General features: G+C 43.9%; 16 protein-coding genes, 3 long non-coding RNA genes and 1 pseudogene across 35 annotated transcripts in view; 8 read left to right on the plus strand and 12 right to left on the minus strand.

The window, feature by feature from the left end:
* Positions 1 to 24,177: 24,177 nt before the first annotated feature.
* On the plus strand, positions 24,178 to 34,606 carry slc25a20 (solute carrier family 25 member 20). Of its 2 annotated transcripts, none has more exons than XM_070549232.1 (10): positions 24,178 to 24,319; positions 24,410 to 24,528; positions 26,798 to 26,890; positions 26,978 to 27,105; positions 27,198 to 27,288; positions 27,423 to 27,540; positions 30,322 to 30,394; positions 30,473 to 30,582; positions 33,115 to 33,239; positions 34,007 to 34,606. In XM_070549232.1, exons 2-10 carry the CDS (start codon positions 24,424 to 24,426, stop codon positions 34,067 to 34,069), a joined length of 906 nt encoding a protein of 301 aa, XP_070405333.1. In that variant the 5' UTR covers positions 24,178 to 24,319; positions 24,410 to 24,423; the 3' UTR covers positions 34,070 to 34,606. The 2 variants fall into 2 exon arrangements, with proteins under 2 accessions (XP_070405333.1, XP_070405334.1); XM_070549233.1 differs by having other exon boundaries at positions 24,199 to 24,319; positions 24,415 to 24,528.
* Positions 34,607 to 42,046: 7,440 nt separating this feature from the next.
* prkar2ab (protein kinase, cAMP-dependent, regulatory, type II, alpha, B) lies at positions 42,047 to 49,730 on the plus strand. The gene is made up of 10 exons (XM_015974412.3): positions 42,047 to 43,017; positions 43,100 to 43,132; positions 43,208 to 43,347; positions 44,155 to 44,261; positions 45,990 to 46,143; positions 46,235 to 46,336; positions 46,416 to 46,490; positions 46,556 to 46,621; positions 46,711 to 46,849; positions 49,519 to 49,730. The coding sequence occupies exons 1-10, from the start codon at positions 42,765 to 42,767 to the stop codon at positions 49,641 to 49,643; spliced, it is 1,194 nt and encodes a 397-aa protein (XP_015829898.3). The 5' UTR covers positions 42,047 to 42,764; the 3' UTR covers positions 49,644 to 49,730.
* A 339-nt stretch (positions 49,731 to 50,069) lies between these two features.
* Positions 50,070 to 69,109, minus strand: si:ch1073-335m2.2 (msx2-interacting protein). Of its 2 annotated transcripts, none has more exons than XM_054748887.2 (15): positions 68,647 to 69,109; positions 67,317 to 67,631; positions 64,275 to 64,748; positions 63,996 to 64,141; positions 62,643 to 62,843; positions 62,333 to 62,484; positions 62,128 to 62,253; positions 61,911 to 62,024; positions 61,700 to 61,813; positions 61,489 to 61,589; positions 54,129 to 61,302; positions 53,112 to 53,180; positions 52,816 to 53,010; positions 52,571 to 52,729; positions 50,070 to 51,070 (listed from the first exon to the last, which is right to left on the minus strand). In XM_054748887.2, the coding sequence occupies exons 1-15, from the start codon at positions 68,727 to 68,729 to the stop codon at positions 50,939 to 50,941; spliced, it is 9,555 nt and encodes a 3,184-aa protein (XP_054604862.2). In that variant the 5' UTR covers positions 68,730 to 69,109; the 3' UTR covers positions 50,070 to 50,938. The 2 variants fall into 2 exon arrangements, with proteins under 2 accessions (XP_054604862.2, XP_015829897.3); XM_015974411.3 differs by having other exon boundaries at positions 64,275 to 64,751.
* Positions 69,110 to 72,093: 2,984 nt separating this feature from the next.
* fblim1 (filamin binding LIM protein 1) lies at positions 72,094 to 78,976 on the minus strand. The gene is made up of 8 exons (XM_015974413.3): positions 78,803 to 78,976; positions 78,198 to 78,624; positions 77,015 to 77,157; positions 75,904 to 75,997; positions 75,660 to 75,829; positions 73,853 to 74,031; positions 72,820 to 72,940; positions 72,094 to 72,740 (listed from the first exon to the last, which is right to left on the minus strand). Exons 2-8 carry the CDS (start codon positions 78,574 to 78,576, stop codon positions 72,630 to 72,632), a joined length of 1,197 nt encoding a protein of 398 aa, XP_015829899.1. The 5' UTR covers positions 78,577 to 78,624; positions 78,803 to 78,976; the 3' UTR covers positions 72,094 to 72,629.
* A 362-nt stretch (positions 78,977 to 79,338) lies between these two features.
* On the minus strand, positions 79,339 to 84,312 carry LOC107395127 (transmembrane protein 82). Of its 2 annotated transcripts, none has more exons than XM_054748900.2 (6): positions 83,945 to 84,312; positions 83,772 to 83,844; positions 83,509 to 83,695; positions 82,743 to 83,160; positions 80,287 to 80,339; positions 79,339 to 80,211 (listed from the first exon to the last, which is right to left on the minus strand). In XM_054748900.2, the coding sequence occupies exons 1-6, from the start codon at positions 84,030 to 84,032 to the stop codon at positions 80,125 to 80,127; spliced, it is 906 nt and encodes a 301-aa protein (XP_054604875.1). In that variant the 5' UTR covers positions 84,033 to 84,312; the 3' UTR covers positions 79,339 to 80,124. The 2 variants fall into 2 exon arrangements, with proteins under 2 accessions (XP_054604875.1, XP_054604874.1); XM_054748899.2 differs by having other exon boundaries at positions 79,346 to 80,211; positions 80,287 to 80,471.
* A 130-nt stretch (positions 84,313 to 84,442) lies between these two features.
* On the minus strand, positions 84,443 to 92,585 carry slc25a34 (solute carrier family 25 member 34). Its single transcript, XM_015974415.3, has 6 exons — positions 92,427 to 92,585; positions 91,417 to 92,114; positions 89,570 to 89,635; positions 85,617 to 85,769; positions 85,389 to 85,523; positions 84,443 to 85,314 (listed from the first exon to the last, which is right to left on the minus strand). The coding sequence occupies exons 2-6, from the start codon at positions 91,894 to 91,896 to the stop codon at positions 85,144 to 85,146; spliced, it is 1,005 nt and encodes a 334-aa protein (XP_015829901.3). The 5' UTR covers positions 91,897 to 92,114; positions 92,427 to 92,585; the 3' UTR covers positions 84,443 to 85,143.
* A 9,384-nt stretch (positions 92,586 to 101,969) lies between these two features.
* On the minus strand, positions 101,970 to 109,075 carry fbxo42 (F-box protein 42). Of its 2 annotated transcripts, XM_015974418.3 has the most exons (11): positions 108,854 to 108,986; positions 108,050 to 108,105; positions 107,681 to 107,960; positions 107,467 to 107,583; positions 106,465 to 106,599; positions 106,212 to 106,365; positions 106,019 to 106,129; positions 104,066 to 104,162; positions 103,933 to 103,989; positions 103,697 to 103,813; positions 101,970 to 103,604 (listed from the first exon to the last, which is right to left on the minus strand). In XM_015974418.3, exons 3-11 carry the CDS (start codon positions 107,952 to 107,954, stop codon positions 102,558 to 102,560), a joined length of 2,109 nt encoding a protein of 702 aa, XP_015829904.1. In that variant the 5' UTR covers positions 107,955 to 107,960; positions 108,050 to 108,105; positions 108,854 to 108,986; the 3' UTR covers positions 101,970 to 102,557. The 2 variants fall into 2 exon arrangements, with proteins under 2 accessions (XP_015829904.1, XP_015829903.1); XM_015974417.3 differs by lacking the exon at positions 108,050 to 108,105 and having other exon boundaries at positions 108,854 to 109,075.
* Positions 109,076 to 120,104: 11,029 nt separating this feature from the next.
* Positions 120,105 to 129,637, plus strand: LOC129165863 (UDP-glucuronosyltransferase 2A1-like). The gene is made up of 7 exons (XM_054748920.2): positions 120,105 to 120,120; positions 120,225 to 120,235; positions 120,402 to 120,533; positions 120,611 to 120,698; positions 127,299 to 127,411; positions 128,166 to 128,278; positions 128,560 to 129,637. Exons 1-7 carry the CDS (start codon positions 120,105 to 120,107, stop codon positions 128,840 to 128,842), a joined length of 756 nt encoding a protein of 251 aa, XP_054604895.2. The 3' UTR covers positions 128,843 to 129,637.
* Positions 129,638 to 129,639: 2 nt separating this feature from the next.
* Positions 129,640 to 160,981, plus strand: LOC129156112 (uncharacterized). 5 transcript variants are annotated; one of them, XM_070549215.1, is made up of 9 exons: positions 129,640 to 129,752; positions 129,824 to 129,972; positions 136,924 to 137,283; positions 158,048 to 158,496; positions 158,576 to 158,900; positions 158,982 to 159,227; positions 159,507 to 160,068; positions 160,172 to 160,378; positions 160,490 to 160,981. In XM_070549215.1, exons 2-9 carry the CDS (start codon positions 129,847 to 129,849, stop codon positions 160,876 to 160,878), a joined length of 2,664 nt encoding a protein of 887 aa, XP_070405316.1. In that variant the 5' UTR covers positions 129,640 to 129,752; positions 129,824 to 129,846; the 3' UTR covers positions 160,879 to 160,981. The 5 variants fall into 5 exon arrangements, with proteins under 5 accessions (XP_070405316.1, XP_070405318.1, XP_070405315.1 ...); XM_070549217.1 differs by lacking the exon at positions 129,640 to 129,752 and having other exon boundaries at positions 129,955 to 129,972; positions 136,924 to 137,023; positions 137,151 to 137,283; positions 160,490 to 160,980; XM_070549214.1 differs by lacking the exons at positions 129,640 to 129,752; positions 129,824 to 129,972 and adding exons at positions 130,063 to 130,400; positions 130,508 to 130,606.
* Positions 160,982 to 163,683: 2,702 nt separating this feature from the next.
* On the plus strand, positions 163,684 to 170,598 carry LOC107372644 (uncharacterized). Its single transcript, XM_054744067.2, has 15 exons — positions 163,684 to 164,775; positions 164,851 to 165,041; positions 165,213 to 165,428; positions 165,514 to 165,608; positions 165,723 to 165,809; positions 165,988 to 166,175; positions 166,355 to 166,803; positions 166,885 to 167,209; positions 167,291 to 167,536; positions 167,816 to 168,377; positions 168,481 to 168,687; positions 168,799 to 169,109; positions 169,225 to 169,484; positions 169,567 to 169,815; positions 169,902 to 170,598. Exons 1-15 carry the CDS (start codon positions 164,440 to 164,442, stop codon positions 170,482 to 170,484), a joined length of 4,305 nt encoding a protein of 1,434 aa, XP_054600042.2. The 5' UTR covers positions 163,684 to 164,439; the 3' UTR covers positions 170,485 to 170,598.
* A 288-nt stretch (positions 170,599 to 170,886) lies between these two features.
* On the minus strand, positions 170,887 to 171,641 carry LOC139068847 (uncharacterized). Of its 2 annotated transcripts, none has more exons than XR_011520102.1 (3): positions 171,627 to 171,641; positions 171,051 to 171,264; positions 170,887 to 170,982 (listed from the first exon to the last, which is right to left on the minus strand). It is a non-coding gene; the product is annotated as an uncharacterized lncRNA (long non-coding RNA). The 2 variants fall into 2 exon arrangements; XR_011520101.1 differs by lacking the exon at positions 171,627 to 171,641 and adding an exon at positions 171,603 to 171,617.
* Positions 171,642 to 171,768: 127 nt separating this feature from the next.
* LOC139069013 (U6 spliceosomal RNA) lies at positions 171,769 to 171,831 on the minus strand (annotated as a pseudogene).
* A 36,861-nt stretch (positions 171,832 to 208,692) lies between these two features.
* Positions 208,693 to 224,236, plus strand: LOC129165747 (uncharacterized). The gene is made up of 10 exons (XM_070549213.1): positions 208,693 to 208,964; positions 218,303 to 218,388; positions 218,564 to 219,012; positions 219,094 to 219,418; positions 219,500 to 219,730; positions 221,525 to 222,086; positions 222,190 to 222,396; positions 222,508 to 222,824; positions 222,943 to 223,343; positions 223,430 to 224,236. The coding sequence occupies exons 2-10, from the start codon at positions 218,323 to 218,325 to the stop codon at positions 224,010 to 224,012; spliced, it is 3,141 nt and encodes a 1,046-aa protein (XP_070405314.1). The 5' UTR covers positions 208,693 to 208,964; positions 218,303 to 218,322; the 3' UTR covers positions 224,013 to 224,236.
* Positions 224,237 to 225,157: 921 nt separating this feature from the next.
* On the plus strand, positions 225,158 to 226,194 carry LOC129165980 (uncharacterized). Of its 2 annotated transcripts, none has more exons than XR_011520099.1 (3): positions 225,158 to 225,478; positions 225,817 to 226,030; positions 226,099 to 226,194. It is a non-coding gene; the product is annotated as an uncharacterized lncRNA (long non-coding RNA). The 2 variants fall into 2 exon arrangements; XR_011520100.1 differs by having other exon boundaries at positions 225,158 to 225,454.
* A 288-nt stretch (positions 226,195 to 226,482) lies between these two features.
* Positions 226,483 to 233,418, minus strand: LOC129156126 (uncharacterized). 2 transcript variants are annotated; one of them, XM_070549211.1, is made up of 15 exons: positions 232,306 to 233,418; positions 232,040 to 232,230; positions 231,653 to 231,868; positions 231,473 to 231,567; positions 231,272 to 231,358; positions 230,906 to 231,093; positions 230,278 to 230,726; positions 229,872 to 230,196; positions 229,545 to 229,790; positions 228,704 to 229,265; positions 228,394 to 228,600; positions 227,972 to 228,282; positions 227,597 to 227,856; positions 227,266 to 227,514; positions 226,483 to 227,179 (listed from the first exon to the last, which is right to left on the minus strand). In XM_070549211.1, exons 1-15 carry the CDS (start codon positions 232,639 to 232,641, stop codon positions 226,597 to 226,599), a joined length of 4,305 nt encoding a protein of 1,434 aa, XP_070405312.1. In that variant the 5' UTR covers positions 232,642 to 233,418; the 3' UTR covers positions 226,483 to 226,596. The 2 variants fall into 2 exon arrangements, with proteins under 2 accessions (XP_070405312.1, XP_070405311.1); XM_070549210.1 differs by having other exon boundaries at positions 232,040 to 233,418.
* A 1,839-nt stretch (positions 233,419 to 235,257) lies between these two features.
* LOC139061602 (uncharacterized) lies at positions 235,258 to 267,234 on the minus strand. 5 transcript variants are annotated; one of them, XM_070549228.1, is made up of 10 exons: positions 267,086 to 267,234; positions 266,658 to 266,785; positions 260,018 to 260,117; positions 259,758 to 259,890; positions 238,541 to 238,996; positions 238,137 to 238,461; positions 237,825 to 238,055; positions 236,987 to 237,548; positions 236,677 to 236,883; positions 235,258 to 236,565 (listed from the first exon to the last, which is right to left on the minus strand). In XM_070549228.1, exons 5-10 carry the CDS (start codon positions 238,915 to 238,917, stop codon positions 236,225 to 236,227), a joined length of 2,043 nt encoding a protein of 680 aa, XP_070405329.1. In that variant the 5' UTR covers positions 238,918 to 238,996; positions 259,758 to 259,890; positions 260,018 to 260,117; positions 266,658 to 266,785; positions 267,086 to 267,234; the 3' UTR covers positions 235,258 to 236,224. The 5 variants fall into 5 exon arrangements, with proteins under 5 accessions (XP_070405329.1, XP_070405328.1, XP_070405327.1 ...); XM_070549227.1 differs by lacking the exon at positions 267,086 to 267,234 and having other exon boundaries at positions 266,658 to 267,070; XM_070549226.1 differs by lacking the exons at positions 266,658 to 266,785; positions 267,086 to 267,234 and adding an exon at positions 250,891 to 251,050 and having other exon boundaries at positions 260,018 to 260,470.
* LOC139068946 (myosin heavy chain, clone 203-like) lies at positions 263,998 to 265,710 on the minus strand. The gene has a single exon (XM_070549786.1). It carries the CDS (start codon positions 265,708 to 265,710, stop codon positions 263,998 to 264,000), a length of 1,713 nt encoding a protein of 570 aa, XP_070405887.1.
* Positions 267,235 to 267,420: 186 nt separating the features above from the next.
* LOC139068807 (UDP-glucuronosyltransferase 2A1-like) lies at positions 267,421 to 271,780 on the minus strand (the record flags this gene model as incomplete). Its single annotated transcript, XM_070549057.1, has 5 exons — positions 267,421 to 268,498; positions 268,779 to 268,905; positions 269,650 to 269,757; positions 271,439 to 271,526; positions 271,604 to 271,780. Coding segments are annotated over 5 exons (783 nt in total), but the record flags the coding sequence as incomplete, so codon positions are not given.
* Positions 271,781 to 273,059: 1,279 nt separating this feature from the next.
* Positions 273,060 to 274,263, plus strand: LOC139068848 (uncharacterized). 2 transcript variants are annotated; one of them, XR_011520103.1, is made up of 3 exons: positions 273,060 to 273,251; positions 273,643 to 273,856; positions 273,925 to 274,263. It is a non-coding gene; the product is annotated as an uncharacterized lncRNA (long non-coding RNA). The 2 variants fall into 2 exon arrangements; XR_011520104.1 differs by having other exon boundaries at positions 273,060 to 273,227.
* Position 274,264: 1 nt separating this feature from the next.
* LOC129165611 (uncharacterized) overlaps positions 274,265 to 281,822 on the minus strand; it is a 15,743-nt gene continuing 8,185 nt past the window's right edge. Inside the window, exons 2-10 of the mRNA XM_070549212.1 lie at positions 279,995 to 280,080; positions 279,371 to 279,819; positions 278,965 to 279,289; positions 278,653 to 278,883; positions 276,297 to 276,858; positions 275,987 to 276,193; positions 275,559 to 275,875; positions 275,040 to 275,440; positions 274,265 to 274,953 (exon numbers count right to left, since the gene is read on the minus strand). Of these exons, the coding sequence (XP_070405313.1) occupies positions 274,371 to 274,953; positions 275,040 to 275,440; positions 275,559 to 275,875; positions 275,987 to 276,193; positions 276,297 to 276,858; positions 278,653 to 278,883; positions 278,965 to 279,289; positions 279,371 to 279,819; positions 279,995 to 280,060 (3,141 nt within the window). The 5' untranslated portion in view covers positions 280,061 to 280,080 and the 3' untranslated portion in view covers positions 274,265 to 274,370. The remainder of the gene's footprint in view (positions 274,954 to 275,039; positions 275,441 to 275,558; positions 275,876 to 275,986; positions 276,194 to 276,296; positions 276,859 to 278,652; positions 278,884 to 278,964; positions 279,290 to 279,370; positions 279,820 to 279,994; positions 280,081 to 281,822) is intronic.

Consider the following 281,822-nt stretch of genomic DNA (forward strand, 5'->3'; position numbering starts at 1 on the left):
TTGGTATAAGGGAAGCTTAATGCAAATTACAAAAATGGCCGTAAACAAATATGGTTTTGTTACTAAATTAATTTAAAATGTTATACTAATGTGGGAAATATTAGCACATTGTTAAAAGTGTTTCATTGGACTTTAAGTGCAGCACTAAAACTTTCATCCCACCAGACATGGTGGACAGCAGTGGTAATCACGTATCTGTATGGAGGCTTGACTTGAATAGGAAGCCACAGCCTTTTTGTGCTTTTCCAGCTGGCAGGGGTATGTTTTGCTGTCCTCCCCCTCTCACATTGCAATGTTGTAATTATTTCACAAATTACTGTTGCACGGCTTGAGGAGTTTTGGCTTTTCATCAATTCTGAAGATGAGTGCTAATTTTAGGCGGAGGAGGTCTTGTATATCTCATCAGTTGATGGATCACAAATGCCTTTTCAAAAATCAGACTAGAGCAGGAGGTGTTGCTTCCTAAGAACCTTTATGAAGCCAGAACAAGCACCAGATTTGTGAAAGAGAATAGTGCATTTAAATGTGTTAATATTGAGCTACTTATTTTTCTTATTTCTGATTTGACTTAAGGAACAGGGCCCGCAAACACACGACATCCTTTGACAGGTCATCATCTTTATCCACCCCTTCAAGCTGTCTCTCTCCATCCATCAGCTGTTACCATGACTCCCACTGTCATCTCTGCTTCCTGCAGCACTAAGCTGGCACCGATGCTTGGACGACACTCGCTTTAATTGCACTCTCTCTTTTGTGACCATCTTCTCTCCCAGAGGGCTTGTTGGCAAACTGTCAAGAATGAGCCAGCTTTAGGCTAATGCCTTTAAAAAGATCCTTAACATCTCTAAGTATCTGTTGATTTAAACAGCGCAATTGATTATACACACATTTTATTATTTTGCCTTTGTTTTACAATGCTTTTTTACAACAGCCAGCATTTTTATGTGGCTGTGAAAAATTTACATCTCTATTTTCTTATTGTACAGGAACGTTATTTGCACAACTTTCGTCTGTTTAAAACTTGCATTGTGTGTTTACACCATAATGGATGTGCATTATAACATTGTGCAAAATACTTTCATGATTATTCAACAGCGCCCAAAGTAACAGCAAATGATTGCATATTGTATGACCCAGTGGGTTTTATGGCTGATCAGGACATTTTACTTCATACTTCTGGTTTATTAGTGTAATGTTGAACAGTCAAGAAAAACCTAGTGAGTCTCATGCTTGCTGCTTCCCGCACTCAGTCTGACTTCTGTAACATCACGAAAGGGCCTGATTTTGAGATCCCACAGGTCATATGCACAGCCAGGTCAACTTATCCTGGCTATCAAACATCCTATATTTTCCCCTGACAGGAGTCTGGGAGTCTACACGTAGGCCCTTTAATTCAATTCAATTCAATTCAATTTCATTTATATAGCGCCAAATCACAACAAGAGTCGTCTCAAGGCACTTCACATAATAAACATTCCAACTCAGGTTAGTTCATTAAGCCAATCAGAAAAAATGTTTCCTATATAAGGAACCCAGCAAATTGCATCAAGTCACTGACTAGTGTCAGTGACTTTACAGCAATCCTCATACTAAGCAAACATATAGCGACAGTGGAGAGGAAAACTCCCTTTTAACAGGAAGAAACCTCCAGAGGATCCTGGCTCAGTATAAGCAGCCATCCAACACGACTCACTGGGGATTGAGAAGACAGAGCAGACACACATGCACACACACACACACACACACACACACACACACACACACACACACACACACACACACACACACACACACACACACACACACACATACACACACCAAGCAATGTGTCTATGGTTACATTTTGATTGCCTAGTAAATATTCTTTTTGGTGAGAGATAAACTTTATTGTATTTATCCTAGTGAATCTATAATTAAACAGGTAAACTAGCAGTAGCACATCCAACGTCAAGGAAAGCAAAAAGTTATTATCAGGAGAGGGAAAAAGTTTAAGTGGTTAGCAGCAGTGTGCTAGACGATGGTCCCCTCCATGAGGCCAACACAGCTCAGTAGAACATCTTTGTAGCTTCTGCTGGGGAGAAAAACAGAGAAAAAATAAAGTTAACAGCTGAAATAGCAGGAAATAATACAGTTAAAGAGCAGACTGTAGAAGAAAGTAGTAGAGTGTGAAAAGAGGTCAGTGTATCCTCCAGCAGTCTAAGCCTATAGCAGCACAACTACAGAGATAACTCTGAATAACCTAGCCTTTTTAGATGGAGGCATGTTGGAGGCAGGGCAAGGGAGAGCCGGCTTTACCGACTGTACGTCACCTCCCTCTACTCCCCCACTTGTCCATATCCAGGCCAACATCAGATTTTAACCATAGGCCCTATCAAATAAAAATGTTTTAAGCCTATTCTTAAAAGTAGACAAGGTGTCTGCCTCACGGACTAAGGCTGGGAGATGGTTACACAGGAGAGGAGCCTGATAACTAAAAGATCTGCCTCCCATCCTAATTTTAGATATTCTGGGAACCACCAGTAAACCTGCACTCTGAGAGCGAAGTGCTCGGTTAGGAACGTATGGAACAATCAGATCACTGATGTATGATGGAGCTTGATTATTAAGAGCTTTATATGTGAGAAGAGGGATCTTAAAATCTATTCTGAATTTAACAGGTAGCCACTGTAGGGAAGCTAAGACAGGAGAGATATGATCTCTCTTTTTAATTGTCATCAGAACTCTAGCTGCAGCATTTTGGACAAGCTGAACACTTTTAACTACATTCTGTGGACTTCCTGGGAGTAATGAATTACAGTAATCCAGTCTTGATGTAATAAATGCATGAACCAGTTTTTCAGCATCACTCCTGGAAAGGATGCATCTAATCTTAGCAATATTCCGAAGGTGGAAAAAGGAAATCCTACAAACCTGATTAACCTGGGATTTGAAAGACATGTCCTGGTAAAAATTACACCAAGGTCCTTACTTTGTTCTCGGAGACTAATTTAATGCCATTCAGGTCAGGTGATTGACTAAGCAATTTCCTTTTCTGGATTTCTGGTCCAAAGATGATAACTTCCGTCTTGTCTTGATTTAAAAGCAAAAAGTTTAGAGTCATCCAATTTTTTATGTCCTCAAGACAAGCCTGTAATCTACCTAACCGATATGCACAGCCAGGTCAACTTATCCTGGCTATCAAACATCCTACGTATATTTTCCCCTGACAGGAGTCTGGGAGTCTACACGTAGGCCCTTTAATCAGAGCATGCTTCCTCACACCAGCTGGACTGCAGAGATAATAAAGACATAAACAATAACAATTTTCTCCTCCAAGGTCCATCACAGAGAAATAAACTCCTTTATTCCCAGATGGAAGAAGAAAAGAAGATTTTATAATTAAAAATAATCATTGAATGAACTTTTGTTATTGTTAATTATAAATAATGAAATGTTTCATCGATTTGTGTTTAATGACATATGACTAGTATGTTTACTTGACGAGGGCATGACATTTGCACTCACAAGTAAAGTTAAGTTAATGCATGACACATAAGTAAACTTTTACCTAGATTCAGAACCTCTGTATCGAAGAGGGTGTGTTCTGAGATGCTTGGTAACATCCTCAACGTGCCAACTTCTGGTTGGGTATTCAAGATAACATCAATCCGTTAAAACTAGTTTTACTCTGGTTTTTCCCTGAGTTCAACTTCAGACAAAACAGTTTGAACAGCTCAACTGTTCGAGAGTTCAAGAGCAAGCTTTAGACCGGCCATCTTTAGCAGACCTCTTTAACCAAGGATTTTGACATGTCAAAACCTTAAACCTTTTTTGCACCTGCAAAGCTGAGAATAACAAGATATTTTTTCTGCAGAACAAAGCTGACTCAAAACTCCTTCAGTTATTTTTAAGACGCTTGGTTTCATTCATCTATCGTTGTGACCCGGAGAGACATCTGAGGACTGATTTGGTCGCATCAAGGTTTCTCTACGAACCAGGTGCAGTGGGGCCGTTGGCTCCTGGACATCTTAGATCCAAACGGGGTCTCCAAACGGGTGAGGTAGAGCACAGCAAGATAGCGTCTGCATGTGGTTTTGATAATAATAACTTATAGCTTAATGCAAGCCAAATTCTTTTATATCCAGAACTCAGCTCTGAGCAGTGTTGGGAGTAACGCAGTACAAAAGTAATTAATTACTGTAATGCATTGTTTTTTGCTGTAATGTGGTAATGTAAGGCATTACAGGGAAAGAAAATGGTAATATTTACTCGGTACAATTGTCAGTAACGCAGTAATTACAATGCATTTTTAAACCCAGAATCAAGATGTGGGTTTCTTAAAAATTTAAATTGCGGAAAGCCCAAGATAAAGATCCAGTATCTACATATATTATGTCATTTATGGACTCAGCTTTGTGGGCATTCTATGAGCAGAGAGGACGCAGCAGTAATGGCTCAAATACTCCAGCTGTGTCCTGCGCGCGGCCGCTGTTATATTCACAAAATCGCTCCACCAAAACAAAGTCATTCACTTGTGATCGTTCATATTCTCTGTACTTTCTGTACATTTCTGACGTGCTTTGCTTCAGCTGAGTTCATAATCTGTGCCCACGCTCGGTGATTTCGACTCATTGCTGCGGGAGCGCAGCGCATATTAAGCTTTTTTTGCGTTCGGTAGATCCCTTTGGCTGATTAGAAATCTAGGAAACTGTTTTTCTGGAAGACGGTGAAAACATGCAGCATGCAGGAAGGTTCGAGAGAGAAAGGGCCGGAAATTATTCAAATAAAGTCAAGAAAACAAAACAAAGAGCTTGAAAAGAAAAAAAGTTGGTAGATTTAGCCCCAATACACATTTTTACCAGTGAAAAGCAAAAATATATAAGCATTTCATATTTATACATGTGATAGAATCAGATCACCCCAGAAGTCAGTCCCACATCCAGGGCCGTATCAAGGCATTTGGGGACCAAAGCAAAATAGGCTTGGAGCCCCCACCACCCCACTCCCTGCTCAGTTAATCTACGATGGCAGCGTGCTGAGAGTACAGATTGTTGTTGCTTTTATTTAATAAACAATCATTTTAAAGCACTGAGCGTCACATTACCAGATTCATATTGAAGTTGTTTTGGTGAAAGTAACTTAAAGTAATGCCAAAGTAGTGTAATGCCTTACATTTTAAAATCAGTAATATTGTAATGTAATCAATTACATTAAAATGAGGGTAACAAGTAATAAATAACGCATTACAGTTTTGAAGTAACTTGCCCAACACTGGCTCTGAGAACGGAGATGCTGAATACATTATATTCACACATAGGTTCCAGACTATCCTTTAGTTTGCATCCACTCACAGTAAATAATAGTTTAAACAATTTGTCAAGTCATAAGTGTTTGTAAATAAATTCTTACTTTGTAAACCTGACTGTTTCTTGAATCAAAGCGAAGTGTGTATAATCCCTTAATGAATTAAAGAATCTTAAAATCTGACTGAAGCAATAAGACCAAGCAGGTGATATTCTATTTATATAGAGTATCACAGCTATTGGTCACAAGTAGTGGTAATAATATAAATAGCTTTTCCAGCAATTTACTTAACCCAATTTACCCTCTATTATCATTACACTCCTTTCTCTCTCCCTCTGCTCTTCCCCCATTCTTGTTAACTTGGCTTTGCTCACATTTACACTCACCAACTTTACACACATGCACACAATATACCACTGATCTAATACACGTTTACACTTCATAATTATAACCATTGTTTTTGACTTCTTGATTTGGATCAAATTTGTGTTACACCCCACTGTCCAATTGACCTGACCATGTGCAGTCCTTAGCTGGAGTCTCCATTTGATGCTGCTGCCGCACAAGCTGGGTTGTAACAAAAATGGGGGCTTGTCCAGGATAATCTGTAGGACTATTAGGAGACTGAACCTGGAATTTTAAAGAAGTCTTGAGTACTACGTTTTTGCAGCCTGGCCTGTGTCTGGCCTTTTAGCAGTTTGTGTGTGCAGCTTGGGATGAGCACAATCTTGTCTTTCTCTAATGAGCTTTAAGGCTCTGGAGACTGTTGATTCTGGCCAGTACAGGTTTGTTGAGTAACCAGCAGTTAATTTGTGCAGTTGGATAGAATTGTCCATTGTTGGTTTGGTTTGGTTTTGGATGTGAAAATGGCTGAAGTGAGTGTTTCTGATGTTTTGTGTTGTGCTGCAGTGAGGTTGCCCCACTTTTGAGTAGATCACTGTTGGATATTGCTTGCTGGGTAAATGAAGTGACCCTGTGTGGTGTAGAACTGCACTAGGTGTTATTGTTTTGTGAGCTTCTTTAAATTAGTGACTTTAAATTAGTGTCTTAAAAGCCTGAAAGCTCTATGTCACTCAACACTCATGGACTCACCCATCTTGACCCCCGACTGGGAAGGCAGTTGTTTTAGCGTCCAGGAAACAGTAGAAAATGCCTCAACTATTAGAAGCTTACCGTTAGCATTAGCAACTCCACCACACTGCAGAACACTTCCAGGCTTGTGTTATTTGTGGAGATAAAACACCAGTGTTGCAGAGGCTCAGCTGTGTTGTAACAATCTTCTAGTTCCTGAAACTGGTGCACTGGATCAGTGTTAATTTTGAGGAGAAATTAGTTTCAGTCTTAGTCTTTTGATTCATATTCAACAGATTTTTTGTCACAATTTAGTCCTCTATTTTATTTTTAGTCTTATTTTAGTCGACTAAAATATATATAAACATATTTAAACTATAAAGAAATGTGAAAATTTCACATTTCACACTTTGGATCAGTAAAACTTCATATAAAAATGATTAATGGAAAATACCAAAATGAACACTGACCATTTGAAATTGTGGCTTTTAGTATTAACATAGGAAACAAATCTGTATGATGTGCAGTAATATTTGTAAACAAGACAGAAAATGACATCATATTATCAAAACAATAAAATGTGTTACTCTAGAAATGAAGAGGTAAACTAAAAGTAGGAATTGTTGTCAGGTGTATTTATTAGTTTTTCCTGGCAATAGTGTACCAAGGTGAGCTGCCTGAACGTTTTTCTAGATTGCCTGAATGTTTTTCCCTCACAAAAACACTGAAGCAGCACCACAAGAACAGTGCCAAAGCTGTATTTGTCTTAGACTTTAACAATATAAGGCTTAATGATTGGGGATTCATCTGTAACATTATTCTGACAAATGCATGTTCTGCCTTTTTTTCAGTTTTATAACTTTGCCCATCTTGTGTGGAATGAAATTTGCCATTGAGTTTCATAAAATCAGACTCAGGATATTGTCCTGACAGTAGTCTAATGGATCGAAGTTTACGTAGTTTATACTCAAAGAAGGCAAAGAAGAGAAACTGAATGAAAAATAAGCAGCTGGTATAAAATAACTTTCACTCCAGTACAGAGTGTATCTGGCAAGAAATCGAAAAGCAAACAACCAGAACCACATTTTTGTGACAGATGCAAATTTGATCCCGCGCAACTGTAGGTAAGGATGTGAAGCTGACATTTTTAGGGAACATGTGTAACATCTGTATGCTGAATCAAGAAAGTTTTCATTCAAATGCATTTAAAGTATATTTTTACTAACGGATGCTATAATCCATCCTGATTTTGTACCCACCCAAACAACAGTCGTCACCGCAGTATTTTATGTAAAGGTAATAACTTTGAAAAAATGAATGGGCTATCCTAAAGGAAGTCATTACACCTTATGGTACTCCTGGTTCTACATAATGGCTTCTTACATATTTCCTGGGTGAAAGGCACCTCAACTCAATAACTATTAGTCAAAATGACCCACTTGTTGCCTCTCCTACCTTTTCCTCAGTCATTGTAGCCTGGTGAGTACACTAATTGAAGTTTGAGTGGCTGGAGAAACACACACACACACACACTTGCTAAACTGTCCATTCAACTTAATAGTGTCACACCCTGTCCTGTCCCCCTGTTTGGTTCAGCCTTGTATCTCGTTAATTACTCCCACCTGCCTCTCGTTTTCCCAATCAACTTAGCTCCCGGTCCTCCTGTATTTAAACCCTTCTGTTCTGTGTCTTGTTTCGGTTCATTGTTTCGTTGTCCAGCGTGTCTCAGAATAGACCATTGTAAGAATTCCTACCTGTCTGCCTGTTTCCTCCCCGGTCTGGATCCTTGCCTTTCCTCTGCTTACTTAACTGGCACGCATGACAGAATGAACCGAACCGAACCCGGTAAAGGATCCAGCTGGGAGATTCTTCCGTGGGAGTACCTGCTCCGGTGGCGTACCCTGACCTACCAGCCGGCTTCTCCCTCTCCAGCCCCAGCTCCGCCTCGCCGCCGCCGGCATCCCCGACCGGACGGGAGTTTGGATGGGGAGACGCACCTGGATCGCTCTGGCTTCGAGGGCACGAGGCTGGCTGGCTGTTCCCCCGGAGTGGGTCCACGGCGTGGGGAGAGACGCCGGACTCCACCACGATCCGATGTCCCGGGACGGAGCAGTGAGTTCGCCGCTGCCCCTGCCCGGCCTGGCAGTTTGGACACGCCCCCGGCCAGGTCAGCAGTCCCGTCACCGGTCCGATCGGCGCCCCCGTCGTCTGCAGGTGGAGGAGCAGCACCAGCAGCCCAGCTGATAGAGCTTCAGGCGGAGCTTGGCCAGATCCGCCAGCTCGTCAGCCACCAGGAGTCTCACCTGGACACTCTTTCTTCCTCAAACCGCCAGGAGAGGGCCTCGGTCCAGCCGGCAGCTCCCTCATCTCGGAGCCAGAAGAGCGAGCCCGGGGTCCATCCAGTGGAGCTCGCCGGTCTCCGGGCTGAGCTGGCCCAGCTCCATCGGACCCTCAGCCTCCAGGAGCCTCAGCTCGACGGTCCGTCCTCCCTGCTCACACAGATTCCAGCACCACCAGTTATCTCACGTCCAGTTCTGGCGGTGGTCCCGGAGGTCGCACTGCATCCGGTCCAGCTTGTCCAGGCAGCTCCTCCCGCAGTGGCTCTGCCTCCGGCCCAGAAGCTGACGGTAAGGGCCCGGAAGCAGGTGGTCCCGGCCCAGAAGCAGACGGCACCCGCCCAGAAGCAGACAGTTCGGGCCCAGAAGCTGACGGAATCGGCCCAGAAGCTGACGGAACCGGCCCAGAAGCTGACGGAACCCGCCCAGAGGCTGACGGAACCGGCCCAGAAGCTGACGGTACAGGCCCAGAAGCAGACGGATCGGGCCCAGGAGCTGACAGTACCGGATCCGGTCCAAAAGTCGGCGGTATAAAAGTCGGCGGTCCAGAAGTCGAGGGACCAGAAGCCGACTCCCCAGGGACCGAAGCCGACACCCCCGGACCAGAAGCAGATGGTTCCAGTTCCAGTCCAAAGGTCAGCGGTCCGAGGGTCAACGGTCCAGAAGTCGAGGGACCAGAAGCCGATGCCCCCGGACCAGAAGCAGACGGTTCCGGTTCCGGTCCCGAGGCCGGCGGCCCAGAGGTCGACGGTCCAGAAGTTGAAGGACCAGAAGTCGACACCCCCGGACCAGAAGCCGACGCCCCCGGACCAGAAGTCGATGGCAGTCGACGCCCGGTCCTGTCCTGTGGTCGACGCCCCTTCCTGTTCTGAAGTTGACGTCTCCTCTGAAGTCGACATCTCCTCTGAAGTCGACGCCTCCTCTGAAGTCGACGTCTCCTGTGAAGTTGACGTCTCCTCTGTCGACGTCTCCTCTGAAGTCGAAGTTGACGTCTCCTCTGAAGTCAACGTCTCCTCTGTCGAAGTCTCCTCTGTAGTTGTCTCCTCTGAAGTCGACGTCTCCTCTGTCGAAGTCTCCTCTGAAGTCGAAGTTGATATCTCCTCTGAAGTCGACGTCTCCTCTGTCAAAGTCTCGTCTGAAGTCAACGTCTCCTCTGTCGAAGTCTCCTCTGAAGTCGACGTCTCCTCTGAAGTCGAAGTCTCCTCTGAAGTCGACGTCTCCTCTGAAGTCGACGTCTCCCCTGTCGAAGTCTCCTCTGAAGTCGACGTCTCCTCTGAAGTCGTCTCGTCTGAAGTTGCCTCTGAAGTCGTCTCGACTGAAGTTGCCTCTGAAGTCGTCTTGTCTGAAGTTGCCTCTGAAGTCGTCTCGTCCGAAGTTGCCTCTGAAGTCGTCCGTCTGAAGTTGCCTCTGAAGTCGTCTCGTCTGAAGTTGCCTCTGAAGTCGTCTCGTCTGAAGTCGCCTCTGAAGTCGTCTCGTCTGAAGTCGCCTTATCTACTCCAGAGGTCGACGCTCACTCTGGTCCGACGTCTCCGCCGTCTCCGGTTCCAATGGTGGTTCTGGAGGTCGCTCCGGTCCAGCCCGTCCAAGGGGCTCTGTCTCCGGTCAAGCCCGTCCAAGGGGCTCTGTGTCCGGTCCAGCCCGTCCAAGGGGCTCTGTCTCCAGCCCAGCCCGTCCAAGGGGCTCAGTCTCTGGCCCAGCCCGTCCAAGGGGCTCTGTCTCCGGCCCAGCCCGTCCAAGGGGCCCTGTCTCCGGTCCAGCCTGTCCAAGGGGCTCTGTCCCCGGCCCAGTCTGCAGAGACTATGTCCCTGGCCCCGCCTGCAGAGCTCCTCTGCCACAGACGCGGGCCTCCTAGGGCCCGTCGCCTCCTCCTCTGCCGCAGACGCCGGCCCCCAAGTGCCCATCGCCTCCTCCTCTGCCGCAGGCGCGGGCCCCCAAGAGCCCGTCGAAACAGCCCGTCGCCTCCTCCTCTGCCGCAGGCGCTGGCCTCCAAGAGTCTGTATCCTACTCCTCTGTCCCAGGCGCAGGTCCCCGGACTCTGCTGGTCCCTGCCGCCTCTCCATCAGTCCCTCGGTTCCTCTGGGCCCTCCCTTCGGGTCCCCCTCCTCCCGCCCTGCTCCTTGTTCCTGTGGGCATCTGGGATCCACCCTTTGAGGGGGGGTACTGTCACACCCTGTCCTGTCTCCCTGTTTGGTTCAGCCTTGTGTCTCGTTAATTACTCCCACCTGCCTCTCGTTTTCCCAATCACCTTAGCTCCCGGTCCTCCTGTATTTAAACCCCTTCTGTTCTGTGTCTTGTGTCGGTTCATTGTTTCATTGTCCAGCGTGTCTCAGAATAAACCATTGTAAGAATTCCTACCTGTCTGCCTGTTTCCTCCCCGGTCTGGATCCTCGCCTTTCCTCGGCTTACTTCACCGGCACGCGTGACAAATAGCTGTGCTGGAATGACATACATAATTGTACTTATTGGTGTAATACCCAGAGTGATGGCTGAAGGCAGCCATGTGCAATATGTAACAAACTTTAGTTATTTAATATGTAGTTTTGACATGTAATTGGCTGACATTTTGGCTGCATGTTTCAGCTACTTCCTGTAGCCATCTTCAGCAAAACGGAGAAGGAAGTGACACCACCAACATCGTCACAGCTCTGAAGATGGCTACAGGAATTAGCTGAAACGTTAGAAAACAAGGTAAAGACAGCTTTTCTTTTATGTGCTAAAAAAACAAGAAATGCAAGTTATGTAGTAACTGTTGTAGACCAGCGGTGGTCGGACTGAGTACTACTACGTCATCTGCATACATCAGATGATTTATGACAACACCACCAGCTGCACAGCCAGTCCTGCAGGCTTTTAATCTCACTGATAGGTCCTACATGTATAGGTGAAAAGAAGAGGAGATAGACTTATTGTCTGACTCCATTCCAATAAACCAGGATGTGTACAATGTATCTCAGGACACGTCTTTGCAGCAGCTTCATGAATAGTTTCCTATGGTTAACTCTATCAAATGCCTTGGATGCATCTATGAAGCACATAGAGACTGAGGAGTTCTGGTTTCTGTATTTGGTCACAATCTCCTTTAGAGCATGTGTACACTTGTCTGTATCAAGCCCAGACCAGGTGTTCAGCAGATATGCCATCCAACCCAGTGGCTTTAGTATTAGGCAGTTTAGTAATAGCTTGATGGAACTTGTGTGACATTTCATCTATACTTTCACTTTTACCCATTATGTACGTGTAGCCCATAAAATTTAAACATCAATAATGTACTGAGTGATTGGGTTACTAACCTGATCCATCCCCAAATAAAATAAGGTATAAATTAAGATAAATAAAAAAAATAATTAATAAATAACTAAATAGACAGTTAAGTGAAAAAATATAAAAAATTTTAAGTAGAACATGTTTTAATAGAACAGACCAAGTATGCGATTCAGTTGGTCAAAGCAGAGCAAGTTCCACACTCTCAGCGTCAAGCTGGGAACGTGCAGCAGAACAAGAGAGACACAGAAAGTCATTGATGCAGGAAGCTACTACTGACTGCTGTTGTGAGTTGATAGAGGAGGAATAACCATCAAAACCGGGAAAATCCCACGTAGAAGACTCCGTAGGCGGTAGACAGACGGACTCGCTCTCCAGGTGAACAGTTTGATCCCTGGAATTGACGCGATTTGCATAGGTACAGCTGGAGTGAACCAAATCTCTTGAGAGAGGAACGTTGGAACGTGTTGGCTAGGTTTTCTTGGTGGATCAAGAAATTGGATCTCTTCCTGACAATGAAGATGGCGAGCCTTGCCTGTTGATAGAACCGAAACCATCCCAAGTGGGCCTGAAGAGCAGGTTGCTCTTCTTCTTTGAACAATCTTGACAGTGCGGTAGGGCAAAATTGCACTAATTGGACACTTGATTTAGTATGTATTGTTGCTGGCAGACTTTACCACATTGAGCTCTGACTGACTGTTAACGTATTGTCACTAATATTTCATTTTTGTGTTGTCTTAAAGTGTGGTTCTGTTCAAAAGCTGCATTAAATTGTTGGCATACATACTGTTTGTATCAAACCTGTGATTCCAGTCATTCTTAAAACAACTCTCATCAATTCTTTTTGAACCTAACTACTGGCCCATTTGCTTGTTTTTCTTTAATTACCTTACTGTATCCTGCAATTGGTTACATACGGTTGTAAAGAATGGGTCGTTTACATCTTACTTATGAACCATAAAATGTGAGATTCCATAGAAATATGATATATCAATCTGATGGATCTTTGAATATTTTAACCAGAAAATCAGAACTTTTTATTGCAGGGATTAAGTGACACTTCGTATTAACTCCAAGGAAAGAGAGAGAGTCAGGTTCAAAATAGTTAAGAAATTTATTTCTACACAATTTAAACAGGACTAACTTAAACATTCTGTGTACTGATGGAACTAAGGTGGAGTGAGACGTGAAATGAACGATGGTGTGTGTGTGGAATGTTATTCAGAACCAGCAGATCCAGAGAAGCAGTTAGTTCTGAGTGGGAGTGAATGTTTCGTCCTAAACTTTAGTAGGAGATTTATAACACACATGAAACGACATCTGTCGGTCTACGTACCCAGGGAAAGCCTCCGTTTAGATCCAGAATGCCAAGGTCCTCTTGGACCCTCTTAGGTACCAAAGCCGGTAGAAAAGCAGCGGTGCCGACCAAACTAGTCTTGGAATGCTTCCAGGTCACGGCAGGTTATCACTGGCGTCTCCGAGACCCTGAAGGGGTCATGAGGTTCAGCTTTTATTCTGAAGAAACCGTTGTGGTCAGGTGTAACTTGCAACAGATTGTATCCAGCTTGTCGAGGTTCTTTTTGGCTGAAGAGGAAGTCCGGATGGCCTGTCAGAGACTTCTCTAGAACGCTTTGAACTAAAGAAAAGGTGGCGTGGAATAGTTTTTATAATTGTCATATTTTGGTTTACTGGCGAATCAGAATTTGACATGCAAAAGAGGGTTTATACAAACACCACAGAAAACCACGCCTTGCGCCAGAAACGAAGGTTCTGATTGGATCAGACAAAAGAAAATGTGTCGTGTGACTTTAGCATTACATGTCATTAGTGTCTAGTGCAAATGTCCAAGATTATAATTACTTGTAAAATACTACTGATCACAGGATTATAATATCAAGTAATAACATTGTCATTTCACAGACTGATTGAACATTGGGCTCACATTATTATTGGTAATAACTGAGTTGTTGATTATGTGTTTATCGAAATAGTTCTTCGTCTTGAGCTGTAACAGAGGTGAAGCAGTTCAGATGATCAGAGTGCATGAAAGACCTTGGCCACTATCTCATGTAGATTAGGCTGTCAGAGACTTTATGTCTCTGCTCGAGCAGACGCAGCAGAGCATGACCTTTAGGTCAAAACAGAACCTTCACGATGCTACATATCCCCCTTTTCAAGGGCATGGTGGTCCAGGCAGAGACCACCTGACATTGAACAAACCAGAGAAGGACTCCGTCGAGAAAGCAAGGTGTAGTTTCCCAGGCAGAGGCCAAAAGTGGTGAGGAACGAACCCCACACCGAAGGACAGTCACGGATAATTTCCTTTGGAAGCGGTTAAATCAACAGTCAGTAGATCATTAATATATCCACAGGAAGGGGATAATTCAAGCAGCAGCAGAATTTTGTATCTCCACGTGGAGGGAATAATTCAAACAGTAATTTGATCCTTGTAATTGCACTTAGCGTAATCCAGAGTAGGAAGAAGACGAGCAGGCAACAAACCAGGTCCCAGCGAACGAAGTATCCCAGCAGCCATAGCCGGAATCAACGGACGTCCAGGTCCAACGAGCCGGATCACCAAGCAGCAAGCAGCAGTCCGATGACGAATCATAGCGCCACCCGCAGGAATCGAGGAACATCAACGAAACTCAGCAGAGGAGAGAGGGCACAACACAGGGCACTTCGTAGTAGACACAAACAAATGGCATTTGATGCAAATCAACAAATAAAAAGATACCTGTCAATATGTGTACCTGCATGTACTATGTGAAGCAGTTATGTGAACAGAGCCCAAGTGAAGAAATGGATGCAGTACACTATGTGTACTGGAAAAAGTGGTGTAAAAGAACAAAATAACAAAACCCTATAATATATGTAAGGTGAAAAAAATCACGCCACTAAGCAAAAACGCTGTCAAAATGAGGGCAAAAATGGTTGTGGCCCACAACTGGTAAATCAAAAAGTTAATCAAAAAGTTATCAACCTTAATCAACTGTAAATAACAATATAAAAATAGATATATCAGTGACAAAGAGCACTAAAATGTAAATCAGTAAAGTGTAACGTGAGGAAATATGGGTTTTCTGTCACAATGGTGGTGCTGGACTCAGCTGGGTCAAAGCTGGGTCGCTGAGAACTTTCACCCACAGATTAAGACCTGAACGCCAGCGAGTCTGGGAGGAAACCATAACATCAGCCACCTGCCGTCTACCAGAAGATGTGTTTCCATGAGTTGTACCCAGACCAAGTCAAAACATAAAGTTTAAACTTCTTTTTCTTGATTTTAATGTTAAAGTAACCATTATCATTTTGCTCATTATAAATGTGTTTAATCAAATGAATGGTTCTTATGCTTTGGGGTAATTATAATGGCTTAATGAATCCATAATTAGATAGTGTTGAGGATGTTTGTTGCTGACCTTCACACACAAACATTCACACACACCCACACACATCTTCCCACAGTAAACTCCAGACACATTTGATGACGCACACGTTTGCTTTGAGAAGAGAAAGGTTTTTGGTAAGTTTCAGTCTTATGATCCCAGTTCGTGCTTGACAACGAAAGAGAGTGGACCTGAAAACTAAAGGGGGGGCAGAGCCGGTTGGCTCGTTCTTCTCCCCCCCCCCCCCCCCCCCCTTTTCTCACGCCGTTCCTGCCAAGCCAGGCAGAATAGCTGAATCGCAACTTCTAACGCAGACTCATTACCGAGTCTTTTGATTTCTGAGTGAATTAACTTAAGAAAGCGCGTCGACAAAACGCTTTACCATCAACGTGTACCGAGGGCAACTCTGGACCGGTTCCGTTCGACACCTACGTCTTCCCTGTCAGCCGTTGAGTGTCATCTGGATGAACCACAACATCCTCCACGGCCCAGATCCGAAAGAGGGTCCACAAGAGTTCGGTGAGACAGAACACGGTGTTTAGCGTTTGGATGCATCTTTTCCAACTAAACCTAAGTATATTCAAACCATCACTTTTCACTCAGACACCTGTTTCTTCCTGAAGCAAAATCAGATGCACACACGCATCCATCTCACCTCATCTCACCACACTTTGCACCCACACGCATCCATAATCACATCATATCACTCTCACAACTCACAACATTCTCAATCTTCATAAATTCATCAGAAGGTCTATTTGAGCAAGAACAGCATATCAACTGTTAAAGATCGTCCCACAAAGTTGCCAATGTTGATTGTTATTTCCTGTTTGTCAATTTCAAAATCATTAGTTTAATTTGAAGAATTAAAACTTTTAATTGTCAAACTGGTTTCCTCATTGAACTGAAACACAGACACTCAGATATTATCGTCAGTTTATCGATGAAAACAACCTTTGAGTCTTCTTAACAATAAAACTGAGTAAAGACAGTTTCTCCGTACAGTATGGTTAAACCAACCAAAGTTTTTCTTTACAAAAGTTAGTAATCAACTTATATGTGAATGTACCCCATAAGGAATGAAGATTAGTGAAAATAAAAACAAATTTGGATAACACAACAGTATGTGGAATAAACCCTTTTACTGTTAAAACTTACTCGTTACCTGACTTCAGGAACCCACAGCATGACCATCTCAAATCACTCAAGTCTGCACGTCATGTATAATAAAGAAAGACAACCATGCACACACACACAAACAACAAACTTGTGTAACCTGAAACTGGGGACCATGGGACTGACGACGGAAAATAGAGATCACTCCCCTTTCGAAGTAGAAGACCTAGCTGAAGGCACGGGAGGTACCAGAGGAGGTACAGGTGCGGGAGCGACCGGCGCAGGATGCGGTATCTGGACAGCAGGGGCTTCGCGGACAACCGGCACGAGTGCACGAGAAAGGCAGCCACCGACGCTCAACCTTTAGGTCAAAACAGGACCTTCATGACGCTATACGGTTCACTTGGTACACAATTAAACAAGTCGTAGTAATGCTTAGGGATGTGTATTGGTGAAATGATGGCGATACGATACATATCACGATACAATATATCACGATATATCGCAATACATTTAGTCAGACGATATTAGCGATTTTTTAGACTGAATTTAATTTAGGAGTTTTTTATAAACAGTCTAAATGGATACTTAACATGTTTCACATGAGGTATCTGAACCATAATAGAGGGATTTACATTTCGGTGGTGGAAACAAAACGCATTGCACACTGCTGCCAACTAGCGGCCGCCATTTGAATTGCACCAAAAGAAGAGAAAATACACAAATGTTTGCATGTCAATTCTTCCAAAAATTATATACACAGCTTTTGAATATCGATACAAAATTGCAAGAACAAATATCACGATATATTGCCATTTTGATATTTTCTTACATCCCTAGTGATGTTGTCTCCACAACTTTAAGATATTTTCAGTTCCTGAGACTCCATCAACCACACAGCGTACGGTGTTTTACTTCATGTAGAGTCTCATTTCTTTCCAGAAGTCTTTTGTGTTGTTAATAAGGACTTTCAGGACCAGAGACTCAGCTCTCATAACTTGATCATTTTTTCTAATAAAATAAACTGCATATTTGTATTTAGCATTTGTAGCCCTTTTACGCTCAAACACAGGACCGTGTCTGAGTCTTCCCATTAGTGCCCACTCTTTGGAAGCATCACGTGCATCAGCATCATACCAGCCTGGTCTTATCTTTGTTTTAGTTTTATGTCTGTGAAAGGGAATGCTAGCCTGATGTAGAGCATTCACTAAGTCATCATACAAGTTACCTACTGATGATATGTGTTCTGAATCGTTACAGTCAGTTTCTCTACAGGTGGCTGCTACCCTGGGGAGGCAAATACCACCACAACGTTTGTCAGTAAACAGCTGATAAATTAAGATGTCCTCCTCGGAGAGGGTAGGCCACTCTAGAACTTTCCTGGTATTTTCACTGTCATGTTTTTTAGACATTGGCACACACTCCAGGTTTATTTTGAACCCAAATGGGATTTGATCATAGCTAGACAGCCCAAAGAAGGTGCTCATGTCTGACAGGGAGGCATGAGCATGAGCTGTTGAGGCACAGTGATCCAACCATGCTTCACTAATAATATTCTTTTTACTATATATATATATATATATATATATATACATACATATATATATATATATATATATATATATATATATATATATATATATATACATATATATGCTTCCAATTGGTAAAATCATTAGACAGCATGGGATAAACTTCCGCTTTTATGCTAACGATACTCATTTATATTTATCCATTAACCCTGATGAACCTGATCGGTTAGGTAGATTACAGGCTTGTCTTGAAGACATAAAAAATTGGATGACTCTAAACTTTCTGCTTTTAAATCAAGGCAAGACTGATGTTCTCATCTTTGGACCCGAATTTCAGAAAAGGAAGATGCTTAGTCAATCACCTGACCTGAACGGCATTAAATTAGTCTCCGAGAACAAAGTAAGGAACCTTGGTGTTATATTTGACCAGGACATATCATTCAAATCCCACGTTAAACAGGTTTGTAGGATTTCCTTTTTCCACCTTCGGAATATTGCTAAGATTAGAAGCATCTTTTCCAGGAATGATGCGGAAAAACTAGTTCATGCATTTATTACATCAAGACTGGATTACTGTAATTCATTACTCTCAGGAAGTCCACAGAATGTAGTTAAAAGTGTTCAGCTTGTCCAAAATGCTGCAGCTAGAGTTCTGATGAGAATTAAAAAGAGAGATCATATCTCTCCTGTCTTTGCTTCCCTACATTGGCTACCTGTTAAATTCAGAATAGATTTTAAGATCCTTCTTCTCACATATAAAGCTCTTAACAATCAAGCTCCATCATACATCAGTGATCTGATTGTTCCACACGTTCCTAACCGAGCACTTCGCTCTCAGACTGCAGGTTTACTGGTGGTTCCCAGAATATCTAAAAATAGGATGGGAGGCAGATCTTTTAGCTTTCAGGCTCCTCTCCTGTGGAACCATCTCCCAGCTTTAGCCCGTGAGGCAGACGCCTTGTCTACTTTTAAGACTAGGCTTAAAACATTTTTATTTGATAGGGCCTATGGTTAAAATCTGATGTTAACCTAGATCTGGACAAGTGGGGGAGTAGAGGGAGGTGGAGTGTACAGTCGGCAAAGACGGCTCTTTCTTGCCCTGCCTCCAACATGCCTCCATCTAAAAAGGCTAGGTTATCCAGACTTATCTCTGTAGTTATGCTGCTATAGGCTTAGACTGCTGGCCACTTTCCACACTTGACTACTTTCTTCTACAATTTGCTCTTTAACTGTATTATTTCCTGCTATTTCAGCTGTTAACTTTATTTTTTTCTCTAAGTGTTTTTCTCTCCAGAAGAAGCTACAAAGACGTTCAGCTGAGCTGTGGTGGCCTCATGGAGGGTCCCATCGGCTTGAACAATGTTGCTAACCACTTAAACATTCTCCCTCTCCTGATAATAACATTTTACTTTCTTTGACATTGAATGTGCTACTACTAGTTTAACCATTTAATTATAGATTCACTAGGATAAATACAATAAAATTTATCTCTCACCAGATAGAATATTTACTAAGAAATCACACTTCCACTCCTTCTTGTCCCCCTTAATATTAATAATCCTACGAGGACATAAAGAATGAATGTGTTTTTAGGCTTCATTAAGATAAGGAGGTTAAAATAGTATCTCCTAAATGGCGGTGAAGAACAAATGTGTAGTACCACCTTTCTGACACTTGAGAGCAGCAACGCCCTATCTTCCCTTACTTTCTAAATGCTGTTGGGCACGAAAGTTATTCAGTTTTTTGTCCACCAGAGTGCGCAAATTCAGAATCAGAATCAGAAATCAGAATCAGAAAAGGTTTATTGCCATTGTCAATGAACAAGCAGTTCACAAACTAGGAACTTGTTTCGGTACTAATGTGCCACATATAACATGAATAATAAATTTCAGAAATAGAATAAGTAGAATAAAATATAATAAAACTAACATAAAACATTCAGCTATAAAAAAGGCAGGTAGTGGTAACATGGCCGATAACGTGACGTAGTGTCGAGTACAGAAGACGAGCATGGTTGTGTGATTATAAGCTATTTACAAGTCTAACGGCAGATGGAAAGAAGCTGTTCTTATGGCGGGAGGTTCTGGTCTGGATGGACCGTAACCTCCTGCCTGAGGGAAGCGGCTCGAAAAGTCTGTGTCCCGGGTGAGAAGGGTCAGCTGCAATCCGGCCTGCACGCCTCCGAGTTCTGGAGACGTACAGGTCCTGGAGAGATGGAAGGCTGCAGCCAATCACCTTCTCAGCGGAGCGCACAATGCGCTGCAGTCTATGTTTGTCCCTCACTGTGGCTCCAGCGTACCACACAGTGATGGAGGAGGTGAGGATGGACTCAATGATGGCCGTGTAAAACTGCACCATCATCTGGTCGGCAGCTTGGCCTTTTTCAACTGCTGCAGAAAGTACATCCTCTGCTGGGCCTTTTTGATCAGGGAGCTGATGGATGGCTCCCACCTAAGGTCATGTGTGATGGTGGTTCCGAGGAAGCGGAAGGAGTCCACAGTGGTGACGGGGGTGTCCGTCAGGACGAGGGGGAGAGATGGGGCTGTGACTTTCCTGAAGTCCACAATCTTCTCCACTGTCTTCTGAGCATTGAGCTCCAGGTTGTTGCTGCTGCACCAGTACACCAGCCGTTCCACCTCCCTCCTGTAGGCGGACTCATCACCGTCAGAGATGAGCCCAACGAGGGTGGTGTCGTCCGCAAACTTGATCAGTTTAACGGAGTCATGGCTCGAGGTGCAGCAGTTTGTGTACAGGGAGAAGAGCAGAGGAGAAAGTACACAGCCCTGTGGGGATCCTGTGCTAATTGTCTGAATGGTGGAGACATTCTTCCCCAGCCGCACGCACTGCCTTCGGTCCGTCAGGAAGTCAGTGATCCACCTGCAGGTGGAATTGGGTACGTTAAGCATGGAGAGCTTGTCCTGGAGCAGAGCAGGGAGGATGGTATTGAACGCAGAGCTGAAGTCCACAAACAGGATCCTAGCGTAGGTTCCCGGGGAGTCCAGGTGCTGCAGGATGAAGTGGAGGGCCAGGTTGATCGCGTCGTCTACAGACCTATTAGCTCTGTATGCGAACTGCAGAGGGTCCAGGAGGGGGGAGGTGAAGGACTTGAGATGAGGGAGGACCAGGCGCTCAAAAGACTTCAAGACTACAGACGTCAGCGCCACAGGCCTGTAATCATTCAGTCCAGTGACATGGGGTTTCTTAGGCACAGGAACAATGGTGGACAGCTTAAAGCAGGCTGGAACATGGCAGGACTCCAAGGAGATGGTAAAGATGTCCGTGAAGATTGGAGGCAGTACCTCTGCGCAGTGTCTCAGGGTTGCGGGGGAGACACCGTCCGGGCCAGGGGATTTCCGAGGGTTTTGCTTACGGAAAACCCTGAGCACATCATTTTCTTTCACTGAGATGGCAATGGAGGGGGAGGGGTGGTCAGCGGGGACTGTACTATTCACAGTGGTGAAGGTGGTGGGGGAGGCATGTGACACCAGAGTGGCTGAAGAAACCTGTGCAGTAGGGGGTGTGGGGGATGGGTGTTGCACTTCAAACCTTGCATAAAAGGAGTTGAGTCGTTCAGCCAGTTGTAGGTCGTCAGCAGCATGTTGGGCTCTAGGCTTGTGGTTGGTGATTTGCCTGAGCCCTCTCCAGACAGAGGCGGTGTCATTGTTAGAGAACTGCTCCTTTAGTCGCTTGTTGTACAGAGATCTCGCCTTCTTCAACTCTTTTGAGAACCTGTACTTAGCGCCCTTGTAGCTCTCTCTGTCCTTAGCTCTGTGAGCTGCTTCTTTCTCCCTCCTCAGCTCCCTCAGTTTGGGTGTGTGTTTGGTTTTTTTTTTCAAATAATGTAAACAATGCATTTATAATGTGAAACATTATATCAAACATTGTTTATCTCCTTATTTGTCCTTTAGCACTCATAAACTACCCATGAAATAAACTACTTCCCCCATTCTCTCAAAGCAACAATACATGATGTTTGAAAAAAAATTGAGAAGTGTTTCAACTACATAACTCTTAAGTTTATAAATCCAGTTCCTTCATCTCTTTCTACTCCTTCTCCCCTTTAACCTCCTGAGATTTAAAAGAAAAAACAAGTCTAGTTATAATAGATTAGTCAGCTCTCATATAAGTGAACAAAATCTAACTTAAATAAAAGAAATTATTTAAATTATTGACACGTTTTCTAAAACAAAAAGAAAGAAAAAGAAAAAATGTAAACTCAGTCAATATCAAGTGTCTAAAAAATATAAAATGGTCTGAGTTAAAGAGAATAAAATAATATAGTGCAAGATGCCATTGTCCTCATATGTGGACACTGGGTCTCGCTGCTTCTCAGGAGGTTAACATTAATATTCCCAAGAGAACAGAATGAAAAATATTTACTTCTAAGTGGCTTTAAAGAGCAAAGGTGTAGTACCAGCTTGTGGGCACTGGAGGGCAGCAACTTCTCATCTTTTCTAAATGCTATGTTGTTGTTTTTTTTTTTTGTTTTGTTTTGTTTGTTTTTTTTTTACGTTCACTGGTTGTATCCAGAGTGTTGTTGCCAGCGGAGGATGCAAATTCCCCATTCTCTCGTGGAAACAATACATAGCGTTTTAATACATTTTGAGGAAGAGTTCCTACGACAAAACTCTAAATTTTATTTAGACAAAGAACAAATAGTAAACAGAACTTCTTATTTAATTACATTTATTTATAATATTTGGTTTGATTGATGGCAACATACTCTTTATTTATTTGTATTATTTAGGTCAAATGTATGGAAACAGATAACTCAGTGTGTTTTCCAGTGTTACTATAGACAGAGCACTTCATGCAGATACCTTCAAAATAAAACATACCACTGAAAATTACTGCGGGTTCCAGTTAGTCTAAATCGGTGGTTCCCAGCCTTTTTTCACAAGGACCCCCATCCCGTATCCAAGACCAGCAGGGCCCCCAACTCAAACTCCTCCCACATGCACACAATTAAGTGATCAATAACAATCTTCATAGAGACATAGAGTTATAACTCTTATACAGTTTGATTATACTATTGGATGTGTCATTTTGATTTTATAAATGTAATTTTTACAAAATAAACTTGATAACCTTGTAACCTCAGCACAGACAGAATTGAGGGTACCCTCTGCAATGTTTTGGGGACCCACTTGGTCACCAGGTTGTGAACCACTGGTCTAAATAATGGGAAAGTCAGAACATCTTCACTTACACAAACTACTTAACTACTAAAACTCAACAAATCTACTTTAATTTTCTGTGTCAGTTCTGTTTCAAAATGGCTATAAAGCATTAAAGTGTAATGCCAGCTTTCAAACACTGGATGGCAGCAACTCCCCATCTTTTCTTCAAATAATGTAAACGATGCATTTATAATGTGAAACATTATATCAAACATTGTTTATCTCCTTATTTGTCCTTTAGCACTCATAACACAACACAAATCACATGCTGGTGTACATTAAATAGCATTTGTGGTGAAGTGCTCATTTGTTATTTGTTTGGTTCCTAGATGATGGGCCTTATAAGTGAAAGGGTGAAGATTGTAGAAGGTGGTTGTTGAAGGAGGTTCTTGAGAGGTTTTATGTGTTTTTATGTGCTCAGGAGAAACTTGTATTATGTATGCTCTCTGAGCACAACAGTCAGCCGCAAACTCAACGTAACAGCAAACCATATAAAAGTTATTATTTTACAGAGATTCAATCAGTGACATATCTGCTTTTCTCCCTCTGATTTAAGAAAAAACTGTTGTCAGAATATAATCAAACTGAAGCAAAACTTTAAACCAGAGCTAAAAACGTACAGCTGCGGCTTTTAATACCACCTTTCTATAAAGTCTAAAAAACATAATTCCACGTTTTGATTTTTGTCCAATTTTTTTTTGTCATTTCCAACTCTATACATTTTTTTTTATATTTTTTTAGTGTTAAATAAAAGCAATGTCTCTTTGAATTCGGTTTTACTGTTTAGAAATCTTAGGTCACATTTTAATGTAATTTTTTTATCAATCATTATTATCATTTTAGACATTTCAGCTCTGTAGTTAGTTAGTTAGTTAGTTAGTTAGTTAGTTAGTTAGTTAGTTAGTTAGTTAGTTAGTTAGTTAGTTAGTTAGTTAGTTAGAGTTACATTTGTAAGTACGGTAGCTTCACAAGCATCAGAAATTTCAAGTCATTATAGCTTTAAGTTTCCACCCGGACGTTAAACAAAGACGTACTGACTGAAGGTTGTGTTGCAGTCAGACTGGTCCGGGTGTTCAGTGGGTGAAAGGTCCCGCCGACTACCGCAGTGGAAGCAGTAACTCAGTAATTCATCTCCCCGAGGAAAAGCCGAACTGGTGAGATGTTTTCTGTTGTTTCCTGGCTCTCTGACGTAGCTCCGTGTTTCTTCTCACGAGGTCACATATTTTCTGTTTCTTTTCTTCCAGAGCAGAAAGTAAAAATGGCCAAACAGCCGCAGCCGATCAGTCCGCTGAAGAACTTCTTCGCTGGAGGTTTTGGAGGGGTTTGTCTGGTTTTCGCAGGACACCCGCTGGACACCATCAAAGTAATTCATTAAGTTTATTAGCTGTGCATTTGGATTTGCCACAAGCACACACAAGATAATCAGCAGTAAGCTACTGGGTGCACTGCAGAAAGGCAGCAGGGAAAATTATCTTTCTGCCCTTCCTCATTCCTTTGGATGTCTCTGCTAACTTATCTTTATTTTGACACTTTTTAAATTAACATTCCCTCTGGCTTTCTGAAGGACTCAACGTTTTCTTTAGGTTTTAGCTGCATTTTCATTATCATTCCAGCCTTAGTGTTTGGGTACAAGATTACTGGAACATCCGGCCCCTTAGATGGATGTTTGTGTCATTTTCTTTGTTTATTATTTGGTTACGTTGCTGTAGAGTTCAGCTGGTTTCTTTGAAGATCTTTGATCCACATTCAGACCAGATTTGAATTATTCTTAGAAGCAATAAAGATGCTTTTGAAGAGATTTCAAACCATTCCCCCAACTCTGGACCAGCATGTTCCTTGTTGCTTAACTGATACCTCAGAGTCGTTACACTTTAAAAAGTAACTAGACATCAAACCGTGGTGTAAAAGTGTGCACATTCAGGTCTTAATTGCACGTAATGTTTCAGTTTGCTTAGAATAGAAGTTTTTAGGAAATGTATTCAGCATTTGATAGAACAATAAAACATTACTACACTCAACAAAAATATAAATGCAACACCTTTGTTTCTGCTCCGATTTTTCATGAGATGGACTTAAAGATCTAAAATTCATTCCAGATACACAATATTACCATTTCTCTCAAACATTGTTCACAAATCAGTCTAAATGTGTGATAGTGAGCACCTGTGCTTTGCTGAGATAATCCATCCCACTTCACAGGTGTGCCACATCAAGATGCTAATCTGACATCATGAGTAGTGCGCAGGTGTACCTTATACTGCCCACAATAAAAGGCCACCCTGGAATGTGCGTTTTTTTTTGCTTTATCGTGGGTCTGGGGACTCAGAACCGGTCAGTATCTGCCTGGTGTGACCACCATTTGCCTCATGCAGTGCAACACATCTTCTTTGCATAGAGTTTATCAGATTGTCAATTGTGGCCTGTGGAATGTTGATCCACTCCTCTTCAATGGCTGTGCGAAGTTGTTGGATATTAGTGGGAAGTGGTACACGCTGTCGTATACACCGGTCAAGCACATCCCAAACATGCTCAATGGGTGGCATGTCCGGTGAGTATGCTGGCCATGCAAGAACTGGGACATTTTAAGCTTCCAAGAATTGTGTACAGATCCTTGCAACATGGGGCCGTGCATTATCTTGCTGAAACATGAGGTGATGTTCATGGATGTACAGCACAACAATGGGCCTCAGGATCTCATCACGATATCTCTGTGCATTCAAAATGCCATCAATAAAATGCACCTGTGTTCTTCGTCCATAACAGATGCCTGCCCATACCATAACCCCCCCCCCCCCCCCCACCTCCGTGGGCCACTCGATCCACAACATTGACATCAGCAAAGCGCTCACCCACACGACGCCACACACGCTGTCTGCCATCTGCCCTGGACAATGTAAACTGAGATTCATCCGTGAAGAGAACACCTCTCCAATGTGACAGACGCCATCGAATGTGAGCATTTGCCCACTCAAGTCTGTTACGGTGACAAGCTGGAGTCAGGTCAAGACCCCGATGAGGACGACGAGCATGCAGTTGAGCTTCCCTGAGATGGTTTCTGACAGTTTGTGCAGAAATTGTTTGGTTATGCAAACCAATTGTTTCAGCAGCTGTCTGAGTGGCTGGTCTCAGACGATCTTGGTGGTGAACCTGCTGGATGTGGAGGTCCTGGGCTGGTGGGGTTACACGTCGTCTGTGGTTGTGAGGCCGGTTGGATGTACTGCCACATTCTCTGAAACGCCTTTGGAGACTGCTTATGGTGGAGAAATGAACATTCAATGCACGAGCAACAGATCTGGTTGACATTCCTGCTGTCAGCATGCCAATTGCATGCTCCCTCAATGCTTGTGGAGTCTGTGGCATTTTGCTGTGAGACAAAACTGCACATTCCAGGGTGGCCTTTTATTGTGGGCAGTATTAGGTAACAATGTGAACAATGTTTGAGAGAAATGGTAATATTGTGTATCTGGAATGAACTTTAGATCTTAAGTCCATCTCATGAAAAATCGGAGCAGAAACAAAGGTGTTGCGTTTATATTTTTGTTGAGTGTATGTAGCGGTTTTACAAAACCAGAGGTTCCTTTTTTGGGCTGGTTTGTGTGCACAACTAAAGCTGACATCTTCCGTCTTCTCAGGTGCGTTTACAGACTCAACCCAAACCCAAACCTGGAGAGAGCCTCTTGTACGCCGGAACAATTGATTGTTTTAAGAAGACTTTAGCCAAAGAGGTGAGAAGTCTGCCCTTTTAAAGTAAATAGATTATTAGCCAAGGTTTCTTTACCGCAATATTTTCTCTCCGTTGTGTTTCCTGCCAGGGTGTGAGAGGACTCTATAAGGGAATGGCAGCCCCCATAATTGGAGTTACGCCCATGTTCGCCGTCTGTTTTTTTGGTTTTGGACTGGGCAAGAAACTCCAGCAGAAAACTCCTGATGATGTTCTTACGTAGGTGATGCATTCGGGAGGGGATGTGTTCTCAAACACTTCTTAGTTGATTGTTTGTCTTTGCATCAGCTTCTTCTACTGGTGTCCTGCAGGTATCCACAGCTGTTTGCTGCTGGAATGTTGTCGGGTATTTTCACTACAGCCATCATGGCTCCCGGAGAGCGTATCAAATGTCTCCTACAGGTCAGACATCGTTGAATGTGTTCAGATAACCAAGTCTGTTGCTTTTTTGATAGCAGACTCGTGTTCTTCCTGATCACAGTCTTTTAGACAAAAAGCTAAATGGCTTTAAAGTTATGTTGTGTGCGTGCGTTCAGATTCAGGCATCAACAGGAGAGCTGAAGTATGCAGGACCCATGGACTGTGTCAAACAGCTGTACAGAGAGGCTGGAATCAGAGGAGTCTACAAAGGCACAGCTCTGACTCTCATGAGAGGTAGTTTCATGTTTTTATTTCCATCAAACTTTGTATCTTTTGAATTGGACAAACTGTGGGCAACGAAAATGACAAAAACTTAAAAACTGGTTTTCTGGGAGAACGTTGAGTGTCTGGTTCTAAGGGTGAGGTCCTAAAACTTATCTCTGCTTATCTTGAAACGCAGGCAAGACCAGCTCTCCTCAGTAGTGAACAAAATGGTCAGCCAGAGGGTTGTATAAAAGTCCAGGGTTGTTGCTTAACCAGCTTTGTTGAGCTGAGGCTCAGAGTTTGAGTATGAAGAGGGGGATCTCCCTGAGACCGGCAAGGTCAATCTGTTGACCCCATCGCCTTTTCCACAGGAAGTGTCAGTTTGAGTTTAACTAAAAGACTAAATCCATTCAGCATTCTTTTAATAACAACATAAAAAGTTAGACCGAAGCAGCAGTTTTATGCTATAATTATGTCATAGGGTGAGTTTATGCATTGATAGACTTGAATGTGAACAAAAAGTTCTTAAAACTAATTCAACGTTTTTACTGGAAGCAATTGAAGATGCTGCAAAATGGGGGTGGAGATAATGTAAGCAGTTGAGATCTGGACTAACTCGTGTTGGAGATGGATTTTTGAGGGGAGCTCAAAGAGAGGAAGTTGCAATAATCGATGCAGGATATGACCGAGGTGTGAATAAGAGTGTCGGTGCATGTTATGGTTTTTTTTTGTTTTTTTCATACAAAACTGCAGTGAAAATGTGTTCTTTGTAATAATTTGTCTGATCCTAAAGTGATTTGAGTGTGTGGCAGTCTGAAAACTACAAATCTCTGCTGGTTTTCTCCCATTAGACATGGAAACGCTCAAAGCCACGTCAGCTGTGTCTGACGTTTGGGAATGTCTGTGACGAGCCTGAGTCTCACTGTAGACCTTTGGACTGAGCAGGACTTAGGACTGCAGCAACAGCAAACATGTTCTGACTTATCTTCAGCAGCGGCTTTTAAAAAGCAGTTAATCAGCAATCTAAAACACTGCTTTGAATCTCTAAAGCCGGGCGTACACTGTGCGACTTTTTCACTTTTTTGAGCCGATTTTCCACTCGTGCGAGAATCCACAAGATCGGGACGAGTTTTGCGCCGAGCGGTCGTGTAGTGTACAGGGGGTTAAGAGAAGATTAACACCACGTGACCAGCTACCGATCAGCAATCGTGAGCTCGCACGGACTTCTGGCGTGTTTGATATTTTGCTCGTCTCGTACGGGTATTGCACTGTTGAAGCGGCGCTGCGACCCAAAAAGTATCAGAACCGCTCACGGTGCATGCGCAATCCTGCATCACTATTTCCCTAATAACACATGTTCGTTTTAATTTCTACACGGTTTTTTTACTCACAAAGATTGTCAAGAAAGCGTGTTTGTCGTGTTCATGTCAAATTAAACTGATCACAAAACAGATTTACTTTCTTTATTTTGTTTTCCTCATCCAACCCCCATAAATCCCTGTGTGTCCTCCTGCAGCACTCCCGAAGGACAACAGGCAAGACAAAAAGTCTGAGGTGTTGTGTAAAAACTGCTATTTTTAGCATATTTTTAGGTCCGACGTGTTGCTACCAGAAGTACAGTGTGAGCAGTCGGGTCGCATCCGAGAACTGGGTCGTACAGTGTGAGCGCATGACTCGTGAGATCTGCCCTGCGAGGAAGTCGTACAGTTTGAGCTGAAGCTGAACGCTACGAGTGAAAAAGTCGCACAGTGTACGCCCAGCTTAAGAAGTATAAGAAATGTTCAATTGGCCCTGATACAGATTATTCTAATCCCGCTAAATCAGCCTTGCTGTGAAAAGAGCTGTTTACCCCTCCCACTTGGCCAGGACATGAGTATGATAATGAGCTGCTTGTTGATTGGTTGGTTTCCCCAGAAGGCCTCAAACACTGAAGACGTGCAGTTTTGAAGAGAAAGAGCACTCGCTATTCTGCTTTCTCAAGCAGGAGTTTTTGTCTCGCCTTTTCCAACTTTCTAGTTTACATAAAAAGTGCGTCACACTTTTGCTTGTTGTTCAATAACAAGAAAAATGTTGGTTTAGATTCTCGGTCCTCTTTAAAGCCTGCAGATTTCCACCCTTACTGTTACTGGTCTTGTTGTCAAACCAGAAATCCAGGGTAATTTGTCAGAGTGCACCACCTAGAGGCAGAAAAGTGTATTGCGCCTTAAGCTCCTCCCCCTACTTCCTGGTTTATGGCTGGAAGTAGGGGGAAGTTCTTGTTCGTGAAAATGCATATTTAGCCAACTAACGTGGCTAAAACACATTGCTTTACAGTAAGTATTCTCACCTTGAGTGTGTGCGTGTTTTCAAAGACTTACTCATCTGTAAGAAATGTCTCCAAATCGGCATCGGTCTAGTTACCTCTATAAAAAGCACATGCACGCTCTGTGATTGACATCTGTCTGTAAGCAGATGGCTAACAATATTGGCTAATGCTGAACGGCGCCCAGTTCAAACTGCTTGGCACCCTACACAAGGGGCCTTAGCAAAAATAAAGCTGACGTATTGCCTACATAATACCACAGAACGGGGTAAGACCATCAACTTTCTGGAAAAAATCATACATTATTCCTGCGAGGGGGGGAACTCTGGATTACTGCTTTAAGCTACGGGGTTTCTCTCAGTTGTTATTTAGCATCAGTTCCTTCTTCTGGTTCTTATTATAAAGAATATTGCAAATGTTTGTCAGACGTTCCGCATTCTATTCTTTCTATTATTGTTATATTTGTTGGAAAAATAACTTCACAGCTCCTTTCTGCGCTTACCTCTCAGATGTTCCAGCCAGTGGGATGTATTTCATGTCCTATGAGTGGCTGAAGAACCTCCTCACACCAGCAGGAAAAAGGTGAGTGTTTGTTCTAGTGGTTCGACACCAGTTGGTTGACAGAACCTCCTGAGATCAGCTGCTGTCTTCTCCTTGCAGCCACAACGAGCTCAGTGTTCCCAGTGTGCTGTTCGCAGGAGGGATAGCTGGGATCTGTAACTGGGCCGTGGCGATCCCACCTGATGTGTTGAAGTCTCGCTTCCAAACAGGTTAGCGTTTATCTAGTTTTACTTTTTGTGAGATTTTTGGCCTGTTTTTAGTTCCTACGGGGTTTGTCAGTCTTGACGTTGAGTTTAGTGGAAAGATTCCGACTCTGGATGCACAAAGCAGCATTTTCCTGGTCACCTGAATGAAGGAGCTGACCAGCTCAACGCTGGTGAAGTTTCATCGTAACGATGGGAGGATGGTTTATCAGCACACTCGTCTTCTCTACAGTGTGTGGTGATCAACAGCTAACATGTTAGGATTCGGTTTTTCGTACACGACAAATTTAGTTTACTATCTAAGAGTTTAATTTCAGTCAGAAAGTACTTTGTTCCTTCTGTCATTTGTCCAAATGTATCTGGGCTGTCTGTGAAACGCTTCCAACAATCATGTCAAGTGTCAGTACAAGGAGACGAACCATTAGTGTAAAAACTTTACTTTAGAGCTCCTTCACTCATATTCTTAACACATTTGCAGCAGTCTATAGGGAGCCTAAGTCTCCTCCCTTTCCGGTCGGCTCACGGGACCCCGGAAGAAATAAAAAAATGAAAAAAGACTTCGTTCCTAATCGGCTTTGCCTTACGCCCTGGATCACACGTATGTTGTACTTCTGTTTAAATAAAAAGTAAAGGTGTGTGTTTCAACCATGACTGTCACTTACTTTAAAATTTATCAGCTTATACAAATTCTTCATTTATATTATTACAAATCAGACATCAACACATCACCACACTCTCCTGTCCCCTAGCGTAGCTGCTGCTTACCTCATGGCCAGGTCTATGGTGGTTCTTTCCTCCTGAAGGAAGGGTCTGCTGAACTTACAGCCATGCTCCCTCTGCTTTTCTCTCTGGTTCAGTGATGTCATTTTAGTGATGGACATTTGTAGTCCTGGACATATTTTCACACAAAACCTATTTATATGCCCCCATTTGGAAATAAGTACTTTCTTGGTATCAGAATGTGTCTAAAATTCAGACACCATACGTGAAATTCACAGCACATAACAACAGGATTAGAAAATGGCATTCATAGCCCCAATTACTTGTATTCATATTTTCATTCTTCCAGGGACCCATGGTCCGGAAGTAGACATAGGCTGCATATTTCCTGATATTTGGACATCTTGCCTCTGATTGGCTGTCTGCAAACCTGCATGTTTGACTCAGGGTGATTGATCATTTTCAAAAAAAATAAGTAAGAAATGGTTTCTCAGTGATAGGCCTCTTTAAAACCTATTTTAAAGAAGCCATTTCAAATTTTCTCAGCTTGTCATATTTTTTAAAGGGGAAATATGGAAAACTCACCTTTTGCATCCTTTTGAGCTGCCATGTGGGTTTCTACTGCCTCTATAAACACTCTAAATCAGAAAATAAAAGTCCATTTGTTTTCTGTCAATTTATGGTTTTTGGAATTGAAAGAAAGAAAGAAAGAAAGAAAGAAAATGATCTTTTATGTAATACCTCTCATGATAAAAATCACAAAGAACAAAAATTTCAAAATATAAAAAAGATTTTTTTATTATCTTAAAATGTGGTTAAACCAATGTAAGGAGAGAGAAAATGAATAGGAAAGAGGGAAATCAGTGGATCCTGGGAAAAGCGGAATAGTTAGAGCAGAATAAATCAAGCTGTTTTTTTAAAGTTCCCTTTTGTGACATCACAAATGGGGACATTAGAACAGAGCCGTCTCATGTTAAAGTGACAGAGCCATGAAACAGCTCATTCTGGAAGGTACTACAACCATACACATGAATATGTAGATGCCCCATTGGGTGCTGGAGATTGTAACTGCGTCGCCTCCATCTTGGATGGGTTCCTTATTTTTCGAACCCCACAGCAGTCAACGCAGAGTGAGCAACTATGCCTGTTTTTGTGCAGCCTACGGTTGCAACAACTGGCGTACAAATGAAAACCAATCACGTGGGATTACTGTTGACTACTCTAGCCTGTTGAGATTTTATATTTCAATTTATTTTGTTTAAATTTAGTTCTATTTTAACTATCGTGTCATACCATGCGTCTGATTGTGTAAAAAATGTTTTTTTTAATTTTTAATACCTCCCTCAGTTTAAATAAATGCACTGGGTGCGAATGGAGACCCATCCAAGATGGCGGCAGGCCACTGTGGCAGTTCCCATAGGCAGCTCCAGTTCACAGGGCGTCGAGATGATGTCTGACTGAAACTATTAAGTATGAAACTGCTGAAATCGCTTCATGCACGAGGGATTTTATGCACAGAACTTCATAAACGTGTTTTTCAGAAACCATAAAATTCTTATAAAGTAAAAAAAAAATGTAAAAAGTCACAATATGTCCCTTTTAAGACGTTTTGCTTATCACTTGTAATTGAGGCCCTAGGCCAGGAAGAGACGATTGAGTTACTTAATGAAAGGAAATGTTTAGCTTCTTTGTATTGTTTTATCTTTAGATCTAAAATCAACATCTGAAGCTGTTTTAGAGATTTCTAAAATAATTTAATAAAACACCCGCCTGACTTTTGCCCCCCTCACACACACACACACTTTCTCTCTCTTTCAGCTCCTGCAGGAAAGTATCCCAATGGTTTCCGAGACGTTCTACGGGAACTTATCCGGGAAGAGGGTATCACCTCCTTGTATAAAGGCTTTAACGCCGTTATGCTCAGAGCTTTCCCTGCAAACGCGGTGAGTCACTCATTCTTCAGTCAAAAGTCTAAGTAAATTCAGTTTTAACTGGTCTGCAATTTTATATTCTGAAGAACATTTTCTTTGCTTTTAAAAGGATTTCTGTCCAAAGCTTTGTGTTTATAACGACAAAATAGATTCTTTATTTTTCCGGGGAGATTTGGGTTGAAATTGGAATAATCCACTCTTCAACAGCACAAATAACCTGGTCAGACATATTCTAACAGGAGAGCATGCTGCACAAACCTGCATGCTGTTACTTTAAAATACTTTAATTTGTCTGTTGTTTGGTTCCGTTTGATGTTGAGTCTGCTTTTTAAATTTTGGAGTATAAATGAACAGTTCTGTAGTCAGAAAGTAAAGGGAAGCTGCTATAAAACATGTAACCAGCAGGGGGCAGAAGAACACAGTTCTAGGAAGTTAGGCAGTAAAATAATATTTAGTTGTGCATACTTTAGAGTGAAAGGTTAGTAAATTATATGTAGTTGTGTTGTTTTTAGTGTTGAGTCATCACAGACAGAGATGGCTCATAATGAGTAGAACTAAAAAGTCGTCCATGTTAGAAATCCTGTCCTGATTATTCACGAGAAACCAGGTGATGAATAATAACAGGTAATAAAGAATTCCCAAGGATTATTCCAGCTGAAATTCTCATCTTTTCATTTAGCTGCTAAATTAAACAGCTGATAAAATGAATGAGTCTGTTGTTGTTTACAGCCACTGCTCTCAGTTATAAACAAACACTTCTGTTTATGTTTTCTTTTCAGGCTTGTTTCTTAGGATTTGAGATGGCCATGAAGTTTCTTAACTGGTTAGCTCCAAACCTGTGATGGAGCCATCTGGAGATCCCTGGAAAACACACACACACACACACACACACACACACAGAGAGAGAGAGAGAGAATCACTTGAAATGAAAATATTTGAACAGATTTCTATAAGTATACTTGATTATTTTGGGAGCATTGTGGTACTGTAGATGACCCGATGAGAGTTCAGATGAAGTGATGGACATGTAACAGTGCCAGGTTTCACACACACAGACAGCCGAATGCTCTCACTCCGTCATTTTTACTGATTTATTCTTTTTATTTTGCTTTATTTCTTTAATAAAACGGAATGAAGTGAACATGTCGTGCCTTAGGAGTGGTGTCAGGTGTGTCAACAGCTGTGTGTATCAGGAAAAAGGTGCACTTTGTTGTTTAGTGTGTGTCAGTGAAACACAACTGCAAACTGTCTTTGTCCTGCATATTTACATCCCCATACACCTTATCACATGTAAAACCATGAGGGTAGGTTTAATTAGCCTAATTCACTGTTCTATGAATGTCATCTTGTAAAAACGATAAAGCTTCCATTTTTAGAAATCCCGTTGTTTCTACCTTTTTATTTTGGTTTACATTCACCAACACGCTCGATCAATAAAAGCTTTAGTTAGAAAATATTCCCTAGAAACTGTTAATAAACTGAATAAATAATTTTCATTTTAAATCAACTCCAGTTTCCTGATCTGAAGATCTTTGACATGTTTCTGTAACTGAAAAATTTGTCTCTAAGAAATCCTAACACAAATCTACCCATGTCACTGAAAGCAACATTATATATACATATATATATATATATATATGTATGTGTGTGTGTGTGTATATATATATGTATGTGTATGTACATATACATATATACATACACATACATATATATACACACACACACATACATATATACAGTGGCGGGCGGTGCGTTCCACCCCTGGGCCTTCAGTGATTTCCTATTCAGTCCAATCTAATTTAATACACCTTAAAATACCATCAATAGGACATCACAGCTGGAGAAACCTCACACACACACACACACACACACCAGTGGCTGGTCAAGACACATAATTTCCAGTCTTTAAAATCAAACTCGCATTCCCAGTTGAGAGTAGGAAACTAAGACCACGGATACTGTCAAATCTCAGAAATGAAAGACGGGTTTAAGAGATGAGACAATAAAATAAATAAGTAAAGCAAACACATTATTTGCATTTGTTTTGGAGAAAACTGCACCGCGAAACAATTGAACATGTTGGCGCAGCTGCACACACCACGTTATACACAATATAAATTGCATAGAAACAGAACACAGAATAATTTCATTTTGCCATTTTATTTCGTTACCATTTATTGATTATTAACAAAATAAAATGACAAAACATTAAAAAAATACTAATAAAATGTTTCTACTCACCAACGTAAATGTCCAGCATGGATCTCCTCCTCTCCTGCTCATTAGAAAATAAAATCCATCCTTCTTTCTTTCCTCAGGAAAACCTCAGTGGCTCTGTACAGTTTATCTGTGCGCTTCAGGTCCATGAGTGGATCCTTTTCTATGGATATGGAGGCTAATGCTGAAAGACGTGTCTGTCCGGCGGTCGTGTTTCTGGCGTACGTTTTAACGCGCTTTAATGCTACCAAATCCATCTGATGCGAGCAACAGGCATTCCCAGCAGAATAACCTGCAGCGGTTCTCTGAAGCTGTTAGCCATGGGTACCGTTCATAGTTGCTTGCCTGAAAATGACGAACAAATCCTTTCCCCTGCTGGGACAAGCCAGCTAGCATTGGAGTCAGACGACCTGTTCTCACAATATCCATTTTTTTCTTGAAAGGTCCGTCTGGAAAATGGTGTGGCAAGTAAATCTGCAACCAAGTCTGTCTCTTCTCCTCTTTCAGCCATCATGTGTTCAAAAATACACCGATAACTGCCTATAGATACAAATCTCCGTATTTAGTTTTGATATTTTGCTTAATGCTGCTAGAAAAGTTCAAACTACTGCTTATCCAATCACAGGATGCGTTCATGTCAACTTTTGCGTGAGGCCAGCTAGCTGGCCCGGGCCAAGCTGACTCGTGAGCTGATTGGCTATCGCAACTGGCTCGTCTCTGTTCACTTAAGCCCCATTCCCACCTGTACCGGGTCGGCCCGGGCCGGGTAGAGTAGACAGCGGACAGTGGGCTTCTCGATTGATTCTGAAGGCCTAGAGCAGACTTAATCTGCCTGACAACACAAGCTAGCTTAAATCTGATTGGATACCACCCAGCCTTGGTATTTTAACACTGGAAGCAGCGCAGCCAAGTGGTTATAATAGGATATAAAGAAAATAGACCAGTAAACATTTTTTTATTTAAAAATAATTACCAAAGGAAAAAAAATACATTTACGCTTTTGAGTACATTTAGGCCAGCAGAGAAGGCTTTGCTGGCCCTGACTGCCCACCACTGCATATATATATATGTGTGTGTGTATGTATATATGTATATGTACATATATATATATAAATATATATATATGTGTGTGTATATATATATATATATATATGTGTATATATATGTATATTTATACATATACACATATATATTTATATATATATGTATGTATGTATATATATATATAAATATATATATGGTGAAATATAGGATTATCAATTAGTAAAATAAACACTTCATTTCAGGTCCATCATAGTCAATCCTCATGAAATACATGATCGTTAATCTTACCCAGTAAAACCTGTTTGCTGCAAATCCGAAAATACTTTGAGGGCTGCTTGTTCGTTTGATTGATAGCTGTGGTTCACCTCCATCCTCAGTCTCCATCAAAATTATTTTAAAAAGAGACGAGCATCCTTGTCTGTTAGTGCAGCCAACCTCGCAGAACACTATTATAATTTTACTGTGAAGTCAACTAAATAAAAGCGATAAAGGCTAGAACATGGCTTGTTTTGACTAGCTTCACTGGAGTTTAACATGTGTAAATGTCTTTTTGCCAACCGTCATGGCAAAGGGGGCAGGAGCATCGTGACATCACGTGCATAGAGGCAATAGGTGGATGCAATTCCAAGTCCAAAGACTAGTGGTACTAATGAGGCAAATGGTCATTTCCAGAGTAACACCTTGTGTAGGGATGTTGGACTACTAACTCCATAAACATTGTAGCCTCTCAATGGCCCCATTCTCAGATTTGCCACTGGTACGACTGGAAATATTGCAGTAAAACTAGGATTAATAAACACCCAGATACGTCCTCTTTTTTGTTTAATTAGCTGCAGGTTGTTTTTTTATACAAATTAAATTAGGACTTCTTTCATTACCTCCACACAGGTCATCAGATTTGTGGCTCTTTCTGTCACTAGCCTGGCTAGCCATCCTATTTATGTGGCCTGCAAAGCAAAATCATTTTGCTTCTGCTGTGGTCTGACTTCTAGGCTACTGGTTTACACCTTAACTGCTAAAAACATCTAATTTTGCTTATTTTTAGAAACTAAGATAAGAAAATAAATTTTCACTGAAAACATTCAGCTGTTTGTTGTCTCTATGGGGTGCCATTTGTAAAGTTAAACAGTCATAATCTAACAGCAATATTTTTTGGTTATTTAGCATAACATAAGAGAGAAAAATTGGGAGTTCAATTTTTCGAAGTCATATTTTCATCATGTTATTCATACATTTATAAATGTTAAAGTTTCCAAATAAATATTTAGTTAGCAAGCTAAATATTTAATTTATAGTTAAATATTTATTTTGCAAACTAAATATTTAGGTCTGATCTAAATATTTAGTTTGTAAAATAAATATTTAATTCACTAACTAAATATTTAATTTACTAATTAAATATTTATTTTGGAACAAAATATTTAATTTGTAAATTATTTATTTTCTGAAATAAATATTTAGATCCCAGCTAAATATTTATTTTGGAGCTAAACATTTAGTTTGCAAAATCAGTATTTGGGAAATAAATATTTAAGTCTGACCCAAAAATATAAAATATAGTGTGGAGCTAAATAACATCGTGGAAAATTAATATTTAGCTGGTATGGGGAAGTTATTGAGGAACTGATGGCAACAAAAAATTATGTATGTTTGAATGATGGAAGTGGTACGAGAATAAATATTAGAGCTGATACAGAATCAGCAATTGACCTCACATTAGTGTCAGATTCATTAGCAGGTTTTTGTTCATGGCAGGTAATTAAGGAAACAACTATTGGTAGTGACCATTATCCTTTAATGACTGAACTTGAGATGAATATAGAACAATATGATACTGGGAATGTACAAAATTGGTGTTTTAGTAAGGCAGATTGGGAAAAATTTAAAATTATTTGTGACCAGGAAATGGAAAAAATATGAATGTTGATGCATTGAATTTTTCTGTTTGTAATGTAGTTTTGAAGGCAGCAAACCATGCAATAAAGAAGAAAGAAGGTAAGAGAAAAAAGAAGCTAGTACCCTGGTGGACAAAGGATTGTGATGAGATTATTAAGGGTCAAAATAAAGTTTTTAAAACTTCAAAGAGGAATCAAAGTTTTGTTAATTATATGGAGTATAAAAATTACAGGCTACGGTGAGAAGAACTGTTAAAAATGCTAAGAAGGAGTATTGGAGGAGCTTTTGTAATTCAGTGGGGAAAGAGACAAAAATACAAAATGTTTGGTCGATGATTAAGAGAATGAATGGCATAAGAAAAGAGTATGGATATCCAACATTAAATGATGGTGAAGTAACAGCAGTAACAGACGAAGAGAAGACAAATTTGTTAGCTAAGACATTTGTTAAAATTCATAGTTTAGATCCTGTTAGTGAAGAAGGTCAAAGGGGCAGAGAAGATACAGTTATGAAAACTAGAGTTATTGGAACAGGGTGAAGATACTGATAACTTGTTAAATATTTTATTTACAAAAACAGAATTAAATCGAGTTTTACAAAAGTCCAAAGTATCAGCACCAGGAAAAGATCAGATTTGTTATATTATCATAAACCATTTTAGTGATAAAGCTAAAGAAATGTTATTAGAACTATATCATAGAGTTTGGGAGGGTGGGATATTGCCACAAAGCTGGAAGGAAGCAGTGGTTGTACCCATACGAAAACCAGGAAAAGATAATACCGATCCGGGAAACTATAGACCGACAGCGTTAACATCTAATATTTGTAAGATAATGGGGTGCATGATAAATGAAAGATTAATGTACTACAATGAAAGTAAAGGATACATATCTAAATGTCAAAGTGGTTTTAGAAGAGGAAGGAATACAATGGATCCTGTTTTATGTTTAGAATATGAAGTTAGGAAAGCACAAATAAACAAAGAGAGTGTAGTTGATGTATTTTTTGATATTGAAAAAGCTTATGATACAATGTGGAGAGAAGGCCTTTTAAATAAAATTAGAAAAATGGGTATTAATGGACAAATGTTTGAATGGATCAAGAACTTTTTAATGGGCAGACTAATTCAAGTGAGAATTGGGATTGTTTTATCTGAAAAGTTTCCTGTGGAAAATGGGACACCACAAGGTAGTACAGTGAGCCCTTTATTATTTTCTCTAATGATAAATTATGTTTTTAATGGTATAAAAGATGGGATGGGGTTTTCACGTTTTGCAGACGATGGGGCAATATGGAAAAGAGGGGAAAATGTAAAGTTTATTGTAAAGAAACTTCAAGAAGCAATTGGCAAAGTGGAGGAATGGTCATACAAATGGTTTAAATTCTCGGTAGAAAAAACTAAGACGATGTTCTTTACGAGGAAAAAAGTAAGAGAGGATCTTAAACTTAAATTATATAGTCAAGAGTTAGAAAGGGTAAATAAATTTAAATTCTTAGGCATATGGTTTGATGAAAGGATAACTTGGGGTGTACATATTCAGAGTATAATGGATAAGAGTAAAAAGGTTCTAAATATAATGAGGTGTTTAGTTGGGAGTGAATGGGGTGCAGACAGGAAGTCTATGAAGGCCATATTTAATGGATTGATCAGATCAGTATTAGATTATGGGTGTGTAGCATATAATTCAGCAGCAAAAACTACTCTTTTAAAATTAAATTCTATCCAGAATCAGGCACTGAGACTCTGTACTGGAGCATTTAAAAACAACCCCATTAGCAGCTTTACAGGTAGAGATGGGTGAGATGCCAATAGCAATCAGAAGAGAACAAATAGCTTTAAATTATTTGGCGAATCTTCAGGGTCAGAAGGACGATCATCCAACACATGACATACTAAAACCTTGCTAGGAGAAAGAAAAGAAGGAAACAAAAAGTTTTGGATGGATGATCAAAAAACCGGTAGAACTTAAATTAGATCTGTTTAAAATCAGTCAAAGAGTTCCACTGCCTGCTATTCCACCATGGATTCTTCCTGAGGCATCTGTTGATTTAACATTATTAGAGAGAATGAATAAGGATAAGTCATTCATACTAAACTCGCATACAGCACAGGATTATATCGATCACTATTATAACTATGTAGAAATATATACAGATGCATCAAAGAATACTGCAGATCATATTGGAATAGCTTTTATTGTTCCTGAGTTTCATGTTAGTGTAAAAAAGAGGGTGAGTGATGGATTGTCAGTGTACACAGGAGAAATGCTCGCTATACCGTTAGCTGTTCAATGGGTGGAAGAAAACAGACCATCATTCTCAGTTATTTGTTCAGACACCAGCTCATCATTGACCAGTTTAAAGTGCAGCCATTCAGAAAGCAGACCAGACGTACTCATGGAGATTCAGCAAACGCTTTATAGAATAAACATGATGGGACTTAAAGAACATTTTTTATGGATTCCAGCTCATTATGGAATCAGAGGTAATGAAGAAGTCGGTAAGATGGCTAAGGAAGCAACAATAAATACATCGGTTCAGTTAGATGTTCAATGTTGTCAAAAAGAGATCAAGAGCATAATAAGGCAAGAAATGAAGAAAAAATGGCAAAAACAATGGGAGGAGGACAGGAGGGGAAGATGGAGGTATAAAATTCAAAGAAGAGTAGGAGAAATGAGAGACACTGGAAGGTGTAAGAGAGAGGAGATGATCATTTCTAGACTAAGGTTTGGACATACTGGGTTGAACGATACATTATTCATGATAGGGAAACATAATACAGGAAAATGTGATTATTGTGGAGAAGTATAACTATAGAAGTAGAACTATAGATCATGTTATTTACAATGTCAGAAATATCAGGCTGAAAGAAGGAAAATGATTCAAAATCTTAGTCAGATGAAAGTGAAACTAGATCTTGTTGATTTATTGAGACAGAATTCAAAAAGTGACTGTTTTCCGATTTAATTTCGGTTTTTGAAAGAGATAAGGATTTTTGGGAGACGTTGAGGTATATGCATATGTGTATGTATGTATGTATATATATATATATTTTTGTCTCCCCATGTTTGGTTTTGTTTTGTGAGCGCTGTTCCAGACCACACTCCACACTAGTTGGTGGCGGTAATGCACCATTCGTTGTTTGCCAACCGCCAATGAAACGCCAGAAGAAGAAGAAGTCTGAGAGGCAGCAGTGCAGGGGTTCTGCTGTCCTCCAGGCCTCAGAGTTTGTTTTAAACCCCTTCGTTTTTGAAGTGTTTTAACTTACATAGTTTTAACTCAGAGTTGATGAGCTTTAAAGAGTTAAAGCTCTGAGTGATCCAGAGGGATCGTTTTAAAGGTTAACTTGCTGATGCAATTTTATTGACTTCGGTTTTAAAACACCTTCTGTTTGGTAAAACTTTTAACATAAGTTTTAACCAGGAGTTTGATGTCAATAGATTGTTTTAGAACTTTTATCAACTCTGTAGGTTTTAAAACACCTTCTGTTTTGGTGAAACTTTTAATAAAGTTTTAACCAGGTCTTTTAATGTTGATAATTCACTCTTTAAACGTTAACCTTTTAGTCTTGATTTTGTTAATAAAAGCAGCACCCAAATGAATGCACCTGCCTAATTTTTTAAACAATGATTTCACACTGTCTGTAAATCCTATAAACTTTGTTTCACTTCACAAATATCACTGTGTGTGTCTCCTGAATGATATATTTAGCAAAAAAATAATAATTTATTGTAACAACCAACGATTTACACCGAAAAATCCTGAAGATTAACACGGCTGCCCAAACTTTCGCATCCCACTGCTTGATTAAGGAATAGACTTTCAGCTTAACAACTACTTTTCCAACATGTAGAAGCTGCAGTGAATATTGTCAAAAGGAACGACCGCACAGGACAAAATTACCACAATATTTACATTTTTATTTATTTAGCTGGGGGGTTATGGATGAAACTCTTAAATCATTTACAAAAAATATTTTGGAGTTTCATGGAAAGCTTACACTTAAGTTCCTGAGAACGGAGCTCAGGATGCAGTGAGAATAAAGGCTTAATACAAAATCTTTGTTCACCTGTTAGATCAGCTAAAGAATCCTGGTACCAGTCCGCCCTTCTGTACAAACGGTTACAAGTACTCCATATGAGTTGTTCCTGAGCTTTGATCAGTTAGACAGCCCTTAATTACACATGACATGAAACATTTGGGTCAATACTTTCCAACAGGCTGTGCTGGATAAAAGAATCAATACGGAGCAGAGCTCTGGAGAAGAGGGAGAGAGTGTTCTCTGCTGATGGAACTACACAGATCATCCGAGCATCCAGAGCTGAGGGTTTAGTTCACTCAGTGGAGATGAAATTCTTTTAGAAGATCTGAACCTGAATAATGAGTAACGCTGAGATACCAGAGGGTTTGAAGGAGCTGCTGCAGGGCTTCACAGTGGAGGTGCTTCGTCACAGGCCTCCTAACTTGGCTGAGTTTGCTGTGCAGCATTTCACACGAGTTCTGGAGAACCAGAAGAATGAGCAGCAGGACGGGACACCCAGCACCACTTCCGCTGGGAAGGAAGGCACGTTTGAAAATGTTTCAGACAAGTCAGGTGAAAACGATGAAGAGGAGGAGGAGAAGGAGACTCCCAGTGAGTAATATACTTCTGATGAGCTTTAAACAAGAAAATCAAGCATCTTTAATCCACTGCTGACCTTGGACTCTCTTTTCAGGATTCACTAGAAACAAACCTCGCAGGGTTGCAGGTCAGTAAGTGAAAGAACGATGCTGTATGAATGTGATGAAGGGCGCAGTCCTTTAGTTTGTCTTTGCTTGTGCAGTTTGTGCTGAGGCATATGACCCTGATGATGATGCAGACGATAACTCAGAGCCTCAGGTTGTTCATCCCAAAACAGACGAGCAGCGTCAACGGCTTCAGGAAGCATGCAAAGACATCTTGCTGTTCAAAACTCTGGAGAAGGTAAACCCCTTTAAACGGGAAGCAGTTGGAAACACGTGGAGAAATTCACCACTATAGTCAGACTGATTAGAAATATGCTGATGGTTTTATTTCTAAAGGAATTTGATCAAATTCCTTCAGCAGATTGGAAGGAACACTGTTCACACAGGCTGTGTGTAACTCTCACGTTTCTAAGAATAAAGGTCAGCAGAGAACGAGGAATAAAAAAGGAGTTCTACTACTGAAAAGATCATGTATGGAAGATAATCAGATCATCTTTCTTTTTCTCTTTGAAGTGAGTTACATCTCTGCTGTGAAGCACGGGGGTGGCGGTTTCATGGTTTGCTATTGGCAGGTTAAATAGTAAATGGCCTGTATTTGTATAGCAACTTCTTAGGGTTCTATAACCCCATTCACCCATTCACACGCTGATGATGATGAGATACAGTATAGCTACAGCTGCCTTGGGGTGCACTGACTAACACGAGACTGCCAAACACTGGCACTACCGGTCCCTCTGGCCACCACCAGCAGGCAAGGTGGGTTAAGTGTCTTGCCCAAGGACACAACAGCAGCCTTTTCTGGCGAGAGACAGGATTGAACCTACAACATTCCTATTACTGGACAACCTGCACTACCTTCTGATCTACTGCTGCCCAGATTAATGATATCCAACTAATTTTCTCTTCTATATTCACAACTGTTACAGTCATATTTATGCAGAAACTTTACTGGGTTTTGAATTACTTTTATGGCATTCTATATCAATAAATTCATTTTCAAACAAAAACAAACAAACTTGATTGTCTTCCTTACTGTCACCTACAGGAGCAGTTCTCTGAGGTGTTGGATGCCATGTTCGAGGTGCTGGTCAAACCTCAAGAGCACATCATAGACCAAGGAGACGACGGGGACAATTTCTACGTCATAGACAGGTGAGTAAAGGGCTTTATTTCCTAGGGTTCAATTTTAGGCCTAGTGCTTTTTAACCTCTATATGCTCCCTCTTGGCGGGGTCATCAGGTGACACAGGGTGAATTTCCACAGTTACGCTGATGATACACAGTTGTACTTCTCTGTGTCTCCTGATGACACACGGCCAATGGACACACTTTTTAACTGCATTTTGGTCATTAAATCCTGGATGGCAGAAAACTTTCTCCAGCTCAACCAGGACAAAACTGAAGTTTTAGTTATCGGTCCTCAGGCCCAGAGAGAGAAACTTTTACCAAATTAAAATCACTGTCTCTTAATCCATCTTCACAGGTGAAGAACCTGGGTGTCATCTTTGACTCTGAGCTGACTTTTATCCATCATATTAAAAATATCACCAAAATAGGTTTTTATCATCTAAAGAACATCACCAGAATCTGCCCCATTCTCTCTCGGGCCAATATGGAGGCGCTGATGCATGCTTTTATCAGCAGTAGGATAGATTACTGCAATGCCCTGCTTTCTGGTCTTCCTAAAGAGGATTTCAGGTTTACAACTATTACAAAACTCAGCAGCTTGTGTCCTGATGAAGACCAGGAGGTGGGAGCACATCACTCCAGTTTTAGAATCTCTGCATTGGCTCCCCGTATGTTTCAGGGTCGATTTTAAAATACTTTTAACTGTTTTTAAGCGTCTTTACAGTCTTGGGCCTTCTTATCTGTCAGAACTGCTTTTAGCATATGAACCCACGCGGTCTCTGCGCTCCTCTGGCAGCCATCTCCTTGTCATATCTAAAGTCAGGACACATAGTCACGGCGAGGCGTCCTTCCAGTACTACGGTCCTCGCCTCTGAAACGAGCTGCCAGGGGACCTCAGGGCCACAGAGAACTTTCATGTTTTTAGAAACAGGCTCAAGACCCATCTTTTTAGCTTGGCTTTGAACTGATTACGATCACTTTTTAAATTAATCAGTTAATTAATTAGGTTATTTGTCTATTTGTTTATTTATTCGTTCATTTATTTATTTATTTTATGTATTCTTTCTCTATATGTGCTATTTTTAAACAGTTTTTTTTTACCATAGATATATGATCAACATTATTGTAATATCTATATAACTTTTTATATTAAAATTCTCATTTTAGCTCCTATGATTTTATATTTTAACCTTAATTTAACCTTTTTCCAGTGTTTCCTCTGTGGGTGCCCTCTGCCCCGGGAGCAGTGGTCAGCTGTGGTGGCCTGGGTGCTTTCCAGGTGTGCCTGGGTGGAGGTGGAGGTCTCCGCCCTCCCTGCCCTGGGCACCCTGTGTCGGTGCCTTGGCTGCTGCTGTGGATCTGCTGCTGTCGGGGCGGATGGCTCCCCTGATGGCGTTTCCTTATCCTTATCTTAGCTGGTTTGGCTCATCTGATCTCAGCCAATCATGTTTTTTCTATTTGGGGTAGGGGGGGGGGGGGGGGGCGTGTGTGTGCGTGTGTGCCGAAGGATGAGTGTTGTGAAGGGATTTTTATTATCGGACTGTTTTTAAAATTCTGGGGATGTTCGGAGGGAATGTGGGTATGCGGGTCTTTTTAATTTGTTAAGCACTTTGAGTTGCATGTATTGCATGATTAAGTGGTATATAAATAAAGTTTGATTGATTGGTTTATTTTTAATTAATTTGCACAAGTCAATGTTGGACATTTCATTCACGTTTCTGCTTTGATGGGATGTTGTGATGTAACATTTCAGAGGAGTGTACGATATTTTGGTGGAAAAGGATGGAGCAGGCGTGTGTGTCGGAAAGTATAACAACAAAGGGAGTTTCGGGGAGCTGGCTCTCATGTACAACACTCCTCGAGCTGCTACAATCGTCGCAACAGAAGAGGGCGCTCTGTGGGGTTTGGTGAGTGTCACACAGGCCTGAGTGGGACCTCGGGTCTGCCGTCAGTTAAACCTAGAGAAAAGACTCTGATTGTTCCTCGTCCCTCTCTCAGGATCGAGCCACGTTTCACAGGCTGATTGTAAAAAACAACGCAAAGAAGAGGAGGATGTATGAGGCCTTCATAGAGTGTGTCCCACTTCTTAAGTGTCTGGAGGTTTGTAAGTGGAATGGTGCCTACACACACACACATACAGATCTATGAACAGGTGTTTCACGTGTCATTATGCTTTTAGCTCTCCGAGAGGATGAAGATTGTTGATGTTTTGGGAGCTCGAGCGTTCAGTGACGGAGAGCGGATAATCGCACAGGTAGTTTTTGATCAGCTGTTTATTCTAAAAGGGTGAGTTAGATGTTTTCCTGCTGCTTCTTGCAGGGCGAGAAGGCCGACTGTTTCTACATTGTGGAATCAGGAGAGGTGAAGATAATGATCAAAACCAAAGTAAGTGCAGTTTAACAATAAAATCGGTAAAAATGATATCCGAGTTTTCAGGAAAAATCTACAAACTGAGTGGTGTTCGTCTGCTGCAGACGAAGGCTGGCCAGCAGGATAACATGGAAGTAGAGGTGGCCCGTTGCTCAAGAGGTCAGTACTTTGGAGAGCTAGCGCTGGTCACCAACAAACCTCGTGCAGCGTCGGTCTACGCCGTGGGCAACACCAAATGTTTAGGTTTGTTACAACACATTGATGTTTTGATGTTTTTAGAGGGGAATGAGTGCAACATCTGTAAATTTTGAAACAAAATACAGCTACTTTTTTATTTTTCATTTCTTTTAGTATCTGTTGCCGTAACGCACTGCAACGATTATGGCTGGAAGCAACACCTCGCATTCATGAACATGCACTTTAGCAAAAGAGCTAAAACACACTATTTTATAATTAATATCCACACATTATGCTGTTTATTTATGTGTAATACATAACAATTCTATGAAATTTAACCAATGAAAGTCCGGCATTGTTTCAGCCATGCTTCAATGGAATTATTTTAAAATATAAATTCATGAACAGGCCTGGACCAAAATGTTGGCACCCCTAACTTAATATTTTGTTGCACAACTGTTTGAGGCAATCACAGCAAACTATTAATCCTAGTAACGGTGAATGAGACTTCTGCACCTCTCAGCAGGTATTTTGGCCCACTTCTCATGAGCAAGCTGCTCCCGTTGCCTCATGTTTGAAGGGTGCCTTTACCACGGCATGTTTCAGCTCCTTCCAGCGATGCTCAATAAGACTGAGGTCAGAGCTCATAGAAGGCCACTTTCAAATGGTCCAGTGTTTTCCTCTTAGCCATTCAGTTGTGTGTTTTTGGGTCATTGTCCTGTTGCAAGACCCATGACCTGAACTTAAAGCTGACGCACCTTAGCAAAAAGTTCAATTTTTTGTCTTATCTGTCCATAGGACATTCAGCAAGAAGCTTTGTGGCTTGACAACATGTCGTTTGGTGTATGCCAGTCTGGCTTTTTCTGATTTGTTTTCAACAATGGTGTCCTCCTTGGTCGTCTCCCTTTGGCTCAAACGACGACAACAGATGGTGCGATCTGACACTGATGTTCCTTGAGCTTGAAGGTCACCTTGGATCTCTAGAAGTTTTTCTGGGCTCTTTTGTTACCATTCGGATTATCCGTCTCTTTCATTAGTCAGAAATTTTCCTCCTATGGCCACGTCCAGGGAGGTTGGCTACAATCCCATGGATTTTAACCCTCTGGAGGCAGGCGTTGCAGATTTGCAACAGTTAAAACCTTCCTACCTGGTTACTACACATACGTATTTCATGAGCATTTTTTAACTCAGAAGTATCCCTGAAGTTGCTCATCCTTTTATCAAAACTTATTTTGAGCCTGAGAGGGTTACTTTTCTGAATATGTACAACTGTACAACTCGGGGGGGGGGGGGGGGGGGACTCCCACTGGGTTTAAATCTGGGACTCTCCACCATTTGACCTTAGAACTGAAGAAGCCTCTCGGATGAGAGGTGAAACGTCTTCAAGCAACTCATAGAAGTCCAGACGCTTTTCTTTCAAAGCTCATTAGACTGATTACAAGATTGTAGACACCTGTGATGCTAATTAGTGGGCACACTTAGAATTCACATGTCCCTTTGGTCACATAATTTTCAGTCTTTTGTCCAGTTTATTTTTTTAAATAATTCCATTGAAGCATGGTTGAAAAGCTATGTTTCACATTCATTGGTTAAATTTCATAGAATAGTTATTTTTTATGACTTTTGTCAGATTTAAGTTATTTTTGTGACCATTGTAGGTTTTTCTTTTATTGACCGAAGGGTGCCAACAGTTTTATCCACGTCGATCGGCTGGTCAGTGAGTCAGTGTAACACTTAATTGCCCATGTCACCAACTCTGCATCAGTCTATGTACTTCCACAATGGCGTACACACGCTCCGTGATTGTTGATATCTGTATGTAAACAAATGTCCAACGCTATTGGCTAATGCTGAGCGCCACTCAATTCAAACTGCATGGGGCTCTATGGGACGGGGGCAGGCTTAGCAAAACAAAAACAAAACAAAAAAACATATTTCCTACATTATATTATACTACAGAGTGAAACTATCACTTTTACAGATAAAAAAACTACATGATTCAAAGTTCAGATTGTTGCTTTTGAAACATGCTGAATGAAAGGAAGGCTTTACCAGAATGGCCACAAATTTTCCTCAGATTTTTTTCTAAGTCTGTGCAACCTACTGTGTACTTGCTGATCTTTGACCTTAAAATAAGCAAGTTGGTCTCTGAAGCCCCCTGGTGCACACCATCGACATTAATATAGGTTCACACCAGCAGAAAAGCAAAAACACGTAAAAAAAAAACAACTTTTAATTCAAACTTATTTTCCTTTTTATGGGGAAATTTTACCTAAATTTATGATGAACTATGTATTCTGTAAGTTTTCCAGAGCTGTTTTAATTAATTAGTCTATGGGATGTATTTTGTTTTTAAAAATGTTTCCAATACATCATTTAGAATCAGTTATTAGTGCTGAACATGCTTTGATTTAGTCTCTGGCATTTCAAACGTTGACCCTATTTTTAAAGTTATGGTTTTTATCTGACAGTGTGGGGGAAGGGGGTGTTCACAGTCCTACAGATCAATTTGTTTCAACAAGTCAATAACAAGGTCAAAATCTAGCACAGACTGCCTGAATCCACTTGCACTAATGTCCAGCGTTTCTAACCGAGACCATTTTAAAAGCCTACTAGTTTAGCTTTAAGGTTTGGTAACACACAAAATCAGAATTGAATGTACTTTTTCCCATTTAATCAGTCACATCAACTATTTAAAACCCTAAAAACATGCAATGTTTGTGTTTTCTGTCCAGTAATCGACATTAAGGCTTTCGAGCGCTTGTTGGGACCCTGCATGGACATCATGAAGAGGAACATCTCCCAGTACGAACACCAGCTGGTGGCCTTATTTGGCTCAAGTGATGATTTGAAACACTAGGTTTTTGATGTTATTTTGAATCACCCCAAGTTGTTCCCAACAGATGTTTGTTCTAAAATAAAACCAACCATTAAACTGAGTTTTAAGTGATAAACCAGCATGACGTAGCCATCATTCTACATAAATAAAAAAACTGACTAGGAAATGAGATTTTGTTGATTTTCTGCTTTTTCTCCATTGGTCATTTTAGCCTTAATTCTTATATTTAAATAAATGGCTTCTGAAATGCTTAATTTGGACAATCAACTCTGTAATAACTATAAAACCATATTTTAAACGTATCCTTGTCTATTGTGACAACACACATGCTGCTGCACTCAATTCAGATCCCACCCCTTGGTATAAAAATGTTGAAGATGTTGATTAATTTAAAATCTGACCATTGTACAAAGTCAAGTTAAACCTGGAGGAAAGAGTCAGCCAAAGTAAAGGATTTTCTTTTATTCGAATTACAAAATATGAAGTGCCATCAGCAGAACTTCTTGTGTTACAAGTATTTACATCCAAAAACGTAGGAGCCATCTGAAGTTTTCACTTTGTGTTCTGGTTTGTCCCAGACTTAAGTGTCTGTTAAACTGCCCAAGTTTCTCTCATGTTTAAATATTTAAAATATTTACAAAGTCCTGTACTCAAAAACTCCCACGTCGTACTGAGGCTTGATCGATGCACGTGTGACTGCTTCAGTAGTGTCAGAAAATGAGCCGAGATGGTGGAGTTAAAGGAGCTGTTACATGAATATGGTTCTCAAAAGGGTCTTCATAGATTTACAATCCTTCCACAAAGGACATCCGAGTGAGGAAGTCTGTACATAATTATTTAAAAATACAGATTGAAATGTCTTTGTAGTTTCTATGATCTTCCCATGAAAAAAATAAAATAAAAATAAAAGACACAAAAAAAATTAACAGGCCACCCAGATAAGTCACAATTTTTTTGTTTCCACATTCAGATTTTTTTTTCCAAAGCATCTCCAAAAATTTGAATAAAACTTTAATAAATAGAAATACAGCAGAGAAATGGTCAAGTAAGACTCATTCTGGTTTGTTCCATCCCTGAGTTCATTGGAGAAGGACAAAAATACCAGACAGGAGTGACGAAAGAAAAAAAAAAAGACTGATATAAAAAAAATGTTTGTAATGTACATCCTTTACATTTCCTATTGAATCCAGGAAAACAAGTATATATATATATATATATATATATATATATATATATATATATAGATTGATTTCCTCTGGTTTCCTGAGGCTCGTAGTGAGAAAATCCAATGATGGGATGGGTCTCAGCAGAGATGTTTACACAGAGGTGATGACAATCATGAGATGTGGTGAGATGCTGGAGATCCTGTCCAAAAGGTCGGGGGCGAGCTGTGACAAGTGGCTCTCTGAGAACTCGCAGGGTGGAAAAATCTGAAGCACATAAGCAGGCTGGAAACAAAAAAAAAAAAACAAGTAGTCAGTTACTACTATTGTTTAGTAAGTAAATCTGTGCCAGATTTTCTGGCTTAGTCTACACATATAAGCTATAAGGAAATGCATCAAGAGAGTAAGGATTATTAGTCCATCAGGTCTCAGAAATGCTAATCTACATTTAATCTGATGCTGTAAATTCAAGGCAAATAAGACCATTTCAACAAAGATCTGCATCTTATGGCCCTTTCACGCTAGCATCGGCTCCACTCCGCCTGGACTGGGTTGGTAGTGTTCTCTTGGATTTTCTCGTGCACAACCGGTTGTCTTTTCAGCCCTCTTCGAGGTGGTCTGCCTGGAGACGAGCAGGGCTGACACACCCCCAATGCGTGCTATTAAGGGGAGCCTTCGATTGGCAGAATCAGTCTGCGGGAGCCTCCCGCATGCGCAATTCATCGTTCTGGATGCTGTGGAGTTAACAAGCCTCTGACTGAAGCCGTTTTTCTCTGTCTCCTCTCACTAATGTGAGGAGGCAGGCGCACACACACGCACACGCACGCACACACACCAAAGCAGGATGCAAAATCAGAGTCAGTCTCCAAAAGCAAAACTGCTCAGGCCGCGTTTGTTTAACTCATTCACTGCCATTGACGACTAAAGTTGTCATTTGCATTTTTTTACTGTGTGGGTGTCGGTACGAGCCCCCGCACCGTGAGAACCAACACCTCAGCTCTAAAGCCGATCTTCATCCGCATATGTCACACGTCACGTGATCAGGAAGCAGAAAATCCATGTGTTAGGAGATCATTTTGTGCCGCTGCTGCAAAAAAAGTGAGGCGCGAACCGGAAAAGCTTCTGCCGATCACAATTCAACAACGGATTATGAAAGAACGGAAAAAGCTTGAAGCACGTGGATTCTTCCTGATGTAAGAGGTGAGTCTCTGCTTTGTTTTGGTTGTTTTGGCGTTGACATCATCCTAGTGCGCAATGTTCTGTGACTCTTAAAAAAAAAAACAGTAAAAACGGTGAGAAACACTGGCAGCGAAGGGCTTTAGCGATCAGGAAATGGCGGGCAGCGAATGAGTTAACAATGAAGACACCGCGCTCTTTTTTTCTGACCACGTGCTCGGATATGCGTTCATGACATCACAGACCGCCCATGTGCGTGGAACGAATGCAGCCAGGCTGGGGAAGGCGGAGCAGAATGGATCCGATGCTAATCTCTTTGGCTTAGTGTCAGAAGGTCCAGACCCATCCCAGCTTTACCGTTGAACACACAGTTCAGACACAAGTGATGACGATAAATGTAGTGTGGAAGCTACGGCTCATTTACCAAATGAGTAAATGTGACGAATTACTCAGGACTATAAACCAAACAATAAATTATAAAATCTGTGCTTTTGACGTTAAAAAATAATAATAAACTGAGTTTTGCCTTGTACATTTAAAAAAAAATTAAAATAAAAAACAGCAGATATTAATTTCAAACAATTAAACCTTAACAGGTGTGTGTCCCACCTGATTGGAACCTGGATTGGGAATATTGATGATACCAGCTGCCAGCTTCGTCTGCAAGTAGCTAATAAATGCAGCTTTGAGAGCTTGAGTCTGGTTTATAACGTCGTCCTGATCGCGCCCACATGGCAATGCCAGGAGAAGACAGTAATCACTGTCACCCTGAGGAAAAAAAGGTTAAATAACTTTAAAACTGAATCGAACCAATACAGTAAAAATCACTTAAAGTCGAGAGTAAAGAAACGCACCGTCATTCTTCTGGCTACACTCTCCAGCTGTGAAGCTTCCAGTCTCATTCTTTGGACAATCCTAAGCAGAGCGCCTCCTTCTTGCAGAGGCAGCGATCGATGAGCCAGAGCTTTGTTTCCACAGACAAAATGTAACTGGACTGCAGCTGTGTCATTCTTTAGCGCCAGAAGGCCTTGCCACACAATAGGGTATTTCTGTATCGGGAAGGAAAAAACCAAATGTGTCAAACAAAGACAGCTCTTGTTCAGATCAACAAGTCTGAACCTCTACACTGCTGTGAAGAGTTATTTCTTACTGTGAGCAACTGCAGCATATTAACAGGTTGCGCCATCTTGCCATCTGGTTTTGTCTGGAGGTCTCCACCCTGCAGCGAGACACAAATACCCACGCTCATTTACACAATAAGAACACAACGACCAGGTGGGAAAGGACTATTCAAGTTAAAAGTACCATACTTTAATACAGCAGATGGGGTGTGAGATAAAAGTTCTGATCTGACAATAAAAATATGTAGAATGTACTTCTACAGTCTATAATGGCTTAAACAAAATATCAGATTTCCTTTTAGCAATTGACTTTTCAAAGCTAGTTGTATCTGTTATGCCCAAATTCCACTACCTCCGCTCCGCTCTGACACGAACGCCGGAGCAAAATCGGTCCCGTTGTAGTCAATCAGAGCAATTCCACTACTGCGGCCGTGCTCCGGCAGTGCGCCGCCCTCTGTTCCGGCGTCCGGCAAAAATAGAATCGATCCTATTTTTGCCGGATGCCGGAGCACCTCCGCAGTAAATGGACAGAAATCACAACCGCCCAACAGGAAAAGGAACAAGCACAACTTCCGTTTTTCACAATAAATCGATAAACAAAAGGCGTTTTTTGTTTCATATGCACAGGTTTAACAACTTTTAACAACTATCAATGGTGGCTGAAGTTTAAATGCACAAAAATAAGCCATGAATACAGTTTCCACTATCAAAGTAGTCACACTTTGTTGATCCAAACACTGCTGATCTCTCAACACAAATGATGGGCAGATTAAACAGCTCATGCCGATGCTTCTCCCACACAACGGGTGTTTGGATCTAACTTCCGCGTTTATTGCTCGGACTGTATCGCAAGATCTCGAAAATCCCGCGCATGCTTGTTTGCCCACCTCAGGTCTCCGCACCGGAGCGGAGCCGTAGAGCGGGTACCAGTAAAAATTGAGTTCGGAAGCGAGCGGCTGCGGAAGGCGGGGGCGGACCGGAGCGGAGGTAGTGGAATTTGGGGGTTAGTTCCCACTAAACTTGAAATGTAACAGCAGAAGACTCACTAAAGCTGGGGTGACGTTCACTGGCGGCTGGTTATGCCCAACAGAAGGTTCTGCCATTTGAGAATGGATGCGGTTTGAGTATCTATTGGAGTACTCTGGGAATGCTCCACTAGGTCCTGGTGGCATTAGCTGAACTCTCTGGGGGGATGCCATAGCTGGACCAGACTGCCTCACACCCATCATGCCATCTTTTGGAAGAGGGGAGTGAGGTCTCTTTGCTTCTAATGACTTTGTTAAATCTTTCTCAGGTACACCTTTTGCCAACATGGGTGCTCTTGGAGATAAAGAGGGGGGTAGAGTGTCTTGAATATGTCCTGAGTGAGGGTCTGTGGTCATACGGTCACCCTGCTGGTGCATGAGCATACGCATTTCTCTCTGAGCCATGTAGGTTTCCAGCTGGACATTACCCCTCAAGGGTCCACGAGGATCTGACTGCAGGGTGGCAGATGGTCTCACTACTGGGTGCAAGTGTCTGGATTCCTCCTGATCCCCTTCATGAGTCCTCAAAGAACCAGGATTAACTTTGACAACCTTGTCTCTGCCAGGAGCCTGGGGTGAGGAAGACCGTTGCTGCATTGGACCTGGCCAAGGAGACGCAAGTGGCTCACTATGCATCCCATAGTTCATCACCGACAAAGGTGGAGTGTTAACCCTAACATCTTGAACAAGATGTCCCACTGGAATTGACTGGGCAACACAGTGAGGGGACATCCGTCCCAAACCTCCTGGTACGCTGTGTGGTGGCATAATGACGGACTGCTCTGGATGGTGTACACCAGTGATATATTGTTGCATGGCAGAAGGTAGCATCACAGTAATGCCCTTGGGTGACGAGGACCCTATGGGCGAGGACACTTTAGTAAATGGTGAGTGTGGGTGGCCCGACTTGCGAGGAGATCGTGGTTCTTGTTTAATTCCAGTGACATGCAAAGAAGCCCTCTCACCAGCTGCTGTGACAAATCCTACATGGTTCCCAGGTGGAGAAGGCAAATGAGGGCTGATGGCAGGACTTACAGCTGAGGTCCAGGACGTTTTACCTCCATCCGCACCATGGGGATCAGCACTGTCGGTCTTCTTTGGATGCTTTAACGGCATGTACTCTTGATGATAACCCATCACTTGTTGGTTAGTCTGACCAAGGCGTTTTACTACCCCTTGAGGTCCAGATGGGTAAACAGATTCCATCTTTTCCAAACTGCTGCTTTCATGTTTAATAGTGGCTGACTGAGGTTTGCCTGTGTGTCCATGATCTGCCTGGGACGAAGACCCCTTTGGAAGTCCTGACTGAGAATGACCATAAATGTCCTGTTTAATCTGAGGCATGGACACCAACTGCTGAGATTCCATGTCCCCTACCGTTGCTTGAGGGATTTTACTAATCTTTGCACTAATCCTTTGTGGTCCCTCCGTTTTCTGACCAGAGTGGCTCAACACTACCACTCCTTCAGATGTATTTACTCTCAGTCCAGAGCACGTCCCAGTGAGAGTGGGGCTCTCAACAATAAAGCGTGCAGCACTTGCCCCTTCATCAGATGGTCCGTGGTATGATCCACTCTCATCTTTGATTGGCTTATAGGCTGTTTTGGGTAAAACCATCTCCATACAGGGATTTCCGATATTAATGTTAGCCTTTTCCTCAGACTCAGGTGGGTTACAAACACGACTTATAACAGAGGTTGCTGTAGACGCAATAACAGAAATCACAGATTTAGTCTCAGGGACGGGTAAAGAAGCTGGTGGTCGAACAACTGGAAGTAATGAATGACTTTGAAATTTACCATCAGAGTGTGGTGACTTATTTGGGACAACAGTTGTAAGTGGAGTGTTGATGTCCGGTGGGTTTTGATCTCGAAGATTTGATAGATTACTAGGAATACAATTGCTGGCTTGGAGTGAAGCAGTTTTGTGCTGAAGAATCTGTCTCAAGTCACTTGTGCCTCGATCAGTATCCATCTTCTCCACGTCTGAGGATGGTAGCTGGCTTTCTTTGGTTGCCAATGACATGACATGTGAAGAAACACTTGTATCTTTAGACTGTTGAGCCCAGTCTGGTGGAGAAACAGGAGCTCGGTTTGTTTGAATGGGTCTGATATTTAACTTGTTTGAGGTCAGAGAAGGGGAGATGGTTTCAGGTGGCAACTGCTGGGGCTTTTGGATTATTGGACTCTTAGCATGAGGATACAAAGGTTTCAAGGGTTGTTTCTGCTCCTCCAGTGATAATGTTGACTCTGTACTCTTTACGGCTAAAGTTTCAGACTCTGGTTTCCAAGCAGTAGAAGTAATAACTGCAGCAGCCGCTGACGGAGGTGTCTTGGGCTCAATCTTTCCATCTGAAGTTGTTTTCTCAGCTAAAGCCATTATGGGTTCCTCCCTTAGTTCTTCTTTTGGATCTTTTCTTACTTGTTTAGTGGTCTTAGAACGTTTAGGTGTTTTTGGTCTTCCCTTGTTGCACTTTTTGGGTGTGTTAGGAAAGGTAGGCTCTTGTATGGAAGAAAGATTTGTTTCAGCTTCTTCTAACTTGATGGGCTGACTAAAGTTTTGCATTTCAGGTTCTGAACATACATTTGCACTTATTGGAGGTGCTTGAGGAAGAGATGCACTCATATCTTCAGCAGTTATTGAGTCAATGGCCGCCATTAGTTCTGTCTCGCTGGCAGGATTAGAAGGTTTTTCTTCATCTACGTCACTTTTTGTCTCTGCTGGTCGGACAAGTGGATTTGGTTCAGTAGGAAATGTTGGGTCAGTAAGCTTAGCGATATTCTCCACCGCTTGTTCCAATTCACGCTCCTGTGCAATTAGGTTTTTAGAGGTTTCATGTTCTTTTGAATCTTTTTCTTCATTAGTACATCCTTTGTTAGCATTTATGTTTTTTGAAGCAGGATCATTCTGGTCACAAGGTTTGATCTTTTTGGTTGTGTCTTCTTGATTCCCAAGATCTTGTTGAAGAAGATCTTTAACCTCTGTGACATTTAGGCTAATTTTTAGGTTCTTGAGCACAGGAGACTTTTGAGTTCTGGTCAACTTGACTTTTCCTCTAGAACTTTTGTCTTTCTCAGGAGTGGATTTCTCATCAACCACACACTCTGTCTCTTTTCCATTTGATTTTTCCTCACAATTTTTCTCATGGCCGACATCTTTATCTTTGCCTAGTTCTGTAACAATGTCATTTTTGGCTGCTAAATCTTTGCCTGAATTTGATGAATCTACTAAATGGAAATTGTCTGCATCAGTGAAATTAACTTCTTGTGTCTCGTCAACTGCCTCATTTTTGTCCCCCTTTTTTGTTAACCCAGATCCTGGGGCTGAGGGTGTCTGATTAACAGAACTCTTTGTGACTTGAGGGCATGTTTTCCCTTTGGAAACTCTTGAAAATCGTTCACCACATTCAGATTCATTCAAATCAGTGTCTTTGTTTGCAGATTTAATTTTTTCTGCTTTAGCAGCTGAACTTTCTTCTCCTAGTTTGCGGTTCTTAGGAGGGCGACCTCGTTTTGGCTGAGTTGGAACGGGAGGTTCTTGTTCTGTACTTTGTTGCATTACATCCTTCTCTGTGCCCCGTTTTCTAATGGTGCGTGGTGACTCTGGAATTTCCTTTCCACAACGAACTAGCGTGTCATCTTCAACTGGAGTGGCATAGACTGATTTAACATTTCTTCGTCTGGCTCGACCGAGCGGTATACTCTGCTCTGAGGCATCATGATCTGACCCATGAATAGGCGACTTGGCTGTGGACTTTCCTTCAGCTCTTGGAGATGAACCACGTTTTAGCTTCTCTTTATCAATGCGCTCACTCTTGCGTGTTGCTTGTTTCTCAGAGACTGTGGTAGATGGTGCAGGTATTGGAGCAGCCTGAGCAGGAGGCTGTTTGCTCTTTTTAGTTTTAATTTCTTTTATTTTATTTTCCCTCAGAGAGACTGGCTCTTCAATTGTTACATTAATAGGTTTCTGCTCTTTACTAGTTTGGAGAACGTTCTCCTCTTCTGGCTCTACTGCTGTTTCAAGGATGGAAAACATCTCTTTTTTTATTACATCTTCCTCTTCAACAAAACTAGGGTGCACTGGACTGCTAGCTGTGGATATGTCTGCTAGAGTTTTCTCAGTGTCCTGTTTTGGTTCTACATTGCTGGCCAACTCCTCATTAGAGTCAGGGCAGCGTGCTTGCTCTTTAGCTGGAGCTTTTACATCCTCAACAATGACATCCAGTTTCTCTTTGTATGAAGAAAGCTTAGATTCATCCAATGAGTAGCTAGGTTCAGAAGTTACTGAAGGTGCAGGTTCTGGCTTTATTGTCTCAGCTGGTGAATGTTGCGTAGGCGTGACTTCATCCCTTTGTTTTACTTCCTCCTTCATTTCTTCTTTTGCTATAGACACAAGTTGATGTACAACAGGAGCTGGATTTAAGGGAACAGGCTTCTCATCTGATGGAGCCACATCCTTGTTCTCAGACTTGACGACAGTATTAGGTGTGAGTTTTTGTACAGGAATAGCTTCTTCAGCTGGATTGACAGGTTTCACTTCCATCCCTGTGGTGGGTTTGGTCGTTTCAGGAGACTGTACAGCTTGTTGTTCTGGATCAGGTGCTTTCTCTTTACTTTCACTGGTATTTATGTCTCCTTTGTCTTCTTGCACTTGAGGGGTTTTGCTCTTCTGTTGTAATTGTGTAAGCTCCAGAAATCTACTATAAAAAAGGACAACTGGCCCTGTATCCAGTTCATCTGTCCCATGCTGACTTGCTTGTTGGCTTTGCATTTGCTCAAGTTCTTTGTGTTTGCGTTCAAGAAGTTGAAGTCGTCTAGAATCCAACTCGAATACAGCACTGTGAAGAAAGCGCGAGGCAAAAAGTTCTCTGCGCTCCTGCTCCTCTGGCTTAGGCTCTTCTTTCCTGTCATCAAGTTTGTCCTCAGATCCACTTCGTATCTTTTTCCTGTACCAAGAAGGAGTAGGTCTTGGTGTTGATTCAACTTTCTCTGTGTCTTTCCTGTTGCGAAAATTTACAAAGTGAGAATCGAAATCTAAAAATGACCAACTGTCTTCTCGAGAAGATGAGAGAGATTTCGCTCGTTCTAGCAAAGCCTTTGTATCAGGAGTGATGGTCTGGTCAAAAGCAAATGAGTAAAATTTGTTTCTTTCAAGAATTGCTAGCTTGGGGTCTGAAAACCTATCGGGTCTAGGCCTTTCAGGAAAAGGCATGGAAGTAGAGGGCACAGGAGAGCATGGTTTCACTTCCCTGTCCTCTTCAGAGTCGGATCGTAATTCCCCGGGTTCCAGGTCATGCCACAGGCCATACTCCATGTGTTTGCGATTCTGGATGTTTTTACCTATGCTTCTAGAAAAGTTCAGATTAGGCAACAAGTCTTGTTTGCCTCTGCTCTCCCATCTCTTTTGCTGTTCTTCCTCCACACTACTCAAAGGGATGTTTGGCTTGTTAACTTGTGTATTTTGCGTTCTTTTTACAAACAACTCAAGATCTGAGGGAATTTTCTCATCATTTCGACTAAACTCTCTCTGAGGGGCATCTAGAAATTCTTCATCTGCATGCTGAGAAAAGAGCTGGTGACCTGGAGATGGCGTACTGTTCCACTCAGAATCTTTGCTTCTCTGTCTTCTATAGAAGCGCTCTCTCTTTGTACCAGAGTCTGTGTCAAATTGGTCTGTTTTCTTCTGTTTGTGAGATGGAAAATTGTCTGTGACATCCTCGGGTGGTTTACCAACTTCATGCACTAAACTACGGTGTTCCAAGTCTTCGGTTTCATTTCTCAGAAGATTTTCTGCTTTTTCAGATTTGTCTGACTCACGTTGTTTCTGTAGATGTAAACGTCTGTTAAGTTCCATCTGCTTGCGACAACTCTGAGAAAGGTCAATATCAATGTGATCTTCTTTGTTCTTGATTTTGTTAGGCTCAGCATTCTGACTAGGCCTGATTGCAGCGTGGTGGTCTTGTTCTCTCACACTGCTTTGATCTGAATTTCCTTCCTGTGAAACTCTTCTGGAAGTTGTGCTTCCTGAATGTCGTTTTGCGTCTTGTATGTCTAATGACCCCTCAGCTTTCTCTCTTTGTCCAGCAAGGTCCTCATGACCATCCTTTTGACTGACGCATTTATCAGTTTTGAGTCGTGCATCTCTTCTTGGTTGATCTTTGCGTTTGTCAGTGTCTTCTTTCAAAACAACAGAACTGGTACCAAGGTCAGAGGACTGACCACTTTCTTCCTCCTCATGCCTGCTTCTCTTTACTGGCACAGTCTTTCCACCTGTATCGGCAAATCGTCTTTTTCTTGCAGCAAGGCGATCTAAATCCACTGATGAATCCTTCCCATCATTTCCAATATCAGACTTTGAATGCTTCTTGGGTCGAGCTTTCCCATCTAATTCGGAATTATCCCCTTTATTCAATTCGGGTCTTTCAATTTTTACTGAATCTTGATGGGGAACTGACAACTGGTTTTCAGTTTGACTGTCACTTTCTCCCTTACATTTCTGTCTCTCTGGAGCATCCTGGTCTGATCCTCTTCTTGCAGACACTTCATCAAAACCACCCTCGGGCTCCGTTTCTGGTAGTAGATTAGATGGGGACGCACCCTTTGCTTTCCTTGATTTGCCCTTGTCAGCTTTATCTTTGTCAGCCTTTTCTTTACGCCTTGGACGTTTGGTCTTTTCGGTTCCTGCTACTCGTTCAGGTTGAGTGGTCTTCTCATTCTTTGACGCATGTTCTTGCAGGGCTTTTTCAGATTTGTCAAAATGTGGCGGTGACAGTGAACTCACACTACCACTTCTCTCAGAAGACTGGCTGTAAACCCGCCGTTCAGGGTCTCTGGGAGCTCGTTCAGAAGGTGAAGGTGATATTGAAGGAGTAATGGCTCGCCTAGGATGAGATGGACTCCACCTGCTACGATCAGCTTCAAAACGCTCCCGCTCTCTTTCTCGTTCTCTTTGTATATATGTGTACTTTCTGATGTCCTGCTCGAATGGGTCTCTGTAATCCCTGTAGTCCCTTGGGTCTTCATGATAACGTGGCTCAAAGTGCTCGCCCTGATAATGTTCCAGTTCAGGAAAGCGTTCTCTGCTTCGTGCAGCATAGTCTCTTCGAGCATCCTCTGGAAAAAGACCAGGGGTTCTGATGTTTTCAAAGTAAGCTCTCTCTGCGGTGAATTCATGATAAGGAGGCCTGCGTTCCTCTCTGAAATGATGACAAGACAGAAATGGAGATTTCAGGATTTTAATAAACTTTAAAAAACTCTACGTTTTACCAAATAATCTGATTATAAACATTACAATGGTTGCAATTATTTTAGTTTTAATGTAGCTAAACCTGCAAGCAAAATATTAATTTATAAAATTAATAAATATTTTTGGGTCATTTTACCGTCGCTCAGGTGGAATTTCGTAAAAGTCTCGAATGTCTTGGCCAGAGGTCTGCATTGAGCGGTAGAATGCCATCTGACTTTCTTGACTTGCAAAATCCACCTATTACAAGTGATTTAATGAACAAATTAATAACATAACTACAAAGGACAGTTACAAAATGTTAAGTCTGCTGAAAACGTTTCAATGCATCTAGTTTTATTTTTGTTTACCTTTATTTTATTACCCCCGAGCTTCCAGCCTTTGGTCTCCCTCACAGCTGTTTGAGCAAATTCTGTGTTGTTGTACAAGATGAGGGCCATCCCTTTTAGTCGATCAAACACAACCTATGAAAAATAACACAAATATAATACAAACGTATGGCGTTACAACAGATAACACTAAAATCCAGACCAGAATATCATAAAGAAAATAGCAGGATACCTTAACTACATGTCCATAGCGCAAGAAGTGCCTTGTGAGGTACTGCTCGGTAATATTTGGGGTTAAACCGTTAATCCAAACACACGTTGTAGGCATACTCTTCCCAAAACCAAGCTTCATGGAGAAAGACAGCAATATCATATATAGACTGAACAGTATATATCGGACTTATAACATGCAAAGGCATTTCATTATACCAAAAAGGAGAACGCAATACCTTTAGCCTATTATTCCCCAGATACTCTCCATCCATTTTCTTTATGGCCTTGCAAACACTGGCAATATCAGCATATTGAACAAAGGCATACTGAGGAACTCCATTGGCCTTCTTGATGTCAATGTCCTGGGGGGTGGGAACAACAGTTACAGAATACATTCTCTATAAAGTGAGCAATCTAGAACACAACCTTGTTGTAACTTACAACAATTTCTCCAAATCGCTCAAAGATGTCAAGCAGTTGCTGGTAACTCGTAGTCTTTTCGAGGTTCCCTATAAAAAGTGTCCTGGTAGCCTTTGGGTGAAACTCATCTATGCGCCCATCCAATGGCCTGAACTCGTTTTCAGACTCAGTTTCTGAGGGAAGTGATAGGCCAATTAATATTACTGACATTCAGTTCACATTTAGTCACATTAACATTACGTTACCCTATGTGTTTTTGAAGTTGCTATTGTTCAATTATCTGCATGCCACAGAAATTAGAATGAACTATTTTTCATCCAACATCACTTACCAGGACCATTCCAGGCAGTGACCTCAATAAGCATGCCAAAGAACAGCTTTCCTTTAGAAACAGTGAGAGCTTTCTCCTGGTCCTGTTGCTGTCTGAAGAACACCAAACCATAACGGTCTTCTGATGCGCCGTGGATCTGCACTGAGGTCACTTTTCCATATTTTTTGAATTCATGGAAGAGTCCATCTTTTAAACTAGTGTCTGTAGAGGAAAAGGAAGTTAGTAAAAAAAAAAAAAAGTAAAGTCTTGATAAAAATGTAATATTCTGGGAAGTAAACTACTTAAACTTATCGACATACATTAACAATTATTAACCAAAGAGCATTTTAGGAATATAGATTGAAATGCTTAACTTGCAATTACACATTTGACCCCAATCACAAAATATCAATGAAAAAGAAATAGGGATATACAATATATCGGCATATGTTAGCCATTTTTAACATATCGGTCCGATAAATAAAACTGGGCCGATATTAACAACCGATACTTTTTCCATTTTGTTTCTATTTGTTTATCAGTTTCTGGGCATGAGGGGTGATGGGTATTTGTGATGGGTATTTGTTTAGTCATGTGACAGTGATTGTAATCATCTCAGAAGTATAAATGTGTGTGGTGTGTGTACAAAATAACGTAAACTCAGCTTTAATCATTTTCATTCTATACAAAATCTGATGATTTTAGAAGCATTAATGTCAGTATATCGGCAAATATCGGTTATCGGCCATAACAGTGATATTAATATCGAATATCGGTATTGGCCCAAAAACTTCTCATCAGTGATTATAGAAAAGGGCTTCTAAAATTTAGGGGAAAATCCTGCAGGTTCTCCAATAAAAGCACAATTAAAGATACATTTTAGTTAACAAGCACTAGACCTTTTTAAAACACTAAGAATATAAAGATTTATAATATTAAAAATTAAAAACTAATAGTTTCCAGCAGACATGGTTTAATACAATACAGAAATGTTATATTTTAATAATCAAGGTGAACTGTGGCCTCTGGTAAATTTAGAGCCCAAAATCACAGTCACACTTTAACACAAGAAACATTTTGGTGCAATTTATGTGGTAGCTACATAACATCTTGTGTCTATTGGTGTTTTTTATTTGCTTTGTAACAAAGAGACACAAAGGCTCAGGGGCAGGACAGAGACATGTCCAACGTTTTAGCTGTTGGCCAAAAATGACAAAGCCTGCAAGTCTGTGATTGGTCAGCACAGTTTCCTTTAAATTCTTCAACACCACACATATGCAGATGAAGTACAAACCAGAATTGAGATCATGACTAATAGAAGTACAAGTTGATTATTGACCTGAACCTCTGAAAGGCCATAAAAAAACAACAAACCTGTTGAGCGCACTGGAAGATTTTGCACTTTAATCCCAAAGCTCCTACGTGGCTCGTCAGACTCCAGGACCATAGACGACTGAGGTGCAGCTGATGATTGAATAGAGCGTGCCCGAGAACCATCACTGGAGCTGCTGTTTGAATCGCTATTATGATAAAAAAATATAATAAATGCACACAAAAAGTGAATCAAACCAATTATAAATTAAGTCTTCACAAATCAACGCATCTGTTTGACGAACATAATTATTGAACGCATGGACAACCCGAGTGTCATACCTGCCGCTGCCTGTGCTGCTGGTGCTGCTGACAGAGTCCGAGCTTGAAGATCTGCTGCGAGATCGCGATCTCGGGCCTCTCCCTGGAGACAAGGGGGTTCTTTTGGGGGAATGAGGAGTTTTGGACGTTTGCCCTGTGGTCCTTTGAGGCGAAGGATGCCTCGACTGCGAGGAATGAGATGATCTGCTTCGTCTCCGATGATAGGTCCGATCAACACGTCGCCCCCGGTCATCTCTGTACAGGTCACGTCGTGTTGAATTTGTAAGAGCAAATGGGTCTCGTATTCTAGAGTCAAAATGTGGGTCTGATGCCTCAAAGCTTCCCCCAATAGCAGTGCCCCCTGGGCCAGCAGTTGTAAAAACAGTGCGGTCACGGTAATATTCAGCATTGTAGTGACGCTGTCTGTCGAACGTTCCACTGCGGTCGTGATGTCCATATGGGCTGTGATCATACGCACGGTCACGGCTTTCTGAACTACTGTGAATTAAGAACAAGGTAGAGAGATTTAAAAAGTCAGATTACTCAATTCTTTAAGTTAACTTGCTTCAATATTTACAAAACATCAAAGGAACAACAGAACAGAAAGCTATAACGTAGGTTATTCAGTGGCTTAACCAGGCTACACTCAGCACAGCCAGGGTTTGTGTGTCCTACCGGTTCTCATTCAACAGAATCTTTGCTTCACATCCAACAGTTTTAATATAAAAAAAATGTAACCGTGGTCAAAACGACAACATTAAACCACTAAAAACACGCTCAAAGATTAACAACAGCTTTCCTGTCATGTTTGTTTTAACCCATGGATGCTCAACAGAACAAATACCTTCTATGTTAAAACCTAACGAAGCATAATCTCAACTAATAAACACATAAGCAGCAACCTCACTCATACCGACACTAAACCAATGCATAACAGCTCATCAAGCAAGTTTTAAAAATGCCAACTGAAAACAGGATGATTGGTAGCCCAAAATGTACTTCTAAAATCATTTGTGAGTAGCAAAACCTTTTGACAACTGCTTTTTCTAAAAACTCGAACAATCACAGGAAACAAGGCTGCTACAAGTCGACTGCAGACACTACAAACTCCTGCATTTCGGCTTCTATCATTTGCAACAAAAAAATAAAGAAACCAAGCATTCCTCTGGAAATTCGACTTAGCTCATTTCAGAAGCTGGCTGTTTGTGTATTCACACCCAAATGACAAATATCAAAATTAAATGCTTCTCCTGAATTTGTAAGAAAGCAATTACATTTCAAAGGTAGTATTTATATAAGGGGGAGAAATAACTGACTCATTGATAGTTAAAAAAGAGCTCATTGCAGTTGTACAACTGATAAACTTGATATTTGTCATCTGAGCGTCACTGGTGTTAGGGTAAATCTATTATTACAAAGCACTGGGGAAGTTGAAAGAAAGAAAATATGCATAGAACAGAGCAATACCAACCTTTTGGAAAAGAAGTTACCAAAACTAATCCAAATAAAATCTAGGTGGTGAGAATGTGAGAGCTTGAATTAAAAAAACATGGGATTAAAAAAAAAAATCTGATTTAGTTAAAAATGGTTCTCTTCATTCATGTTTCCTTCAAACACAGAGGACGACGTCAGCGCTGAGGTAGAAATCCACAATTTGCTGTTTTGTTTAATTCTCGCCAAGGAATGGGGAAAAAAATTCAAAACAAAAACAAATTCAGAAACGAGATTCCTAACCAATTTCAGAGCAACGGTGTGGAAAACATAGAAACATAATATCTTCATATGGCAAAAAAAGAAGAAAATTTAACTCCAGTTTAAAAAAATATGTATCCAGATGGATGAGTCTTAGTGGTGATTTTCGGTACGAGGAATGAATACATCCAAAAGGTTCAGGATTAGGTAAAAAAAAAAAATAATAATAATAACTAAAACGGTAAATCAAGGATTTAAAAAAAGTATTCCATTGGTTAACATCTGGATATCTAGCTTTGCACATGCTGGAAGACTTGATGAAATCATAATAATCCCCTTGGACTCTTGACACCACATAAATCCAATGCTTACAGATCCCATTTGGTGTGTTTCCTGAAAGTCTTCCATTAGTTTGCAGCATTTCGCCGGGTTATTAAAACGTAGTCCTTTGTATGGCTTGATGTAGATGGGGCTTCTTTTTCACACCAAGCAGATACATCCACACCCAGGTAATCCAAATAAGCAGCAGCTGCATTTGTCCACTGTAGAAGTCATCACTACATCCAGCACAAGACACTAAATGGCATAGATCCACCCAACACGGCATTCTTCGTGTTTCTTCGTGGTAATCAACTGCAGAAGGCAAAAGTAGCTCCACAAACTTTGGATTTAGATCATGGATTGTTCTTGCGAAGTCTTCTAGGCGTAGCTTCCACATTTGAGACAAACATTCAATGTTTTATTGTCAGCTAAATCTAAAGTAACCAAATGGTTCTGGAAACATATGCACAGACTCTTTTGTTCTTGTGTAACGACTTTGTTTTTCCCTCTCGCTTGGTCAAAATTTTAAATCCAAAATGGGTGGTATCCATTTAAAAAAATGTTTTTTTTTTCTTAAAAGTAGTCAAAAAAATCAAATCCTGCTATGAGGAAACAAAAATAACTAAGTGGTGGTGTCAATTCTTCCAGGAGAAAAATTAATCCTTCATAAATGGGATTTCCTTCCACCTTCAAATGGTTCCAAATAAAAATATGGGTAAGATTCCATGTTGAGTAAAAAATATATATCCAAAGCTCTCCAGGGTAGTTTCCCAAAATTCATCTCGATATTCCTTATAAATGTAATATCCAAACCAGATGTACAAACCTCGCAATGTAGTTACCTTAGCAAATGACACCGTGTAGTAATTACATAAACTCCATGGGCAAGGCGAGTCAGGAATGATGAAGAGTGGAGCACTCCCTAGATTACCTTCTTACAACTATTAGAGATACCAATCCCTGATGAATAACCCCGCTATGTGTTTTTGGCTTTGAAATGATGTGGTACCTAGAATGCCCTGGATTTTAGGGGGCGCCGTGTCCACTTACCCATCTATTCTCCGTTCATAACGTCCCTCTCGGGTGTGTAGGGACACAGGTGGCCCGAACACTGGACCAACTGTTCCCCTAGTGAATCCAGTAACGTCTCGACTGCTGGAGGGGGAGCCGTCTTCAAGGCCCCGGACAGCACTAGGGACTGACCCTGGCTCATTGTAGTCAGTCCGAAGGTCTCTGTCTCCCATCTTGTTGACAGCATTGTGAGCCTTCTGTGCACTTTTAATATCCACAAAATCCACAAAGGCTGCAACACCACCCTCTGACCCTCGCTTTCGCAGAACTTTAACACTCTCCACACGGCCATACCTGAGAGGAAATGATAAAGAAAACAATGAGGACATTACTTATTTACCAGCTGGGACCAGACTTCAAGCACTCACTTCTTTCCATGTTAAATCCATTACCATTAAACGCATGAGAATATGATAGATAATGCACGGGCGGCTTCAAAATAAAATTTAAAATGTTACAATAATATGAACTTTTACGCCACAAATGAATACTGAATTGTATGTGTTAGGAATGCTTTAGAGAGCATTTACGCGGTCAAAATTTTCATTGATGCATAAACATGTTCACTTTTTAAACCCGAACACCTGTCCTGAAACGCTATGACGTGCAGAATGCTTGTTGGTTGTTGACGACTGACATGGCCTTTTCATTAGATAGCACATAAAATAAAACGTTAACAGCATCACACCGCTGTGGGTGTCTCGTGTTAGCCTTCGTTTTAAGAGTATTTCTGTGAGTACAACCCGGTTCGCAACTTCCAACAAAAACACTAACGCAACAAAGTCCGAAAACTGCTCTACTAGCTAACACTTTACTTGACGATTAAGAGTTGGGTTTTCTTGCGTTTTCGTATTTACAGCACGAAGTCGAGACTTTACTTGAACATGTCAAAGATTCCCAGCGGATTTTGTGGCGAAGGCTTTGTAATTATTTTGATTTGCATTTCGATTAACGTCGGTTGTCTTTTGGCTGTACAGATCACGAAAACCTGTCGACTTCCCACAAAATGGTTGGCTGGGTGGAAGCTCGGTGGCTAGCAAACCCAGCCAAATGCCTTCTGATGTTAGCAAAAGTTAGCAGAAGAAAATAAATGACCGAGCTTTGCGTTTAGGTGACTCTGTTTTGTGGATTTCTGTTTTAAAGAGCATTGGTCGGGTGTTTTAAAAAGCATACCAAACACAATAAATCCCTTGGTTAGTCAAACTTAAAAATGCTAATGTTAGCATGGTTAGCCAGGGTAGCAGGCTCCCAGTAGTACTGCAGCCAACGCGCGCGGCTTCACAAACATAGCTTCTCTTGCGTAACATACCGTTTAAAATGCTCCACAATCTTCTCCTCGCGAACATGTTCGGGTAAATTTCCCACCCAAAGGTGTCTGGTTTCCCGAACCATCTTGCAATTTTATTTCCCCGTTCAAACACATATGATCTGGCACGTTTCTAATCCCTGCCGGTCGGAGGTCCGCCTGAACAAAATGACCGACGCTTGATGCCGTGAACGATCTAGGCCTGCTCGCTGCTCCAGCTCCCCCGTTTAGCTTGCTTGCGTCCTCGTCCCGACCCGCGTGCACGCGCATCCGCCTCGCTCCTGTGCGCTGGGTGCGAGCTGCACCGCGAGGGCGTTCACGCGCATCGTTGAGGTCACGTTTTCTTTCATAAACAGAATATTTTTCATCTTTATGGTCTCTTTAAGGAAACAGTAAACAAACTTGAGCTTAATCTTCATAGGCAAGCTGGCAGAGGAAGAAAGCGAGAATATAAGCAAAAAGTTAATAAATGCACTAAAAGCTCCATGCTTTTGTAATTTCTAGGCTTGATTACTGCAACTCTCTCTATGCAGGGTTGTTTCAGTCATCGCTGCGTCGCCTACAGGTTGTGCAGAACAGCGCAGCCAGGTTCCTGACTGGGACCAGGAAACGGGACCACATCAGTCCGGTTCTGACCTCACTGCACTGGCTTCCGGTTTGTTATCGTTCACCATGGACGTAATTTTCACTTTAGAAGTGGGGGGGACACGGGGGGGGGGGTATCTGATGGGAAACAGGCTTCAACACAAACGGTTGTTTTCCGCTTGGTCCTAGAGCTCAACCAGGGTCAATGTACTATAGCGTAATATTGTTTTTGGATGGTAAAAAGTGCAGGGGACAAAACTTGACTTTGAAAAAAGTGGGGGGGACATGTCCCCCCCCCCCCCCCCAAAAAAATTACGTCCATGTCGTTCACACTTTAAACTCCTCGTCTTTGTTTACAATTTCATCCAGGGTGGTGCTCCCCCTATCTGGCCACACTCCTGAACAGACATTCCCCATCACGCGCTCTGCGCTCCTTTGACCAAGGCCTGCTCGCTGTCCCTCGTTCTAGGTGTCGTACTCGCGGGGACCGGGCTTTCTCAGTCCTAGCTCCGTCACTCTGGAACCAGTTGCCACCCTCAGTTAGGCTGTCCCCATCTCTGCCAGCCTTTAAGAGTCACCTAAAAACCCACCTCCTCCGCTTGGCGTTCCCTGAACGTGCTTGAATTTGGCCCTCTTTTACGTTGATTTTATTTCCCTGTTTTCATTGGTCTCTTTGTCCCGTGTTTTACCCATTTGTTTTCTACTTTAATGTGCTACCTTTTTTGCACTATTTGAATTGCTTTTATTTTCGATTTATTCATCATGTTTCACATTTCTCATGTACCATGTTCAGCGCCTTGGGCTTCCCGACAGGAAGGCAGAGTTTTTCTTGTCCTTTGACTGCGCAGAGGCGGTTCTAGGGATGGTGTCACCCTCACAGCAAACCAGGGCCAAAACATCAATAAGTACAGATTTTTTGTGATAATTTAGCTCAATGCGAGATATGGAACAAAACCATGTGAATGCATTTGTCTGAAATTGAAAAGATATATTTAGATAAATACTTTCAGGTTACTTTCAGATAACACAATTTCAGCAAAATAGTTAAATAAATGGCCTGTATATGGTATGGCATCTTCCAGAGTCCTAGAACCCCCCCCCCCCCCCCCCAGTCATTTTACAGCACAATGATTCATTTACCTAAGCACAGACAAATTCACACCCTGGTGGTGATGAGCTTTAATGTAGCCACAGTTGTCCTGGAGCCATGGACGTAATTTTCACTTTAGAAGTGGGGGGGACACCGGGGACGGGGGGGGGGGGGGGGTCTTTACAGTATGCTCTAATGGGAAACGGGCTTCAACACAAACGGTTGTTTTCCCTCTTGGTCCTAGAGCTCAACCAGTGTCATTTTAATATAGCGTAATATTGTTTTTGGATGGTAAAAAGTGCAGGGGTCTAAACTTGACTTTGGAAAAAGTGGGGGGGACATGTCCCCCCTGTCTCCCCCCAAAATTACGTCCATGCCTGGAGCGCACTGCCAGAGGGGAGGCCGTCGTACACTGGAAACACCAGTCCCTCCGACCACCACCAGCAGGCAATTTGGGTTAAGTGTCTTGCCCACAGCGACAACAACAGACTGAGTGGGGATCAAACCTTCTGATTAACTCTTCTGCCATGGCCGCCCTAGTTTAGAAAGTAATTGAAAAGCTGTTGCAACTAAATGGCTGTTGTTATAGTTGTAATTACTCAAAAAAATGTAAAAACACCTAAAGGCTTTGTAGTTTTCCTTTGAAACGTGCCTCTCTAAAGCCTGGACTGCACTGTGCATTTTTCAGCCATCCTAGACAGATTCCTTGTCATGAAAAGAGTTGTGACAAAAAATGGTGAAATCTGAGGGTGATTTGCAAAACTGTCGCCAACCAGTGTGACTGGCCCAGCAGCAGCTTTTTGAGCACTCTTGTGACCAAAGTTGGCCTCCAGCGGTTTTCCAGCATTGCTTGAAAACCTACATTTCTTGTCTCCAATCGACCAATGAAAATGGACCCAAGGAGTGACACAAAAATCTAGTTGCAAGAATACAACGGCAAGAGCAGAATTAGCAACAGTGGAGGCTACACGCAGGAACATGTGGACCACTCTTGGAGTTCGGTTTGGAGTCGAATAAAATAAATGTTAAGGGTGACGCTTGTTTCTCTTTTCATCGTTGTTGTTTTGGATATCCGTTGGTTTTTAGTGATGTCTGCTTTTCGGCAAGCATTTGCTCGTGGTGTTACGTGTTCTGCTGCAGCGAGACATCTTGCAGTTTGGCAAGATGCGCCACCTCTCCATAGTGTTGTTCGAGCTTAACAGTGCAGCTGGCCCCAGTATACCCCTCTCCCCTTTCAATATTAGGCCAGAACAGGGATTTCCGATGTGTGGTGCGCAAAGTATAAAATGTAATGGTAATAATTACACAATAACAGTGTTTTTCCCCACACAATAAAGACGTATAAATAAGCATTTCCTTTGTAGAATTTCAAATAATTAAAATTACTATTGTAAATGCATTCAAAATGCACTTCATCTTGAAGTGTAGAAGTTTTTTCTTCTTCTTCCACTACACACTGTATGTGCGCACCTAATCCTAACTGCCAGGTGAGAAGTTAAAAGTCAAACTTAGTGCTAAAGGAGGAGAGGACCCAAGAGAGAGCAATGAATCAGAGACAACGGAGGAGAGCATTGGTACAGATCTGGGAGAAGAAGAAGAGCAGGAGTCAAAAATGATGAGCCAGAGGAAACAGGAAAGGAGGGAAGGAGATGGCAGCAAGGCAAAAGAGGTGAAGAGGGTGAACACCAGATGGGTGTTGATGGATCTAAGTGTAAATTATGTGTTGGGGAAACAATATTTACACGGCCAATCAAACCACAAACAGCAAACCAGACTTCCTCTGAAAATGATTTTATACATATTTTTCAATACAAATACATTATTAAACCCACAAGCCATTTTGAGTAACAGGCCATTATGTCAAATCAGTGTGAATATTCTATTATTTCTAAACCAGGATCTGTTTTTGGTTGATCTGTTTAGGTTGATCTGTGTCTTGCAAGTGCCTTGAATAAAATACATTTAAATACTCGGCTTTGATTGGCATAATTTTATATTACTTTTATGTTTAGACCTTTCGTTAAGTGACTGATCAACAGCATTTCAGCTGAGATCATGCTCACTCGTATCATTTTTGTAAAGCCAGTTGCATAAATGTTTTTATGAGTGCAAAACAATCAAGTGTAAGAGAAGAACTGAAGAATCTTCAGAAAGCTTGATATATTGTAAAGATATTAAATGTTCTGTTCAAGGAGGTGTGACATTTCTATGCTTTTCTATATGCACAGCTTTTTTTTCTGTTAAACTTCACAAGCTGGTTGCAGGTTGGTTTTCCGTTGCTTGCTGTTTATCTGAGTCTGTGAGGTTGATGTTACTGCTGCTCAGACACCAAATCCACATGACAAGCCTTGCAAAGGATTTTCCCATCTAAAGGATAGCAGCCGTTCTCGTTTGGTTCAGGGGAAAGTTGGATGGCACAGACCTGCAAACAAGAAAGAGTTGATGATAGCGATGAATAAATCACATGCAGGATTTTCAGTGTATCATCAGTGGAGGCTTACCTCACATCTGTAGCAGTTCTCATGGTAAGAGTGCCCCAAACACTCAACAGTATAGCTGTCAGTGCCATCGTCTTTTGGAATAATCAGATGGTTGCAGGCGCTACACCTCGGGGCATATTTCCTTATTTCAAGGAGAGAAACATATTTCATTCATTTGATGTTTTTTGCATCAAATTTGTAAGAGAAGGGCTTCAAAATAAAACATTCGTTAAAGGAGTGGTTGACTCGTTTAATCAATACATTTGCAGTGGAAGAACAAATGCCTTGTAAGTTGTTGGGGGTGGGGTATATACCAGTGCACCCTTTCTCAGACCTAAAAGTTGTCTGCACCACAGCTGAGCTTCAGACAGCAGGATTTGGAGTTTTATCTCCTGATGTTTGGACATCTCGCCTCAGACTGGGTAACAGCAACGTGACTCAATCACTGACTTGCAACGTGGATGTTTTATACAGGGGCGTGTCCAGGGGGTGGCCTGGGGTAGCAAATGCCACCCTTGGAACTGGATTGGCCACCCCCCAGGTGCCACCACACTGAATTCCCTTTAAATTGGTTTTTCATTGTCTACAAAAGGCTTGAGGTAAAAAAAAAAAGCATTACCGTTGGTGCCACCCGTGCACAAAGTAGTGCCTCACATGGGCCACCCCATTTTAAAAGATCTGGACATGCCACTGGTTTTATACCCACAAATGTCATGTGGTGAAGATGCTAATGCTAACAGTTAGCTTAAACCAGCCGAGAAGTCCGCTGCTGATTCCCAGAAGTTTAACCAACAACAGCTTTCCCCGTCATGAGTCAAGATCAGTGAGCTCATGAAGGTTTAGTGACACTGTAAGGTCGATCTGTCAGGATTTTCTAAACCTAGTGAATCACCATCTATTTTCTATCAGAAGCTGATGCAGGGGATACGTGTAGGAGACTATTTTCATGTTCATCCTGCATGAAAAACTCTGACTGATTATAAAAATGTTTTTTCAGTCAACCACACCTTTAATTCTATTTTTTTAGTTAATAGTTCTTTTCATCAGTGATTACTTGTAGTAGTCCTTGAGGCAGTAAACTTCTCCGACTTCTCCCTGAGCAAATGCTTGCTCACCAATTTGCTGTTTGCACGTTTTGCAGGTGAAACAGAAAGAATGGTACGCTCGCTCTAGGGCGCGGATGATGTGATCTGTGATGACCTCACCGCAAGACCAACAGAGCTCCAAACTTGCCTAAAATTCAAGGGGGAAAAAAATCAAGGGTTGAAAAATGTTAGGAAAATAAAGTCTAATTTTTGGGGGGAAACAAACAAATAAAAACGTTTTAATCTAATTAAACTGGTTTTCGTCAGTTTGTTACAAGAGCTCATTTGCTGAAAGAGGGAACTCAGCTTTAATGCATTTTAAAAGGAAATGTAAGTGAAAATAAAATTTGGTGATTTTGATTAAAAATGGCTTTTGTCTGTTTTTGCCAATGAACCTTGCTTGGCATTTGGTCTGTTTTTCGTAATTGAGTCACACTTTTAACCTTAGAACGAGAATCTCAGTTTAGAGCTGTAAAACTCCTCAACCGTCTTAAATATTTATCAATTCCATACACTACCCAACCAAAATAACAACAAGGTCACGCACTTAATATGCACCTAATATGTAATTGGAACGCTTACAGCACATATTCCCATTTGCTGTTTCAAGAAGTTTCTGCAGCTTAGCTAGATTTATATTCATCCAGTATTGGATTAATTTTTCACCAGGATCTTATATTGATGATGGGAGAGTTTGACCACTGCTCAGAGTCATCATAGCACAACTACAGGGTATTAAGGTCCAGACTCTGGTGGCCAATCCATGAGTGAAAATTATGATGGAATAACGTGGATATTCAGTGTTTTCAGGTATCTGCCTTCCTTTTTTGAGCTAATAATGTTACTGAAAACTGCAGCAACCCTAAAATAATAGATCCAGGTTGCCACTTTTGTTGAGCCCGGCAGTGTAAGATGCAGCTGCTGTCATGGTCTGGGTTTCCTCCTGCCATCTGTGTTTTGGTTTTGAGTCTCCCGCTGCAGGTGAGCGTGTCTGGAGGTGGCCAAGCTGTAGACGATCAGCTCATCAGCCGGCCAGGGAGTATTTAAGCTGCTGAGAGACCCCATCACTTCGCTGGATAATTACTCTTCCTTGGGTACTTTTAAGCCATCTAGAGATTGAACATTTGAGTGTTTTTAGCTTTGAGCTCTCGTGCCTTTTGAACTTTGGATTTTTGCATTTTTTGATCTTCTGTTACTGTTTTCAGACAAAACCTCCACTCCCATCTCTGACTGGCTGAACTCTGGTGAAACTCATCTCCGCTCGTCTCTCGGTTTACTCCCTGGTCAACTCCACCTCCAGTAGCCCACCAACTCTCACCTGGATTCGCACCCTCTCCTCGCTCAGCTCCCTCCACCTCCAACTCAGGAACCCCCCCGTTCCAAGAAACCATCATCTACCCAGACCAGACCAACAATTGCTCCCCACCCCCCCCACCCCGAGCAATTCCCTCCTACAGACTAAGTTCTCTGCAGATTCAATATTACCCGTTTCCCCTTTTCTCAAGTTGGACCTAACTTACGCCGGTCTGCAGATTCCCGCTCCCGACCCCGTTGAAGATATCAGCTACGTTTTGCTGCTCCCTTGGTTCCTCTTAATAAATTATTTGTTTACAACTTTCACCACCGCCTCTGAACTGATTCTGTATGTCGTGGGTTAGATACCTACACCACAACATGACAGCTGCAGGTGTGAACAACTTTTCCAGAGTTTGTGTGTGTATAGGTGTGTGTGTGTGTGTGTGTTGTGGTTCTAAGTGAGATTATGGTGACTCAGACCTGGTAGCAGCTTTCACAGAGTGGGATTCCTGCCTTGTTGTAGTACTGTTTACCAGCCAGGGGGACGTGACAGGATCTACAGTGGAAGCAGCTTTCGTGGTAGGTTCTGTTCAGGGCCTCTAAAGCAGGTTCAGGAAAGGCTACAGTTTTCCGACAAAAACCGCACACGTCTGCAGTTGAAACAAATAGCAAAAGTTCATAAAGGGTTATGATCTCTGTACCGTTTAAAGGGTGTGGGTGGTACCTTTGCTTTCCCTGTTTGTGTCTTGGCTGTTTTGAAGGATCTCATGGGTTTCATAATCTCCGGTCGACCAACCAGATGGCGTGCATCTCTCCACCTTAAATTAAAATCCCATTCATGTAAAACTTCATCAAACTGAGATAAATATAGGGGGGGGGGGGGTACGAAGGGACCTGCAAAGATTATCGCCAACTGAGTTTGATAATGGAGAGCAAAAAGATCTGAGCTTGATTTTATCAGATTTGTTTTGGTCATCCACAGCTATGTCAGTAAAGTTATACTCTGCGTTTTTTAAGAGCTTTAAAGGTGTGGTTCACTCATTTAATCAATACATTTACAGTGTCTCTAGTAGGAATGAGTGTCCTGGTGCCCCTGTTTCAGGAACTAGTGAGCCACATCAGAGTTGAGCTTCAGGCGGCAGGGTTTGGAGTCCTATTTCCTGATGTCTGGACATCTCGCCTCTGATTGGCTAACGACACTGTGACTCTGCCACTGACTGTGCTCTGCGACGTTGATGTTTTATCTCCACAAATAACAGAAGCCTGAAAGAGTTCTGCTGTGTGGTGGAGTGGCTAATGCTAATGGTTAACTGAGACATTCTCTGCTGTTTCCAGCCTTCCCTGTCGTGTGTCAGGATGGGTGAGTCTAGCTTTCAGTGACAGTGTGATGTAGATCTGTCAAGATTTTCAAATCGTAAGGTTTCACCTTCTATTTTCTATCAGAAGCTAATGGGTGTCAGAGACTATTTTCATGTTCAGCCTGCATGAAAAACTAACCGACTATAATCAGAAGTAATTTAAAAATGGCTTTTCAGTGAACCACACCTTTAAATCTTACTGACAGGATCTCTAGTCATCACTTGTGGCTTTTGAACTAATAAACTGCAACAACGTTGATTAAATGACTTACAGCTGGAGAGGCCGTAATTGTGCTGGGTAAAAAAAAATCCTGTAAAGAACAAAAACCACAGGAAGACTAGAAAATGGACCAGAAAAAACAATAGACATCCTGTTGAGCCTCAGAACCACTTTCCTTATCTTTCTGTAGATTATATAGAGATTACGGAGCACAATTTACTTTTTTTTTTACAGACATTAGCAGGAAGTTTGAATACCTTGTTGTTGCTAACTGGATGCTGGTCTTGGCTCTGGAGATGAAGGAGACATGTTTGAGGTGGTGGTGGAAGTGATAACTCCTCAGAGAGCTTTCCTCCAGGAGAGGAGGGCGGTACATCAGTAGGAGGAGGAGGTAAGAGCTCTGTTTGGCAAAGAAAAAAATATGAAATAGTAGGAAAAAATACTTGTACATTTTCCTTTACTTACATGGCCTTAAAGGTGCATTATGTAAGAATTAAGTAACAAGGACATCCTGTGGTCACATTCAATTACTGCAGCCCATTTTCAAAACTGTTATTTTCTCACCACTTTCCCACAGTTTCATGGCTGTTCACAGCCACGGTCTCTAGCACCAGAAGATTCTTGATGATGCGTGATGACGAGTCATACGCAGTAAATTGATAATCAAATAAATACATTTCACTGTAATGTTAAGTTGTTTGCAACTGAAAAAGTAGCTTGATATTTATTTTGAGACAATTATGGGTTTCTAATTCACTGTTAACTTTATTAGCTCAATGTTAGCCTCTAGCCTTCTTTACCAGATATTAGAGTAAAACAAAAAATATGCAGTGACTTCTTAGGGGTACAAGAAATAACTTCTGGGTAGCACCTGTAACTGGCTTAGGATCTTTACAAGGCGCTGCTGCGTTTTGCCAGCCGGTGTCGAACTACAAAATCCAGTGCTGCAGCGTTAGCTCGCGTAGACTCGGCTAACATGTGGGCTCCCAGATTGTAAACACAGACTACATCCCTTTTCTTCCTTTTGGAGGAAGGAAAACTGACATCCTGCAGCCAACATGACTGAGACATTAAACTTTTTGGTGACTAGTCACAGTAAAATTGAATACAATAAAATTGCACCTTTAAAGTATACCAATAATACACGTGGAAAAACACACCTTTTTCCACATTTTCCAACAACTTGTAGCCTTTATCTCCACAAAAAGTTTGTCCAGACAAAGGAAAAGTTGAAGTCCGACAGCTGAAATTCACGCAACTGTCATCAAAGTTAGGGACGTGTTCAAAATAATTGGGAGTGGTTCCAAAAAAGTTGGATTATTGCATAATTATACACATAAATGAATGCAGTCTCCCTTCATAGAAGCGTGACCGACCAAATGGGGTCATAGTCAAAGTAAACTTTGAGGAGTATTTCACATAGTTAAGTTTTTAGCCAACCTTCACTATGAATACCGGGAATGATCCTCTTTGTCTGGTCCTTTACTTCTTGCAGCTGTGCTTTGGTGGATCCATTGGGGGCCACTTTAGGGCTCAAAGGGTCTGATGATGATGATGATGTTGAGGGCCTTCCATGAGTCCAGTCTCTGCTATTAACTGAGCTGTAGGTGTCAGGTGATGGTTGGTCCTGTTTCTTGTATCTGTAAACAGGTGCGTTTTCACCTGGGGTGGCTCTGACAGTGTTGTGCTGTTTGTCTCTAACCGGGCCAGTGCTGGCCTGGAGGGCAGGTTGTTGCTGTGACACGGTGGCTCGATGAGGAGACGCCAGTGTGATGAAGACAGAGGACACCATCCTTTTTGGTGGAGCTGCTGATGCCATGGCTGTATGGAACCTCCGTACAGCCTGGCAGAGGCTCAGAACAATGATCTAGAAAAATGTTTAGATTGAATTCGTTCACCAACAGTCTTTGTCATCTCTGCAGAAATCCGTTCACACTCTCGCAGCTCAACTCACAACCCATAATGAATGGTTAAAGATGTAAAAAGCAGAGATCTGTATCATCTGTTTCTCTCAAACCCACTCACGCTGAAGTGCTCTGACGTACCTGAAACTAAAACGTGCCTCTCCCTTCTCCTTCCTCTGTCTTCCTTGCTTGGTATCTCAAATTTTCCCGATTATTCTCACTCCCACAAGCTCCCTCTGAGAGAAGACTTTACTCCGGTGGAGAGGGGTGACTATCTGCAGAAAAGCCACTCCTTTTCCTCCTCTATCTCCCCTCCTTCCTCAGCTCTCCCCTCCTCCTCCTCCTCCTCTGGCTGAGTGACAGCACAGCCTCCCTCCTGACCATAAAAAGTGAACAACTAATCTCTGGCAAAGTTCAGTAAAAATTATGACACATTCATCCGCTATGAAAACTTGGCAATCACAGAAACTCTCAAGCAACTACACGCTCACACACACACACACACACCCACGCTTAGTTGTGCAATAGCTGTGCAGTCACTCCAAAAGGACAAAGGTAGTGTTTTTACAATTGCATAGAGTGAAAGGCTTTCACCTTGACGTGGACAAGCGGAGACACCTCCCACTTTTATCTCTGCATGCCAGCAGGATGTGACTCTACCTGCCTCGCTCTTTACATCAAACCTTTCTTCTTCTCTTTCTTGTGCAGCTTATTGTTCTGTAAACCTTACTTTTCTTACTTCCCTCGTCGGGGCTGCCTCCCCTTTTCTTCTCCCTCTTTCCTGCTTCCCTTCCCCCACATTATATCACTTTAGCCTTGACTCACTATCAGTAATCTTGTGGTATTAACTCCATTTGGGCCCCACAGATGTCCAGACCCGAACACACAGTTTGATTACAGTGGGCTTTATCAGACTCTTCGGGGGGGAGGTTTGGTGCTCAGACGTGCAGACGTAGCTTCAGGGAGAATAATTATTGTGAAACGAGATCTTAGTATATCAGCAGAAGGCCTAAAAGTCAAGCAGGAGGTTGGAGACAGAACCCGACCGTATGTGGGTCAGAGTGAAGCAGGAATGTGCAGAGAGGGTTGACGGGAGCCAGCGATGAGGAGAGTGATGGGGGTCTCTGTTGTTCCAGCTCTGTGGAAAGGAATGCTGCAGTGATGTCACGGCTGCAGGAAGGAGCATGCCCACAGATGATACAAACCCAAGACCACCACGCTCCACCCCCTCAACAGCCCAAATCCTCATTAAACCCTGTGAACCTCTCCAACAGCACGCTTTCAGGCGTTACGTTTAAGTAGCAGGAAACGGATTCACACGGCGAGCACCTTTTTGTGTTGGATTTTTTATTTTCCAAGAATTTCAACATCAAAGTTCACAAAATTCTCATTTTTAACTGCTGTTCCGTTCATCAGCACATCCAGGTGTAAAAAGGTCACCGGCGTTTGAGGCAAGCATCCCATTAACTGTCATCTAACAGGAACTTTCCTGTCTTTGTGCTGGGACTAAATCTTCGTTCTTCTTTGCTGAAGCTGGTTTCGTGTTCTTCCTGGAACAGAATCGTTAAAGTCACATTTCTGTTAACCTTTGGGCTCGGTTGTGCAAAGCCAAGAGAGTAATAAACCTTTAAAGCGGCCTGCAGCAGATCCTCAGAAGACAGCAGACAAACTCCTTCTCCTATAAAAGATACGAGGACGTGAAGCACATCAGACCAGGTTCCCACTGCCAGCATGAGCACCAGTAAGCCTCCCAGTCGCACCACTACAGTGCGCAAGAGGGTCTCTGAGACCGTCAGCCGGTGTTGTTCCTCTGGAAATGATGAAGCATTTTGTTACCATCAGTTCCTGCCTTCATTTGAACCCTTTACGGCAAGTAAGTTTAAAATGTAAATCCCAGAGTGCCGTTAAATGATAAATGATAAATGACCCACACTTGTATAGCACCTCTCAGAGTAAGGACTCCAAAGCGCTTTACACTACAGTGTATCATTCATCCATTCACACACACATTCACACACTGATGATGATGAGCTTCGATGTAGCCACAGCTGCCCTGGGGCGCACTGACAGAGGCGAGGCTGCCGAGCACTGGCGCCACCGGTCCCTCCGACCACCACCAGCAGGCATGGTGGGTTAAGTGTCTTGCCCAAGGACACAACAGCAGGATTCTCTGTCCGGAGCCGGGATCGAACCCGCTCAACCTGCTGAGCTACTGCTGCCCTGTTGTGGTTCATAACAAAAGTTTCCTTTTGCTGTTGCAATTTTCAAAAATGTTTATTTTCATGCAGAAATCCACAGAAAATAAAGTGTTCATATACGGTGGTTGGCCCTGAACAAGTGCAATAAACATTAATGCAGAACAATATCATTAGAATCACATTCTAGAACACTACAGCTGCAGAATAATACAGAATGTTCTCTTTACACAAAAGTTTACAAAAACAGACTACAGCAGAACATTTCTGAATGTTACTGAACAATATAGATCAAATATAGATTAGAATATTTTCAACTGTTATATAAAAAAAGATTAGCCTCAGTGCCATCTTCCTCCTCTTCATCATCATCATCATCATCATCATCATCCCTCGTCACTCGTCCTCCAATTTCCATGGAAATCTTAGCAAGAAACAGCAAAATACATTCAATATTATTACTTCCAATATGAAGAATATGTATCAAAAATTTTGATTTTGCGTATAAATATAAAACATTGAACTTGTTCAGGGCATATGACACAACATGGCAGCTTTGATTTGATGCTATAATTTCACCAACTTCATACAGTTTAACACACAGCAAATAGAAGTGCTTAACTAGGCAGCTGTGTCATGTGAGAGGTTCATTAACTTACCATCAATCGTTTTTGAGATCCGACTTTAAATATGAGAAGAGACCGAGCTAAAGGAAGGCAGTTTTTCGGTTCTTCAGACACACCCATATTTGGAGCGTCCCGGACCCGTGCTGATTGGCCGAACAGCACCATGACACCATCTGTGACTAGCTTGATCTCTGATGAATGGTTGGGTGAAATTCAGCAATTAATGAAAAGGCACACTGGCATAATTTATGATGAGAGCAGAAGTGTTAGAATATAGACGCTGTGTGGGTTTAATACAATATAAATAACATGAAACTCACTGCATTAATACTTACTATGCACCTTTTTTATCTAGGTAGTGTTTGTTTGTTTGTTTGTTTGTTTGTTGAGGGGGGCACTGAACATAGCGACCGGTCTTTCTGAGAAAATGTTATTTAATTTTCAGTTGATCACTCATCAAAAACATTTAATTGTTTAATGCCATTATTTTAAATCTATAGTCCACAATTTTCTTTGTATTTTTGTCTGACAAATTTCCAAATAGTTGATGACCAAAAGTGTTTTTCTTTCTGAAAACCAGCTGTTAGCCATATTTTTTTTATTTCAGTTAAGTGTAAAACATTCAACATCCTGTTAGCTAAGAGGGGCTAATTATTATTTTGTGTTATTATGTTTTTAGCTGGTATTTTGACTGTTTATCTTGAAAATGTTTGCAGTGGATTTCCTGCAAAAAAAAACGTATGTAAAATATAATTCGGTTTATTAAATGTGGTCAAAATGTTGCCTTTGTTGTTAACTAGTTTGAATGGTAATATACTATTTAAAAATCAAGCAACCTATTTAAATATTTACAATCAGCAAAAGTTTCCACTTAAAAAAACGACTGACTAAAAACTTAGCTAATAATTTAGAGTTCTTTTCAAAGTCCGCATTCCATTTGGAAGGACGTTCAGCTTGTTTCCGTCTGTTACAGATGTGGAACGCAGCCTTCGCCAAAACACCAGTTCTGTCACAACTGGTAGGCCAAATGTCTGATACGGAAAAGGTCAACAGTCCATTCAGTAAACAGCATATTTACAAATTAGTTAGGTTTTTTTTAAAACTTCTTTGACCACATTTAAATTGCTTGTCTATTTTCATTTTTAAACTTTTAAGCTGTCAAGTTGAATTCCTGCATCTTTTATTTGTTGGGATTTCACAGAAAGTCTGCTAAGCCTCTGGGATCTCTAGACTGCCCTGTTCAGCAGCGTTGACCGTCACCTTGGTTATAAACCACCAACATGGTGTAGCAGAGTGTCAGCGGGGTCCAGAACTTCATAGCATCCTTGTGAGATAAGAAGTGCTCATAAACCACCGAGGTAGAAGCCACAGCTGCTACAGCAAAGGTCAAGATAACCAGTCTTTGCAGAGAGGCCAGCATGGTGTGCCCTGAGGTTAACAGGCTGATGCATTTCCCACAGTACTGCTGTTTGCTGTGCAGTGGGTAGAGTCTGGCCACGTGGGCCCACAGACTGCTGCTGTAGGAGGCCACAGCCCAGCTGAGAGCAGCAGCCAGACACAAACCGAGGGAGCTGTGTGGAGCCCCCTGATGGAGGAAGGCCAGAACACAGGTGAGGCTGCAGCCCAGTGAAAACTGGCTCTGGATCAGGAGAAAGTCCAGACCTCTCACACCAGAATCCTGAAGCACAAATGAAGACAAATCAAAAGTGAAGTGAAGTCTGTTGCATATATGTTTGAGGTGGGTTTTTTTTGCAGAGCAAAGCTTCCCTCCTTATGGAGGGTAGCTCTGAAGTGCCTTTTTTTCCCTCCACCTGAACCAATCCTCATGTAAACCCTCTCATCTCTATTAAGGTAGCGCGACTTGGGTTGCGAATGACCACAGTCACCAATTCTTGTCATGTGTCTTGCCCATGTATGTCTGATCTCTGAATTGTGTATCCCAAAACTCTAATTTCCCTCTGGGATTAATAAAGTTTCTTTGATTTGATGTGATTTGATGTGATGTTCCATCAGTCAGGAGACTCACCTGTGCGGTGGACATGCACGCAAAAGCAGCCCTGAGCAAAAACTCCAGCACTATGAGGGAGGAAACCCTCAGTCCCACCAACGACAGGAGGGTAGTCAGGCACCAGAACTGGAGAGATGCTCTCCATTTCCTCCTCAGAGGATTCCTTGTTTTGGACGACGTCCGTTTACTTCCACGGTCAGAATCACTGAGTGAGAAACAAAATCAGGACCATCCCAACTGCCCTTCAAAGTCTGTGATCTAAAATTCAACGACTAACTCACCTGCATGATTGAATAAAGTAGTAAATTCTCATCAGATTGTATAGAACAGATATTCCACACGCCCCGATCAGCCCTTGAAAACAGAAGCAGCAGCACAACAGTGAAGAAACGTCACTACTTTACAGGAAATGTTCGTTTAAAATGTTGCTGGAGTAAGAATCGTGTCAGCTGACCCTGGAAAAAGCCTTCGACCGGATTCAAATTAAAAGGCGTCCACTGAAAAAGGTCCAAGATCCAGGAAAACAGGAAAAAGATCTTCATCCTTTCCTTTTAATCCCAACAACATTAAAGGTTTTATGGTTTTCTTCAGCCTGAAACCACGTCAGCCTGTTGAATCAGACCTTGGTTAAAAAACTAAGGTCTTCAGCTCTGGTCTCATTGATCCAAGCTTCTGTAAAGGTTCAAAGGTCAAACGGATTTGGCATTCCAATCATTTCCTGATAAAAGAAGCTGAAAGTCCTCCGAACAAAAGATGATTAAAAGCAAATAAGTATTTTATAATGAAACTCATTTCAGCTCAAATTCATATTTCCTGTGATTTAGTTTGAATTAGATTTTTAAGTCATTAGATTTTTTTTTAATCCTTTTTTAGTTTGTTCACATATTTTAGAAGTTACATCCACGGTGCTGCCAAAATAAAAAAAAATTAAATAATGGAGCAGAGAACAAAATTGTTTTTACAAAAACCATCTTTATTTTGATGATTTATAGTTAAAAATCCTAAATCCCCTGATAAGCTGTAACAAAGGCCTCAAATCAATGTGGCTCCACAGCTGCAGTGAATAAAATTTAAAAATACATATTTCTTTTGTTACAAAGAAATGACAAGGCAAGTAGAGTCACCCATAAAAACACAAAAAAGCAGCAGTTTTTCCTTGGTTTTAAAAATGAAAAACAACTCAAAGATGAGTCATTAGAACACGCTCCTCCGGTTTCCAACTTCCTCTCGTCAAGGCTCCCGGCTGAGATGCTCTCAGCCCGACAAACAAAAACCAAAATCTACGCTTTGCAGTTTTTTAAATAAGCTAAACTTGATCTGCAACTTTCGGGTGTTTAACCAGATGTGAATCAAAGACTGAGGCTAAGTTCTTCAGAACAAGTTTCCCTGAACAGAAGGACAGTTTCCAGAAGGAAGTCGCATATGAAGCCATCACTAACTTAGCTCAAGGAACAAACTGATCTTACCTCTGGAAACACTTCCGGTGTTTGAGTTTTAACACAATAGATATAAAAACTATTGGTAAAACAACAGGTCGAGCTTTAAGTGGTACCAGTGTCTGAGTGTGTGAAAGAAAAATGTCCAGAGGATGTTTTCTGCATCAGTAGAGGAGTCGTCGCTCCAGGCACAGATCTCTAGTACTTTAGTCTGGCTCTAGAGGTCTTTGACAGCCTGTTGCCTCATCAGATCCCAGAACAGCATGCTGAGCACGGTGTGAGGGGCCAGTCGCAGGAAAACAGGGCCCATGCCTTTATATAATCCCAGCGGACCCTCAGCTTGGCACACTTTCAGCATGCAGTCAGAAAATCCCTGGTACAGGCGCCCCTGCACAGCAAACAAACCCAACGCTGTGACCTCATCACCCGATGCAAGATGGGGACTGCTTTGACGAAACTCACCCTTCGAAGCTCATCCACTGGCTGGTTGTAGAGGCGCGTGCTGATGACATCAAACGGCGTCATGGTGATGGCCACAGCAACTCCACTGACCGCGGCGGCTATCAGCGCCGTGAGCCACCTGTTGGAGCTGAACCACTACACACACACACACACACACACACACACACACACACACACACACAGGTCAGCACATGTTGTCAGCTGATTAGTTGGGTTTACCGGAGCTACCTGAGAGTGTGACACCCAGTCCTTGGCTGAGGTGAAGGTTGCCAGTTGAGCAGCTGATCCCACTGTGACTCGAGGAACCGCTCCATTCACCCCCCTCCAAAGACCAGTTAAGCCATCTCGTCTGTAGATGGAGACAAAGGCATCAGACACTCCCTGTGGTGAAAAGAAATAAAAGAAGATGCATTATTCCAAAAGGAGTTTAAGCAGTAACTTCATGCTCGATTGTATTCACCAGTCTGCATATAGTCAGCTACACAACATGATTACGGCTCTGTGTTAAAACTCTTTTTGCTCCCAAGCAGCCAGACTTTCTGGTATTCTCACCAGTTCTTCAGAAGGGACTTCAACTTTTTTTTGGGGGGGGGGGACTTTGGCTGCTTTTTAAAGATTGAATGAGGAACATCTGCGATGGACTGGCAACCTGTTCAAGGTGTACCCCGCCTGATTGCCCATTGACCGCTGGAGATAGGCACCAGCTCCCCCCCGCGACCCTACGTGGACAAGTGGGTTCAGAAAATGGATGGATGAATGGATGGAATGAGGAACACGAACACCAAAGCAACATCTAGCGTGGGAAGGTTGTAGTTGAAGCAACAGGACAAGTTTTCCAGCTGTTGGGATACCAGGTTCATTGTGAACACATGAAAACTTTTATTTGGGTCCATCTGCAGTAGGCTTCACTCTGGTTTCAGAACTTTGATGGTCGCTCCTCATCTGAGAAGGACAACGGCATCTTCTGGGCTCAGAAGCAGCTGCTTGACTTGACCTCCATTTTCCACAGGGCCATCCCCGCCATGCCAAGCTGAATGTTTGGCAACCTGCAACAGTGCCCTCTACTGGCTGGTAGTTGTAAACATAAACCCAGTGTCATGCCCGTCAAAATAAATATTTGATTATTTTTTTTATTGATATATAGCTTTTAAAGGAAATGCTGAACCTTCATTCTGCACACCTCTAAATGCTCCGTGAAGGTGGTGTTTTTTTAAACATAGCTTTTTATTAAATTGTTCCAAATTCAACCTTCAACTCGTTCTCTGTCCAGTCTTTGTACCTGAGCATCAGGGGTGTATTTTATGCTTCTGCTGCATCAAAAGTGGAGTATAAAAGAAGAAATGTTAGTCCTGTAAAGTTTCTGAGTAGCTCCTCATCTGCACTTGAACTGGTTTTTAGCTCAGAACTATAATAATTAGATTGTTGGGACTAAATACTGTTCTGTGTTGTTTTTCAATATACTTTTATAGATTTATCTAGAAGAAATGAACAAATTGTGTTTCTGTTACTTTTTGTTCCCCAAAAAAATTTAGAAAGACCTTCAGAAATGTTATAAACATCCATCAAGACATATTTAGGTGATTACAAGTAAAATCTGGATGCTCAGAAGCAACATGCAGGTGAAATTCTAAAAATGTAAACATTGTGCAAAAGTTCATTTATTTCAGTAATCCAGTTTAAACTGTAAAACTAATCTATGAGTCAGTCTCATTACATGCAAAACCAGATATTTCAGCCTTTATTTGTTATTATTGTGACGACTATGGCTACAGCTGATGAAAACCCTCCATTCAAAACCTCAGACAATCAGAATATTGTGAAAAGATTCAACATTGTGTCACACACTGATCAGCTAATGAATCCTAAACACCTGCAAGAGGTTCCTGAGCCTTTAGGTGGTCTCTCAGTCTAAGAATGTGGCGGCGTGCTGGCACGTACGATAGGAGGCGCCGGAAGACTGAGATGAGAAAACTGGACTGCTGTAGACGGCAGGAGCCAGGGACAGCAGGACAATAATAAATAAATGAAATTGTCTCTGTGTGTGTGCTTCAGCACGGTAGCTGCCCTTGTTACTGAAATTACTGAAATAAATTAATGAATGCACCGTACTTAAATTTTCTACTTTCACCTGTAAAGATAAATAAGGGATGACTCAAGACATTTGCACAGCACAGAATTCCTCCAAAATAAAGCATTCATCAGTGGTGGGACGCACATAAAGTGAGTATATTCATTGCAGTTTTGCTCTAAAGTAGAACTGAAAAGGCTTCAGGATTTCATTTGTTTGTAATACAATAAAAGCATGGAGAATATTGAGTGGGATGTTCATGCACAACCTCAGAAACATGTCTGACCAGAGCTCACCACTGCATCTGCAGGGTAAAGGCTAGTTTCAGTTTTTAGTGAAGATTGTATACTTTAACTTAAATAGAAGGGGGAATATTCAGCTTTAACTGTGGGTTTGCGTTAAAAAGAACAGTTGTGAGAAGAAAAAACACTGCAGGTTTTTGCTTGGCTGATTGTCTGCTACCATCAGAACCAAGCCTGTTACAGGGACGGTCTAAAGCAGGGGTGTCAAATATGCGGCCCGCGGGCCAGATCCGGCCCACAAGCGGGTTAAGTCCGGCCCGCGAGATGGTTGTGTAAACTTTATTTTCATACTTTACAATGTAGAGTGAAAATAAGCGTATCTTTGTGAGCAAGTTTCCTCTGTAATGAGTATAAATAAAACAAAGCTGCGCTCAAGGCTCACACAAGAACTTGAATCACATCCTGAAGTTGGCCGCCACTCAGGATGTGACTTCTGATATTGATGTTCTGGTGAAAGCTAAAAGATGTAAAGTAAAATGAGTCAAATATACTTTAAGTGCTGCATGAAACTGATCTTGCAATGTGATCTGTAAGCTCTTTGAATCACTAAGGAATGTTTTTAAATTTATTGATTTTTTTAGTTTTTTCAAATTTTCAAGTACACTTCAGGTGTTGTACTTGTACTACACTGTCCTCAGGCTCCAGCCTTGTTTTATATTGATTGTATTAAAACAAAACAAAAAAAACAATCTGATTTTTTTTTTTACCGGTCCGGCCCACTTGGGACTAGATTTCCCTCAATGTGGCCCCTTAGCTAAAATGAGTTTGACACCCGTGGTCTAAAGAAATGCTACTCCACCTTCTGCCTCAACAGCATCGACAGGCCTGCTGAACCGGCTGGCCAATCAGCACGTAACCATCAACCAATAAAGATATCTGATGCTTTATGACACAGAAGAAGGAAGAACGGACGGCAATACTTGAGAACGATCATTGTCAATTAACTACACTTTGACCAACATGCAGTCCCAATCTGCAGGAGAGGGTTGCAGAGTGTTCGATAGAACACTGATGATTTTATTTTAAAGATCTTTTATTGACACAGTTTTAATGTTTAGTTTTATTGCTTAGAACGGCCACCTGCCTGTGAGAAATAAAGCCCACCTGACAAGGAAAACAAGGGCTAGTTAAATAATCGGGGTTCAACCGTGCAGTTGTGTAGCGCTTTTCTGAGTCACAGGACTCCAAAGCGCTTTACACTACAGTCATCCATTCACACACACATTCACATGCTGGTGGTGATGAACTACGTTGCAGCCACAGCTGCCCTGGGGCACAATCCTAACCCTAGCCCAAAAGCGAGGCTGCCCTACACACACCACCAGTCCCTCTGACCACCACTAGCAGGTAAGGTGAGTGAAGTGTCCTACTCATGGACGCAACGACTGCTAGAGTTTAGGGGGTGCAAACCAGCAACCCTCCGGTTACGGGTCGGGTATCCTCTCTAACTTTTGGAACAGTCCTAGAGGAGTTGGTTCTCCTCCCCCTGGCGAAAGGTTCAGGTTGTTTCCTGTAAATGTGTCTCCGGTGAGCACCTGGGATCGGTTTTCTGTAACCTGAACTGTGCGGTTTTAAGACCGCCTTTATACTCCGGTTTATATCCTTCTTTTAAGGTGGCTCAACTTTGATCCTACACGGTGGGTGGTACGGTAACACTGTGCTTTATAGTTGGACCTTAACTGCTGTTGTGCTCCACGTTTCCCCACGAGTGGATAAATAAAGACTCGATTTGCACTTTTCTAGAACGATGACAATGCATTTTCAACGCTTGATCAAACGTGTGTCATGTAGCTCTGCATGATCTTTCTTACCAGATGGTTGTGCTGGTGACCCACTGCAATAGCACTGACCGCCTGAGCCTGCAGGTGAGTCTTTACCTGTGGAGGAAAACAAAGTTTTATTTCCTTCACCCAGTTGTAGTCCGCACCGAGCCGAGTGAGAGTACCTGTGTCAGACGCCAGGTGATGTTATGTAAGGATGCCCGCTAACTCAGCTAGAGATCACCATAGTCACACAACAAACACACTCCAGCCATGGAAACATTCTCACAGTTAGAAGTGAGGTAAGAACTCTTTAGTCTTGGTTGCTGCCCAGAAGCATCCATGAGATACTTATTTATGGATGCAGCAGCAGGGAATCAACTCAGCGACCTAAATGCAGACGGACGTGTTCACACCACGTCTTTCAGTAGCTGGGTCGGGATGCTCGGACTGGCATTTGAGGCAGAGCAACAACAACAACAACGTGTTTATAGAAAACACTTTCAGCAGGGTTGTGGATTATCCCAGAAGACATTTCTCAGTAGTACTCCGGTGAAGGGAACAACAACCCATTCATTAAAGACCAACTGGTTCGCAGGCCATACCATAATAGGACCTCTGTGAATTTAGTATTATTGTTTTGTCTCATAAATACGTATACTGAGATCACATTTTGGGATAATTTCAGACCAAATGCAGACGCAGAACAACATTTAATTTAACCTTGGTCTTTTTCTGCAACCTAATATTTTTCAGTACTTTATACATTTCAATTTTATCTTTAGAGCACCCAAACCGTTACAGACCTGCTTTAAAATGAAACCGACACGCATGTGAGTCATCGCATTACTGTGATCATTGCTAAACGTGTATTTAAGGAATGCTTTCTAACACGACCCCCACAGCCAGGTGTTTCTATTTTTAGTACAGTTCTTAAAGGAACTCTTTGCAGGACCAATGCAGACAAGTAAAGCTTATTTTGACATCCAACTGTAGATTAAGGAATCACCAAATACATACATTTTTTCAAAAAGTGACCCTTGAATAAAAAGTAGACACTTCCTGTTGTGTGTATGTGGCGATGAGTGCAGCACAGAAGCTCCCGTTCCTGTCAAACGAGTGTTTGACTGGTGGTTCCTACTCTGGTGATGAATTCTGCAGAGTTCCTGGGTTCCGGCTGCCCGCTGGGTTTGGACCCACTGGACTCAGACAGGATATGACAGATAATGATTTAATGGCTAACATTCTGTACAATGTTCCACGTGGATGCATGGGTGGGTTTTGTAAGGAACGGGAGCTTACTGGGTCAACTTTTTTATGGTAGACACACACATGTTGTTTTCCAAACCTTTGATTTATGTAAATATATTTTTAAGAGTTTTTCTTTGGACGATTTAAAACGCAGAGCAAGGGCTCACAGGCTGGAGGTTAATTATCAGTCTATCAGTCAAAACCAGGAATGCAGGTGAAACTAAAAATAGAAAATTGTGCTAAGTTTGTTTGTTTCAGTAATTCTACTTGAAAGGTGAAAACAACATACTAGACAGACTCATTCCACGTAAATTCGGATGTTTCAGCCTTTATTTGTTGCAACTGTGATGATTATGGCTACAGCTGATGAAAACCCCACAGTGAACATCTCAGACAGTTAGAATATTGAGAAAAGGTTCAATATTCTAGACTCAAAATGTCACATTCTGATCAGCTAATGAATCCAGAACACCTGCAAAGAGTTCCTGAGCCTTTAGATGGTCTCTCAGTCTAAGATGGATTACTGACATAATTGGACTTTTGCACCATATTTTTCCTGAGTTTTACCTGTACAGCAACAGTGGTGAATGACTGAACTGGAACCACTAATAGAAACAATGCAATAAAAAGTCTGAAGTTGAACTTACCAGGTAGGCAGGAGAAGCAATGAAGGCACCAAGAGCTCCAGCCCCAGCCCCTGACAGCAGACTACCTCCATGGAAAGAGGTGACGCCCAGAGCTTCACACCAGGAGTAGGAGCCCAGCCTCACCCCGTTCATCACACCCTGGTAGATGAGTCCCACTGAGAGGCCCTTCTGTAGGCCCCGGAGCCCGTCTGTGCGGCCCACCACCCAGAGGGCCTGCAGGACTCCCCTGTAGTGTATCTGGTAGGACCCTCGAGCACGAAGCTCTCCCTGAAGCTGCAGACGGGTCTTTACAACCTCCAGGGGGTTGGTGAACACACAGGCTGCACAGCAGGCAAGCGCACCCAGGGCAAAGTCTAGTGGAGGCCAGACAGCTGGGGGGGCAGATGGGGGGCCAAAGACAACAGCAGATGGTGCCATCCTGTGAGGCGGCTGGCCACCAACTATAGACTCTTTAGGTGAAGGTTTTAGCAGCGAACTCATCCCTGAGTGACCCAAAGAGTTGGTCCTAGAGCTGAATCAGTTTGTTGAGGACAAAGGGGGTGTATTGTACTTGTTATAGGACACGGAAGTTCAGAAAAACGTGTCATCAGCTGCAGTGATCATGTAATGTTGGTGTTAAACACTTCTCCTCTGCAGTGACTTCTGTTAGCTTCCTGGACTGTCCGTCTGCCCAAATGAGTCACCATCTCCAAAAGAATCTGCTCACACACACAAGCACATTTTAATTGTTACGGTTCAGCCATGTTTACACACGCCCAACTCTGCATATAAGAGGAAATTGCTTCCTGTTGAGGGTTAGGGTTAGTTGAGGGAGAAATATTTGCAGGAATCTTTTTAGAATTAAATTATCCAGGTTTCTGATCAGGCAAGGAAAAAAGTTGTTAGATTACACTTCCTGCTGCTAAATTCAGCTTTCAATGAGCACAGACAACAGCAACCCAACACAAGTGAAGCAGCAAACCAGGAGGAAACAACACACCCAAAGACATGTGAGAATCAACATCACTTACCTCCATAATTTACAGACTCCAGGAAGAGACTCACATTGTTGGGTGATCCTGTGCTGCTCCATTCTTCCTCTGTCCCCCCATCATTGTAAACATGTGTCCTCAGCACATTCATTGTCAAAGTCCCCTCCTCCTGCTCCACCTATGAGCCAATGCAGAGCCGGTACAGCCTGCCACCTCACCACAGTCCCAACGCCTGCACGAATCAGGCAGCTCTGCTGCTCACTGCCCCCTTGCTCTGCTCCTATAGGAGCTCTCTGGGTAAAAGGTCAATATTTCTCGGGGGGGGGGGGGGGGGGTCTGAGGGAAGGCAGGCCAGAGATGCCAGGAAAAGGCCAATCTGCCAAAAGCAGTCTTATCTGGTTTATCTGTGGAGAAAAACAAACCAACCTATAAGCAGTTTTCACTTTGACATTTTTAAAAAGATATTCTTAAATAAATCAAAAACTTTAATGATTGTTTTTGTACATAAATAGGATTCCCCTACTTGCCAGATACTTAGTGGGTATAAACACCGTGGTTGATCTCTGTTTTATTATTATAGTGAATATAAAGTGATGTTTAATCTTGAAGATCAGATGACTCATTATTAGACCTCTTTCTTCTAACTTGCCACTAGAGGCTGCTATTTCACACAATAAACTGCAAGTAAAAAACAAAAACCCTTTATCACAAGGTCATTTCCAGAAATCCTTTCTCACATTACATCACGGTGCACAACTGATTGAAACAGTTCTTGAAATACAATTATGTTCGAAAGTTCTAATAGAAGAAAATTAAAGGTTAAAATGCAGGCAGAGGATCTAATTTGGGACACGATAGGCTAATTAAGTATAGAATCTGAATATGTCACTCAGTAGGAGGGATTGGTGTCACCCAGGATCCAGGCCTTGATATACCAAAGCATGACTCACAACGTGAGAAATTATGTAGTCAGGGCTGTTTTTATTTAAATCTCAAAATATCACCTCAAATGTAAGGAAAGGGATATAGGAAAGAGGGAAATCGGTAGATCCTGGGAAAAGCGGAATTGGTAGAAAGAGCCAAGGGCGTCAGTTTGTTGTCAGAATTGCTGGGGACAATAACCATACACTTGAGTGGGGTTTAAAAATTGCTGGGGACAATAAAGTAGGCTAGCACAGGGGTCGGCAATCCGCGGCTCTGGAGCCGCATGCGGCTCTTCCATCCATCTGATGCAACTCTCTGTGCTTGTAAAATAATAAATGGATATTTAAATAAAATGCTTTATATTTTACTGCATTAATTTTACACCTGTATGCCAATTCTAAATGTAAAGATTGTCTGCGTAAACCTGAACAGGTCCAACCCGGTCTGCGGTGGTTGACCGGTCACGCTTGTGCGTAATCATATAGGCACTTTATGAGCTGAAGAGGATGTGAGATTCTGGGCTTCTCCTCAGACGGCTCCTGGATGTGTCGCCACATTGGAGCCAGGAACCAGGGGCGGATTTAGGACTGAAGAAGATCCGGGGCTTAACACACACGCGCGCGCACACACACGCGCGCGCACACACGTGACACGCACTAGTCAACATCATATATATTTGTCTTGTACCACATAATGTTTAATCTGAAGCTACATATTCAGCATATTCAGGGCAGAGTATTGTTCCTGTTAGTGTTTAGTGTGAGATGATAGTGAATATTCCCTTTCTTTCTCCAACAACTTTACCTGATAGTAAGCTAACTTTAGGCAAACCAGCAGCACAACAAATATTTTCAAATAAGACTCACAAACCTGAGTCAACACCAGTCTCATCAGAGCTGGGGTTCTGTCGTTGTACTTTTGGTCTAAAAAAACGTCCTTATATCCATCTTCACTCATGAGTTTCAGACAGAGACTGCAGAAGCCAGCTGCTGAAGGGCTTCTCTTCAGTCTCAGGTAAACTGTATACTGACTAAGTAGCCTAGTGGTACAGTGTCTGCCCTGAGATCGGGAGATCAGGGGTTCGACTCCTGGTCGGGTCATACCAAAGATTTTGAGAAAAATGGGACCCAATGCCTCCCTGCTTGACACTCAGCGCGGTGTGTCTGCAACTCAGGGGATGGGTCAAAATCGGAGAATAAATTTCACCACACACCTGTGTGTGTGACGACTAAATGGGACTTTACAAACTACTGCCAGCTGCGCCCTCTCTGTGTGACTTTGGTACTGCATGTTACTTCCGCGATTTAGATCCGGGGCTTATCATGAAAGATCCGGGGCTTCAGCCCAAGTAGCCGGGCCTAACGCCGCCCCTGCCAGGAACAAGCGCTATTCAGCCAAAGTTTCATCATCAGGGAACATTTTCTAAGTGACAAGTCTCTCTGAGAGAAAGGGTTTGGAAAACACTCGCTTCAGTGGGAGGAATCTTCCCGCATGCGCACTGCATGGTTCTCTGCGTGGCTCTGGGGTTAATCAAGTTTAATTGTTTCTCTTTGCAACAATCTTCACAGGAAGGCAAAACAGTTAAACGGCAGGTTACATATATTTCCATTTGACTGTTTATTTTGACAGATGAACTCAAGGATGTTGCTTGGTTTGAAAAAATTACCCCGACGCACACGGATGCTCATGGATGAGCTGACATTTTAATCGTTAACGCACACGCGGAGGTAAAATATTCCCATCAGAACATCAGAGCTCTTTATACTGGACACTGTGTTCAGCGCGGCTCGGAGCGCCCCCGGTGGACAGTGAGCTGAAGATCTGGGGTTCGCAGTGCAGCGCAGTGCAGAACCACGCGCATGCGATGATTTCCTCCCACTGAAGCGTTCTGGAAACCCGGTCTCTCTGAGGGATGCAGTGCTGGACTGACCATAGGGCATAGCGGGCAACTGCCCGCTGGGCCGACCCTTTCATCTTTTATGGGCCGGTGTCTGTTTTTTTTTTTTTTTTTTTTTTTTTTCCTGGCCTCTAGTTGTTGCGGACAACTTGCCCGCGCCGCCCCACGCAACGCCTCGTAAAAGTTGGTGGATTGGCCAATTGGTCATAATACACTCTGGGCTGGACCAATAGCCACAGGTCTGATGCACCCGCCAGTTGTTTGTGAATCTCAGTAAACAGACAGACGAAAATGGAGAACAAAAAACGGAAAGGAGAAGCGGAGAAAATTCGACTAAAAAAGAAACTGGCCCTTCAGGCTGATGCTGGCACATGTGTTAAAATCTCACAGTTGTTTGGTAGTGAAGGTTCAAGTAAAATCAATTTAGGAAGTGATGGAGCCTCAGCCCAGCGACAGGTTGGAGAAGAAAAGAGGGAGGAGGAGGAGAAACCCGAGCCGGTGTTGTGCCATAAATTGACTCGCTGCCAAAAAATGATTAGCCACTGCGGGATCGCGCACGGTTAGGTAATTGCATTTCTAGACAAAATTCCCCAGGATTTCGCCCTAAAACTCGGCATATCTAGCAATATGGACATTCAGAAAGCAAAGATAACCTCTTCCGGTACTTAAACAGATGTTTATCGCGGATATTAGTGTGGCAGTGTTTGTGGCACCCTGCGCGGGAGCACGAGGACGTGCTTGTGGAAAGAGGGAGGAAGATGTGCTAGTGTGAGCATCCACAATGTCCCGATAGATTATGCGCCCTGGCTACTTGGCCAAGGAGATGTCCCTTTGGCTGACTGGTTAGAGTGTATGACTCTAACCCGGGGATCTGGGGATCGAATCCCGCCCGGGCACACCTTTCTGCACCTTGCCACATTAGTTTTTCCAGTTCGGAAGTTGTTTTAAGTGTTGCTATTTGTCTTAAACGTTCACAATGAGGATATATTAATCCTTTTTGCAATATTTGCGATTGAAAGATGGTTTGTGCCACAAACTTTGTGGTAAGAACTGGCTTTCTTTATGTTACAGCCTTGATACTAAAAAAATAAATAAACAATGTAAAATGGCACCCTGTATTGAATGTAAACGTTGTATAAATGGAAATAAACAATTCTCCAGCGATTTAATTTTTTCCCCTTCCTTTCTTTAGTCCACTTGACATGGAGCCACAGTTAACTAGTTTGGGGCACATTTTTACTTGAAAAAAAGTATTTAAAATGATCAAGCTTTGGCTTTACAATGACCCTGTGTAGGTTGCTATTCATTACGTTGCTCTATTTAAAAGTAACAAGATAAAAGCACTTCAGCACATAAAATTAAGATTGTCACTTGCCAAATAGAGACTACACCCTCCCGTTTACCTATAAGAAATGCCTCAAAATATCTTTAAATTCTTTATTGATGATTTAATTGTAGACAACTAAAATGGCATTTTACTTGCCAAAAAGTGATTGAATCGCTAAGATTTTCATGGAGGCTAAAATTGACCAAATAAGGGTTTTATGTATTATCTGTTGACGTTACTGTACTCATACTGCCTACTGTGTCATCAAAAACACCCCAAAAATGGCAAAAAAAAAAAAAAAAAAAAAAAGAAGATAATTTCCCTTGCCAAAAATTGATTACAGTGTCCTGGTCACCTGTAAAGGGTTACATTTACCTAAATATTACTTTATTTATTATCTCTTGATGTTATTAGTGCCATCACAGGATGCCGGTGTCTTTCACATTCATAAACACCTCAAAAATGGCAACAAATGATCATTTCCCTTGCCAAAAATTGATTACAGTGTCCTGGTCATGTGTAAAGGGTTAAATTGACCTAAATATTACCTTATTTATTATCTCTTGATGTTATTAGTGCCATCACAGGATGCTGGGTGTCTTCCACATTCATAAACACAGAGTCCTGGTCACCCGTAAAGGCTTAAATTGGCATCAATATTACTTCATTTATTATGATGCTGCGTGTGTTCCACAATCATATTCGAATAAACGTGAAAATATTCTGTCCGAATATCTGTTTCTTGTTATAAATATAACAGCTAGAAGGATTTACAGTTAAAATAGGAGAAACACGTGACTCCCCAGGAAGGGTCGTAACACCACTTGCCTCACGCACATAAGTGAACAAAACAAAGCAGCATGGAGACACTCCGTCTCCAACCACCTCTCAGGCAGCAGCCTGCACTCCCAAGTTCTACACGTCACCAGAACATAACCAACCGCAACACAATAAACGCAGTGTTATACAAAATGGAAGGCCTGTAGTGTTTATTCTCTTACAGTAACAACTTATTAATTTTTTGGAGGAATTTATTTGAGAATTTTTTGGTTTTTATTAATTGTGCAATAGAAAAGTAATCGCTAGATTAATCATCTAAATAGTCATTAGAATAGTCGACTATTCGATAAAATAATCGTCAGAATAATCATTTTAAAAATAATCAGTTACCCCCAACCCTACTTTTTAGAATACCAGGATAGGAAGGATGGTGTAGGTTTACGTTTATTAGATTGATACATAAATACTACCAATAAGAAAGTGTACGTTGGTGTGTGTCAGAAACAGCGTAAGGCTTAATGTCTTTTCCAAAAAAAAAAAACAGGTGATGGGCCGGTCTCCAGTCAAAATGCCCGGGCTGAATTTTTGTCCCAGTCCAGCCCTGGAGGGATGTGTCACTTGGAAAATGTTCTTTTTATGAAATTATGAAACTTTGGCTGAACAGCGCTTGTTCCCGTCTTCCGCATGAAGCGTAGAGACATTTGATCACGCACAAAGTTTATGTGGAGCAGAAGCGGTCGGGCCACGGCAGGTGAAATGTTCCTAGCCTACATGAAGTGAAACTGTTTAATTGTAACATTAATGTGTTACTGGACACGCTGGTCTGGTTGGTTAGACCAGTGTTTGAAGTGGAAAACACACACACACACACTCACTCACTCACTCACTCACTCACTCACTCACACACACACACACACACACACACACACCACACACACACACACACACACACACACACACACACACACACACACACACACACACACCAATTAAAATATAAAATAATGCTGATAGCGTGGACTAGAAGACAGGTGATGGTTTACGTATTTAAATGATGATCAGGCTGCTGTAAAATGTAATCTCCATCCACATCCAGACACAATTATCCTCTAGTCTTTCTCTAGTCGCTCTGCTCTTGTCTGGGCTGATCAGCTGATGGTGCGCGCGCGCCTAACTAGCGGCTGATGCACATTTTACGCATTTGGAGAGGTGGACTGGATGCTGTGCGTTTACTGGAAGATGGTCCACTTAACGCATGGGTGTAGACTACATATTAATGACAAATGAATGAAAATTAAATTGTGAGTTTTTACTTCATATTTTAGTAATAAAAATGACGGGGGAACACATTTATGACGTCTTTTTAAACGAAATTTTCTAGCACGACCTGCCTGCTTCACTTAAGTCACTGCTTATTAAGGTCCGTCCAAAATTACCGTGGGAAACGGGTAATAATGGTTCTTTGATGGGAACAGGGTGCCGACCCCTGGTATAAGATCTGAGCTGGTAAAACAAAAATCCTCATCAGCAGGCGTTTTTGAAAGTGGGGGGGACACAGCTGCCAATCACAAATTTTGCCGGGGACATGTCCCCGGCGTCCCGGTTAAAATGACGCCTATGGAAAGAGCAGAACAAGGAGAGGGTGGTGATGAAGGACACCAAAGCCAGAACAGGTGAGTCTTCAGCTGGTATTTGAAGGAGACCACTGAGTCCACTGATCTCAGGCTCCACAGTTCCAGAGTCTGCGGGCCACAGCAGCAAATGATCTGTCACCTTTGGTCTTTAGCCTGGTGCTGCACAACCAGCAGGCTTTGGTCACTGGACCTCATGGACCTGTTGGGGGTGTAGGGACTGAGAAGATCACCAATGTAAGATGGTGCTTGTCCATGTAAGGCCCTGAAGCAGTAGTCTAGATGTGAGGAGATGAAGGTGTGGATAACTGTCTCAAGTTCACAGCGGGACAGAATGGGATTCAGCTTAGCAATGTTCCTGAGATGGAAGAAGGAAGAGCCAACAAGAGAACTGACATGAGAATCCAGGGTGAGTGCTGGGTCAAAAGTCACACCAATATTCCTGACAGAAGGTTTGGTGTGGGAAGCAAGCTGACCAAGAGAGTCTCTGACTTTGGGAACCAGCTTGTCTGGGGCACAGATGAGGATCTCGGTCTTATCTTCATTCAGCTGAAGAAAGCTCCCAGCCATCCAGGTTTTGATAGTCTAAGCAGGAGTGTAACAGCTGCAGCTTAGACATCTCATGGGGCTTAAAGGAGATGTACAGTTGGATGTCATCTGAGTAAAGATGGTAGGAGATTCCTTTGAAGGAGCTCAGGATGCGCTGAAGAGGGAGCAGATAGAGCACCTATCTTTTTTATTTAAAAAAAAATGATCATACATTTGGCGTGCTCCTAATGATCCACCGGACACCACCATGGTTTTCCAAAAACATACGATGAGTGTCCAACCATAGGTGGAGGTTCGTTTGTCACATCCAACCAAGCAGACATTCTGGTGGTGGACAAACAACAGAGGACAGCTGTTGTGGTTGGTGTGGCGATACCAAGTGATGGTAACATCAGGAATAAGGAACACGAGAAACTAGAGAAGTACCAGGGCCTCAAAGAACTTGAGAAAGTCTGGAGAGTGAAGACATCAGTGGTGCCCGTGGTCATCAGGGTACTCGGGGCAGTAGCCCCCAAACTGGAGGAGTGGCTAAGCAGATCCCAGGAAAAACATCAGACATCTCAGTCCACAAAAGTGCAGTTCTAGGAACAGCTAAGATACTGCAGAACCCTCAAGCTCCCAGGACTCTGGTAGAGGACCCGAGCTTGGAAGGATGAGACCACCCGTGGAGGGTGAGATGGGTGGTCTCATCTCTCCGCGAGGATATGCTCAATATTGACTTTTTGACCAATATCCAATATTGCCTGACTCTTCATTTCCAATACCAATATAAACTGATACCGATGTATGCTATGTCCCCCTCTCAAAGATAAAAGAAAACCTAAAACATTTTAGGTTACTAACATCATATATCTCCTGTCATATTTGCTTAACTTCAAAAATGTGCTAAATAACAACTACTTCAGTTTAAGTTAGTAAAGGAAAAGTGCCTTATTTCCTTTGTCTCTAACAGCAGCTGAATCTCATCCCCCCTCAGAATGATGCCAAGATGTGTGCACTAGTTAGTAACGTATTTTTTCTTTTTCTGTTTGTTGTAGCTTTCATTCTAAAACATTTATAAAGATCTTCAGATAAGAAAAGCTAGCCTTGGGTGAAGATTGTTGTTGTTTTGTTTGCTAGCTGGCTAGCTACAAGGTGTGAGGACAGCGTACGTTAACTACACAAGGCAAATTTCTACTTCAATTTTCCAATATTACATGTTAATGCTGATATGGGCCAATCTGAATGGTATACTGATAATATTGGACATCCCTAATATACAGGGTGGGCCATTTATATGGAAACACCTTAATAAAATGGGAATGGTTGGTGATATTAACGTCCTGTTTGTGGCACATTAGTATATGTGAGGGGGCAAATTTTTCAAGATGTGTGGTGACTATGGTGGCCATTTTGAAGTTGGCCATCTTGGATCCAACTTTTGGTTTTTTCAAGAGGAAGAGGGTCGTGTGACACATCAAACTTATTGGGAATTTCACAAGAAAAACAATGGTGTGCTTGGTTTGAACATAACTTTATTCTTTCATGAGTTTGATATACAGGCCCACCCTGTATATCAAAGTCAGTGCAGCATCTACATGGTACCTCGACTTTGCAAGTACTACACTGTTTTTGTATCTTTTGTCAACAATGTGAGTAAGGGCCACACCACATACACTGCTTCTCATTTAGATTTATATACTATTGGAAGACTCATCAGCCATAACGGCAATATCAACATCACATAGACAATCCAAATTTAATGCATCCCTAATGTGTTTGTTGTTTGCATTGCAAACTGTGATTTTAAATGTCTATCCTTTTCCTTATTTCTGTTTATAATCTAGATTGGTGTAAAGGTGTATTAAGTAGTACACCCTGCAGTCAGATGTGGGTACTGCAGTCCATCTGTCCATACAACCCAGTCCACTTTGAGCAATTGTTGCCATTCGCAGATCAGCACCAAAGATTCAAGGTGAAAAGCTAAGAGGAGTCATACAGTAGGTTAAGAAGTAGATAAATACATTTCACTTTAATTTCAATTTGTTAATTGAAAAAAGCAGCTTAAAATACTTTTGAGCCAACAGTTCTGTTGCAATTCACTGTTAGCAATGTTAGCAACTAGCCTTCTTTACCCAATATTTGAGTAAAACAAAAGTAACTTCTGGGTCTCTCCTGTTACTTGCCAACATTCTTTCCACAAAGCTGCTGCTCTTTGCCGGCCGAAGTTGAATTACAAATGCTCAGATATGATTGGCTGTGGAACCACAAGGCGGCGGGAGAATGAATGTCCCTCTTTGGTCTTTTTGAAAGTAGAAAAACTAAACCCCGCCCCTAGCCAGCTGAGAAGGAAATCTGTTTTAATGTAACCTTCCTTCCAACACGTTGAGAGGTCAGACTGTTGTGTGATTCATTTCCTTGACAATTCTAACATATTGTACCTTTAACCATGCAACGTTAACATTTTGCCCAAACACAAAAGAACGTCATCACTGTGACAGAGCAGACATGGAGGAGGCCTTTATTGTTCAGCTGTTTATAGTACAGTACCACATCTCTCAGCCCCCGTGCCCCCCGACACACACTAGTCAACAACTTTTAACCAATGCCGTGCACTCACACACACACACAAACACACACGCTCAAACTGACTTCAATGTAAACATTGCAGGCTTTTAAAGAGTGATAGAAAAAGCAAAGTAGTCATTAACCAGTCTGCTCTTCCAGTTTCTTTTAAAGAGTTCAGGGGGGTCACACTCACAAAAAAAGAAATGTTAATGTCTAGTTCACCTTTTGGGGAAACAACCACAAAAGACCAAAGTCCGGTTCCCTCGACTGACTAGTCACAAGCATACTTGCACACAAAGATTCTCATTCAAGCATGTTTACCAAAGTGTCATTAAAGTGTTTTCTTTCTGAATGCTTGCAGTAGGCAGAAGGGACAATAGTGAATTTCTCAAGTGAAACATCTAGCAACAATTATATTTTTAATCCTTCCTACAGGATAAAAGGCCTTGTGTGTCAGTTCCCTTGTTTGATCACAGGATAAAGCATCTGTCTTCCCAATCCAACCTGAAGATGCATTACCTTTTAGCGCGTACAAAGTACAAGGCGTTGGTCTTAGGGTAGTACTTTGCATTTTGTTTTTTGTCCATGAGCCCCCCAAAAATGATGAGCTCACCCCTGCCTTGTACCACAGTGTGAAGGCTCGTCTCTGGCGGTCCTGTAACGGCAGCAGGAGTCCCGTTACCATAGACCTTCCAGGACACGACCCCGTGGGATTTGGCCCGCGACACGTCCAACATGTACATCTGCATGGGCTTGCAGTTGAAAGAATGGTACAGGGGCTTTCCTACATTCAGGCTCTGAGGGGGGTGATGACCCAGGCGCCGTGCTATAGGTGGGATAGCATGTCCGTCAGCTTGTGGGGGGCTGGAGGATGAGGAGGGAGGGGTTCCAGAAGGACCAGTTCCTCCCCCTCCACTGCTGCCTCCTACAGGAGAAGCCCCCTGGGTGTGAAAGGAAGACGATGACGAAGGTAAAGACGAGGAAGATTTGTTTTTCACTGCCTCCAGCCCTCGTCTTAAAGCAGCAGGAGACACCGCTCCGGGGGGTGTGAGAGGGGAGACTGAAGGAGGTGTGTGCAGGCCGTTGGTGCTTGGAACCTCAGGGTGATGAGCGGCAGAGGGGGGAGACTCCCAACCGTACTCATTGGAGCCAGGCAAGTGAGGGCGAGAGGGAGGAGAGCCCCCCTGGGCCGGGCTGGTCCGAGGAGATGGGGAGGATCCATTTATCAGAGGGGGAAGTGGAGGGAGGGGAGGGCTGTCCGGACCCTGTGACGGAGATGGCTGCTGGGACGAGGATGGGCTCCCATCTCTGGCACTTCCTCTCGCGGAGGGTCGAGGTCTCAGGGTACCCCATCTGCCGTTTACACACGGGGCCTCTTCAGCGGCTCCCAGGACAACACCGGCGGCCCCGCTTCGAATGGGAGACTGAGAGCGCAGGGAGGGCGGCTCGGGGCCCAGAGGGGCCGGTGTGGCACTTATCGGAGAAGGTCGAGAATTAAGACTGGGGCTGAGCGGTGCGCGGCCAGATGGAGCCTGGGAGAAAACCACCACACACTGGCCCACCTTGAGGCAAAAGTGCAGGTTCAGAAAACACATTAGAGATTAAATTAAACAAAAAAATCACAGAGCAGAGATGAAAACCGTCTAAAACTTACCCTACAAGCTGGGTGACACCACAACTCAGGAGCTCCATGTTCCTCGTTCTCCACCTGCAGCTGCTGCCACCTCCATGCTGGGGTTTCCATGTGGAGGAGCCACGCATCCTTAAGGAGCTTCCATATCAAACACAAACACATTTCTTTCTGAGGTCCCACAAACTTCCCAACACCCCTAAAAGACAAAAGCTTCAATCTAAAAATGATGTTTCAAAAACAAATGAAAACAAACGTACAGCATTAGGGCCACCACAGCCTCCCAGGATGAGCAAAATCTTGTCTTCAATAACAATCTGGCAATGAAACATTTCATCAGCATTTTATCTAAAACAATGAATGAAGTCTGGGATAAAACTCAAACTTTCTTACTTGTGACTGGCCTCCTCGCGGGTGGGGTGACGGACCCGATATTGAAGGCTTGGACCAGGACCACTGCTCCAGATCCAGAACCCAGACTTCGTTACTCCTGATCAGAAACAATCAGAACAACAACAAAAAAAAAACATGAATCACAGCGTTCTCGCCGAAGCTAATTCAACAGAAATTGGCAGCATTAGAGAGACTTTATGAAGAATGTCCAGAGTCAGATGCCTTCCCTAAGGACCAGGGGTCTCATTTATCAAACATTGTGTAGAATCCTTACTAAAACCGTACTTAAGCTCAGCAAAAAAAAAAAATGTACTTACGCCAAGTAGGTTTGTGATCTATCAAACATGGAGTACGCACAGCTGCACACAATCTCCGCTTCATAAATCGGAGACTAACGAGAAAGTTTCTCAGCTGCATTTTAGTCGCATCCCGCCCTCACCACGCCCACTTACTGCCATAAATAGTCAATGCAAAGTGCCTTGTTGATCTCATGCATACACATAAGCCGCCTTGTCGCAGCATTTCGATCCCGACCGCAGATCAAGGAAGCGCTTTTTCACAAGCAAAAATTTAGGTACCTGTGGGTGAGGCGGAGAAATAAAAGGAAGTGCTTTTGCTAAACAATTAAGAGAAAATCCACAAGAGTGGCACAGCGTTGCTGAAGCCGTCAATGTCGAGTTCTTCAGAGAGATCTGTGGCGGATATAAAAAAAATGGTCCAATCGGGATTCGATTCCCCAGACTCCCGGGTGAAAGTCGCGCGCGCTAACCAGTCAGCCAAATGGAGATCTCCCTTGTCCAAGTAGCCAGGGAGCATGATCAATCGGGTCACAGTGACAGGACACACACTGTCACAGACGCATGACATTCTGTCTCAATCTGTCCCGCTGCTGATATTCTGTATTCCGTATTCTAACTTCAGGCTGTGTGTGTGTGTGTGCGCATGTGTGGGGTCTTGTTCTGTGTGAAAACGAAGCGGTACAAGTGATAATGCTGCAGGATTTCATAATTGTATCCTTCTCAGCAGCAGCACTGCAGGTGCTCTCCATGTCCAACATGTGCGTAAGCCAGGTCCTTAGTCAACATAAAGTTGCGCACATTCTCCGCAAAGTTTTCTTTCATAAATCCCAAAGTTTGCGTGGAAGTTGCTTACGCAGTTTTCTGACCCCGTTTTGTGCGTAAGCAAGCTTGAGAAATGAGGCCCCTGGGCGTGTCCACAGGACGTAACAGCTGTGTGACCAAGTCTGGATGACATATTAAAAACGTGGATACATCAAATAATTTGCATGTTAGAACACCATCCTGCCAACTTATTGTAAAGTAGAATCCAGATTTCAATTGTGGCTTATAGCAGTGACCAGTGAATGTTTCATTGTGTGGATGTGCATGTTGTTTTTACTTGTCCAAGGCAATTCAATTTCCCCCTTGGGGATTAATAAAGACAACCTTGAACCTTAATAAATGCATTTAAATTTAACAGAAAAGACTTTTGACATGTAATGTGCAAAAACGGATGCTCTTTTAGCTTTAAAAGTACCCCATTTCTCTTTTTTAAAGCATTATTCGTTTAAAGGGGAACTAGGCAGTTTTGGCTTGCTTTTAGCGCTCCCCCTTAATGTTCGTTTGTAGAACCTCCTCGCTGTGCAATCGTCTTTTAACACCTTAATCTAACTGCTTAAATGTCTCCACAGCCTTCCTCAGTGTGATTCATCACTAAATTAAACAAACCAGCTGTTTTCATGATCTAAAACAAGCAGGAAGCAGACTGCAGCGCCAAGTATGTCAGCTTCAAAAAGAGCAGCCCACCACTCTGAAGTTGCAAGTGGAATATTCTGGGGGTGGTGAGTGACATTTCATTAACCCTGTAAAGGGTCATTTTAGCACATACTGGCTCAGGAAAAAAACATATTTTTTAAATTATTGCAAAGTATCCCTTTAAATAAAATGATCATACATTTGACGTGCTCCTAATGATCCACCGAACACCACCATGGTGTTTCCAATAACAGATGATGAGTGTCCAGCCATAGGTGGAGGTCCGTTTGTCGTTACTATGCAGTTCCACCTGAGAAAGTAGGAGGAAACAAGGTAAATGAAACGCACCTGAATTTCAAATACAGCCTCTGAACCACTGTGGTCCAGCTCACCAGTTCTTTGATGGGGAATATGTGTGGATTTCATCAAAAAATCTTTCTGGCTGGTGCAGAGGATAAGGGCTGGGCCGCGTCCATCCCCCAAACAAAACTAACAGATCTTTGTGCATCACTAGAGTCGCTCCAGCTTTAGGAGAAGGATAGGAGCCTGGAAGATCATTTTCAAAATAAAGAAATCAAATTTAATACACTCAAACAAGGCTCAGAGTTCCTGTTTGGTTCTGGTTTTCACTAAAATGTTTCTCACCTGAGGCTAAAGGACGGATCCACTCCTTGCTGTTGAGGTCAAGTCTCCATAGATCATTGAAGGCAGCGTTGCAGCTACTCTGAGTGCAACCCCCAAACACATACATGGACTGGTTCGAGTCGTAATAGCACGCACCTGCAACATTCCCCCAAAACAAGAAGACGTGCACAGATCAGATGTAAACACAGAATCGATGCAGAATAATGTCGTGCACATTAACAGCAGAGTTGTAAAAGGTGTTTTGTCATCTATGCCGTTATGATCAGCTAAACTTTAGTTTCCAAGATTGCTTTCTGGCGTTGGTCTCTGGTAGGAAGGAAATATTATAAGTCATTCTCCGGGGGGGGGGGGGGGGGGGGGGGAGGCTCAGTTGCGCCGTGAGGACGTAATATTCAGCTGGAGAAGAAAGTGGCAGCAGGTTTGATTTTAATTTCCTGATATTCGGGACATCTTGCCTCTGATTGGCTAACAGCAACTCTGCAACACTGATGTTTATTCTCAACAAATAACACAAACATGATCCTCTGCCATGAGGGGGAGTCGCTAACGCTAACGGTTAGCTTCTAATAGCCGAGACGTTCTCTACTGGTTCCTGGACGCTAAACCAACAACAGTCTTCCTCACTGTGGGCCAAGATGGCCGAGTCCATGAATGTGAAGTGACAGTGTGACGTAGATCTGTCAGATTTTTTTGAACAGAGTGTTTTTCTGCCTATTTTCTATCAGAAGCTAATGCAGGATGTAGAGGTGGAAGGCTATTTTTATGTTCAGCCTCCGTGCAAAACTCAAGCGTGACTGATCACTTTAAAAAAATAATGACTGAAAAGCGATTTCTCAGTGAACCTGCTCTTTAATATATAGATCCCTTTGCAGTGTTTAAGTGTGTTGAGTTGTCAATTAGACAAGAAAAGTACAATAACAAGTTATTTTCAATTTAAAGAAATCCAGATGTCACAAAGGTTTGGCGTGTTTCAGTGTAAGATGCAAATAAGAATGTACTGACTGTGTGAGAAGCGCTGAGTGATCGGGGTTCCAGGATATGGGTATGTCCGACTTTCCCACTGGATATTTCCCTCTTGAACAGCTCTCAAGAAACCATGGTAACATTGATAAGCTACACCTAAATTAGAGAAAATGGAAGTAAGAAAAAAAATGCAAGAACAACACATCAACAGACGGTGGTACAAACAGTGCAAAAGCAAATGGGATGGTCCTACCTTTAATGAGACGATACCACTGCTTACACACTAACGCAGCGGTCTTGTGCTCCTGGTAAGGTGAGAGGAAGGATAAAATATATTCTAGAACTTCCTCTGGCAACTCAACCATTGTTCTCCCTTTATCTTTGGCACAGCTGTCCACGTCCCCTTCTTGTCTACAGGACCCCATCTTTGTCTCCTCTTCTTCTGTTATCCCAGCAGTCTCTGTACCATCATCCTCTGTATCCATGGCAACAAAGTATCCATTTTCATTGTCAGGGGATAGGGACATTATTGTCTGTTGAGACATGTGTTTTGAGCAGAGTTAATGAGCGAGTTCGGCTTCAGCTTCATCCGAATGTGTTACCTATTGAAATTTATGTTTACACTTGCTTATCCGTGATTTGTCCACCACTTCCTTACTGTGCTTCTTTCAACTGAATCTACAAGAGGATGAAAACTTACATAAAACAGAAGGAGCAGCTGCTAATGATGGTGCAAGGTTGTGATCAACATTTAGTGCCATTTTAGCCCACGGCACGAATAAATAATCCATCAACTGTTTGAAATCGATGGTGTTCTTTCTTTAGACCGTGAAGCTGGCCTTTCCACTAAGCACATCCCAGTTATTACATTAGCCTTGTCTAGCTAGCCACTTTTACCAATCACATAACAAAATGAACCATTGTATTGATTATGCTAAATGATTTCTAAAACTATCTAAACAACGGAGCAGTAAAAATCTATTACATTTGCTCAAAATGTCACAAAACATTTATTTGAGTCGTTTGGTTCAGGTTTAAAAATTTAACGCTTCTCAGAGAGTATTAGCATTAGCTAACACTGCCTTCCTACATCCCTGCTAACGGCTGCAAACAGAATTCAATCTTTACCAAGCGACATACAACTTTAGATTAAAATCTCCCCTTTAGTACATTCGAACTGACAAGCGATATATACATATATATATTTAGTCGTTTTAGTCTTGTCGATGTGACATACTCAAGCTTACAGCTAACAGCAGCTAGCATAGCATTTTAGAAGCTAAGGGGCTAGCTGATTTCTGTGGTCCTTCCTTCTCAATGATCTGTTCGCCCGTGTGTACGTCTGTGAGTGTTGCCCTAACATGACAGTGTTCCTCCCTAAAATGTTGACAATTACACTGAATAGCAACATAGGCTTAGTAGGTACCGTAGTTTCAGGTGTGTTATTTGCAGAGCTGTCTGTGTGTATTTTCCTCTCCTCCCTCCCTATATCAGCTCCGATGACTCCTCTGCAGCTTCCACGCAATCGCCATCTTCCGCTCGAAGAGCCGCTTGCTCCCTCTTCAGAGCTCCACTCCAGCAGGCTCCGTCCAGCTGAGGTTCCAGTAGGGTGGGTCGCCGGGTGCAGGAACTGCGCCCCCAGCTGCCTAGGATCATCTCCACAGTTGGAGATCCTGGCACCTTTGAACGCTCCTATACAGATTATAAACTTCTGACTTACATTTTCAAGATACGTCTTCAATCTGGAATTTCAGATATTGTTTCGGAAACACAGTCAGGATTTTTAAAAGGAAGATCTATTCACAACAATATAAGATTGGTAATGGATATTATTGAATACAGTGATATGATAAATGATGACGGTTTCATATTATTTTTAGATTTCTATAAAGCATTCGATTCAGTGGAACACCAATTTATCTTCTCAGTTCTAGAACATCTTGGCTTTGGAGTTAAGTTTACTAATCTAATCAGAGGTTTGTATCGGAATATTAGCAGCTGTGTTTCGTTACCCAGAGGTTCCACCCCCAGGTTCAATGTCTCTGTGGGCATACCACAAGGCTGCCCAATTTCTCCTTGCCTTTTCATATTAGTTAGTGAAATGTTAGCAATCTACTTAAAAAACTGTGTGGATCTAAAAAAGTTAAATGTCCTTGGCACAGAGTTGATCATAAGTCAATTAGCGGATGATACCATGCTTTTCTTAAAAGATTATAAACAAATTCCTATTGCTATTGATAAAATCAAGCTATTCTCTGCAGCATGTGGACTTAAGCTAAATTTGAAAAAATGTGAACTATTGGCTATTCATGACTCCCCTCTAAAAGAAATTTGTAACATTCCCATCAAATCTGAAATTAAATATAGGAACATATATTTCTAAAGACCAACAATTTAACCTAAGGACAAACATAACAAATAAACTTAATGAAATTAAAGCCAAACTAAATATTTGGCTTCAGAGGGATCTCTCCATATTAGGGCGCATTTATTTAACCAAAATGGAGAGTATATCTCGATTAGTTTATCCAACCTGCAGTACTGCAATTTCAAACAACCTAATTAAAAAGATTAACACCATCAATTTTAACTTCATTTGGAGAAATAAGCCACACTATATAAAGAAAGATCAAATGGTCAAAGAAATTAAAGATGGAGGCTTAAAAGTAATAGATTTCAATTGCCTTAACGGAACACTCAAAATTAACTGGCTAAAATCTTGGCTCAAGAATCCGAACGCTTTCTGGTATTCTATCCCCAGTCATATATTTAACAAAATGGGCGGTCTAAAAATTTTACTGTTATCAGATTTTGATATAAACAAACTGCCCACAAAATTATCAGAGTTCCACAAACAAGTACTAATGTATTGGAAGTTGTTGTATGTACATAAATATTCCCCTCACTCTTCTATAATTTGGAACAATAGATATGTATTATGCCGTAATAGGTCACTATTTTATGAAGATTGGATGAATAGGAAAATTTGGTCTGTTGTACACTTGATGAAAGATAATGGTGAACTACTAGGGTACGATGAATTTTGTCTTAAATATAACTTTAGCCCTCCTAAATCTGATTTTATAAAATTATTAATAGCGCTTCCTAAAGAGGTGGTCTTCTAGTACAGAAACATTATTCAACACCAACCTATAAATCCACAGTATATGGCTCTATCTCCATCCAAGGTATTCCCCTTACGGATAAAAAGTGTACCAACCAATTTATTAGACGGTGTTTTACTGATCAACTATACCCTTGTAAAGTCAACAAGAACAACATAATTTACAAATTTGGTAAAAGCTCCATTATTAAACTAAGGACTCTTTATTTAAAACTTCCTGTTCAACCTAAAGTCAAAGAAACACATTTTAAAATTTTAAACAATGTCTATCCCTCAAAGGATCTGCTTAGAAAACGTTTTAACATTGATGATAATTCATGTTCCTTTTGTGGGAAGGATGTTGAAACAACTGATCATATTTTCTTTGAATGCAACAAGACACGGACGTTTTGGAACTGTTTTGAAAACTGGATTCAACCTCAGATTGGAATCCCATGTCCCATTTCAAGAGATGTCGTCACCTTTGGAACTCTCCTTCAAACAAACAACCAAGAACTCTGCTACAATCTACTTCTCTGTCTGGCAAAATTCTTCATACATAAACAAAAAATACTGAAATCACCCCCTGTGTTCAATGCATTTGTACATGATTTTAGATTGTATCTAAGATCCCTTAAATGTATCAATAATAACAGCTATGAAGATATGTATATACTTTTTTGTAGACTTCCTGGAACTGTGTGGTGGTCCCTTGCATTGTTTTTGTGTTTTTTTTTTGTTTGTTTTTGTCCTCCCCCTTTTCACTGACTGTTCAATTCTCATCTGAATACATTGGCATGTTCGCCTTATTTGTAATGTAAATATGCTTTTCTGCAATAAAAAAAGCTAGAAACAAAAAACAACCTTTGAACGCTCCTCAAAATTAGAGCCTGACTGGAAATTTCTTTACAAATGTACACATATGAACAACACTGTCGCATAACTATATTTTACAAATGACATAAATTTTAGGACTTTTATTATGACGTTGCCACGTGACAAACAACTCTTTAATTTAGCACCTTTTCTCCATTTTATTCCTTGTATCCTAACTTTGTTATAGTTTTATGCGGAATCTGCTTTGTCATGTTTCATTTCAACAAGTCGAGTAGGATAATTGTCATCATGGACGTAATTTTTTTCTGGGGGGGGGACATGTCCCCCCACTTCTGAAAACAATATTACGCTGTATTAAATTGACACTGGTTGAGCTCTAGGACCAAGCGGAAAACAACCGTTTGTGTTGAAGCCTGTTTCCCATTAGAGCATACTGTAAGGATACCCCCCCCCGCCCCCCCGCCCCCGTGTCCCCCCCACTTCAAAAGTGAAAATGACTCCATGGTCGTCATGCTTACTTTTGTCTCTTCTTACTAAACTTGGTGAGTTTTATTGTGTTGTTATCAGTTTATTAGTCCATTCCGATTGTGGTAATACAAATTGTACTGCTGCAAAGGTTAGTGTTTGAAAAATGTATGTTAAAAAAATTCACTCATTCCATTTATTATTTTTCTAATTTGTTTAAAACAGCCCACTGCAGTGCGTTATTAAGGCCTGGGGTTAGCATATAATGATTAAAGGATGACACGCAATTTCGTGACGCGTTCCTCTTTTTTTAAAATAACAAAACCTTAACCCCCAGTGTCACTGGTACTGTTTGTACCAAATGTGTCAATTGTGCCATAGGGTTGACCTATCAAAAGGCCGTATTTGTGCCAATTGTGAGACACAGATACATTTATTATATGTGTTTTATTACATCACAGATATATTTCAACACTGATGCATTTTTTCATATATGTTCTATAATTTTTACATGTATATTATGACAAATATATTTCACAGCTCAGTGGTTCTTCATCACAATTATAATTAAATTTAAAGTGGTAATTGTGAACAATTATTTAGGCAATAATTAGTGTTATTATGGAGATTTCGCATTCATTTCCACTTTTGTATTCGCACTGAGCGGGAATCGAACCTACGCACTTCGACTCCCGGACAAAAGTTTAAAAAAAAAACGAGAAGAATGAGTAACGGTGCAACATGGGAGATTTGGGCAGACCAAGCGAAGCGACAACTAAAACGTTGAGGATAAACGTGTTTAACTGTAACGCTATGAAAACACTGTGGTTCTAGCATTGCTCACTTGATAAACCATAACACCTAACTCCTTATTACACTGTTTATAGTCTGCGTTGGCTTCACATGACAAACACCTCAGCACTCTTAAACAGTACACACAAGATCAGTCTGGTCCATTATCAAGAAACCTGCTTGAATTTACTATATTGATTGAAAAAAACGCATAACAGCAGTTTGCCCTCTTTTAATTACCTGAAGAGTAAAGGCTTCTTCACGTGGATTGTCCGAAAAAAGAACAAAATAGACTTTAAAACTGTAATTGAGTTGACTAACCACCAGAGGTCGCGGTCAATCAATCAATCAATCAATCAAACTTTATTTCAGACAAGGGATATGTCCATAACAGGAATAAAATAAAAAAAAAAAAATTAAAATACAAACTCATTCTATTTACAAACCCTATAGGCAGTTGTTCCAATGTTTAAAAAGGACTGAGGAGTACCTCGTGTCACTGTAAGATAAAGATGACAGCGCTCTAACAACCGCGTTAGCTGACAAACTCAGTCGGCAGATGAATTTGTACATGAAGAGCCTCAGAAGCGCATGAAAAGTAGGGATGTTACTCACAACAAACATGTGACTTGCCGAAGTCCATCTAGGGAGCTTCATGAGGATTCTAAAAGCATCCTGATAAGCCACTTGAAGCTTCTTCATTACTACCTTACTATAGTTGCACAAGTGGGCTGTATAGAGAGGAGTACAAAAGGAACGAAAGAGGGACACTTTAACAGGATCTGAGCACATGCCAAAGTTACGTGCCAGAGTGTTAGCCTGCATGTACAGCTTACTGCATTGCCTCTTAATGTCCTCGTCATCACAAAGGTCACTTCTTAAAATGTGCCCCAAATATTTTACTTTGCTTACCACTTCGAGGACCTGATTTGTTAAGTTAAAAGATGGAAAATTAAGCTTCAGGTCCCCTTTAGTAGCAGCAATCATAACCACACTCCTTTTAGGGTTAAACAGGATGTCAAATTGCTCACCATACTTAGCACATGCCCTGAGCAGCTGCTGCAGGCCTGCGCTATAGGGAGACATGAGGACTAGGTCATCTGCATATATTAAATGATTTACCAGTCGGTCACCCACCAAGCATCCAGTCTTACTATCATTCAGAGTAACAGACAGCTCGTCAAGGTACAGGTTAAAAAGGACAGGTGACAGAATCCCGCCTTGTCTGACTCCATTCGATACAGAGAAAGGTTCAGACACTTCTGTCCCCCACTTTACCTGCATTAGTTGATGAGAGTACCAGAAGTGCAAAATCCTAACTAGGTATGAAGGGACCCCTCTGTTTTGTAGCTTGATGAATAATTTCTGATGATTAACTCTGTCAAAGGCCTTAGAGGCGTCTAAAAAACACATAAAAACATAAGTATTATGCCTCATGTATTTGCTTACAGTTTCTTTTAAAGCATAGATACACAAGTCAGTACTAAGTTTACCTTTAAAACCAAACTGATTCTCTGTCGTAGTTATAAAATTCTGCAGTCTTTCCAGCAAAATATGCTCAAACACCTTGGACAACACACTTGCCATAGCAATAGGCCTGTAGTTATCAATACAGGAGATTTTTCCAGTTTTCTCTTTGACTATAGGGACTAAGAGAACAGATAACATATGGTCAGGCAAGATTCCATGCTTCAAAAAGCCGGTAAAGCACAATGAGAGCAACACCTGAGCTCTACAGCTAGCGTACTTCATGTGCTCTGCTGATAGTTGATCAGGGCCGCAAGCTTTGTTTAAAGACATTTTCTCTATAGCGAGACGGACTTCATCAGCTCTGACAATCATACCATGATTGTAGTCAATGTTGCCAAGATCGAACCTTTCACTATTTACACAGTTAAAAATGCTGCTAAAGTGATTCCTCCAGGCTTCAACAATGTTCTTGTCTCCTGATACCCCATTTATAGATGCAGGTAGCAGCTGCTTACTGATACAGGAGCGTTTTAACTCCTTCCAGAACTCCGAAACATCATTATTCTTTAGTTTGTTCGCTAAGGAGTTTGCCCGCATTGTTTGCTCATTCCTTTTAATATAGCAAACAGCATTCTTGAACTTAACGTTTGCGGCTTTCTTAGACTCCAATATTGAACCGGATTTTGGTTTACCAGCAGCTGCCCAGGCTTTATAGGCTGCTCTGGACTCAGCATGTAACGCATAAGCATGCTCACTCCATCCTGGAAGCGGTTTAAATTTTGTTGATCCTTTATGGCAGAGGAACTCGCTGGCAATAATCAAGCTGTCCACAATATTTTTATACAAAGTGCATAAGTGCAGCCTGTGCTCTATATGTTCACAGTTAACATCTTTGCACTGTAACGTTTCTTTGTGGACAGCAACAGATCTCAGACTACAATCTGACAGTAAGTAATATTTCCTAATATCCTCGACTGACACTTTAGTCCAAGTAAGCTTCTCTGTGTGTGAGGGGCTCTGGTGTTGGAGCAGCACAGGCAAAGATTCACAGTTTACCACTATGGAAACAGGGATGTGATCAGTTGTTGCCAGGGAGTATAAGATTTCCACCCTGGATATGCATTCATGTGCATCCTCAGTGCATATACAGTGATCAAGCCAGGAAGTTGAGTGCCATGCCTCACTGACATACGTGTGGCTGTCTGCTGGCAGTCTCTCTTTGCTAGTTAAAGCCAAGTTATTATTTACACAAAACTGAATCAGATGTTGCCCAAAGGTGGAGCGAGTGTCTGAAATATCAGCATTCATATCACCAACAATAAAAACACAATTAAACTCACACTGATAAATGAGCTTAAAAAACCAAGTTTTGCCAGATATTCATCTTCATTCTGCTGACTCTCATATGGCATATGAATATTTAAGATCATGAATACCTTGCCATGCATAACAATTTTTACTGCTATGCACCAGTCCACATTTAGCCTGACAACAGAAATAAAAGGATCATAATCCTTGTGCCATAGGATGGCCACGCCTCCAGGTATCCTTCCTTGAATAATTCCAGATGACAGATCAGTAGTGGACTCCCCAGCACCAAAAAAATTGCAGTGAAAGGAGTTTAAGCGATCCAGGTTCTGTTTGGGCAGCATTGTCTCTTGGAGACATACAATGTCAACATCTTCCAAAAGTTTATCGACAACAATACGACGTGCCCTATCCCCAGCCCCGTTACCGAGGCGCAGTCCACTGGAGTTATATGACACAATTCTCATGCTTTACTGGATGCTCCCTGAGTAAGTGTCTCCCCGCTGGGCCCACCCGCAGCTCCATCTACAGCCACAGCTCTGCGCTTCTCATAGAAACGCCTCACGAAGGTTCCTTCAGGCCACAGTTGAGGATCATACAGTCCAGATACCTCCTCACATTCTGCCGAAACTTTAAAGGAACTACATCGGCTCTGGTTGTTGTTAATCTTCTCACACCGCACTTCACGATGTAGTTTTTCTTTAAGATAGTCAGCCAGTCGGCATAAGATCAGGGCAGAACTTCGTTGCGAAGACACTCACCAGTTTTGTTTTTAAAACTTTGATCCTTCCTCCGGCACAGGATCCCACGACAACATGCCTCTTAGCGAAATTCCGTTTCGGCCTTAGTTGCGCAGGGCCGTCATCTGGAGCCCGCTTTGGACGGCGTCCTTCTTTAACAACTTGACTCCAGGCAGGTGAAGCGTTACTCGGATCCAAACCCCCCACATTATTTGAAACCACCGGATCCCTCCTCACCGTTCGGGCACCAGCCCCACCGCCCGAAGCAGGTGATGAAGCCGTTTGCACCTCAGCAGTAGCTCCGATCTGCCGCGCCGTCTTCTCCATCCTTTGACACGTCACCAGCTGATCGGAACAAGGCGGGTTGCCTCCGCCGTTCACACCAAGTTGCTCTACTGCGCCCAGGCGATCACTCATGTTAGCTGTCACCACACGGAGATTTTCGCAGACACTCGTCTGGGTAGACATCGCTTGCGTCAACAGAGAAACATCAGTGCTTAGCTTCTCAATTTTACCAAGCAGGCAGGAGACATCCATACTGCTAAAAGTAATTGTGGGAAGCTCATCCAGATGATGCGACACAAAGCGGGGGATGTTTTCGCCGGCCTCATTAAGAAGCTTCAAGCAGCTCTTCACATTGTTAACGTCCTTTTGAGGGCCTTTGTGCGTTACTAGACGCAGCGTTGGGCTCGGGCATAAATCATGGAGGACCTTCTTTGAGGCCTCAATCCACTCCGAACCAAAGTGTTTCACAGCAAGCAAAATGATGTCATCATGGCATAACGTTTTCATCTTAACAACAAGAAAATTTAAAAACTCATCTTCAACAAGAGTCTTGCCATCAGAAGTGTTATAAATCACTGGTTTAGCTCTGGGTCCACCAAAGGCTCTCAAGCCTGCTGGAGCTGAAGAGCCACCAGCCTGCACACCCGCCATCTTCCGTGTCCGTGTTCCCAAAGATGGTCAGACTGCTATAATTTATGAATCCTAGAAAAGCCACACGCACGCTGTCTATGAAACTACAGAAAACAGTAAACAGTACAACTTCAGGTTGCTGTTTCTTAAGTGCTTTGCCTTAAAAAAAATCCAAAGCTAAACATTGAAAGAAATTAATTATTTCTGTTGAAGTTTTATTTATTTATTTAAATGCAAGTATAAATGGGACATAAATGTGCACTTGCAGAATAATTTCCAGTGGAGCAGATTAATATATAACATTAAGAACACAAACAGTTAAATCCAGTTATAACACATGCATATACAAGAAGAATACAGAAAATAGACAACTTAAAAACTGCAAATTGAGGTTATGGTGAAAGATTAGTTTATCATGCATATCACAGCTCAGAGGATATTTCACAGTTGAAACAAAATCCAGCTTGGATGCTCAGAACCTGTAATTCTCAAAACTGGAACAACCCAGTCATTTGATTGTTCAAAAGTCCCCTTTACTGCCTTAAACCGCTCCTTTGGTTGCCTCTCCCGTAATCTGCTAGGTTAGACGATCCATTGTTTGTCACACTCTGGCAGGCGTTGCCAAAGCGCAATGTCTGTCTCCTGCTGTCAGACAGAGCTCCACCAGGGCCTGAGCCAGCTTCAGGACATGCTGGTATCCTAGCTGGCCATCAGGACCCTGGATCTCCTCCTGAGAAACAAGGAAAATGGGAAAAAGAAGTCAAATTTCTGTAACCTCTGAATACGTGAAAAAACAAAATTAGGTGGGTCAGCTGTGAAATGATTAGCAGAGGGGGGATCAAAGCCCTCTGAATCAGAGGAGTGTTTCTCTTCAGGAGTCTGGCTTCCAGCGACCTCGGGAGGGGCGTGATAGGCAGGGGTGGCAGGATGTGATGGCTCAGACCCGGGTGCGACAGTTGGATCCCCTGACCGGGCTGATCCTGAAGTGCTTGCTGGTGGACGGGACCTCAAGGACGAAGGCGGCGACGTGGTCGCCCACGTCCTCCTGGATACCCTCGTCCACCTCGTCCAGGTCGGTAATGGCAGCAGCCTCGTCCGGAGTGTCAGGGTCCACGCTGACGACCTCAAGCATGCGGTGTCAGACTCGAAGACTGGGTTCCGGAGTAAGAGCTTTTATTAGAGACTGCTGGCTGCAAGCGGTGCTGAAAAGGCTGACCGAAGGATGAGATCTGAGTTAGAAAGGTGGAGGTTTAACTGTCTTAGCTTCTGAATACTCTGATCATGATCACGGTGGAACGATGACTGAGTGAAGAGCCGGTGTGGCGTCTTCCATATATAGACATGGATGACGCAGGTGCAACGTGGAGGGAATCCCCGCGAGGGGCATGCTGGGTAATGGTCCGAGACAGAAGCCGGTCAGCTGGGAGAGCCCGGCCTGGGGGCTTGGACTCTGACACGCGGCCTGTCTGCTGGAACAGGTAGTCCACTCCGATGAGCTCACCTGAGATTTTGTGGAAATGTAAACGGTTCAAAGCCCCTTCTTAGCAAAGTATTGGTGCACAGTGTCATTAAAAATCACGAGTAAATAAAACATGTTCCTCTGTTCCTCTACCTGTGTAAGCAGCAGGCTTGGTGAAGTCCTTAACCATCTGATGACCAAACACCCTTTGGCTCTTCTGGTTCAGGGTGTGCCTGAGGTGGCCACTGTAGGACAGCAGAGGCGCCTCGTGTCCCTCAGCTGCCGCTGCGCGGTCCTCGTTCCACCTGACCAGTCCATCAATCAGGAACGCCTGGAAGTACTTGGCACTGGCCGACGTTCCTGCGTGATTAGATTATAAAATCAGCTTAAGCTTTTACTGACACCTGAAAATGAACAGTTTACAGAAATGTAAACACGGCTAAAATCTTACTGCCACGCCTACAAGATCCCAAGTTTTATTTTTTTATTTTTTCGCTGTTTCCCGAAGAAGCAGCGGGAACTACTATGTTGTTGTCGCTTGTGATCACAGCCGGCGGGCAGCAAGAAGAAAGGAGCAGGCAGAGCAAGGTGCTGTTACAGCATAAGTTACTGAGTTTAAAATTAGAAAGGTAGCAGTGGATATAATGCTTTTTGGTTTACATGTTTCAGTAGCATTAAGATAAACGAGTGTTGACGATCTTGACAGGGTTTCCTCCAGTGCTTATTAGGCCAGGTTTTCCTCCCCCCGCCAGGCTAATCATCACTTATTCATGTAAAATGTATTAATTTTTTTCATGTCTGACTTTAAACACATCTAATACTGTATTACGGCGTGAGCGCAACAGCGACAACTTAAGATCGATGTGTGAGCAGCCTGAGAGGTCGGGTGTTTTCATCTGAACCCTTAAAACCTCCAGCAGGCTACGCTGCACTATTGACGTGTTAGCGCGCGGTGCTAACAACTTAGCGACGTGACATGTCTCGGAGAAAGGCTAAAAACACGTTGGACGCTTCTTCTGAAGCGGGAAAATAACGCTTCTTCTTAAGCAGAGCACGGCATCGCCTCGGCTCGTTCACGGCCGAGCTGGTACCGGACTGGGCTCGATAACATTGACCCAGCACAGCCACTGGGTCGTTGGAGCTGCCCCGTGACTGCCTGATGGAAATCCAGCGGGTTTCATCAGACACGTAAAGTTTCTTGTTTTTGCTGGGGACCCCCTGTATTTTACCGCTCCCTCCTGCAGTCTTCCCCTATTAAAATTTAAAATGATTCTTTAAATTCCATGTATCAATAGAAAAAATATCTGCCAGCTGCAGTAAATGTAGTTTCCAAATAATAAATAAGAGGTGCATTCATCTGTGTATCTCCTTTGATCCGCATTAGTGATATTCTCAGCACCAGAACAGTGAAGCAAAGAAAGATTCCTGACTTTGTTAGTAATTTTATTCATTAGGTGCATCTAACCAGTTCTATTTTTCTCTGAAATGAGACCAAATCAGTGGTTCTATGGGTTGTCTCCAATCTGCACTGGAAAATTTTACTTTATTTAGAGACGTGTCATAATGAGGACATAATAATTATGAGGAAATGACAATAAAACATGGTAAAAAGTTCCAAAATTTAGATTTTTTATTATATGGAACCTCAGCTCCGTCCTCAATCTTGCATTTTAGATGATATTAGCTATAACACCCTCTTTGGTTCCAGAACGCTATCAAGTCTGACAACTGGAAGGAATTGGACTGACTGATGGAATGGGTGGGGCTGACTCTGGTGCAGCCCCACCTTCTGGTGCAGCTCCGCCTTTGTGGTTCTTCAGCGAGCACCACTTGAAGATGACAGCCTAATTGTGCCGTTTACTTCTACGTGTTCCTCCCTCTGCAGGATATAGAAGAGTTTGTTCAAAGCTCTGGAGATGACGGCATCGTGGTCTTCTCTTTAGGGGCCGTGGTCAAGAATCTGACCACAGACAAGGCAAACCTGATAGCCTCTGGACTCGCTCAAGTCCCACAAAAGGTCAGGGGTCAGGAACATCTCTGAAATTCTGACAAAAATGATGCAGACTTGATCAAAAGTGTTGTTATGGTTTGTAGGTGCTGTGGAAATACAGTGGGAACACTCCCGAAACTCTGGGGTCCAACACTAAACTCTACTCATGGATTCCACAGAATGACCTGCTGGGTGAGTAAATATAAACATCAGATTTAAAAACTGATGCAAAAAGAGACAATCAAGTTGAAAATAATTTAATTTTTGCTTCTTAGTCAAACTTTTGCACTTGATACACTCACCTAAAAGTTTATTAGGAACACCTGTTCAACTTCTCCTTAATGCAATTATCTAATCAACCAGTCACAAGGCAGTTGCTTCAATGCATTTAGGGATGTGGTCCTGGTCAAGACCATCTCCTGAACTCCAAACTGAAGGTCAGAACAGGAAAGAAAGGTGATTTAAGCTATTTTGAGCGTGGCATGGTTGTTGGTGCCAGACGGGCCGGTCTGAGTATTTCACAATCTGCTCAGTTACTGGGATTTTCACTCACAACCATTTCTAGGGTTTACAAAGAATGGTGTGAAAAGGGAAAAACATCCAGTATGCAGCAGTCTGTCAGACTCGAAGACTGGGTTCGGGAGTAAGAGCGTTTATTATACAGATGGTGGGCTGAAAGCGGTGCTGGAACGGCTGACGGATGAGGTCTGAGGAGGAAAGGTGGAGGTTTAGTTGTAGTAGCTTTGGAAATACTCTGATCATGATCACGGTGGAACGATGATTGAGTGAAGAGCCGGTGTAGCGTCTTCCATATATAGACATGGATGACGCAGGTGAAACGTGGAGGGAATCCCCGCGAGGGGCATGCTGGGTAATGTGGTCCAAGACGGAAGCCGGTCAGCTGGGAGAGCCCGGCCTGGGGGCTTGGACTCTGACAGGACCCCCCGGTCCAGGGACGGCTCCAGAAGTCCCCGGGCCACCCCGGTGGGCCCAGAAGTCCGAGATGAGGGCAGGGTCCAAGATGGAGCGGGCCGGCTCCCAGGAACGTTCCTCGGGGCCGTAGTCCGCCCAATCTACAAGGTACTGCCAGCCCCGACCCCGGCGGCGAGCATCCAGAATGCGCCGGACTGTGTAGATGGGCTCACCGTCGAGGAAGCGGGCCGGCGGAGGTGCTGGAGCCTGAGGTGGCAGGAGGGGAGATTCCACGTAAGGCTTGAGCCGGGAGGTGTGGAAGGTAGGATGGACGCGAAGGCTTGTAGGCAGCCGCAGCCGGTACGTGACCGGGTTGATGACCTCCTGCACGGGGTAGGGCCCGAGGAACCGGGGAGCGAGCTTCCTGGAACCGGCGCGGACCCGGAGGCCTGCTGTGGACACCCAGACCTTGTCCCCTGGAGCATAGGAGGGACCCGGGCGGTGCCTGCGGAGGTGTGAATAACGGGCGTTGGCCCGGGTAATGGAGGCCCGCGCCTTGATCCATGCGTTCTTGCAACGCCTCACCAGGGATTGAGCGGCTGGCACCGCGACTTCGGGTTCCTGGTGGGCGAAGACTGGGGGCTGGTAGCCATAGCAGACCTCGAAAGGGGACATCTGAGTGGCCGAGGAGGTGTGAAGATTATGGGACAGCTCCGCCCAGAGGAGGTACTTAGGCCACTGCGAGGGCTGGGCCGAGACAAAGCAGCGGAGGTACCGGCCCAACTGTTGGTTCGCCCGCTCCGATTGACCGTTGGTCTGTGGGTGGTAGCCCGAAGACAGGCTGACAGAAGCTCCCACTAGATGGCAGAAGGCTTTCCAGAAACGGGCCGTGAACTGGGGACCACGATCTGAGACCACGTCGACCGGGAACCCATGGAGACGCACCACATTCTCCAGAAACAGTTCTGCAATGCGTCGGGCCGAGGGAAGGCCCGGGAGGGCGATGAAGTGAACAGCTTTGGAAAACCGGTCAGTGACCGTTAGGATGGTGTCGAGGTCGTTGACCGGCGGGAGACCTGTGACAAAGTCCAGCCCCACATGGGACCAGGGGCGGCTGGGCACCGGAAGAGGTCTGAGGGTGCCAACCGGAGCCTGGGTGGATGCCTTAGAGCGGGCACAGACGTCACAGGCGCTCGTGAATTCCTTAACGTCCCTCTCCATACGTGGCCACCAGAGAGCCCGTTTCAAGAACTTGAGAGTCCGAGAGAAGCCCGCGTGACCAGACAGGCGTGATGAGTGGGCCCAGGCCAACGCCTCACTGCGACAGGCCGCAGGGACGTAGAGCCGACTGGCGGGGGTCTCTGGCGGCGCTGGGTCATCCCGGAGGGCGTTTTGGATGGCCTCCTCCAACGGCCACCCAAGGTGGGCCACGAAACGGTGCTCCGGGAGGATGGGCGCCGGCCCGGACGTGGGCGCTGAATGTGTGAACTGGCGGGAGAGGGCGTCCGCCTTCTGATTTTTAGTCCCAGGGCGATAGGCGAGATGGAACTCGTAGGGTTCGAAGAAGAGGGCCCAGCGAGCCTGGCGAGGATTTAGCTGCTTGGCGGACCGGATGTGGGTTAGGTTCTGGTGGTCAGTCCAGATGGTGAACGGCTGAGGGGTGCCCAGAAGCCACTGCCTCCATTCCTCCAACGCCCATTTTATGGCCAGCAGCTCGCGATCCCCTACGCCATACTTCTGCTGGGTGGCGGAAAACTTCCTGGAGAAGTAGGCGCAGGGGTGTAGCCTGTCATCTGGGCCGCCTTGGGACAGGATGGCGCCGGCGCCGACATCCGAAGCGTCGACCTCGACCACAAAAGGGACTGCCGGATCCGGATGGCGCAGGATAGGAGCCGATGTGAAACGAGCGACTAGGTAGTGGAAGGCCCGAACGGCATCTGGGGTGAGCCGGAACGGTTGACCAGGAGGGCTCGGTCGGGTGAGAGAGGTGAGAGGCGCCACAATGGTGCTAAAGTCTTTGATAAATCGACGGTAAAAGTTGCAGAAACCCAGAAAACTCTGCAGTTGCTTCAGGTTGGTTGGTAGGGGCCAGTCCTTCACCGCCTGGACTTTCTGAGGGTCCATAGTTAGACCTTGATCCGAAATCAGGTAGCCCAGGAATGAAACAGACCGCTGGTGGAAGGAGCACTTCTCGGGCTTACAGAACAGGTTGTTGTCCAGGAGCCGGGTCAGGACAGCGCGAACATGGTGGTAGTGTTCGGCCTCTGACTTGGAGTAGATCAGAATGTCATCCAGGTAGGCAAACACCCACCGTCCCAACATGTCACGGAGGACATCATTGATGAAGCGTTGGAAAACGGCGGGGCTGTTGCACAGTCCAAAGGGCATGACCTGGTACTCCCAGTGACCGGTGGGGGTGATGAACGCCGTCTTCCACTCATCTCCAGCTTTGATACGGACCAGGTTGTAGGCGCTCCGGAGGTCCAGCTTGGTGAAAATCCGCGCCTGGGAGATGGCATCCAGGGTGGACGTGAGGAGCGGCAGAGGATGACGATCTCTGACTGTGATCTTGTTCAGTCCTCTGTAATCTATACAGGGGCGGAGATCACCCTCCTTTTTCCTCACAAAGAAGAAGCCTGCGGCACCTGGGGACGACGAGGGTCGGATGAAACCCTGCCGGAGGGCCTGGTCAATATATTCCTCCATGGCTCTGGACTCGGCGGGAGAGAGAGAAAAAAGGCGCCCCCGGGGTGGACTGGTTCCTGGTTGCAGCTTAATCTCCATGTCGTACGGGCGGTGAGGCGGCAGTGTTGTGGCGCGCCGCTTGTCGAACACCGCAGCCAGGTCCCGGTAGGGCAGTGGCAGATTGGGCGGTGTAGGACCAGGGTCACCGGCCGGGCAGTCTGGCATGGATGGAGGAGGAGAGAGGTGGGCCTGGCACTGGGCCCCCCATTCCAAAAGGCGGCCCTGGGACCAGGAAATCCGGGGGTCATGGAGACGGAGCCAGGGAAATCCCAGGATTAGAGGAGAGGAGGGAGCACATATGATCAGGAACTGGATGGTCTCTCTGTGGCCTTGGACAATCATCTGGAGTGGCTGGGTTCGGTTTTGGACCGGATAGGGTTGGAGGGGCCTACCGTCCACCGAGGTCACTGGCACAACTCTCTCCAAGGGGGTCATGGGGATCCGTAGGCGCTTAGCCAGATCCATGTCCATGAAATTGTCAGCGGCCCCCGAGTCCACCAGCACGTGCATCTGGAGTGAGGCCTCACCATGAAGGAGGGTAACATAAAGAAGGAGTCGATTTGAAGAGGTGGGGGCTGAAGGTGACCCAGGCTGAGCGACCCCGATACTCAGTGGGTTCCTTCGTTTCCCAAACGTAATGGACAGTTCAGGCGTCGGTGGTGGGAGGAGCCACAATAGACACAGAGACCCTCGCGCCACCGTCGCTGTCTCTCCTCTGGAGGAAGGTGGCCTAATTGCATGGACTCATCAGTAGAAGCGGGTCCGGGAGCAGGCGTGGGGGAACGAGGAAGAGGTCCAGGCGCCCTGGATGGGCGAGTGAAGGGCTTGGGCCGAACCAGAACCCGCTGATCCATGCGCAACGCCAGATCCACCACTTCATCCAGGTTCTGGGGCAGCTCCTTTCCCGCCATCTCATCCCGGATGTAGGTTGCCAGTCCCTCCAAGAAGACGGCTCGAAGGGCAGAGTCATCCCACCGCAGCTTGGCGGAGATGGTGCGGAACTCCGACGCATAAGCGCACACAGAGCGCTCCTTCTGGCGGAGTTTTAGGAGTCGTGCCTCTGCCCCCATTTCGCTGCTGGGTGGAACAAACATCTTTCTGAGGGCAGCCACGAATGCAGCGTAGTCATTGCAGTCCGGTGATTTAGAATTATAGAGCGCAGCAGCCCACTCTGCCGCGCGTCCGGTGAGCAGGGAGGTGAGCTGTGCCACTCGAGAACGCACAGTGGGAAAGCGTCCTGGGTGGCACTCGAACTGCATCTCGAGGGTAGCGAGCAGACCGTCTGGACTCCCCGTCTCTCAATTCCACTTCTCCGGGAGACTGAAGTGTGGCTCTCCCGTCGGTGGAGTGAGGGCTTGCAGGTGGAGAGCATGAACCTGCTGCTGGAGTGCCGTGACGGCAGTAGACAACTGCATGGAGAGATCGGTCTGGGAGTTCAGTCTGGTGTTAAGCCGGTCGACCTGGGCGTGGAGCTGAACGTTCTCGTTCACCAGTTGCTCCATCTTTATCTTCACCTGCTCGAACTCCGCTGGATTAAAGGACTCAGTCATCCTGTCAGACTCGAAGACTGGGTTCGGGAGTAAGAGCGTTTATTATACAGATGGTGGGCTGAAAGCGGTGCTGGAACGGCTGACGGATGAGGTCTGAGGAGGAAAGGTGGAGGTTTAGTTGTAGTAGCTTTGGAAATACTCTGATCATGATCACGGTGGAACGATGACTGAGTGAAGAGCCGGTGTAGCGTCTTCCATATATAGACATGGATGACGCAGGTGAAACGTGGAGGGAATCCCCGCGAGGGGCATGCTGGGTAATGTGGTCCAAGACGGAAGCCGGTCAGCAGGGAGAGCCCGGCCTGGGGGCTTGGACTCTGACACAGTCCTGTGGGCGAAAATGCCTTGTTGATGCTAGAGGACGTTTACTTGACACACTTTAGGCCCCTTAGTGCCAACTGGGCACCTGAGCATTGTTTCTGACCATGTCCATCCCTTCATGACCACCATGTACCCATCCTCTGATGGCTACTTCCAGCAGGATAATGCACCATGTCATGAAGCTCCAATCATTTCTAACTGGTTTCTTGAACATGACGATGAGTTCACTGTACTACAACGGCCTCCACAGTCACCAGATCTCAACCCGATAGAGCATCTTTGGGATGTGGTGGAACGGGAGCTTCGTGCCCTGGATGTGCATCCCACACATCTCCCAACTGGAAGATGCTATCCTATCAATATGGCTGACATTTCTAAAGAATGCTTTCAGCGCGTTGTTGGATCAATGCCACGTAGAATTAAGGCAGTTCTGAAGGTGAAAGTGGGTCAAACACCGTATTAGTGTGGTGTTCCTAATAATCCTTTAGGTGAGTGTGTATTTATTCAAATAAAGGTCTTAAATAAAATACTTTATCTTCTTCTCTAAAGTTAATTACCTTAATTTCCGGACTATAGAGCGCACCTCAATATAAGCCGCACCGGGCTAAAAGCAGCTGATCTCTGAATTGAAACCGTAGTTTAACTGAACGTAACTGAACTGATCAGTATGAAACAAAACAGAAAAGTTATCGATTAGTTTATTCATCTTCCTCTTGTGCGCTGAAACCATTAAAGTTCTCTTCTTCAGTGTCGGAGTTGAACAGCCTCAGAAGAGCTTCATCACATATTTCTGTGGCGATGTCAGTGTCGCTGTCCGTGTTGCTGTCATCATCCCCGGGTGAAGCTGGCTTGAATGAGTTCTTCCCGCTGCCGTCTCCTGCGCCGAACCATGGATTCATTCATGCCAAGCTTACATGCGGCAGCACTGTTTCCCTCCTTTACTGCCAGATCGATGGCCTTCAACTTGAATGCGGCATCATATGAACTCATACGTGTAGTTACCATGATGAGGGGGTATGGATTTGAAACAAATTCTTCGTCGTGCCGGCTGCTTGAATGTGCTAAATTAAAATGAGCACTTTCTTCGATTTCCACTTTTGACTTCCACGTGTTTCACTTTCTGCTAAAGCGCCCCCTGGTGGCAGGTGAAGGAAAACCTTCAGTAATGCCACACCTCATTATAAGCCACGTGGTTCAAAGCGTGGGGAAAAAAGTAGCGGCTTGTAATCCGGAAAATATGGTAAACTTTTTCTCCCGTCATCAGGTCACCCTAAAACTAGAGCTTTTATCACTCATGGAGGTGCAAACGGGGTTTATGAGGCCATCTATCACGGCGTTCCCATGGTGGGAATTCCAGTTTTTGCTGACCAGTGTCACGTTCTGAGGATGTTAGGACCCAATTATGTAGTTACCCAGGATGACACGAGGCAGAGATGATGAAAAGTAAAATCCTTTATTTTGAAGGCGGAACAAGAGTAAATCCAGGCAGCGAGCCAAAGTCCAAAAACTCCAAGGCTGGAGAAACAAAGCTCACCAAGAGCACGAGCAAACACTGACAGAATTAACATACAGATACGTTAATGGACCGACACAAGACAGAGACAATACCGGGCTTAAATAGACTGGGAGACAAATTAAGGAAACAGGAAGCAGGTGTGTGGAGTGAGGGCTGGAGGGAAGGCAGGTGACACTAATCAACTCAATGGGGAAAAACAGAAACAGAGGAGGGCAAATACCTAAACACAAAACTAAACAAATATTACCAAAAGACAGAGGGAAGGACTCACACAAACTAGCTGGAGGAGGACATAGCACATACACCCACACACACTGAGCTGGGGAGAACGAGAATGGAGCTGACCTGTGAGGAAAGGGTAGATAAGATAACATAAGACACTAAACTGACATGCAGAAAAAGGACACACGAGGGCGCCAAAGGGCTACAACATAAGACACATAACAGGGATGCAGACAAGGACACATGAGGGCACTAAGAGAGCACAAGGGGGGAACCTGGAGTGGAGCACAAGAGGAGCTGGGGAACAAAGGGACACAAGAGGGAATCTAGAGAGGGATGGAGGACACCAGGAGGCACAAAAAAAAAGGGTCTGACGCAGACCATGACAACCAGCCAGACAACATGGTGCACATGAAAGCCAAAGGAGCTGCAGTTGTTGTGGAATTAAACTCACTGACATCTGAAGACCTCAGAGATGCGATCAACACCGTCATCGATGGCACAACGTAAGATTTTTTAAATTTCCGCACCAAGTCTGTTTTAAAGGTTTAAAAAAAAATGTTTTGTTTTTGGTGATGAGTCAGCATTAACTTTATTACCAGAATAAATATTTCCCTTCAATTTCCTGTTTTCGTGGCAAATTTTTACTGTATGGCCCGAAAGAGTAACCTAGCTTAAATGTACAAAACTACAAATGTGCCTTTCATTATTCCCAGTTTGTGAGATGAAAATTAATCTCTGACAATACATTATGAATAACTCTTTATGTTAACTTGTTTATCCACAGCTACAAAGAAAGTGCTATGAGACTGTCCAGAATCCACCACGACAGACCTATGAGTCCTCTGGACGAGGCGGTTTTCTGGATCGAGTTCACCATGAGGCACAAAGGAGCAAAGCACCTGAGGGTCCAGGCCCACGAGCTCACCTGGTACCAGAATCACAGCCTGGATGTCCTGAGCTTCCTGCTCTCTGTGGTTCTGCTGCTCCTGTTCCTCCTCGACAAGACCTGCAGGTTCTGTTTCCGGAGGAGCTGCTGCAGAAGGAACACCAAGAGGAAGGCTGAATAACAAACTCAGCTCAGGTTTATTAAAGTTAAATATTCAATAGAAAGGCTGACTTAATATAGATTTTAATCTGTCTTTTGACCACTGACCTCTTGTGTAAAAACAGGGAAGTAAGAAACTGTTTAAAAAAAGCAAAAAACAAAAGTGTTTTGATGTATTTTTTATCTTCTGTGTGATCAAATAGGGTTTTGGGTTTTTATTATTACAAAAAAGGAAAAGGAAAAACATCAGTGTCCAATGTTTTCACTTCTGAATAAATGGTTTGTACTTCACATTTTTTTGTTAAATTCTGACCATTGAGTTTTTGCTCAAGTTTCAGTAACTTCTGTCAAACTGTTTAGAAAAAATATCAAACAGCCGGGATTAAACCCGCAACCTTCTGATTACTGAACGACCCGCTCTCCCTCGGGAGCTACTGCTGTCCAAATGACTAGTTATAAATGACCTGCACTTGCAAAGGGTTTTCAAGTCGGTGTGTGGAGGGAATTTGGGGTCAAATGTCATGCTGCACCTGAGAAGTGATATTAGTGGATTTATTTATGGTTTTATTAGTAATGTTTCTTCATGTCTGTGGCTACAGCAGGACAATGTTTCATTTAAATGTTGTTCGGAGGGACCGGCGTCGCCTGCGTATGGCAGACTCGCCTCTGTCAGGACGCCCCAGGGCAGCTGTCCCATCTATTCTGGAAGCAATTTAACTGCTGAAATCTTGGGCATCCCTCTAGTCTTTTCTTTGAGATTTTCGATAGCAAACAACTGGGAGAGACTGTGTGGTCAGCTACCTGCTCCACCTTCCTACGTTCCAGGTGCGGTCAGCAGACTGACAGACAAGATTAACTTCTCAGAGAGAACGTGGAACGTCCTCTTCTACGTCCTGCAGGACTTAGTTCTGGATCAGTGTATGTGGAAGAAGGTGAGAATTACTGACTAGAAAATTACGTAATGGATTTCATCCAGTCATCATGAACATGTTTGTTTTCTCAGGAACACCCACCAGTGCCTGTAAGATGATGGGTAATGCTGACATCTGGTTGTTGAGAACCTACTGGGATTTTGACTTTCCCTGTCCATTACTTCCCAACTTCAAATTTGTTGGAGGGATTCACTGCAAACCTGCTAAACCATTACCAAAGGTGCTTTTTCCATAATTGTACACCAAAAAAATCATAGTTAACCCTCTCAGGCTCAAAACAAGTTTTGATAAAAGGGCAAACAACTAAATCCTTCTTTTGAGTGTAAAAATGGTTCTAACGTTGCACATCTGCAACGCCTACCTCCAGAGGGTTAAATCCTAATGTAAAGAATAAGATCTGGAAAAAAAGATCTACAAAAATAGACATCTTATTAGCTGTTTTATTGAATAAAAAAGCAGATTTTGATTTAAAAAAATACAATTTTCTGCTTAAAAGAATTAAAAATCTCTGTTCCTGCAGTATTTCGAAAAGTTTGTCCAAAGCTCTGGAGATGACGGCATCGTGGTCTTTTCTTTGGGATCTATTGTCAAGAATCTGACCACAGACAAGGCATGATCGCCTCTGCCCTCGCTCAAGTCCCACAAAAGGTCAGAAACGGGGGAATCTACAGGGGGGCTCTGCTGTAGAGCCTTGCCCCCGTGGGTTAATTAGATTTTTTGGGTTGCGCCACTTTGACAATGTGCCGTGCGCGCAGGACGCAGTTGCCTGGAGCGCATCAAAGATCAGCGCTGTTCCTCCTCTCTGCTCAAGAATCCCCGGTGCCCCAAGAGTTCAAGCAGATACACAGCCCTGGGTGAGGACGTCAAGGGCTTCGTAATTCTAGCTCTGCTCGACATTTTCTTCAATGTGACACAGCCCCCCCCCCCCCCCCCCCTTTCTCATTTACGTTGTTTTTGACAAAAACAGCTCTGCTGCTCCAAAATGATGCATTTTAAACATTGGTGTTGTGTTATTGTAATATGTTATAATTGAGATAAATAATAAAATATGACAAAAAAATTCAAAATGTGGGACAAAAGGACTTATAAGCTAACATTTTGAAAAAAAAAAAGAGATATTTTTTACATTTTCTGAAAGAAATACGTTGGTTCAGGTTAAAGTTCATTTTTATTACATATAAAGTTAAAGAAAGGGGCGTTCAGGTGCTGCTGTTGATGTTAACACTGGAGCGTCGATGGTCCAGACTGAGATAAATGCATTAAAGTTAGGCTCCGCCCATTTGGGTTACTATGACCACCAGTGCCTACTACTACTACTTCTTTCACCCCGCCCACGTGATCCTTTGAAGTGACGTCATAAAGGCTCAGAGTCCTATTATCTAGCATCAGCCAGCTCCCACTTCATTAGCAGTCGACTGCTGGTGTGAGACACATCGACTCTCTGAGACAATCATCTTTTACAACCTCAAACCTTTTTTCTGAGTTTGATAAAAGACCAAGAGCCTCTAGAATCATGTCTATTCTACATTTTTCATCTGAGGAGCTTCAGCGGGAATTAACTGGGTGTAAACACCCCCAAATTTATTTTTCCCATATGGCGCTCTTGGAGAAAGTCCAGTCTCAGCTTTTAATCACGGAGAAATGGTTAAGTGATGAAAAGCAGCAAACATTACAAGCAGAGACTGAATTGGAAAAATACAACGACATAATTACCGTCCTGGAACAAGAACTGGACGTTTATCAAGACAACGCAGAGACCTGCAAAGTCACCCTGCAGACTTTAGAGACCAAACTGAAGAAGAAAGCAACTGTGTGTGAAAATCTGCAAAATCTTTTAAAGCAGGAATCCCAGCTGAGACGTAGATTTGAACAGGGGAAGATGAACGACCAGATTAGGAACAAAGTTCATCAGAAACTAAGAGAAGAAATTAATGAACTGAAAGAGCGTCTGGATTACTACCAGCTTAACGCTGAGACCTGCAAAACTACAATTCAGGCTTTGAAAATTAAGTTAGAGGAAAAACTAAATGTTTCTGAAAGTTTGCAAAACCAGTTAGGACTGGAGTCAGAGCTGAGACTGCAGTTGGAAGAGGAGAAACAGAATAAAGACTCGCTCACAGAGGCTTTAGATGAACAAATCAGAGATTTAGAGATTATAAACGGGGTTCTGGTAGACGAGATGAAAAGTATCTTCTCTGAGACGAACGAGGCAGAGGAGAAGCTTTCTGAGGAGGACGGAGAAAAGGCTTCTCTCTGTGGGGAATGTGAACCCAGTTCAGAGGACGAAACTCAGCTGGGACCGAGTCTCAGATTAGCTGAGCCAGTCCAGCAGGAGTCGCCTGGATGTCGGCATCCAACTTTCGATTCCCTTTTCCAGACAGTTGGCTCGGAACACCTACGGCTGTCTCGCCTGGACACAAGTCTCAGTGACCAAGCTGAAATAAGCTCAACGGTAGAGAGCGAGTGTAAAAAATCCAGAACTCTGATTGATGAACTCAAACAGAAACTGGATTATTACCGAGGTGAGGAAGAGTCCTGCAACAAAATGATGCAAGAGGTAAACTTACAGCTGAAGGAGAAAGATAATCTGCTGGAAAACCTCCAAAAGCGACTCAGACGGGAATCTGAGCTGCTGAGATCCAAGTTTGATCAGCAGCAGAAAATCCAGAACAAAGACAAAGTTTATGAGAAATTAAAGGTAGAAATTAGTGAACTGGAAGAGGGACTGGATTACTACCAGAGTAATGCAGAGACCTTCAAAATAACAATTCAGACTCTCAAAACTCAGCTGGAGGAACGAGAACATCTGATTGAAGACCAGCAACAGCGTTTAAAACAGGAGTCAGAGCTGAAACTCCGGCTGGGACAGGAGATTCAGAACAAGGACTCGTTCAACGAGGACTTACAGACACAAATTAGAGATCTGGAGAAAATCAACCACGATCTCTCAGAACAACTGGAGACCTTTAACTCAAGGAAGAACACGCCTGAGCCAGACGATGAGCTGTCTGAGGAGCTGGAAGCCTTTACGTACCAGCTGGTAGAGGAAGCTTCTCTATGTGAACCTCAGGAACAAACTTCTGAGAGTCTGGAGCCTGACGAGGATTACGAGATGGGACATGATGTTTGCTCTCCACCTGAAGAACAGATAGATTCAGTGGAAGCAAGCAGAAGTCTTCATGAAAACGAGCCTTCCCCCAAAGACAGCGTTCCACAAACAGTCAGGAACCAGAACGTTTCATTGTGGAGGCGCTTCAAGAAGTTTCTCACTCCGGCGTGTCTACGGAAACATAAAGTTAGGCCTTAAATTAGCATCTGACCCCCAAAACACTCAGGCTTCATGATGATGTCACCAGTTTAAACCCCAGCTGTGACCTCACGAAAATTAGCATTAGCATTCTCTAAATTTAGACATTTTTGTGTGAGTGAGTGAGTGAGTGAGTGAATATCTAATCTTAGATGCAACACCCCTTAGAGCACACACAAGCACACCAGAAAAATAGGGGCTTCCTGATGGAGAATTAGTTCCCCATCATGAATGCGTGGGTTTACTCCGGGCGCTCCGGTTCCCCCCACACACACGTAGGGTTAACTAGTGACCCTAACATGTCTCTGGGTGTGAGTGAGTGAGTAACTGATGCAGCTTTCTTTAACATAGAAACATGCTTGCTTAGTGTGGGGATTGCTGGAAAGCCTCTGACACAAAAAGTGGGTGACTCCATGCAATCTGCTGCCAGGGCTGGACTGGGACAAAAATTCAGCCCGGGCATTTTGACTGGAGACCGGCCCATCACCTGTTTTTTTTTGGAAAAGACATTAAGCCTTATGCTGTTTCTGACACACACCAACGTTATTGGTAGTATTTATGTATCAATCTAATAAACGTAAACCTACACCATCCTTCCTATCCTGGTATTCTAAAAAGTAGGGTTGGGGGTAACTGATTATTTTTAAAATGATTATTCTGATGATTATTTTATCGAATAGTCGACTATTCTAATGACTATTTAGATGATTAATCTAGCGATTACTTTTCTATTGCACAATTAATAAAAACCAAAAAATTCTCAAATAAATTCCTCCAAAAAATTGATAAGTTGTTACTGTAAGAGAATAAACACTACAGGCCTTCCATTTTGTATAACACTGCTTTTATTGTGTTGCGGTTGTTTATGTTCTGGTGATGTGTAGAACTTGGGAGTGCAGGCTGCTGCCTGAGAGGTGGTTGGAGACGGAGTGTCTCCATGCTGCTTTGATTTGTTCACTTATGTGCATGAGGCAAGTGGTGTTACGACCCTTCCTGGGGAGTCACGTGTTTCTCCTATTTTAACTGTAAATCATTCTAGCTGTTATATTTATAACAAGAAACAGATATTCGGACGGAATATTTTCATGTTTATTCGAATATGATTGTGGAACACAACCAGCATCATAATAAATGAAGTAATATTTATGCCAATTTAAGCCTTTATGGGTGACCAGGACTCTGTGATCAATTTTTGGCAAGGGAAATGATCATTTGTTGCCATTTTTGAAGAGTTTATGAATGTGAAAGACACCCAGCATCCTGTGATGGCACTAATAACATCAAGAGATAATAAATAAAGTAATATTTAGGTAAATGTAACCCTTTACACGTGACCAGGACACTGTAATCAATTTTTGGCAAGGGAATTTATCTTCTTTTTTTTTCTTTTCTTTTTTTTGCCATTTTTGGGGTGTTTTTGATGATACAGTAGACAGTATGAGTACAGTAACATCAACAGATAATACATAAAACCCTTATTTGGTCAATTTTAGCCTCCATGAAAATCTTAGCGATTCAATCACTTTTTGGCAAGTAAAATGCCATTTTAGTTGTCTACAATTAAATCATCAATAAAGAATTTAAAGATATTTTGAGGCGTTTCTTATAGGTAAACGGGAGGGTGTAGTCTATTTGGCAAGTGACAATCTTAATTTTATGTGCTGAAGTGCTTTTATCTTGTTACTTTTAAATAGAGCAACGTAATGTATAGATAGCAACCTACACAGTGTCATTAAAGTCAATGCTTGATCATTTTAAATACTTTTTTTCAAGTAAAAATGTGCCCCAAACTAGTTAACTGTGGCTCCATGTCAAGTAGACTAAAGAAAGGAAGGGGAAAAAATTAAATCGCTGGAGAATTGTTTATTTCCATTTATACAACGTTTACATTCAATACAGGGTGCCATTTTACATTGTTTATTTATTTTTTTAGTATCAAGGCTGTAACATAAAGAAAGCCAGTTCTTACCACAAAGTTTGTGGCACAAACCATCTTTCAATCGCAAATATTGCAAAAAGGCTTAATATACCCTCATTGTGAACGTTTAAGACAAATAGCAACACTTAAAACAACTTCAGAACTGGAAAAACTAATTTGGCAGGTGCAGAAAGGAATGACCCGGGCGGGATTCGATCCCCAGACCCCCGGGTGAGAGTCATACGCTCTAACCAGTCAGCCAAAGAGACATCTCCTTGGCCAAGTAGCCAGGGCGCATGATCAATCGGGACATTGTGGATGCTCACACAGCCACATCTTCCTCCCTCTTTCCACAAGCACGTCCTCGTGCTCCCGCGCAGGGTGCAACAAACACTGCCACACTAATATCCGCGATAAACATCTGTTTAAGTACCGGAAGAGGTTATCTTTGCTTTCTGAATGTCCATATTGCTAGATATGCCGAGTTTTAGGGCGAAATCCTGGGGAATTTTGTCTAGAAATGCAATTACCTAACCGTGCGCGATCCCGCAGTGGCTAATCATTTTTTGGCAGCGAGTCAATTTATGGCACAACACCGGCTCGGGTTTCTCCTCCTCCTCCCTCTTTTCTTCTCCAACCTGTCGCTGGGCTGAGGCTCCATCACTTCCTAAATTGATTTTACTTGAACCTTCACTACCAAACAACTGTAAGATTTTAACACATGTGCCAGTTTCTTTTGTAGTCGAATTTTCTCCGCTCCTCCTTTCCGTTTTTTGTTCTCCATTTTGTAAAGCTCGTCTGTCTGTTTACTGAGATTCACAAACAACTGGCGGGTGCATCAGACCTCTGGCTATTGGTCCAGCCCAGAGTGTATTATTACCAATTGGCCAATCTCCACCAACTTTTATGAGGCGTCGCGTGGGGCGGCGCGGGCAAGTTGTCCGCAACAACTAGAGGCCAGGAAAAAAAAAACAGACACCGGCCCATAAAAGATGAAAGGGTCGGCCCAGCGGGCAGTTGCCCGCTATGCCCTATGGTCAGTCCAGCGCTGTCTGCTGCTGAACTACTTTCAGCTTTACATCAAATACATGGAATTGTTCAAGATCAACACTGAGATTTCCCTCCAGTTTTTGGACGGTGGTGTGGTGAAATCAGAGCCCATCATGAAGAAGCTGAGGAAGGGAAACTATGACGTTCTCCTGGCTGATCCCATCTATTCTGGAAGCAATTTAACTGCTGAAATCTTGGGCATCCCTCTAGTCTTTTCTTTGAGATTTTCGATAGCAAACAACTGGGAGAGGCTGTGTGGTCAGCTACCTGCTCCACCTTCCTACGTTCCAGGTGCGGTCAGCAGCAGTGGCGGCTGGCCAGTAGAGGGCGATAGGGCGCCGCCCTCCCAGTTTCCCCTGTGTTTTTAATTTTTATTTTAAAAAATAAATAAATAAAATTAACAATAATCACATATTCTAAGTTAATTGTGTGTTTTGTAACAAAAATAAATCATATATATATATATATATATATATATATATATATATATATATATATATATATATATATATATATATATATATTGGTCTCTGCTGGTCCCTGCCGATCTCTGCCGGTCTCTGCCGAGCGGTGGAGGCTGTGTGCTATTTTTCAATCGCCCAAACAGGACGAGACCAGCTGTCCAATTGCTGACAAGAAAATCAAAGGGTAGGAATGGGAATGTATCCAATCAGCGTTGACGTTGTTTCAGAACGTTTCAGAAGCATGATGGGCGATAGAGCTACCGCCAAGGGTTTCGTTGGTGTTCGGTAGAACTCGGAGAGTCTCGACTCCAGCACGTATTTGGTCGTGACTCGTGACGGTCATGATGCAGACGTAGACATGGACGCCAGTGCGCCTACAACATGGATACCGGATCTCAGCAGCCACTGAATTCAGTTCGGTCTCTTCTCCAGTATCCGTTCGAGAGGAGAACTATGGTGGAAAAACTTAATGTCAAAGAGCTTGGACCAGATCAGCCCGACGTAAAGATAAGCCAGCAGGACAAGGAGAAGGGTAAACTGTACACACGAGGCTTCTCCCAAAATTGGTACACCAGGAAGCAGTGGCTAGCTGGATGCAATCACGCTAATGCGTTATTTTGCTTTCTGTGTTTGTTATTCAAAACGGCTGGGATCCACAGAAGGTGGATGTGGAACTTGTGTCTCATTGGGGACTCCATTCATTCTCTGACTGAGGAATGCAGCGCATCAGTGCAGCAGCCAACAAAGAAACGGAGGACGTTTGGACAGGGAGAACAGCAGCTGGGTGCAGAGGTAAGCTGTACATTACATTTCTGTAAACAAGACAGTCAGAATCAGAAATCCTTGGTTGTCCCACAAACCGGGACATTTGTTTAATAACATGTACATTGTTTAATGTGCAATAACTGTAAAAACTAATTTCAACACACATACCTATTATACATATTTAATCACGTAAATGTGTATTTTAGGTAAATTTGTACATACATCAATCTGATTCCATTTTACTTGTTACACTTCTGCTGCAGCAAACAAATTTCCCAGCTTTTGGGACAGTAAAACATTTCTGATTCTCAATGAGATGTTTTTACATTTGAAGTAAAAACATCTCATTGAGAACCAGAAATGTTTTATTGTCCCAAAAAGTGGGAAATATGACATTTGTAAACTTACAAAAGTTGCGGTAAGCTATATTTTTAACATTTACGTAACATCTGTGCAGCGCTGAAAGCACCAGATAGAATAATTCTGTGCCCTAACAGTAGTTTATGAAAGTTGTCAGACAAACGAGAGGCACCTGGCTGCCGCTGGGAGAACGCTCCGTGTTCTCACTACTCTGTAAACAGTCAAAAACAACGTGTCTTAAAGTTGAAAACAGAAGTTTAAGTTAAAACAGAAACACTCTGAAACTTTTCTGATGATTTTCTAAACAATGCTGTCGGGGTATTATGTTTCTGAGACGAGTCACTGTCTAAACATCACATGCATTACTATCATTACGCTGCGAGGTGTTTTGAAGCTGCCGGATGCTTAAGTACATCAAGGGCAGCGAGGAACGAGAAAGTTGTGATCAGGCTGGAGATCACACCAGATTCGCTGCTGCAGGCGTGAATCTGCGGGTCTGCAGCATCCCCTTATTAACATCAGGACTTCCCACGTAAGGAAGGTCCGCTCACCTGTTCGTCAGATCATTATTTCCTCGCCATGATCTTTTATCATCCCATCAACCTCCAGTCATCCAACTGAAACCAGTTAGTGTTCCTGATCATTCTCAGAATATGTCACGCCTGCTCTGGTGTTAAAAGTTAGTACATTTAAGTCCTAGATCATATTTGTTCCTGCTCTACTGTCATTTTGAAGGATTATTATTTATGTGTTTTTACTACATTATGAGTAGAAATGCTAATAAAAACTCCCGATTATACACACAAGTGAAACTGGAAAAATTTGAATCTGGTGCAAAGTCACATTTATTTCAGTCATTCAACTAGACAGAGAGACTATTTAAAGGCTCAGGAACCTTCTATTTGTAATTATAAATTTTAGTTGATTTGGGTTTTGTTTCATATCACACAGTGACATTTGAATAATTAAAATGCATTTTTTTATTAAAAGCTTTAGTTTACAGTAATAACCATGTCTAATGTTTGATTCTCTGTCTCAACATTTTAATTAAAAGTTTTACTTTGAGAGCACATTTTCCTGAACGATTAAAATGCGATTAATTGAGATTAATTAATTACAAAGCCTGTAATTAATTAGATTAAAATGTTTAATCAAGTCCCAGCCCTAAATTTTAGAGTTTTTCGCGAGGTAGTCTTCAAGCTTCTCCGTGTCTGCCGCTAGTTATCTTCTGCTCTCTTTGCAATGGCGGCACTGTAAACAACAGCGGCGTCCTGACCAATCACAAGCTTGCGTAATCCATCTCGTTCGACGGATGTTTAAACAAGTGGGCTCGACTCCGTACGTACTTGCGTGCCTGCCGGAGCCCTATGCAAGGATGGATAATGGCGTTGCGTGTCTCCGCACTGATGCAGACGGAGAAGCATAAATCAGGCTTTAGAGGAGAAGAAAAGTAACATTAGCAAGCTGGCTAAATTATTTTTTACTAGCATTTCAAGGTCTTGAACCAGATCTTCACTTACCTAAACATCAAACCAGTTTGTCCCAGCTGAGCTCATCAGGGCTTTAGTCTGACAGCCTGTCAGTGAAACACGGCTCCAGCCTTCTGGATGTGGACTCTGAAAAGCAAAGGAGCATTTTTACTTTTGTTTTAATTATTTTACAGCCGATTTTATCAGCTTTCCGACACTCACGCTCATACAGACAGTGAGCTTTGCTGCGTCTGACTGATGCAGAGTTAGTTTTTATATCTGCAGTGAGACAAAAAACTAACCTCACTTCACTCAGAGATTGTTCTTTAAAACTCTATTAAATCCACTGTGTTGCCGCACTTTAATGACTTTGTCACTCTGCATTTGAGCTGATATGGGACTTTATTTCCTGGATGCTAAGATTACATCACACTCACGTAGAATAAAGCCTAGTTTATGCTTCTCCGTCAGCTCCGCAAGGGACAGACACGCACGGATTGACGGAGGCGTTTTGCTCTCATACTTCTCCCTTTGCTGCAGGGGTGTTGCAAAGCAATTCTCCGCCAGGGCAACAGAGGGCGTAGCGTACAGTGACGTACTATTTCCTTGGAAATCACTTTCGCAGTCTGAAAAATGGCGAGCAACAAGAGACAGAGAAGTTTGATCGAGTTGGAACAGTGTTACCTAGATGAAGAAATGCTTATCCTGCTGAAATACTAGCGTGAACATAAAAGGAGACAGCGGCGTCGGTGGGATGTCCGTCCGCTAAACAGGCCTAGGCCGACAACAGGCGAATTTTCTGGACTTGTGCAACCTTTGAGGGACATGGATGCAGAAATGCATTTCAGGTATTTCCGTATGTCGGTTGACAGATTTGATGAGCTGGTTCGGCGATTGAAACCATTGATACATCACCAGGGGACACACAGCATACCGATCAATGTTGCCCAGAGACTGGCCGTGACTCTGCGTGTTTTGAGTTCTGGTAGCAGTCAACAGGCTGTGGCTTCCAGCTACAAAATGGCATCCAGCACAGTGTCGATGATTGTTTCTGAGGTCTGCAGCGCGTTGTGGGAAGCACTCCAACCAGATTACCTGCCATGTCCTTCAACTAACCAGTGGGCAGTCATCGCAGCAGATTTTTGGTGTCTTTGGAACTTCCCAAACTGTGTGGGGAGCCTGGATGGCAAACATGTGACCATCAAAGCCCCACCAAATGCAGGGAGTGACTACTTCAAAATTACAAGGGCACTCACTCCATTGTGCTGATGGCAACATGTGATGCCAACTATCGATTTACGATGGTGGACGTCGGTGGGTATGGACGGGAAAGTGATGGTGGTGTGTTTAAAGAAAGTGACTTTGGTTCAACACTCCTGAACAACAAGTTGAACCTGCCACCTCCTGCGTTTCTCCCTGGAACCAGGACTGAAGCACCACACGTGCTAGTTGCTGATGCTGCCTTCCACCTGCACATCAACATAATGCGACCTTTTCCAGGTATGCGACTAGCCATATGTTTCACATTTAAAATAAGTGTGTCATGTGTGTTAAGTTGTGGTTATGTTCTGTTTAATAACACTCAATGCTGCTGTTTTTATTTTCAGGACATAATTTGGACAAGGATAAGCTTATCTTCAATTACCGCCTTTCCAGAGCCCGGCGTGTCATTGAGAACAGCTTTGGGATCCTAGCAGCGCGTTGGCGAATTCTTGGGAGGGCCATCGAGTTCCACCCAGATAAAGCGGTCAAGGTTGTGAAGGCGTGTGTGGTTCTCCACAACTACCTGGCATACAGTGACAATGCGAACACACCAGAGAGCCGATACATCCCACCCACTTTTGCTGACAGCGACTCGGCAGGAGTGGCGCACCCTGGAGATTGGCGGAGAATGGTGGAGGGTGACTCCAATCTGCTACCGGTCAACACAAAGATGATGAGCAAGAGCCGCTCAAACAGGAATGCCGTTTGTGTGAGAAATGAACTGGCACAATTCTTTTTGTCACCAGCAGGAGCTGTGTCCTGGCAGGAGGAGACTGTGTCACGTGGCACACTCGCAGACTAGATGTTGTCCATCGTAATCAGTGCCTGGTGGTACTGTTCTGTTTTCTTTTTATTGCTGTTCACCAGGTCCATTTTTCTGGTGCTTTGTTAACTGATGTTTACATGATTGTACAGCTCATATGTTGTTGTGCAAGTGCTAGTTGAATTAACTACAAATTGAAGCTGAGTGAATAAAACCTTTAAAAAATCTCAACTTAAAACCTGACATTATCTCTGGGTATGAATCATTTTTTCAAGAATTTGTGTTTATCTGCTTTTTGGAGCCTAGTCAATGAGTGCGAAATAATACTGTGTGCAAACTGATGCCAAATAACTGAAAATGACAAACAAAACTGGAAAGTGGAAGAAAACAGACTTCGCTTTTAATAGAAAAGAAGCATGCAAATGAAACACTTCTAGGAATAAAAATAATAACATGCTAATAAAAAAAACTTTCAACACAAACACATTTCAATTCTCCAGAAGGTCGCAGAAGGTCGCACACACATGCTAAAAGGTTGCGCCTGGCCACCACCTGCTTATGTTCAGGGACCTTCCTCAGTAGGTCCGCTAGAACCTGCCCAAACCTGTCATATTCATCATCCTTCTGCAGTATCTCACTGAGTTCTTTCCTACGTTTGTCAATTCGGGCCATCTGTTCAGAAAAGCTGTCATCCACATGCTGCTGGCGCCGCCTCTTTTTGAGAGCAGGTCGTGGTGTGCTGGTGGACTCTAGCAACTCATTGGCTGTTTGTTGATCCGTTGAAACGGATTCTCGGGCAAGGGAGGCATGGAGAGATGGGGATGAATTTGATGAAGCTGATGAGCAGTGGCGGTTCTACATCGAATTACTCCCCGGGCGAGGCCCCCTTTGAGCGCCCCCCACCCCCAACCGCCCCCCCCCCCCACCACCACCACCACCACACCACCCCACCTGCATGAACACACGCATGTTTTCTACAAACAGGCATGTTTTATTAGAACGACTATTGAACATTCATTTTTCTAAGTTGCACATATTTACATTAATTACTATGAAGTTGTCAGAATGTAAAGCAATATACATTATATACTGTATCAAAATATATAGAATCAAATATACAAAAACAAACAATAACTAAATATTAAGAATATATGAACATAATATATAATAAATATTCTAAATAGCAAAAATATTTCACACATAACAAACTAAAGATAATCACTACAGCATTGCACTTAGAACAGAAAACACAAACTAAAATTAAAACCTAACCTTGATGCAACGTCATCAATAATGTCATCATATGAAATCTGCTCCCCTACTGAGTGATTGATACTAATCAGAGACAGGTTAGTGAGCCGCCCCTGAAACATAGGTGACCTCAGGTATGACTTGATCAAGTTTTGAAAAGCTCCTCTCAGCTTGAGCCACAGAGACTGGCAGAGCAGTCCAAAAGTTGGGGTAGATCTCCAATAGATCTCATGATCCATAATATTTTAGAATGGCCTCTGAAATTGTAATTTAAACTGACATAAAAAACTGTAGACTACCAAAAATGCCAACTTTTACAGAACAAATCATGTAAAAAAATAATCAGTGCAGCCATCTGCAATAAATAAACAGGATAGTTAGTGGTGACTGGGGAGTTTTCTTCTGCTTGTAGAGTTGTTTTATTTATTATTATGTGAACATGATCAACATGTGTTTGTTGTTGTTCAGGCAGGCCACAGGCTGCAGCGAGCATTTAACAAATCCTAGTTTGAATCAGTAAAAAACGATTCAAGGACTTTTTTCGAACCATTTGAATATTCGTTTCAATATTTCAGCCCTATTAGCTCTGTTAGCAATTAGTTGACCACATTTAACCGTTAAAATCCCAGTTAACTGGTTCAAAAAATTGAAAACATGCATCATGAGAGCTACATACCTTTATCTTTCTCCTCTTTTTTCTTTTTTTTCCCCCTGAATGGGGCAACTGGTGGTTTTAGCCTTTTTTATGTTCATCTCTTCTTTTTGGCTCCTGACTCAGTAAGTTTCCTTTAGTCAGGACTAAACTATTTGACTTTGATGGGGGGTGACCACAAAATCGTTTTGTTTTTCCTTTTTTTATTCGGCCATTTCACACAATTCAGAGAAACCTGAAAGAATGAAAGGCCTGTGTTTATGATATTATGAATGAAAAATGGAAGAACGTTAAGATGTGATTGACTTTAGCCATGTTAATACAGTTGATTCAGCCCCTGCACGCTCATTTCATTTGGGAAAGACGCAGAGGTGAATTCCCCCGCCGCACCCCTCCCCTTCCTGTTCTTCATAGACACACGGTGCACGTGAACGTTCTCAGTCAGCAGGAGCGCCTGCAGCTGCAGGGGGCGCCAACTTGCTGTTTCCAATCCAGACACTGTCATATGACAGATAATAGAAAACCTCGGTGCGGCGCAGATTTCCTTTTTTTTTTTTTTTACTCAGCGCTTGTGCGTCCCTTTTGTGTCATGAAAAAATGCCGCCCCGGGCAACTGCCCTGTCTGCCCGTGCCTAAAACCGCTACTGCTGATGAGGAATGTGATGACACAGGATCCGGTGAGGACTCATCCTGCTGTTGTTGAGAGGCAGGCAGTGAAGACCCCTGAAGTTGTGATGGGGCCTCATCCTGTGAGGATCCACATGAGGCCTGGTCCTGAGGTGGTTCAGTTGGGGCCTGTTGTTCAACAAACACAGGCATATAATTATCTCTTTATTACTTACATACACTGGTAAAAACAGAATGCAAATACACTTTTTAATAGGTTTAGGTAATCACAGTAGTATAATAAGATGGATTTGGATGACTTTGATGAAAGCTTTTAACTAGAACTGCAGCTTGTTAGCGCCATGTGTAGCTGGTAGCACAGACAAACAGGAAGTACAAACACCGCGTGCTAAAGTACTTACCTTGAAATTTGAAGATGTGGGTCTATGCTTTATGTGCGGCTCCAACCACGACAGCAAAACATAAAAAGCTGGAACCTTTTTGCCACCTGGATCGCCACTGGTGCCCCTCAAGTTTTTTTTCATTCAGACAAATTTGTCCCGCATGCTCCTCCACTTCTTCATGCATTTCTCCACATCCACTTCCAAAATACGGGCTATTTCCTTCCAGGAGTTGTAAATGACCTGGGCATCTTTATAATTCTTTAAAGATGGATTGTATAAATGTTCGTATTTCCGTACTTCCTGCGCTAGAAGACGTTCCTCGAACTGGTCCATATCTACTTCTTTCTACACACGACTCCGGCACTGTTGACAAATTTACAGGAGATTGCGTCATGACGGAAGTGATCTCAGGTTTCTGGACCAACCAATCACTAGCTTGCGTAATCCGTCTCGTTCGACGGATGTTTAAAAAAGTGGGCTCGACTCCGTAAGTACTTGCGTGCCTGCCGGAGCCCTACGCAAGGACGGATAATGGCGTTGCGTGTCTCTGCACTGACGCAGACGGAGAAGCATAAATCAGGCTTAACACACAGGCTCTCTGCTGTTACAATCAGTGGAAGGTTATCATCTGGTGTAAAAAAAAAAGGCGTTGATCAGAAATCCCAGATCACGTTTTATTCCAAGAAAATCTGCCAAATCCACATTAATCTGGGTGCTAACTTTACTAGCATACTGTGCTAGTGATAGCAAGTCAGATGCTAATGCTTTAGTGCTGCTAATGCCCGTAAATCTAAAGTAAAGTTTGTCGACATTTTAGAGTGATATGAAGCTTACCGCTCTGCTGCCGTGTCCCGTTGCTGCCACATTCAGATGGAAATGACTCCTTTTAGATAGATGAAGCCTTCAGTACTTACTAGCCTGGGAGACACGAACGAACGCGCACGCGCGCACACCAGTCTATGGCGCACACACACACACACAGAAACACTACTTTTTTTTTTTTTTTTTTTTTTTTTTTTTTTTAGCAGTTGTGTCATCAGCTTCTGGGTTTAAATACTGCCACACCACCCTTCCTTAAAACGAGGAACAGTTTTGAGCTGTGTTTGGCTAAAATAACCAGACATTCTGCATTTTTCCAATAGGACTACAAAAAATCTTAGCGAGAAGAAAAAATGGCGGATTGGCTCTGTGTTTAGCCGAGGGCCATGACCATATTTGGTAGTTATCCTGACGAAATAAATTACTGATATAATAGATAATTTGAAAAACTGAACAGGTGGACAAATATGCCCAAAACTTAATTATTAAATATCTAAATAGCAACTCCAGTGAATAATATAAGCCTTTTTGCTCACTTAGACACTTAAAATGTGAAACACACTGTGTTAATGGATAAAAAAGTGGGTTTTTAGTTTTTCATGTTATGTCTCCTTTAAATATGCAATTGTAACTCCCTGGCGCCACCTTAAAAACCTGCAGTTGGTAACAGGATATGATGTCATCAGTAAATAGGAAGTAAGTCTGTGAATTAAGGAGAAGGCGTGTGCAGCTTGGTGACCTTAGCCGGATAAATCAAGTGGCATCCACACACATCCTATGTCTTTGGTAGCATTGTGGGTATGTATAGACTTGTTTTATATGTTATTTGCATGCATAAATCATTTTCTTTCGAGTAAGTTAATTTTTTTTGTAAGTTTAATGATAAAACCGATCGTGTGCAGTTTGAGCTAGCAATCGCTAATGGAGCTAGTTAAAGGGGAACAGCAAACACATTAAAGCCATTCATTATTGCGAGACTTGTTAAAATCATAATTTGATGTATGTAATTGAGTTAAAAAGATAAGTAATTCATATGGACATTGCATGTTGACATATTTAAAAAGAAACTGGGTTAATACATTTTCATCATTATATATGTACATGGTGAATAAGTACAGTGATTATGCCTTGTACTGTTTGTTACAGTTTCACCTTTCCCTGTGTCAATAAACCTGTGAACCGGGAATCGTGTCGTCAGAGTTTTGATGTGGGGAAGGAGTTTAGCTGACTGCCCATCCCTAGCAGAGGCAGTACAGTGAAACCACACTTCCTAGCGGGCAAGATAACGTGGAAACGCTGACAGATGGTAAGGAGACCATCATCTCAAGCAACTAATGGACAATTAACACATCTAAGCAGAGATTCGCTAAGAAATTGTTCAGTCCAAGTCAGAAGAAACAACCATGTCAAAAACAAACTCGCACACTCCTTCTGTGCACTCCTGTGCATCATCTAATGGGTCTGCGGCAGCCAAGGCACAAGCACGCGCAGAAGCAGCAAAGGCTCGTCTTTCTTATGCTGAGGAGGAAATAAACCTAAAACTAGAAAAGGCTAAATTGGAAGCCTCACTGAAAATGCTAGAATATAAGAAAGAAACTGCTGCAGCCATTGCAGAGGCAGAAGCATTGGAAGCTGCAGCTGATATCAATAGTGAAAGACGTAGTTGTGACCTTGTACTAGATTGCGACCCTCTAGAAACAACTCAACGGACACAACAGTATGTTGCGGACCAAAGCAAAGTATCAGAGACAGAGCATCAGCGGCATGAAAATGTTACGCCAATAAAAACAGTCATTCCCCAGCTCACATGGAGTTCAGATCTGTAAAGAAGAAGATGTCCACGAGTCTCAACGAGTAAGATTTGAACATAGTTCTGCTACTCCAACCCAGAAACTGAGATCTCAAAATGACTATAGGGGTGCATTTTCCTCAGACTATCCCATTTCTCCTAACGCCAACTATAGCAACCCCAACCCAAATGATTTTGTGAGATATCTTGCATGCCGTGAACTTGTGTCTACAGGCTTACTTCAATTTAATGACAAGCCACAGAATTACAGAGCCTGGAAACGCTCATTTCTTTCTGCAACCAGTGGCTTAGATTTGACTGCGAGTGAAGAGATGGATCTTCTCTTAAAGTGGCTTGGTAAGGAGTCAAAAGAACAGGCAGAGCAGATCAGAGCAATTCATGTTAATCATCCAGGAGCTGGGCTGGATATGATATGGGAAAGACTCGATAGAACCTATGGCTCAACTGAGGCAATAGAGGATTCTCTCTTTAAGCGCATTGACACGTTTCCAAAGGTAGAAAACCGAGACTATGTTAAGTTAACAAAGTTGAGTGATCTTCTGATGGAGCTTCTTTCCGCTAAGAATGAAGGAGACCTACCTGGACTTCCATTCCTTGACACAGCAAGAGGTGTTAACCCAATCGTGCAGAAGCTCCCCTTTCGTCTGCAAGAAAAGTGGGCTTCAGCTGGTGCATCGTACAAACGGCGAGAGCATGTGCCATATCCGCCCTTTACCTTTTTTGTAGAGTTTGTTTGCCAGGAGGCTAACACTGCCAACGATCCAAGCTTCAACTTCATCACTCAGACAGATATCAGCCATAGGACTGAGAAGTTAGCGTGGCAGCCAAACAAGCATAGAGAAATCTCAGTTTGTAAAATGAACGTATCCTCCAGAGCTAGTTCTGATTTTAGTAAATTCTCATCAAAGCTTGATGATTGTGATAAAGTATGCCCCATTCATGGGAAACCACACCCATTACGCAAATGTCGTGCATTCAGAGAAAAATCAATTGAAGAGCGCAAGATGTTCTTGAAGGAACACAATTTGTGTTTCAGATGCTGCGCAGCATCATCGCACCTTGCTAGGGATTGTAAGGTCAAAGTGCAGTGTTCCGTGTGCAAGAGTGAAAGGCACGACACAGCTCTGCATCCGGGGCCTGCACCTTGGATAGAAGTGAAGGACCCTGCTCCAGACCATGGCGGAGAGGAAATTGAAACTCTGCCTCAATCGGACATCACCGCCAAATGCACGAAGGTTTGCGGGGAGATATGATGGACCGATCCTGTTCCAAAATATGCCTCGTGAAGGTATATCCAGCTGGGAAGAGAGAAAAAGTAGTAAAGCTGTATGCAATTTTGGATGAGCAAAGCAACAGGTCGTTAGTTCGCTCACAGTTTTTTTAAGTGTTTGGTGACAAAAGCCCAAGTGCGCCGTACATACTGAGAACATGTGCAGGAGTAAAACAATCATCAGGAAGGAGGGCAAGTGGCTATGAGGTGGAATCTCTTGATGGGACAGTCCGTATTCTATTACCCAGTCTCACAGAATGCAAGGAAATTCCCGACAATAGGGATGAGATTCCAACCCCTGATATCGCTCTTCGTCATGCACATTTAAAGTCACTGGCACACCTCATCCCAGATCTGGACCCAAATGCCCAGATCATGCTTCTCTTAGGGCGGGACGTTATCAGAGTACATAAAGTCTGCAAGCAGGTGAATGGTTCACACAACCAGCCCTATGCTCAGAAGTTAGATCTGGGGTGGGTTGTTGTGGGCAATGTGTGTCTCGGCAGTGTCCATAGGCCATCAGCAATCAGCTCCTTCTACACAAATACCACAGAGCTGCGGAGGCCATCTATCTTTAACCCGTGCCCTAATGTGTTTTGTATTAAAGAAAGGTACAGCATCACCCAGGTTGCAAACCATCTTCCAACATGTTCTGAACAATGGTCCACCTGCGATGTTGACCATCTTGGATGCAATGTGTTCAAAAGGACCAAAGAGGATAACCAAGTTGCTCCATCGATTCAGGACGCTTCATTTATGAAAATAATGAAGGATGGACTACAGAAAGACACAAATTACAGCTGGGTAGCCCCGTTACCCTTCAAGAGTCCACGTCAGCAGCTTCCTAACAACAGGCCTCAGGCACTGAAGCGTCTCAAGTCTCTCATTCACAACTTTGAGAGGAAGCCTGAAATGAGGGAACACTTCCTTGGCTTCATGGAACAGATGTTCAAAAATTGTCATGAAGAGTTGGCTCCTCCGTTGGGTGAGGAGGAAGAGCGATGGTATTTACCAACATTCGGTGTGTACCATCCCAAGAAACCAAAGAAGATCAGATTAGTTTTTGACTCCAGTGCTCGATTCAATGGTGTGTCACTCAACGATGTGCTGTTGATAGGGCCTGACCTGAACAGCACACTGCTGGGTGTATTGATTCGCTTTAGAAAGGAAGCTGTTGCATTCTCAGAAGACATAGAACAAATGTTCTACTCTTTCTTGGTCAGAGAAGAGGACAGAAACTTCTTGAGGTTTCTATGGTTCCGTGATAAAGACCTCTCCAAAGACATCGTGGACTACCGCATGACAGTCCACGTGTTTGGGAATAGCCCCTCGCCTGCAGTGGCTATTTACGGCCTGCATCAATCCGTTCAGGTCAGTGGGTTCCAGGTTGACCCTGAAGTAAAGCATTTTGTGATGCAAGACTTTTATGTAGATGATGGGTTGAAGTCTCTGCCTACAGTCGAAGCAGCTATCGACTTGTTAAAGAAGACACAGGATGTCCTCTCCAGATCTAACATGAGGTTGCATAAGATTGCAGCAAACAAGATGGAGGTCATGAGAGCCTTTCCTTCAAGAGACTGCAAGTGACCTTAAAGATCTTGACCTCGATGCAGACACAGTGCCGATGCAACGCAGTCTCGGGCTCAACTGGAACCTTCAAACAGATTGCTTTGTCTTCAGTGTCTCTCAGGAGACAAAACCTTATACCCGCCGGGGAGTCTTATCTATCATTAACAGTCTCTACGACCCTCTTGGGTTTGTAGCACCAGTTTTAATACAAGGCAAGACCATTCTACGAGAGCTCACTGCTGAGAATTGTGACTGGGATGCGCCATTACCTCGAGACAAGGAGGAAGCTTGGACCTCGTGGAGAGCTTCACTGACAGAGTTGTCAAGTCTGATGATACCCAGACTAGGACTGCAACAAACGATTATTTGGATAATCGATTAATCGGATGGGGTCTCGACACGATTAATCGATTAATCGGATTACATGGGGAAATTTTTAAAAACTGCTAGGGAAACGTTATTTCTCTCCTTCCTTCACTTTATTTAACACAACATTATTAGAAAACAGTTCAATAGCAGAAAAACAACATGCCATCACCTAAATTGCCTTATAAGGTGTATAGACAGAGACCCTAAGCTACATCTATCTGTGACCTAAAATGCTTGGTCCAAGTTAAACAGCTTAAGGGCAATTCTCATCTGTTTTGTTTGATCTCATCTGTTAATATTTATTTTAAATGTAATTAAACATAGGCTGTGAATTAATCAAAATTGATCACTATTTCCAAAACTGACTGAAAAAATACCAAATAAAACAAAAGTAAATGAATGCCATCCTCCTTGCGATGATGCCCTGGGCAACTGTCATAAAGTCACATCAAGAAATGCTGCTGATCATTCCAATGATCCCAAATAGACTCACATTAGGCCACATGAAAGCAACTGAACCCAAAAATATATTAACCAGTATATAACTGCACTCTCACACAACACGCCTGCAGCAACAGTTAGGACTCCTCCATCCCTTTTAAAAGCGTTTTTGCTTCTGAGGACATTGTGGTTGTAAAACCACATGCTAGTAGTCTGGCCCCGGTGTGATCAACCAATTTCTGCGGGAATGTGACGGCGGAACCAGGGCCAGATTAACACTTTGTTGTACCCTGGGCAACAATATTCAAGGGCTCCATCATCACGACCCAAGGATCACCATAATGTGGTCACATACAGAATATTTTACTGTAATATGCAGTAAATATACTCAATACTTGAATGCCTGACAACACGTAAGCCACCCAGAGTAACCTTTGACCCACCTCGTGTGGACTGACCAATGAGGAGAGGGTCTTAACTTGAGGCCCTCTCTTCATTGGTCAGTCTGCATGAGACTGACTCTCAACTGACGTTCAGTCGTAGGCAGCGAAGCATCTCTGTGCAGTGCAAAAGCCCGGGTGGACAGTTTGTTTAATGTAGGGTGACCATATTTCCATTTCCAAACAAGAGGACAGGGGATCTGTGCCTATGACGTCACACTATGGCAACGCCACACAAACCATGTTGGGACCCATTTTTTGTAAGAACTAAATTAATATCAGATTCTGCCAATTAAAGGGCTCTAAAACTATTCATATGTAAATATTTTGCATATTTAATGCAAAATCTAATTTTTCTGCTTTAGTGCTGCAACAAGGTTTTATTAATAATAAATTATTATACCTTTTGTTTTACTACAGCATCAGTAAGCTTCCTGTGCACAGATTATTAAGGATGCTTGTTTCAGCTGTGAGATTAGACGATAGGATCAATGAAAAAATAAGTTGTCACACACTCCATGGAAACTTTCAGAGAATCCACAAATAGTGGCTTTCAAATGGTTTTGTTACTTTTTGCAAGTTTATAAAAGCAGCAGATGAGACAGCATGTCTGATAATTTAGTTTTTCATCTGATAATATTAGAACTAGGGCTGCAGCTATCGAATATTTTTGTAATCGAGTACTCTATCGAATCTTTTTTTCGATTAATCGAGTACTCTAATAAATTACACTTTTGTGTTTGTAAACCTTTATATCATATATTGATGAGCCAAGATGGCGCCCAGTATGGCTGCCTCGTCGCGAGCTCCACCAAGTTCCAACATTACACGCTCCATACTGTACATTAATGCCACTGTTTTGCACATACCAACCTCTGTACATTTTATATCTCTTATCTTATTGTTTACTTTATTCATTTGTATACTTAGATTAGCCATTTTTATATTTTACTTGTTTTTACATTACTGTATTTTTGCACAACTCTGTTGCTGTGAAGCTCGCACACAAGAATTTCACTCGCATGTACTGTACCAGTGTACCTGCACATGTGACGTGACAATAAAAGTGATGATATCAAATAGCATGTTATAATTATGAAAGACCTCTTAAAATGAGCAAGCAATTGCCAGTTATTCAAGTTTTATTCAAAATTAGTTTGCATAACTTCAGCACTTCAACTTTACTTCACAGTAAACAAATGCCTGTGCAAAAAATAAGTAAACCTGAGCCGATTTTCCCCTCGTGCGAGAATCTGCTAGCCTGCAAGTCAGACAAAAACTAGGAGGATAACTGTTGAAGTAGTGCTGCGAGCGGCTGCGGCCCAAACAGAACCAGAACCGCTCACGGCGCAAACAGCTCGCCGGCTGTTTCCCTATTAACACACGTCCGTTTTAATTTCCACACTTTTTTTCTCACAATAACAAGGATTGTCGAGAGCATGTTTGCTGTGGTTTTGTCAAATTATACTGATCACAAAACATTTATTTACTTTCTTTCGTTTTCCTCCACCACTCATAAATACCCGTGTCCTCCTGCAGAAACCCCGAGGGACAACGGACATCAATAACGCAATAAAAAGTCCGACGTGTTGTGTAAAAACTGCTATTTTTAGCACATTTTAAGTCCGACGTGTTGCTACCAGACGTACGGTGTGAGCTGAAACTGAGTGCTACAAACGAAAAAGTCGCAGTGTCCGCAGAATATATAGAAAAACAGGCTAAAAAGCATTATCTTGTAGAGGCTCCGAGTCCGCTTGCAGAAGTGACATTTACAGGTGCTGCAGCACGGAGGATGTGGTGTTGTGCTAGGCTAAATCCATTTTACAGTATTTATACTGGACTACGTTTTCCACCTTACGACGTGAAAAATGGTTCCACAACTTTGACATTTTCTGTCTTTTTCGCACTCCACCGGGGTTCAAGTTGTCCGCCATGGCTTAAGAGAAAGTTAAGTTATATTTGCTACTCGCGTGTGCATTCAGTCCAGTGGGCATGTGCGTCACTTATTTCGGTCCGGGTGAAACATGACCCCGGGCGATTGCAAAGCCATGAATTAATTAAATATGAATTAAACGAATCCTCGAGGCAGAGAATTTGACTCGAGGATTTTTTGTACTCGAATTATTCGAGGTACTCGAGGAATCGTTTCAGCTCTAATTAGAACATGTCAGTAATGTCTGAGGGGCTTTTATAAACACCATATAACTAACACTACTGGAGAGGGCATGAATTACACAGAGGCTTCTGGGGAGCCCAGTTAGGGGGGGGGGGGGGGGGGGCATTTTGCCTTGGCCCCAAAATGTCTTGAAACGGCCCTGGGTGTGTGACTGAGTTTTGAAGGTGATCTGAATTGTATCAGATGTATAAATATGACATGTGTATAACTTATTGTTTTTTACTGGTAAAAACGTGTCGTGGAGATAAATCTACCTACATTTGACTTTTCAACACTTTGTTTTGTTTTCTTGTTTTTATTTAACTATTTTCCTGTCCTGTCTGTCTTTCATCTTCCTGCATCTCCTCATAATTCTCCAGAAAATCTGTTGCCTGGATTCTTACCTTTTCACCTCATCAGTTACTTTTGAGCAGATCAAAGTATCTCCTGACCGAAAAGCGCAGAGCGCGTTTTCGATGCTGCGTGAGGTGACATCACCACAGCACAGGTGATGAGCTCCGCAGTAGCGAGCTTCAGGCACAAATAAGACAGAAAATAGAGAACATGTGCGGACATGAACGATCGTGTGCCAATTATAGTTTTTTGGTTGCGCCACTTTGAGAATGGACCGTGCGCTGGAAGCAGCTGCCTGGATCGCTGCGCGACAATGCGGAACCGGTTCGCAGCAGCGCAAGTCTGCCGGCTCTCCCTCGCGCTGATCTGCCGGTACTGGCTCTCCCTCACGCTGATCTGCGGGTCTCTCTCGCGCTGATCTGCCGGCTCTCCCTTGCGCTGATCTGCGGTTCTCCCTCGCGCTGATCTGCGGCTCTCCCTCGCGCTGATCTGCCGGCTCTACCTCGCGCTGATCTGACTTGCTCTGGTCTGCGCGCAACGGCGGGCGGGAAGGGGGGGGGGGGGCGCTTTTGGAAGAGTTGTGCGACACAACGAATCGATGACGCAATTCGTTGCCAATGCTTTTAGTAATCGATTTTCATCGAATTTATCGATTCGTTGTTGCAGCCCTAACCCAGACCCTACAATGAAACTTCACCATCGACAGCTGTCAACAGAGAATTGTGTGTTTTCTCTGATGCTTCAACAAAAGCTATTGCTGCAGTAGCATATCTTAGAGTCACAAACACTGCTGGAAACCATCATGTGGGGTTCGTCATGGGAAAGGCCAAGCTGGCTCCTCGTCCAGAGCACACAATCCCGAGATTGGAGCTCTGTGCAGCAGTACTGGCTGTTGAGTTGTCAGACCTGATCTCAGCAGAACTTGATCTTCCGCTTAATGCTGTGACTTATTACACAGATAGCAAGGTGGTTCTGGGCTACATTTGCAATGAGACTAGGCGATTTTATGTGTACGTAAGCAATCGAGTCCTGCGCATTCGAAGATCCTCCAGTCCACGCCAGTGGCGCTACGTGGCCACAAACCAGAACCCTGCAGACCATGCAACACGTTTGGTTGCTGCGGGCACTTTAAAAGACACCAACTGGCTTAGTGGACCCAGGTTTTTGTCCAAATCAGAGCAAGATGTCCCTGGTATCACCTTTGATCTTGTGGAACCAGGTTCAGATCCAGACATCCGACCGTTTGTGTCTACATTAAGCACTGCCACAGCATCCAAGCAACTTGGGTCCCAACGATTCACCAAGTTTTCTTCGTGGCGGTCACTGACTCGTGCAATCGCCCATCTGAAACATATTGCCAGTTGCTACAACATGATCACAACAAACAGACTTTGTAAGGGCTGGCATCTTTGCAAGACAGGATTGAGTGTTGAGGAATCCACTCAAGCCTCAGACATCATCATTCGATCAGTCCAAGAAGAGGTTTATGGTGAGGAGATCAAATGTATCATGGTACACAAAGAGGTTCCCAGAAGTAGTCCTCTGAAAAGTCTCAAATCCCTTTATTGATGCACATGGCCTACTAAGAGTCGGAGGTCGTCTTAACTATTCAAGCCTTGCTCAGAGAGAGAAGTCTCCTGTGATTATTCCAGGGAATCATCATATTGTGACCCTGCTCATTAGACAGTACCACGAACAAGTTCACCATCAAAGGCGTCTGTTTACGGAAGGGGCTGTCCATTCAGCTGGGTTTTGGATTGTTGGTGGCTAGAGAAAAGTGAGCAGCAGCATCTACCGATGTGTGACATGCGGAAGACTCAGAGCTCCAGTAAGCTGTCAAAAAATGGTCAGCCTTCCGGCAGATCGTGTTTCAACAGACCCTCCCTTCACAAATGTTGGCCTTGATGTGTTTGGTCCTTGGAGTGTTTCTGCACGCCGGACTAGAGGAGGCCTCTCACACAGCAAAAGGTGGGCTGTGATTTTTACATGTATGAGCGTAAGAGCAGTACATATTGAAGTCATAGAATCCCTTGACACGTCCAGCTTTATCAACGTATTAAGGCGGTTTCTTGCAGTCAGAGGGCCAGTCAAAAGTATTCGATCAGACAGAGGCACTAACTTCGTGGGTGCTTGTCAGGCCTTGAAGATACCTTCTAACGTCGACCACAATGGTGTCAAGTCTTACCTGTCAGCCCAAGGATGCTCTTGGACATTCAACCCTCCACATGCCTCCCACTTTGGTGGAATGTGGGAAAGGATGATTGGTCTGGCTAGAAGGATTCTTGACTCCATGTTCCTCCAGCTCAAAGGGAAGCTTACCCATGAAGTGTTGGTAACTTTCATGGCAGAAGCAGCAGGCATTATTAATGCCCAACCTCTTGTTCCTGTTAAACTGACCCCAATAACTCATTCATTCTTACGCCAGCTGCTCTTCTAACACAGAAGGTAAACTGTTGGGCCATTCCCATCTGTACCAGGTCGGCCCGGGCCGGGTAGCCCCAGTCGGCCCCAGCCTGGCCCGGTTGATTACACACATCCTTGCCTTAAGCCCATGTGGGCTGATTCTACCCACCAATCAGAGGCTTGCTCTAATGGAAGGTGTGAATTTGCTGTCAGCAGTGGGTGTGTTGGCCCTGGTCGGCCTGAAGCAGACCCCCTCGAGAAGAGGGCTGAGAATGAGCCTTGGTTGGCCCAGAAAAATACCAGGCCACCCAGATATGTAAACAACAAGCCAGGGGATGTTGTTCTCCTCAAGGACAGCCAAGTACAAAGAAATAAGTGGCCACTTGGTCTGATAACACAGACCTTCCAAAGCAAAGATGGTAAAGTTCGCCAGGTCGAGGTCAAGGTCATCAAGCCCGGAGGAGAAACATTGTTTGTCAGACCATTACAGAAATAGTACTTCTTCTGGCTCCAAATGTCTAGGTGTTAAACTGTCATTGGCAAAGTGTGGTGGCGTTAATCACGCCAGGCGGGGAGTGTTCTGATATCAAAGATTATGTTAAGGAAGACTGTTTTCTTGTATTAGGTAAATGTTTAAATATGCAATTGTAACTCCCTGGTGCCACCTTAAAAACTTGCAGTTGGTAACAGGACATGATGTGATCAGTAAATAGGAAGTAAGTCTGTGAATTAAGGAGAAGGCATGTGCAGCATGGTGACTAGGGTTGGGTACCGAATTCGGTACTTTTTAAGGTACCGACCGAATTCCACAGTACCGACCGAGCACCGATTCACTTCATTTGAAACGGTGCCTCATTTCGGTACCCGTCCTTCACAACGAGAACTTGCCTAGACAGCTGTGCATGCGCAAGAGCGTTATGTCATCGGTCGCTGCGAGCGAGTTGTAAACAGAGCAGCATGGTAGAAAGAACGAACGCTAAAGCTTGGGTCCACTTCACTAAATGTGATGGGTAACTGAGTGATGATGAAACCAGCGACAAAGATCTAAGTGAGACATCCTCATCTTAATCTGCTCCGGTAGGTAAATAAAATGTAAGATAACATTAGCTTGATTTGTTAGCTTCCGTTTCACTAATGGTGCGTTCGCTTTCTCCTCGGAACTCCGAAATTCCGACTAGAAGAACATGAACGCACTCTAAAGTTTGGCTTCATTTTACTAAATGCGACGGGTGATTGGGTGAAGATGAAACCAGCGACAACGATCTAAGTGTGAGGCATCATCGTTTTAATCTGCTCCAGCAGTTAAATAAACTGTTAAAGATAACGTAGCTTGATATGTTGGCTTCCTATGCCACCATTGTTATCATCTAATGGTGCGTTCGCTTCCTCCTCGGGAATTCTAACTTCCCAATAGGAAAAATCAATTGAAAAAAGACGGCAAAAGGAATGAAGATACACAGTAAATTTAGTTTACAGTAAAGATGTTTGCTTCAATTTGATTATCAGCTTATAAAACTACAAGGACGATGTGAAAATACAAACAGTTGTATGTTATTTATCATGATATTTATCAAATATGGTTATAAATTGAGAAAAATATATATTTAATTATAAAAGAGAATTAAAATATTAAACACTCAAAAGTATCGAAAATTGGTACCGTTAAGTACCGGTATGGATTCGTAGGTACCGGGAATTAGTACCGGATCGATTCAAATGTCAAAGGTACCCATCCCTAAACTGTGACCTTAGCCAGATAAATCCAGTGGCATCCACACACATCCTATGTCTTTGGTAGCATTGTGGGTATGTATAGACTTGTTTTATATGTTATTTGCATGCATAAATCATTTTCTTTCGAGTAAGTTCATTTTTTTTTGTAAGTTAAATGATAAAACCGATCTTGTGCAGTTTGAGCTAGCAATCGCTAATGGAGCTAGTTAAAGGGGAACAGCAAACACATTAAAACCATTCATTATAGCGAGACTTGTTAAAATCATAATTTGATGTTTGTATTTGAGTTAAAAAGATAAGTAATTCATATGGACATTGCATGTTGACATATTTAAAAAGAAACTGGGTTAATACATTTTCATCGTTATATATGTACATGGTGAATAAGTACAGTGATTATGCCTTGTACTGTTTGTTACAGTTTCACCTTTCCCTGTGTCAATAAACCTGTGAACCGGGAATCGTGTCGTCAGAGTCTTGATGTGGGGAAGGAGTTTAGCTGACTGCCCATCCCTAGCAGAGGCAGTACACAGAGGGAACTTAGTTTCAGTACACAATTATGAGAGCAGACATATATGGGCATAGACACATGACAAGAGTTGGTGACTGCAACCCGAGTCGCCTTTCTTACTCTGCTGCTTTGTTTTCTCTCTCTCTAGATGCTGCCTGAGTCCTGGCAGGCAGCTCTGACTGCAGAACAGCAGGAGTGGATCGGCCGGGTGCTGTTCACCAGGGACGATGCTGGGAGGCCGCATCTCATCACGGAGCTCAGTCCCTGGTGGTACCCTCCCCAGCCCCGGGCGGTCTACAATCAGCCTCCCGCCTCTCCCGACCCCTTCTTTGCATGTCGGCTCTTCCTGTGGATGCCTCACAGGATGTGGCACCTGCAGCTGACGTGCCCCCAGCCTTTGTGCAGCGGCATCCTGATAAAGGCTGGGCTCTACAGGACCATCCGGAGGGTCCTGGACATCGACGGCTGGTATCTCATGGCCACTGAGTACCTGGAGTGCCGTCGATGTAAGAAGAAGGTCGGAGGGTGGTCACAGGGCATCTTAAGGCAGCTGCCCCCCACCTACAGCTGCCAGTTCCCAGCTGTCCTCACGTACAAGTATGAGAAGAGTGAAACTGTGCTCATGCGGGTGTGTCCAGCAGAGTATAATGTGGTAATGTTTGTTTTGTTCACGCAGGCTGTCCTGTGACCAGAGGGTGGTTGCAATGCTGAGATCTCGCACTCTGGGCAACAGTGCCACTCAGCTGTGCAACACCCTGCGGGAGCAGCATTCCGACGCCTGGATGCGGAGAGCGATTCAGTACCTCGGCGTCTGCGAGCAGTTCCTGGCCTTGGGTACCGCGAGGGGGGAGATCGCACCACCTCCCCAGATGCCCCCTGTGCCCTCACCTGTCTGGCTGCTGACCGTTTACGGTTACGACGTGCTGACGCGGCTGGACGAGTACAAGGCCAGGATCACGTCCACCTTCGGATCCATCCTAAAGATGGATTCCACAAAGAAGGTCGGTCACCGCGTTGTGTTTACTTGCTGCTTGTGAACAACAGTTCTGCTGGTCTTTACGCAGGAAGTTCTCTGTGTGCAGGTGACGAAGAAGCTCGCAGGTGCCGCCTCTGGCACGGCCGCCTGGGCTACCAACGTGGGCAACGAGCACGGCCAGGTCCTCATGAGCGTCCTCACTTGCTGCGAGGGCTCCGAGGGCCTGTCCAAGATGGCGGCCGGACTGATGAGGCGGTACCGATTAGCCGAGGTACCTGCCCCCCAGCTCATCTACGTGGACCGCGACTGCTGCAGACAGGACGGCGTGTCCAAGACGGCTGCCTTATTTCCGGTATAAACTTGCATCGTTGCTGACTGACTTATTTAGTTGTTTATTTAATTTTTCATAGCAATGATTCGTTACTTTGTTGTGAATTACTTTAATGGATCACCAGGTCACCTGAATTTCTACCCAATGTCTCTCTGAAAAATTTAAAACAATCAGACACCCAAATAAATTTCTGTAAAAGACAATTTATAGAGCAGTGAATGTTTTTGGGGTTCTGATCTTGACTGTGGTGCAGGTAAAACATGGTGTGCAACACTCCAATGACTAACCTCTCTGTCGCAGGAGTGGGAACAGCTCATTGTTCGGCTGGACATCTGGCATCTGATGCACCGCTCCGCATCAGGTGTCACCACAGAGAGCCACGAGCTGTATCCCACCTTCATGAGGCAGCTGTCTTACTGCATCTTTGAGGTGGACGCCGAAGATGCTCGCCGTCTCGTGGGAGCCAATCGGTCCGAGCTGGAGGGGACGCACGGGATGGTCAACCTGACGGACGCTGATGTGATCCAGCGGATCAGCAAGGAGGAATGGAGGCTCCACTGCCGCAGGAGGACGCGTGGAGCAGAGGAGTCGACGCTCCTCATCCAAAACCTCCTTGACACCTTCAGAGGGCCCGCAGGACACAACACGCTGAACATCCCGTTGCTAAACGCTCTCCGCATCCAGGACATCTGGGACACGCAGAGGCGCCACCTCAGCTGCATCCAGGACCCCCCTGGCGTGCAGCTGTACACCCAGATGGGCAGTCTGCAAAAAGGAGGGGTCAGGCTGCCCGTCTATCGCTGCGCGAGGGGCTCCACTGCCCTGAAGTCCTTCCATCTCCACCTGAACCGCTTCATCCCAGGTGAGAAACCAGAATCTGTCAAGAAATCTGTTTTATTTCTGTAAACTGTTCATTTTCAGGTGTCAGTAAAAGCTTAAGCTGATTTTATAATCTAATCACGCAGGAACGTCGGCCAGTGCCAAGTACTTCCAGGCGTTCCTGATTGATGGACTGGTCAGGTGGAACGAGGACCGCGCAGCGGCAGCTGAGGGACACGAGGCGCCTCTGCTGTCCTACAGTGGCCACCTCAGGCACACCCTGAACCAGAAGAGCCAAAGGGTGCTTGGTCATCAGATGGTTAAGGACTTCACCAAGCCTGCTGCTTACACAGGTAGAGGAACAGAGAAACACGTTTTATTTACTCTTGACTTTTAATGACACTGTGCACCAATACTTTGCTAAGAAGGGGCTTTGAACCGTTTACATATCCACAAAATCTCAGGTGAGCTCATCGGGGTGGAGTACCTGTTCCAGCAGACAGGCCGCGTGCTTGAGGACGTCAGCATGGACCCTGACGCTCCGGACGAGGCTGCTGCCGTCACCGACCTGGACGAGGGCATACAGGACATGGGCGACTACGTCGCCGCCTTCGTCCTTGACGACCCGTCCACCAGCACTTCAGGAGCAGCCCGGTCAGGGGATCCAGCTGTCGCACCCGGGTCTGAGCCAGCACATCCTGTCGCCCCTGCGCATCACGCCCCTCCCGAGGTCCCTGGAAGCCAGACTCCTGAAGAGAAACACTCCTCTGATTCAGAGGTCTTTGATCCCCCCTCTGCTAATCATTTCACAGCTGACCAACCTAATTTTGTTTTTTCACGTATTCAGAGATAATTCAGAAATTTGACTTCTTTTTCCCATTTTCTTTGTTTCCCTGGAGGAGATCCAGGGTCCTGACGGCCAGCCAGGATACCAAGAAAACAAGCTGCAAGGAGCGAGAAGAACAAGCACCATCCGTCTCGGCGGATGGTGCTTGTTCTTCTCGCTCCTTGCAGCTTGTTTTCTCGTGTTTTCTCGCGCTCACTCCGGGAGTCGAAGTGCGTAGGTTCGACTCCCTTCCCGCTCAGTGCGAATACAAAAGTGGAAATGTATGCGAAATCTGCATAATAACACTAATTATTACGTAAATAATTTTTCACAATTACCTCTTTAAATTTAATTATGATTGTGATGAACCACTGAGCTGTGAAATATATTTGTGATAATACACATGTAAAATATAGAATACATATGAAAAAAATACATGTGTTGAAATATATTTGTGATGTCATAAAACATGTAATAAATGTATGTGTCCAAGATCATAAAAACTTTCAAAGATTTAAAGTGTTTTTGTTTATATATATATATATATATATATATATATATATATATATATATATATATATATATATATATATATAAAAATATGAAGTAAAAGAAAAATCCAAAAGGTGAAGACAGTTTTTCTGTCTTGGTCCCTCAGCTCCTCGACACATCCAATCTCCCTCCAGTGTTATTCATCTCCTCCTCCCTCCACTCCTCTACAGACTTTTCCGCCAACAGATGCGCAGTAGGACACGCCTGCAGTGTGTGTCCAGTGTCCAGCCGCTTGGGCTGACCACATCTGCTGCAGGTGTACTGCAGGCGGGCTGTCTTTGATGGTGGAGCCTGCACGCTAGCAGCAGCTGCAGCAGTAGCCTCCGCTACCTTCCTATACGAATGAAATCGACCTAGGCATAGACATTCTCTTAATTATCTTTGGAACTCATGACTTCAAATAAAAGTTTTTAAATTCTTGCAGTGAGCTTTTATTGTGAAGTTCCTTTCTTTACATGTCCATGTGTACAGCAGGTTGTTAACACATTTAGATTGTTGGTATTCTTGTCGGATCATTTATTTACTGAAGAAAACAGCTTGTTCCCTCAGCTCTTCAACGCATCCATTCTCCCGTCCTTTTCAGGTGTAGATAGCACATCTTTGGAGGAGTTTACAGGAAAACAGGAGCTTGGGTGAGGAAATTAATAAACCACTGAGGACGAAGGTTAGAAATAGTGTGACTGGACAAAAATCCCAACAACAAACCAGGTGTGGTTCACAGATAAACAGCCAGCAAACGTGGGGCGAAAACCTCGTCACACATGTGAGGAGAAACTCTGCTGCTGAGCAGCAGGTGGTGGAGCGGATTTTTTACAAGCCACATTTATTACACGTTAGAGAGCTTCACAATTATGTTTGAGTTCAGCAGTGTCACCGGTTCATTATTGGGTTTCTTCATCGACTCCACAGAACTAAGTTTCTCTGTCTAAAGTCCAAAATTACTTTATTAACCCCAGAAGGAAGTTAAGATTTGTCTTAACTAATTATTCAAAGCAGTCATTAAAATAAATACTAGTAATAATAATGAGCTCAGTTGGAAATCTGAGTGGTTAAAGATGCCGAAGGCTGTGGGCAGGATGGATCTCCTGTGTTACAGCAGCTCTGAAGAAGATGCTTGTTGCATGAAGAGGATGCTCAGTGTTGTCTATAATGTTATTGATTTTATGAAAAATCCTTCTTTGCACCATCATCTCCAGTGGTTCTCAGTCGTCTCCAGAACAGAACCAGCCTTTTTGCCAGGTTGTTGAGCCTTTTTAGGTCCCTGCTGGCTCTGATGCTGCTGCCCCAACAGCTGGTGGCCCAAGAGATCTCAACAGACCTGTAAAAGATCTGCAGCCTCTTGCTGCAGACCTTGAAGGATCTAAAATATTATTCAAGATATACAGTCTACTCTGTCCCTTCTTGGAGATGGCTTCATGCTTGTGTCTCCAGTCCAGTCTGTTGTCCAGATGAACACCGAGGTATTTGTAATCTTCCACCACCTCCCCCTACTCCCCAATAATGCATGTTGAGCTATTCCCGTTTCTTTCTAAATCATCCAATTTGGTTTGTTCACATTCAAGATTATGTGAGTGTCCCCACACCACGCCACAAAGTGGTCCACCAGCTCTCTGTACTCTTGACCATCTCTCATAAACCCGACGACTGCAGAATCGTCTGAGTCTTTCTGCAGATGACAGGTCTCCGACTTGTTCTGGAAGTCTGCAGAGTGAAAAGGAATGGGGAGAGTACTGTACAGGCATCAAATGTACAATTGTGGAATAAGTTTCCCAACGAGCAGATCAGTATAATATAACATTAAACAAAGAACATAAACAGGGAAATACCAGTTTAAAAACATGCTTTTACACACATAATACAGAAAACAGAGAACTTTGTGCCAACTGGGGACGTGGTGAAAGATCATTTCACACTACTCTCCTCCTCCTTAGTTCAGAAGAAAATATTACCATATCTTAAACATCGCTCGTAGGACAACAAACTGTTTTTTTAACATGTTAAAAGTCTGATTGTTTTTTTAAAGTAACAATTGTACGTCTCAGTCACTTCAGTAGTGGAGGAACGCCAGCTCAGAGTGAAAGAGGATCTATTTCAGAGTTGAAACAATCCAGCTCTCTGATTGGATGCTGAAAACCTGTGCTTCTCAAAATTGAAACAACCCAGTCATTTGATTGGTCAAATGTTGGAACTGAGCAGGGGGACACGCCCCTAACTGCTTCATAACAGTGTCATATTAGGGTTAGTTATGTTATTTAAAAAAAATGAGGAACGCTTCACGAATTTGCGTGTCATCCTTGCGCCTAGGGGAGGCAGTTCTTCTCAGTCCATTTGTTCCATTTTTCCATTGGGTTAACCAATCAAATGGCTTGTTCCGAGTTTCCATTGGGTTAACCAATCAAATGGCTGTATCAACCGGTGGCCGGTTTTGTTCCATGCCCGAGCGATCCGCCATTGCTCCACATTGCTCTGAGAGATCTGAGAGGTAAGAAGTAACTATCTTTTATACTTTTTATTTGTAAACTTACAAAAATTTAAAGCATTACAGCTCGTTTAGCGGGATTAAGATGGTACAGGACTTTGTTTTTACCTTAATGTTGTGAAATGTTAACATTGTTTTAGCTAGCTAGCGTGCTGCTGCATTAGCTACTGCTAACCAATATATGCTTGTATTTACGTAATTTTTTAAATGAACACCATCCTGGTTGCATTAAAAACCACATGTAAGTATTTATTCAACCATGTTGTTCATCATCACGATCGTGCATGTTTGTGCTCTGATTAGTTTTATCTTCACTTATAGAAAATCCAGCCAATAACTGGGTTTGCTAATTAGCTTTTGGCTAGTAGAAAATGTGAGTGTTTGTTTCTCATGTTGTTTATTTCACATAAGACAGGACAGCACGTCATGTAAACTAATAATAACATTAATGAAAAATAAGATAATCTGTTACTGATCAGCAGTTGCTAAGGTTTGGTATGAACTGTAAACCTGGTATTTCTGCAGCTTCTCATCCAGTCGTTTCCTCCTTTATTTAGATGGAACATCCAAATTTTAAAAAGGCTCACAATGGGACCCTGATCCTCAGGGCCTCAGATGAGGCAAAGGCCGTGGGACCCCAGAGGCAGGGGTACAGGGCCAAGCAGCCAGAGGAGGTGGAGGCAGATGCAAGGGCCCACGTCACCAGCGAGGGTGGTGATGTCAACAACGCCACCCTCGTGCTGAGCCGGTGGAAGGTCCAGTTTGGGACCTACCAGGGCAAGACTTTCCACTGGCTCCTGCAGAATGACGTGGGCTATGCCGTGATGCTGGTGGCTTCTCACCAGAAGGAGCGAGAGAGGACAGGCTCTCAGTCCCCTCTGATGGCCAACAAGGTGGGATCTCTCAGGTCCCCTCCTCTGTGCATAACAGAGTTTGATCATTCTAACCTTCACTTTGTGAACACACAGGACGCCTTCACCCGTTACTCCTTAGCGTACCCGGAGTTTGCTGAGGCGGTGCGGTTCCGGCAGGCGTTTGAGGAGGCGCGGGTGAAGTCCCTCCAGCCTGGTCAGGAGGGACAGGCCCTTGTTGGCTTTGGGGACTTCAAGTTTGAGAGCCTGCAGAGCCTGTACGACTCCAAGGACCCCAAAACGATCCGGTGGTTACTTTTATTAATAATGATGATGATGGTATTATTTATAATAACAGTAATAATCCACTTTGTTTGTAAGTTCCTTTCTAGACAGCCATGGTCTCCCACCAATAGAGTCAAAACACAACAACAACTTACAAGTTAGTCTGAATGAACTTCTGTGTTTCACCTGTACAGGTTTGTCAACTACCTAAGGAGGATGACGCCAGCTCCAGGCTCGCAGATGGAGAACGCCGTCCGCTACGTGAAGAAGAGGGACAGACAGAGGGAGGGCGCTACTGCTGCATCTGCCGCTGCCACCAGCACCACCTCCACCCCAGTGGCTGCCTCCGCCTCCAGCAGCAGCAGAGTGTCTGTCTGTCCTTCTTACCAGAGGCCGAAGGCTGCTTCTCAGTATGTTTTCTGTCTATTTGATCTCTGATGGTTTACAACACCTTAAAATAACATTCTGTTAAACAAACACTTTGTCACCTTTCAGATTTGCAGCCTTTGTGTCTGGGCGGCGTTCTCTGTCTGCGGTGGAAATGCAGGCAAAACTAAAAAAGATGGTGGCCCCTAAGCCTGCATTTCCATGTAAGTCTGTTTAATGATCTCGTTTGTATTCTTGTACTCAAGGTCAGCACATTGAGTGTTTCACACTCACGCTTTCTGGAGCAGAAGCCTGATGTTTGATGATTTGATTTCCAGCCTCCTCAAGACCAGCTCGTCCACCCACAGCATCTGGGGAGCCCAGTGATGAAGAGCTGGTCCAGGCGGTAGTTGACCAAGGGCAACGTAAGTGACAGAAATGTGCTCTTTTCATGTTTTGTTGGTAACAGTCAGACACCTGGTGCTCATTAATCGTCAGATCCTCGTCTCTCTAGCTGCTTCCTGCTTTGACTTGTGGTGTCTGTGCAGCTCACAGTTCAACTGAATTGTTTCTAGTCACTAACTCGTGGCCCTTGTGCTTCAGCTTCTGGAGTACAGGCACCTCTCCCGCTCCCTCCTCCTTCTCCTTCTCCGCCGCCTCCTGTGGCTGCAAAAAACCCGTCTGCGGGACGGGAGGAACCCACAGACGAGGAACTCCTGGAGGCCGCACAAGAAACTCCAGCGCTCCCTGCTGCAGTCCTCCCTCCCCCACCTCCTGCTGCCAGCTCTAAGGTGAGGCATCAGACATTAATTCAATTAAAAGAAACTTCATTAATTCCAGAGGGAAATTAGTTTCAGTACACAATTCTGAGAGCAGACATATATGGGCATAGACACATGACAAGAGTTGGTGACTGCAACCCGAGTCGCCTTTCTCACTCTGCTGCTTTGTTTTCTCTCTCTCTCTCTAGTTGCTGCCTGAGTCCTGGCAGGCAGCTCTGACTGCCGAACAGCAGGAGTGGATCGGCCGGGTGCTGTTCACCAGGGACCGTGCTGGGAGGCCGCGTCTCATCACGGAGCTCAGTCCCTGGTGGTACCCTCCCCAGCCCCGGGCGGTCTACACTCAGCCTCCCGCCTCTCCCGACCCCTTCTTTGCATGTCGGCTCTTCCTGTGGATGCCTCACAGGATGTGGCACCTGCAGCTGACATGCCCCCAGCCTTTGTGCAGCGGCATCCTGATAAAGGCTGGGCTCTACAGGACCATCCGGAGGGTCCTGGACATCGACGGCTGGTATCTCATGGCCACTGAGTACCTGGAGTGCCGTCGATGTAAGAAGAAGGTCGGAGGGTGGTCACAGGGCATCGTAAGGCAGCTGCCCCCCACCTACAGCTGCCAGTTTCCAGCTGTACTCACGTACAAGTATGAGAGAAGTGAAACTGTGTGCTCATGCGGGTGTGTCCAGCAGAGTATAATGTGGTAATGTTTGTTTTGTTCACGCAGGCTGTCCTGTGACCAGAGGGTGGTTGCTATGCTGAGATCGCGCACTCTGGGCAACAGTGCCACTCAGCTGTGCAACACCCTGCGGGAGCAGCATTCCGACGCCTGGATGCGGAGAGCGATTCAGTACATCGGCGTCTGCGAGCAGTTCCTGGCCTTGGGTACCACGAGAGGGCAGATCGCACTACCTCCCCAGATGCCCCCTGTGCCCTCACCCGTCTGGCTGCTGACCGTTTACGGTTACGACGTGCTGACGCGGCTGGACGAGTACAAGGCCAGGATCACGTCCACCTTCGGATCCATCCTAAAGATGGATTCCACAAAGAAGGTCGGTCACCGCGTTGTGTTTACTTGCTGCTTGTGAACAACAGTTCTGCTGGTCTTTACGCAGGAAGTTCTCTGTGTGCAGGTGACGAAGAAGCTCGCAGGTGCCGCCTCTGGCACGGCCGCCTGGTCTACCAACGTGGGCAACGAGCACGGCCAGGTCCTCATGAGCGTCCTCACTTGCTGCGAGGGCTCCGAGGGCCTGTCCAAGATGGCGGCCGGACTGATGAGGCGGTACCGATTGGCCGAGGTACCTGCCCCCCAGCTCATCTACGTGGACCGCGACTGCTGCAAACAGGACGGCGTGTCCAAGACGGCTGCCTTATTTCCGGTATAAACTTGCATCGTTGCTGACTGACTTATTTAGTTGTTTATTTAATTTTTCATAGCAGTGATTCGTTATTTTGTTGTGAATTACTTTCATGGATCACCAGGTCACCTGAATTTCTACCCAATGTCTTTCTGAAAAATTTAAAACAATCAGACACCCAAATAAATTTCTGTAAAAGACAATTTATAGAGCAGTGAATGTTTTCGGGGTTCTGATCTTGACTGTGGTGCAGGTAAAACATGGTGTGCAACACTCCAATGACTAACCTCTCTGTCGCAGGAGTGGGAACGGCTCATTGTTCGGCTGGACATCTGGCATCTGATGCGCCGCTTCGCATCAGGTGTCACCACAGAGAGCCACGAGCTGTATCCCACCTTCATGAGGCAGCTGTCTTACTGCATCTTCGAGGTGGACGCCGAAGATGCTCGCCGTCTCGTGGGAGCAAAGCGGTCCGAGCTGGAGGGGACGCACGGGATGGTCAACCTGACGGACGCTGATGTGATCCAGCGGATCAGCAAGGAGGAGTGGAGGCTCCACTGCCGCAGGAGGACGCGTGGAGCCGAGGAGTCGACGCTCCTCATCCAAAACCTCCTGGACACCTTCAGAGGGCCCGCAGGACACAACACTCTGAACATCCCGTTGCTAAACGCTCTCCGCATCCAGGACATCTGGGACACGCAGAGGCGCCACCTCAGCTGCATCCAGGACCCCCCTGGCGTGCAGCTGTACACCCAGACGGGCAGTCTGCAGAAAGGAGGGGTCACACTGCCCGTCTATCGCTGCGCGAGGGGCTCCACTTCCCTGGAGTCCTTCCATCTCCACCTGAACCGCTTCATCCCAGGTGAGAAACCAGAGTCTGTCAAGAAATCTGTTTTATTTCTGTAAACTGTTCATTTTCAGGTGTCAGTAAAAGCTTGAGCTGATTTTCTCATCTAATCACGCAGGAACGTCGGCCAGTGCCAAGTACTTCCAGGCGTTCCTGATTGATGGACTGGTCAGGTGGAACGAGGACCGCGCAGCGGCAGCTGAGCGACACAAGGCGCCTCTGCTGTCCTACAGTGGCCACCTCAGGCACGCCCTTAACCAGAAGAGCCAAAAGGTGTTTGGTCTTCAGATGGTTAAGGACTTCACCAAGCCTGCTGCTTACACAGGTAGAGGAACAGAGAAACACCTTTTATTTACTCGTGATGTTTAATGACACTGTGCACCAATGCTTTGCTAAGAAGGGGCTTTGAACCGTTTACATTTCCACAAACTCTCAGGTGAGCTCATCGGAGTGGAGTACCTGTTCCAGCAGACAGGCCGCGTGCTTGAGGACGTCAGCATGGACCCTGACGCTCCGGACGAGGCTGCTGCCGTCACCGGCCTGGACGAGGTGGACGAGGGCATCCAGGAGGACGTGGGTGACTTTGTCGCTGCCTTCGTCCTTGACGTCCCGTCCACCAGCACCTCAGGAGCAGCCCGGTCAGGGGATCCAGCTGTCGCACCCGGGTCTGAGCCAGCACATCCTGCCGCCCCTCCCGAGGTCCCTGGAAGCCAGGCTCCTGAAGGAAACCACTCCTCTGATTCAGAGGTCTTTGATCCCCTCTGCTAATCATTTCACAGCCGACTAACCTAATTTTTTTTTTCTCGTATTCAAAGATATTTCAGAAATTTAACTTCTTTTTCCCATTTTCTTTGTTTCTCAGGAGGAGATCCAGGGTCCTGACGGCCAGCCAGGATACCAGCATGTCCTGAAGCTGGCTCAGGCCCTGGTGGAGCTCAGGAGTCTCCAGGGACTGTCTGACAGCAGGGTAGACAGACTCATCGCGCTTTGGCAACGCCTGCCAGAGCGAGACAAACAACGGATCGTCTACCCTAGCAGATACCGGGAGAGGCAACCAAAGGGGCGGTTCAAGGCAGCGAAGGGGAAGGACACCTCCTGTCCAGGGGTAGTGAGTCTCCAGCGGTACGAACTTTTTTCCTGAATCTCACTGTTGCCGTCGACGTGTTCTGTCCGTTAAAACGACTTCCCCGTCTTTATCTTCCAGCTGCCTTGGAGGAGAACCCTCGGGCGCTGCAAATTGGCCAGACGCCAGCCGTGTGGTGGAGGCCATGTGCAGCCAGCTCTGCCATCTGTACCCTGCGGCCAGTCGCGTGAACGGGGTCAGCAGGTCACGCTGGTTCCTAATCTGCAACGACTACATGGCCGTCAGACAGGTGGTGCTGAATTGCCCGAGGCTGATGGCTCAGACCCAGCTTCAGCTCTATGAGCTGAACCAAAAGACCATCTCTCAATGGTGAGAACTGGTAGATCTTTGCTCGTGTTTCAGACTTCAGGTTAAAGCTTGCAGCCTCAACTCAGCTCATCCTCTTGTCCTTCCAGGTTCAGCTATAGACAGAAGAGGTGGGAGAAAGGTGTGCTGGAGCAGGGGACTGGTGCCGTTTCTGCTCCCACTTTCTCCCACCAGCCCATCCCTTCTGCCAAAGGGCTGTCCTCCGTACAGGTGGGAAGAGGACAGCCCTTTAATTACAACATCCCTGAGGAGCAACAACCTGGTCCCTCCTCCAGGGGACTGCCGCCGTCACCGCTACCTCCACCTGCTCCTCATCCCGGTCCCTCTACCAGCTGCAACCTCCCTCCTCCTTCTGCTCAGAGCCTGCACGTCATTCATCTATTCATGGGATCCACTCCGCTGTCTCCTCCTGTTCTGACTGTACCTAGGACGACAGCATTTAGGAGGAGGAAGGCAGCGGAGGCTGCTGCTGCTGCTGGCGTGCAGGCTCCCCCATCAAAGACAGCCCGCCAGCAGTTCACCTGCAGCAAATGTGGTCAGCCCAAGCGGCTGGACACTGGACACACCCGCATTGCAGGTGTGTCCTACTGCGCAACTGTTGGCGGGAAGTCTGTGGAGGAGTGGAAGAAGGAGATGAAGACCAAGACTGGAGGAGGGCCGGAAAAACAGTGACTTTTGGGGACATTTGCTCATTTTGGAACTTGTAAATATTGTAAATAATTTTTAGATCATCTTCAATGTTTTTTTTATTGTTTTTTTCAATATTAAAATGATACACACTTTAAATGTCAGACTATTTTTACGACCTTGGACACATAAATTTATTACATGTTTTTATAACATAATATATTTGAACACAGATACATTTATTACATGTTTTTTATAACATAACAAATATATTTGAACACAGATAAATGTATTACATGTTTTTATAACATAACAAATATATTTGAACACAGATACATTTATTACATGTTTTTTATAACATAACAAATATATTTGAACACAGATGTCATGGCTGGGTGGCAATTTCTTGACCCACGACATGCAGAATCACCACACGGGGAGCAGGAATGTCAGTAAAAAGGTTTTTATTACTAAATAAGGAGAAAAGTAAGAGACGGGAACCGACGAGATGCAGGACTGGCAGCAGGAATCCAGGATGAGATTCTAAGGAGGGAGACAGAGTGAATATAAGGCGGAAAACAAATGGGAACTTATCTGGAGACTGGTCTTACTGTTACTTGGTAGTGGTAATTGTACGGGAAGGATTGTCTGGTCCGGGTGAGCTGAGGAGATCCAAAGGTCAGGTATTGATTGTCCAGAGGTGGAGGAGCAGGAATGGATGTTGATTGGTGAGCGGCTGAGAGCGGGCGGCCAGGGGATGAAGCAGTGTGTCAGGTAGACTGAGATCTGGGCTTGTTCTGGAGCTGATGATGAATTGAGAGGAACCTGGGGGAGAGCAGGAGAGGGCATTAAGGGGTTTTACAGGCGACAGGTTAACAAGACCACGGACCATGACAACAGATACATTTATTACATGTTTTTTTATAACATGAAAAATCTATTTGAACACAGATACATTTTTTTCATATATGTTCTATAATTTTACATGTGTATTATCACAAATATATTTCACAGCTCAGTGGTTCATCCCAATTTTAACTACATTTAAATTGGTAATTATACAAAAACATTTATATAATTAGTATTATTAGCATGTAGTATATATGAATAAGTATTATTAGGCATATTATCGCTTTATCTTTATTTCCACTTTGTATTCGCACCGAACGGGAGTCGAACCCACGCACTTGGACTCCGGGAGTGAGCGCGAGAAACTACGAGAAAAGACGAGAAAAAGCAAGCTGCGGGAGTGAGCGCGAGAAACTACGAGAAAAGACGAGAAAAAGCAAGCTGCAAGGAGCGAGAAGGACCGAGAACAACAAGCACCATAGGGGCCATGCTAATCTTCTCTGTATCGTTCCAATTTTAGTGTATGTGTTAGCGAGCTAACACGATGATGTGATGATTCCTGAGCCGATTTCCAAACTCAATGATTGGGCTGTGTACTAACTTACGGTGTCAATGAAAGGACCCAGCTGCATTATGGGATATGTGGGCGGACCAAGCGGAAATGCCGACTAAAATGTTGAGGATAAATGTGTTTAACTCATCTCAGTTACGCTATGAAAACACTGTGGCTCTTGCACTGCACACTTGATAACAATAACACCTAACTCGTTGTGTTACACTGAATATTTATGGTATTCGTTGGTTTTAGTCCCACTGACCAACTTCTCAGCACTCTTAAACAGTACACACACGATCTGTCTGGTCCATTATCAAGAAACCTGCTTGTTTTTACTATATTGGTTGAATAAAACGCATAACAGCTGTTTGCCCTCTTTTAATTACCCGAAGAGTAAAGGCTTATTCAAGTGGATTGTCGTAGGTGGAAAAAAGAACAAAATAGACTTCAAAAACTGTAATTGGGTTGACTAACCACCAGAGGTCGCGGTCAGACTGCTATAATTTCTGTTAAAACAGTCAAATGAGCAGACAGGACATCAGTATGGTGCTGCGTTAGCTCCTCGTCGCAGAATTTATATTAACACTTTTAACCATGTCAAGCAGCACATTCACTACCATTCACTTTGTTTAACCAGTTCCCCTTTGACAAATTCTGAATAGTCAGACACTTATTTTACTGCATTTGACATGTTCTTGCAATACTGGTTCATCACTACATGTTCATTAAATAATAAAACACTCATGGAACAAACTTAATAAAATATTTCTACTCCACATGAGCTTTAAAATAATATAAACGTAAACCAGTTTAAATAACTCTTTCTCATCAACTACCTTGCCTACTTTCACTATTTCACCTACATGAACAAAATAACACTTCTTTCTCAGCAATGCCATTCATTTTACATGGAGCACACAGGATAAAATCCAAATAAACATGACGCAGTTATTGTGCCGCCATATCAACTTTGCCATCGGGCCTACAGCACATTAACCACACATTAAGAACAAAACTTCCCCAAAAACGATTAACACATTTTCACACGGTTTTCTCCCGTTTTCACCTGTTTATCGCTCTTATATGATAATACTAACCTGTTAAAACAGTCAAATGAGCAGACAGGACATCAGTATGGTGTTGCTGCGTCAGCTCCTCATCGCAGAAGGAGGAAAAGCTAACATCCAAGGCGACGTCTGCACCAAACTCTCGATGGTCCCGGTCAGCTGCCAAGTATCATACTGCTCTCTACTGGCATTAAGGTGCATTACTTTTACAGAACAGTTTACAAAGACTAATAATAACAATGTCCTTAGAGACTTTAAGTTTTTTCTTTTCCTGTTAGCCTGGAATTCATTAAATATATATTTTTTTCACACAGGAATACATTACATTAGATCAGGGGTGTCAAATATGCGGCCCGCGGGCCGGATCCAGGTTAAATCCGGCCCGCGAGACGGTTGTGTAAACTTTATTCTCATACTTTACAATGTAGAGTGAAAATAAACTTACTGTGACAGTGTGAGCATTCTGTCACAGTGTCCCGATTGATCATGCGCCCTGGCTACTTGGCCAAGGGGATGTCCCTTTGGCTGACTGGTTAGAGCGTATGACTCTCACCCGGGAGTCTGGGGATCGAATCCCGCCCGGGCCCTTGTTTATCCACCTTGCCACATTATCGATGTGAGCAAGTTTTCTCTGTAATGAGTATAAGTAACCCCGGGTTTCCACGGGAGCCGTCAGCAGCACGTTACTGCAGCAGCGCGTCTTGCTTGCGTAAGCTGCTGCTTGGCCCTTCCCACGAGACGCGAAGCAGAAGGGGAGCAGCTGTCACCGACCGAGCACGAAGTCACACGAGTGACTTCGTCAGTAAACACAACAACAAGCAGGAGAAAACTACAACATGGTTTGTGTTTTATGTTCTGTCCGTTTTATAATCGCCAATACGGACCTGAAAAACAAAGGAGACCGCTAGCTAGGTGATAACTTCTCACGGGGCCGCACAGTTAGTAACTGTTTTTAAAAGTAAAGCAACCGGAACGCAGTACGTTCTTTATTCTGAAAATCTCGGGAGCTTCTCTCCATTTCCGCGTTTGATTTCCTGTCTTTCCTTCCCCAAAAATGTCGAACTTGACCCGTTTCAGAGGCGTCGCGCATAGAAAATAGAACCGGCGCGTAAAGGCCGTGACATGCTGCTCCTGAGATGCGGCCGACTCGCGCTGCTGACGGCTGCCAACGGCTCCAGTGGAAAAGGTTCTGTTGACCACAGCGGTTCCTATGAGCAGCTATGACGTGCTGCTGCAGTAACGTGCTGCTGACGGCTCCTGTGGAAAGCCGGGGTAAGACAAAGCTGCGCTCAAGGCTCACACAAGAACTTGAATCACATCCTGAAGTTGGCTGCCACTCAGGATGTGACTTCTGATATTGATGTGCTGGTGAAAGCTAAAAGATGTTAAGTAAAATGAGTCAAATACATTTTAAGTGCTGCATGAAACGGATCTAGCCATGTGATCTGTAAGCTCTTTGAATCACTAAGGAAAGTTGTTGCAGGGCCTTAAAAAGGTTATCTTCAAATTCCCGGCCTTGGTCGTGATGGAGCCTTTGGGGATAACCAAACCTTGGAATAAAGTCACTGAATAACCTCTCTGCTGCTGTCTTTCCTGATTTGTTGCGAGTGGGGTAAGCTTGAGCAAACCTTGTGAAATGGTCTACCACCACCAAGATATACTCGTGGCCACCTACACTGGACTCCAGGTGCAAAAAATCAATGGACACCAGTTCCAGGGGGGCAACAGTGACGATAGAACCCATGGGAGCCCTGACATGACTTACTGGTTTCTTTTTCTTTATACAGGGGCATTTTCTTGTTACATAAACCTCAATATCTTTTTTCATGTAAGGCCAATAGAATCTGTCTCTAGCCAGACTGGTCACTCTTTCTGCTCCTACATGTCCCATTTCATCATGCAGGTATTTTATTGCTATCAATTAATATTTTTCAGGCACAACCAACTGTCGTCTCTGTACCGTCTTTCTATATAGTAGCCCATCAGTGTGTAGCCTTTCCCACTCATGCAACAGTCTCTTCACTGGACCACTCATAGCCTTCTTGGTGTGACTTGTGAGTTGTGTGTTTTGTTCTTTCAGTTTGATGATTTCACCGATTACTTTGTCCTCTCTTTGTGCTTGTCTTAGCTCTTCATGGCTTATGGAAGACTGAGTTCCCAGCGTGCAGGGCTCCAAGCCTTGATGCGAAAGGTCCAGGATAGCCACATAAGCCACATCTTTCTCTCTGGCAGCCTGGGTGCCTTCCCATGTTGCTTGAATGGTCTCTCTCGAAAGGGTCTCTGAGCATTCATCCACATATTTACTGATGTCAAGAGGCAACCTAGAGAGGGTGTCCGCATCACCGTTGGCTTTGTCTGGACAGTATTTGATTTCAAAGCGTAAATCAGCCAACTCTCCAACACATCTGTGACCTACAGCGTTTAGTTTGGCTGTGCTCATGACATAAGTCAGGGGGTTGTTGTCTGTATATACCAAAAAAGAAGGAGCATAGAAGAGGTAATCGCGGAACTTCTCACATACCGCCCACTTTAAGGCGAGGAATTCCATTTTCCCGGAATGCATGTGGTACCTCTTCTCTGCGGGAGACAGTGTCCTCGATCCATATGCGATGACTTTCAGGTTTCCATCTTGGCACTGATACAACACAGCTCCAAGGCCTTCAGCCGATGCATCTGTGTGTAATACAAAAGGGTAGTCAAAGTTGGGATAAGCTAGCACAGGTGGAGTGGATAAGATGTGGACTAGTCTGTCCAGAACATGCTGGTGTTCCTGAGTCCACTGAATAGGGGCTTTTGAAGAAAGCTGTCCCACTTTTCCTTTACTGGTTTTCTGCTGAGGGTGAACGGCATGGTTCCCTTTGATCTGCAATAAATCATACAGTGGTTTGGCAGTTCTGGCAAAGTCCTGCACGTAAGCTCTGTAGTAACTCAGAAAACCTAACAGTTTTTGGACACCTCCAACTGTAGTTGGTGTCTTTTCCCTGAGGGCTTGGACTGCTTCTATGTCTTTCGGGTCAACACGCACACCCTCGGCTGACACCAGCCTTCCAACATAGCGCACTTCCTTCCTGAATAACTTACATTTGGTAGGTCTGAGTTTTATGCCATGTCGTTGAAGAGCCCTTAAGACCTTCCTTAGCCCTTCCACATGGTCCTCAAAAGTCTTGGCATAGCAAAGCACATCATCCAGATAGGGAATGCAGCACTCATCTCTTAAGGAGTCCAGGACTTCCTCCATACACCTCTGAAAAGCTGCTGGGGCATTTGACAGGCCAAAAGGAATGCGGACCCACTTGTATAGACCCCAGGGGGTTATAAAAGCAGTGAGGTGCCGGGATCCCTCGGAGATGTAGCCCTGGTGATACGCCTTCCCTTGGTCTAATATAGAGAGCCAGTGGTATCCCCCTAGTGTGTTCATTAGGTCCTGGATTCGGTAGTGGATGTCGATCTGGAATGTTCTTACGATTTAAAAGGCGATAGTCAACGCAGAGCCTCAGTGTGCCATCCTTTTTCCGCACACAAACCACAGGAGCAGAGTATGGTGATTTGGATTTAACTATCCAATTCCTGGCTAGCAAATCTTGAATGTATTCTTTAACTTCTTTGTAAAGAGGTTTACGAATGGCCGAATAGGAGCGTTGTACTGGTATGTCGTCTTTTAAACTGAATGTCATTTGTAGATTTGAAATGCAGCCAATATCGGTGTCATTGCGAGCAAAAGCTTTGGATTCCTCAAACAATAGTTGTCTCACAACAACTTGTTCTTCTGGACTTAGAGGACTGATGTCGACTGGAGGGTGCCAACCTGCTGCTGTGTCTGTGTTGTTATCTCCACTGATTGTGGGTTGTGTGTCAGTTCTAGTTGTTTGGTCAGTTTCAATAATCTTTTCAATGCACTGAATGTTTCCTAGCATTGTGTGATGAGGTAGGATAATTTCATGCTTTGTTATATTGCCCACTGGAATCTCAACAAATGGTCTTTCCGTGTGATGTACTTCAACTAGACCATCCCCCACATCCAGCAACTCAACCTGATCACATTCAGTGCAAAGTTCAAACAGAGCAACCGATTGGGTGAAGCTAGCAGGCACTGGAAACTTTATATTAGCTATTTGCCCTGGCTTAAGAACAAGATCATGATGGCCTATCTTTACTGCCACCTCTTCAGATGTGTTAGCTCCCCTTTCTGCGTTAATAAAGTTGCTATCAGCTATCAGACAAGACCACAACAACATAAAAAGGTTAAACAACACAGATGTCCCTCTTGCATTGAACAGAAGCTTGCTAATTGTCAAAGTAAGTATTTCTGCTTCCAGGCTCTGTCCACAAGACTAATCTGGGCGCCCGTGTCAAGCAGAGCTGTCACGGCGTAACCATTCATGTTACACTTTAGCAGACTTTTTTTACCAATTAACTGTGCCACTCTTTCAGATGTAGGCTCATCAGTGGCTGACATGCTGGTAAAACACGTTTGCTGCTGGCACTGTGGAATTTGTTTAGTATTGTTACCATTTGATTGGGACTGCATGTTGTCCTCGATCACAGGTCGCCCCTCACATGTGACCTTTGTTGGTTTCCCGACTGCTTGTGGTTTAGGCAGCCTACTGCACGATGCCCTTCTTCACCACATGAAAAACAGTGTTGACAATTAGCAAGCTTCTGTTCAATGCAAGAGGGACATCTGTGTTGTTTAACCTTTTTATGTTGTTGTGGTCTTGTCTGATAGCTGGCACAATAACAAGACTCAAGTGGTAGAGCCTGGGGTCGCGTATCAGTTGGTTTTGGCTGTGTCAGTGATTCCACTAGTTGTGTTAATGCATGCACCTGTGCACTCCGCTTCTTCATGTCTTCATCCTTACTTCTGAGGTGGGGGTCCTCTTTACTGTCTCCCAACTTCCCTGAAGTCACCTGCCCACTCTGTGCATAAGCGTATTTGGCATGTGGGTTACACCCAAGGCGCCGTCTTCTTTCGCTCTCTTCGCCGGTTGTTCTGATGACCTGTCTTAGAAGGGCGTCATCTGAAACAGACTTTTCTGAGAGGAGAGGTTTTAACTCACGCCTTATATCTTCATGTTTTTCACTTAAACCTTGATAAACTGTGTGCAGAAACACATTCTGTACAGTTTCTGCTTCACATATAATCTCAGTGTCTTTCTGTTTTGATTTGTGTGTCAGCCACTGTTTTAAACCCACCATACGATATAGAAACTGTTGTGGTGTTTCATGTTCAAGCTGCTTAGCTGTTATCAGTTCTTGGAAGAGTTCTGTGGGGCCCTTTTCCCCCATATGCAATCTCAGTAAGCTCTTTAGTTCATTTATAGACATATCATCTTTACTTATTAACATGTCCTTTAAGTGTCCAGGTTTTATGATCCACAACACTGCACGAATCACTTCACTTTGTGTGTATTGTTCCTTTAATCCACATATGTCAGACTCAAGGCCCGCGGGCCGCATCTGGCCCGCGGAGCATTTTTATGTGGCCCGCGAGATAAATATCAAAAATATATTAAAACTGGCCCGCTGGCCGATTTTACCGCAAAGACTTCAACTCCCATGATGCTTTGCGGCGTCAGCGCGGAGCCGACGTTCCCCCTCCTTTGTGTTTTTTCCAGCGTCTGCTGCCGGTGTCTGCAGCTCCTCTGTCTCGGACAAACTAAACTCCTGTCACTCAGCGCCGAGTTCAGTCAGCTATTTTCTGACGTTGAAGCCCAGAAACGGAGATTCTAGCCGCTCAGTAATGTGTTCACGACTGAAAGAGAAAGTTTTCCAACTAACGTCCAGACAGAGCTGATATAACTCCAGCGAACAGCGACACGCTCAAACCAGCACGACTCTGTGGCTGCTGTCGTGTTTCCTCCCCGACACACAACAACGTGGTCAAGCTGCTCAGACATGTTCAGCAGCACAAACCTATGTGAGCACCTGTTGTCATCTAATGTTGTCATTATTATGATGGCGATGAACAAAACAACAGGAGTCTCCTCCTCAGCTCAGATCAACCCCATGATGCAGGTATCTGGCTGGAACAGGTGAGCATCACAGTAAACCAGTGGAGCAAACAGCTTTAAATATGTTGGTTTTCTGTTCTTTTTCTGCTCCAAAACATGAAAGTTAACAGGTGAGATATTGCATTTTCATTTAAGATAAAATGGTATTTTTATTTTGTTGTTGGCCCGTGAGAAAAGATTTAACCTACAGTAAACAGGAAGTGGAATGGCTGCAGATAGATGAATAGAATAGAAAATCCCTTTATTGTTCCTCAGTGGGGAAAGCTAGACGTCACAGCAGCGATGACACTTATTACAGGAGAAAAAAAGGAATAAAAATAAGAAAAATGAATAAACAAGAAAACAAATCCTGAATAGATTTTTAAAATGCTGATTATACCACAAGTACTGAATACCTCTGATGCCTTTTATTTGTAACTGACTTGCTCATGTGTAATTTGGTTATTCCACATTCAGTGTTAATGCAGAAATAAGTTTGTTTCCCAATTTAAAGGTTCAAAATTGCATATATGTTGATAAAGAAAATGTGCAAATTTGCCGTCACTTTTTCAAAAAATATTACGTTTGGCCCTCGACTCCGTCCCAGAGTTTCATTTCGGCCCCGTGTGAGTTTGAGTTTGACACCCCTGCTTTAATCCTTCATCAATTTGTTTACTGATGTTATTATAGCTAATGTCAGTCACACTATCACCTATCTGGCCACCATGTATCTTGAACTCTTTTCGGTGGAACATGGCCATATCTCTCAGGGCAACGAAATTTTCAATCCCACAGGGTGGTTTGTCATATAGAAAGGGTAGTGGCGTTGGGGCTCCACCATCAGACGGTGTGGTAGTTTCTCCATCACTAGTCTGATTATTGGTAGAACGTGTAACCTTAGCAGATGGGTTAACCTGAATAGCAGCAAACGGAACTACTACTTCTTCAGTAGGATCACTATCTAGTTTATGTTGTGTGCGGCACTCCTCAACAACATCTTTTAAAGACAGTAAATATGATAGACCTTGATCTTCTAACTCAAGTAGGAGTGATGAAGACATATATGAACAAATATAATCAAAGCAACCCCCTTCATCTTCTTTATAGCCGAAGCTTGGTGAGGGAGTTCTGGAAGGTTCTGTGCAAATTCAAAGATCTGGTCTGCCGTCAGGTGCAGCAAACTCTTCTTCACTAACCAGACCAGTTCTCTTCTTGTGTGAGTTGAAATGGTTCACATCTCTCAGGAGCACTGGAAACACTGAATCCCGATAGCAGACGTCTTGGGCCTGTGATTTCCCCCTCCAGCTCCAACAGCGTGGTCCTGGCAGTCCACGGGTTCAGTGATCACTGGACTGACGACCTCTCTCAGCTTCCTGGTGCCGCCAATCCCGGACGAGCCCCTATAAATCTGTTACAGGTCCCAGGTATGTGACCATGTAACAGGTGATTCTGTTAAAACAGTCAAATGAGCAGACAGGACATCAGTATGGTGTTGCTGTGTCAGCTCCTCGTCACAGAATTTTTATTAACACGTTTAACCATGTCAAGCAGCACACTCACTACCATTCACTTTGTTTAACCAGTTTCCTTTTGACAAATTCTGGATAGTCAGACACTTATTTTACTGCATTTGACATTTTCTTGCAATACTGGTTCATCACTACATGTTCATAAAATAATAAAACACTCAGGGAAAATAATTAATAAAATATTTCTACTCCACATGAGCTTTAAAATAATATAAACGTAAACCAGTTTAAATAACAACTCTTTCTCATCAACTACCTTGCCTATTTTCACTATTTCACCTACATGAACAAAATAACACTTCTTTCTCAGCAATGCCATTCATTTTACATGGAGCACACAGGATAAAATCCAAATAAACATGAAGCAGCTGTTGGGGTTATTAGGAGCGAACAATTAGTAAGCTTCAACTTACTTTTGGATTCTTCAATAAATTCTGTAAATATGTAAATATTTACTGATTTATTAATTAATTAAGATATTCTTAGATATACGGGGCACCATTCCCCTTTAACCGGGGAAAAATTGAATCCAAAACTCTTATCAGTCTTTCTTGAAGTTCGTAGAATCCTTGGAGCAGAGACTTCTCTTCGACACAACAAAGCTACTGGAGACGAAAATCTGAATTTTATAACGTTTAATTAACAATTTGTCAAATGAATAAACAGTGGCATAAATGAATAATAACCATGTGATATAATAAAAGGATGTATATTCAAAATAATGTTCAAGGTGTTTTGTGTGTATGTATGTGTGTGTGTGTGTTTCTAAAATGGAGTCTGTATGCAAGATGGCTGACCCCTTTGTCTGGCTAAAGTGTGAGTGGCAACTTGCACTTTAACTTCCAAGGCACTTAGAATCATCAGTAACTTAACCTTAAATTCACTCAAAACATTTCAAAGGATCATGAAACAACACAAAGGATTAATCACGAATAATATCTTTTAGTTTAACCACGTGGCCAAGCAGAAAACATTTAAAGATACCAAACAATGATCAATAAGCAGTTTATTTATTCAAAATGACCCGAAGGACGAATTGGGAGCGAAAGAGGAAAACACGAAGCTACTTTTTAAGCAATAGCGCGGTTTTATTGCTTATTCTGGACTATAGAGGAAACGGGAGAAGAAAAGGAGAGAGAGAAATGAGTTTTCTGATCACCAGAAGAGCAGCAAGGCGTCCCCAGCTGTTTGATTTGACGGTTCTCCGTTTTCTCCGCAGTTTTCAGCGTCATCCGTCGGTTTAATGCTTTCTCCGTTGTTTGGCTCCACGAGTGTTTCTCCACGGGCTGGACACAAAGAGAACGAAGTTTCTTTTGTGCTGAGTTTGACAACTTACAGCGTCTCTGAGAGCTGAATGGAGCTCCGCTCGTTCCCAGTCAGGTCCCGATAATGGTGGAGTGGTTTCCAGCGGTTGCGTGGCTCAACTTGGGCACTTAGAGCTTCCACGTGCTCAAGTTGTCGGAGCGTTCGACAAGCGTGTCCTTACCGCCAGGTATCCTGGGCAAAAGAACGAGGTTTCTTTGTCTCTGCTGAAGATTTATGGTCTTAGTTCGCGGGAAAAGCTCCACGGCTTCCCGCACATGCGCAGAACGTGTTTCTGGTACTAGGCGGTGACATCACCCAATGCTTCCGTGTGCAAAGCATCATGGGAAATGAAGTTTCTTGGCGCTGATGTGATTATTTGCTTTTCAGAGAAATTTAAGCACAGTCATTTTGGAGAAAATCACTGCATAGTAATTTCCTCATGAGGTCAGACCCTCAACATTCCCCCTTTTGGTTTCGGGGATCGCGCCCAAAGCTCGATCGTCGGAAGCACAGATGGGTTTGTTCCTCATGAACGTAGGTCGACTTGATTGTCGGAAGCACAGGTGGGTTTGTCCCTTAGGACGTTGGTCTCCTTGGACGCCTTTGTCTTTGTTCTTTGTCTTGGATCCTGGCGCCTTTGGTCTTTGATCCTGGTCAGGCACAAAGAGGATAGGAAACGGGATAGTCCCCAACGCGCATAACGAGAAGAAGCCACTCACGCAGGTGGTACGCAATGATGATGTCGTCCATGCGAGAGGTAGTAGTGTAGAAGGAGGAAGGTCGGTGGGCGGTTAACTCCACGAGTGGACACAAAGGCATCTCACCGCCGGCCATACAGTTCAGTTTATGGAGCACGCGGTGATGTACGAGGTCCATAGTTCGCAAACGCGCATTGACCTATGTGGTCCCAAGATTCCCCCCTTTTTGGTCCAAAGGGTGGATCAGGACAGTCTTTGGGCTAAAACAAGGACCATAAAACTAAGAGGTACTACAATGTGCTGGTGCGTCAGACAGAGTCATTGACAGACTGAGCTGGGCCGGCACATAACCACTAGTTAATATGTGACCAAGTAAGAAACAAAAATACAGAAAACCCAAAAAAAAACATATAACATCCAAGAAAATTCATAGCAACCTTGAGGTCTCATAAAATACATTCTTAGGTCATACATTCAGTGTGTAGCTTATAAAGAATGTGACATACTGCAACACTCAGATAAATATGTGAGGTAGACTAAAATGAGAACTACTGTTAGGGTTACAGAATAACAAAGAAAATGTTGCTCACCCCCTTTAGACAGGTGTGGGACATTCACGCTTGGAGTCTCCCAGAACGCGGTCACGAGGCACACCGTAGGTGAGCAAGTGCATCTTATCTTGGAGTTTCTTAACACGCCTGTAGGCAGAATAAGCTATCACGGCCGTGATGAGCCATCCCATCCCCAGGGCGACCAATGTGCAGATTAAGGTCGTATAATCTGTGTCAATGTAGCGTCTTGGGCGTCAAAGTAAGTTCACGCGGGGTTTGTGGGAACTTAACAAATTTGGTTCCTTCAATCAGTAATTGTTGGTCAATTTCTAAATCGAAGGCAAAGTTATAACCCTGGAAAGCGTCCATGATCTCAATCTCCGAATCATGCTGTTCGAGGTTGAGGTGATGGAGTGCCAGGTTTCTAGTTCAAAGTGGAAATGCCTACCGTCCTTTCAAATACCAAAGTTCAGCATCGACTTAAACCTATAGATGTGAGGTGTCACAATTATGGGAACATGTAACAGGAAACCGAGTTCTAATTTTCTGCATCAACGTGAATGGGAATTGCACTACCTAGGCTGTACGCTAGGTGGATTTGTGAAAGGTGCACAGTAGAGGGGTAGCAGCTGTCAAGCTAACTTTGAGCAGGTCCAGTGGTACCAAGTACGGGGAAATACGACTTTCAACCAAGCTGTCTAGCGTGGAACTTACTTCCCTGAGCAGGTCCTGCATCAAATCTCTCACCACTCGTGTGTACACAATATCCTGATGTATGGTTTCAGACAAAGTCTTGATTGCACGTAGAGATTCATTAATCAGAGCCTAGTGTAGGTACCAGAGTACCCTGTAAGGTTTTAGTAAGTACTTCCTGTTAGCGTTCTAGGAGGAGTTTCTCTTGGTTAGTGAAAGTGACGGCGGGGGGGGCCTGGTTCTTTGTCGGTTAGTACATGTTAGTGGGTTAAATGTGCACTTCCCCCCCTTTCCATTTCCATGCATAGAACTATGTAGAGACTACGTCTACCTCCTGCGGGGAGTCTGGTCTCTGTACCCGCGGGGACGGTTTGACGTAGGGTTTGATTTGGTTTGCATGCACCCATTTGTAGACAGGCTCCTGTCTCGCTTTGGTGATGCGTAACCTGTATGCAACTGGAGAGAGTTTTGCCACGATCTCAAATGGTCCTGACCAGCAGGGCAGGAACTTCTTAGGTTTGCGTGCCGGTTGGGCGAACCGAAAGTAGAATACTTTGTCACCCACCTCGTATTCGCGGCTGGTTGTCTTTTGGTCGTAGTAGGCTTTAGCGCCTTCTACGTTGGTCTCCAGTTTCTTCTGAGCATGCGCGAACGTAGCTCTGAGGTGTGTTTTCAAGTCTGCCACATACTGATGAGCGGTATAGGCAGTGGCAACACTGACATCCTCTGGGTGATACAGGAGGTGCAGTGGTAGAGTCATCAGTCTGCCGGTCATCATCTCAAAGGGCGTAACCCCCGTGGATCGCTGGGGAGTAGACCGTATGGCCATCAGGACCAGAGGGAGATTAACGTCCCAGTCCTTCCCGGTGGAGCAGACGTACTTTTTGAGCATGGAGACGACCGTGCGGTTCATCCGTTCGACCTGTCCGGATGACTGTGGGTGATAGGGGAGGTGGAATCTCACTTCCACTCCCAGAAGTTCAAACAGGGACGTCATTACACTGGATGTGAAATGAGTTCCCCGGTCAGAGTCAATGCAGAGTGGAAGTCCCCATCGACTGAAAACGTGGTTAATCAGCAGTACAGCGGTTGTGACGGCTGTATTGTTTGGCGCTGGAAGGCATTCCACCCACTTTGTGAAACTGCAAGTTACAGTTAGCATATATTTGTTTCCTCTTGCCGATTTGGGAACCGGTCCAACCCAGTCGATCTGCAGGTGGGACCAAGGGAAGGTTATTCCCCTGCGTTGCAGTGGTGCTCTAGCAAGCGGCTGGGAGGGTTGAAACTGGGCACAGATGAGGCAGCCTTGGACATAGCTGTGTACGTCCTTGGACATCGACGGCCAATATGCTATTTCTGTCAGTGACGCGAGGGTAGCTTTTGCTCCGCGGTGACCTCCAACCGGAGTGTCGTGGGCGTAGGCAAGCATCACTCCTCTGTGGTCGAGTGGAACAACCCAGCGCGGCGGGCTGTGATCGTCACGCATGTAAACTAACAAATCGTTTTGTAGTTTCAGGTGCGCGAGTTGACGATGCAGGGTTACCAAATCTCGGCTTGCGCCCATAGGTGGTGATGGTTGTTCAGGTATCGGGCCCTTTTGGAGAAGCTCGCGGATGAGCTTCAGGTCAGGATCTTGTTCCTGCATGGTGACTAGGTCCGCGTCCTGTGGTTGTCTGCCTAGAAACACTGGTACCTCAACGGTCCGAGGTTCGTCTGCCTGTTTAGCATGGCGACGAGTAATCGCACAGACCTCGTGAACGGCCTTGGGTGGAAGCCACTCGTCTTTGAATTCCCAGCAGGTTCCCTGGTCAGCACCGAGCTTAGCAAGGCGGTCTGCTTCGTCATTACCATCTTTCTCCGGACCTAGGGTCCTGGAGTGACCTTTGACCTTTTTCCAGTAGACCATTATGCCTTTCTCAGTGGTGAGCAGATCACACGCTAGGAATAACTCCGAGTGTTTCACGTCTCTGTTCCTGGCGTTTTTCATGTGGTTCTCCTTCCACATGGGGAAGTGAGAGATGAAGCTGTGTCTAGCGTAGTTTGAATCTGAGCAAAGGACGATTTGAGTGATGTCCAAGGCTGCCGCCTGCTGGAGGGTTATCAACACTGCAGCAATTTCGGCGTACTGACTAGACTTTTGGCCCAACCGGTAGTGATTTGGTTGCTTAGTGTCACAGTCCACCCAAACGACTCCAACCCCGGCACGGAGCTGGCCTTCGTGAAGGTAGGCACATCCGTCAGTGTAAACTTTCGGAAGCCCTTGGCAAACATTCTCATCAAAGTAGCGATGATTGGATGCGGTTGGGTAGACTGCGGCAGGTGTGTCCAGGGGGCCCATGACGGAGTCAGAGTCACAGTGCTGGCAGCCTGCTAGCCCTTGTCCTAGCGCTAGCTTGGTGTTCTGACCATACTTGACCTCAATGTTGTATCCTTGGAGCACCATCATCCACGTCGCAATGCGGCTGTTTGACACTCTTCCTTCGCACAGTCGCTGGCTGTTTAGGAAGGTGACAGGCTGATGACACGTTTCAATGATCACTTTCTGTCCACCGATGTAACTACGAAAGTGTTCGACGGCCCAGACTGTAGAGAGGAGAGCTCTCTCGCAGTCTGAGAACTGGAGTTCCACCTTGCTCAGAGGCTTGCTGGCGTATGCCACAACTCTCATGTCCTGATCGTGTTTCTGCTTCAAAGCAGCGCTCAGGCAGTGAGAGGAGAAAGTAGCCTCTATGTAGAACTCTTTATCCTTGTCTGGGTAAGCCAGACAGGGTGCGGACGCCAACTTCTGTTTTAGGAACTGGAAGGAGAGTTCTTGGGGTCTGTCCCACACGAAAGGTGTGTCGTTCTGAAGCAGCTCAGTGAGGGGCCTTGCTATTTCAGCGTACTCCTCAATGAACTGCCTGGAGTAGTTGCAGACTCCGAGGAAGCTCCTGAGTTCAGTCAGATTAGCTGGGGCTTTGATGTCCTGAATGGCTCTAATGCATCCCGCTTGGGGCTCGACTCCATTAGGGCCAACCAGCAGTCCAACATACTCCACTTTGGTTCGACACCACTGTCCCTTGAGAATCGCCAATTTAGCTCCGGCGTCAGCGAGCTGTTGCAGCACGTGACGGAGTTCGGCCAGGTGCTCCTCGAAGGTTCGACTCCTCATCAAGATGTCATCGACATATATGAGGTTCCCTCTAGAAGCAGCATCTGACATGGCTTTGTGGAGGAAGATGTTGAACTCTGCAGGTGAGTTAGAGTAGCCAAAGGGGCAGCGGTTCCAAGTATATTGGTGATTTCCAAAGGAGAAAGCCAGTTTATACTGGTCCGCCGGCTCAACCTTCATGGTCCAGAAGCCGTTGGCTACGTCAACCGTAGAGAAGAAACGAGCATCTCTGACTCTGGCTAGCTCCTGATCTAAATGGATCATAGGCCACCTGGAGAGAGGTACTTGTTTGTTCAGTGCACGATAGTCTATGGTGAGACGCCATTTCCCAGTCGGTTTCAGAACCGGCCAGATGGGAGAGTTGTAAGTGGAGTTACACTCTCTGATGATGTTTTTCTCCTTCAGCTGATCGAGGATCTCCTGGATCGACTCATAAGCAGCGAGGGGAATCTTGTACTGACATACAAAAGTAGGAGGGGCATTCGGGTTCGTCGGAATGCGAACCGTGTGCAGGTTTGTGAGTCCACAGTCCAGGGAGTCCCTGGATAAGATGGACTGAAACTCATAGAACAGGCTTCTAAGCCCTGCTCTCTGCTCCTCTGACTCCAGCACATCCGCTTTGTCAAGCTGCTGGCTGACTTCGGCCTCGAAGCCGTCATAAGGTTCAGAGGAGGAGGGTCTCTGGTGTTCCGGGCTTTCAACCGGTGACTCAGAGGGTTGAGTATTTATTGCAAAAACCGTTAGACACTGACCGCCGTCAGTATCTAAGGTTGCACTGCAAATGGGTTCCTCAGGAAGGGCTTCATGCCGCTTGATGGTAATCATTTGTGAGGGGAAAGTACTGAATGTGTCTACACCAGCCTGTCTGTCGTTCAAGAACAACGGAAGTTGTCCGATCACGGGGACTGAAAGTTCGAAGTCATGGAATGAGCTATCTATCAGCATGCCCAAGGGCTTTCCTGCCGGCATGTGGATAGGACTCCGGGTCGGATTTTCGACCAACAAGTAGGCAGAACGATTGTTCAGCTCCAAGAGTGGCGTGCCACAGACGGCTAAGTTGAGCTCCAAGAAGTGTGGTGATGGCTGGAAGAAGGCCTGTGTGCCTGGCAGCTTCTGATGCTTCATCAGAGTCAGACGAACAGGCACTCCTTTTACCAGTGGGGGCAGAACCGTGCTGGCCTCAACCACTGCACGGCAGGCCTGTGGAATGGTCTGTCCGGACAGCAAGTGTTCACGGCCTTCTGAGCGAGGCTCAGAGGAACGTGTGGCACGGGCCCAAAGGACTTGATTGCAAGTGTCCAGCTGGGCACCGAGTCGAACCAGCAGATCTGCTCCAATGAGTGCAGGTGGATCAAGCTGTGGTATGATGCTGAATGTATGTGTGAGCTGTCTTGCTCCAAGTTGGATAGTCAGAGAGCAGACCTCTGGCGCTTTCAGGAGCCTCTGCGGCCAAGTAGGTGACAAGAGCCGATGGCTACGTGCCACACTGACCAGAAGGGGGTCCTTCTGACGCAGGTGTTCAAACGTCTGCTGGCTGATGGCTGACTTTTCTGACCAAAGAGCAAGGCGAGCATCTGAGATGTGGGTGCAGTTGATGGTAAGACCACCAACTATGTGTGGTGCATATGGCTGCAGGCTGACGTTCTTCAGCGAGCAGAGAAAAGATGAATGTGTGCGGAGCGGAGTTCCAGGAGCGGTTTCATGCCTTTGCAGGCGGACATCGTCTGTGGGAGCTGTAGGGAGGGGCATGACCTTGGAACAAGGGCTTTGCTGCTCACTTATGCTGACTTCAAGAATGGAGGATGGTCGGCTGCTATCCGGGTTCCAGGGCTTAGGTGTGTCCACCTGGGCCCACAGTTGACCCTTCTGGCAGTCGATGAGGGGAGCTAGACGTTCAAGCAGGTCCTGACCAATGAGAAGTGGTTCAGTGTCTAGCTGGCAGACATAAAACGGGTGAACCAGAGTCATGTCTTGGAAGGTGATATCCAGCCACGCCCGGTGAGTGATACACTCCCGGGTCTGGGTGTAGCTGGTGATTTTCAGGTCACAGGGTTCTACCTGGACTGGTTTCCCGAGCGACCGCATGGTGTCAGACACGCGATGGAACAGTGTGGAGCACATCAGGGTGATTTCTGAGCCGGTATCCAGCAGAGCATCAACCTGTATGCATCCACCTACGTTGGTGCTACAGTACAAACGGCGAGCATGATCATGGTTTGTTAAGTCACCAAGGAACTTCAGAAATTTAGTATCAGGTTTCTCTGGGGGGTAGATTTCAGGAGACTCCTGTGATCTACCAGTAGTGTTTCCCCAGCTGATCAGGTAGGTCCTGGCCACGCTGGGAGGTTGAGCCACGCCTAGTCATGCGGACGTTGGCTCTGGGTCTGGCTTCTTAGAAGAAGACTTTGGTGCAGGGGTCTCATCTGCAGATCTCAGCTGTTCCTTCTGTTTAGCTAGGAACTGCTGAAACATCTCCTGGAGGTCGGCTTTGGTCAAGTACTCACCTGCGGACTTGCGTTCAGGACCTACCTGTAGGCGGCGCTCCTTAAACCTTCCACTGTTCCAGCCTGCTTGCCGTTGGTTTTGGTTGGGCCACTTCCTGTCTGATTGTCCAGACCTAGGCGGCCAATCAGCACCCCCCTTCCCCTGTTGAGGAGATTGGGACTGCTCTCGCGGTTTAACAGGTCTAGGTTTAGCAGATTTTGGCTTAGTGGGTGGAGCTTCTGTGCCTTCGAGCTCCAAACGCGGCTCGGCGTCGGGAGCAAGGTGCATGACGCGGTGATGTGCGTCAGCCTTTTGGGGCTTTCCGCCGGCTTCCCAAGCCTGTTGAGCATATCTCCTAATCTCCTGAGTTGTCAGTTTTTTCATCCGACAATACATTGAGACTTCGGATCGAACACACTCGTGCAGGTTGTGAATGAACAGGGATCTGAAGGCAGGGTCTTCCTCGAGCCCAGGGCCGTTTCGACCTTGGAAATAAGCACTTTTGAGTCGGCGATAATACTCTCTGGGGGGTTCGTTTCTCCCGTGTTTGATGGAGAAGGCCCCCATTGTAGCTGACGCAGAGTCTGCATACGTGGCGTATTCATCTCTCAACGCTCGGCAGAGCGAGGAGTATCGATCTCGAATGTCAGGTGGTAGAGTTTCCATGAAACCGTGCACCGTTCTAGATGTGGTTTTCCAAATTAGCTTGAGCTTTTCCCTTGAAGAGGGTGCTGGAAGATCAAGCAGACAACGTTCTATCTCCCTGAGATAATCGTCGACATTGGATTCATTGGTGTTAGGATCAAAGCGTTCTATGTCTTTAGCTAGCGATTCAATTTGACGTACACGGAGCCCTGACTCACGGTACGGCGCGTCATCCTCTGACTCTGACCCACGGTCTGTCTCAGAGGGTGCTGGATATCGCTGGTGTGCTCTGGGCTCCCAATGTTGACTCCTGGGGCCCAAATCGGGGTTCGGCATGCTGTGACGGGCTGCTGGCACGTCACGTGGGTGTCCTGGGAGGTCCTCCTCCCGGGGCACGTCTGCGTAGTGCAGCCTGCGTCTTTCAACTGGGGCTTCTGCGTAATACGCTCTGTCCGGGTACGGACTGGCGTATGATGCTTTGTCCTGCAGCTGGTTGCTGGCATGCCAAATACCGGAGTAGCTAGGATGGGTGGATGGTTGAGGTGCAGGTTGGTCTTGTGCATAACCCCAGCCGGCACCTTGCACCCTTCGTGGACTGGGGGAGCAGTCTAAATAGAGGTGCCGCTCAGCTGGTCGACTTCTCACTGATTGAGAAGGCCGTGAAGATGAGGGTGGTGGTCCAACCTGGGGTTCGAGGGCGAACTGCCCTCGGCCCCTAGGTGGTCCTGAATGCCCTAGAGTGTGTGTAGGGAACGGGGCCGAAGATTGGGACAGATAAGCTTCATCTCTCCCCTGCGGCGTGCGTCCGTCCAGAGAGTCCCACACCACATACTGTTGATTATCGTATGGAGACGTATCAGGAGGTAGCCTACCTTTACGGCGGGACGGCGGTCCCTCGCTTCCTTGGGTGGAGGAAACCAATTGGTCTTTGGCGATCGTCCTGGGCGGACCCTGGTTGGCTTTGCCGGCTTGCTTTCGTACCGGTGTGGGAGAGGACTCTGGCTCAGCCTCAGCGTCGTGGTCTTTCCCCCCTTCCCACTGTCTGTTGTCATCAGCAGAAGGGGGCGGGGTCTTCTCCCCATCTTCCCCAGAATCGGTGCTGGTTTCGTCTTCCTCCTCATCATCCTTCTGCCTTCCATTTTGCTGCCTTTCAGCTAGCATGCTCTGGAGCTTCATGATCTCTCGATCATGTTGGAGTTCTCTCTGATAGAGGATCAAGGCTAACTTAGCTAAGTGAACCTGGATTGGTTTTGTACCATCCGGATTTCCTATTTGATCAATTACAGCTTCTAGCTCGTCGCTACGCTGTTCTTCAGTGAAATCCCTAGAAGGGTAGTCGGGTTCTCGAGCAACCGCGACCAGTTTGGACAATATTTGTCCAGAAAGTAGGCCAGGTTCATAGTCGTGGGCCGCAGCGCCACCTGGTTGCTGGGAGTTGGTCAGTTCACTACTCTGTCCCTCCATTTTAACAACCGAACCAAAAATAGCCTAGTAGAGCTTCTGCAGATAGCTCAAGCTGCACCTTTTGGGCAGCAACTGCTAGCTTTGTAGCAGAAAAACACTAAATTAACCTTTGTGCGCACAGGTTTTAGCGTTTTAAGATTGCACGGAATGCCGTGACTGACGCTTAAAATACTATTCCTTTCAGTATTTTAGCAAAAGCAGGTGCGTTGCCGTAGCAACGTCTTACAACACTTTCAGTGTTAAATGTGCTAGTTATTCCTTCAGAATATTAGCAAACAGGGTGTTATCAGTCTTTGAGTGAAGGTTTCAGTTAGTTATAATAGCCACTGTGAGTTAAAGTCGCTAAATTAGCAGTTAATTTTTTTTTTCCTAAAAGGGTTAGACAGAATCACTTACACACTGCACCTTTAATGAAGAACTGAATTTTAACCTAAAAGGTTAACCAGAATTAATTACACGTTGCACCTTTAAGGAAAAACTGAATTTTAACCTAAAAGTCAACCAGAATTAATTTACACGTTGCACCTTTAAAGAAGCACTGAGTTACTGGTGAGAGTTCGATGCAGCTTCCTGCTCAGCAAAATCAGCACCACTCTGTTGCTGGTTCAAGGCTGAACAACTGATTATTTTTAATTCAGGCTCTTTGGATTTATTTGTTTGTTTGTGCCGGATAGAAATCTCTGTGTATCCAAGCCTCACACGGGGCACCAATTAATGTTGGGGTTATTAGGAGCGAACAATTAGTAAGCTTCAACTTACTTTTGGATTCTTCAATAAATTCTGTAAATATGTAAATATTTACTGATTTATTAATTAATTAAGATATTCTTAGATATACGGGGCACCATTCCCCTTTAACCGGGGAAAAATTGAATCCAAAACTCTTATCAGTCTTTCTTGAAGTTCGTAGAATCCTTGGAGCAGAGACTTCTCTTCGACACAACAAAGCTACTGGAGACGAAAATCTGAATTTTATAACGTTTAATTAACAATTTGTCAAATGAATAAACAGTGGCATAAATGAATAATAACCATGTGATATAATAAAAGGATGTATATTCAAAATAATGTTCAAGGTGTTTTGTGTGTATGTATGTGTGTGTGTGTTTCTAAAATGGAGTCTGTATGCAAGATGGCTGACCCCTTTGTCTGGCTAAAGTGTGAGTGGCAACTTGCACTTTAACTTCCAAGGCACTTAGAATCATCAGTAACTTAACCTTAAATTCACTCAAAACATTTCAAAGGATCATGAAACAACACAAAGGATTAATCACGAATAATATCTTTTAGTTTAACCACGTGGCCAAGCAGAAAACATTTAAAGATACCAAACAATGATCAATAAGCAGTTTATTTATTCAAAATGACCCGAAGGACGAATTGGGAGCGAAAGAGGAAAACACGAAGCTACTTTTTAAGCAATACTGCGGTTTTATTGCTTATTCTGGACTATAGAGGAAACGGGAGAAGAAAAGGAGAGAGAGAAATGAGTTTTCTGATCACCAGAAGAGCAGCAAGGCGTCCCCAGCTGTTTGATTTGACGGTTCTCCGTTTTCTCCGCAGTTTTCAGCGTCATCCGTCGGTTTAATGCTTTCTCCGTTGTTTGGCTCCACGAGTGTTTCTCCACGGGCTGGACACAAAGAGAACGAAGTTTCTTTTGTGCTGAGTTTGACAACTTACAGCGTCTCTGAGAGCTGAATGGAGCTCCGCTCGTTCCCAGTCAGGTCCCGATAATGGTGGAGTGGTTTCCAGCGGTTGCGTGGCTCAACTTGGGCACTTAGAGCTTCCACGTGCTCAAGTTGTCGGAGCGTTCGACAAGCGTGTCCTTACCGCCAGGTATCCTGGGCAAAAGAACGAGGTTTCTTTGTCTCTGCTGAAGATTTATGGTCTTAGTTCGCGGGAAAAGCTCCACGGCTTCCCACACATGCGCAGAACGTGTTTCTGGTACTAGGCGGTGACATCACCCAATGCTTCCGTGTGCAAAGCATCATGGGAAATGAAGTTTCTTGGCGCTGATGTGATTATTTGCTTTTCAGAGCAATTGAAGCACAGTCATTTTGGAGAAAATCACTGCATAGTAATTTCCTCATGAGGTCAGACCCTCAACACAGCTATTGTGCTGCCATATCAACTTCGCCATCGGGCCTACAGCACATTTTAACCACACATTAAGAACAAAACGTCCCCAAAACCGATTAACAGGTATTTGACAAACACATCTTGACACAGTTTTCTCCTGTTTTCACCTGTTTATCGCTCTAATATGATGATACTAACCTGTTAAAACAGTCAAATGAGCAGACAGCATCAGTATGGTGTTGCTGCGTCAGCTCCTCGTCGCAGAAGGAGGAAAAGCGTTGGTTACGTATTGTAACCCCAGATTCTATGAGTCTAGTCTTGGAAGGATGATCTCAGCATCAGCCAATCATGAAGAGATTAAATGTACGCCCACCAATGGTGGGCACCCCTTGTGGGTATATAAGTGGAGCGACTCCACTGTTCACCTCCGATGGCTCTTGATCCTAACAGAACCAGTGGGGCCAGTGGCTTAAGGGCTACGACTAGACTCATAGAATCTGGGGTTACAATACGTAACCAACGTTCTATTTCGTCTAGTCTTAGCCCTTAAGCTAGCTGCTGTTGGAATAATGCGCAGCTGGATGAGTTTACGCCACACTGGTTAGCTCAACCAATGGACACACCCAACATGTCTCTTTTAAGCGAGGGTTGCTCAGCCTCAGCCCAGGGCTTAAAAGGCTCCGGCAGCCAGAGAGAAGAGTGGGGCTCCCACTAAAATATCATCCACAAGAGGATGAAATTCATTCAAGTAGGGCTGATGTGGTGCCATAATGCTTTCACTCAGCCTGCTGAGGTCCAAGAACTGAACGAGTGATGGAACCTGAAGACACATCTCGTAAATAATAACGAGTAAAGGAACATGGGGAAGCCCATGAAGCAGCCTGACAAATGTCTTCCATCGACACACCACTGTGGAGCGCCATAGAAGAGGAAATCCCTCTGGCTGAGTGAGACCTGAGTGTCTCAGGAGGATCCCGCCCTGAAGATGTGTAAGCGAGTGAAATGGCGTCACATAGCCAGTGTGAAAGACGCATGGGTCAACAGCGCTTGCCCAAGGGAAGAGTCTCTGTAGTGCACAAACAGGCTTTGTGAGCGGCGAATCCCTGAAGTGCGTGACACATATCGTGTGAGCGTGCGCACCGGGCAGAGAAGGTGGGAAGCCGCCTCCTCATCAGAATTATGGGGAGGAGGAAAAAGTCCAGCCAATGAAATTGACCTGGATTTGAAGGAAGTATTAATGTTTTTGGGCACAAAGGCTGGGTTGGGGCATACAACAGCAGACCCGCCATCTTCCCGGATCCTGAGGCATGCGGGAGCCACTGAGAGGGCGGTTAGGCCGCTCACTCTCTTGACTGATGCCAGTGCCAGCAGCAAGCCAGTTTTGAGTGACAGGAACTTGAGTGAGACCTGGTCCAAGGGTTCAAATGGGGCTTCAGATAAGTCGCGCAGAACCACCGTTAGGTCCCACTGGGGAAATAGCGGGCGGGACACAGGTCTGTTCCTTCTGACACCTTTTAGACAACGTTTTGTGAGGGGATGATTGAAAACAGATCTATCTCCAAAACCCTGATGACAGGACGAGATAGCTGCAGCATATGTCTTCATAGTGCTGAATGCGAGGCCCCTGTCCATCAGTATCTGCAGAAACGATAGGACATCCGCCAGCTGGCAGGAGAGCGCTTGAACATTCCGCTCTGTGCACCATTTTTGGAAAGCTGCCCATTTAGCAGCATTAGATGCAACGGTAGAAGGCACGCACGCACTCTGAATTGTGGCGACCACATCATGCGGCAGCCCAGAAGCCTCTAAGAGTGACCGCTCAGCGGCCAGACCCACAGCCGTTGGCCTATTTCTGGAGGATGTTTGATTATCCCATCCGCCTGCAGAAGGGCGTCCGCCCTCCACAGGAGCCTCCACGGGGAGCCGGACGCGCTTGCAGGTCCGGAAACCATGACGCGGACAAGCGTCTGGGAGCTACCAGAATTACAGAGAGCTGTTCCGGCCGAACTCGATCTAGGAGACGGGGAATCAGTGGGACCAGCGGGAACGCACACAGGAGCGTCTGAGGCAAGGGCTGGCATGAGAAGGCGTCCGCTCCGAGTGGGGGGTGGTCCCGGGGACTCAGGGAAAACCACAGGCGACACTGAGTGTTTTCGCGAGCCGCGAACAAATCCACAGAGGGTTCCCCGAACTTGATCCAGATCTGTGACATCAGTGCGGGATGCAGACGCCAGTCAGAGTCGCGGGGTCCCCCTCTCGACAGGATGCCTGCTGCCACATTCAGGACCCCTGGAATGTAGGTGGCTTTGATGGACAGCAGGTAGACATGTGCCCAACACAGTAAATCTGTGGCTGCGTGCAATAGTGGGAGGGATCGAACTCCCCCTTGGCGATTTATATAGGCTGCCGCCACCTGGTTGTCTGTGTGAACTTCGACATGACGGCCCTCGAGAAGGGCAGCGAAGTGTCTGATCACATTCCTCACTGTCATAAGCTCCAACACATTTATGTGCTCGTGCCTGTGGGAGGGCCAGCGATCTGCCACCGTATGGGACAAGCACGTGCCCCCCATCCCAACAGTGACACATCCGTAAAAACAGATACGTGTGACGTAGGACGTCCGATGGGGACCCCGTGTGAGAGGATGCAGGGATTCCCCCAGTGAGCGAGGTCCCCACCCAGTGAAGGGGGAACCCTCAACATAGGTCTCTTCTGGCGTATCGGGTGTACCCGGAGGCAGATGAACCAACGCTGTAGGCATCTCGTGTGCAGTAAACCTAAAGGCACCACAGCGTGGGTTGCAGCCATCATGCCCAGAAGTTTCATGACTAACAGGGCTGTCACGATCTTGCAGGGTTGCACGCAGGAGATCACCGTGGTGAGATCTTCTGCTCTCGCCGGTGACAAACGTGCTCTCATTAGGGAGGCATTCAGCTCCACCCCGAGAAACACATTCGACTGGGATGGAAGGACGGAGCTCTTTTCCCAGTTTAGGGAAAACCCTAGGGTTTACAGATGCTCTATTAACTTCCTGGTTTGCTCTGACGCCTCGTCCTTGGACCGGGCGCATAGGAGCAGATCGTCCAGGCAAAATAAACCCTCATTCCCGCCGTGCGCAATGGCTGCAGAGCGGTCTCCAGACATTTGGAAAAGGTGCGCGGCGCTAGAGAGTAGCCGAAAGAGAGACGATTGAACTGGTATTGAACTCCCTTGAATGAAAAGCGCAGGAACTTCCGGTGTTTGGGAATTACTGGGACGTGGAAGTATGCGTCTTTCAGGTCTATTGACGTGAACCAGTCCCCGGAGCGCACGTATTCTAGAACTTGCCTCATTGTTAACATGCGGAAATGCATCACTGCTATGGAGCAGTAGAACAGGGAAAGGTTGAGAATTGGTCTCATTCCTCCCGACTTCTTCGGTACTACGAAGTAGCGGGAGTAGAAGCCTGAGAGCTCTTGTCCGCGAGGGACTTGGGAAATGGTGTCCTTGGACAGAAGTTCCCGCAGCTCCATCTCCAGGGCCTGTGAATGTTCCTGTGACGTGAACGTCGTCTCCACAATCCCATTGAAGGGAGGAGGAGCGGACTGAAAATGAAGTGTGTGACCGCAATGAATGGTGTCCGATATCCATTTGCTCATGAGACAAAGGCGGCGCCATTCTTGCGCACGTTCCGACAGCGGACACGTGTTCGAGGTCACTTGAATGACGTCTGAGGACTGGGTTCGCGGCCTTACCACCGTCGCTCGCACCAGAGAACTGGGAGCGACCCGTGGAGGGCTGCGCTCGAAAGGGCGAGTGTGAAACAGCTGGAAGAGGCTGATCCACACCGCGGAGCGTGGAGTCCAAAGATAAAGGACGAGTGGGAGCCGGACCCGTGCACGGAGAAGACAAAGTGCCAGCAGATGGAGCCGCACACTGCGTCGCCGCGTGTGGTCGCGATAGCGCCATGACATCCCATCCCACCCTACGTTGCGGGGGGAGCGGGATGTGTTGGGCCTGGCTGGAAATTAGGGCCGGTGCGCAGATGGAGCGCACCCGTACAGCTGGCCGTGTAATATGACTGACTGCGTGAACATGCAGATGTGTCGCAGTGCTTGGTGTGGGGAACGTGTGTGAGGATTCAGCAGAGGATTCTGCAGAGGACTGTAGGATTGTGCTCTCGATGTGACGTTTTTTTGGGTTTTATTTCAAAACCAAAATCATTCACACAGTTAACATTAAGTCAGAAGCACACACATTCCCCCCAACGAGTCATTTTCGTGGTTGCTTTCGGCGAGGTTCTTGCGACTGTGATGGCCAAGACGGTGTCCGCTGGCTCTTTCGAAACCGTTGGCTGCCAACTCTCTGGTCCCGCTTCAGTTCCACCTCAGTGGGAGGCCAGCTCCATGGGGCGGGCGAAGCAGCTGGGCATCTGAAGTTTCCACGCGGTTCGTCCCATCCTCTGGAGGAACGGCCGGAGTGAGAGGCGGACCGAGGGTGGACCAGGTCTCGCACCGTGGCTGACACTTCAGCTGTCTTCTGAGCCCTCTCGATGACGCTCCTAAGGTGGGGAACAAACAGAACGTCAGAGGTGATGGGGCCTTCCAGCATCTCTCTGTGCAGGTTTGCAGGAATGGAGGGCAGGGCCTTGAGCCACAAGACCCGCTGGATAAGGGTCTGCCAGGCCGCAATGCGAGCAGAACCGGTTGAATCAATCACAGATTGAAAATGGCATCAGCAGTTTTAGTGATGATGGTTTTCGACTCGTCAGGCACGTCAAGCTCTTCCACCATTTTGGAAAATCCAAAGGCAAGAAGGGCAATGTTATTTCCTGCAGCGCCGGTCTGTAAGGCGCACTGGTGTGCACAATCGGTGAGCCGCGTCAGCAGCTGGTCATGCTTAGAAGCAGGAACTGCTCGCGGGCCAGTGAGGTGGTTCTTGGCGCCGAACAGCGAGGCCAAGTCCGGCTCCAGTGGAGGAACGGATAGCCAGCCCTGGTCGGAGAAGCACTCGACTTTGGTAATGGGCGCATATGTGGAAATAGGCGCCTTGAGCTTAGCAGGTTCGGAGAAGGCGGCAGACCAGCAGCTCATGGCAGCGGGGAAGCGCGGCCAGATGGGGTCTGGACAGTGCGTTTGTGTTCTCCCGAAAATTCCCGCCAAATCATCTGCTTCAGGCGAAGCCTGTTCTGGCACAGCTAGCCCCTTGCGGCCCGCAGCCGCGGAGATGATGACAGGCAGCTCCTGGAGCAATGATCTAACTGCTGGCAGGGAGGAGAGAGAAGGCACTGGAGCAGAGGAGCCCGCTGAGGGAGGCCCGTTGACTTCCGTGTTGTCCAGGAGGGAAGAAGGGCTATGGCAGCCAGCCTCGCCGTACTCCTTGCTGTCGATGACATCGTCCAGTTGGTAGGAGCCAGTCGGCTCCTGGCCGACGTTGACGAACTGTAAGGCCTTGTCCAGCGAGTACGTGTTAGCCACCGGAAATTCCTCGCCGGTGGCGGGGGTGAAGTACTCGACCCGGCAGATCTTTTCAGCCACAGGCAGAGCGGCACAAAACGGGCATGAGGCCTGGGGGGTCAAGGCCAGGCCAGCGTGATGAGCCCCGAGACAGACCTCACATTTGACGTGCAGGTCGCCGCTGGGGATGGAGCCCGTCTGGCAGGCCGGGCAGGTCCTGGCGTCGCTGGACATGGCTGGTGAGTTGAATGTTATTTTTAGATAATTTGCTCTTTAAAGAAAGCTCTTAAGCTTGGCTTGAAGAGATAACGGAGGCAAACAGTGGAGTCGCTCCAATCATACCCACAGGGGTGCTCACCATTGGTGGGCGTACATTTAAGCTCTTCATGATTGGCTGATGCTGAGATCATCCTTCCAATAGCAGCTAGCTTAAGGGCTAAGACTAGACGAAATAGAACTAACGTCTGCGCCAACGTCCGCACCAAACTCTGTCCCGGTCAGCTGCCAAGTATCATACTGCCCTCTACTGGCATTAAGGTGCATTACCTTTACAGAACAGTTTACAAAGATTATATCAATGTCCTTAGAGACTCTATTTAAGTTTTTTTTTTTTCCTTTTAGCCTGGAATCCATTAAATATATTTTTTTCACACAGGAATACATTACATTAGATGGTTAAAGCATCAATACAAAAAATGTGACCACATCTTTCTGTGTGCGTCACAATAGCACAACTTTTTAAAAAATCAGGTTGCGGTTTCTTACGTGCTTCGTCTTAAAAAAATCCAAAGCTAAACATTAAAAGAAATTAATTCTTTCTGTTGAAGTATTTACATGCAAGTATAAATGGGACATAAATGTGCACTTGCAGAATAATATTCCAATGGAGCAGATCAATATATAACATTAACAACACAAACAGTTAAATCCAGTTATAAAACATGCATATAAAAGAAAAATTACAGAAAATAGAAAACTTCATAACTGCCAACTGAGGTTATGGTGAAAGATTAGTTTATCATGTATATCACAGCTCTGAGGATATTTCACAGTTGAAACAAAATCCAGCTTTGGATGCTCAGAACCTGTAATTCTCAAAACTGGAACAACCCAGTCATTTGATTGTTCAAAAGTCCCATTCGCTGCCTTGAACCGCTCCTTTGGTTGCCTCTCCCGGTATCTGCTAGGGTAGACGATCCGTTGTTTGTCACGCTCTGGCAGGCGTTGCCAAAGCGCAATGAGTCGGTCTACCCTACTGTCAGACAGAGCTCCACCAGGGCCTGAGCCAGCTTCAGGACATGCTGGTATCCTAGCTGGCCATCAGGACCCTGGATCTCCTCCTGAGAAACAAAGAAAATGGGAAAAAGAAGTCAAATTTCTGAACTATCTCTGAATATGTGAAAAAACAAAATTACCGTAAATCCTCTAATACAGGCCTGGGCCTGTATTTGACTCAAGCTCATCAAGCTCCAGGCCTTTATTGGAAGACGGGCCAGAATTAGAGGCAGGCCTCTATTTCTATTTGAGCAAAATGAACTAATGGTTCGCTCGAGTTTTTGACAATTAAAATTGCGCCTACATTTTCAAAGTTAAACACATTTCTTTTAACAACGGTGGTTTCTGCTTCAGCCCTCCCCCCCCTCCCCCTGCGCAGCGGCCGCAAACTCACTGATGCGCCTGCAGCCTCTCGGAGTTCCTGCTGCTCTAAACATTAAAATAATTATTTCATTTTCTGTTCCTCACTTCTGATTACCTTCAATGGTGTCTGTTTGTTGCAACCACCAGGTACAAAAACTAACTTGTTTTTATTTGACTATTTTTCTGTCCTGCCTGTTTATTATCTTCCTGCATCTCCTCTCAATCCTAAAGAGAAACTGCTACCTGGGTTCATATATATTCACCTTATGAGTTACCTCTCGACAGTTATAAAAGATCTACCGACCGCAAAAACAGCGGCGTGCTCGCTGCTTGGTGGCCGCATAAGTGATCGGTGCGTCACCGGATGACAAGGTGATGCGCCCCGCTCCACAGCGAAACACATCAGGCGCAAATAAAAGACAGAAAACATCAAAGGAAATGAACCGACATGAACGATCGCGTGTTAAATTCGTTTTTGAGGTGACGCCACCTGATTTGATAATGTTACTGTGGCCATGCTCAGGACGCAGATCTACCGACCGCAAAAACAGCGGAGTGCTCCCTGCTTGGCGGCCGCATCAGTGATCGGTGCGTCACCGGAGGACAAGGTGATGCGCCCCGCTCCACAGCAGCGAAACACATCAGGCGCAAATAAAAGACAGAAAACATTAAAGGAAATGAACCGACATGAACGATCGCATGTCAGTACCGACGCTCTGGCACAGCGCGTTGCCCCCCCCGAGCGCAGGAGCTTGTCACCTGCTGACAGCAGACTGCTGTCTTTTCCGAGGGCTGCATCTTGCCGGTCATTATAATGTGACAGCGACTAGTCGATGACAAGCATAAAAAGTCACTATAGTGAAGTCGACTAGTTCATACACCCCCTATTGCTCCCAAGTGTTCTGCAGCGCACGTTCTCTTTGACCTTGATATCAAATTTTCGCCTCCTCTTCGTCTCCGCACGGTTAAAGTTACCCTCGCGGTCTATCACTGGCAAATCAAAAGTGAGACGATGACACAACCGCCCCCCATACTTGCTTGTTACCACATTCCACCCGGCCGCAATAAGAGACCGGCCATTATTCACCTCCGCCGACTCCGACACCGGCCAAAATATGAGACCCGGCCGTTAATTGAATACAGGCCTGTATTAGAGGATTTACGGTAGGTGGGTCAGCTGTGAAATGATTAGCAGAGGGGGGATCAAAGACCTCTGAATCAGAGGAGTGTTTCTCTTCAGGAGTCTGGCTTCCAGGGACCTCGTGAGGGGCGTGATGCACAGGGGCGGCAGAATGTGCTGGCTCAGACCCGGGTGCGACAGCTGGATCCCCTGACCGGGCTGCTCCTGAAGTGCTGGTGGACCGGACCTCAAGGTCCAAGGCGGCGACGTGGTCGCCCACATCCTCCTGGATACCCTCGTCCACCTCGTCCAGGTCGGTGACGGCAGCAGCCTCGTCCCGAGCGTCAGGGTCCACGCTGACGTCCTCAAGCATGCGGCCTGTCTGTTGGAACAGGTACTCCACCCCGATGAGCTCACCTGAGATTTTGTGGAAATGTAAACGGTTCAAAGCTCCTTCTTAGCAAAGTATTGTTGCACAGTGTCATTAAAAATCAAGAGTAAATAAAACGTGTTTCTCTGTTCCTCTACCTGTGTAAGCAGCAGGCTTGGTGAAGTCCTTAACCATCTGATGACCAAACACCCTTTGGCTCTTCTGGTTAAGGGCGTGCCTGAGGTGGCCACTGTAGGACAGCAGAGGCGCCTCGTGTCCCTCAGCTGCCGCTGCGCGGTCCTCGTTCCACCTGACCAGTCCATCAATCAGGAACGCCTGGAAGTACTTGGTACTGGCCGACGTTCCTGCGTGATTAGATTATAAAATCAGCTTAAGCTTTTACTGACACCTGAAAATGAAGAGTTTACAGAAATTTATTTGGGTGTCTGATTGTTTTAAAATTTTCAGAAAGGCATTGGGTAGAAATTCAGGTGACCTGGTGATCCATTAAAGTAATTCACAACAAAATAACGAATCATTGCTATGAAAAATTAAATAAACAACTAAATAAGTCAGTCAGCAACGATGCAAGTTTATACCAGAAATAAGGCAGCCATCTTGGACACGCCGTCCTGTTTGCAGCAGTCGCGGTCCACGTAGATGAGCTGGGGGGCAGGTACCTCGGCTAATCTTTTTTTTTTTTTACAGGTTTTATTAACTTGTTGTCAATACATTCAGAAAATACATTCAATATATCCATGGATCACATTTTACAGTTGTTTACAATTGCAATAACATACATGCAACATTAGGTAACTATTAAACAAAAAAACAAGAAATAAACAAAAAACTGACAAAAACATAAATAACTTAGAAACATAACACTTAGGGGTCTGCTGTGTCCAAGTTGAAATGATGAAATAGGTTTATGGTCTTTGTTAGTTTATTGTTCTTCTTTTTTAATTTTTCAATGCTGTTCCAATATTTCATAAAGTCTGTAATTCTGAAATTATAGAAGGAGGGGATACTTTTCTGAAAAATCATTTTATGTAAATAATATTTTGCTAAAATAATGACTAAGTTAATTATGTATTTTTCATTGGATGATAAATGAGGGTTATTAACAATAAGAAGTATTTCATATTTGCTTAAAGAAACATTTTTTTGTAACTTTCTGGAAATGTATCTTTGTAATTGGAACCAAAACAAAGTTACATGAAAGCAATAGTTTCTCCCTTACAACCACAAAAAGTACAGATGTCAGAAACATCTGGAAAAAAAATACAGATGTTTGCTTTTGACGGGTAATATCTATGAACAATCTTGAATTTAACTTCATTTATCTTATTCACAATGATATATTGGTGAGGTAGCAGAAAGATCCTGTTCCAGAGTTTTGTATTCATCAAAGTCCATCGATGTTTGCATATCGGGTTTGAGACAGGATCAATTACTTTTCTAACTACAGAATTATTACATTTCTTATCTGTGATTGGAATCCCAGAAATAGTTGGAGGTCTGACTGCTGCAGATAAGGTAATGTTTGATTGTATGGTCTGTGCTAAAGAGAAAATACAAACAGGGATGGATTTAATTACCATGTTATACTCTTCTTGTGAAGTATTAATATTATATTTTTCTAAGAAGTCTTTGTGGGATAATGTTTCGCCAGTAGTGTTTAGTAGATTATTCACAGTGTTTACATTATTTAATGACCAATTGTGTAGATAGAGTGTTTTATTTTTGTTTACAATATATGTATTGTTCCAAATAATACAATTGTGAGGTGAGAAGTTGTGTTTAATGATAAGATTCCAACATAATAAAGCTTGTTTATGAAAATTACTTAATTTAACTGGGAGTTTTCCTACTGAGAAAGGACATATCAACAGAAAGTTAAGTCGACCAAAGGCATTAAATAGATTATCTGGGACAATATTCCACACGCAATTAGGGCTTTTAATGAATCTTTTAATCCAATTGATTTTTATAATTTGGTTAAATGAGGTAAAGGTCAGTACATTAAGGCCCCCTTCAGCCACTGGATTTGAGAGAACAGATCTTTTTACCTTGTCAGGCTTGTTTTTCCATATAAAATTATAAAGAATTTTATCAAGTTGGGAACAAATGGATTTGGGAATATCCAAGACTGAAAAAACATAGGCTGCTCTAGACAATCCCTCTGCCTTGCTTAGCAGAACTCAACCGTGTATGGATAAATCTCTGGAGGCCCAACAATTAAACTTAGTTTTAATAGCCTGAGTCACTGGGAGCATATTTAAGTACAGAGTTTCTCTGTTATTTTTTGATATCTTAATGCCTAAATAAGTTACTATGTTTTTAATAGGAATGTTACATATTTCAGATTGGCAGCTGTCCTTTAGGGGTAGAATTTCACATTTTTTTATATTTAGATTTAATCCTGATATTTTTGAAAATTCAGATATTGTAGATAAAGCTGTGGGTATTTGTTCAATATTTTGCAGAAACACTACAGAAAGTAGTGTCGTCTGCTAGTTGCGATATTTTGATTTCTTTGTCAAAAATTTGTATTCCCTTCAAAGGTGATTGCAGTATTAAATAGTTTAATATTTGGGCTACTAGCAAGAAGATATAAGGGGAGGCTGGGCACCCCTGGCGCACCCCTTTTTCTACGTTAAAGCTTTGAGATGTTCCACACATGAGTTTGACTGAGCTATTGTTGTTTCTATAGTGTTTGCACTGCTTTGATGAAAAAATTACCAAAGTTTAAGAAGGTTAAAGTATCAAATATAAATTCATGGTTAATTGTGTCAAATGTCTTTTGAAAGTCTAAAAAAAAGAATAACTGGGTCCCCAGAGAGTAAATAATTATAATTAATCAAGTCCAAAACTAATCTAATATTGTTTGAAATATGACATCCAGGTAAGAAGCCATTTTGGGCTTCATGGATAATGTCATTAATTCCATATTTTAGCCGTTTGACTATTACTGAAGCAAGAATTTTGTAATCGTTGTTTAATAATGTAATGCCACGCCAATTATCAATTAGAAGAGCATCTTTATTCGGTTTTGGGATTAATGTTATTAGACCTTGTTTCAAGGAGTGAGGTAATTCTTCATTATTTAGGGATTCATTACATACAGCCAAAAGGAATTTAGAGGTTTCTGCAGTAAACTGTCATGTTGTGATTGAGTCTTTTAACCCACGACATGCAGAATCACAAAGAGACAAGGTGAGTAAAATATGTTATTTATTGAGTTTGATGAGGCTGGGGAGACGTCGGAGGAGGACAGTTCTGGCAGCGTTCTGAGACAGAGAACAAAAATGAGGAATGTAAAGCAGACGGGGAAGGTGTGATAGAATGGAGGCTTACGGATTCCAGTACGGTAGTGGAGCGCTGAGAGGAGGGCGTGTCAGGTCTGAGGGGTAGCTGGTGGAGGAGGCTGGGAGCTGAGCACCGGTTCCGAGAGCGGGCAGGAGAGCAGGTGGCCAAAGGAGAAGCGGTGTGGCTGGTGGACAGGAGATCCAGAGGCTCCTTGTAGTAACAGGTGAGAATGCAGGTTGACGAGTTGGTAACAGGCAGATGATGAGAGTACCTGGGCGGGAGAACGGAGGAACGGGACAGATGAGGATGAGGATGAGGATGAGGATGAGGATGAGGATGAGGCTTAAACAGGCAGAACAGGATGCAGAACAATTAGAAACAGGTCTAGAGCTGGTGTGAACTACCCAATGTGAGTAATCATCCGGCACTGGTGAGTTGTCACACCGCTCCTTAAATCCCCTGCGAGCTGATGAGGGAATTCGCAGCAGCTGCTCTCCGGGCGCGCCCACCTGCAAACAGGAAAACTCAGAGAGGTTAGCTACACCCATTGTGACATAAACGTTTGGTAAAATTCACCTGTGAGGCCATCATTAGGTGATTTGTTGAGTTTAAGATTTTTAATTCCCCATTTTACTTCCTCAAAAGATAATGGTTCGTCACACTCTTCTCTAAGAGTGGTGCTTGCTTTTTTGACCTCTTCAAGCAAATTAAATATATTGGATGAATCGGAACATGTTTCCATTTTGTACAGATTAGTATAATATTTGGACGCAAATTTGGATATAGTATTATAGTCTGTTGTTATGGCATTTCCTATTTTTAATTTAGTTAGGGTACTTCTTTCAATGTTTCATTTTTTCAATGTTAAAAAAATATTTACTGTTTTTCTCTCCTTCCAACCATTTCAGTCTTGATCTTATGAATGCACCTTTAGCTTTTTCCTTATAAATGTCATCTAATTCAGATTGAAAGGAGTTTAGCTGTAATAATTTTTCATTATCCGTAAGATTCAGGGTAATGTTTGATATACTTTTAATTAAAAATTCTATTCTAGCTTTTCTTTTTTTAGTCTTTGCTGAGACTAATGGCATGTTTTCTAACTTCATATTTAAAGTTAAAGTTAAAGTCCCAGTAGTTGTCACACACACTGATGTGTGTGCGAAATTTGTTCTCCGCATTTGACCCATCCCCTGGGGGAGCGGTGAGCTGCAGACACAGCCGCGCTCGGGAACTATTTGGTGGTTTAACCCCCCAATCCAACCCCTTAATGCTGAGTGTCAAGCAGGGAGGCATTGGGTCCCATTTTTTCAAAGTCTTTGGTATGACCCGACCAGGAATTTGAACAGTTCCCAATGTTTCCCAAACTCATTTGTAGAGACTGCTTGTTCCCAATATCGTTTTAAAAGTCTGTTTGTAGTTTCTATAAAGCTACTATTATTCAATAAAGAATTATTAAATTTCCAATAGTTAAATTGTTTTGTTTTATGCTGTTGAGACAGACTACATTTAATAAAAATTGTTTTATGATCTGTCATAACAGTAGGACTTATTTTCACTTCAGTGACCTGTTCATGAAGGTTATCAGAGATCAGCCAGAAGTCAGTTCGGGAACAGCGCGATAGATCTTTATTATTCCATGTTGTTTCGCTGTTGGGTTATGATGTCACCAAATGTCCATTAAGTTGAATCTTTTGCTAAATTTTATAAGATTGTTTTCCTCATCTCTACATTTAGAATATTTAGGGGGGTGTCTGTCCAGTTCTTGAGACCATACCATATTAAAATCTCCTCCCAAAATAATGTTGGCTGAAGGGTATTTACAGGTAAGAGAATGAATAACATTTTCAGTTTCATTTAATAAATAACAGTTAACAGAGTCTGAGTTATACCCATAAATGATCCCTAATAATAAAATATGTGCATGAAGCTCTATTGCCAGAAATATGTAGTGACCTTTATCATCAATTCTTTTATCTAAAATCTTTCCATCAAATTTGTCCTTTAATATAATGACTCCAGCAGACCTATGTACCTATGTAGCTCATACATAGATGGTTCCATTTGTCCGCTGTGGGCTACTCGTTGGAGGTTTGCATTTGTAATACCACATATAGGAGTAGTAGTTAGGGAAAGAACTCCTAATCATTTATCTGTGTACACAGTGGAGATGTTGGCTATCTTATTTAGTCTTCAATGGATGGAACAAAATAGAATTAAAAAAGGAATTATATGTACTGATTCATTATCTGTATTAGTGGCAGTTGAATTAATGTCTACCAAGAGTCGAATAGATGTATTATATGAGATATATGAGACCATATTTAGATTAGGGAATTTGGGTACGGTAGTTAAATTTTTATGGGTACCGGCACATAGAGGAGTAGGAAATGAAATGGCAGGTTATTTTGCAAAAAAGGCAATAAGAGATAGGAAAATATTAAATATTGCATATAGTGCTGCTGAAATTAAATCTATCATTAAAGCACATATAATGGAAGAGTGGCAAAGAATGTGGGAAAGGGGAGAGAAAGGAAGACATTTGTTTCAGATACAAGGGAAAGTAGGAAAATGGAAAAATATAAGAATGAATAGTAGAGATCAAAGGATAATATCAAGATTAAGATTGGGACATACTGGGCTTAATAATACAATGCATCTGATGGGGAAACATCCAGGTTTGCGTGGTTGTGGGGTGGGGGGAGAAACGGTGGAACATGTTTTGTGTGACTGCATAAAATATGAGGGAAGTAGAGGGCAACTCAGGGACTGTAAGGAATTTGTTAAATGGTGAAGAAAGGAATTATAAGTTGGTTGTTGGGTATCTAAAGCACTGTGGTCTGTTGCATAGAATTTAGTTTTTATTTATTTATTTTTTTTCTTTTCTCGCTCTCCGACTCACACTCCAGCACAGTAGGTGGCGGAAATGCATCTAGCAGTTAGATGCCACCCGCCATTAAACTTGAAGAAGAAGAAGAAGAAGAAGAAGAAGAAGAAGCTACTTGATGGAGAGTCGTGGAGGTAGGTGATTCCATCTCTTCCTCCTGTGAAGGCTTGTAATTATGGTCGCTAAGCAATGCACACTGAGTTTTCTTTTTAGTTGGAGTTGAGTCTGTCTTTTCTCTTGAATTCCGTTTATTTTTTTAGTTGGTGACTCATTTTCTCCTTTGTTGGTGCATTCTGCTAGCTTACAACTCACTGAGTAGTTTTCCGTTGCAGTTCCTTATTTCTTTCGAAGTTTATCCAACTGCCACCGTCTTAAAAATGTGTCAGTTCTTTAATGTGTGTCTGAGGCGTTTTTTCGTGGTTTCGGGGTTTTAAAAAGTTTATAATGGTTGGAGTCTAAACGCTCTAGAATGTTACCCCCTCGCCGCCATCTTCCCGCCGCTTCTCGGTACCTCGGCTAATCAGTACCGCCTCATCAGTCCGGCCGCCATCTTGGACTGGCCCTCGGAGCCCTCGCAGCCCAGTGATGAAGAGCTGGTCCAGGGCGGGCTCCCACTGGAGAGGCGACAAGATGGCGGAGTGAGCAGTTGGTTTATAGCAGGATCCAAAGGGAAAACAGTATTTTTCCAAGTCCAAACGCTGTTTAAAGGTAAGAAAACCAAGCCATAACGTATTAGAAGCGACTTTCATCCGTTTTTTGACAAACTGAGGAACTTTTTTGAAGAGCTAATTATGGTGAGAGAGAGTTAAAGATGGAACAACGTAGCGAAGCTAGCATCATCGATCATGATTATGGCATGGCTGTGATGGATGATATGAGTGAAAACGAACCCCAAAATTTAGAGCAAGCTGATGATAATCTTTTTTTTTTTTTTTTTTTTTTAATTGAACTTTTTCATTTACAAACAACATGGCATAAATTCCTTTGTTTTACATTACCCGGGATCAGGTGCAAAAAAGGATAACAAAAGAGATTTTGCGTAGAGAGCAAGAATATTTGTGAAGGAAACAATCAAACAAAAGATAAATAAATAAATTAAACAAACAAAAAAAGAGACAGAGCTAGGGCTTTGTTTTCAAATCATACTTTTCAAAAAGATTAAGGAGTTTCATTGCATGTTTACTTTTCATAAATTTAAGGGCTTTGGAGAAAGAAAGACACTCGTTATGAAATGCATAGAATCTAGGTTTCACCTTTCCATATCTACATTTGTGAATATAAAATTTAGCAACAATGATTATGTTATTTACCAGAAAGTCCCACTCAGTATTATCTAATATGGCTCCATAAATGACATCGTTCTCCGACAAGGGTTCAATACGCATCTTTGTGTATAGCCAGTCATGTATATCAGTCCAGAGAGCTTCAGAGTAGATGCATTGAAAAAATAAATGAACAGAGGTTTCTATATCATCACAAAATACACACTTATTTGTTTCAAAACCACATCTCTGTCGTAAGAATTCCCCAGATGGGTATACGTCATTTAAAACTCTATAATGGATTTCTTTGGCTTTTGGAGTTATAGGAAATTTGAGGTATTTAGAGCGTAATGAGTATATAATATCTATGGAGAAAATTTGTTTAATGGAATTTCTGAAAGGCAGTGAAGGGTGTGAAATATCATCAAGCATTTTTCTAATTGTTTTATTAGGAGTTTTAACGCTCTTGAAGTCGAAGTTCCCAGCTACTAGATGAGGAAGAGCAGGGGAGACTGAATGAGAGTTCGAAACAATTTCTTGAATTAGATTTAATGTAGGAATAGGGATGGCTCTTATTATGGAATCGAATGAATTCTGATCAACTGTGATATTATATTTATGACAGAAATTTTCATGGGTCATCACACGCCCATCATTATCAGTTAAATGAATTAGGGACCAAATGCCTTTGTCCATCCAGTTCTTCTTATATAATGATTTGTTTTTAATTGTAATATATCTATTGTTCCAAATTGGCGTGTTGTGTGGAGTGAAATTATGGTTGTATAAAAGTTTCCAATATAAAAGGACTTGTTGGTGGAACTGGGATAATTTAATCGGAAGTTTCTTAATATTGAAATCGCATTTTAACAAAAGGTCAATGCCTCCAAACCTTTTGAAGATTTCCCTGGGTATATGATACCAGAAGCTTTTATTGTTAAAGAAGGATTTTAACCAGTTAATTTTCAGTGTTCCATCCATGATCTCAAAGTCTATAGCTTGTAGTCCACCATCTTTATATTCTTTGGTCATTTCTGCTCTCTTAATGTAATGCATTTTTTTCCTCCATATATAATCAAAGTTGATTTGGTTGATCTTTTTAATGGCTCTATTAGGAATGGTCAGTGAATATGCGGGGTAGATACATCTAGATATGCTCTCCATTTTAGTAAGAAAGACACGCCCAAGTAAACTGATGTCTCTCAACAACCAGGAGTTTAGTTTAGTTTGACACTCTGCTATTGTTTTCCATATATTCAAGTTTTCCCTTTCAGTTGGGTCTTTGGATATATGTATTCCTAAGTATTTTACCGTTGACCTAATAGGAATGTTATATGCTTCTGTTAAATCACTTTGATGAATTGGCATTAACTCACATTTTTTTAAGTTAAGACTAAGTCCGGAGGCCTGGGAGAACACCTTAAGAACTTCTATTATCTTAGGAGTCTCTGTAAGATGTTTCATAAAAATAGTTGTGTCGTCTGCAAGTTGGCTAATGATTACAGGTAATCCCATAACATTTAAGGGAGCAATATCTGAATTTTTAATAAAGATAGAAAGCATTTCTGTAGCAATTATAAAGAGAAAGGGAGAGATAGGACACCCTTGTTTAACCCCTCTTTTAATATCAAATCGTGGTGACGTTCCATTTGGTAATGAAATAGAGCTAGTTGCATTATCATACAGAGATTCAATGGTAGCACAGAATTTGTTTCTAAAGCCTAACTGTTTTAAACATTGAAAGATAAAGGGGTGTTCAATAGAATCAAAGGCTTTATAAAAATCAAGAAATAAAATAAAACCGTCATCATCAATTAAGTGACTATAGTCTAGGAGATCCATCACCAAACGAATGTTATTGTGAATAGATCTACCTTTCATAAAGCCAGATTGGGAATCACTTATAATTGAGTTTAATTTGCTTTTTAATCTATTGGCATAGGCTAAGGTTACAATTTTATAATCAGTATTCAATAATGTTATGGGTCTAAGGTTATCTATAATTTTAGAGTCTTTACCGGGTTTTGGTATCAGAGTAATTAGGCCTTGTTTCATAGTGGGAGGAAAATATAAAGTATCAGTTGCTTCATTTAACATAAGAATAAATGGATTTTTTAACAGATCCCAAAAGTGTCGATAGAAATTAGACGTTAGGCCGTCACAACCGGGGGATTTATTTATGGCTAAGTTTTTAACTGCGTTGTCTAGTTCAAGCATAGTAATATCAGCATCGCATAACTCTGCAAAATCATCATCTATACTCGGGATAAATTTCTTAATGTGATCGAAGAAAAAGTTTGAATCAGTCTCAGAGAAGGCCGCTGAGTATAATTTGCTGTAGAAAGAGGTCAATTCTTTTGTAATTAAAGTTGGATCTGTACATATTTTATTTTGAATTAATAATGTTTTAATTGAATTTCTTTCTTGCCTTCTTCTTTCTAGTTGACAAAAATAAGCTGTGCTTTTTTCACCATCTTCAATCCATTTAGCTCTGGATCTTATGTAGGCTCCTTCTGCTTTTTTTAGATACATCTCATCAAGCTTACCTTGTAGAGTTAATAATTTTTGTTTGTCACTTTCATTTGGTGATGCCTTATTACAATACGTATTAATTTCTTTAATTAGATTAAGTTCTGCTAGTTTATTGTTTTTGTGAAATGATTTCCCAAAATGGATGGAGAATTCTCGAAATTTGAATTTTAGAAACTCCCACTTTGACACATAAGACCCTATAGTGTTATCAGCCATCACTTCAGTGATTAGAGATTTAATACCATCACAGTATTCATGAGAAGTTAGTAATGCAGAATTGAATTTCCAGTAGCCTTTATTTCTGAGTCCACCGCCAGGAGGCGCAAATTTCAACTTTATAACTGAGTGATCAGACAGAGGAGCTGCTGACATGCAGCAGTCTGAGACATGAGATGTAACTGAAGCAGAAATTAACCAGAAGTCAATCCTAGATTTTAGGTTATTATTTGGTTTGAACCAGGAGTATTGTTTAAATTTAGGATTTGCCAGGCGCCAGGGATCTACTAAGCTGTGATTGCCACAGAAATTAGATAAGGTGGAATTATGAGAACTATGTTGACACCTAGAAGGGTATCTATCCAAATGCTCATCATAAACCATGTTAAAATCACCTCCAACAATAATACTTGCACTTGGGTAGGTTAGTTTTAGATTAGTGATATTGTTAGAAAGTTCTGTAAGCAAGAGTTTATTTTGATTTGGGTTGTTAAAACCATAAATATTAGCCACAATACAATACTGGTCATCACTATTTAAAACACAGATTAGCCAGTGACCATTGCTGCTAGATTTAGAAGCTACTAATTTCCAAGGAGAATTACAAAATAGAATGGCCACTCCTGCTGATTTGGTGGAGCCATGGTCAAAAAGAATTTTATCCCCCCATTGATTAATCCAGAATTTTTCGTCCTCCTGTTGTGAGTGTGTTTCTTGTAATAAAATAATGTTAGCTTTCTCTCCCTTACAAAACAAAAAAATAGATTTTCTCTTATTAATGTTTCTTAAGCCCCTAGCATTCAAAGAGATGCAAAACAGATTAACATTCATTATTAAACTAACTAAACTAACTAGCAACTGCTAGAGAACAATAACTTCAACCGACTTTTGGAAAAGTCTGCAAAAAAAAAAGGACATAAGGCTCAAAAAGGCACAAAAGGATATGTTAATGTCCCTTCAATATTTTGAATTATTGGACCATCCGGACCGTATTTAAGTCTTCCTGTTCTTCAGACCGTGATTTTGTGACCATCGATGTAACCGTCTCCTCCTCTGTAGTACGCTCGTTTTCCAGCTGCCCGTGCTTGTTGAATTTTAGGCCACAGCGCCATTCGAGCCTCCCTGTCAGCTTTGCAGAGGTCTTCAATGAATCCGATCCCCAGTTCTTTGCAAATGGAGGAATCCTTGGTCATCTTCCACAGCGCGTCACGGTGTAATCTTTGTGTGAACTGGACGAGGACATGCCTGGTTCTTTTCTCCTCTCTTTTCCCCAGCCGATGAGCAGAATCCACGATATGGTTGATGTTCGGAGCCCATTCAGGTGAGATTTTTTTCAGCAAGTTTGCTATCATATCTCGCGTGTCTTCTCCTTCACGTTCCTTTAATCCTTTGACTCTGAGTTTCCATCGGCGTTTGTACCTCTCTAACTCCAGGACACTTTCCATTAGCATGGTGTTATCTTTTTTATTGACTGATACCTCTCGCTCCATGGTTTGTAGCCACGTTTTACAGTCTTTGATCTCCGCTGCATTGAACTCCACTGCTTTAGCCATGCTAGCTAGCATATTGGAGTTGTGACTAATTTGCGTGCCGAGGCCCTCCACTTTATCTGTGAGCTTTTTTATCGCTTCAAGGATGGCCTTCGTACCTTCATCTGTAGTCTGGTCCTTCATTTTGGAGGTTGTTTTGTTCTTTGCCGGAGAGAAAGGGTCTTTCCTTTTGAGGCTCTCAGCCGAAGTTTCCATCTTTGCTGCGTAGTTGTGGTGGGTAGCGGCCGTGTCACGTTTTGAAGACGGTTCCATGGCTTAACTCTTTCTTAAAAGTGAATTTCACAATGATATAAAGCTTGAAATATCTGGTGAATATAGCTGGATGGTCAGGTTGTTGAATAACTGGGACAAATAGATTGCGTTCAGAATTTGTGATGCACCCGCTCCGCCATTTTGCCGGAAAAGCTGATGATAATCTTGAGGACAGTCAAACTGATATGAACAGTCCGCAACCCAAAAAGCTGAGGAATAGAAGTGTGAAGGCAAGAGAGGAGAGTACAAACAGTCTTGTGCAAATGATGGAGATTCTGATAAAAAAAAAATGTGTCGGGCTGGACGGGAAGTTGGAGAACATTGAAGGGAGAATGAACAATGTTCAAGAAGCTCTAAAAAAGTTGGAGGCTCTAGAAAGCAAACTACAAAACATTGAAAAAAGCACAGAAGACACGAAGAAAGAAACGAATGTAAACAAAGAAAACATCACTAAAGTACAAAAACAAGTTGAGTTTCTGGGTGTCGAAAATAAAGCTCTGAAAGAGAAGGTACTGGAAGCTGAGAGGTACAAGAGGAGATGGAACCTCGGGCTTTTTGGGTTAGCTGAAAAAGAGGAAGAGAAAATCAGAGAGGATATCAGCATACTCACAAGGGTGGTCCCCATGTCTGTTGACGAGCTCTGCAGGAATGTGGACACCGTTTGGGAAAAAAAGATGCAAGGAATACTAGGCCAAGACCCATTATCATTCAGTTTGTGTCACGTACGATGAAGGAAGAAGTGTGGAAGATGTCGAAAGAGGCCAGAGTATGCAAGGAGAAGAGGATCATCTTTAAAATGGACTTCTCCAAAGAGGATCGGAGGCGAGGGAGAAGCTGTGGCCCCAGGTGGAGGAAGCCAGACGACGTGGAAAGAAGGCCTTCTTAAAGGAAGGATACGCCATCATCGATGGGAGGAAGGTCTATATATGTTAGAAATATGATACATTTCAATATTCAGGAAAGGACCAATACACTTTTTTTTTTTTTATATACTGTTCCTCTGTTAATATGGGCTGCTATTTTGAGAATGAGATCTCACTAGACCAAACAGCCCAATGTTTTTTTTATCTTCTGATTGTTAAAGGAGGAGGTTTTGGATGAGATATAATATAGTTGGACAATATTGCTCATTCCTGCTGTTTGGATAAATCCAGAGCAGATATACTAGGTAACATTCTGGCCATTTGTTTTGTTTGTTATGTCAGTTTTGTTTACTTCTTTGAATGTTAGAGGGTTGAAAAACACCATAAAGTGCAAGGCACTTTTTTATTTTGTAAAGAGCTTAAGGCCAACTTAATTTTGTTACAGGAAACACATTCAGGCATAGAGGAGGAAACATTTTGGAAACAACAGTGGGGGGATAATATTTTATATAGCCATGGTACCAGCTATTTGGCAGGGGTTATGATACTATTTAACAAATTTACAGGGAAAGTAATTAATCATAGAGGAGACAAAGACGGCCACTGGTTAATAGCAGCTATAGAAATTTATGATCAGAAATGTTTTATACTTTCTATTTATGGATATAATAACAAAACTAAAAACAGAGAGATGTTAGAAAACTTGGGCAGAATGATAACAGATTGGCAAAATGTTCATATGACAGATAAGGTGGTTGTGGGAGATTTTAGTATCGCACCAAACTCTTGGTTAGTTAAGTTACCACCTAGAGGTCAGCAACCTGAAAACAATGATATCTTACAAGATTTCTGTTCTATCACTAATACTTTTGACTATTGGAGATTAAATAATCCTACAAAATCAGAATACACATGGATCAGTGCTTCTAATGGAAACCAACGGTCAAGAATAGATTATTGGCTAATCTCTCACTCTATAGGTAACATTATAAAGAAATGTGAGATTATTACTTCTCCGCTTACTGATCACTGTTTAATAAGCTTAACTTTAATAATAATAAAACAAACATGCTCTTCAGACAGTTTATGGAAACTAAATAATAGCCTTTTATCAAATGAAGGGTTTTGCAAACAAATAAAAGCCCTTTGTCTAAAAGTAAAAAGGATGAATATGTCAAATAAAGGAAAATGGGAATGGTTTAAATTTGAAACAAAAAGGTTAGCAATTGAAATGGGGAAAATTATGACAAAAGAGAGAAAATTAAAGCAGAAAGAACTGCTAAAAAGAATCAGCCTACTCTGTGATAAAATTAATAACACAGAGGATGAACTAACAGAGCTAAACTTGCTCCAAAAACAGCTTGACGAAATTTATATAGAAAAAGCGAATGGAGCCTTTGTAAGATCCAGGGCTAAGTGGATTGAAGAAGGCGAAAAGAACTCAACATATTTTTATGGATTAGAAAAGTCTAGACAATCCAAAAAGAAAATATGCAAATTAAAAAATGACACTGTAATAGTAGACCAAAATCAAATAAAGGAGGAAGTTCAACGTTTTTACTCAGACCTATATAGTTCTAATTTCTGTGAGGAGGAATGTAAATCCTTCTTCACTCAGATAAAGAACAATATTAAATCTACTGGAGAGGAAGACAGAAAAAATCTGGAGGATGATTTGAATATTAAAGAAATAGAAAATTCCATGAAAAAATGGGAAATCGCCCGGTATTGATGGATTGACCTCGGAATTTCTTAAATTTTTTTGGGAAGATGTTCAAGAATTGTTATTAAGTACATTTAATGAGTGTATAAATGAAGGATGTCTTACCCCAACAATGAAAACTGGAATAATAACCCTTTGATTGATGAAATAGTAGATGATAATCAGTCTGCATTTATAAAAGGAAGAAGCATACATAATAATGTGAGATTAGTACTGGATATGCTGGATTATAGGTCTATTTTGGAAACGGACAGCCTCGTTTTATCTATAGACTTATTTCAAAGCTTTTGATTCTATAGAACATAATTTTTTATTTTCCACCCTAGAATATTTCGGTTTTGGAAAAAGAATTTGTTCAGAGATAAAAATGTTCTATACTGATATTAACAGTTATGTTTCCTTAAACCCAGGATTAACAAAAAGAATAAATATAACTTGTGGAATAAGACAAGGATGTCCAATCAGCCCCAAACTGTTTATCTTATGTACACAACTATTAGCATATCTAGTAATAAATCATCCAAATTTTCAGGGTATACATTTTTTTGATTATGAATTTCGTTTAAGTCAGTTTGCAGATGACACTGTTTTTTTTCTAAAGGATAAATCTATGGTTAACAAAGCATTACAAATTATTTCAATTTTTTCCAAAGCATCAGGTCTTCGTCTGAACACAAAAAATTGTGAGTTTCTTTCACTGTATGAATGCACAGATAATGAGATAATGTCAATTCCTGTTAAAAAAGATATTAAATATCTAGGAGTTAAGATAGTTGCAGACGAAAAACAAAGAGAAGAAATCAATATGAAAGAAAAAACTGATCAAATACAAAAAACTCTGAACCAATGGCTTAGCAGAGATCTTTCTATTTTTGGGCGAAATTTATTGTCCAAGTCTGGGGGTATTTCCCAATTGATCTATCCATGTCAATCTCTTCATATCGCTCCAAAAACAGTGAAAAATATTAACGCTATTATATACAAATTTATATGGAGAAATAAAACCCACTATATAAAAAGATCCCAGTTAGTCAAAGAACATAAAAATGGAGGTATGAAATCTGGATTTTGAAGCAATGCTGGGAACATTTAAAACAAAGTGGCTGAAAGAATTTCTAATAAAGACAGATACAATTTGGTTTCATATTCCAAAAAATGTCTTCAAGAAGTTTGGGGGGCTAAACTTTCTTTTGAAATCACTAAATTGCCTTTTAAATTATCTGAATTTCACAAACAAGTATTGCATTATTGGAAGATGGTATTTACCCATAATTTTACTCCTCATTGTGCCACCTTGTGGAATAATCGAGTAATTGTTGCAAACAAAGTCTTTGTTTAAACAACAGTGGTTTGATCAAGGAATTATCTTTGTACACGATATTATGGATAAAGATGGTGAAATACTACAGTTACAGAATTTTGAATACAAATTTAATAACATTCAATGTCCTCTTCAGGAATATAAGAAAGTATGTAAGGCTCTACCAGTGACTTTGATACAAATGGTAAAAAACACAATTCTCTTCTCTAATGTTCAATACCACTTCCTAATTTATTAATAGGAGAATTGAACATCGCAGCAAGAAAATGTGAAAATAAATTTTTAAATGGAGCCTTTAAAAAATATACCCCTAACCCTAACCCACAGACGAGGAACTCCTGGAGGCCATGCAGGAATCTCCAGAGCTCCTTGCTGCAGTCCTCCCTCCCCCACCTCCTGCTGCCAGCTCTAAGGTGAGGCATCAGACATTAATTCAATTCAAAGAAACTTCATTAATCCCAGAGGGAACTTAGTTTCAGTACACAATTATGAGAGCAGACATATATGGGCATAGACACATGACAAGAGTTGGTGACTGCAACCCGAGTCGCCTTTCTTACTCTGCTGCTTTGTTTTCTCTCTCTCTAGATGCTGCCTGAGTCCTGGCAGGCAGCTCTGACTGCAGAACAGCAGGAGTGGATCGGCCGGGTGCTGTTCACCAGGGACCGTGCTGGGAGGCCGCATCTCATCACGGAGCTCAGTCCCTGGTGGTACCCTCCCCAGCCCCGGGCGGTCTACAATCAGCCTCCCGCCTCTCCCGACCCCTTCTTTGCATGTCGGCTCTTCCTGTGGATGCCTCACAGGATGTGGCACCTGCAGCTGACGTGCCCCCAGCCTTTGTGCAGCGGCATCCTGATAAAGGCTGGGCTCTACAGGACCATCCGGAGGGTCCTGGACATCGACGGCTGGTATCTCATGGCCACTGAGTACCTGGAGTGCCGTCGATGTAAGAAGAAGGTCGGAGGGTGGTCACAGGGCATCTTAAGGCAGCTGCCCCCCACCTACAGCTGCCAGTTCCCAGCTGTCCTCACGTACAAGTATGAGAAGAGTGAAACTGTGTGCTCATGCGGGTGTGTCCAGCAGAGTATAATGTGGTAATGTTTGTTTTGTTCACGCAGGCTGTCCTGTGACCAGAGGGTGGTTGCTACGCTGAGATCTCGCACTCTGGGCAACAGTGCCACTCAGCTGTGCAACACCCTGCGGGAGCAGCATTCCGACGCCTGGATGCGGAGAGCGATTCAGTACCTCGGCGTCTGCGAGCAGTTCCTGGCCTTGGGTACCACGAGGGGGGAGATCGCACCACCTCCCCAGATGCCCCCTGTGCCCTCACCCGTCTGGCTGCTGACCGTTTACGGTTACGACGTGCTGACGCGGCTGGACGAGTACAAGGCCAGGATCACGTCCACCTTCGGATCCATCCTAAAGATGGATTCCACAAAGAAGGTCGGTCACCGCGTTGTGTTTACTTGCTGCTTGTGAACAACAGTTCTGCTGGTCTTTACGCAGGAAGTTCTCTGTGTGCAGGTGACGAAGAAGCTCGCAGGTGCCGCCTGGGCTACCAACGTGGGCAACGAGCACGGCCAGGTCCTCATGAGCGTCCTCACTTGCTGCGAGGGCTCCGAGGGCCTGTCCAAGATGGCGGCCGGACTGATGAGGCGGTACCGATTAGCCGAGGTACCTGCCCCCCAGCTCATCTACGTGGACCGCGACTGCTGCAGACAGGACGGCGTGTCCAAGACGGCCGCCTTATTTCCGGTATAAACTTGCATCGTTGCTGACTGACTTATTTAGTTGTTTATTTAATTTTTCATAGCAATGATTCGTTACTTTGTTGTGAATTACTTTAATGGATCACCAGGTCACCTGAATTTCTACCCAATGTCTTTCTGAAAATTTTAAAACAATCAGACACCCAAATAAATTTCTGTAAAAGACAATTTATAGAGCAGTGAATGTTTTTGGGGTTCTGATCTTGACTGTGGTGCAGGTAGGGCTGCAGCTATCGAATATTTTTGTAATCGAGTACTCTATCGAATCTTTTTTTCGATTAATCGAGTACTCTAATAAATTACCCTTTTGTGTTTGTAAACCTTTATATCATATATTGATGAGCCAAGATGGCGCCGAGTATGGCTGCCTCGTCGCGAGCTCCACCAAGTTCCAACATTACACGCTCCATACTGTACATTAATGCCACTGTTTTGCACATACCAACCTCTGTACATTTTATATCTCTTATCTTATTGTTTACTTTATTCATTTGTATACTTAGATTAGCCATTTTTATATTTTACTTGTTTTTACATTACTGTATTTTTGCACAACTCTATTGCTGTGAAGCTCGCACACAAGAATTTCACTCGCATGTACTGTACCAGTGTACCTGCACATGTGACGTGACAATAAAAGTGATTTGATTTGATATCAAATAGCATGTTATAATTATGAAAAACCTCTTAAAATGAGCAAGCAATTGCCAGTTATTCAAGTTTTATTCAAAATTAGTTTGCATAACTTCAGCACTTCAACTTTACTTCACAGTAAACAAATGCGTGTGCAAAAAATAAGTAAACCTGAGCCGATTTTCCCCTCGTGCGAGAATCTGCTAGCCTGCAAGCCAGACAAACACTAGGAGGATAACTCTGCGAGCGGCTGCGGCCCAAACAGAACCAGAACCGCTCACGTGGCAAACAGCTCGCCGGCTGTTTCCCTATTAACACACGTCCGTTTTAATTTCCACACTTTTTTTCTCACACTAACAAGGATTGCCAAAAGCATGTTTGCTGTGGTTTTGTCAAATTATACTGATCACAAAACATGTATTTACTTTCTTTCGTTTTCCTCCGCCACTCATAAATACCCGTGTCCTCCTGCAGAAACCCCGAGGGACAACAGACATCAATAACACAATAAAAAGTCTGACGTGTTGTGTAAAAACTGCTATTTTTAGCACATTTTAAGCCCGACGTGTTGCTACCAGATGTACGGTGTGAGCTGAAACTGACTGCTACAAATGAAAAAGTCGCACAGTGTCCGCAGAATATATAAAAAAACAGGCTAAAAAGCATTATCTTGTAGAGGCTCCGAGTCCGCTTGCAGAAGTGACATTTACAGGTGCTGCAGCACGGAGGATGTGGTGTTGTGCTAGGCTAAATCCATTTTACAGTATTTATACTGGACTACGTTTTTCGCCTAACGACGTGAAAAATGGTTCCACAACTTTGACATTTTCTGTCTTTTTCGCACTCCACCGGGGTCCACGTTGTCCGCCATGGCTTAAGAGAAAGTTAAGTTACATTCGCCACTCGCGCGTGCATTCAGTCCAGTGGGCATGTGCGTCACTTATTTCGGTCCGGGTGAAACATGACCCCGGGCGATTGCAAAGCCATGAATTAATTAAATATGAATTAAACGAATCCTCGAGGCAGAGAATTTGACTCGAGGATTTTTTGTACTCGAATTATTCGAGGTACTCGAGGAATCGTTTCAGCTCTAGGTGCAGGTAAAACATGGTGTGCAACACTCCAATGACTAACCTCTCTGTCGCAGGAGTGGGAACGGCTCATTGTTCGGCTGGACATCTGGCATCTGATGCGCCGCTTCGCATCAGGTGTCACCACGGAGAGCCACGAGCTGTATCCCACCTTCATGAGGCAGCTGTCTTACTGCATCTTCGAGGTGGACGCCGAAGATGCTCGCCGTCTCGTGGGAGCCAAGCGGTCCGAGCTGGAGGGGACGCACGGGATGGTCAACCTGACGGACGCTGATGTGATCCAGCGGATCAGCAAGGAGGAATGGAGGCTCCACTGCCGCAGGAGGACGCGTGGAGCAGAGGAGTCGACGCTCCTCATCCAAAACCTCCTTGACACCTTCAGAGGGCCCGCAGGACACAACACGCTGAACATCCCGTTGCTAAACGCTCTCCGCATCCAGGACATCTGGGACACGCAGAGGCGCCACCTCAGCTGCATCCAGGACCCCCCTGGCATGCAGCTGTACACCCAGACGGGCAGTCTGCAAAAAGGAGGGGTCAGGCTGCCCATCTATCGCTGCGCGAGGGGCTCCACTGCCCTGGAGTCCTTCCATCTCCACCTGAACCGCTTCATCCCAGGTGAGAAACCAGAATCTGTCAAGAAATCTGTTTTATTTCTGTAAACTGTTCATTTTCAGGTGTCAGTAAAAGCTTAAGCTGATTTTATAATCTAATCACGCAGGAACGTCGGCCAGTGCCAAGTACTTCCAGGCGTTCCTGATTGATGGACTGGTCAGGTGGAACGAGGACCGCGCAGCGGCAGCTGAGGGACACGAGGCGCCTCTGCTGTCCTACAGTGGCCACCTCAGGCACGCCCTTAACCAGAAGAGCCAAAGGGTGCTTGGTCATCAGATGGTTAAGGACTTCACCAAGCCTGCTGCTTACACAGGTAGAGGAACAGAGAAACACGTTTTATTTACTCGTGATTTTTAATGACACTGTGCACCAATACTTTGCTAAGAAGGAGCTTTGAACCGTTTACATTTCCACAAAATCTCAGGTGAGCTCATCGGAGTGGACTACCTGTTCCAGCAGACAGGCCGCGTGCTTGAGGACATCAGCATGGACCCTGATGCTCCGGACGAGGCTGCTGCCGTCACCGACCTGGACGAGGGCACACAGGAGGACGTGGGCGACTACGTCGCCGCCTTCGTCCTTGACGACCCGTCCACCAGCACTTCAGGAGCAGCCCGGTCAGGGGATCCAGCTGTCGCACCCGGGTCTGAGCCAGCACATCCTGCCGCCCCTGCGCATCACGCCCCTCCCGAGGTCCCTGGAAGCCAGACTCCTGAAGAGAAACACTCCTCTGATTCAGAGGTCTTTGATCCCCCCTCTGCTAATCATTTCACAGCTGACCCACCTAATTTTGTTTTTTCACGTATTCAGAGATATTTCAGAAATTTGACTTCTTTTTCCCATTTTCTTTGTTTCTCAGGAGGAGATCCAGGGTCCTGACGGCCAGACAGGATACCAGCATGTCCTGAAGCTGGCTCAGGCCCTGGTGGAGCTCAGGAGTCTCCAGGGACTGTCTGACAGCAGGGTAGACAGACTCATCGTGCTTTGGCAACGCCTCCCAGATCGTGACAAACGACGGATCGTCTACCCTAGCAGATGCCGGGAGAGGCTAGACGCCAGCCGTGTGGTGGAGGCCATGTGCAGCCAGCTCTGCCGTCTTCACCCTGCGGCCAGTCGCGTGGACGGGGTCAGCAGGTCACGCTGGTTCCTAATCCGCGACGACTACATGGCCGTCAGACAGGTGGTGCTGTATTGCCCGAGGCTGATGGCTCAGACCCAGCTTCATCTCTATGAGCTGAACCAGAAGACCATCTCTCAATGGTGAGAACTGGTAGATCTTTGCTCGTGTTTCAGACTTCATGTTAAAGCTTGCAGCCTCAACTCAGCTCATCCTCTTGTCCTTCCAGGTTCAGCTATAGACAGAAGAGGTGGGAGAAAGGTGTGCTGGAGCAGGGGACTGGTGCCGTTTCTGCTCCAACTTTCTCCCACCAGCCCATCCCTTCTGCCAAAGGGCTGTCCTCCATACAGGTGGGAAGAGGACAGCCCTTTAATTACAACATCCCTGAGGAGCAACAACCTGGTCCCTCCTCCAGGGGACTGCCGCCGCCACCGCTACCTCCACCTGCTCCTCATCCCGGTCCCTCTACCAGCTGCAACCTCCCTCCTCCTTCTGCTCAGAGCCTGCACGTCATTCATCTATTCCTGGGATCCACTCCGCTGACTCCTCCTGTTCTGACTGTACCAAGGACGACAGCATTTAGGAGGAGGAAGGCAGCGGAGGCTGCTGCTGCTGCTGGCGTGCAGGCTCCCCCATCAAAGACAGCCCGCCAGCAGTTCACCTGCAGCAAATGTGGTCAGCCCAAGCGGCTGGACACTGGACACACCCGCATTGCAGGTGTGTCCTACTGCGCAACTGTTGGCGGGAAGTCTGTAGAGGAGTGGAAGAAGGAGATGAAGACCAAGACTGGAGGAGGGCCAGAAAAACAGTGACTTTTGGGGACATTTGCTCATTTTGGAACTTGTAAATATTGTAAATAATTTTTAGATCATCTTCAATGTTTTTTTTATTGTTTTTTTCAATATTAAAATGATACACTTTAAATGTCAGACTATTTTTACGACCTTGGACACATAAATTTATTACATGTTTTTATAACATAATATATTTGAACACAGATACATTTATTACATGTTTTTTATAAAATAACAAATATATTTGAACACAGATACATTTATTACATGTTTTTATAACATAACAAATGTATTTGAACACAGATGTCATGGCTGGGTGGCAATTTCTTGACCCACGACATGCAGAATCACCACACGGGGAGCAGGAATGTCAGTAAAAAGGTTTTTATTACTAAATAAGGAGAAAAGTAAGAGATGGGAACCGACGAGATGCAGGACTGGCAGCAGGAATCCAGGATGAGATTCTAAGGAGGGAGACAGAGTGAATATAAGGCGGAAAACAAATGGGAACTTATCTGGAGACTGGTCTTACTGTTACTTGGTAGTGGTAATTGTACGGGAAGGATTGTCTGGTCCGGGTGAGCTGAGGAGATCCAAAGGTCAGGTATTGATTGTCCAGAGGTGGAGGAGCAGGAATGGATGTTGATTGGTGAGCGGCTGAGAGCGGGCGGCCAGGGGATGAAGCAGTGCGTCAGGTAGACTGAGATCTGGGCTTGTTCTGGAGCTGATGATGAATTGAGAGGAACCTGGGGAAGAGCAGGAGAGGGCATTAAGGGGTTTTACAGGCGACAGGTTAACAAGACCACGGACCATGACAACAGATACATTTATTACATGTTTTTTTATAACATAACAAATATATTTAAACACAGATACATTTATTACATGTTTTTTATAACATGACAAATCTATTTGAACACAGATACATTTTTTTTTTCATATATGTTCTATAATTTTACATGTGTATTATCACAAATATATTTCACAGCTCAGTGGTTCATCCCAATTTTAACTACATTTAAATTGGTAATTATACAAAAACATTTATATAATTAGTATTATTAGCATGTAGTATATATGAATAAGTATTATTAAGCATATTATCGCTTTATCTTTATTTCCACTTTGTATTCGCACCGAGCGGGAGTCGAACCCACGCACTTGGACTCCGGGAGTGAGCGCGAGAAACTACGAGAAAAGACGAGAAAAAGCAAGCTGCGGGAGTGAGCGCGAGAAACTACGAGAAAAGACGAGAAAAAGCAAGCTGCAAGGAGCGAGAAGGACCGAGAACAACAAGCAACATGCTCCGCTTGCGCGGATGGTGCTTGTTCTTCTCGGTCCTTCTCGCTCCTTGCAGCTTGCTTTTTCTCGTCTTTTCTCGTAGTTTCTCGCGCTCACTCCCGCAGCTTGCTTTTTCTCGTCTTTTCTCGTAGTTTCTCGCGCTCACTCCCGGAGTCCAAGTGCGTGGGTTCGACTCCCGTTCGGTGCGAATACAAAGTGGAAATAAAGATAAAGCGATAATATGCCTAATAATACTTATTCATATATACTACATGCTAATAATACTAATTATATAAATGTTTTTGTATAATTACCAATTTAAATGTAGTTAAAATTGGGATGAACCACTGAGCTGTGAAATATATTTGTGATAATACACATGTAAAATTATAGAACATATATGAAAAAAATGTATCTGTGTTCAAATAGATTTTTCATGTTATAAAAAAACATGTAATAAATGTATCTGTTGTCATGGTCCGTGGTCTTGTTAACCTGTCGCCTGTAAAACCCCTTAATGCCCTCTCCTGCTCTCCCCCAGGTTCCTCTCAATTCATCATCAGCTCCAGAACAAGCCCAGATCTCAGTCTACCTGACACACTGCTTCATCCCCTGGCCGCCCGCTCTCAGCCGCTCACCAATCAACATCCATTCCTGCTCCTCCACCTCTGGACAATCAATACCTGACCTTTGGATCTCCTCAGCTCACCCGGACCAGACAATCCTTCCCGTACAATTACCACTACCAAGTAACAGTAAGACCAGTCTCCAGATAAGTTCCCATTTGTTTTCCGCCTTATATTCACTCTGTCTCCCTCCTTAGAATCTCATCCTGGATTCCTGCTGCCAGTCCTGCATCTCGTCGGTTCCCGTCTCTTACTTTTCTCCTTATTTAGTAATAAAAACCTTTTTACTGACATTCCTGCTCCCCGTGTGGTGATTCTGCATGTCGTGGGTCAAGAAATTGCCACCCAGCCATGACATCTGTGTTCAAATATATTTGTTATGTTATAAAAAACATGTAATAAATGTATCTGTGTTCAAATATATTTGTTATGTTATAAAAACATGTAATACATTTATCTGTGTTCAAATATATTTGTTATGTTATAAAAAACATGTAATAAATGTATCTGTGTTCAAATATATTATGTTATAAAAACATGTAATAAATTTATGTGTCCAAGGTCGTAAAAATAGTCTGACATTTAAAGTGTGTATCATTTTAATATTGAAAAAAACAATAAAAAAAACATTGAAGATGATCTAAAAATTATTTACAATATTTACAAGTTCCAAAATGAGCAAATGTCCCCAAAAGTCACTGTTTTTCCGGCCCTCCTCCAGTCTTGGTCTTCATCTCCTTCTTCCACTCCTCCACAGACTTCCCGCCAACAGTTGCGCAGTAGGACACACCTGCAATGCGGGTGTGTCCAGTGTCCAGCCGCTTGGGCTGACCACATTTGCTGCAGGTGAACTGCTGGCGGGCTGTCTTTGATGGGGGAGCCTGCACGCCAGCAGCAGCAGCAGCCTCCGCTGCCTTCCTCCTCCTAAATGCTGTCGTCCTAGGTACAGTCAGAACAGGAGGAGACAGCGGAGTGGATCCCATGAATAGATGAATGACGTGCAGGCTCTGAGCAGAAGGAGGAGGGAGGTTGCAGCTGGTAGAGGGACCGGGATGAGGAGCAGGTGGAGGTAGCGGTGACGGCGGCAGTCCCCTGGAGGAGGGACCAGGTTGTTGCTCCTCAGGGATGTTGTAATTAAAGGGCTGTCCTCTTCCCACCTGTACGGAGGACAGCCCTTTGGCAGAAGGGATGGGCTGGTGGGAGAAAGTGGGAGCAGAAACGGCACCAGTCCCCTGCTCCAGCACACCTTTCTCCCACCTCTTCTGTCTATAGCTGAACCTGGAAGGACAAGAGGATGAGCTGAGTTGAGGCTGCAAGCTTTAACCTGAAGTCTGAAACACGAGCAAAGATCTACCAGTTCTCACCATTGAGAGATGGTCTTTTGGTTCAGCTCATAGAGCTGAAGCTGGGTCTGAGCCATCAGCCTCGGGCAATTCAGCACCACCTGTCTGACGGCCATGTAGTCGTTGCAGATTAGGAACCAGCGTGACCTGCTGACCCCGTTCACGCGACTGGCCGCAGGGTACAGATGGCAGAGCTGGCTGCACATGGCCTCCACCACACGGCTGGCGTCTGGCCAATTTGCAGCGCCCGAGGGTTCTCCTCCAAGGCAGCTGGAAGATAAAGACGGGGAAGTCGTTTTAACGGACAGAACACGTCGACGGCAACAGTGAGATTCAGGAAAAAAGTTCGTACCGCTGGAGACTCACTACCCCTGGACAGGAGGTGTCCTTCCCCTTCGCTGCCTTGAACCGCCCCTTTGGTTGCCTCTCCCGGTATCTGCTAGGGTAGACGATCCGTTGTTTGTCTCGCTCTGGCAGGCGTTGCCAAAGCGCGATGAGTCTGTCTACCCTGCTGTCAGACAGTCCCTGGAGACTCCTGAGCTCCACCAGGGCCTGAGCCAGCTTCAGGACATGCTGGTATCCTGGCTGGCCGTCAGGACCCTGGATCTCCTCCTGAGAAACAAAGAAAATGGGAAAAAGAAGTTAAATTTCTGAAATATCTTTGAATACGAGAAAAAAAAAATTAGGTTAGTCGGCTGTGAAATGATTAGCAGAGGGGATCAAAGACCTCTGAATCAGAGGAGTGGTTTCCTTCAGGAGCCTGGCTTCCAGGGACCTCGGGAGGGGCGGCAGGATGTGCTGGCTCAGACCCGGGTGCGACAGCTGGATCCCCTGACCGGGCTGCTCCTGAGGTGCTGGTGGACGGGACGTCAAGGACGAAGGCAGCGACAAAGTCACCCACGTCCTCCTGGATGCCCTCGTCCACCTCGTCCAGGCCGGTGACGGCAGCAGCCTCGTCCGGAGCGTCAGGGTCCATGCTGACGTCCTCAAGCACGCGGCCTGTCTGCTGGAACAGGTACTCCACTCCGATGAGCTCACCTGAGAGTTTGTGGAAATGTAAACGGTTCAAAGCCCCTTCTTAGCAAAGCATTGGTGCACAGTGTCATTAAACATCACGAGTAAATAAAAGGTGTTTCTCTGTTCCTCTACCTGTGTAAGCAGCAGGCTTGGTGAAGTCCTTAACCATCTGAAGACCAAACACCTTTTGGCTCTTCTGGTTAAGGGCGTGCCTGAGGTGGCCACTGTAGGACAGCAGAGGCGCCTTGTGTCGCTCAGCTGCCGCTGCGCGGTCCTCGTTCCACCTGACCAGTCCATCAATCAGGAACGCCTGGAAGTACTTGGCACTGGCCGACGTTCCTGCGTGATTAGATGAGAAAATCAGCTCAAGCTTTTACTGACACCTGAAAATGAACAGTTTACAGAAATAAAACAGATTTCTTGACAGACTCTGGTTTCTCACCTGGGATGAAGCGGTTCAGGTGGAGATGGAAGGACTCCAGGGAAGTGGAGCCCCTCGCGCAGCGATAGACGGGCAGTGTGACCCCTCCTTTCTGCAGACTGCCCGTCTGGGTGTACAGCTGCACGCCAGGGGGGTCCTGGATGCAGCTGAGGTGGCGCCTCTGCGTGTCCCAGATGTCCTGGATGCGGAGAGCGTTTAGCAACGGGATGTTCAGAGTGTTGTGTCCTGCGGGCCCTCTGAAGGTGTCCAGGAGGTTTTGGATGAGGAGCGTCGACTCCTCGGCTCCACGCGTCCTCCTGCGGCAGTGGAGCCTCCACTCCTCCTTGCTGATCCGCTGGATCACATCAGCGTCCGTCAGGTTGACCATCCCGTGCGTCCCCTCCAGCTCGGACCGCTTTGCTCCCACGAGACGGCGAGCATCTTCGGCGTCCACCTCGAAGATGCAGTAAGACAGCTGCCTCATGAAGGTGGGATACAGCTCGTGGCTCTCTGTGGTGACACCTGATGCGAAGCGGCGCATCAGATGCCAGATGTCCAGCCGAACAATGAGCCGTTCCCACTCCTGCGACAGAGAGGTTAGTCATTGGAGTGTTGCACACCATGTTTTACCTGCACCACAGTCAAGATCAGAACCCCGAAAACATTCACTGCTCTATAAATTGTCTTTTACAGAAATTTATTTGGGTGTCTGATTGTTTTAAATTTTTCAGAAAGACATTGGGTAGAAATTCAGGTGACCTGGTGATCCATGAAAGTAATTCACAACAAAATAACGAATCACTGCTATGAAAAATTAAATAAACAACTAAATAAGTCAGTCAGCAACGATGCAAGTTTATACCGGAAATAAGGCAGCCGTCTTGGACACGCCGTCCTGTTTGCAGCAGTCGCGGTCCACGTAGATGAGCTGGGGGGCAGGTACCTCGGCCAATCGGTACCGCCTCATCAGTCCGGCCGCCATCTTGGACAGGCCCTCGGAGCCCTCGCAGCAAGTGAGGACGCTCATGAGGACCTGGCCGTGCTCGTTGCCCACGTTGGTAGACCAGGCGGCCGTGCCAGAGGCGGCACCTGCGAGCTTCTTCGTCACCTGCACACAGAGAACTTCCTGCGTAAAGACCAGCAGAACTGTTGTTCACAAGCAGCAAGTAAACACAACGCGGTGACCGACCTTCTTTGTGGAATCCATCTTTAGGATGGATCCGAAGGTGGACGTGATCCTGGCCTTGTACTCGTCCAGCCGCGTCAGCACGTCGTAACCGTAAACGGTCAGCAGCCAGACGGGTGAGGGCACAGGGGGCATCTGGGGAGGTAGTGCGATCTGCCCTCTCGTGGTACCCAAGGCCAGGAACTGCTCGCAGACGCCGATGTACTGAATCGCTCTCCGCATCCAGGCGTCGGAATGCTGCTCCCGCAGGGTGTTGCACAGCTGAGTGGCACTGTTGCCCAGAGTGCGCGATCTCAGCATAGCAACCACCCTCTGGTCACAGGACAGCCTGCGTGAACAAAACAAACATTACCACATTATACTCTGCTGGACACACCCGCATGAGCACACAGTTTCACTTCTCTCATACTTGTACGTGAGTACAGCTGGAAACTGGCAGCTGTAGGTGGGGGGCAGCTGCCTTACGATGCCCTGTGACCACCCTCCGACCTTCTTCTTACATCGACGGCACTCCAGGTACTCAGTGGCCATGAGATACCAGCCGTCGATGTCCAGGACCCTCCGGATGGTCCTGTAGAGCCCAGCCTTTATCAGGATGCCGCTGCACAAAGGCTGGGGGCATGTCAGCTGCAGGTGCCACATCCTGTGAGGCATCCACAGGAAGAGCCGACATGCAAAGAAGGGGTCGGGAGAGGCGGGAGGCTGAGTGTAGACCGCCCGGGGCTGGGGAGGGTACCACCAGGGACTGAGCTCCGTGATGAGACGCGGCCTCCCAGCACGGTCCCTGGTGAACAGCACCCGGCCGATCCACTCCTGCTGTTCGGCAGTCAGAGCTGCCTGCCAGGACTCAGGCAGCAACTAGAGAGAGAGAGAGAAAACAAAGCAGCAGAGTGAGAAAGGCGACTCGGGTTGCAGTCACCAACTCTTGTCATGTGTCTATGCCCATATATGTCTGCTCTCAGAATTGTGTACTGAAACTAATTTCCCTCTGGAATTAATGAAGTTTCTTTTAATTGAATTAATGTCTGATGCCTCACCTTAGAGCTGGCAGCAGGAGGTGGGGGAGGGAGGACTGCAGCAGGGAGCGCTGGAGTTTCTTGTGCGGCCTCCAGGAGTTCCTCGTCTGTGGGTTCCTCCCGTCCCGCAGACGGGTTTTTTGCAGCCACAGGAGGCGGCGGAGAAGGAGAAGGAGGAGGGAGCGGGAGAGGTGCCTGTACTCCAGAAGCTGAAGCACAAGGGCCACGAGTTAGTGACTAGAAACAATTCAGTTGAACTGTGAGCTGCACAGACACCACAAGTCAAAGCAGGAAGCAGCTAGAGAGACGAGGATCTGACGATTAATGAGCACCAGGTGTCTGACTGTTACCAACAAAACATGAAAAGAGCACATTTCTGTCACTTACGTTGCCCTTGGTCAACTACCGCCTGGACCAGCTCTTCATCACTGGGCTCCCCAGATGCTGTGGGTGGACGAGCTGGTCTTGAGGAGGCTGGAAATCAAATCATCAAACATCAGGCTTCTGCTCCAGAAAGCGTGAGTGTGAAACACTCAATGTGCTGACCTTGAGTACAAGAATACAAACGAGATCATTAAACAGACTTACATGGAAATGCAGGCTTAGGGGCCACCATCTTTTTTAGTTTTGCCTGCATTTCCACCGCAGACAGAGAACGCCGCCCAGACACAAAGGCTGCAAATCTGAAAGGTGACAAAGTGTTTGTTTAACAGAATGTTATTTTAAGGTGTTGTAAACCATCAGAGATCAAATAGACAGAAAACATACTGAGAAGCAGCCTTCGGCCTCTGGTAAGAAGGACAGACAGACACTCTGCTGCTGCTGGAGGCGGAGGCAGCCACTGGGGTGGAGGTGGTGCTGGTGGCAGCGGCAGATGCAGCAGTAGCGCCCTCCCTCTGTCTGTCCCTCTTCTTCACGTAGCGGACGGCGTTCTCCATCTGCGAGCCTGGAGCTGGCGTCATCCTCCTTAGGTAGTTGACAAACCTGTACAGGTGAAACACAGAAGTTCATTCAGACTAACTTGTAAGTTGTTGTTGTGTTTTGACTCTATTGGTGGGAGACCATGGCTGTCTAGAAAGGAACTTACAAACAAAGTGGATTATTACTGTTATTATAAATAATACCATCATCATCATTATTAATAAAAGTAACCACCGGATCGTTTTGGGGTCCTTGGAGTCGTACAGGCTCTGCAGGCTCTCAAACTTGAAGTCCCCAAAGCCAACAAGGGCCTGTCCCTCCTGACCAGGCTGGAGGGACTTCACCCGCGCCTCCTCAAACGCCTGCCGGAACCGCACCGCCTCAGCAAACTCCGGGTACGCTAAGGAGTAACGGGTGAAGGCGTCCTGTGTGTTCACAAAGTGAAGGTTAGAATGATCAAACTCTGTTATGCACAGAGGAGGGGACCTGAGAGATCCCACCTTGTTGGCCATCAGAGGGGACTGAGAGCCTGTCCTCTCTCGCTCCTTCTGGTGAGAAGCCACCAGCATCACGGCATAGCCCACGTCATTCTGCAGGAGCCAGTGGAAAGTCTTGCCCTGGTAGGTCCCAAACTGGACCTTCCACCGGCTCAGCACGAGGGTGGCGTTGTTGACATCACCACCCTCGCTGGTGACGTGGGCCCTTGCATCTGCCTCCACCTCCTCTGGCTGCTTGGCCCTGTACCCCTGCCTCTGGGGTCCCACGGCCTTTGCCTCATCTGAGGCCCTGAGGATCAGGGTCCCATTGTGAGCCTTTTTAAAATTTGGATGTTCCATCTAAATAAAGGAGGAAACGACTGGATGAGAAGCTGCAGAAATACCAGGTTTACAGTTCATACCAAACCTTAGCAACTGCTGATCAGTAACAGATTATCTTATTTTTCATTAATGTTATTATTAGTTTACATGACGTGCTGTCCTGTCTTATGTGAAATAAACAACATGAGAAACAAACACTCACATTTTCTACTAGCCAAAAGCTAATTAGCAAACCCAGTTATTGGCTGGATTTTCTATAAGTGAAGATAAAACTAATCAGAGCACAAACATGCACGATCGTGATGATGAACAACATGGTTGAATAAATACTTACATGTGGTTTTTAATGCAACCAGGATGGTGTTCATTTAAAAAATTACGTAAATACAAGCATATATTGGTTAGCAGTAGCTAATGCAGCAGCACGCTAGCTAGCTAAAACAATGTTAACATTTCACAACATTAAGGTAAAAACAAAGTCCTGTACCATCTTAATCCCGCTAAACGAGCTGTAATGCTTTAAATTTTTGTAAGTTTACAAATAAAAAGTATAAAAGATAGTTACTTCTTACCTCTCAGATCTCTCAGAGCAATGTGGAGCAATGGCGGATCGCTCGGGCATGGAACAAAACCGGCCACCGGTTGATACAGCCATTTGATTGGTTAACCCAATGGAAACTCGGAACAAGCCATTTGATTGGTTAACCCAATGGAAAAATGGAACAAATGGACTGAGAAGAACTGCCTCCCCTAGGCGCAAGGATGACACGCAAATTCGTGAAGCGTTCCTCATTTTTTTTAAATAACATAACTAACCCTAATATGACACTGTTATGAAGCAGTTAGGGGCGTGTCCCCCTGCTCAGTTCCAACATTTGACCAATCAAATGACTGGGTTGTTTCAATTTTGAGAAGCACAGGTTTTCAGCATCCAATCAGAGAGCTGGATTGTTTCAACTCTGAAATAGATCCTCTTTCACTCTGAGCTGGCGTTCCTCCACTACTGAAGTGACTGAGACGTACAATTGTTACTTTAAAAAAACAATCAGACTTTTAACATGTTAAAAAAACAGTTTGTTGTCCTACGAGCGATGTTTAAGATATGGTAATATTTTCTTCTGAACTAAGGAGGAGGAGAGTAGTGTGAAATGATCTTTCACCACGTCCCCAGTTGGCACAAAGTTCTCTGTTTTCTGTATTATGTGTGTAAAAGCATGTTTTTAAACTGGTATTTCCCTGTTTATGTTCTTTGTTTAATGTTATATTATACTGATCTGCTCGTTGGGAAACTTATTCCACAATTGTACATTTGATGCCTGTACAGTACTCTCCCCATTCCTTTTCACTCTGCAGACTTCCAGAACAAGTCGGAGACCTGTCATCTGCAGAAAGACTCAGACGATTCTGCAGTCGTCGGGTTTATGAGAGATGGTCAAGAGTACAGAGAGCTGGTGGACCACTTTGTGGCGTGGTGTGGGGACACTCACATAATCTTGAATGTGAACAAACCAAATTGGATGATTTAGAAAGAAACGGGAATAGCTCAACATGCATTATTGGGGAGTAGGGGGAGGTGGTGGAAGATTACAAATACCTCGGTGTTCATCTGGACAACAGACTGGACTGGAGACACAAGCATGAAGCCATCTCCAAGAAGGGACAGAGTAGACTGTATATCTTGAATAATATTTTAGATCCTTCAAGGTCTGCAGCAAGAGGCTGCAGATCTTTTACAGGTCTGTTGAGATCTCTTGGGCCACCAGCTGTTGGGGCAGCAGCATCAGAGCCAGCAGGGACCTAAAAAGGCTCAACAACCTGGCAAAAAGGCTGGTTCTGTTCTGGAGACGACTGAGAACCACTGGAGATGATGGTGCAAAGAAGGATTTTTCATAAAATCAATAACATTATAGACAACACTGAGCATCCTCTTCATGCAACAAGCATCTTCTTCAGAGCTGCTGTAACACAGGAGATCCATCCTGCCCACAGCCTTCGGCATCTTTAACCACTCAGATTTCCAACTGAGCTCATTATTATTACTAGTATTTATTTTAATGACTGCTTTGAATAATTAGTTAAGACAAATCTTAACTTCCTTCTGGGGTTAATAAAGTAATTTTGGACTTTAGACAGAGAAACTTAGTTCTGTGGAGTCGATGAAGAAACCCAATAATGAACCGGTGACACTGCTGAACTCAAACATAATTGTGAAGCTCTCTAACGTGTAATAAATGTGGCTTGTAAAAAATCCGCTCCACCACCTGCTGCTCAGCAGCAGAGTTTCTCCTCACATGTGTGACGAGGTTTTCGCCCCACGTTTGCTGGCTGTTTATCTGTGAACCACACCTGGTTTGTTGTTGGGATTTTTGTCCAGTCACACTATTTCTAACCTTCGTCCTCAGTGGTTTATTAATTTCCTCACCCAAGCTCCTGTTTTCCTGTAAACTCCTCCAAAGATGTGCTATCTACACCTGAAAAGGACGGGAGAATGGATGCGTTGAAGAGCTGAGGGAACAAGCTGTTTTCTTCAGTAAATAAATGATCCGACAAGAATACCAACAATCTAAATGTGTTAACAACAACCTGCTGTACACATGGACATGTAAAGAAAGGAACTTCACAATAAAAGCTCACTGCAAGAATTTAAAAACTTTTATTTGAAGTCATGAGTTCCAAAGATAATTAAGAGAATGTCTATGCCTAGGTCGATTTCATTCGTATAGGAAGGTAGCGGAGGCTACTGCTGCAGCTGCTGCTAGCGTGCAGGCTCCACCATCAAAGACAGCCCGCCTGCAGTACACCTGCAGCAGATGTGGTCAGCCCAAGCGGCTGGACACTGGACACACACTGCAGGCGTGTCCTACTGCGCATCTGTTGGCGGAAAAGTCTGTAGAGGAGTGGAGGGAGGAGGAGATGAATAACACTGGAGGGAGATTGGATGTGTCGAGGAGCTGAGGGACCAAGACAGAAAAACTGTCTTCACCTTTTGGATTTTTCTTTTTAAAGACTTTTTCTTTTATTTCATATATATATATATATATATAAACGAAAACACTTTAAATCTTTGAAAGTTTTTATGATCTTGGACACATACATTTATTACATGTTTTATGACATCACAAATATATTTCAACACAGATGTATTTTTTTCATATGTATTCTATATTTTACATGTGTATTATCACAAATATATTTCACAGCTCAGTGGTTCATCACAATCATAATTAAATTTAAAGAGGTAATTGTGAAAAATTATTTACGTAATAATTAGTGTTATTATGCAGATTTCGCATACATTTCCACTTTTGTATTCGCACTGAGTGGGAAGGGAATCGAACCTACGCACTTCGACTCCCGGAGTGAGCGCGAGAAAACACGAGAAAACAAGCTGCAAGGAGCGAGAAGAACAAGCACCATCCGTCTCGGCGGATGGTGCTTGTTCTTCTCGCTCCTTGCAGCTTGTTTTCTTGGTATCCTGGCTGGCCGTCAGGACCCTGGATCTCCTCCAGGGAAACAAAGAAAATGGGAAAAAGAAGTCAAATTTCTGAATTATCTCTGAATACGTGAAAAAACAAAATTAGGTGGGTCAGCTGTGAAATGATTAGCAGAGGGGGGGATCAAAGACCTCTGAATCAGAGGAGTGTTTCTCTTCAGGAGTCTGGCTTCCAGGGACCTCGGGAGGGGCGTGATGCGCAGGGGCGGCAGGATGTGCTGGCTCAGACCCGGGTGCGACAGCTGGATCCCCTGACCGGACTGCTCCTGAAGTGCTGGTGGACGGGTCGTCAAGGACGAAGGCGGCGACGTAGTCGCCCATGTCCTCCTGTGTGCCCTCGTCCAGGTCGGTGACGGCAGCAGCCTCGTCCGGAGCGTCAGGGTCCACGCTGACGTCCTCAAGCACGCGGCCTGTCTGTTGGAACAGGTACTCCACCCCGATGAGCTCACCTGAGATTTTGTGGAAATGTAAACGGTTCAAAGCCCCTTCTTAGCAAAGTATTGGTGCACAGTGTCATTAAAAATCACGAGTAAATAAAACATGTTCCTCTGTTCCTCTACCTGTGTAAGCAGCAGGCTTGGTGAAGTCCTTAACCATCTGATGACCAAACACCCTTTGGCTCTTCTGGTTCAGGGTGTGCCTGAGGTGGCCACTGTAGGACAGCAGAGGCGCCTCGTGTCCCTCAGCTGCCGCTGCGCGGTCCTCGTTCCACCTGACCAGTCCATCAATCAGGAACGCCTGGAAGTACTTGGCACTGGCCGACGTTCCTGCGTGATTAGATTATAAAATCAGCTTAAGCTTTTACTGACACCTGAAAAGGAACAATTTACAGAAATAAAACAGATTTCTTGACAGACTCTGGTTTCTCACCTGGGATGAAGCGGTTCAGGTGGAGATGGAAGGACTCCAGGGCAGTGGAGCCCCTCGCGCAGCGATAGACGGGCAGCCTGACCCCTCCTTTTTGCAGACTGCCCGTCTGGGTGTACAGCTGCACGCCAGGGGGGTCCTGGATGCAGCTGAGGTGGCGCCTCTGCGTGTCCCAGATGTCCTGGATGCGGAGAGCGTTTAGCAACGGGATGTTCAGCGTGTTGTGTCCTGCGGGCCCTCTGAAGGTGTCAAGGAGGTTTTGGATGAGGAGCGTCGACTCCTCTGCTCCACGCGTCCTCCTGCGGCAGTGGAGCCTCCATTCCTCCTTGCTGATCCGCTGGATCACATCAGCGTCCGTCAGGTTGACCATCCCGTGCGTCCCCTCCAGCTCGGACCGCTTGGCTCCCACGAGACGGCGAGCATCTTCGGCGTCCACCTCAAAGATGCAGTAAGACAGCTGCCTCATGAAGGTGGGATACAGCTCGTGGCTCTCTGTGGTGACACCTGATGCGAAGCGGTGCATCAGATGCCAGATGTCCAGCCGAACAATGAGCCGTTCCCACTCCTGCGACAGAGAGGTTAGTCATTGGAGTGTTGCACACCATGTTTTACCTGCACCACAGTCAAGATCAGAACCCCAAAAACATTCACTGCTCTATAAATTGTCTTTTACAGAAATTTATTTGGGTGTCTGATTGTTTTAAATTTTTCAGAGAGACATTGGGTAGAAATTCAGGTGACCTGGTGATCCATTAAAGTAATTCACAACAAAATAATGAATCATTGCTATGAAAAATTAAATAAACTAAATAAGTCAGTCAGCAACGATGCAAGTTTATACCGGAAATAAGGCAGCCGTCTTGGACACGCTGTCCTGTTTGCAGCAGTCGCGGTCCACGTAGATGAGCTGGGGGGCAGGTACCTCGGCTAATCGGTACCGCCTCATCAGTCCGGCCGCCATCTTGGACAGGCCCTCGGAGCCCTCGCAGCAAGTGAGGACGCTCATGAGGACCTGGCCGTGCTCGTTGCCCACGTTGGTAGCCCAGGCGGCACCTGCGAGCTTCTTCGTCACCTGCACACAGAGAACTTCCTGCGTAAAGACCAGCAGAACTGTTGTTCACAAGCAGCAAGTAAACACAACGCGGTGACCGACCTTCTTTGTGGAATCCATCTTTAGGATGGATCCGAAGGTGGACGTGATCCTGGCCTTGTACTCGTCCAGCCGCGTCAGCACGTCGTAACCGTAAACGGTCAGCAGCCAGACGGGTGAGGGCACAGGGGGCATCTGGGGAGGTGGTGCGATCTCCCCCCTTGTGGTACCCAAGGCCAGGAACTGCTCGCAGACGCCGAGGTACTGAATCGCTCTCCGCATCCAGGTGTCGGAATGCTGCTCCCGCAGGGTGTTGCACAGCTGAGTGGCACTGTTGCCCAGAGTGCGAGATCTCAGCATAGCAACCACCCTCTGGTCACAGGACAGCCTGCGTGAACAAAACAAACATTACCACATTATACTCTGCTGGACACACCCGCATGAGCACAGTTTCACTCTTCTCATACTTGTACGTGAGGACAGCTGGGAACTGGCAGCTGTAGGTGGGGGGCAGCTGCCTTAAGATGCCCTGTGACCACCCTCCGACCTTCTTCTTACATCGACGGCACTCCAGGTACTCAGTGGCCATGAGATACCAGCCGTCGATGTCCAGGACCCTCCGGATGGTCCTGTAGAGCCCAGCCTTTATCAGGATGCCGCTGCACAAAGGCTGGGGGCACGTCAGCTGCAGGTGCCACATCCTGTGAGGCATCCACAGGAAGAGCCGACATGCAAAGAAGGGGTCGGGAGAGGCGGGAGGCAGGAGGCTGATTGTAGACCGCCCGGGGCTGGGGAGGGTACCACCAGGGACTGAGCTCCGTGATGAGATGCGGCCTCCCAGCATCGTCCCTGGTGAACAGCACCCGGCCGATCCACTCCTGCTGTTCTGCAGTCAGAGCTGCCTGCCAGGACTCAGGCAGCATCTAGAGAGAGAAAACAAAGCAGCAGAGTAAGAAAGGCGACTCGGGTTGTAGTCACCAACTCTTGTCATGTGTCTATGCCCATATATGTCTGCTCTCAGAATTGTGTACTGAAACTAAGTTCCCTCTGTGTACTGCCTCTGCTAGGGATGGGCAGTCAGCTAAACTCCTTCCCCACATCAAGACTCTGACGACACGATTCCCGGTTCACAGGTTTATTGACACAGGGAAAGGTGAAACTGTAACAAACAGTACAAGGCATAATCACTGTACTTATTCACCATGTACATATATAACGATGAAAATGTATTAACCCAGTTTCTTTTTAAATATGTCAACATGCAATGTCCATATGAATTACTTATCTTTTTAACTCAAATACAAACATCAAATTATGATTTTAACAAGTCTCGCTATAATGAATGGTTTTAATGTGTTTGCTGTTCCCCTTTAACTAGCTCCATTAGCGATTGCTAGCTCAAACTGCACAAGATCGGTTTTATCATTTAACTTACAAAAAAAATGAACTTACTCGAAAGAAAATGATTTATGCATGCAAATAACATATAAAACAAGTCTATACATACCCACAATGCTACCAAAGACATAGGATGTGTGTGGATGCCACTGGATTTATCCGGCTAAGGTCACAGTTTAGGGATGGGTACCTTTGACATTTGAATCGATCCGGTACTAATTCCCGGTACCTACGAATCCATACCGGTACTTAACGGTACCAATTTTCGATACTTTTGAGTGTTTAATATTTTAATTCTCTTTTATAATTAAATATATATTTTTCTCAATTTATAACCATATTTGATAAATATCATGATAAATAACATACAACTGTTTGTATTTTCACATCGTCCTTGTAGTTTTATAAGCTGATAATCAAATTGAAGCAAACATCTTTACTGTAAACTAAATTTACTGTGTATCTTCATTCCTTTTGCCGTCTTTTTTCAATTGATTTTTCCTATTGGGAAGTTAGAATTCCCGAGGAGGAAGCGAACGCACCATTAGATGATAACAATGGTGGCATAGGAAGCCAACATATCAAGCTACGTTATCTTAAACAGTTTATTTAACTGCTGGAGCAGATTAAAACGATGATGCCTCACACTTAGATCGTTGTCGCTGGTTTCATCTTCACCCAATCACCCGTCGCATTTAGTAAAATGAAGCCAAACTTTAGAGTGCGTTCATGTTCTTCTAGTCGGAATTTCGGAGTTCCGAGGAGAAAGCGAACGCACCATTAGTGAAACGGAAGCTAACAAATCAAGCTAATGTTATCTTACATTTTATTTACCTACCGGAGCAGATTAAGATGAGGATGTCTCACTTAGATCTTTGTCGCTGGTTTCATCATCACTCAGTTACCCATCACATTTAGTGAAGTGGACCCAAGCTTTAGCGTTCGTTCTTTCTACCATGCTGCTCTGTTTACAACTCGCTCGCAGCGACCGATGACATAACGCTCTTGCGCATGCACAGCTGTCTAGGCAAGTTCTCGTTGTGAAGGACGGGTACCGAAATGAGGCACCGTTTCAAATGAAGTGAATCGGTGCTCGGTCGGTACTGTGGAATTCGGTCGGTACCTTAAAAAGTACCGAATTCGGTACCCAACCCTAGTCACCATGCTGCACATGCCTTCTCCTTAATTCACAGACTTACTTCCTATTTACTGATCACATCATGTCCTGTTACCAACTGCAAGTTTTTAAGGTGGCACCAGGGAGTTACAATTGCATATTTAAACATTTACCTAATACAAGAAAACAGTCTTCCTTAACATAATCTTTGATATCAGAACACTCCCCGCCTGGCGTGATTAACGCCACCACACTTTGCCAATGACAGTTTAACACCTAGACATTTGGAGCCAGAAGAAGTACTATTTCTGTAATGGTCTGACAAACAATGTTTCTCCTCCGGGCTTGATGACCTTGACCTCGACCTGGCGAACTTTACCATCTTTGCTTTGGAAGGTCTGTGTTATCAGACCAAGTGGCCACTTATTTCTTTGTACTTGGCTGTCCTTGAGGAGAACAACATCCCCTGGCTTGTTGTTTACATATCTGGGTGGCCTGGTATTTTTCTGGGCCAACCAAGGCTCATTCTCAGCCCTCTTCTCGAGGGGGTCTGCTTCAGGCCGACCAGGGCCAACACACCCACTGCTGACAGCAAATTCACACCTTCCATTAGAGCAAGCCTCTGATTGGTGGGTAGAATCAGCCCACATGGGCTTAAGGCAAGGATGTGTGTAATCAACCGGGCCAGGCTGGGGCCGACTGGGGCTACCCGGCCCGGGCCGACCTGGTACAGATGGGAATGGCCCAACAGTTTACCTTCTGTGTTAGAAGAGCAGCTGGCGTAAGAATGAATGAGTTATTGGGGTCAGTTTAACAGGAACAAGAGGTTGGGCATTAATAATGCCTGCTGCTTCTGCCATGAAAGTTACCAACACTTCATGGGTAAGCTTCCCTTTGAGCTGGAGGAACATGGAGTCAAGAATCCTTCTAGCCAGACCAATCATCCTTTCCCACATTCCACCAAAGTGGGAGGCATGTGGAGGGTTGAATGTCCAAGAGCATCCTTGGGCTGACAGGTAAGACTTGACACCATTGTGGTCGACGTTAGAAGGTATCTTCAAGGCCTGACAAGCACCCACGAAGTTAGTGCCTCTGTCTGATCGAATACTTTTGACTGGCCCTCTGACTGCAAGAAACCGCCTTAATACGTTGATAAAGCTGGACGTGTCAAGGGATTCTATGACTTCAATATGTACTGCTCTTACGCTCATACATGTAAAAATCACAGCCCACCTTTTGCTGTGTGAGAGGCCTCCTCTAGTCCGGCGTGCAGAAACACTCCAAGGACCAAACACATCAAGGCCAACATTTGTGAAGGGAGGGTCTGTTGAAACACGATCTGCCGGAAGGCTGACCATTTTTTGACAGCTTACTGGAGCTCTGAGTCTTCCGCATGTCACACATCGGTAGATGCTGCTGCTCACTTTTCTCTAGCCACCAACAATCCAAAACCCAGCTGAATGGACAGCCCCTTCCGTAAACAGACGCCTTTGATGGTGAACTTGTTCGTGGTACTGTCTAATGAGCAGGGTCACAATATGATGATTCCCTGGAATAATCACAGGAGACTTCTCTCTCTGAGCAAGGCTTGAATAGTTAAGACGACCTCCGACTCTTAGTAGGCCATGTGCATCAATAAAGGGATTTGAGACTTTTCAGAGGACTACTTCTGGGAACCTCTTTGTGTACCATGATACATTTGATCTCCTCACCATAAACCTCTTCTTGGACTGATCGAATGATGATGTCTGAGGCTTGAGTGGATTCCTCAACACTCAATCCTGTCTTGCAAAGATGCCAGCCCTTACAAAGTCTGTTTGTTGTGATCATGTTGTAGCAACTGGCAATATGTTTCAGATGGGCGATTGCACGAGTCAGTGACCGCCACGAAGAAAACTTGGTGAATCGTTGGGACCCAAGTTGCTTGGATGCTGTGGCAGTGCTTAATGTAGACACAAACGGTCGGATGTCTGGATCTGAACCTGGTTCCACAAGATCAAAGGTGATACCAGGGACATCTTGCTCTGATTTGGACAAAAACCTGGGTCCACTAAGCCAGTTGGTGTCTTTTAAAGTGCCCGCAGCAACCAAACGTGTTGCATGGTCTGCAGGGTTCTGGTTTGTGGCCACGTAGCGCCACTGGCGTGGACTGGAGGATCTTCGAATGCGCAGGACTCGATTGCTTACGTACACATAAAATCGCCTAGTCTCATTGCAAATGTAGCCCAGAACCACCTTGCTATCTGTGTAATAAGTCACAGCATTAAGCGGAAGATCAAGTTCTGCTGAGATCAGGTCTGACAACTCAACAGCCAGTACTGCTGCACAGAGCTCCAATCTCGGGATTGTGTGCTCTGGACGAGGAGCCAGCTTGGCCTTTCCCATGACGAACCCCACATGATGGTTTCCAGCAGTGTTTGTGACTCTAAGATATGCTACTGCAGCAATAGCTTTTGTTGAAGCATCAGAGAAAACACACAATTCTCTGTTGACAGCTGTCGATGGTGAAGTTTCATTGTAGGGTCTGGGTTAGGGCTGCAACAACGAATCGATAAATTCGATGAAAATCGATTACTAAAAGCATTGGCAACGAATTGCGTCATCGATTCGTTGTGTCGCACAACTCTTCCAAAAGCGCCCCCCCCCCCCCTTCCCGCCCGCCGTTGCGCGCAGACCAGAGCAAGTCAGATCAGCGCGAGGTAGAGCCGGCAGATCAGCGCGAGGGAGAGCCGCAGATCAGCGCGAGGGAGAACCGCAGATCAGCGCAAGGGAGAGCCGGCAGATCAGCGCGAGAGAGACCCGCAGATCAGCGTGAGGGAGAGCCAGTACCGGCAGATCAGCGCGAGGGAGAGCCGGCAGACTTGCGCTGCTGCGAACCGGTTCCGCATTGTCGCGCAGCGATCCAGGCAGCTGCTTCCAGCGCACGGTCCATTCTCAAAGTGGCGCAACCAAAAAACTATAATTGGCACACGATCGTTCATGTCCGCACATGTTCTCTATTTTCTGTCTTATTTGTGCCTGAAGCTCGCTACTGCGGAGCTCATCACCTGTGCTGTGGTGATGTCACCTCACGCAGCATCGAAAACGCGCTCTGCGCTTTTCGGTCAGGAGATACTTTGATCTGCTCAAAAGTAACTGATGAGGTGAAAAGGTAAGAATCCAGGCAACAGATTTTCTGGAGAATTATGAGGAGATGCAGGAAGATGAAAGACAGACAGGACAGGAAAATAGTTAAATAAAAACAAGAAAACAAAACAAAGTGTTGAAAAGTCAAATGTAGGTAGATTTATCTCCACGACACGTTTTTACCAGTAAAAAACAATAAGTTATACACATGTCATATTTATACATCTGATACAATTCAGATCACCTTCAAAACTCAGTCACACACCCAGGGCCGTTTCAAGACATTTTGGGGCCAAGGCAAAATGCCCCCCCCCCCCCCCCCCTAACTGGGCTCCCCAGAAGCCTCTGTGTAATTCATGCCCTCTCCAGTAGTGTTAGTTATATGGTGTTTATAAAAGCCCCTCAGACATTACTGACATGTTCTAATTAGAGCTGAAACGATTCCTCGAGTACCTCGAATAATTCGAGTACAAAAAATCCTCGAGTCAAATTCTCTGCCTCGAGGATTCGTTTAATTCATATTTAATTAATTCATGGCTTTGCAATCGCCCGGGGTCATGTTTCACCCGGACCGAAATAAGTGACGCACATGCCCACTGGACTGAATGCACACGCGAGTAGCAAATATAACTTAACTTTCTCTTAAGCCATGGCGGACAACTTGAACCCCGGTGGAGTGCGAAAAAGACAGAAAATGTCAAAGTTGTGGAACCATTTTTCACGTCGTAAGGTGGAAAACGTAGTCCAGTATAAATACTGTAAAATGGATTTAGCCTAGCACAACACCACATCCTCCGTGCTGCAGCACCTGTAAATGTCACTTCTGCAAGCGGACTCGGAGCCTCTACAAGATAATGCTTTTTAGCCTGTTTTTCTATATATTCTGCGGACACTGCGACTTTTTCGTTTGTAGCACTCAGTTTCAGCTCACACCGTACGTCTGGTAGCAACACGTCGGACTTAAAATGTGCTAAAAATAGCAGTTTTTACACAACACGTTGGACTTTTTATTGTGTTATTGATGTCTGTTGTCCCTCGGGGTTTCTGCAGGAGGACACGGGTATTTATGAGTGGTGGAGGAAAACGAAAGAAAGTAAATAAATGTTTTGTGATCAGTATAATTTGACAAAACCACAGCAAACATGCTCTCGACAATCCTTGTTATTGTGAGAAAAAAAGTGTGGAAATTAAAACGGACGTGTGTTAATAGGGAAACAGCCGGCGAGCTGTTTGCGCCGTGAGCGGTTCTGGTTCTGTTTGGGCCGCAGCCGCTCGCAGCACTACTTCAACAGTTATCCTCCTAGTTTTTGTCTGACTTGCAGGCTAGCAGATTCTCGCACGAGGGGAAAATCGGCTCAGGTTTACTTATTTTTTGCACAGGCATTTGTTTACTGTGAAGTAAAGTTGAAGTGCTGAAGTTATGCAAACTAATTTTGAATAAAACTTGAATAACTGGCAATTGCTTGCTCATTTTAAGAGGTCTTTCATAATTATAACATGCTATTTGATATCATCACTTTTATTGTCACGTCACATGTGCAGGTACACTGGTACAGTACATGCGAGTGAAATTCTTGTGTGCGAGCTTCACAGCAACAGAGTTGTGCAAAAATACAGTAATGTAAAAACAAGTAAAATATAAAAATGGCTAATCTAAGTATACAAATGAATAAAGTAAACAATAAGATAAGAGATATAAAATGTACAGAGGTTGGTATGTGCAAAACAGTGGCATTAATGTACAGTATGGAGCGTGTAATGTTGGAACTTGGTGGAGCTCGCGACGAGGCAGCCATACTGGGCGCCATCTTGGCTCATCAATATATGATATAAAGGTTTACAAACACAAAAGTGTAATTTATTAGAGTACTCGATTAATCGAAAAAAAGATTCGATAGAGTACTCGATTACAAAAATATTCGATAGCTGCAGCCCTAGTTCTAATATTATCAGATGAAAAACTAAATTATCAGACATGCTGTCTCATCTGCTGCTTTTATAAACTTGCAAAAAGTAACAAAACCATTTGAAAGCCACTATTTGTGGATTCTCTGAAAGTTTCCATGGAGTGTGTGACAACTTATTTTTTCATTGATCCTATCGTCTAATCTCACAGCTGAAACAAGCATCCTTAATAATCTGTGCACAGGAAGCTTACTGATGCTGTAGTAAAACAAAAGGTATAATAATTTATTATTAATAAAACCTTGTTGCAGCACTAAAGCAGAAAAATTAGATTTTGCATTAAATATGCAAAATATTTACATATGAATAGTTTTAGAGCCCTTTAATTGGCAGAATCTGATATTAATTTAGTTCTTACAAAAAATGGGTCCCAACATGGTTTGTGTGGCGTTGCCATAGTGTGACGTCATAGGCACAGATCCCCTGTCCTCTTGTTTGGAAATGGAAATATGGTCACCCTACATTAAACAAACTGTCCACCCGGGCTTTTGCACTGCACAGAGATGCTTCGCTGCCTACGACTGAACGTCAGTTGAGAGTCAGTCTCATGCAGACTGACCAATGAAGAGAGGGCCTCAAGTTAAGACCCTCTCCTCATTGGTCAGTCCACACGAGGTGGGTCAAAGGTTACTCTGGGTGGCTTACGTGTTGTCAGGCATTCAAGTATTGAGTATATTTACTGCATATTACAGTAAAATATTCTGTATGTGACCACATTATGGTGATCCTTGGGTCGTGATGATGGAGCCCTTGAATATTGTTGCCCAGGGTACAACAAAGTGTTAATCTGGCCCTGGTTCCGCCGTCACATTCCCGCAGAAATTGGTTGATCACACCGGGGCCAGACTACTAGCATGTGGTTTTACAACCACAATGTCCTCAGAAGCAAAAACGCTTTTAAAAGGGATGGAGGAGTCCTAACTGTTGCTGCAGGCGTGTTGTGTGAGAGTGCAGTTATATACTGGTTAATATATTTTTGGGTTCAGTTGCTTTCATGTGGCCTAATGTGAGTCTATTTGGGATCATTGGAATGATCAGCAGCATTTCTTGATGTGACTTTATGACAGTTGCCCAGGGCATCATCGCAAGGAGGATGGCATTCATTTACTTTTGTTTTATTTGGTATTTTTTCAGTCAGTTTTGGAAATAGTGATCAATTTTGATTAATTCACAGCCTATGTTTAATTACATTTAAAATAAATATTAACAGATGAGATCAAACAAAACAGATGAGAATTGCCCTTAAGCTGTTTAACTTGGACCAAGCATTTTAGGTCACAGATAGATGTAGCTTAGGGTCTCTGTCTATACACCTTATAAGGCAATTTAGGTGATGGCATGTTGTTTTTCTGCTATTGAACTGTTTTCTAATAATGTTGTGTTAAATAAAGTGAAGGAAGGAGAGAAATAACGTTTCCCTAGCAGTTTTTAAAAATTTCCCCATGTAATCCGATTAATCGATTAATCGTGTCGAGACCCCATCCGATTAATCGATTATCCAAATAATCGTTTGTTGCAGTCCTAGTCTGGGTATCATCAGACTTGACAACTCTGTCAGTGAAGCTCTCCACGAGGTCCAAGCTTCCTCCTTGTCTCGAGGTAATGGCGCATCCCAGTCACAATTCTCAGCAGTGAGCTCTCGTAGAATGGTCTTGCCTTGTATTAAAACTGGTGCTACAAACCCAAGAGGGTCGTAGAGACTGTTAATGATAGATAAGACTCCCCGGCGGGTATAAGGTTTTGTCTCCTGAGAGACACTGAAGACAAAGCAATCTGTTTGAAGGTTCCAGTTGAGCCCGAGACTGCGTTGCATCGGCACTGTGTCTGCATCGAGGTCAAGATCTTTAAGGTCACTTGCAGTCTCTTGAAGGAAAGGCTCTCATGACCTCCATCTTGTTTGCTGCAATCTTATGCAACCTCATGTTAGATCTGGAGAGGACATCCTGTGTCTTCTTTAACAAGTCGATAGCTGCTTCGACTGTAGGCAGAGACTTCAACCCATCATCTACATAAAAGTCTTGCATCACAAAATGCTTTACTTCAGGGTCAACCTGGAACCCACTGACCTGAACGGATTGATGCAGGCCGTAAATAGCCACTGCAGGCGAGGGGCTATTCCCAAACACGTGGACTGTCATGCGGTAGTCCACGATGTCTTTGGAGAGGTCTTTATCACGGAACCATAGAAACCTCAAGAAGTTTCTGTCCTCTTCTCTGACCAAGAAAGAGTAGAACATTTGTTCTATGTCTTCTGAGAATGCAACAGCTTCCTTTCTAAAGCGAATCAATACACCCAGCAGTGTGCTGTTCAGGTCAGGCCCTATCAACAGCACATCGTTGAGTGACACACCATTGAATCGAGCACTGGAGTCAAAAACTAATCTGATCTTCTTTGGTTTCTTGGGATGGTACACACCGAATGTTGGTAAATACCATCGCTCTTCCTCCTCACCCAACGGAGGAGCCAACTCTTCATGACAATTTTTGAACATCTGTTCCATGAAGCCAAGGAAGTGTTCCCTCATTTCAGGCTTCCTCTCAAAGTTGTGAATGAGAGACTTGAGACGCTTCAGTGCCTGAGGCCTGTTGTTAGGAAGCTGCTGACGTGGACTCTTGAAGGGTAACGGGGCTACCCAGCTGTAATTTGTGTCTTTCTGTAGTCCATCCTTCATTATTTTCATAAATGAAGCGTCCTGAATCGATGGAGCAACTTGGTTATCCTCTTTGGTCCTTTTGAACACATTGCATCCAAGATGGTCAACATCGCAGGTGGACCATTGTTCAGAACATGTTGGAAGATGGTTTGCAACCTGGGTGATGCTGTACCTTTCTTTAATACAAAACACATTAGGGCACGGGTTAAAGATAGATGGCCTCCGCAGCTCTGTGGTATTTGTGTAGAAGGAGCTGATTGCTGATGGCCTATGGACACTGCCGAGACACACATTGCCCACAACAACCCACCCCAGATCTAACTTCTGAGCATAGGGCTGGTTGTGTGAACCATTCACCTGCTTGCAGACTTTATGTACTCTGATAACGTCCCGCCCTAAGAGAAGCATGATCTGGGCATTTGGGTCCAGATCTGGGATGAGGTGTGCCAGTGACTTTAAATGTGCATGACGAAGAGCGATATCAGGGGTTGGAATCTCATCCCTATTGTCGGGAATTTCCTTGCATTCTGTGAGACTGGGTAATAGAATACGGACTGTCCCATCAAGAGATTCCACCTCATAGCCACTTGCCCTCCTTCCTGATGATTGTTTTACTCCTGCACATGTTCTCAGTATGTACGGCGCACTTGGGCTTTTGTCACCAAACACTTAAAAAAACTGTGAGCGAACTAACGACCTGTTGCTTTGCTCATCCAAAATTGCATACAGCTTTACTACTTTTTCTCTCTTCCCAGCTGGATATACCTTCACGAGGCATATTTTGGAACAGGATCGGTCCATCATATCTCCCCGCAAACCTTCGTGCATTTGGCGGTGATGTCCGATTGAGGCAGAGTTTCAATTTCCTCTCCGCCATGGTCTGGAGCAGGGTCCTTCACTTCTATCCAAGGTGCAGGCCCCGGATGCAGAGCTGTGTCGTGCCTTTCACTCTTGCACACGGAACACTGCACTTTGACCTTACAATCCCTAGCAAGGTGCGATGATGCTGCGCAGCATCTGAAACACAAATTGTGTTCCTTCAAGAACATCTTGCGCTCTTCAATTGATTTTTCTCTGAATGCACGACATTTGCGTAATGGGTGTGGTTTCCCATGAATGGGGCATACTTTATCACAATCATCAAGCTTTGATGAGAATTTACTAAAATCAGAACTAGCTCTGGAGGATACGTTCATTTTACAAACTGAGATTTCTCTATGCTTGTTTGGCTGCCACGCTAACTTCTCAGTCCTATGGCTGATATCTGTCTGAGTGATGAAGTTGAAGCTTGGATCGTTGGCAGTGTTAGCCTCCTGGCAAACAAACTCTACAAAAAAGGTAAAGGGCGGATATGGCACATGCTCTCGCCGTTTGTACGATGCACCAGCTGAAGCCCACTTTTCTTGCAGACGAAAGGGGAGCTTCTGCACGATTGGGTTAACACCTCTTGCTGTGTCAAGGAATGGAAGTCCAGGTAGGTCTCCTTCATTCTTAGCGGAAAGAAGCTCCATCAGAAGATCACTCAACTTTGTTAACTTAACATAGTCTCGGTTTTCTACCTTTGGAAACGTGTCAATGCGCTTAAAGAGAGAATCCTCTATTGCCTCAGTTGAGCCATAGGTTCTATCGAGTCTTTCCCATATCATATCCAGCCCAGCTCCTGGATGATTAACATGAATTGCTCTGATCTGCTCTGCCTGTTCTTTTGACTCCTTACCAAGCCACTTTAAGAGAAGATCCATCTCTTCACTCGCAGTCAAATCTAAGCCACTGGTTGCAGAAAGAAATGAGCGTTTCCAGGCTCTGTAATTCTGTGGCTTGTCATTAAATTGAAGTAAGCCTGTAGACACAAGTTCACGGCATGCAAGATATCTCACAAAATCATTTGGGTTGGGGTTGCTATAGTTGGCGTTAGGAGAAATGGGATAGTCTGAGGAAAATGCACCCCTATAGTCATTTTGAGATCTCAGTTTCTGGGTTGGAGTAGCAGAACTATGTTCAAATCTTACTCGTTGAGACTCGTGGACATCTTCTTCTTTACAGATCTGAACTCCATGTGAGCTGGGGAATGACTGTTTTTATTGGCGTAACATTTTCATGCCGCTGATGCTCTGTCTCTGATACTTTGCTTTGGTCCGCAACATACTGTTGTGTCCGTTGAGTTGTTTCTAGAGGGTCGCAATCTAGTACAAGGTCACAACTACGTCTTTCACTATTGATATCAGCTGCAGCTTCCAATGCTTCTGCCTCTGCAATGGCTGCAGCAGTTTCTTTCTTATATTCTAGCATTTTCAGTGAGGCTTCCAATTTAGCCTTTTCTAGTTTTAGGTTTATTTCCTCCTCAGCATAAGAAAGACGAGCCTTTGCTGCTTCTGCGCGTGCTTGTGCCTTGGCTGCCGCAGACCCATTAGATGATGCACAGGAGTGCACAGAAGGAGTGTGCGAGTTTGTTTTTGACATGGTTGTTTCTTCTGACTTGGACTGAACAATTTCTTAGCGAATCTCTGCTTAGATGTGTTAATTGTCCATTAGTTGCTTGAGATGATGGTCTCCTTACCATCTGTCAGCGTTTCCACGTTATCTTGCCCGCTAGGAAGTGTGGTTTCACTGTACTGCCTCTGCTAGGGATGGGCAGTCAGCTAAACTCCTTCCCCACATCAAAACTCTGACGACACGATTCCCGGTTCACAGGTTTATTGACACAGGGAAAGGTGAAACTGTAACAAACAGTACAAGGCATAATCACTGTACTTATTCACCATGTACATATATAATGATGAAAATGTATTAACCCAGTTTCTTTTTAAATATGTCAACATGCAATGTCCATATGAATTACTTATCTTTTTAACTCAATTACATACATCAAATTATGATTTTAACAAGTCTCGCAATAATGAATGGCTTTAATGTGTTTGCTGTTCCCCTTTAACTAGCTCCATTAGCGATTGCTAGCTCAAACTGCACACGATCGGTTTTATCATTAAACTTACAAAAAAAATTAACTTACTCGAAAGAAAATGATTTATGCATGCAAATAACATATAAAACAAGTCTATACATACCCACAATGCTACCAAAGACATAGGATGTGTGTGGATGCCACTTGATTTATCCGGCTAAGGTCACCAAGCTGCACACGCCTTCTCCTTAATTCACAGACTTACTTCCTATTTACTGATGACATCATATCCTGTTACCAACTGCAGGTTTTTAAGGTGGCGCCAGGGAGTTACAATTGCATATTTAAAGGAGACATAACATGAAAAACTAAAAACCCACTTTTTTATCCATTAACACAGTGTGTTTCACATTTTAAGTGTCTAAGTGAGCAAAAAGGCTTATATTATTCACTGGAGTTGCTATTTAGATATTTAATAATTAAGTTTTGGGCATATTTGTCCACCTGTTCAGTTTTTCAAATTATCTATTATATCAGTAATTTATTTCGTCAGGATAACTACCAAATATGGTCATGGCCCTCGGCTAAACACAGAGCCAATCCGCCATTTTTTCTTCTCGCTAAGATTTTTTGTAGTCCTATTGGAAAAATGCAGAATGTCTGGTTATTTTAGCCAAACACAGCTCAAAACTGTTCCTCGTTTTAAGGAAGGGTGGTGTGGCAGTATTTAAACCCAGAAGCTGATGACACAACTGCTAAAAAAAAAAAAAAAAAAAAAAAAAAAAAAAAGTAGTGTTTCTGTGTGTGTGTGTGTGCGCCATAGACTGGTGTGCGCGCGTGCGCGTTCGTTCGTGTCTCCCAGGCTAGTAAGTACTGAAGGCTTCATCTATCTAAAAGGAGTCATTTCCATCTGAATGTGGCAGCAACGGGACACGGCAGCAGAGCGGTAAGCTTCATATCACTCTAAAATGTCGACAAACTTTACTTTAGATTTACGGGCATTAGCAGCACTAAAGCATTAGCATCTGACTTGCTATCACTAGCACAGTATGCTAGTAAAGTTAGCACCCAGATTAATGTGGATTTGGCAGATTTTCTTGGAATAAAACGTGATCTGGGATTTCTGATCAACGCCTTTTTTTTTTACACCAGATGATAACCTTCCACTGATTGTAACAGCAGAGAGCCTGTGTGTTAAGCCTGATTTATGCTTCTCCGTCTGCGTCAGTGCAGAGACACGCAACGCCATTATCCGTCCTTGCGTAGGGCTCCGGCAGGCACGCAAGTACTTACGGAGTCGAGCCCACTTTTTTAAACATCCGTCGAACGAGACGGATTACGCAAGCTAGTGATTGGTTGGTCCAGAAACCTGAGATCACTTCCGTCATGACGCAATCTCCTGTAAATTTGTCAACAGTGCCGGAGTCGTGTGTAGAAAGAAGTAGATATGGACCAGTTCGAGGAACGTCTTCTAGCGCAGGAAGTACGGAAATACGAACATTTATACAATCCATCTTTAAAGAATTATAAAGATGCCCAGGTCATTTACAACTCCTGGAAGGAAATAGCCCGTATTTTGGAAGTGGATGTGGAGAAATGCATGAAGAAGTGGAGGAGCATGCGGGACAAATTTGTCTGAATGAAAAAAAACTTGAGGGGCACCAGTGGCGATCCAGGTGGCAAAAAGGTTCCAGCTTTTTATGTTTTGCTGTCGTGGTTGGAGCCGCACATAAAGCATAGACCCACATCTTCAAATTTCAAGGTAAGTACTTTAGCACGCGGTGTTTGTACTTCCTGTTTGTCTGTGCTACCAGCTACACATGGCGCTAACAAGCTGCAGTTCTAGTTAAAAGCTTTCATCAAAGTCATCCAAATCCATCTTATTATACTACTGTGATTACCTAAACCTATTAAAAAGTGTATTTGCATTCTGTTTTTACCAGTGTATGTAAGTAATAAAGAGATAATTATATGCCTGTGTTTGTTGAACAACAGGCCCCAACTGAACCACCTCAGGACCAGGCCTCATGTGGATCCTCACAGGATGAGGCCCCATCACAACTTCAGGGGTCTTCACTGCCTGCCTCTCAACAACAGCAGGATGAGTCCTCACCGGATCCTGTGTCATCACATTCCTCATCAGCAGTAGCGGTTTTAGGCACGGGCAGACAGGGCAGTTGCCCGGGGCGGCATTTTTTCATGACACAAAAGGGACGCACAAGCGCTGAGTAAAAAAAAAAAAAAAGGAAATCTGCGCCGCACCGAGGTTTTCTATTATCTGTCATATGACAGTGTCTGGATTGGAAACAGCAAGTTGGCGCCCCCTGCAGCTGCAGGCGCTCCTGCTGACTGAGAACGTTCACGTGCACCGTGTGTCTATGAAGAACAGGAAGGGGAGGGGTGCGGCGGGGGAATTCACCTCTGCGTCTTTCCCAAATGAAATGAGCGTGCAGGGGCTGAATCAACTGTATTAACATGGCTAAAGTCAATCACATCTTAACGTTCTTCCATTTTTCATTCATAATATCATAAACACAGGCCTTTCATTCTTTCAGGTTTCTCTGAATTGTGTGAAATGGCCGAATAAAAAAAGGAAAAACAAAACGATTTTGTGGTCACCCCCCATCAAAGTCAAATAGTTTAGTCCTGACTAAAGGAAACTTACTGAGTCAGGAGCCAAAAAGAAGAGATGAACATAAAAAAGGCTAAAACCACCAGTTGCCCCATTCAGGGGGAAAAAAAAGAAAAAAGAGGAGAAAGATAAAGGTATGTAGCTCTCATGATGCATGTTTTCAATTTTTTGAACCAGTTAACTGGGATTTTAACGGTTAAATGTGGTCAACTAATTGCTAACAGAGCTAATAGGGCTGAAATATTGAAACGAATATTCAAATGGTTCGAAAAAAGTCCTTGAATCGTTTTTTACTGATTCAAACTAGGATTTGTTAAATGCTCGCTGCAGCCTGTGGCCTGCCTGAACAACAACAAACACATGTTGATCATGTTCACATAATAATAAATAAAACAACTCTACAAGCAGAAGAAAACTCCCCAGTCACCACTAACTATCCTGTTTATTTATTGCAGATGGCTGCACTGATTATTTTTTTACATGATTTGTTCTGTAAAAGTTGGCATTTTTGGTAGTCTACAGTTTTTTATGTCAGTTTAAATTACAATTTCAGAGGCCATTCTAAAATATTATGGATCATGAGATCTATTGGAGATCTACCCCAACTTTTGGACTGCTCTGCCAGTCTCTGTGGCTCAAGCTGAGAGGAGCTTTTCAAAACTTGATCAAGTCATACCTGAGGTCACCTATGTTTCAGGGGCGGCTCACTAACCTGTCTCTGATTAGTATCAATCACTCAGTAGGGGAGCAGATTTCATATGATGACATTATTGATGACGTTGCATCAAGGTTAGGTTTTAATTTTAGTTTGTGTTTTCTGTTCTAAGTGCAATGCTGTAGTGATTATCTTTAGTTTGTTATGTGTGAAATATTTTTGCTATTTAGAATATTTATTATATATTATGTTCATATATTCTTAATATTTAGTTATTGTTTGTTTTTGTATATTTGATTCTATATATTTTGATACAGTATATAATGTATATTGCTTTACATTCTGACAACTTCATAGTAATTAATGTAAATATGTGCAACTTAGAAAAATGAATGTTCAATAGTCGTTCTAATAAAACATGCCTGTTTGTAGAAAACATGCGTGTGTTCATGCAGGTGGGGTGGTGTGGTGGTGGTGGTGGTGGTGGGGGGGGGGCGGTTGGGGGTGGGGGGCGCTCAAAGGGGGCCTCGCCCGGGGAGTAATTCGATGTAGAACCGCCACTGCTCATCAGCTTCATCAAATTCATCCCCATCTCTCCATGCCTCCCTTGCCCGAGAATCCGTTTCAACGGATCAACAAACAGCCAATGAGTTGCTAGAGTCCACCAGCACACCACGACCTGCTCTCAAAAAGAGGCGGCGCCAGCAGCATGTGGATGACAGCTTTTCTGAACAGATGGCCCGAATTGACAAACGTAGGAAAGAACTCAGTGAGATACTGCAGAAGGATGATGAATATGACAGGTTTGGGCAGGTTCTAGCGGACCTACTGAGGAAGGTCCCTGAACATAAGCAGGTGGTGGCCAGGCGCAACCTTTTAGCATGTGTGTGCGACCTTCTGCGACCTTCTGGAGAATTGAAATGTGTTTGTGTTGAAAGTTTTTTTTATTAGCATGTTATTATTTTTATTCCTAGAAGTGTTTCATTTGCATGCTTCTTTTCTATTAAAAGCGAAGTCTGTTTTCTTCCACTTTCCAGTTTTGTTTGTCATTTTCAGTTATTTGGCATCAGTTTGCACACAGTATTATTTCGCACTCATTGACTAGGCTCCAAAAAGCAGATAAACACAAATTCTTGAAAAAATGATTCATACCCCAAGATAATGTCAGGTTTTCAGTTGAGATTTTTTAAAGGTTTTATTCACTCAGCTTCAATTTGTAGTTAATTCAACTAGCACTTGCACAACAACATATGAGCTGTACAATCATGTAAACATCAGTTAACAAAGCACCAGAAAAATGGACCTGGTGAACAGCAATAAAAAGAAAACAGAACAGTACCACCAGGCACTGATTACGATGGACAACATCTAGTCTGCGAGTGTGCCACGTGACACAGTCTCCTCCTGCCAGGACACAGCTCCTGCTGGTGACAAAAAGAATTGTGCCAGTTCATTTCTCACACAAACGGCATTCCTGTTTGAGCGGCTCTTGCTCATCATCTTTGTGTTGACCGGTAGCAGATTGGAGTCACCCTCCACCATTCTCCGCCAATCTCCAGGGTGCGCCACTCCTGCCGAGTCGCTGTCAGCAAAAGTGGGTGGGATGTATCGGCTCTCTGGTGTGTTCGCATTGTCACTGTATGCCAGGTAGTTGTGGAGAACCACACACGCCTTCACAACCTTGACCGCTTTATCTGGGTGGAACTCGATGGCCCTCCCAAGAATTCGCCAACGCGCTGCTAGGATCCCAAAGCTGTTCTCAATGACACGCCGGGCTCTGGAAAGGCGGTAATTGAAGATAAGCTTATCCTTGTCCAAATTATGTCCTGAAAATAAAAACAGCAGCATTGAGTGTTATTAAACAGAACATAACCACAACTTAACACACATGACACACTTATTTTAAATGTGAAACATATGGCTAGTCGCATACCTGGAAAAGGTCGCATTATGTTGATGTGCAGGTGGAAGGCAGCATCAGCAACTAGCACGTGTGGTGCTTCAGTCCTGGTTCCAGGGAGAAACGCAGGAGGTGGCAGGTTCAACTTGTTGTTCAGGAGTGTTGAACCAAAGTCACTTTCTTTAAACACACCACCATCACTTTCCCGTCCATACCCACCGACGTCCACCATCGTAAATCGATAGTTGGCATCACATGTTGCCATCAGCACAATGGAGTGAGTGCCCTTGTAATTTTGAAGTAGTCACTCCCTGCATTTGGTGGGGCTTTGATGGTCACATGTTTGCCATCCAGGCTCCCCACACAGTTTGGGAAGTTCCAAAGACACCAAAAATCTGCTGCGATGACTGCCCACTGGTTAGTTGAAGGACATGGCAGGTAATCTGGTTGGAGTGCTTCCCACAACGCGCTGCAGACCTCAGAAACAATCATCGACACTGTGCTGGATGCCATTTTGTAGCTGGAAGCCACAGCCTGTTGACTGCTACCAGAACTCAAAACACGCAGAGTCACGGCCAGTCTCTGGGCAACATTGATCGGTATGCTGTGTGTCCCCTGGTGATGTATCAATGGTTTCAATCGCCGAACCAGCTCATCAAATCTGTCAACCGACATACGGAAATACCTGAAATGCATTTCTGCATCCATGTCCCTCAAAGGTTGCACAAGTCCAGAAAATTCGCCTGTTGTCGGCCTAGGCCTGTTTAGCGGACGGACATCCCACCGACGCCGCTGTCTCCTTTTATGTTCACGCTAGTATTTCAGCAGGATAAGCATTTCTTCATCTAGGTAACACTGTTCCAACTCGATCAAACTTCTCTGTCTCTTGTTGCTCGCCATTTTTCAGACTGCGAAAGTGATTTCCAAGGAAATAGTACGTCACTGTACGCTACGCCCTCTGTTGCCCTGGCGGAGAATTGCTTTGCAACACCCCTGCAGCAAAGGGAGAAGTATGAGAGCAAAACGCCTCCGTCAATCCGTGCGTGTCTGTCCCTTGCGGAGCTGACGGAGAAGCATAAACTAGGCTTTATTCTACGTGAGTGTGATGTAATCTTAGCATCCAGGAAATAAAGTCCCATATCAGCTCAAATGCAGAGTGACAAAGTCATTAAAGTGCGGCAACACAGTGGATTTAATAGAGTTTTAAAGAACAATCTCTGAGTGAAGTGAGGTTAGTTTTTTGTCTCACTGCAGATATAAAAACTAACTCTGCATCAGTCAGACGCAGCAAAGCTCACTGTCTGTATGAGCGTGAGTGTCGGAAAGCTGATAAAATCGGCTGTAAAATAATTAAAACAAAAGTAAAAATGCTCCTTTGCTTTTCAGAGTCCACATCCAGAAGGCTGGAGCCGTGTTTCACTGACAGGCTGTCAGACTAAAGCCCTGATGAGCTCAGCTGGGACAAACTGGTTTGATGTTTAGGTAAGTGAAGATCTGGTTCAAGACCTTGAAATGCTAGTAAAAAATAATTTAGCCAGCTTGCTAATGTTACTTTTCTTCTCCTCTAAAGCCTGATTTATGCTTCTCCGTCTGCATCAGTGCGGAGACACGCAACGCCATTATCCATCCTTGCATAGGGCTCCGGCAGGCACGCAAGTACGTACGGAGTCGAGCCCACTTGTTTAAACATCCGTCGAACGAGATGGATTACGCAAGCTTGTGATTGGTCAGGACGCCGCTGTTGTTTACAGTGCCGCCATTGCAAAGAGAGCAGAAGATAACTAGCGGCAGACACGGAGAAGCTTGAAGACTACCTCGCGAAAAACTCTAAAATTTAGGGCTGGGACTTGATTAAACATTTTAATCTAATTAATTACAGGCTTTGTAATTAATTAATCTCAATTAATCGCATTTTAATCGTTCAGGAAAATGTGCTCTCAAAGTAAAACTTTTAATTAAAATGTTGAGACAGAGAATCAAACATTAGACATGGTTATTACTGTAAACTAAAGCTTTTAATAAAAAAATGCATTTTAATTATTCAAATGTCACTGTGTGATATGAAACAAAACCCAAATCAACTAAAATTTATAATTACAAATAGAAGGTTCCTGAGCCTTTAAATAGTCTCTCTGTCTAGTTGAATGACTGAAATAAATGTGACTTTGCACCAGATTCAAATTTTTCCAGTTTCACTTGTGTGTATAATCGGGAGTTTTTATTAGCATTTCTACTCATAATGTAGTAAAAACACATAAATAATAATCCTTCAAAATGACAGTAGAGCAGGAACAAATATGATCTAGGACTTAAATGTACTAACTTTTAACACCAGAGCAGGCGTGACATATTCTGAGAATGATCAGGAACACTAACTGGTTTCAGTTGGATGACTGGAGGTTGATGGGATGATAAAAGATCATGGCGAGGAAATAATGATCTGACGAACAGGTGAGCGGACCTTCCTTACGTGGGAAGTCCTGATGTTAATAAGGGGATGCTGCAGACCCGCAGATTCACGCCTGCAGCAGCGAATCTGGTGTGATCTCCAGCCTGATCACAACTTTCTCGTTCCTCGCTGCCCTTGATGTACTTAAGCATCCGGCAGCTTCAAAACACCTCGCAGCGTAATGATAGTAATGCATGTGATGTTTAGACAGTGACTCGTCTCAGAAACATAATACCCCGACAGCATTGTTTAGAAAATCATCAGAAAAGTTTCAGAGTGTTTCTGTTTTAACTTAAACTTCTGTTTTCAACTTTAAGACACGTTGTTTTTGACTGTTTACAGAGTAGTGAGAACACGGAGCGTTCTCCCAGCGGCAGCCAGGTGCCTCTCGTTTGTCTGACAACTTTCATAAACTACTGTTAGGGCACAGAATTATTCTATCTGGTGCTTTCAGCGCTGCACAGATGTTACGTAAATGTTAAAAATATAGCTTACCGCAACTTTTGTAAGTTTACAAATGTCATATTTCCCACTTTTTGGGACAATAAAACATTTCTGGTTCTCAATGAGATGTTTTTACTTCAAATGTAAAAACATCTCATTGAGAATCAGAAATGTTTTACTGTCCCAAAAGCTGGGAAATTTGTTTGCTGCAGCAGAAGTGTAACAAGTAAAATGGAATCAGATTGATGTATGTACAAATTTACCTAAAATACACATTTACGTGATTAAATATGTATAATAGGTATGTGTGTTGAAATTAGTTTTTACAGTTATTGCACATTAAACAATGTACATGTTATTAAACAAATGTCCCGGTTTGTGGGACAACCAAGGATTTCTGATTCTGACTGTCTTGTTTACAGAAATGTAATGTACAGCTTACCTCTGCACCCAGCTGCTGTTCTCCCTGTCCAAACGTCCTCCGTTTCTTTGTTGGCTGCTGCACTGATGCGCTGCATTCCTCAGTCAGAGAATGAATGGAGTCCCCAATGAGACACAAGTTCCACATCCACCTTCTGTGGATCCCAGCCGTTTTGAATAACAAACACAGAAAGCAAAATAACGCATTAGCGTGATTGCATCCAGCTAGCCACTGCTTCCTGGTGTACCAATTTTGGGAGAAGCCTCGTGTGTACAGTTTACCCTTCTCCTTGTCCTGCTGGCTTATCTTTACGTCGGGCTGATCTGGTCCAAGCTCTTTGACATTAAGTTTTTCCACCATAGTTCTCCTCTCGAACGGATACTGGAGAAGAGACCGAACTGAATTCAGTGGCTGCTGAGATCCGGTATCCATGTTGTAGGCGCACTGGCGTCCATGTCTACGTCTGCATCATGACCGTCACGAGTCACGACCAAATACGTGCTGGAGTCGAGACTCTCCGAGTTCTACCGAACACCAACGAAACCCTTGGCGGTAGCTCTATCGCCCATCATGCTTCTGAAACGTTCTGAAACAACGTCAACGCTGATTGGATACATTCCCATTCCTACCCTTTGATTTTCTTGTCAGCAATTGGACAGCTGGTCTCGTCCTGTTTGGGCGATTGAAAAATAGCACACAGCCTCCACCGCTCGGCAGAGACCGGCAGAGATCGGCAGGGACCAGCAGAGACCAATATATATATATATATATATATATATATATATATATATATATATATATATATATATATATATATATATATATATATATATATATATATGATTTATTTTTGTTACAAAACACACAATTAACTTAGAATATGTGATTATTGTTAATTTTATTTATTTATTTTTTAAAATAAAAATTAAAAACACAGGGGAAACTGGGAGGGCGGCGCCCTATCGCCCTCTACTGGCCAGCCGCCACTGCTGCTGACCGCACCTGGAACGTAGGAAGGTGGAGCAGGTAGCTGACCACACAGCCTCTCCCAGTTGTTTGCTATCGAAAATCTCAAAGAAAAGACTAGAGGGATGCCCAAGATTTCAGCAGTTAAATTGCTTCCAGAATAGATGGGATCAGCCAGGAGAACGTCATAGTTTCCCTTCCTCAGCTTCTTCATGATGGGCTCTGATTTCACCACACCACCGTCCAAAAACTGGAGGGAAATCTCAGTGTTGATCTTGAACAATTCCATGTATTTGATGTAAAGCTGAAAGTAGTTCAGCAGCAGACAGCGCTGGACTGACCATAGGGCATAGCGGGCAACTGCCCGCTGGGCCGACCCTTTCATCTTTTATGGGCCGGTGTCTGTTTTTTTTTTCCTGGCCTCTAGTTGTTGCGGACAACTTGCCCGCGCCGCCCCACGCGACGCCTCATAAAAGTTGGTGGAGATTGGCCAATTGGTAATAATACACTCTGGGCTGGACCAATAGCCAGAGGTCTGATGCACCCGCCAGTTGTTTGTGAATCTCAGTAAACAGACAGACGAGCTTTACAAAATGGAGAACAAAAAACGGAAAGGAGGAGCGGAGAAAATTCGACTACAAAAGAAACTGGCACATGTGTTAAAATCTTACAGTTGTTTGGTAGTGAAGGTTCAAGTAAAATCAATTTAGGAAGTGATGGAGCCTCAGCCCAGCGACAGGTTGGAGAAGAAAAGAGGGAGGAGGAGGAGAAACCCGAGCCGGTGTTGTGCCATAAATTGACTCGCTGCCAAAAAATGATTAGCCACTGCGGGATCGCGCACGGTTAGGTAATTGCATTTCTAGACAAAATTCCCCAGGATTTCGCCCTAAAACTCGGCATATCTAGCAATATGGACATTCAGAAAGCAAAGATAACCTCTTCCGGTACTTAAACAGATGTTTATCGCGGATATTAGTGTGGCAGTGTTTGTTGCACCCTGCGCGGGAGCACGAGGACGTGCTTGTGGAAAGAGGGAGGAAGATGTGGCTGTGTGAGCATCCACAATGTCCCGATTGATCATGCGCCCTGGCTACTTGGCCAAGGAGATGTCTCTTTGGCTGACTGGTTAGAGTGTATGACTCTCACCCGGGGGTCTGGGGATCGAATCCCGCCCGGGTCATTCCTTTCTGCACCTGCCAAATTAGTTTTTCCAGTTCTGAAGTTGTTTTAAGTGTTGCTATTTGTCTTAAACGTTCACAATGAGGGTATATTAAGCCTTTTTGCAATATTTGCGATTGAAAGATGGTTTGTGCCACAAACTTTGTGGTAAGAACTGGCTTTCTTTATGTTACAGCCTTGATACTAAAAAAATAAATAAACAATGTAAAATGGCACCCTGTATTGAATGTAAACGTTGTATAAATGGAAATAAACAATTCTCCAGCGATTTAATTTTTTCCCCTTCCTTTCTTTAGTCTACTTGACATGGAGCCACAGTTAACTAGTTTGGGGCACATTTTTACTTGAAAAAAAGTATTTAAAATGATCAAGCATTGACTTTAATGACACTGTGTAGGTTGCTATCTATACATTACGTTGCTCTATTTAAAAGTAACAAGATAAAAGCACTTCAGCACATAAAATTAAGATTGTCACTTGCCAAATAGACTACACCCTCCCGTTTACCTATAAGAAACGCCTCAAAATATCTTTAAATTCTTTATTGATGATTTAATTGTAGACAACTAAAATGGCATTTTACTTGCCAAAAAGTGATTGAATCGCTAAGATTTTCATGGAGGCTAAAATTGACCAAATAAGGGTTTTATGTATTATCTGTTGATGTTACTGTACTCATACTGTCTACTGTATCATCAAAAACACCCCAAAAATGGCAAAAAAAAGAAAAGAAAAAAAAAGAAGATAAATTCCCTTGCCAAAAATTGATTACAGTGTCCTGGTCACGTGTAAAGGGTTACATTTACCTAAATATTACTTTATTTATTATCTCTTGATGTTATTAGTGCCATCACAGGATGCTGGGTGTCTTTCACATTCATAAACTCTTCAAAAATGGCAACAAATGATCATTTCCCTTGCCAAAAATTGATCACAGAGTCCTGGTCACCCATAAAGGCTTAAATTGGCATAAATATTACTTCATTTATTATGATGCTGGTTGTGTTCCACAATCATATTCGAATAAACATGAAAATATTCCGTCCGAATATCTGTTTCTTGTTATAAATATAACAGCTAGAATGATTTACAGTTAAAATAGGAGAAACACGTGACTCCCCAGGAAGGGTCGTAACACCACTTGCCTCATGCACATAAGTGAACAAATCAAAGCAGCATGGAGACACTCCGTCTCCAACCACCTCTCAGGCAGCAGCCTGCACTCCCAAGTTCTACACATCACCAGAACATAAACAACCGCAACACAATAAAAGCAGTGTTATACAAAATGGAAGGCCTGTAGTGTTTATTCTCTTACAGTAACAACTTATCAATTTTTTGGAGGAATTTATTTGAGAATTTTTTGGTTTTTATTAATTGTGCAATAGAAAAGTAATCGCTAGATTAATCATCTAAATAGTCATTAGAATAGTCGACTATTCGATAAAATAATCATCAGAATAATCATTTTAAAAATAATCAGTTACCCCCAACCCTACTTTTTAGAATACCAGGATAGGAAGGATGGTGTAGGTTTACGTTTATTAGATTGATACATAAATACTACCAATAACGTTGGTGTGTGTCAGAAACAGCATAAGGCTTAATGTCTTTTCCAAAAAAAAACAGGTGATGGGCCGGTCTCCAGTCAAAATGCCCGGGCTGAATTTTTGTCCCAGTCCAGCCCTGGCAGCAGATTGCATGGAGTCACCCACTTTTTGTGTCAGAGGCTTTCCAGCAATCCCCACACTAAGCAAGCATGTTTCTATGTTAAAGAAAGCTGCATCAGTTACTCACTCACTCACACCCAGAGACATGTTAGGGTCACTAGTTAACCCTACGTGTGTGTGGGGGGAACCGGAGCGCCCGGAGTAAACCCACGCATTCATGATGGGGAACTAATTCTCCATCAGGAAGCCCCTATTTTTCTGGTGTGCTTGTGTGTGCTCTAAGGGGTGTTGCATCTAAGATTAGATATTCACTCACTCACTCACTCACTCACACAAAAATGTCTAAATTTAGAGAATGCTAATGCTAATTTTCGTGAGGTCACAGCTGGGGTTTAAACTGGTGACATCATCATGAAGCCTGAGTGTTTTGGGGGTCAGATGCTAATTTAAGGCCTAACTTTATGTTTCCGTAGACACGCCGGAGTGAGAAACTTCTTGAAGCGCCTCCACAATGAAACGTTCTGGTTCCTGACTGTTTGTGGAACGCTGTCTTTGGGGGAAGGCTCGTTTTCATGAAGACTTCTGCTTGCTTCCACTGAATCTATCTGTTCTTCAGGTGGAGAGCAAACATCATGTCCCATCTCGTAATCCTCGTCAGGCTCCAGACTCTCAGAAGTTTGTTCCTGAGGTTCACATAGAGAAGCTTCCTCTACCAGCTGGTACGTAAAGGCTTCCAGCTCCTCAGACAGCTCATCGTCTGGCTCAGGCGTGTTCTTCCTTGAGTTAAAGGTCTCCAGTTGTTCTGAGAGATCGTGGTTGATTTTCTCCAGATCTCTAATTTGTGTCTGTAAGTCCTCGTTGAACGAGTCCTTGTTCTGAATCTCCTGTCCCAGCCGGAGTTTCAGCTCTGACTCCTGTTTTAAACGCTGTTGCTGGTCTTCAATCAGATGTTCTCGTTCCTCCAGCTGAGTTTTGAGAGTCTGAATTGTTATTTTGAAGGTCTCTGCATTACTCTGGTAGTAATCCAGTCCCTCTTCCAGTTCACTAATTTCTACCTTTAATTTCTCATAAACTTTGTCTTTGTTCTGGATTTTCTGCTGCTGATCAAACTTGGATCTCAGCAGCTCAGATTCCCGTCTGAGTCGCTTTTGGAGGTTTTCCAGCAGATTATCTTTCTCCTTCAGCTGTAAGTTTACCTCTTGCATCATTTTGTTGCAGGACTCTTCCTCACCTCGGTAATAATCCAGTTTCTGTTTGAGTTCATCAATCAGAGTTCTGGATTTTTTACACTCGCTCTCTACCGTTGAGCTTATTTCAGCTTGGTCACTGAGACTTGTGTCCAGGCGAGACAGCCGTAGGTGTTCCGAGCCAACTGTCTGGAAAAGGGAATCGAAAGTTGGATGCCGACATCCAGGCGACTCCTGCTGGACTGGCTCAGCTAATCTGAGACTCGGTCCCAGCTGAGTTTCGTCCTCTGAACTGGGTTCACATTCCCCACAGAGAGAAGCCTTTTCTCCGTCCTCCTCAGAAAGCTTCTCCTCTGCCTCGTTCGTCTCAGAGAAGATACTTTTCATCTCGTCTACCAGAACCCCGTTTATAATCTCTAAATCTCTGATTTGTTCATCTAAAGCCTCTGTGAGCGAGTCTTTATTCTGTTTCTCCTCTTCCAACTGCAGTCTCAGCTCTGACTCCAGTCCTAACTGGTTTTGCAAACTTTCAGAAACATTTAGTTTTTCCTCTAACTTAATTTTCAAAGCCTGAATTGTAGTTTTGCAGGTCTCAGCGTTAAGCTGGTAGTAATCCAGACGCTCTTTCAGTTCATTAATTTCTTCTCTTAGTTTCTGATGAACTTTGTTCCTAATCTGGTCGTTCATCTTCCCCTGTTCAAATCTACGTCTCAGCTGGGATTCCTGCTTTAAAAGATTTTGCAGATTTTCACACACAGTTGCTTTCTTCTTCAGTTTGGTCTCTAAAGTCTGCAGGGTGACTTTGCAGGTCTCTGCGTTGTCTTGATAAACGTCCAGTTCTTGTTCCAGGACGGTAATTATGTCGTTGTATTTTTCCAATTCAGTCTCTGCTTGTAATGTTTGCTGCTTTTCATCACTTAACCATTTCTCCGTGATTAAAAGCTGAGACTGGACTTTCTCCAAGAGCGCCATATGGGAAAAATAAATTTGGGGGTGTTTACACCCAGTTAATTCCCGCTGAAGCTCCTCAGATGAAAAATGTAGAATAGACATGATTCTAGAGGCTCTTGGTCTTTTATCAAACTCAGAAAAAAGGTTTGAGGTTGTAAAAGATGATTGTCTCAGAGAGTCGATGTGTCTCACACCAGCAGTCGACTGCTAATGAAGTGGGAGCTGGCTGATGCTAGATAATAGGACTCTGAGCCTTTATGACGTCACTTCAAAGGATCACGTGGGCGGGGTGAAAGAAGTAGTAGTAGTAGGCACTGGTGGTCATAGTAACCCAAATGGGCGGAGCCTAACTTTAATGCATTTATCTCAGTCTGGACCATCGACGCTCCAGTGTTAACATCAACAGCAGCACCTGAACGCCCCTTTCTTTAACTTTATATGTAATAAAAATGAACTTTAACCTGAACCAACGTATTTCTTTCAGAAAATGTAAAAAATATCTCTTTTTTTTTCAAAATGTTAGCTTATAAGTCCTTTTGTCCCACATTTTGAATTTTTTTGTCATATTTTATTATTTATCTCAATTATAACATATTACAATAACACAACACCAATGTTTAAAATGCATCATTTTGGAGCAGCAGAGCTGTTTTTGTCAAAAACAACGTAAATGAGAAACGGGGGGGGGGGGGGGGGGGGGCTGTGTCACATTGAAGAAAATGTCGAGCAGAGCTAGAATTACGAAGCCCTCGACGTCCTCACCCAGGGCTGTGTATCTGCTTGAACTCTTGGGGCACCGGGGATTCTTGAGCAGAGAGGAGGAACAGCGCTGATCTTTGATGCGCTCCAGGCAACTGCGTCCTGCGCGCACGGCACATTGTCAAAGTGGCGCAACCCAAAAAATCTAATTAACCCACGGGGGCAAGGCTCTACAGCAGAGCCCCCCTGTAGATTCCCCCGTTTCTGACCTTTTGTGGGACTTGAGCGAGGGCAGAGGCGATCATGCCTTGTCTGTGGTCAGATTCTTGACAATAGATCCCAAAGAAAAGACCACGATGCCGTCATCTCCAGAGCTTTGGACAAACTTTTCGAAATACTGCAGGAACAGAGATTTTTAATTCTTTTAAGCAGAAAATTGTATTTTTTAAAATCAAAATCTGCTTTTTTATTCAATAAAACAGCTAATAAGATGTCTATTTTTGTAGATCTTTTTTTCCAGATCTTATTCTTTACATTAGGATTTAACCCTCTGGAGGTAGGCGTTGCAGATGTGCAACATTAGAACCATTTTTACACTCAAAAGAAGGATTTAGTTGTTTGCCCTTTTATCAAAACTTGTTTTGAGCCTGAGAGGGTTAACTATGATTTTTTTGGTGTACAATTATGGAAAAAGCACCTTTGATAATGGTTTAGCAGGTTTGCAGTGAATCCCTCCAACAAATTTGAAGTTGGGAAGTAATGGACGGGGAAAGTCAAAATCCCAGTAGGTTCTCAACAACCAGATGTCAGCATTACCCATCATCTTACAGGCACTGGTGGGTGTTCCTGAGAAAACAAACATGTTCATGATGACTGGATGAAATCCATTACGTAATTTTCTAGTCAGTAATTCTCACCTTCTTCCACATACACTGATCCAGAACTAAGTCCTGCAGGACGTAGAAGAGGACGTTCCACGTTCTCTCTGAGAAGTTAATCTTGTCTGTCAGTCTGCTGACCGCACCTGGAACGTAGGAAGGTGGAGCAGGTAGCTGACCACACAGTCTCTCCCAGTTGTTTGCTATCGAAAATCTCAAAGAAAAGACTAGAGGGATGCCCAAGATTTCAGCAGTTAAATTGCTTCCAGAATAGATGGGACAGCTGCCCTGGGGCGTCCTGACAGAGGCGAGTCTGCCATACGCAGGCGACGCCGGTCCCTCCGAACAACATTTAAATGAAACATTGTCCTGCTGTAGCCACAGACATGAAGAAACATTACTAATAAAACCATAAATAAATCCACTAATATCACTTCTCAGGTGCAGCATGACATTTGACCCCAAATTTCCTCCACACACCGACTTGAAAACCCTTTACAAGTGCAGGTCATTTATAACTAGTCATTTGGACAGCAGTAGCTCCCGAGGGAGAGCGGGTCGTTCAGTAATCAGAAGGTTGCGGGTTTAATCCCGGCTGTTTGATATTTTTTCTAAACAGTTTGACAGAAGTTACTGAAACTTGAGCAAAAACTCAATGGTCAGAATTTAACAAAAAGATGTGAAGTACAAACCATTTATTCAGAAGTGAAAACATTGGACACTGATGTTTTTCCTTTTCCTTTTTTGTAATAATAAAAACCCAAAACCCTATTTGATCACACAGAAGATAAAAAATACATCAAAACACTTTTGTTTTTTGCTTTTTTTAAACAGTTTCTTACTTCCCTGTTTTTACACAAGAGGTCAGTGGTCAAAAGACAGATTAAAATCTATATTAAGTCAGCCTTTCTATTGAATATTTAACTTTAATAAACCTGAGCTGAGTTTGTTATTCAGCCTTCCTCTTGGTGTTCCTTCTGCAGCAGCTCCTCCGGAAACAGAACCTGCAGGTCTTGTCGAGGAGGAACAGGAGCAGCAGAACCACAGAGAGCAGGAAGCTCAGGACATGCAGGCTGTGATACTGGTACCAGGTGAGCTCGTGGGCCTGGACCCTCAGGTGCTTTGCTCCTTTGTGCCTCATGGTGAACTCGATCCAGAAAACCGCCTCGTCCAGAGGACTCATAGGTCTGTCGTGGTGGATTCTGGACAGTCTCATAGCACTTTCTTTGTAGCTGTGGATAAACAAGTTAACATAAAGAGTTATTCATAATGTATTGTCAGAGATTAATTTTCATCTCACAAACTGGGAATAATGAAAGGCACATTTGTAGTTTTGTACATTTAAGCTAGGTTACTCTTTCGGGCCATACAGTAAAAATTTGCCACGAAAACAGGAAATTGAAGGGAAATATTTATTCTGGTAATAAAGTTAATGCTGACTCATCACCAAAAACAAAACATTTTTTTTAAACCTTTAAAACAGACTTGGTGCGGAAATTTAAAAAATCTTACGTTGTGCCATCGATGACGGTGTTGATCGCATCTCTGAGGTCTTCAGATGTCAGTGAGATTAATTCCACAACAACTGCAGCTCCTTTGGCTTTCATGTGCACCATGTTGTCTGGCTGGTTGTCATGGTCTGCGTCAGCCCCTTTTTTTTGTGCCTCCTGGTGTCCTCCATCCCTCTCTAGATTCCCTCTTGTGTCCCTTTGTTCCCCAGCTCCTCTTGTGCTCCACTCCAGGTTCCCCCCTTGTGCTCTCTTAGTGCCCTCATGTGTCCTTGTCTGCATCCCTGTTATGTGTCTTATGTTGTAGCCCTTTGGCGCCCTCGTGTGTCCTTTTTCTGCATGTCAGTTTAGTGTCTTATGTTATCTTATCTACCCTTTCCTCACAGGTCAGCTCCAGTCTCGTTCTCCCCAGCTCAGTGTGTGTGGGTGTATGTGCTATGTCCTCCTCCAGCTAGTTTGTGTGAGTCCTTCCCTCTGTCTTTTGGTAATATTTGTTTAGTTTTGTGTTTAGGTATTTGCCCTCCTCTGTCTCTGTTTTTCCCCATTGAGTTGATTAGTGTCACCTGCCTTCCCTCCAGCCCTCACTCCACACACCTGCTTCCTGTTTCCTTAATTTGTCTCCCAGTCTATTTAAGCCCGGTATTGTCTCTGTCTTGTGTCGGTCCATTAACGTATCTGTATGTTAATTCTGTCAGTGTTTGCTCGTGCTCTTGGTGAGCTTTGTTTCTCCAGCCTTGGAGTTTTTGGACTTTGGCTCACTGCCTGGATTTACTCTTGTTCCGCCTTCAAAATAAAGGATTTTACTTTTCATCATCTCTGCCTCGTGTCATCCTGGGTAACTACATAATTGGGTCCTAACATCCTCAGAATGTGACACTGGTCAGCAAAAACTGGAATTCCCACCATGGGAACGCCGTGATAGATAGCCTCATAAACCCCGTTTGCACCTCCATGAGTGATAAAAGCTCTAGTTTTAGGGTGACCTGATGACGGGAGAAAAAGTTTACCATATTTTCTGGATTACAAGCCGCTACTTTTTTCCCCACGCTTTGAACCACGTGGCTTATAATGAGGTGTGGCATTACTGAAGGTTTTCCTTCACCTGCCACCAGGGGGCGCTTTAGCAGGAAGTGAAACAGGTGGAAGTCAAAAGTGGAAATCGAAGAAAGTGCTCATTTTAATTTAGCACATTCAAGCAGCCGGCACGACGAAGAATTTGTTTCAAATCCATACCCCCTCATCATGGTAACTACACGTATGAGTTCATATGATGCCGCATTCAAGTTGAAGGCCATCGATCTGGCAGTAAAGGAGGGAAACAGTGCTGCCGCATGTAAGCTTGGCATGAATGAATCCATGGTTCGGCGCAGGAGACGGCAGCGGGAAGAACTCATTCAAGCCAGCTTCACCCGGGGATGATGACAGCAACACGGACAGCGACACTGACATCGCCACAGAAATATGTGATGAAGCTCTTCTGAGGCTGTTCAACTCCGACACTGAAGAAGAGGACTTTAATGGTTTCAGCGCACAAGAGGAAGATGAATAAACTAATCGATAACTTTTCTGTTTTGTTTCTTACTGATCAGTTCAGTTACGTTCAGTTAAACTACGTTTTCAATTCAGAGATCAGCTGCTTTTAGCCCGGTGCGGCTTATATTGAGGTGCGCTCTATAGTCCGGAAATTAAGGTAATTAACTTTAGAGAAGAAGATAAAGTATTTTATTTAAGACCTTTATTTGAATAAATACACACTCACCTAAAGGATTATTAGGAACACCACACTAATACGGTGTTTGACCCACTTTCACCTTCAGAACTGCCTTAATTCTACGTGGCATTGATCCAACAACGTGCTGAAAGCATTCTTTAGAAATGTCAGCCATATTGATAGGATAGCATCTTCCAGTTGGGAGATGTGTGGGATGCACATCCAGGGCACGAAGCTCCCGTTCCACCACATCCCAAAGATGCTCTATCGGGTTGAGATCTGGTGACTGTGGAGGCCGTTGTAGTACAGTGAACTCATTTTCATGTTCAAGAAACCAGTTAGAAATGATTGGAGCTTCATGACATGGTGCATTATCCTGCTGGAAGTAGCCATCAGAGGATGGGTACATGGTGGTCATGAAGGGATGGACATGGTCAGAAACAATGCTCAGGTGCCCAGTTGGCACTAAGGGGCCTAAAGTGTGTCAAGTAAACGTCCTCTAGCAGCAACAAGGCATTTTCGCCCACAGGACTGCTGCATACTGGATGTTTTTCCTTTTTCACACCATTCTTTGTAAACCCTAGAGATGGTTGTGAGTGAAAATCCCAGTAACTGAGCAGATTGTGAAATACTCAGACCGGCCCGTCTGGCACCAACAACCATGCCACGCTCAAAATAGCTTAAATGACCTTTCTTTCCTGTTCTGACCTTCAGTTTGGAGTTCAGGAGATGGTCTTGACCAGGACCACATCCCTAAATGCATTGAAGCAACTGCCTTGTGATTGGTTGATTAGATAATTGCATTAAAGAGAAGTTGAACAGGTGTTCCTAATAAACTTTTAGGTGAGTGTATCAAGTGCAAAAGTTTGACTAAGAAGCAAAAATTAAATTATTTTCAACTTGATTGTCTCTTTTTGCATCAGTTTTTAAATCTGATGTTTATATTTACTCACCCAGCAGGTCATTCTGTGGAATCCATGAGTAGAGTTTAGTGTTGGACCCCAGAGTTTCGGGAGTGTTCCCACTGTATTTCCACAGCACCTACAAACCATAACAACACTTTTGATCAAGTCTGCATCATTTTTGTCAGAATTTCAGAGATGTTCCTGACCCCCGACCTTTTGTGGGACTTGAGCGAGTCCAGAGGCTATCAGGTTTGCCTTGTCTGTGGTCAGATTCTTGACCACGGCCCCTAAAGAGAAGACCACGATGCCGTCATCTCCAGAGCTTTGAACAAACTCTTCTATATCCTGCAGAGGGATGAACACGTAGAAGTAAACGGCACAATTAGGATGTCATCTTCAAGTGGTGCTCGCTGCAGAACCACAAAGGCGGAGCTGCACCAGAGTCAGCCCCACCCATTCCATCAGTCAGTCCAATTCCTTCCAGTTGTCAGACTTGATAGCATTCTGGAACCAAAGAGGGTGTTATAGCTTATATCATCTAAAATGCAAGATTGAGGACGGAGCTGAGGTTCCATATAATTAAAAATCTAAATTTTGGAACTTTTTACCATGTTTTATTGTCATTTCCTCATAAGAAACATGCCAAAGCCATTTTTAGCCTCATTCATGCATTTTCCTCCCATCTCAGCTTCAATTTGGTCTCCTTCCCTGAAGCGGGTCTAGTGTTGGTTCTCAAATCTGGATATTCTGTGAATTTTCTGACAAATTATTTCTGAAATGACTTCTACTGAGACACTGCCGGATAAACTATACATCCCATCTACAAAGACACGCTTGAATCCAAAATTACATGTCACGCCATGTTTTCTATCAGATGTGGTGGACAAGTGGTTATGGAGTCAGTTTGACATGTAGTTTTGTGCAGGTTCGCCTCCCAGTAGCGGCAAAATAGAGGTGATTTGTAACCCTTTTTCTTCTTTTCTAGCTATACTTGCCAGTACTATGTTTACAACAATTTATTGGTATACAGTTTAAAATATAATGACTAATGTGTTTTTTATTTATTCGTTTATTTAGCCAGTGTTTGTGAGCAGAGTTTAGACTAAAATGCTGTTTAGGAACGACCAAATTCAAAGAACTTTTAGAGAGATACATATTTTTTTGCAGAAAATAAACATTACAACTAAAATATGAACAAATTAAATGTTTCAGCTGGCTAAATAGATTGCTGCCGAGCCCACAGAGAGTCGAACCAGCATCAGCTGAGGGGAAAGCAAAACTTAAATCTTACAAACTTGCCACTGGACTACCAGAGGACACAATGACTGTGTAGGCCGCTTTAATTAGAGCAGCTATGGGCAGATATTTGCTAAATGAAGCCTTTTTGTTTCGGGATATATTCAGGCTTTGTCATGTCGCAGGTTATATTTATCTTGTTTAATTGGAGCATATACATAGCATTAACAATTGTAAACTAGTAGCAGCCGTAATTCATGTGGGTCAGGTTAGTTTGCGATAAAGTTGAAAAACAAAAACAGAAGAAGTCAGTGGGCTAGGCTGAGTTTGCATGAATGGGCGGGGCTGACTCTGGTGCAGCTCCGCCTTTGTGGTTCTGCAGCGAGCACCCTCTCCAAAAACAAGCTGCAAAGAGCGAGAAGGACCGAGAAGAACAAGCACCATCCGCGCAAGCGGAGCATGTTGCTTGTTGTTCTCGGTCCTTCTCGCTCCTTGCAGCTTGCTTTTTCTCGTCTTTTCTCGTAGTTTCTCGCGCTCACTCCCGCAGCTTGCTTTTTCTCGTCTTTTCTCGTAGTTTCTCGCGCTCACTCCCGGAGTCCAAGTGCGTGGGTTCGACTCCCGCTCGGTGCGAATACAAAGTGGAAATAAAGATAAAGCGATAATATGCTTAATAATACTTATTCATATATACTACATGCTAATAATACTAATTATATAAATGTTTTTGTATAATTACCAATTTAAATGTAGTTAAAATTGGGATGAACCACTGAGCTGTGAAATATATTTGTGATAATACACATGTAAAATTATAGAACATATATGAAAAAAAAAATGTATCTGTGTTCAAATAGATTTGTCATGTTATAAAAAACATGTAATAAATGTATCTGTGTTTAAATATATTTGTTATGTTATAAAAAAACATGTAATAAATGTATCTGTTGTCATGGTCCGTGGTCTTGTTAACCTGTCGCCTGTAAAACCCCTTAATGCCCTCTCCTGCTCTTCCCCAGGTTCCTCTCAATTCATCATCAGCTCCAGAACAAGCCCAGATCTCAGTCTACCTGACGCACTGCTTCATCCCCTGGCCGCCCGCTCTCAGCCGCTCACCAATCAACATCCATTCCTGCTCCTCCACCTCTGGACAATCAATACCTGACCTTTGGATCTCCTCAGCTCACCCGGACCAGACAATCCTTCCCGTACAATTACCACTACCAAGTAACAGTAAGACCAGTCTCCAGATAAGTTCCCATTTGTTTTCCGCCTTATATTCACTCTGTCTCCCTCCTTAGAATCTCATCCTGGATTCCTGCTGCCAGTCCTGCATCTCGTCGGTTCCCATCTCTTACTTTTCTCCTTATTTAGTAATAAAAACCTTTTTACTGACATTCCTGCTCCCCGTGTGGTGATTCTGCATGTCGTGGGTCAAGAAATTGCCACCCAGCCATGACATCTGTGTTCAAATACATTTGTTATGTTATAAAAACATGTAATAAATGTATCTGTGTTCAAATATATTTGTTATTTTATAAAAAACATGTAATAAATGTATCTGTGTTCAAATATATTATGTTATAAAAACATGTAATAAATTTATGTGTCCAAGGTCGTAAAAATAGTCTGACATTTAAAGTGTATCATTTTAATATTGAAAAAAACAATAAAAAAAACATTGAAGATGATCTAAAAATTATTTACAATATTTACAAGTTCCAAAATGAGCAAATGTCCCCAAAAGTCACTGTTTTTCTGGCCCTCCTCCAGTCTTGGTCTTCATCTCCTTCTTCCACTCCTCTACAGACTTCCCGCCAACAGTTGCGCAGTAGGACACACCTGCAATGCGGGTGTGTCCAGTGTCCAGCCGCTTGGGCTGACCACATTTGCTGCAGGTGAACTGCTGGCGGGCTGTCTTTGATGGGGGAGCCTGCACGCCAGCAGCAGCAGCAGCCTCCGCTGCCTTCCTCCTCCTAAATGCTGTCGTCCTTGGTACAGTCAGAACAGGAGGAGTCAGCGGAGTGGATCCCAGGAATAGATGAATGACGTGCAGGCTCTGAGCAGAAGGAGGAGGGAGGTTGCAGCTGGTAGAGGGACCGGGATGAGGAGCAGGTGGAGGTAGCGGTGGCGGCGGCAGTCCCCTGGAGGAGGGACCAGGTTGTTGCTCCTCAGGGATGTTGTAATTAAAGGGCTGTCCTCTTCCCACCTGTATGGAGGACAGCCCTTTGGCAGAAGGGATGGGCTGGTGGGAGAAAGTTGGAGCAGAAACGGCACCAGTCCCCTGCTCCAGCACACCTTTCTCCCACCTCTTCTGTCTATAGCTGAACCTGGAAGGACAAGAGGATGAGCTGAGTTGAGGCTGCAAGCTTTAACATGAAGTCTGAAACACGAGCAAAGATCTACCAGTTCTCACCATTGAGAGATGGTCTTCTGGTTCAGCTCATAGAGATGAAGCTGGGTCTGAGCCATCAGCCTCGGGCAATACAGCACCACCTGTCTGACGGCCATGTAGTCGTCGCGGATTAGGAACCAGCGTGACCTGCTGACCCCGTCCACGCGACTGGCCGCAGGGTGAAGACGGCAGAGCTGGCTGCACATGGCCTCCACCACACGGCTGGCGTCTAGCCTCTCCCGGCATCTGCTAGGGTAGACGATCCGTCGTTTGTCACGATCTGGGAGGCGTTGCCAAAGCACGATGAGTCTGTCTACCCTGCTGTCAGACAGTCCCTGGAGACTCCTGAGCTCCACCAGGGCCTGAGCCAGCTTCAGGACATGCTGGTATCCTGTCTGGCCGTCAGGACCCTGGATCTCCTCCTGAGAAACAAAGAAAATGGGAAAAAGAAGTCAAATTTCTGAAATATCTCTGAATACGTGAAAAAACAAAATTAGGTGGGTCAGCTGTGAAATGATTAGCAGAGGGGGGATCAAAGACCTCTGAATCAGAGGAGTGTTTCTCTTCAGGAGTCTGGCTTCCAGGGACCTCGGGAGGGGCGTGATGCGCAGGGGCGGCAGGATGTGCTGGCTCAGACCCGGGTGCGACAGCTGGATCCCCTGACCGGGCTGCTCCTGAAGTGCTGGTGGACGGGTCGTCAAGGACGAAGGCGGCGACGTAGTCGCCCACGTCCTCCTGTGTGCCCTCGTCCAGGTCGGTGACGGCAGCAGCCTCGTCCGGAGCATCAGGGTCCATGCTGATGTCCTCAAGCACGCGGCCTGTCTGCTGGAACAGGTAGTCCACTCCGATGAGCTCACCTGAGATTTTGTGGAAATGTAAACGGTTCAAAGCTCCTTCTTAGCAAAGTATTGGTGCACAGTGTCATTAAAAATCACGAGTAAATAAAACGTGTTTCTCTGTTCCTCTACCTGTGTAAGCAGCAGGCTTGGTGAAGTCCTTAACCATCTGATGACCAAGCACCCTTTGGCTCTTCTGGTTAAGGGCGTGCCTGAGGTGGCCACTGTAGGACAGCAGAGGCGCCTCGTGTCCCTCAGCTGCCGCTGCGCGGTCCTCGTTCCACCTGACCAGTCCATCAATCAGGAACGCCTGGAAGTACTTGGCACTGGCCGACGTTCCTGCGTGATTAGATTATAAAATCAGCTTAAGCTTTTACTGACACCTGAAAATGAACAGTTTACAGAAATAAAACAGATTTCTTGACAGATTCTGGTTTCTCACCTGGGATGAAGCGGTTCAGGTGGAGATGGAAGGACTCCAGGGCAGTGGAGCCCCTCGCGCAGCGATAGATGGGCAGCCTGACCCCTCCTTTTTGCAGACTGCCCGTCTGGGTGTACAGCTGCATGCCAGGGGGGTCCTGGATGCAGCTGAGGTGGCGCCTCTGCGTGTCCCAGATGTCCTGGATGCGGAGAGCGTTTAGCAACGGGATGTTCAGCGTGTTGTGTCCTGCGGGCCCTCTGAAGGTGTCAAGGAGGTTTTGGATGAGGAGCGTCGACTCCTCTGCTCCACGCGTCCTCCTGCGGCAGTGGAGCCTCCATTCCTCCTTGCTGATCCGCTGGATCACATCAGCGTCCGTCAGGTTGACCATCCCGTGCGTCCCCTCCAGCTCGGACCGCTTGGCTCCCACGAGACGGCGAGCATCTTCGGCGTCCACCTCGAAGATGCAGTAAGACAGCTGCCTCATGAAGGTGGGATACAGCTCGTGGCTCTCCGTGGTGACACCTGATGCGAAGCGGCGCATCAGATGCCAGATGTCCAGCCGAACAATGAGCCGTTCCCACTCCTGCGACAGAGAGGTTAGTCATTGGAGTGTTGCACACCATGTTTTACCTGCACCTAGAGCTGAAACGATTCCTCGAGTACCTCGAATAATTCGAGTACAAAAAATCCTCGAGTCAAATTCTCTGCCTCGAGGATTCGTTTAATTCATATTTAATTAATTCATGGCTTTGCAATCGCCCGGGGTCATGTTTCACCCGGACCGAAATAAGTGACGCACATGCCCACTGGACTGAATGCACGCGCGAGTGGCGAATGTAACTTAACTTTCTCTTAAGCCATGGCGGACAACGTGGACCCCGGTGGAGTGCGAAAAAGACAGAAAATGTCAAAGTTGTGGAACCATTTTTCACGTCGTTAGGCGAAAAACGTAGTCCAGTATAAATACTGTAAAATGGATTTAGCCTAGCACAACACCACATCCTCCGTGCTGCAGCACCTGTAAATGTCACTTCTGCAAGCGGACTCGGAGCCTCTACAAGATAATGCTTTTTAGCCTGTTTTTTTATATATTCTGCGGACACTGTGCGACTTTTTCATTTGTAGCAGTCAGTTTCAGCTCACACCGTACATCTGGTAGCAACACGTCGGGCTTAAAATGTGCTAAAAATAGCAGTTTTTACACAACACGTCAGACTTTTTATTGTGTTATTGATGTCTGTTGTCCCTCGGGGTTTCTGCAGGAGGACACGGGTATTTATGAGTGGCGGAGGAAAACGAAAGAAAGTAAATACATGTTTTGTGATCAGTATAATTTGACAAAACCACAGCAAACATGCTTTTGGCAATCCTTGTTAGTGTGAGAAAAAAAGTGTGGAAATTAAAACGGACGTGTGTTAATAGGGAAACAGCCGGCGAGCTGTTTGCCACGTGAGCGGTTCTGGTTCTGTTTGGGCCGCAGCCGCTCGCAGAGTTATCCTCCTAGTGTTTGTCTGGCTTGCAGGCTAGCAGATTCTCGCACGAGGGGAAAATCGGCTCAGGTTTACTTATTTTTTGCACACGCATTTGTTTACTGTGAAGTAAAGTTGAAGTGCTGAAGTTATGCAAACTAATTTTGAATAAAACTTGAATAACTGGCAATTGCTTGCTCATTTTAAGAGGTTTTTCATAATTATAACATGCTATTTGATATCAAATCAAATCACTTTTATTGTCACGTCACATGTGCAGGTACACTGGTACAGTACATGCGAGTGAAATTCTTGTGTGCGAGCTTCACAGCAATAGAGTTGTGCAAAAATACAGTAATGTAAAAACAAGTAAAATATAAAAATGGCTAATCTAAGTATACAAATGAATAAAGTAAACAATAAGATAAGAGATATAAAATGTACAGAGGTTGGTATGTGCAAAACAGTGGCATTAATGTACAGTATGGAGCGTGTAATGTTGGAACTTGGTGGAGCTCGCGACGAGGCAGCCATACTCGGCGCCATCTTGGCTCATCAATATATGATATAAAGGTTTACAAACACAAAAGGGTAATTTATTAGAGTACTCGATTAATCGAAAAAAAGATTCGATAGAGTACTCGATTACAAAAATATTCGATAGCTGCAGCCCTACCTGCACCACAGTCAAGATCAGAACCCCAAAAACATTCACTGCTCTATAAATTGTCTTTTACAGAAATTTATTTGGGTGTCTGATTGTTTTAAAATTTTCAGAAAGACATTGGGTAGAAATTCAGGTGACCTGGTGATCCATTAAAGTAATTCACAACAAAGTAACGAATCATTGCTATGAAAAATTAAATAAACAACTAAATAAGTCAGTCAGCAACGATGCAAGTTTATACCGGAAATAAGGCGGCCGTCTTGGACACGCCGTCCTGTCTGCAGCAGTCGCGGTCCACGTAGATGAGCTGGGGGGCAGGTACCTCGGCTAATCGGTACCGCCTCATCAGTCCGGCCGCCATCTTGGACAGGCCCTCGGAGCCCTCGCAGCAAGTGAGGACGCTCATGAGGACCTGGCCGTGCTCGTTGCCCACGTTGGTAGCCCAGGCGGCACCTGCGAGCTTCTTCGTCACCTGCACACAGAGAACTTCCTGCGTAAAGACCAGCAGAACTGTTGTTCACAAGCAGCAAGTAAACACAACGCGGTGACCGACCTTCTTTGTGGAATCCATCTTTAGGATGGATCCGAAGGTGGACGTGATCCTGGCCTTGTACTCGTCCAGCCGCGTCAGCACGTCGTAACCGTAAACGGTCAGCAGCCAGACGGGTGAGGGCACAGGGGGCATCTGGGGAGGTGGTGCGATCTCCCCCCTCGTGGTACCCAAGGCCAGGAACTGCTCGCAGACGCCGAGGTACTGAATCGCTCTCCGCATCCAGGCGTCGGAATGCTGCTCCCGCAGGGTGTTGCACAGCTGAGTGGCACTGTTGCCCAGAGTGCGAGATCTCAGCGTAGCAACCACCCTCTGGTCACAGGACAGCCTGCGTGAACAAAACAAACATTACCACATTATACTCTGCTGGACACACCCGCATGAGCACACAGTTTCACTCTTCTCATACTTGTACGTGAGGACAGCTGGGAACTGGCAGCTGTAGGTGGGGGGCAGCTGCCTTAAGATGCCCTGTGACCACCCTCCGACCTTCTTCTTACATCGACGGCACTCCAGGTACTCAGTGGCCATGAGATACCAGCCGTCGATGTCCAGGACCCTCCGGATGGTCCTGTAGAGCCCAGCCTTTATCAGGATGCCGCTGCACAAAGGCTGGGGGCACGTCAGCTGCAGGTGCCACATCCTGTGAGGCATCCACAGGAAGAGCCGACATGCAAAGAAGGGGTCGGGAGAGGCGGGAGGCTGATTGTAGACCGCCCGGGGCTGGGGAGGGTACCACCAGGGACTGAGCTCCGTGATGAGATGCGGCCTCCCAGCACGGTCCCTGGTGAACAGCACCCGGCCGATCCACTCCTGCTGTTCTGCAGTCAGAGCTGCCTGCCAGGACTCAGGCAGCATCTAGAGAGAGAGAAAACAAAGCAGCAGAGTAAGAAAGGCGACTCGGGTTGCAGTCACCAACTCTTGTCATGTGTCTATGCCCATATATGTCTGCTCTCATAATTGTGTACTGAAACTAAGTTCCCTCTGGGATTAATGAAGTTTCTTTGAATTGAATTAATGTCTGATGCCTCACCTTAGAGCTGGCAGCAGGAGGTGGGGGAGGGAGGACTGCAGCAAGGAGCTCTGGAGATTCCTGCATGGCCTCCAGGAGTTCCTCGTCTGTGGGTTAGGGTTAGGGGTATATTTTTTAAAGGCTCCATTTAAAAATTTATTTTCACATTTTCTTGCTGCGATGTTCAATTCTCCTATTAATAAATTAGGAAGTGGTATTGAACATTAGAGAAGAGAATTGTGTTTTTTACCATTTGTATCAAAGTCACTGGTAGAGCCTTACATACTTTCTTATATTCCTGAAGAGGACATTGAATGTTATTAAATTTGTATTCAAAATTCTGTAACTGTAGTATTTCACCATCTTTATCCATAATATCGTGTACAAAGATAATTCCTTGATCAAACCACTGTTGTTTAAACAAAGACTTTGTTTGCAACAATTACTCGATTATTCCACAAGGTGGCACAATGAGGAGTAAAATTATGGGTAAATACCATCTTCCAATAATGCAATACTTGTTTGTGAAATTCAGATAATTTAAAAGGCAATTTAGTGATTTCAAAAGAAAGTTTAGCCCCCCAAACTTCTTGAAGACATTTTTTGGAATATGAAACCAAATTGTATCTGTCTTTATTAGAAATTCTTTCAGCCACTTTGTTTTAAATGTTCCCAGCATTGCTTCAAAATCCAGATTTCATACCTCCATTTTTATGTTCTTTGACTAACTGGGATCTTTTTATATAGTGGGTTTTATTTCTCCATATAAATTTGTATATAATAGCGTTAATATTTTTCACTGTTTTTGGAGCGATATGAAGAGATTGACATGGATAGATCAATTGGGAAATACCCCCAGACTTGGACAATAAATTTCGCCCAAAAATAGAAAGATCTCTGCTAAGCCATTGGTTCAGAGTTTTTTGTATTTGATCAGTTTTTTCTTTCATATTGATTTCTTCTCTTTGTTTTTCGTCTGCAACTATCTTAACTCCTAGATATTTAATATCTTTTTTAACAGGAATTGACATTATCTCATTATCTGTGCATTCATACAGTGAAAGAAACTCACAATTTTTTGTGTTCAGACGAAGACCTGATGCTTTGGAAAAAATTGAAATAATTTGTAATGCTTTGTTAACCATAGATTTATCCTTTAGAAAAAAAACAGTGTCATCTGCAAACTGACTTAAACGAAATTCATAATCAAAAAAATGTATACCCTGAAAATTTGGATGATTTATTACTAGATATGCTAATAGTTGTGTACATAAGATAAACAGTTTGGGGCTGATTGGACATCCTTGTCTTATTCCACAAGTTATATTTATTCTTTTTGTTAATCCTGGGTTTAAGGAAACATAACTGTTAATATCAGTATAGAACATTTTTATCTCTGAACAAATTCTTTTTCCAAAACCGAAATATTCTAGGGTGGAAAATAAAAAATTATGTTCTATAGAATCAAAAGCTTTGAAATAAGTCTATAGATAAAACGAGGCTGTCCGTTTCCAAAATAGACCTATAATCCAGCATATCCAGTACTAATCTCACATTATTATGTATGCTTCTTCCTTTTATAAATGCAGACTGATTATCATCTACTATTTCATCAATCAAAGGGTTATTATTCCAGTTTTCATTGTTGGGGTAAGACATCCTTCATTTATACACTCATTAAATGTACTTAATAACAATTCTTGAACATCTTCCCAAAAAAATTTAAGAAATTCCGAGGTCAATCCATCAATACCGGGCGATTTCCCATTTTTTCATGGAATTTTCTATTTCTTTAATATTCAAATCATCCTCCAGATTTTTTCTGTCTTCCTCTCCAGTAGATTTAATA

Source organism: Nothobranchius furzeri, chromosome 3 (genome assembly GCF_043380555.1).
Source record: "Nothobranchius furzeri strain GRZ-AD chromosome 3, NfurGRZ-RIMD1, whole genome shotgun sequence".
NCBI lineage: Eukaryota > Metazoa > Chordata > Actinopteri > Cyprinodontiformes > Nothobranchiidae > Nothobranchius > Nothobranchius furzeri.

What these genes read in the sequence shown, in the direction of transcription:
- slc25a20 (XM_070549232.1), top strand. Translation starts at nt 24,424, where the DNA reads ATGGCCAAACAGCCGCAGCCGATCAGTCCGCTGAAGAACTTCTTCGCT. An exon ending in AGAAGACTTTAGCCAAAGAG is followed by an intron (nt 26,891 to 26,977) that starts GTGAGAAGTCTG and finishes GTTTCCTGCCAG; the next exon opens with GGTGTGAGAGGACTCTATAA. An exon ending in GTATCAAATGTCTCCTACAG is followed by an intron (nt 27,289 to 27,422) that starts GTCAGACATCGT and finishes GCGTGCGTTCAG; the next exon opens with ATTCAGGCATCAACAGGAGA.
- prkar2ab (XM_015974412.3), top strand. Translation starts at nt 42,765, where the DNA reads ATGAGTAACGCTGAGATACCAGAGGGTTTGAAGGAGCTGCTGCAGGGC. An exon ending in GGAGGAGAAGGAGACTCCCA is followed by an intron (nt 43,018 to 43,099) that starts GTGAGTAATATA and finishes CTCTCTTTTCAG; the next exon opens with GATTCACTAGAAACAAACCT. An exon ending in AATTTCTACGTCATAGACAG is followed by an intron (nt 44,262 to 45,989) that starts GTGAGTAAAGGG and finishes GTAACATTTCAG; the next exon opens with AGGAGTGTACGATATTTTGG.
- si:ch1073-335m2.2 (XM_015974411.3), bottom strand. Translation starts at nt 68,729, where the DNA reads ATGGTTCGGGAAACCAGACACCTTTGGGTGGGAAATTTACCCGAACAT. An exon ending in ATTGTGGAGCATTTTAAACG is followed by an intron (nt 67,632 to 68,646) that starts GTATGTTACGCA and finishes ATTTCCTCTCAG; the next exon opens with GTATGGCCGTGTGGAGAGTG. An exon ending in GCTATGGACATGTAGTTAAG is followed by an intron (nt 61,814 to 61,910) that starts GTATCCTGCTAT and finishes TATTTTTCATAG; the next exon opens with GTTGTGTTTGATCGACTAAA.
- fblim1 (XM_015974413.3), bottom strand. Translation starts at nt 78,576, where the DNA reads ATGGCATCAGCAGCTCCACCAAAAAGGATGGTGTCCTCTGTCTTCATC. An exon ending in ATCCAGTTAGCAACAACAAG is followed by an intron (nt 75,998 to 77,014) that starts GTATTCAAACTT and finishes TTTTAATTTAAG; the next exon opens with GTGGAGAGATGCACGCCATC. An exon ending in TCTGTGAAAGCTGCTACCAG is followed by an intron (nt 74,032 to 75,659) that starts GTCTGAGTCACC and finishes CTTGAATTTTAG; the next exon opens with GCAAGTTTGGAGCTCTGTTG.
- LOC107395127 (XM_054748899.2), bottom strand. Translation starts at nt 84,032, where the DNA reads ATGAAGATCTTTTTCCTGTTTTCCTGGATCTTGGACCTTTTTCAGTGG. An exon ending in GTTGGTGGTTTATAACCAAG is followed by an intron (nt 80,472 to 82,742) that starts GTGACGGTCAAC and finishes CATCATTTCCAG; the next exon opens with AGGAACAACACCGGCTGACG. An exon ending in TGCTGCAGGCCGCTTTAAAG is followed by an intron (nt 80,212 to 80,286) that starts GTTTATTACTCT and finishes ATTCTGTTCCAG; the next exon opens with GAAGAACACGAAACCAGCTT.
- slc25a34 (XM_015974415.3), bottom strand. Translation starts at nt 91,896, where the DNA reads ATGAGTTCGCTGCTAAAACCTTCACCTAAAGAGTCTATAGTTGGTGGC. An exon ending in GTCACCAGCACAACCATCTG is followed by an intron (nt 85,770 to 89,569) that starts GTAAGAAAGATC and finishes TTTTCACCACAG; the next exon opens with GGAGTGTCTGATGCCTTTGT. An exon ending in CAGTGGATGAGCTTCGAAGG is followed by an intron (nt 85,315 to 85,388) that starts GTGAGTTTCGTC and finishes TTTGCTGTGCAG; the next exon opens with GGGCGCCTGTACCAGGGATT.
- fbxo42 (XM_015974417.3), bottom strand. Translation starts at nt 107,954, where the DNA reads ATGTCCCTATCCCCTGACAATGAAAATGGATACTTTGTTGCCATGGAT. An exon ending in GATCCGTCCTTTAGCCTCAG is followed by an intron (nt 106,366 to 106,464) that starts GTGAGAAACATT and finishes ATGATCTTCCAG; the next exon opens with GCTCCTATCCTTCTCCTAAA. An exon ending in TATTCCCCATCAAAGAACTG is followed by an intron (nt 106,130 to 106,211) that starts GTGAGCTGGACC and finishes CTACTTTCTCAG; the next exon opens with GTGGAACTGCATAGTAACGA.
- LOC129165863 (XM_054748920.2), top strand. An exon ending in TCCACAGAATGACCTGCTGG is followed by an intron (nt 120,699 to 127,298) that starts GTGAGTAAATAT and finishes TCCCGTCATCAG; the next exon opens with GTCACCCTAAAACTAGAGCT. An exon ending in TTTTTGCTGACCAGTGTCAC is followed by an intron (nt 127,412 to 128,165) that starts GTTCTGAGGATG and finishes CATGACAACCAG; the next exon opens with CCAGACAACATGGTGCACAT.
- LOC129156112 (XM_070549214.1), top strand. Translation starts at nt 130,365, where the DNA reads ATGATCGCCTCTGCCCTCGCTCAAGTCCCACAAAAG. An exon ending in AGATGGATTCCACAAAGAAG is followed by an intron (nt 158,901 to 158,981) that starts GTCGGTCACCGC and finishes CTCTGTGTGCAG; the next exon opens with GTGACGAAGAAGCTCGCAGG. An exon ending in CCTGAACCGCTTCATCCCAG is followed by an intron (nt 160,069 to 160,171) that starts GTGAGAAACCAG and finishes CTAATCACGCAG; the next exon opens with GAACGTCGGCCAGTGCCAAG.
- LOC107372644 (XM_054744067.2), top strand. Translation starts at nt 164,440, where the DNA reads ATGGAACATCCAAATTTTAAAAAGGCTCACAATGGGACCCTGATCCTC. An exon ending in AGATGGATTCCACAAAGAAG is followed by an intron (nt 167,210 to 167,290) that starts GTCGGTCACCGC and finishes CTCTGTGTGCAG; the next exon opens with GTGACGAAGAAGCTCGCAGG. An exon ending in AGACGGCTGCCTTATTTCCG is followed by an intron (nt 167,537 to 167,815) that starts GTATAAACTTGC and finishes TCTCTGTCGCAG; the next exon opens with GAGTGGGAACGGCTCATTGT.
- LOC129165747 (XM_070549213.1), top strand. Translation starts at nt 218,323, where the DNA reads ATGCAGGAATCTCCAGAGCTCCTTGCTGCAGTCCTCCCTCCCCCACCT. An exon ending in CTCCTGCTGCCAGCTCTAAG is followed by an intron (nt 218,389 to 218,563) that starts GTGAGGCATCAG and finishes CTCTCTCTCTAG; the next exon opens with ATGCTGCCTGAGTCCTGGCA. An exon ending in AACACTCCTCTGATTCAGAG is followed by an intron (nt 222,825 to 222,942) that starts GTCTTTGATCCC and finishes TTTGTTTCTCAG; the next exon opens with GAGGAGATCCAGGGTCCTGA.
- LOC129156126 (XM_070549210.1), bottom strand. Translation starts at nt 232,641, where the DNA reads ATGGAACATCCAAATTTTAAAAAGGCTCACAATGGGACCCTGATCCTC. An exon ending in AAGGACCCCAAAACGATCCG is followed by an intron (nt 231,869 to 232,039) that starts GTGGTTACTTTT and finishes TCACCTGTACAG; the next exon opens with GTTTGTCAACTACCTAAGGA. An exon ending in CCTGAACCGCTTCATCCCAG is followed by an intron (nt 228,601 to 228,703) that starts GTGAGAAACCAG and finishes CTAATCACGCAG; the next exon opens with GAACGTCGGCCAGTGCCAAG.
- LOC139061602 (XM_070549228.1), bottom strand. Translation starts at nt 238,917, where the DNA reads ATGCTGGGAGGCCGCATCTCATCACGGAGCTCAGTCCCTGGTGGTACC. An exon ending in CCAGCTGTCCTCACGTACAA is followed by an intron (nt 238,462 to 238,540) that starts GTATGAGAAGAG and finishes TTGTTCACGCAG; the next exon opens with GCTGTCCTGTGACCAGAGGG. An exon ending in CAAGCCTGCTGCTTACACAG is followed by an intron (nt 236,566 to 236,676) that starts GTAGAGGAACAG and finishes ACAAAATCTCAG; the next exon opens with GTGAGCTCATCGGGGTGGAG.
- LOC139068946 (XM_070549786.1), bottom strand. Translation starts at nt 265,710, where the DNA reads ATGGCGCTCTTGGAGAAAGTCCAGTCTCAGCTTTTAATCACGGAGAAA.